The following is a 288,358-nucleotide window of genomic DNA, read 5'->3' on the forward strand; positions in this document are numbered from 1 at the left end:
CTGATCTGCCGCGGGGGGGGGGCGGGGGGGCAAAATCCACTAGACACCAGGGATTTTGTTTTTGTTGTTTATTTTGAGGGCAACCCCTTGGGCAAGGGTCTCTCCCCTGGGGAGTTTTTTTTTTCTGTTTCGGCCCCCCGATGGCAGACCAGTCATTTTTTGGACGATCTGGCCCCGGGGGGGTGGAAGCACACTAGGCGCCAGGGATTGTGTGGTGTGTGTGTAATTTTGTAGGCCCATCTGCCCCCAAGGAGGGCAGAAACCACCAATACGGCAGGGATTTTTTTGTTTTGTGCTGGGGGTGCCCCCTTTGGGAAGGGTTGCCCCCTAAAGGGGGGCACAGAGGTGTTGCCCATTTCGGCTAATTTTTTTACGCCCATCTACCCCCGAGGGGGGGCAGGATCCACTTAGGTACCAGGGACAACTTCTAAGTTCTTGGTGGTGGGGTGTTTGTCAACAGGCAAAGTATTTGTATTTGTGATTATAACAATTTATTTCTTCTTTTTCTTCTAGTTCAACGCTTTTGCTTCCTTTGCTGTGGATCTTAGTGGTTTTGGCAGTAGTTGTCCAGTGGTTTGCATAGCTGCATGTTTTAGGTAAGTGAAAGCAATTTACTCCAAAGGAGTATTGTTGACATGCATGAATGACATGTTTGTAGGTGGTGTACTAAATGCAGTATTGTGTGTTTGACATTGTCCTTAGATTTGAGCACAGTGATGTTTGTGTTGTCATATGTCTAATTTGCTTTTTTGTTTTTTCTTTTTAGTGGGATATCATTGGTGATTGCTGTGTCTGTGCAGAGTAGTTGCTTGGTGAGTAGCTATTTCAGGCAACTGAGTGGTATAGTTTTTTGTAGTACATAACTCTTTGTGATTTGTTTATTACTTATTTTAGTGCTAGTTGTTGTTGGCAATCCATTTGTTGTTAGGATCATGGCTAGCCGCAAAGTGACCGCTCAGCAGGTTGTTCGCATGCTCTTTGAGTCGTCTTCAGACCATGATTACGACACTGACTCTGCATCTGAGGCAGAGGAGGAAGCAGGAGATTCTGGAAGTGAGTTTTCTGTCCAAGAGTATTCTTCTGATGAGGAAGCTACTCTCAGTGCAGATGAAGGGCCTGAGTTAGAGGAGGACATTGATGTGCCAAGAGTGCAGCAGCCTGGGGCTGAAGGGTTTCCCATTAGAAGACCTGACACCTGGATTGCCCCAAACATGGAGCAGCCACAGTTACCTGCATTTACTAGTCTCCCAGGGTGTAGAGTTAATACGGAAAACTTTCTGCCTGTCCATTTCTTTCACTTGTTTATGGACGATGTATTTTTGGAAGAGATTGTGGAGCAGACAAATGTGTATGCAGAGCAATATTTGCGGGACAACGCTGCCAGACTTAAGCCTCAGTCTAGAGCTACTCATTGGGTTCCCACATATCTGGAAGAGATGAAAAGGTTTTTAGGTTTGTCTTTTTTGATGGGGTTGATCAGGAAGCCGTCACTGGCTTCTTATTGGTCTACTAGTCCCTTGATGGCAACTGCTATATTTCCTGCAACTCTGACACGTAATCGGTATTTGCTTCTTCTTCGTATGCTGCATTTTGTAGACAATGCTTTAGCCTTGCCACGAGATCACCCTGATTGTGACCGCCTTTTTAAGATTAGGCCTGTCCTTGATCATTTTGTGGATCGGTTTTCAGAGGTCTATGTTCCAGGCAAAGAGATAAGTGTGGACGAGTCTTTGGTCCTTTTCAAGGGGCGTTTAGTTTTTAAGCAGTACATCCCTAGTAAGAGGGCACGGTATGGGATTAAATTGTATCTGCTGTCAGAAAGCAGTACAGGATATGTTTATAATTTCCGGGTCTACACTGGTAGGGATTCCAGTATGGACCCTCCTGGTTGTCCGGCCACTTTTGGAGTTAGCGAAAAAATTGTGTGGGAACTTGCTAGACGGCTGTTTAACAAAGGTCACCATTTGTACGTAGATAATTTCTACACTGGAGTGCAGTTGTTCAAGGAGTTGTTTAGGGTGGACACTGTTGCTTGTGGCACAATCCGTTCTAACCGCAAAGGCTATCCAAGGGAGCTTGTCTGTAAAAAACTTGAGAGGGGACAGTGCAGTGCCTTGCGGAATAATGAGCTGTTAGCTATTAAATTTTCAGACAGGAGGGATGTGTACATGCTATCGACCATCCATGATGAGAGTACTTCCCCTGTGGCTGTTTGGGGTCAGGTTGCGGAAGTGCGCAAACCTGCGTGCATTTTGGACTACAATAGGCACATGGGTGGTGTTGATAGAGTAGATCAGAGGTTGGAACCTTACACTGCTCTTCGTAAGTCGTATGTGTGGTATAAAAAGTTGGCCCTACATTTATTTCATTTGGCAACTTTTAATGCCTTTATTGTATACAAGGATTGTTCACCTGAGTCAAGGATGACTTTTGTTAAATTTCAGGAGTCGGTGATAGAAAGCCTTATTGTGGTGGAACCGGCAAGAGTTCCTAGAGTAGAAGTGGTGGAGGATGTGGCTAGATTGAAAGATCGGCACTTTCCAGATCACATTCCTCCCACTCCCAAAAAAGACATGCCCACAAAGAAATGTAGAGTATGTGCCCGGAGATCAATCCGGAGGGAGAGCCGGATGTACTGCCCCGAATGCCCTTCAAAGCCTGGGCTGTGTGTGCCCAGCTGTTTTAGAAGTTACCACACAAGGAAAAACTTTTGGGAAATACCGTGAGCGTAAGCTGTCTGTTTTATATTTTCATATGTTTCACGGTTGGCATCTGTCGTGTATTTAGTTTGAGGTTTTGTGTTTGTAGTTTTGTGCCTATTTTATAATTAGTAGTTTATTTGTTGTTTATAAATAAAAAAAAGTGATTGCGGTGTGCGTGGGGTGGCGCTTGGCTGGCGGTGTGCGTGGGGTGGCGCTTGGCTGGCGGTGTGCGTGGGGTGGCGCTTGGCTGGCGGTGCCAGCCAAACGGCAGTCCACACTCCCATCAGCTGGTGTGATTCTTGTATCAGGCATGTGGCGTATGTAAGTGATGGGCCCTTGAGTGGCGCGGTCTGTCGATGTGAGTGTTGTAATGTGCTGGGCCCGTGGCTGGCGGTGTGAATGGTCTTGTGCGTGTCATGTATGAAAGGTGTGTGAATGGACTGTAAAGCGGTTGGTGCCTTGTCGCGGCTTTACAGCTCACGAGCTGTGAGTCATTGGTTCACTTTTTTGCCTTTCAGTTATTAGCAGTGCATTTCATTTTTGTGAAATCTCTTGTTGATAAAATTTGATCCACTGAACCATCACTCACCCTCGTGCCAAATACAACCAGTATGTGTTGTAAAAAATGACAAAACCTGCTCCGCTGTAATCAGGCGTCGCAGCACACCTGTGACACGCTAGGTGCCTCGGGTGGGACCCCGATGATGAAGCATGCCACCAACTTGGTTGGTGGGTGAGGGGTCTTCTTCACATAACCTAAGTGTTTCTTTTCACTATTTTAGTGTTTGGCACATCACGGACGTATGTGCACACATCAAAATGATATATTGCAAAAATACCTATCCCTTCTATCTCTTCAGGTTTTGGGCCTTATTCTGTTGCAGGCACCTGGCCCACCCACACAAGTGAGGTATCATTTTTATCGGGAGACTTGGGGGAATGCTGGGTGGAAGGAAATTTGTGGCTCCTCTCAGATTCCAGAACTTTCTGCCACAGAAATGAGAGGAAAAAGTGTTTTTTGGCCAAATTTTGAGGTTTGCAAAGGATTCTGGGTAACAGAACCTGGTCCGAGCCCCGCAAGTCACCCCTCCTTGGATTCCCATAGGTCTCTAGTTTTCAGAAATGCACAGGTTTGGTAGGTTTCCCTAGGTGCCCGCTGAGCTACAGGCCAAAATCCACAGGTAGGCACTGTTTTCTTCCAAAATTTTGGTTGTGTCCACGTTGCGCTTTGGGGCGTTTCCTGTCGCGGGCGCTTGGCCTACCCACACAAGTGAGGTATCATTTTTATCGGAAGACTTGGGGGAATGCTGGGTGGAAGGAAATTTGTGGCTCCTCTCAGATTCCAGAACTTTCTGCCACAGAAATGTGAGGAACATGTGTTTTTTTAGCCAAATTTTGAGGTTTGCAAAGGATTCTGGGTAACAGAACCTGGTCCGAGCTACACAAGTCACCCCTCCTTGGATTCCCCTAGGTCTTTAGTTTTCAGAAATGCATAGGTTTGGTAGGTTTCCCTAGGTGGCGGCTGAGCTAGAGGCCAAAATCTACAGGTAGTCACTTTGCTAAAAACAGCTCTGTTTTCTGTGATATGTCCACGTTGTGTTTTGGGGCATATCCTGTCGCGGGCGCTAGGCCTACCCACACAAGTGAGGTATCATTTTTATCGGGAGACGTGGGGGAACGCTGGGTGGAAGGAAATTTGTGGCTCCTCTCAGATTCCAGAACTTTCTGCCACAGAAATGTGAGGAACATGTGTTTTTTTAGCCAAATTTTGAGGTTTGCAAAGGATTCTGGGTAACAGAACCTGGTCCGAGCCACACAAGTCACCCCTCCTTGGATTCCCCTAGGTCTCTAGTTTTCAGAAATGCACAGGTTTGGTAGGTTTCCCTAGGTGTCGGCTGAGCTAGAGGCCAAAATCTACAGGTAGTCACTTTGCTAAAAACAGCTCTGTTTTCTGTGATATGTCCACGTTGTGTTTTGGGGCATATCCTGTCGCGGGCGCTAGGCCTACCCACACAAGTGAGGTATCATTTTTATCGGGAGACGTTGGGGAACGCTGGGTGGAAGGAAATTTGTGGCTCCTCTCAGATTCCAGAACTTTCTGCCACAGAAATGTGAGGAACATGTGTTTTTTTAGCCAAATTTTGAGGTTTGCAAAGGATTCTGGGTAACAGAACCTGGTCCGAGCCACACAAGTCACCCCTCCTTGGATTCCCCTAGGTCTTTAGTTTTCAGAAATGCATAGGTTTGGTAGGTTTCCCTAGGTGGCGGCTGAGCTAGAGGCCAAAATCTACAGGTAGTCACTTTGCTAAAAACAGCTCTGTTTTCTGTGATATGTCCACGTTGTGTTTTGGGGCATATCCTGTCGCGGGCGCTAGGCCTACCCACACAAGTGAGGTATCATTTTTATCGGGAGACGTGGGGGAACGCTGGGTGGAAGGTTTTTGTGGCTCCTCTCAGATTCCAGAACTTTCTGCCACAGAAATGTGAGGAACATGTGTTTTTTTAGCCAAATTTTGAGGTTTGCAAAGGATTCTGGGTAACAGAACCTGGTCCGAGCCACACAAGTCACCCCTCCTTGGATTCCCCTAGGTCTCTAGTTTTCAGAAATGCACAGGTTTGGTAGGTTTCCCTAGGTGTCGGCTGAGCTAGAGGCCAAAATCTACAGGTAGTCACTTTGCTAAAAACAGCTCTGTTTTCTGTGATATGTCCACGTTGTGTTTTGGGGCATATCCTGTCGCGGGCGCTAGGCCTACCCACACAAGTGAGGTATCATTTTTATCGGGAGACGTGGGGGAACGCTGGGTGGAAGGAAATTTGTGGCTCCTCTCAGATTCCAGAACTTTCTGCCACAGAAATGTGAGGAACATGTGTTTTTTTAGCCAAATTTTGAGGTTTGCAAAGGATTCTGGGTAACAGAACCTGGTCCGAGCCACACAAGTCACCCCTCCTTGGATTCCCCTAGGTCTCTTGTTTTCAGAAATGCATAGGTTTGGTAGGTTTCCCTAGGTGGCGGCTGAGCTAGAGGCCAAAATCTACAGGTAGTCACTTTGCTAAAAACAGCTCTGTTTTCTGTGATATGTCCACATTGTGTTTTGGGGCATATCCTGTCGCGGGCGCTAGGCCTACCCACACAAGTGAGGTATCATTTTTATCGGGAGACGTGGGGGAACGCTGGGTGGAAGGAAATTTGTGGCTCCTCTCAGATTCCAGAACTTTCTGCCACAGAAATGTGAGGAACATGTGTTTTTTTAGCCAAATTTTGAGGTTTGCAAAGGATTCTGGGTAACAGAACCTGGTCCGAGCCACACAAGTCACCCCTCCTTGGATTCCCCTAGGTCTCTAGTTTTCAGAAATGCATAGGTTTGGTAGGTTTCCCTAGGTGGCGGCTGAGCTAGAGGCCAAAATCTACAGGTAGTCACTTTGCTAAAAACAGCTCTGTTTTCTGTGATGTGTCCACGTTGTGTTTTGGGGCATATCCTGTCGCGGGCGCTAGGCCTACCCACACAAGTGAGGTATAATTTTTATCGGGAGATGTGGGGGAACGCTGGGTGGAAGGAAATTTGTGGCTCCTCTCAGATTCCAGAACTTTCTGCCACAGAAATGTGAGGAACATGTGTTTTTTTAGCCAAATTTTGAGGTTTGCAAAGGATTCTGGGTAACAGAACCTGGTCCGAGCCACACAAGTCACCCCTCCTTGGATTCCCCTAGGTCTCTTGTTTTCAGAAATGCATAGGTTTGGTAGGTTTCCCTAGGTGGCGGCTGAGCTAGAGGCCAAAATCTACAGGTAGTCACTTTGCTAAAAACAGCTCTGTTTTCTGTGATATGTCCACGTTGTGTTTTGGGGCATATCCTGTCGCGGGCGCTAGGCCTACCCACACAAGTGAGGTATCATTTTTATCGGGAGACGTGGGGGAACGCTGGGTGGAAGGAAATTTGTGGCTCCTCTCAGATTCCAGAACTTTCTGCCACAGAAATGTGAGGAACATGTGTTTTTTTAGCCAAATTTTGAGGTTTGCAAAGGATTCTGGGTAACAGAACCTGGTCCGAGCCACACAAGTCACCCCTCCTTGGATTCCCCTAGGTCTCTAGTTTTCAGAAATGCATAGGTTTGGTAGGTTTCCCTAGGTGGCGGCTGAGCTAGAGGCCAAAATCTACAGGTAGTCACTTTGCTAAAAACAGCTCTGTTTTCTGTGATATGTCCACGTTGTGTTTTGGGGCATATCCTGTTGCGGGCGCTAGGCCTACCCACACAAGTGAGGTATCATTTTTATCGGGAGAGGTGGGGGAACGCTGGGTGGAAGGAAATTTGTGGCTCCTCTCAGATTCCAGAACTTTCTGCCACAGAAATGTGAGGAACATGTGTTTTTTTAGCCAAATTTTGAGGTTTGCAAAGGATTCTGGGTAACAGAACCTGGTCCGAGCCACACAAGTCACCCCTCCTTGGATTCCCCTAGGTCTCTAGTTTTCAGAAATGCATAGGTTTGGTAGGTTTCCCTAGGTGGCGGCTGAGCTAGAGGCCAAAATCTACAGGTAGTCACTTTGCTAAAAACAGCTCTGTTTTCTGTGATGTGTCCACGTTGCGTTTTGGGGCATATCCTGTCGCGGGCGCTAGGCCTACCCACACAAGTGAGGTATAATTTTTATCGGGAGACGTGGGGGAACGCTGGGTGGAAGGAAATTTGTGGCTCCTCTCACATTCCAGAACTTTCTGCCACAGAAATGTGAGGAACATGTGTTTTTTTAGCCAAATTTTGAGGTTTGCAAAGGATTCTGGGTAACAGAACCTGGTCCGAGCCACACAAGTCACCCCTCCTTGGATTCCCCTAGGTCTCTAGTTTTCAGAAATGCATAGGTTTGGTAGGTTTCCCTAGGTGGCGGCTGAGCTAGAGGCCAAAATCTACAGGTAGTAACTTTGCTAAAAACAGCTCTGTTTTCTGTGATATGTCCACGTTGTGTTTTGGGGCATATCCTGTCGCGGGCGCTAGGCCTACCCACACAAGTGAGGTATCATTTTTATCGGGAGACGTGGGGGAACGCTGGGTGGAAGGAAATTTGTGGCTCCTCTCAGATTCCAGAACTTTCTGCCACAGAAATGTGAGGAACATGTGTTTTTTTAGCCAAATTTTGAGGTTTGCAAAGGATTCTGGGTAACAGAACCTGGTCCGAGCCACACAAGTCACCCCTCCTTGGATTCCCCTAGGTCTCTAGTTTTCAGAAATGCATAGGTTTGGTAGGTTTCCCTAGGTGGCGGCTGAGCTAGAGGCCAAAATCTACAGGTAGTCACTTTGCTAAAAACAGCTCTGTTTTCTGTGATATGTCCACGTTGTGTTTTGGGGCATATCCTGTCGCGGGCGCTAGGCCTACCCACACAAGTGAGGTATCATTTTTATCGGGAGACGTGGGGGAACGCTGGGTGGAAGGAAATTTGTGGCTCCTCTCAGATTCCAGAACTTTCTGCCACAGAAATGTGAGGAACATGTGTTTTTTTAGCCAAATTTTGAGGTTTGCAAAGGATTCTGGGTAACAGAACCTGGTCCGAGCCACACAAGTCACCCCTCCTTGGATTCCCCTAGGTCTTTAGTTTTCAGAAATGCATAGGTTTGGTAGGTTTCCCTAGGTGGCGGCTGAGCTAGAGGCCAAAATCTACAGGTAGTCACTTTGCTAAAAACAGCTCTGTTTTCTGTGATATGTCCACGTTGTGTTTTGGGGCATATCCTGTCGCGGGCGCTAGGCCTACCCACACAAGTGAGGTATCATTTTTATCGGGAGACGTGGGGGAACGCTGGGTGGAAGGAAATTTGTGGCTCCTCTCAGATTCCAGAACTTTCTGCCACAGAAATGTGAGGAACATGTGTTTTTTTAGCCAAATTTTGAGATTTGCAAAGGATTCTGGGTAACAGAACCTGGTCCGAGCCACACAAGTCACCCCTCCTTGGATTTCCCTAAGTCTCTAGTTTTCAGAAATGCATAGGTTTGGTAGGTTTCCCTAGGTGGCGGCTGAGCTAGAGGCCAAAATCTACAGGTAGTCACTTTGCTAAAAACAGCTCTGTTTTCTGTGATATGTCCACGTTGTGTTTTGGGGCATATCCTGTCGCGGGCGCTAGGCCTACCCACACAAGTGAGGTATCATTTTTATCGGGAGACGTGGGGGAACGCTGGGTGGAAGGAAATTTGTGGCTCCTCTCAGATTCCAGAACTTTCTGCCACAGAAATGAGAGGAACATGTGTTTTTTTAGCCAAATTTTGAGGTTTGCAAAGGATTCTGGGTAACAGAACCTGGTCCGAGCCACACAAGTCACCCCTCCTTGGATTCCCCTAGGTCTTTAGTTTTCAGAAATGCATAGGTTTGGTAGGTTTCCCTAGGTGGCGGCTGAGCTAGAGGCCAAAATCTACAGGTAGTCACTTTGCTAAAAACAGCTCTGTTTTCTGTGATATGTCCACGTTGTGTTTTGGGGCATATCCTGTCGCGGGCGCTAGGCCTACCCACACAAGTGAGGTATCATTTTTATCGGGAGACGTGGGGGAACGCTGGGTGGAAGGAAATTTGTGGCTCCTCTCAGATTCCAGAACTTTCTGCCACAGAAATGTGAGGAACATGTGTTTTTTTAGCCAAATTTTGAGATTTGCAAAGGATTCTGGGTAACAGAACCTGGTCCGAGCCACACAAGTCACCCCTCCTTGGATTTCCCTAAGTCTCTAGTTTTCAGAAATGCATAGGTTTGGTAGGTTTCCCTAGGTGGCGGCTGAGCTAGAGGCCAAAATCTACAGGTAGTCACTTTGCTAAAAACAGCTCTGTTTTCTGTGATATGTCCACGTTGTGTTTTGGGGCATATCCTGTCGCGGGCGCTAGGCCTACCCACACAAGTGAGGTATCATTTTTATCGGGAGACGTGGGGGAACGCTGGGTGGAAGGAAATTTGTGGCTCCTCTCAGATTCCAGAACTTTCTGCCACAGAAATGTGAGGAACATGTGTTTTTTTAGCCAAATTTTGAGGTTTGCAAATGATTCTGGGTAACAGAACCTGGTCCGAGCCACACAAGTCACCCCTCCTTGGATTCCCCTAGGTCTTTAGTTTTCAGAAATGCATAGGTTTGGTAGGTTTCCCTAGGTGGCGGCTGAGCTAGAGGCCAAAATCTACAGGTAGTCACTTTGCTAAAAACAGCTCTGTTTTCTGTGATATGTCCACGTTGTGTTTTGGGGCATATCCTGTCGCGGGCGCTAGGCCTACCCACACAAGTGAGGTATCATTTTTATCGGGAGACGTGGGGGAACGCTGGGTGGAAGGAAATTTGTGGCTCCTCTCAGATTCCAGAACTTTCTGCCACAGAAATGTGAGGAACATGTGTTTTTTTAGCCAAATTTTGAGGTTTGCAAAGGATTCTGGGTAACAGAACCTGGTCCGAGCCCCGCAAGTCACCCCTCCTTGGATCCCCCTAGGTCTCTAGTTTTCAGAAATGCACAGGTTTGGTAGGTTTCCCTAGGTGGCGGCTGAGCTAGAGGCCAAAATCTACAGGTAGTCACTTTGCTAAAAACAGCTCTGTTTTCTGTGATATGTCCACGTTGTGTTTTGGGGCATATCCTGTCGCGGGCGCTAGGCCTACCCACACAAGTGAGGTATCATTTTTATCGGGAGACTTGGGGGAACGCTGGGTGGAAGGAAATTTGTGGCTCCTCTCTGATTCCAGGACTTTCTGTCACCAAAATGTGAGGAAAATTAGTTTTTTTAGCCAAAGTTTGAGGTTTGCAAAGGATTCTGGGTAACAGAACCTGGTCCGAGCCACACAAGTCACCCCTCCTTGGATTCCCCTAGGTCTCTAGTTTTCAGAAATGCACAGGTTTGGTAGGTTTCCCTAGGTGGCGGCTGAGCTAGAGGCCAAAATCTACAGGTTGTCACTTTGCTAAAAACAGCTCTGTTTTCTGTGATGTGTCCACGTTGTGTTTTGGGGCATATCCTGTCGCGGGCGCTAGGCCTACCCACACAAGTGAGGTATCATTTTTATCGGGAGACGTGGGGGAACGCTGGGTGGAAGGAAATTTGTGGCTCCTCTCAGATTCCAGAACTTTCTGCCACAGAAATGTGAGGAACATGTGTTTTTTTAGCCAAATTTTGAGGTTTGCAAAGGATTCTGGGTAACAGAACCTGGTCCGAGCCACACAAGTCACCCCACCTTGGATTCTCCTAGGTCTCTAGTTTTCAGAAATGCATAGGTTTGGTAGGTTTCCCTAGGTGGCGGCTGAGCTAGAGGCCAAAATCTACAGGTAGTCACTTTGCTAAAAACAGCTCTGTTTTCTGTGATATGTCCACGTTGTGTTTTGGGGCATATCCTGTCGCGGGCGCTAGGCCTACCCACACAAGTGAGGTATCATTTTTATCGGGAGACGTGGGGGAACGCTGGGTGGAAGGAAATTTGTGGCTCCTCTCAGATTCCAGAACTTTCTGCCACAGAAATGTGAGGAACATGTGTTTTTTTAGCCAAATTTTGAGGTTTGCAAAGGATTCTGGGTAACAGAACCTGGTCCGAGCCACACAAGTCACCCCTCCTTGGATTCCCCTAGGTCTCTAGTTTTCAGAAATGCATAGGTTTGGTAGGTTTCCCTAGGTGGCGGCTGAGCTAGAGGCCAAAATCTACAGGTAGTCACTTTGCTAAAAACAGCTCTGTTTTCTGTGATGTGTCCACGTTGTGTTTTGGGGCATATCCTGTCGCGGGCGCTAGGCCTACCCACACAAGTGAGGTATCATTTTTATCGGGAGACGTGGGGGAACGCTGGGTGGAAGGAAATTTGTGGCTCCTCTCAGATTCCAGAACTTTCTGCCACAGAAATGTGAGGAACATGTGTTTTTTTAGCCAAATTTTGAGGTTTGCAAAGGATTCTGGGTAACAGAACCTGGTCCGAGCCACACAAGTCACCCCTCCTTGGATTCCCCTAGGTCTTTAGTTTTCAGAAATGCATAGGTTTGGTAGGTTTCCCTAGGTGGCGGCTGAGCTAGAGGCCAAAATCTACAGGTAGTCACTTTGCTAAAAACAGCTCTGTTTTCTGTGATATGTCCACGTTGTGTTTTGGGGCATATCCTGTCGCGGGCGCTAGGCCTACCCACACAAGTGAGGTATCATTTTTATCGGGAGACGTGGGGGAACGCTGGGTGGAAGGAAATTTGTGGCTCCTCTCAGATTCCAGAACTTTCTGCCACAGAAATGTGAGGAACATGTGTTTTTTTAGCCAAATTTTGAGGTTTGCAAAGGATTCTGGGTAACAGAACCTGGTCCGAGCCACACAAGTCACCCCTCCTTGGATTCCCCTAGGTCTCTAGTTTTCAGAAATGCATAGGTTTTGTAGGTTTCCCTAGGTGGCGGCTGAGCTAGAGGCCAAAATCTACAGGTAGTCACTTTGCTAAAAACAGCTCTGTTTTCTGTGATATGTCCACGTTGTGTTTTGGGGCATATCCTGTCGCGGGCGCTAGGCCTACCCACACAAGTGAGGTATCATTTTTATCGGGAGACGTGGGGGAACGCTGGGTGGAAGGAAATTTGTGGCTCCTCTCAGATTCCAGAACTTTCTGCCACAGAAATGTGAGGAACATGTGTTTTTTTAGCCAAATTTTGAGGTTTGCAAAGGATTCTGGGTAACAGAACCTGGTCCGAGCCCCGCAAGTCACCCCTCCTTGGATCCCCCTAGGTCTCTAGTTTTCAGAAATGCACAGGTTTGGTAGGTTTCCCTAGGTGGCGGCTGAGCTAGAGGCCAAAATCTACAGGTAGTCACTTTGCTAAAAACAGCTCTGTTTTCTGTGATATGTCCACGTTGTGTTTTGGGGCATATCCTGTCGCGGGCGCTAGGCCTACCCACACAAGTGAGGTATCATTTTTATCGGGAGACTTGGGGGAACGCTGGGTGGAAGGAAATTTGTGGCTCCTCTCTGATTCCAGGACTTTCTGTCACCAAAATGTGAGGAAAATTAGTTTTTTTAGCCAAAGTTTGAGGTTTGCAAAGGATTCTGGGTAACAGAACCTGGTCCGAGCCACACAAGTCACCCCTCCTTGGATTCCCCTAGGTCTCTAGTTTTCAGAAATGCACAGGTGTGGTAGGTTTCCCTAGGTGGCGGCTGAGCTAGAGGCCAAAATCTACAGGTAGTCACTTTGCTAAAAACAGCTCTGTTTTCTGTGATGTGTCCACGTTGTGTTTTGGGGCATATCCTGTCGCGGGCGCTAGGCCTAGCCACACAAGTGAGGTATCATTTTTATCGGGAGACTTGGGGGAACATAGAATAGCAAAACAAGTGTTATTGCCCCTTGTCTTTCTCTACATTTATTCCTTCCAAATATAGGGGTGTGTGTAAAAAAGACATCTATTTGAGAAATTCCATGTAATTCACGTGCTACTATGGTCACCCCGGAATTCAGAGATGTGCAAATAACCACTGCTCCTCAACACCTTATGTTGTGCCCTTTTTGGAAATGCAAAGGTTTTCTTGATAGCTATTTTTTACTCCTTATATTTCAGCAAATGAATTACTGTATACCCGGTATAGAATGAAAACGCACTGCAGGGTGCAGCTCATTTATTGGCTCTGGGTTCCTCGGGTTCTTGATGAACCTACAAACCCTATATATCCCCGCAACCAGAGGAGTCCAGCAGACGTAACGGTATATTTCTTTCGATAATCTGACATTGCAGGGAAAAGTTACAGAGTAAAAAGTAGAGAAAAATTGATGTTTTTTTCACCTCAATTTCAATATTTTTCTTTTTCAGCTGTTATTTTCTGTAGGAAACCCTTGTAGGATCTACACAAATGACCCCTTGCTGAATTCAGAATTTTGTCTACTTTTCAGAAATGTTTAGGTTTCTGGGATCCAGCATTGGTTTCATGACCATTCCTGTCACTGACTGGAAGGAGGCTGAAAGCACAAAAAATTGCACAAATGGGGTATGCCCCAGTAAAATGCCACAATTGTGTTGAAAAATTGGGTTTTCTGATTCAAGTCTGCCTGTTCCTGAAAGCTGGGAAGCTGCTGAGTTTAGCACCGCAAACCCTTTGTTGATGCCATTTTCAGGGGAAAAACTACAAGCCTTCTTCTGCAGCAAGTTTTTCCAATTTTTTTGAAAAAAACGAAATTTTCACTGTATTTTGGCCAATTTCTTGGCCTCCTTCAGGGGAACCCACAAAGTCTGGGTACCTCTAGAATCCCTAGGATGTTGGAAAAAAAGGACGCAAATTTGGCTTGGTTAGCTTATGTGGACAAAAAGTTATGAGGGCCTAAGTGCGAACTGCCCCAAATAGGCAAAAAAAGGCCTGGCACAGGAGGGGGAAAAGGCCTGGCAGCGAAGGGGTTAAAATGGCGTCTTGAATCTGGCTTCAAAATGGCATCAAAGAAAATGGCTGACTTCTCTTTGTCCGGTGGGTTTAAGTAAGAAACGTTACAAATTCTTCAGGGTCTTCCATTGGAGGGTTCATAGGGTGGCTTCCTTTTGACCAATGAATAGTGTCTTTCTCTTAGTACTCATTTATGCATAAGGTGTCCTTGGAGCCTTGGAACACAAGTAGCAACAAAGTTTGCCAATTATTTCTGTGTCAGTGTCTTTATTGTCTGCACCTGCAGAAACTGACCTTGCTTCAAAGGGGATGAAACTTGCCTAGCACGAAACCTTGAGATAAGTGTATTAGTAATTTCTACTGGAAAAATACAACCTTAAGGTTAAAATATGTTTTTGTTAATACAAGCGAAAACCACGCAGTTAAATTTGAGACCAGGCAACTAGGCCAAAGCCTCTGCTAAATTTAAGCTAAGCATAAAACAGTTTCTACAAGAAAATCATGGAATACATCTGCATTTATGACGGATTACTACATTGTCAATTCTTCATGAGTAATTAAGCTTGTTTATAATAATGCCGAACTACCTCGTGGGCACATTTTCCCACATACATTATTTTTCTTTGCTAAAATCACACTACCTTATACGATTTTGTTACATGATATATGAATATTTGTTAGTCTTTCTTTTTCTGCTTCATCATTACTCCGTCACAAACATGACGCATTTCCTGTCTATCGTATTATGATCCCATTATATCCTATGGGAATTATAGTATTACGGACAGGGTATCCGTTACGTTTGTGACGGAGTAACCCATCCGTCAAACTCTAAATCAGGTCTATTAGAAATGGGGTCTCTGGTTGGTAGTCAGAGTCAGTTTGCACTCTGTCCAAGCAGAGACCCCCACTCTAGCCAGGATAAGGGAGATGCACACCTAGGACAACCCCTGCTAATCCTTTTGGTAGCTTTGCACAAGCAGTCAGGCTTATATCAGAGGCAATGTGTAAAGTATTTGTACAAACACACACAGTAACACAGTGAAAACACCACAAAAGCACTCAACACCAGTTTAGAAAAATAGCCAACCAAAACAAAAGAAATCTAACATATCCAAGCAAAGATACAGATTTTCAAAGATTAAACTCCAATATAGTGCTTAGAAACACAATAGCTCCAACTTGGGCAATCGTGACGTTGTTGACAGAGTTGCTACTTGCAAGAAGGGCATCGTCGGTCATGGAGTCGCACGGACCCCCAGTTACAGTACCTTTAGTAAACGAGGAAACAAGCCGGTGCACGGAGTCACAAGGTGAGGGGTTGCTGGATCTGGCATTGCTGGCTCTGCAGAGCAGGGGAGGTGATGCAGCATTGGTGCAAGGCTTAATTTCCTGACGATACAGCAGGGTCCATGAATCCGGGGGTCAAGACACGTTTGGTGACCTCACAGGGTCGCGGTCACACCACAGAGCTACAGTCTCCCCAACGGAGTCAGGTTTTACGGATGTCGGTGACACAGCACTTGGGAATCTCAGAGTTGTGGCCTGTCAGCAGGGTTGTGGTGGCGTCAGGCCTGCGGTGTTTGTACCGGTTGTCGCACTCAATTGGGTACCACGGTTTCGGTTGCAGGTGGCATCGCGGAGTTGGGCAGTGGCATCAGTCCCAGAGTTGCCCGGAGTCCGTGCACCTGGTTCTTCTTGTTTTTAGGTTAGCTTTCACTCCCATGGGACCAGAAACTGGAATAGGCACCACTTGGTGAGTTAGGGTCCACAGCAAGCGAACCCAGAGGCTGGTAGGTGAAATCTTTGATGTCCCTGAGACTTCTTAACAGGAGGCAAGCTCACTCCAAGCCCTTGGAGAAACTTCACAAGCAGGATACACAGCAAGGTCCAGTCTTTGTTCTCTCTAAGGCAGAAGCAGCAACTGCAGGCCAACCCAGCAAAGCACACACACAGCAAAGGGGCAGTATTCCTCCTCCAGCTCCTCACCTCTTCTCCTTGGCAGAGGTTCCTCTTGTTCCAGAAGTGTTCTAAAAGTATGGGGGTTTGGTTCCACTACTTATACTCATGTCTGCCTTTGAAGTAGGCAAACTTCAAAAGAACATCTCTGTTGTTCACAAGATCCTGCCTTGCCCAGGCCTGGCCCCAGACATGCTTACAGGCTACTCATATGGGTGGCACAATCAGTGCTACAGACCCACTGGAAGCATTAAATTTACAGGCTCTGGGCACCTCTAGTGCACTTTACTAGGGACTTACTAGAAAATCAAATATGCCAATCAGGGATAACCAATTATAATCACAATTTATACATGGAACACTTGCACTTTAGCACTGGTCAGCAGAGGTAAAGTGCCCAGAGTACCCCAAACCAGCAAAAACGAATCCAGCACACAGTCAAAAATACAGGAATCACAGGCAAAAGGACAGGGGAAACCATGCCAAGGATGCCAGGTCTAGCAGGTCCTTAATCTGAAAATAGCAGAAGCATTTTTCAGCTTTGTGCATCAGCTATTCCTAGGACGTGGCAGAGGTCTCAGACTCCTGTTGTGGACAAAAGTATGGCTCGCCGAAACATAGAAATGCTTCTAGTGGAAGACACAGATTTAGATGTTGGCCGTAACGGTACCGCTGTCAGTTTTCCAGCTGAAAACCTGTCCGCTGTCATGACGATCCGCCTGCTGGATTAAGATGTTGGTAGCCCCATCCGCCTTGACAGCGCTATAGGAAACTGTGGCTGATAGCAGGACTCCTTCTACACTTACCACCAAGCAGATTTGGATGTGCCATCCCGCCAAACAAAAAGTGGTAGTCCGACCTCCACTTCTGAGTTGGCTGATTGGGGGGGTGGGGAGAAGGGGTTAAAACTCACCTCTTCTCCTGATTCAACTTCCCTTTCTGGCTGCAAGTGACTGGACGGGATCCTCTGTAGCTGCTGCCACAAGACCATGGAGAAAACACAACCCCCCATCGTTGGACACTAAGGTAGGCAGCACACATTGGCCAAGTAGGTTGAGGGTCACTCCACATGAGCATGGGACCACTGCCGACATATACATGTCACAGTAATTGTTTTAATTACTGTGACATGCATATGTCAGGGACAAGCGTGGGTCAGATATGGATGTGTACACACTTGTACACAACACATATCACTCACATACACAACTGTCAGTATGGTGCCAGTATTCATTGCAAAATTAATGCTGGCACCACAGTCACAGTACATTCACATTTGTCAACTATGCTGATGTGTGCACATTGCAAGGGGAACTGTACTTGTCATGTTGTGCATCAATTTGTGTGAGTCAGTGCATGTATGTATGTGTGTGATGCAATTGGTTGTGTGAGGTGGAGGGAGATGTAGTGGGTTACATGGTTGTGTCAGTATGTGTGCCACTTTCATATGGAGTGGACATTGTTGTGTATATTGTGTTGTGGTGTTGTGTGCAACATTCAGGTGCATGCTGTGTGGTGGTCATTGTCATGATGTGTGTAGTGCTTGAGTGTGCGTGTGTTTGTGTAGATGTGTGTGTAGTTGTGGTTGTGTCATGTGTGGGTGCAGTGTCACTAGTGTGTGTATGAGTGTCATGGATGTACATCAATGTGTGTTTGCAGCATGTTTGTGTTGTTGGTGGAATGGCAACGGCTATTGGTGTGTGTTTTGTGTGTTGTGTCATGTGTGATCCAGGGGGACGCAAATGGAAAGGGTAGAGTGAGTGTGTGGGTGTGTAACTCACCTGTATTCCGTGGCCACTGGCATTGTCTGATGCCAATTTGGGCCAGCAATGTCCTCCTTCTGTCAGCAAACTGCCAGCAGGAAACCACCTCTCCAACTGCCACATCTTAATATGGCTGACAGCTAAGAAGAGCACTCCGTCATGGCTGTGTTTGGCTCAACTGCAACACATCTAAATATGTCGGGTGTAACACCATCTACTAGACTTTTTTGGCCCACTGCCAGCACAGATTGGCGGTAACATCACCAGGCTCTAAACAGGCCCAGAATCTGCAATGCTGGAGTTACTTACGATAATCTTAATTACGCTAATGTTCATCCTCCTCGTCACAGTCATTGCTGTTTGAGTGGTCTTGCCCTGTCATAACCATGCTATTCAACAACAAAAGAATTTCTGAATATATCTTCCTTTTCCACTACCACCATATGTAGTTTCTCTATAATACTCCACCTCCATTCTCAGAATACCTTGCTTTTTCCACTGTCTTGACGATGGGCCGTTTCACTCTCAAGCTTTGAGGTTATAGCTTACTTACATATGGGGACTGCTACAATAGGCTTTACTGCTTGTTCAGCAACTTGGTTCACCCTTCCTCCTCAGGTTGCCTAGTTGGGATGGGCAGATAATCTTGGTGGCCCAGTGTAGGAAAGTACCATCTTGCCTGGCATGTTACCCCCATTTTTCACTGTATATATGTTGTTTTAGTTGTATGTGTCACTGGGACCCTGGTAACCCAGGGCCCCAGTGCTCATAAGTGTGCCTGAATGTGTTACCTGTGTAGTGACTAACTGTCTCACTGAGGCTCTGCTAATCAGAACCTCAGTGGTTATGCTCTCTCATTTCTTTCCAAATTGTCACTAACAGGCTAGTGACCATTTTTACCAATTTACATTGGCTTACTGGAACACCCTTATAATTCCCTAGTATATGGTACTAAGGTACCCAGGGTATTGGGGTTCCAGGAGATCCCTATGGGCTGCAGCATTTCTTTTGCCACCCATAGGGAGCTCTGACAATTCTTACACAGGCCTGCCACTGCAGCCTGAGTGAAATAACGTCCACGTTATTTCACAGCCATTTTTCACTGCACTTAAGTAACTTATAAGTCACCTATATGTCTAACCTTTACCTGGTAAAGGTTAGGTGCAAAGTTACTTAGTGTGAGGGCACCCTGGCACTAGCCAAGGTGCCCCCACATTGTTCAGAGCCAATTCCGTGAACTTTGTGAGTGCGGGGACACCATTACACGCGTGCACTACATATAGGTCACTACCTATATGTAGCTTCACAATGGTAACTCCGAATATGGCCATGTAACATGTCTATGATCATGGAATTACCCCCTCTATGCCATCCTGGCATAGTTGGCACAATCCCATGATCCCAGTGGTCTGTAGCACAGACCCTGGTACTGCCAAACTGCCCTTCCTGGGGTTTCACTGCAGCTGCTGCTGCTGCCAACCCCTCAGACAGGCATCTGCCCTCCTGGGGTCCAGCCAGGCCTGGCCCAGGATGGCAGAACAAAGAACTTCCTCTGAGAGAGGGTGTTACACCCTCTCCCTTTGGAAAATGGTGTGAAGGCAGGGGAGGAGTAGCCTCCCCCAGCCTCTGGAAATGCTTTCTTGGGCACAGATGTGCCCAATTCTGCATAAGCCAGTCTACACCGGTTCAGGGACCCCTTAGCCCCTGCTCTGGCGCGAAACTGGACAAAGGAAAGGGGAGTGACCACTTCCCTGACCTGCACCTCCCCTGGGAGGTGTCCAGAGCTCCTCCAGTGTGCTCCAGACCTCTGCCATCTTGGAAACAGAGGTGCTGCTGGCACACTGGACTGCTCTGAGTGGCCAGTGCCACCAGGTGACGTCAGAGACTCCTGCTGATAGGCTCCTTCAGGTGTTAGTAGCCTATCCTCTCTCCTAAGTAGCCAAACCCTCTTTTCTTGCTATTTAGGGTCTCTGTCTCTGGGGAAACTTTAGATAACGAATGCAAGAGCTCATCCGAGTTCCTCTGCATCTCTCTCTTCACCTTCTGCCAAGGAATCGACTGCTGACCGCGCTGGAAGCCTGCAAACCTGCAACATAGTAGCAAAGACGACTACTGCAACTCTGTAACGCTGATCCTGCCGCCTTCTCGACTGTTTTCCTGCTTGTGCATGCTGTGGGGGTAGTCTGCCTCCTCTCTGCACCAGAAGCTCCGAAGAAATCTCCCGTGGGTCGACGGAATCTTCCCCCTGCAACCGCAGGCACCAAAAAGCTGCATTACCGGTCCCTTGGGTCTCCTCTCAGCACGACGAGCGAGGTCCCTCGAATCCAGCGACTCTGTCCAAGTGACCCCCACAGTCCAGTGACTCTTCAGTCCAAGTTTGGTGGAGGTAAGTCCTTGCCTCACCTCACTGGGCTGCATTGCTGGGAACCAAGACTTTTGCAGCTACTCCGGCCCCTGTGCACTTCCGGCGGAAATCCTTTGTGCACAGCCAAGCCTGGGTCCACGGCACTCTAACCTGCATTGCACGACTTTCTAAGTTTGTCTCCGGCGACGTGGGACTCCTTTATGCGACTTCGGGTGAGCACTGTTTCACACATCCTTGTAGTGCCTGTTTCTGGCACTTCTCCGGGTGCTACCTGCTGCTGAGAGGGCTCCTTGTCTTGCTCGACGTCCCCTCTCTCTCCTGGTCCAATTTGCGACCTCCTGGTCCCTCCAGGGCCACAGCAGCGTCCAAAAACGCTAACTGCATGATTTGCAGCTAGCAAGGCTTGTTGGCATTCTTTTGGCGGGAAAACACTTCTGCACAACTTTCCACAGCGAGAGGGATTTGTCCACCAAAGGGGAAGTTTCTAGCCCTTTTCGTTCCTGCAGAAACCTCAGCTTCTTCTGTCCAGTAGAAGCTTCTTTGCATCCACAGCTGGCATTTCCTGGGCATATGCCCATCTCCGACTTGCTTGTGACTTTTGGACTTGGTCCCCTTGTTCCACAGGTACCCTAGATTGGAAATCCACAGTTGTTGCATTGTTGGTTTGTGTCTTTCCTGCATTATTCCTCTAACACGACTTCTTTGTCCTTAGGGGAACTTTAGTGCACTTTGCACTCACTTTTCAGGGTCTTGGGGAGGGTTATTTTTCTAACTCTCACTATTTTCTAATAGTCCCAGCGACCCTCTATCAGGTCACATAGGTTTGGGGTCCATTTGTGGTTCGCATTCCACTTTTGGAGTATATGGTTTGTGTTGCCCCTATCCCTATGTTTCCCCATTGCATCCTATTGTAACTATACATTGTTTGCACTGTTTTCTAAGACTATACTGCATATTTTTGCTATTGTGTATATATATCTTGTGTATATTTCCTATCCTCTCACTGAGGGTACACTCTAAGATACTTTGGCATATTGTCATAAAAATAAAGTACCTTTATTTTTAGTATAACTGTGTATTGTGTTTTCTTATGATATTGTGCATATGACACTAAGTGGTACTGTAGTAGCTTCACACGTCTCCTAGTTCAGCCTAAGCTGCTCTGCTAAGCTACCATTATCTATCAGCCTAAGCTGCTAGACACCCTATACACTAATAAGGGATAACTGGGCCTGGTGCAAGGTGCAAGTACCCCTTGGTACTCACTACAAGCCAGTCCAGCCTCCTACATTGGTTGTGCAGCGGTGGGATAAGTGCTTTGAGACTACTTACCACTCTTGTCATCGTACTTTTCATAAGAGAAAAATATACAAAACAAGGTCAGTGTATATACACGTAGCCAAAAAGTTTTGCATTTCCTCTTTTCACTCTTTTCTAAGTGCTGAAAAGTACTTCTAAACTTTCCAAAAGTTCTTAAAAGTTTAAAAAGTTTTTTTCTGTCTTTCTAAAAAGTTCTGAAAACTTTTTTCTCTTTTTCTATCACTTTAACTCTCACTAAAAAATGTCTGGCACAGGCCAAAATGTTGACCTATCTAAGATTGCATATGATCACCTTAGCTGGAAAGGAGCAAGGAGTCTCTGCATAGAGAGAGGTTTGAGTGTTGGGAAGAATCCTTCCTTGGAAGTGTTACTTAATATGCTTAGAGAACAAGATAAGGCTAAAAGTGCCCCATCTGTTGAAAAAGTAGCTAATGGTTCTCAATCTGATCCAGGGACTCCCCCAGGAAAAGATTCAGGAAAGAAACTTCCTAGCCTGCCCATTACTAGACAGTCTAGCATAGTTGGTAATGATGGAGAGCCACACCATACAAACAGTGTTGTCTCACATCATAGCAAAAGCATTTATTCTCACCATACTGGTAGTGATGTTTCTGTTTGCCAAGCTGTTAGGGTGGCTTCTGTAAGGGACAGGTCTCCTTCTGTTCATTCCCATCACACCTCTGTATCTAGGAATGTCCCTCCCACCAACCCTGATGACAGAATGTTAGAGAGGGAACTCAATAAGTTGAGGGTGGAACAAACCAGACTGAAGCTTAAAAAGCAACAGCTGGATTTGGATAGACAGTCTTTTGAACTAGAGAAGGAAAGACAGAAGTTGGGTTTAGAAACCCATGGTGGCTGCAGCAGTATTCCCCATAGTCATCCTGCAAAAGAGCATGATTCCAGGAATCTGCACAAGATAGTTCCCCCTTATAAGGAGGGGGATGACATTAACAAGTGGTTTGCTGCACTTGAGAGGGCCTGTGTTGTACAGGATGTCCCTCAAAGGCAGTGGGCTGCTATCCTATGGCTATCATTTAGTGGAAAAGGTAGGGATAGGCTCCTTACTGTGAAAGAAAATTATGCTAATAATTTCCAAGTTCTTAAGAATGCACTCCTGGATGGTTTTGGCTTAACCACTGAACAATACAGGATAAAGTTCAGAGAGACCAAAAAGGAGTCTTCACAAGACTGGGTTGATTTCATTGACCATTCAGTGAAGGCCTTGGAGGGGTGGTTACATGGCAGTAAAGTTACTGATTATGACAGCCTGTATAACTTGATCCTGAGAGAGCATATTCTTAATAATTGTGTGTCTGATTTGTTGCACCAGTACTTGGTGGACTCTGATCTGACCTCTCCCCATGAATTGGGAAAGAAGGCAGACACATGGGTCAGAACAAGGGTGAACAGAAAAGTTCATACAGGGGGTGACAAAGATGGCAACAAAAAGAAGGATGGTAAGTCTTCTGACAAGGGTGGGGACAAATCTAAAAATGAGTCTTCATCAGGCCCACAAAAACACTCTGGTGGGGGTGGTGGGCCCAAATCCTCTTTTAATCAGAACAAGGAAAATAAACCATGGTGCTATTTATGTAAAATAAAAGGCCATTGGACAACAGATCCCAGTTGTCCAAAGAAAAACACCAATGCTCCTACCACTACAACCCCTACTGCTACCCCTAGTGTCCCTACTAATAGCAGTGGTGGTGGGAGCAAACCTACTAATAGCCAATCCAAGGGAGTAGCTGGGCTCACTATTGGTAACTTAGTTGGGGTTGGCCTTGTTAGGGAGGCCACAGAGGCTGTGTTAGTCTCTGAGGGGGCTATTGATTTAGCCACCTTAGTTGCTTGTCCCCTTAATATGGATAAGTACAAGCAGCTACCCCTAATAAATGGTGTTGAGGTTCAGGCCTACAGGGACACTGGTGCCAGTGTGACTATGGTCATAGAGAAACTGGTCCACCCTGAACAACACCTACTTGGTCACCAGTACCAAGTAACCGATGCTCACAACAACACACTTAGCCACCCCATGGCTGTTGTTAATCTCAACTGGGGGGGGGTTACTGGTCCAAAGAAAGTTGTGGTAGCCACAGATTTACCTGTAGACTGTCTACTAGGAAATGATTTGGAGACATCAGCTTGGTCAGATGTGGAGTTGGAGGCCCATGCAGCAATGCTGGGCATCCCAGGGCATATTTTTGCTTTGACAAGGGCCAGGCCAAAAAGCAAAAAGGACAGGGAAGCTTGGACCCTGGAACAATGGACCAAGTGCTCCCTAAAGCTAGGGCTAGTAGAAGCAAACCACTTCCTACTATCCCTCCCTCTACAGTGGATTCTACTTCTGAGGAAGAAGAATTCCCTCCCAGTGCAGAACCTACACCAGAGGAGGTTGAAGCAGACACTGCTGAGCTTTTGGGTGAAGGGGGGCCTGCCAGAGAGGAGCTGAGTGTGGCACAGCAAACCTGTCCCACATTAGAGGGTCTCAGACAGCAAGCTGTCAAACAGGCTAATGGGGATGTCAGTGACTCTCACAGAGTTTACTGGGAGGACAACCTCTTGTACACTGAGCATAGGGATCCTAAACCTGGAGCTGCCAGGAGATTAGTGATTCCTCAGGAGTACAGAAAGTTCCTCCTAACCCTGGCACATGACATTCCCCTAGCTGGGCATCTAGGACAAATGAAAACTTGGGACAGGCTTGTTCCCCTGTTTCATTGGCCTAGAATGTCTGAGGGCACAAAGGAATTTTGTAAGTCCTGTGAAACCTGTCAAGCCAGTGGCAAGACAGGTGGCACCCCAAAGGCACCCCTTATCCCACTGCCTGTGGTTGGGGTTCCCTTTGAAAGGGTAGGGGTTGACATAGTTGGCCCCCTTGACCCTCCTACTGCTTCAGGCAATAGGTTTATCTTGGTGGTAGTGGACCATGCCACAAGATATCCTGAAGCTATTCCTTTAAGGACCACTACAGCACCTGCAGTGGCAAAAGCCCTCCTGGGAATATTTTCCAGGGTGGGCTTCCCAAAGGAAGTAGTATCAGACAGGGGAAGCAATTTCATGTCTGCATACTTAAAGGCCATGTGGAAGGAGTGTGGTGTAACGTACAAGTTCACAACAACCTATCATCCACAAACAAATGGACTGGTGGAGAGATTTAATAAAACTCTCAAAGGCATGATTATGGGTCTCCCTGAAAAACTCCGCAGGAGATGGGATATCCTTCTACCATGCCTCCTTTTTGCCTACAGGGAGGTACCCCAGAAAGGAGTGGGCTTCAGCCCCTTTGAACTTCTTTTTGGACACCCTGTTAGGGGTCCACTCACACTTGTAAAGGAGGGTTGGGAACAACCTTTAAAAGCTCCTAAGCAGGATATTGTGGATTATGTACTTGGCCTCAGATCAAGGATGGCTGAGTACATGAAAAAGGCCAGTAAAAACCTTCAGGCCAGCCAACAGCTCCAGAAGCAATGGCATGATCAGAAGGCTGTTTTGGTTCAGTACCAACCAGGGCAGAAAGTGTGGGTCTTGGAGCCTGTGGCCCCAAGAGCACTCCAAAATAAATGGAGTGGACCCCACACAATTGTTGAAAAGAAGGGAGAAGTCACCTATTTAGTTGACTTAGGCACTGCCAGGAGTCCCCTTAGGGTGCTCCATGTCAACCGCCTGAAACCCTACTATGACAGGGCTGATCTCACCCTGCTCATGGCAACTGATGAGGGACAGGAAGAAGACAGTGATCCTCTACCTGATCTCTTCTCTTCCACAGAACAAGATGCTCTGGTGGAAGGTGTAGTTTTGGCTGATTGTCTTACTGCTGAGCAGAAAGACAATTGCATAAATCTCCTAGATCAATTCTCTGAACTCTTCTCTACTGTGCCAGGTACCACTTCTTGGTGTGAGCACACTATAGATACTGGAGACAGCTTGCCTGTCAAAAGTAAGATCTATAGGCAGCCTGACCATGTCAGGGACTGCATAAAGCAAGAGGTCCAGAAAATGTTAGAACTAGGAGTGGTTGAGCACTCTGACAGTCCATGGGCTTCTCCTGTGGTACTGGTACCAAAACCCCATTCCAAAGATGGAAAGAAGGAAATGCGGTTTTGTGTAGACTATAGAGGTCTCAACTTGGTAACCAAAACTGATGCTCACCCTATACCCAGGGCAGATGAGCTCATAGATACACTGGCATCTGCCAAGTATCTAAGCACTTTTGACTTGATTGCAGGGTATTGGCAGATCAAATTGTCAGAAGATGCTAAACCTAAGACTGCATTTTCAACCATTGGAGGACATTACCAGTTTACTGTAATGCCTTTTGGTTTGAAAAATGCACCTGCCACTTTTCAGAGGTTGGTGAACACAGTCCTGCAAGGGCTGGAAGCTTTCAGTGCAGCATATTTGGACGATATAGCTGTCTTTAGCTCCAGCTGGGATGATCACCTGGTCCACCTATGGAAAGTTTTGGAGGCCCTGCAAAAGGCAGGCCTCACTATCAAGGCTTCAAGGTGCCAGATAGGGCAGGGTAAGGTGGTTTATCTGGGACACCTTCTTGGTGGGGAACAGATTGCACCACTACAGGGGAAAATCCAAACAATTATTGATTGGGTTCCCCCTACTACACAGACTCAGGTGAGAGCCTTCCTAGGCCTCACTGGGTATTACAGGAGGTTCATTAAGAACTATGGCTCCATTGCAGCCCCTCTTAATGACCTCACTTCCAAAAAGATGCCTAAAAAGGTATTATGGACAGCAAACTGTCAGAAAGCTTTTGAGGAGCTGAAGCAGGCCATGTGCTCTGCACCTGTCCTGAAAAGGCCTTGTTACTCTAAAAAATTATATGTCCAGACTGATGCATCTGAATTAGGAGTAGGGGCAGTCCTATCACAACTTAATTCTGAGGGCCAGGATCAACCTGTTGCTTTTATTAGTAGGAGGTTGACCCCTAGAGAAAAGCGTTGGTCTGCCATTGAGAGGGAGGCCTTTGCTGTGGTCTGGGCACTGAAGAAGTTGAGGCCATACCTGTTTGGCACTCACTTCATTGTTCAGACAGACCACAAACCTCTACTTTGGCTAAAACAAATGAAAGGTGAAAATCCTAAATTGTTGAGGTGGTCCATATCCCTACAGGGAATGGACTATACAGTGGAACATAGACCTGGGAGTAGCCACTCCAATGCAGATGGACTCTCCAGATATTTCCACTTAGACAATGAAGACTCATCAGGTCATGGCTAGTCTTATTGTCCTTCGTTTGGGGGGGGGGGTTGTGTAGGAAAGTACCATCTTGCCTGGCATGTTACCCCCATTTTTCACTGTATATATGTTGTTTTAGTTGTATGTGTCACTGGGACCCTGGTAACCCAGGGCCCCAGTGCTCATAAGTGTGCCTGAATGTGTTACCTGTGTAGTGACTAACTGTCTCACTGAGGCTCTGCTAATCAGAACCTCAGTGGTTATGCTCTCTCATTTCTTTCCAAATTGTCACTAACAGGCTAGTGACCATTTTTACCAATTTACATTGGCTTACTGGAACACCCTTATAATTCCCTAGTATATGGTACTAAGGTACCCAGGGTATTGGGGTTCCAGGAGATCCCTATGGGCTGCAGCATTTCTTTTGCTACCCATAGGGAGCTCTGACAATTCTTACACAGGCCTGCCACTGCAGCCTGAGTGAAATAACGTCCACGTTATTTCACAGCCATTTTTCACTGCACTTAAGTAACTTATAAGTCACCTATATGTCTAACCTTTACCTGGTAAAGGTTAGGTGCAAAGTTACTTAGTGTGAGGGCACCCTGGCACTAGCCAAGGTGCCCCCACATTGTTCAGAGCCAATTCCGTGAACTTTGTGAGTGCGGGGACACCATTACACGCGTGCACTACATATAGGTCACTACCTATATGTAGCTTCACAATGGTAACTCCGAATATGGCCATGTAACATGTCTATGATCATGGAATTACCCCCTCTATGCCATCCTGGCATAGTTGGCACAATCCCATGATCCCAGTGGTCTGTAGCACAGACCCTGGTACTGCCAAACTGCCCTTCCTGGGGTTTCACTGCAGCTGCTGCTGCTGCCAACCCCTCAGACAGGCATCTGCCCTCCTGGGGTCCAGCCAGGCCTGGCCCAGGATGGCAGAACAAAGAACTTCCTCTGAGAGAGGGTGTTACACCCTCTCCCTTTGGAAAATGGTGTGAAGGCAGGGGAGGAGTAGCCTCCCCCAGCCTCTGGAAATGCTTTCTTGGGCACAGATGTGCCCAATTCTGCATAAGCCAGTCTACACCGGTTCAGGGACCCCTTAGCCCCTGCTCTGGCGCGAAACTGGACAAAGGAAAGGGGAGTGACCACTCCCCTGACCTGCACCTCCCCTGGGAGGTGTCCAGAGCTCCTCCAGTGTGCTCCAGACCTCTGCCATCTTGGAAACAGAGGTGCTGCTGGCACACTGGACTGCTCTGAGTGGCCAGTGCCACCAGGTGACGTCAGAGACTCCTGCTGATAGGCTCCTTCAGGTGTTAGTAGCCTATCCTCTCTCCTAAGTAGCCAAACCCTCTTTTCTGGCTATTTAGGGTCTCTGTCTCTGGGGAAACTTTAGATAACGAATGCAAGAGCTCATCCGAGTTCCTCTGCATCTCTCTCTTCACCTTCTGCCAAGGAATCGACTGCTGACCGCGCTGGAAGCCTGCAAACCTGCAACATAGTAGCAAAGACGACTACTGCAACTCTGTAACGCTGATCCTGCCACCTTCTCGACTGTTTTCCTGCTTGTGCATGCTGTGGGGGTAGTCTGCCTCCTCTCTGCACCAGAAGCTCTGAAGAAATCTCCCGTGGGTCGACGGAATCTTCCCCTTGCAACCGCAGGCACCAAAAAGCTGTATTACCGGTCCCTTGGGTCTCCTCTCAGCACGACGAGCGAGGTCCCTCGAATCCAGCGACTCTGTCCAAGTGACCCCCACAGTCCAGTGACTCTTCAGTCCAAGTTTGGTGGAGGTAAGTCCTTGCCTCACCTCACTGGGCTGCATTGCTGGGAACCGCGACTTTTGCAGCTACTCCGGCCCCTGTGCACTTCCGGCGGAAATCCTTTGTGCACAGCCAAGCCTGGGTCCACGGCACTCTAACCTGCATTGCACGACTTTCTAAGTTTGTCTCCGGCGACGTGGGACTCCTTTGTGCGACTTCGGGTGAGCACCGTTTCACGCATCCTTGTAGTGCCTGTTTCTGGCACTTCTCCCGGTGCTACCTGCTGCTGAGAGGGCTCCTTGTCTTGCTTGACGTCCCCTCTCTCTCCTGGTCCAATTTGCGACCTCCTGGTCGCTCCAGGGCCACAGCAGCGTCCAAAAACGCTAACCGCATGATTTGCAGCTAGCAAGGCTTGTTGGCGTTCTTTTGGCGGGAAAACACTGTTGCACGACTCTCCACGGCGAGGGGGATCCGTCCACCAAAGGGGAAGTCTCTAGCCTTTTTTGTTCCTGCAGAAACCTCAACTTCTTCTGTCCAGTAGAAGCTTCTTTGCATCCACAGCTGGCATTTCCTGGGCATATGCCCATCTCCGACTTGCTTGTGACTTTTGGACTTGGTCCCCTTGTTCCACAGGTACCCTAGATTGGAAATCCACAGTTGTTGCATTGTTGGTTTGTGTCTTTCCTGCATTATTCCTCTAACACGACTTCTTTGTCCTTAGGGGAACTTAAGTGCACTTTGCACTCACTTTTCAGGGTCTTGGGGAGGGTTATTTTTCTAACTCTCACTATTTTCTAATAGTCCCAGCGACCCTCTACAAGGTCACATAGGTTTGGGGTCCATTCGTGGTTCGCATTCCACTTTTGGAGTATATGGTTTGTGTTGCCCCTATCCCTATGTTTCCCCATTTCATCCTATTGTAACTGTACATTGTTTGCACTGTTTTCTAAGACTATACTGCCTATTTTTGCTATTGTGTATATATATCTTGTGTATATTTCCTATCCTCTCACTGAGGGTACACTCTAAGATACTTTGGCATATTGTCATAAAAATAAAGTACCTTTATTTTTAGTATAACTGTGTATTGTGTTTTCTTATGATATTGTGCATATGACACTAAGTGGTACTGTAGTAGCTTCACACGTCTCCTAGTTCAGCCTAAGCTGCTCTGCTAAGCTACCATTATCTATCAGCCTAAGCTGCTAGACACCCTATACACTAATAAGGGATAACTGGGCCTGGTGCAAGGTGCAAGTACCCCTTGGTACTCACTACAAGCCAGTCCAGCCTCCTACACCCAGTCACATCATGTGAGAAACCGACTTCAAAGACTGCTGCACTCCCATGCTGTGCCTGGTCAGGTGCCAATGTGGCAGGCCGGCACAACCGTTCTTAGTAACAAAGCTAACCATGCAAAATGATAGCTTCAGCTTGTTACTAATAGACTGAACGCAAATAAGATCCACAGCTACAGCTCGGTCTATTGGTGACAAAAAAAGGGGGAGAAAAGTGCCTGAAAAACATCACCATTCCTTCTCAGATATGGATTGTCTAAAGGATGAGTTACTGATGATACGTAGGTTAGATCAGCAAGCCATGAAACAAGTGCAGTAAATACTGCCTTAACTGAAACTGCTACAAAAAGATAAATGGTTAATGTTGATAAAGTGAGCTAAGAAGGGTGCGCTAAGGGAAAATATGTGGAAGGTCCTCAACTGCAACAATTGCCACAACATTAGAGAGATGCTGTCTAAAGAGGTGGCTTCTTTCTAGCACAGGAAGTCTTCTTAGCAAGACACAGTGGAATAAAAGGTGGAATGATCTTTAAAAAGATCCTATCTTTTTTTTTCTTAAGGACCGCAAATTAGGTGGTGTTTGCAATGGTTATACTGGCAAACATGGAATTGTTAGTCCAATTTCTTTCTGATGCTTCTTTTGGTATGGGTTTCTCAGCTTCAGCCTCTGCAGGGACTTCAGTACTAGTGACGAGATTCCAGAGGTTGAAACCCAGGAAGCTTGATCCTACAAAGAACCCTAATTCATCAACTTACTTTTTTGGGGGACAAACTATTTGATTCACAATTGAAAGATCTTGTGCAAACGCCAGCAGAGGGAGAATATACTGCAACCATTTAGACTATTTTCAATTAAATAAGTCCTTGATTCATAAATGAGCAAAGCAAGGGGTACAAGAAGAGAGAACCCCATTTTGAGGCCAGGCTTGTGGTTGGGGAGCCATGATGGCTTGAAAAAAACCTGACCACAAATCCCTCAATAGCCCACTACACATTGACATGTAGTGCAATACAGAGGGGGTGGTGGAATAACGTAGTTTTTTGTTCAATGCGAAAGCTGCATACAGGACAGATGGGTGCTATTTACTGGGAAGAACATCTCAATATTAGAGTTCAAATGCCTTCCTCCAGAACCTTGGTTAATTCACACTCCTTTGCTGAAATTAGAGCACAAAACAGAAGTTATGCTGTCAGGAATGAAAGGTGTGTTGGAAAAAAAAGCAATAACTATAGTTCCAGAAGCACATGGGATCAACTCTACGGCTGCAGGATGCATACTTTCAGTGTACTAATCCATCCAGACAGTCAAAGGTTTTTTCAATCAGCATTTCTGGTAAAAGGCTCCCTGTTCAGTCTATTTTTATTCCCAAGAGTCTTCTCAAAGTACTGGCCCAAATTGGTGGCACCTTTAAGTTAGAAAGTGCACTATTTATTTCCATATTTGGATGATTGGTTAATTTCTGCTTCTTCTCAAAGACCAGGTTCATTGGGAAGATAGTTTGACAGAGCCTGGACTCGCTGGGATTTCTTCTACAACTACAAAAAAGTCATTGTCAGAGACACTTCATCAGGGCTCTGTTCGATACAAAGAACATTCAAGGAAAGGAGATTGGAATTACAAACACAGTTAAATCACCTTCTTAGTTTCCAAAATGCATCAGTTTGTTTTTGGTTAACAGTACAAGGTTTGATAGTATCCTTCACAGCAATTGTTCCATGGGCTTGTCACCATCTAAAGCCCCTAGTGAATCATTTACTGGACCAGTGGGCTCCAGTGCCTCAGGACTTTGAACAGATGATTCTGGTGTCAACTGGCATAATTTAAGATCTCCAGTCATGGTTGGTACTAGAGAATCTGCAGAAGGAGGCATCCAGGCAAAGCCCTCTTCACCTAGCATTATCAATTGATGCAAGACTTTGAGAGGGGAGGCAAACCTTGTGGTGAAGCAGATACGTTACGTACCTGTAACTGTAGGTCTCCAGTATTGATATCTTTCATAGATTCACATGCTTGAATCATTCTCCACCCAGAGCAGAGCATGTGCTAGGAGTATCCTATATCCTTGCAGACTCTCTGAACAGGATCAGCACCACCTGCCATGAATGGGAGGTCGACCAGCAAACTCTAGACCATCTGTTCCATCACTGGAGAAAACCGAGCTTAGACCTATTTGCTTCAAGCGAGAACCGGAAATTCCAGTTCTTCGCCAGTTGGCAACCACAGGAAAGGTTGTGGGGGAATGCATTTTTGATAAGAAGGTCAGAAATCTATGCTTACGCTTTTCATTCGATCCCATTGTTCCCAAGATTACTAAGGAAAATAACGAGAGAGCCTTGCTGAATCATTCTCACGCATCCTGCTGATGGTGAGCCAAGACCACGTCCATCATCCCAGCCCAACATCACTTCATTTGCCGGTCTGGCTCCTGAATTCAATGGGTTTGCCGGATTAGATATTCCTTCCGAATGTACAGTGATAGTTGCAAATGCCAGGGCACAGACCACAAACAAGATATACAAACTTAAGCGGAAGTGATTTTATCTCTGGTGTATGGACTCCAAGATCCATCCTTTTAAATCTACACCAGAACAGATACTTCCATATCTCCTTCACCTGGCAAAATCTGGCCTTTCTCACTCTTCAATAAAAGTACATCTAGCAGTGATGTCTAGAGTTTGATGATCCAGTAATTCTCCATCTCTGTGGTCTTCAAGAATAATCTAGCAGTTCATTAAAGAACTCATCAGAACGTTTTCCCCGTGAAACTTCCTCCTCCTCCTTGACACATAAATAAAGTGCTTTCGCAACGAATGAGACATCCGCTTGAGCCCATTAACAAGGCAGAGTTAAAATACATTTGTTGGAAGACAGCGCTCTTTCTAGCGCTTACTTCAGCCAAAAGAGTGAGTGACATCCAGGCAATCACGATCAACCAACCTTTTCTCCAATTCAAATCAGACTGTGTCATCCTCAGGAGCAATCCTACATTTATACCTAAGGTCTCATCAGTCTTTCACCTAAACAAGACAGTAATATTGAGAGTATACTTTTCTAATCCTCAAACATCTTTGGAAAGATCATTGCATATGTTAGATGTCAAATGATGTTTAAAGTTTTACTTACACAGAACGATCCACATCCGTAAGACAGATCAACTGTTTGTAGCCTATGGAGATCTCAGAAAGGGGTTTACGGTCTCTAAACAGACTATAGCAAAACTGATTGCTTCACCCACATAATTTTGTCATCAGCAAGCAGGAAAACAGCTGGCTACCAAGGTAAAGGCCCACTCCACCTGAGATGTCTCCACCTCCACAGCTCTATTCACCAGTGTGCCCATTCAAAAGACATGACGAGCAGCCGCCTGATCCAGCAGGCACACCTTTACTCAACATTACTGCCTTAATTCCACAGAGAAAACTGATGCAGCAGTAGGACAGGCAGTTCTACAGTATATGTTTCAATAAGGTGAGCCACTGTTCTTTTCACCTTCCACTAGGTTATTATCATTATATGTTATTGACTGTGCTGTTCACTGTTAACCATTCTGATTCAATAATGTTAATCTATGTAAGATCCAATACTGGAGAAGAAAATAAATTACTTACCTGTGACTGTAGTTGTCCAGTATTGGTGTCTCTTATAGATTCACAGGGGAGCCACCCTCTTCCCCATAGAGATTCCCCTTATATCGTATTGTTATTTATCTTGTGTTAGAAAATCTGAGAGACTGGAGGCTCTGTGGTTTAGGTTCTAAAGGGTGCTGTCACCTGATTGGCTGGAGTTTTGGTAATTTCTAATAACACTAATCAGCTATTAAAGGGAATGTCTTTTGTAATGCTTCAATGTAGTCTTTTGCTTTCTACGGTTCACACCATATGTGCCGTGGTATACACAAATATGCTATCCCTGAGACCTACATGTATCCTAGGGTAGGACAATTTTCTCACAGACAAGGTAAGTTGAAACATTCCATCATCAGTAGTGTTCTACATCACTCAATAGGCATTTCAGTTGGTGATAGAACACTTTAATCAGCTTTAATTAGACATACCTGCCTCTCAGTTGGATGTGATGTCTCCTCAGTTTTGCATTGAGACCTGGAGCCAGGAGGCTTGAGGCACAGAAGCTCTGTAGATTCCGTGGCCAGAAGGGATTCTTATGCTTTTTCTCAAATTCCCCCTCTCCCACAGAAGATTTGGAGGAGAATGTACTGGGGATTCTGATACCTCCTTTCTGGCCATGGAGGCAGTGGGTTCCTACTTCAAAGCTCCTATCAGTAGAACACTACTTTCTATGCTCATCTCCTCCTCTTTCTTTGCAGTATCCAGTTCCTTTGCAGAAACAAACTCTTCACCTGCAGCTGGCAGCTTGGAGGTTGAGAGGGTTGGGTTATGTCCCATGCTTTCTTGAGAGGGTTGGGTTATGGTCAAGATGTTCTAGAAACTGTGTGTGTGTTATACAAACTTCCAAAAAATGTTACATTAAATTGATATGCAAAACACTGAAGAATGTTGATGCATGGTGCACAGGCAAATGTATAGATGCAGTTGAGTGTGATCTTTCTGGAATATTTAGGGACTCTAGGAGGGGAGATATGTTGAAAATAATCAATTTAGCAGATAGACTACTAAAGAGTTTTAGGTCAAGAATACCAGTAATTCCATCACCCCTGTCCTCATGGGACCTTTCAACTGTGTTGATTGACCTCCAGGAAAGTCCCTTTGAACTTCTGGAGGCAAACCGTTCTTGGTCATCAGCAAAAATGTCCTTCTTTGTGGCCATTATGCACTTGCCGCGTGTTCTATCGTTGGTAAATCCTCAAATGGTAAGGACTGTAATGAGGAGTATGGCATTAGAATAATAAACCTATTACTTACAGATAATCTTCATTACATTTGTCCAAGACCTTCTTGTCACAGTCAAGTTTCCTCCCTCCCTTTCTGAAATATAATAACACCTGCAGATACCAGTCTGGAAATAGCAGGATGTTACATGGAGGGTGTCAAGGTATGATACCGAAACTACAAATTGGGTAGTGGAAAGGGAAGAAATACTTGGAAATTCCTTATTTTTCCCCGTTGAACAGCATGGATGGTGGGGACTGTCTCCAGGGTGGGGCTACTCAAATGGTAATGACTATGACAAAGAGGACTTGGTCTAAAGTAATGAAGATTACCGGTAAGCAATTATTACCACTTACCTCTTAATCTTATTTGTCTTCCCAGCCTTTACTTCATTGCATTGAGTATTCAATCCTTATGCCTTTATCTCGAGTCCTTTATATAGAATGAATTTGAAAGGCTTCAAATCGTGCGCCTGGTATCCTGTCTAGGGTATAGAATCCAAGCTGGGGGAGCGGTAAGCAGGTGAGCTGTCTTCTAAGACTTTTTGGGTAGTTAGTTCTGATGAAGCAGAAAATGAAGGTTTTGATTTATTAATGCTTAAACGTAGTGTGAAATAATCATGTGTGACTTTAACCGAACTAATAAAGATTGTACGGGGACAAAATGTGCCCTCAGAGTAGTTTGCCAACATTTATATGCGTGCTTTATATAACGTGGTGTATTAGAATTGCACTAATCCGACATAATCATAAACGTGTGCTATGATTTGCTTATTTGAAATGCTTTAGCTTAGCATTACTTTAGCGGAGGCTTTGGCCTAGTTGCCTGGTCTCACGGTTTAGATGCCCGTATTTTTCCACTGTGCTAATAAACGTGTATTTTTGCTTGAAGCTGTACTTTTCCACAGAAACTGTTCACATGCTTATCTTAAAGTTAGTGCCAGCCTGGCATATTTTCTCTTTAATTCAAGGTCGACTTGCAGGTGCGGACAATGGAGGCTCTGAAAGTGAGCTAATTGGGAGACAATGTTGCAACTTGCGTACCCATCTCCAAGGATAATGTATGCTTAAGTAAAAGCTTGAGAACTGTCGTTTTTGATTGGTCAATTTGAAGCTAACCTATGAACCCTCCAATGGAGACCCTACAGGACTTGAACTGTTGTCTATAAAAACCAGGTGCACGAGAAGAAGGTAGCTATTATCGGCCATTACCCGGACACTACGCCATTTTGACTTCGTAGCTATTATGGCCCACTTTGCTGCGACGCCATTTTGAGAGACTTTGATGCTTTCTCTAATCGAGAGAAAGAGACTTTGATGATTCTTGCCCTAGAGACTTTAACTTTAACTTTGATCCCTTTGCATGAAGTAGTAGTTTTACCTTGCCGCCGTGAGGCATTTGCCCCGTCCACCCCTGCCCCTTTGTCCCGTCCCATGCTGATCAAGAAACGGTACCCATGCTGACCGAGGAACGGTACCTGTGAGACGAAGACTTCCTTGTATGCTGATCGTAATTGGTAAATATGAAAAGAAATTGTAAAATTGCATTGTGTTTCTTTTAGGTAACCAACTGCTGATTTTTGGTAAGATCCCTAGTTAAGAGTTTTTCTAAATTAATGTTGCTAAATTGTTTTAGCATGAAGTCCCACATGCCGATGCTAATTTGAGGTTAGACGAGGGTTCCATATGTCGCACGATGCAATTTGAGATCTTGTTATGCTGACTAAATGTATGCCATTAGTTCATTACAGATTATCGTATTAGTGATTTGCATTGCCATTATCGAATGCCTCGTGATTCAAATGCTACATAGATTGCACTTGTTTCGACGTTATGGACAGCTATTAATGTTCATATATGTTTATCATTTGGTGTTGAGACACATTTATATTGTGCTAGCTTTGTTAATATAGGGAAATAAATTCACTAACTTTGCAATAAACTGGTGTGGTTATTCCTGGCTGAAAGGTCAGGGTCCGCCGAAATGTATTCTGGACTAATTGTTAAGTGTTATGTTGTTCAAGGTGTTGCTTATGTTCGTTATTGATCATTGATTTTGATGAGATTGATCGATTAAGAGTACAAAGAGTTCCCACTAAGTCAAAAGATTCATCGGCCTAAAGAGCGTCCGAACACAGGGAAATTATTACTACGGACCGCTCTATCAGTTCCACTGGAATGACATAATGGTTGGTAATAGGTTGGGCTAAAGCTTAGGGAAGTTTCGACTGAGCAACCAACCTATGCCAGTGGGAGCTGTCCATTTTGCTGCTTCACCTGTCCAGAGGTCGGAATCCAAATTTAGTTGGGTGAGGTAGTGGAGCAATAGTTAAACAACTGGCTGTGGGGTCCATGGAAATTACACCAAGTGAGGGGAGACATGGGGAGGCCAATGGGGGCATTTCTGCCAGTGCTGAGATGGGACAGCTGTTGGATGCATGGTATCTGAAGTGTTGGCTATGTGGCACTCTGTGGTAAATAGTTCAGAGCTGAGCACAAGCAGTGAAGGGGATGCAGTTGCAAGCGGCCTTCACAGCAGGCTGCGGGGCAGGGAGTCTGTCAGGCCTACAGGTGTGCCAGAGCATAGCCAAGGTGAGGAAGCTGGCCCTGTAGAGAGGAAGAGGAAGCAAACTGCTGCAGAGCAGGTGGCAGTTACTGAGTTGGGGCAGTGAAGAGGACCTTTTAGGTGGGGCGAGGATCAGACCAGGCCATTGGGGGCATAGGGTATGAAGTTCTACGTCAGACCCCTTGTCAGTTTGGAGCAAAATGAGTACAAGAGAGGGTTGGACCTAAGTTAGGGGGTGTGCTTGATGAGGGCGATGCTGGAGGAGATTATGGGATGGAGATGGGGTGCAGGTGGCTACGTTTGGGGAACAAATAGGGGTATGATCCAATTCAGGAATCCAGGGGCGGGATCAGTATACAAACCGACAATATTTATTGTTTAGAAAACACACGAGGTCTGTGGTTTCCTAACGATGTGCCTAAAGGAGATAATAACAACTTATAAGCTCAAAGATCATTTTAAAAAGAGAGGGCTTTTTGTTCAATTATATATTATATTTGTAGGTTTGCTTCTTGGGGTTATTTCACCCATCCCTTCATTCAGGTTCTGCCATCTCTTCCCTCTGCCTCTTCCAAAGGCGAAATAATCACGAGGACACAAACCTACAGATAGGGTAATCTTTTTTACATTTTCATTCAGTTTACAACATGTTATTATATCCTTTAGGCAACTCTTTTGAAAACCATAAAATGTGCATCTATTATAAACAGCAAATATTAGGTTAACCTACTATGTCACTTTGAAAGCCACAATATCCATTGATTGCATGTTAAGATTGACTAAACATTGGGTTCACTCTACTTCACTGGTGTATTATTGAACACATGGTGATGGATATGTATTCACAATCCCCACTCCTCTGACATACTCTATGTTAAAAAACCTTCAGAAGTATGACAAATTCTAGTGATTGATATGGAGATTTTTTGCTTTTGTGCAGTGTCCTACAAGAAAACAGGAGTGCCTGAAGAAGTCCTTCATCTAAGTTTTAGGTTGTCAAGAAGGTTAAAATATGTCAGTGTAGTAAATTAGGTTGATGGTGTTCCAACAAACAAAGATACTAACAGAATTTGTTTTATACAACTCAAAGTTGGACTGTCAAAATATATAAATGGATGTTATAGTAGGCCCTAACCTCTTTGCACCATTGGATGTTTCATGGTAAAAATAACTATATGAAACAATTGAATACCTTTATGTGTTATATGCTGGGCACTTGTTTATGTAACCTTATGTAGTTAAGATATATGTTTTTGAGTAATGTCTATGTGATGTTGATTACTTATGATTAAAGAGATGAATGTTTTCTTTTCTTTTTTATGTCACTTGAAGATTTTCAGAGATCAGTTTATGAGAAAACATCTCAAAAGTGATTATGGAAAAAAAGATGAGAGGCTTATTTAATATGGACCAGGAGTCATTACAAGGTCAAGTGAAGTGTTTGTCAAACCATCTATGGTTGATGGGGGTTATCTGTTGGTTTGTTATTGTTGGAGAGCCACACAGGCGTTTGAGACTATTATGTTAGGCATACTGGTGAGTGTGAAAAAGATTGCAGTGGAGGTGAGTAGCTGGTGTGGGTGGAGGATGTAAAAGGGGGTCAGTGGACCCAAGGAATGAGCTGCCATGGAGAGCAGTTTGGTGATGTGGAAACCTGTAACATCTGAGTGGGTTACCAGAATAGAGACAGTTTGCTGACCAAAAGGTTTGGTGAACGTTTCATGCACCTGCAGGACTCTTGGCTGGATAAGCATTCCCAGACTGAAGAAAGAACTCCGTGGCATATTTACTAAACTTGCATGCAACGCAGGGCAGCAAACAAAGATATGGAGCATTTCTGCTCTCTCCTTGTGCAGCTGAACTTCAGGCAGCCTAGGACCAAAGCAGACACCCTGTCACTGTGGTGCAATATGTATCCTTTGGGTCAAAACAGTCCAGCATTGCATTCCTGCATGAACAAATATTCATTTCACTGAACACCTGGCACAGAGTTTGCTGCATATGCAGACTGAGTGAATTAAATCCTTTCTCATCATCCCATACAACCTGCAAGCTGTGTTTTCTGTTATCTTCAGCCACGCTGGCATGTGGTCAAGTGAGAGCAGGTTTCCAAGCTATCTTCTCTTAAATTTAGTTTCCGGTACATGGACCAATCAACCTCTAGATGTGGTTGCAGCGATAGTCACTTATAATTATAAGGATTATAAAGGAGGAAGAGGATGGAGAGATTGATGACATTGAGGGTTGCTGAGAGAGGGAAATGATTTCGTAGCACAATCATTGGAGATGGTGGCATCAATAGTAGGACTTGGGCAGAACCCAGAGAGTCCGCCTCCCTCCATTTCGCTGTGAAGCCACCAAGATCATCTGCGGTGTACCCCAGGGGTCGTTCCTCAGCCCGACCCTCTTTAACGTTTACGTGGCTCTGCTCGCAAACATCATCCAAACACAACCTCAACATTGTCTCATACGCCGATGACACCCAGCTGATCCTCTCCCTCACCAAGGACCCCACCACTGCCAAAACCAACCTCCACGAAGAAATGAAGGCCATCACCGAATAGATGAAGAACAGCTGCCTAAAACTGAATTCTGACAAAACTGAGGTCCTCATCTTCGGCTCCACCCCCTCTGCCTGGGACAACTCCTGGTGGCCTGCCACACTGGGAACCGCACCGACACCCACCGACCATGAACGCAACCTGGGGTTCATCCTGGACTCATCATTATCAATGACCCAGCAAGTCAATGATGTCTCTTCCTCCTGCTTCAACACCCTCTACATGCTTCGGAAGATCTACAAATGGATACCCACCTGAACCAGAAGGACGGTCACCCACGCCCTCGTAAGCAGCAGACTGGACTATGGCAACGCCCTCTATGCAGGAACCACGGCAAAGCTCCAGAAAAGACTGCCACGCATACAGAATGCCTCTGCATGCCTCATCCTGGACATCCCCCGCCACAGCCACATCACAGCCCACCTGAGAGACCTGCACTGGCTTCCCATCAACAAGAGAATCACATTCAATCTCCTCACCCACGCTCACAAAGCACTGCACAACACCGGACCAGAATACCTCAACAGATGACTCTCCTATACCCCAACCCGCCACCTTTGCTCCGCTGACCTTGCCCTCTCCACCGTTCCAAGCATCAACAGAATGATCGCCAGTGGCAGATCGTTCTCCCACCTCACTGCCGAGACGTGGAACACTCTTCCTATCCATCTGCGACAGACACAGGACCTGCTAACCTTCAGGAGACACCTCAAGACCTGGCTGTTCGAGCAGTAGCAGCGTCTCCCCCAGCGCCTTGAGACCCTCACGTTGAGTAGTGTGCTTTACAAATGCTATGATTGATTGATTGACACAGGGTAGCAGGGCTAAAAAATAAAAAGAACCTTGTTTCTTGGAAATGGAGAAATGCCAGAAGGATGGATCCAGAGACTGTAAGTCTGCATCAAAGAAGAGACATGAGGTGAGCCCGACAGCTGGTGTAGAGAGGTCACTGATATTGCCACCAGGTGAAAGGCCATGGTGGGAAAGCTGAGATACACAGGGGTGTGCAGAGATGCCAAAAAAGGTATACAGGTCATTTGGATGGTAATTTGTTATTTGGAGAGGAAGAGGGTTATGAGTGTAATGGGAAGCAGGTAAAGGATAAGGGGTGTGGGTGCACAAGAACGGGGACCTCTAGGAGGAAGCAGGTGGAGGTTGAGGCACAGTGTGCAGTTGGGGGGCAGCAGAGTTGTACACACAAAGAGGGTGTCAGGCAGATTGAGGATCAAGGCAATCAGGCGCCGCACATGGGGTTCACAAACATTTGTGGGCCAATCTGATGGTTTCTACCAAGCAGAGGATTTGGAGGGGGAGTAAGTAGCAATTTCCAAGCCATTGCATTAGGAGGTCCAGGTAAAAGAGGAGATCAAGGGAAGAGAAGGAGCTAGCAAGACAGCTTATGGTTCCTGTTTGAATTAGGGTCTCTATGGGTTTATTCCTTATATATTCAAGTGTGTACTACAAGCACTAACCAGATAGGTGTGTGGTTTTGTTTAAGTACATGGATGTCATCAGTAAGGCAAAGATTAATTTTGGGGGTCTGGCATGGGTAAGTTATGATGTGGAATTGAGGGCCAGGTTTGGCTGAAGATTTGGAAGAGATGATAAGTGAGCTGGACAATGACTTCAGCTTCAGTGGTTGACTCACTCTAGATAGGACTTACTGAATTACCGGCCAGTGCGCTTTGCCATTACAGTACTGGCCCTTTGCAAGTGGGGAACTTTCAAAAGGGAAGCCACTGCAGGGACAGGGTCTTTCTGTCCTTTTGTTAGGGGGCTCTACAACAGGGAATTACAAATTGAGAGTTTAAGAGGTGCAGGATGTCAACCCATACATTATTTTGAACAAATTAGCAGGGACAGGTACAGCAGGGTGAGGTAGTTGTTTTCATGGAAATGTGGGCAAAAGCTCCCACACCATTTAAAAAGGAATAGGTCAGCTTCTCTTTACATGTTTACAAAGATAGGCATGCAGCCTGGTTATTTAAATGTGGGTTTAGTGATTGATTTAAGTTGGGTTGTAAGGGTTCTCTATGCCAGTGAAGGCAGAACATATGAGGTTGGAAAAGGCTGATTGGAAGGTGGTTAGATGGAAGCTTCAGAAGGAAGTGGAAGAGCAGAAGGGATAGTGGTAGTGTGATTTCTAAAAAAGGTGGAGATTGTTCTTTGTTGTTTCATTTGTCTTGGCCGGAGAGAACATCTGCCAATGATTACATACCACAATAGTCCTCTGTTTAATAGATGATGCAGTGAGGTTGCTCAGGGAGAAAAACTTTGGGACGTAAATGGCAAAGAGTGATGTTAAGTCTGCTTTTCATTTGCTGGCAGTGCATACTGATGATTTTCAGCTGTTGGGCAAGCTGTTTAAGGAGCGGAGTCATGTATATAAAGCTCTGCCAATTAAGTATTCCACTTCCTGTTCATAGTTTGAGCCATTTAGGACTTTATTTTGTAGTTTGTTCTCAATTGTGACAAACATTTAATCTTTGAGACATTATGTGGATGATTTATTTTTTGCTGAATATAGGTTTTGGGAATACGTGCTAAAGGAATGGGCTGCTTTGCAGGATTTGTTTGTGGATTTGGTGTCCCCTTGGTGCCGGGAAAGAGGGAAGGGCAATGCACAGTGTTGACATTTTTGGGTGATGAACTGTATTCAGGGCAGAAGAAAGTGAGGCTGCCTTTAGTCAGGGTGAGTATGATTCTGCCTTGTTGCCACAGATGATAGCATCTAGAGAGGTGGAGGTGAGGAAGATTTAAGTGCTGTGGGGGCACCTTAAGTTTGCGCTTTGATCGAATGGAGCGAGCATGAACTTTTGTAGAAGGTCGGGCTTTGCTTTGTCTGGGGACTTAGGCCCTCATTATGAACATGGCAGCAAACACCGGCGGCCGCTGTGGCAACGGTGAACAGAAGACCGCCATTGGCAGTGAACAGTAACCCGCCATTTATTGATGCCAAAAACAGAAACCGCCAACAATTCTGCTACCACCAGCCACCGACAGGGCCCTAGTCGGTGGAAAGGCTGCACACTCCATCCCGCCACCACCAAGCAAACAAATCCCCCACCCTCCAAATAATGATGCACAAATCACCGCAGCAGATGGCGGTACGGACCCCATGGCCAGCAAGTGGACAGAACAGCAAGAAATGCACACATTGGCAAGTGTGAAACCCACACACCTGACACACATCCACAACACTATAAAACACTCACATACACACCCCACAATCCTTTGCATTGCCAATAGGACAACTGAGACTGGCAACACAACACTCAGACATTGAACGCAACATCACACAAGTCACACGCCCAACCACACAACAGCACCCTCACCAATATCCACACAACACACCACCCACAACACACACCATGGCCCCCCTAAGCACCCACGCTTCACAGATAGGGAGCTAAGAACAATGGTGGACGAGATACCCTAGGTCGAGCCACAAATCTTCGGGCACAGGTCCAGCACACACCCATCGCCAGGAAGATGGAGTTATGGCAGACAATAGTGAACAAGGTATCCAGGAGATAGCAAAAATTACACAAAGATTCCTAGATCCATCACTGCTGTCGGTGTTTCTAGGTTATGTGGCCGATGGCCTAAACTCATCTGATAGGACTTCTATATCTGGTTATGGAAGCAGAGTGGCAATTACATGGTTCTGGGTCTGCTACCACACCTGCAAGATATCCTGACGGATGCTGCCTTTTGTGACAAACATGCCGAAACATACACATTCCTACCATGGCCACAGAGAAGGCATGAGGTTGGGACCTCCTATGAATGTACTTGGACAGGCTAAACGACGACTAAATAATCAGTCAGCTGTAGATCATAGGCTTCATTCTGTGAATAAAGCAATATAGTCTAATTTAGAATTTGCCTTAAAAAACTTTTTACTTCTGTGGACTCTATTGAATCGTGACTGCAAGTTGGGGACCCTAACTTAAGCAATTTCTATTAAATGAACCTCAAAACAATACAGAAATAAGTATATTTATATATGTATATATATATCAAACAAAAACTGAAATGATGGAATATTTTACTTAATTCACAAACAAAAAAAATACAAAATCGAAATTTTATTTATAATGGAAAGCTTGGGGTTTTCTAAACTTTTCTTTTTTGCAAGAAGATCAAGCAATAAGCTCGATTCTAGCATTTCACTTGCATCGTCTTTTTCTGGTTCTTGCTAGAATCTGGGTACACTACAGGTGCGGTTCTCATGAATATAAGCCAAGGATACCAATTTTTAGCCTCCAATTTCATATTCCTTCACATTTACTGAACGTTGGAACATTTTTAATTTCACATTTTGCTTTTTTTATGTAAACAAATACTTTATTGGTCTACTTATATTATTTAATTTTCTTAACAGTTTCGGAACCCTTAAGTAGAAAAACAGCTGCCTTAAGGTGGTATTAAAACCTTAATGGCCACAGATACAATATGCCTGTTAGCATCTCGTATCTCTAGCAATACGCTGTTTACCAGTTAGTTGTCCTCTCTCCTTCATGCACGCATGCAGATGCCCAGGGTACACAGTTGTACTCATCAATATAAAAGGCTCCTTGCGTGACAGATCGGGAGTGAAAGCTCGGAGACAACTCATTCATGCAGCTCTCCTCTTCACTCATCAAGCAATTGTCTGGGTATAGCACCTGCAACATTTATCCCCTAGACTTGTGCCTAGGCCAGTGCTTAATTTATGCTTGTTGTTTCCGGTACTGAGCACCGGCACTTATTTTTGAGGGCCGGCGCTTAGCCTTCTGCCTCAAGCATTTGCTGCGAGCAAAAGACTATGGGAAAGACGGAGGAAGAGAAAAACGAAAAATCGTCTCAAAGGAGAGAGCAGAAAGCTGCAGGAGTGAGCTGAAGGGGCAGGGCAGGGCTGCAAATGGATTGAAGAGGCTGGAGATGGCTTCAGGATTGCACTGCCTCAGTATTCCGTGTTCGCACATTTAATTGCAGCAGCTGCAAGTTTAAGAGGAGAGCTTTGAGCACTGGCACGTTTTTATTTACAAATTAAGCAATGGCCTAGGCCATTTTGCTTTTAGCCTTTCATAACAGGTTCTCCGTGATAATCAAAACATAGTCGTTTTCGTATATTTGCTCTAAGCCCATGATCTTGGACATAACCACGGGTCCTTGACCACCATATGATACCTTTTGGCTCTCTTCACCCTCCTCACTCCAAGCAACAGAGCACTCCGCCTGCCTGCTGAAAATGGACCCTACATGATCTGACACCAGCAGGCTATGTGTTAAGCCACCCTTCGGCTTTCCATATTCATGAACAGAAGTTGCTAAGCAAGCTTTTAAATTATAGCTATTATTTCAAAATGTATTAAAGTATCTGTTTTGCTGTTTTTGATCTTTTACAATATTTCATCAGTTGGATCCGTTCCCTGTGTTTAAGCATGTGTCTTTTCCCCTATTCCACTATCTTCCAATCCTGGGTCGCTTCCAGCAGGAACTTGCCAATCTTATTAAAAATAATCACTGGAAGAGTGCTTCTCTGTCCATGTGATTGCGTGCCTACCAGATGGCCCATGAAGCAACCATGGCTCCATCTTCTTTCATTGCATGCTGGTAAATTAGTATTTGAGTCACTGCCCAGTTTAAAAAAAAACTAGGGCCCATATTTAATAAGGTTTTGCGTCACCCTTGCGTCACACAAGAGGGCTCAAGGACGACGCAAAACCTAAATGAGATTTATCAAGCACACAAAGCTGGCTCTTGCCTGGCCCTGCATGGTTCATAAATCTAGAGTAACACAAAGCAGGGCACATCGCTGCCTTGAATTACTCTGCAGCAGTGAGGCGTTTCATGGGTGTAGCGTGGGTGTTCCTGTGCATTCACCCATGGATTCTGACACGTTCCCAGGTTTACCAACACTGATAAACATGGGAATGTGTCAGACTTGTACGCCTCTGGCAACGAGGAGAAATATCTTTATTTTTCCTCTTTCTGAATATGCTGCATTCTACAGCACATATAGAAAGAGGAAAATTACTCAAATAATAGTTTTTGAGCGGGGAGGTGTCCCTTCCTGCACAAAAACAATCTTGTCTGCAATGCAGGCACCCTTGCAAAATGACGCAAGGGTGCCTGTACTGGCACAAGGCAGCAAAGTGTGCCGGCACTATTGAAGGACAGGAATGTGCCACATAGTGGTAAATATGGCACAATCCTGCCCTTTCTCTTTCACACAGCGCAGCGCAGCAAGGTGGCTTGCTAAGTGTGCTGCGTGAATTTTTGATAAATATCACAATATCTATCCGTGTCAATACTGTATTTACCATCTCACAACATTTGAAGTAATGCTGGTATTTTTACCTCTTTCCTCCTCCCTCATAGTATGTTTTGGCCATTTTCCTAATGCGATAAGACCCCACAGTGCTATGAGTACTCATTAGACACTGTGAACAACATACACACTCAGTATTCTTAGATTATTTTGACATTCTTTGGGTTGTTGAATGAAGCTAGAGACCCTGGAACTACTCACTTCTTCGCCCAGACAAGTACCAATTTTTGCATTTTTAATTCATGCTTAAAGACAGGTTTAACTGTTTTGCCAATCTTATGATTTCTAGAAAGTTCACAATGAGAGGCAGGGGGTTGGCCACAGGCTGTGGTCTCTCTGGCCATTCCCTACATCCAATCCCCCACTGGCAGATAACCCCACGGAAGGCATAGTCTTCAGGTTTGCATGGCATGGGGTTGGCCATAGGGTCCAACCTGCCGCCAGGCCCTGCGTCCAAACACCGTGGGCAGCCATCCTGCTGCCAGGGCCGGCGAACACGAATTGGCACAGACCCCCCTTTCCAAGCCACTTTAAGCCCCCTGTCTTCCACAGCTTCTTTTTTTAAAAGGGAAGAGGGTGCACAGCCCTCCCTTTCCAAGCCACTTCGGGCCCTGGGGATCCCTTATCCTTGCCTTGTTTTTTTTAATTAAGGGCAGGGGTGCACTTCCCCCCACCACGGGCCAATAGCAGCCTCAGGTAGCCAAATCACCTGGAGCCTTTCTTTTTTATTGGGTGGTGGCATAGAGGCCCCCTTCCAGAGCCACTTAGGGCCCCCGGACCTCATCCCCTGCACTAAATTTCCTCCCCAGGCCATAATACCCACAGAGACACCACGCCCCAGGGCAGAATGCATTCTAAAGGGTGTGTGTGTGTGCCCACTGAGCGTTATTTGGTCCCAGGGCCTATGCACCTTTTGGTTGGATGCCCCAGTGCCCACCTGAGGAACTCACCAAACAATATGAGCCAGCTCTGCTCTCACCTGGTGGGAGTATCTATTCTTTTATTTTGCTCCCGCTGGCCAGGAGCAATCTGAGTTTCCCTGCCGGCAAAGGAAACACAATTCTGCTCCCACTCAGCAGGACCATTTTTAAAGCTCCCTCTGAATGAGAGCAGCTATTTCATCCCTGCCTGCACTCCTGCAGGCAGAGTAGGCATGACTGCTCTCACCTGACAAGAGCTTTAAAAATGCTCACGCCAGGTCGGAGAAGAACTTTGCTTCTCTGCCTGCTCCTCAGGACACAGTAATTGAGTTGGCCCCGGGAGATGGGGTCCCTGGAGCCTTTATGGGCCCCCTGCCCTTTTTTCTGACATTCAGTGCTAGGAGATGTGATCCCCGTTGCTTCTTAAGGCTTGGGGAAGCAGGGCAGCCACCTCCTTCACTTTTTTGGATTAAGGACTTCAAGGCTTGGGGTCTGGGGGGCATACAACTGCCCTGTGCAGGCCAATAATAGCCTCAGGGACACCATCTCCTGGGACCTTTCTTATGTACAAATGGAAGGGGGCATAAAGCCCCCTCCGAGAGCCACTTAGGGCCACGGAGACCTCATCCCCTGCACCAACTTCCAATAATTATGGGAGGGGGGGCGCACTGCCCCGCTCTCTGAGCCATAAAAGTCTCAGGGGACCCCATTGCCCAGGGCAGAATGCATTATACAGGGGGAGGAGGGCTATCCCCTGGGGCCTCTGCACTTTTTGGGTTGCTGCCCCAGTGGCCGCCTCAGGAATTCACCAAACAATTTTAGCCAAGGTTTCTCCTGCCCACAAGGAGCGTCTGTTTTTTTTATTTTTTTGCTCCTGCCCGCAAGGGAAACAAAATTCTGCTCCCACTTAGCAAGAGCATTTTTAAAGCTCCTGCTGAGTAAAAGCAGATATGCCATTCCTGCCCGCGCTCCTGCAGGCAGGGGAGGAAACCCTGCTTCCACTCGACAGGAGCTTTAAAGATGCTCCCACCAGGTGGGATCAGACTTTTCTTTCCCTGCCCATGAGGGCAGGGAAACTAATGTGTCCCGGTGTTGGCTCTCCAGGACACAGTAATTGAGGTGGCCCCAGGAGATAGGGTCCCTGGGGCCTTTACAGCCCGCTTGCCCTTTTTTCTGACATACATCCCCAGAGGATGGGATCACCGGGGCCTATTAAGGCTTGGAGAAAGGGGCTGGCACTCACTTTTCCTTATTTTGAACAGCTCTAGGAGATGGGGTCCTCAGTCCTCCCCAAACCTCGGGGAGGAGGGACACTTGCCCCCTTCCCAATACTAATGTGTCCACTAGGGTCCCAGCCACCCCAACGTTTATTTTCATTATTAGCACGGAGCTTGTGCTTTCTTTTTTCATTTCACACTTTTGACACTGATTTGCAGATCCTCTGCAAATCTGTGGCAAATGAAAAACATTTTTGGCCCCAAACCTAGGGTTCAGCATCATCCAACTCCCACTCCCTTATGTCTTCTTTGTGTTTTTTTCTAGGACAGGGGATTGAATCTTGAGTCCTTAGATGGCTGATGCCACATCCTAATTGCTTTGGTGCCAGTTGCTCAGATCTCAGCATGAGATATGTCGGGTCCTAGAAGCCTCCGCAGTGTGATATAGACAAAGTTTATGAACCTTAATTACTCAAAATCTACTCACTGGATTTACACCATGTTGGAAAATGGGTTATTGGTAAGGGCAGGTAGGTACCTACACCTAGCAACAAGCCACCAACCTCCACTTAGGTACAGTTAGGTCTCAGTAAATTAATCCCAGCTCAACCCTTGGTAGCTTGGCAACGAGCGTCAAGGCTTAACTTAGGAGACAGTGTGTAAAGCATTCAAATATCACAAAACAGTAATTAAATAAAACACAGGAAACAGTTTAAAAATCCAAAACCAATTTATAAAAATAGTTTATATTTTTATCTTTAAAATGACACAAAAACGAATAAAATCGGATAAAGGGAACCGGAGATATACATTTTTAAAGAATTATTATTTTTCTAGCGCTTAGAAACAAAAAGCGCCAATCGGGTCATCTGGTTGCACCTCGACCGGGGCAAAGTCAAAGTTTCAGGCCGACCGCGATGGAGCCCTGCTCGGCTACAAGTCGCAGGAGGCCTCGGTTAAAGAGTTACCTTCTGACTTAGTCTTTATTTTGAAGATTTTCTTCAGCGGGACGAACCTGCCAGTCGAATCCGACCTCCTGGAGCCCTTGTCCGGATACGCGATGCTGGATTCCTCGGTGGAGATTTTTACCTTCGGACTTAGTCGTTTTTTCGAGGTGAAAATCCTTCGACCGGGGTAAACCTGGATCTTGATCCGACGTCCGTGGAGCCCTTCTCGGAAACGATGGCTGGGAGGTCCCGGTCAACTTTTTACCTTCGGACTTAGTCTCTTTTTCAGAGATTTTTCTTTACCGGGACGAACCACCAAGTCAGGCCGGGTCGCGGTTGAGGCAAGCCGGCTAGAATTTCCACGGCGGGTCGGTCCCTCTCTGGAGCTTTTTTTACAAAATTTCTCAAATCTTCTCCAAACTTCTGGGGCTTCACCCAGATGTTCTTTTAAGGTTCTTTTGGGGTCCACAGCTCACCCCAAGGGTCCAGAAGTTCTGAGATGGTCCTTGGGGGGTGCAGACTTCAACTCCCAGAATGCACCTGGCGCAAACTCCTTTTTGGCCACTGGGCAGTGGTCAACTGGTCTCTTTTTTCAGGAGTTGGTGCAGGGGACTCTGGATAGCAATTTTTCACCCGTAGCAAACAGGGAGTCCCTCCTTGAACCAGTTGAAGCCAGGCAAAGTCCTTCTTGTGGTGAAGCCCAAGTGTGCAGCTGGTGCAGTCCTTCTGAGTGCAGGTTCCAGGTGCAGGCCAGGGGTCCAGCAGGGCAGTCCTTCTTCTCCTTTAGTTCTTTTCTTTTTGAAATCTGGTGGGGATCTGAGGTGTGGGTGCAGGTCTGCCAGTTTTATCCTTGCTCCTGGGTGAAAAGCAGGGGGGTCCTGGTTCTCCAGTCAGGTACAGGGTCGTCCCCCTGTGATGACCACTTCCTGGGAAGTGTGGCAAAAATCCATCCCAGAAGGCAACAGTCTCTAAAAATCCAACATGGCTGAATCTGATTTTTGGAGGTTACATCTGGCTGAGCCCACCCACTGGTGTGGCTAAAAATCATAAACACACCCCTCTCCTGACCTCTCCTAATCTAATCAAGGGGGCACCTAGTTGTCTGGGGTTGCAGGATGTGGGGGTGTTGCTGGGTGCTCCAGATGTCCTTCTCTGCCTTTGAAGACCATTTTGGCAGCCCTCCCCCTTCCTGCCTCACCATCTGCTGAGGGGAGATTCTCTCCCCCAAGCACATTCCTTTGTGTGAAGCCAGGCCACTTCACACCTCATCAAGGCAGCTTGGCTAAGCTGCTGCAGACTGGCCAATCAGAGCACAGCAGCAAAAACAATGCAGGGCTGAAATTGGCAACTTTTTAGGTAAAGTCTAAACTTTTTACCTGAACAAGTTATATTAAATCCCACAACTGGAAGTTGTGGGATTTATTACAACAATTAATTTGATACCAAATTCTTGGTATGCAACATTTAAGGAGGCTTTTAAATTTAAAATAAAGTCTCCCCATTCTAGCCTATGAAGGCCATTTACTTCAATGAGGGAAAAACGAATTTGGCTGTTTTTACCTCACCAGGGTTTATAAATCTATTTTTATAAAGTCCCTGCTTATAGTTACATGGCACCCAGCCCTAGGGGCACATAGGGTACACCTTAGGGGTGACTTATATGTAAAAATAAGGTAGTTTAAGACTTTGGAACTACTTTTAATTCCAAAGTCGAATTTGCATATAACTTTAATTTAAAAGCAGCCAGCAAGGCAGGCCTGCTTTTAAAATGACACTGGGCACCTCAGCAGTGCACCTAGGTGTGCACCACCTATGCTGTGGTCCCTAAACCTACATGCCCTACCATATACTAGGGACTTATAGGTAGGTTAACTTAGCCAATTATAATTAGCCTAATTTGCATATCCTTTTTACACAGAGCACTGGCCCTGGGACTGGTAAGCAGTACCCAGGGCACAGCCAAGAGTCAGTAACCACCAGTACCTGTCCAAAAAGTGTGGGGGTGGCCAGGGCAAAAAGGAGGACTTTCCTACACACCAAATCACAAAAATCACTCTTTCTGGATCAAGATCTAGCTTTCTGCAAAATTTGGTGTAAATCAGTTCAGCTGTTTGAAGTGTAGTTTTGTCTAAAGTCCTATGGAAAAACAAATCAGGAAAAGACGTTTTGGGAACCCCTTGTTTCTGACTTCCCCTTGACAGGTCACCCTGAAACTTTCCATTCACAAATTAGGCAAAAAAGAGTACTTTTAAGAAAAAAAGGTTCTGTGGAGATTTGTCAAGCAGAGGTAAAGTTATTAGCAACAAAAAAGGCATTCCTGTGGAAACGCGATCCTAACTATGACTACCCAGGACAACTCATACCTTCTCCATGCATTGGTACTCTCATGTTTCATCACTTATACCATGTGAAATCATAGCATTCACGACATGACATTTCAAATTACTTCATTTGTCATAGCACATCCCACTGTTTCCTTACATGCTGCAGGACATCTGGTGTGTGGTTGAGTAGTTTTTCATAGGTCAATAACATGGCCTTTTGGGGCATGAATTCATCCAATAGCCTATCATCCAGTAGGGAGGAATCCGGAAGGTTCGTCCTCCTTGGTGGCAAGGCTTGAAGTGTGTGACGTAGTTGTAGGCAGCTGTATAGCTCTGCGGGTGCTAGTTGCTATTCCTGTTGAAGATCGGGCAAGAGGATGACTTCTCCTCAGATTCATACATCATCCATTTTGGAGATCCCTATGTGCCTTTTTTATAACTTTTGAACAACAATATTTTTTGCAAACATCTGCAGATTATGCAGCAGGTGATTGATTATGTGGCAAATACAGCAAGCACACACCCCTCTTACTGAAGGAACCTTTGGAGGTCCCTCATCATCTGTTGATATGTTGAAGTGTCATTCACATTTTTTTTCCACCCACTGTAGGATACAGCACTGGGACATGGGACAGTTCACAGTTCACATAATTTATTGGCTCTGTAGCGCTGGGATCAACAGCATTGTATCTGTTCACATGTGCACAGCTGCCTGAACAAAGTGCACTTCAGTGCCAGGGCTGATGTGCTGGGGCTCCTAGGTCACTTTTTTATTTTTGCATATGTTTGCCAATGTCTTTTTATAGGATATGGTTGGAATAAATAAATACAAAACAATTACATTCGTGCCAAGGTCAGCCCTATTGGGCATTCCAATGTTTGCTCTACTCATATACTGGCCTACAATCTTCATTTAATGGTTTACACTATCAGTGTTCTTTGATGTCACCCTCCAAGCAGAATAGAGAGGATAAAACATCTGCAGTTCTTGCCCATGCTCTTCAATCCAGTGCCCTCTTATATTAACAAGACCAACCGTGTTAATGCTCCCAGATTTAAGAATTCTATCCACAGAAGACTTCTCAGTTTCTCCCATAACGTTTTATCTATCACAGACATTGATGAACTGATCCTCGATCTTAAAATAGTGACTCTGACAGCTCGGGTGAACAAGCTCCACCAGTGCCAACAATTGAAACTATCAAATCGGAATAATTGAACTCCCTTCAGCATCCAGCCAGGGTATTGGAAGGGGTGCACTATGGACCCTTATTTGTTTTTCCCACAATTTTCATGACACCATTGTATATAAACTGACAACTATTGGCTAACCTTCAATTGTATATGAGTTACTGGGCTTCTCAATCCGCAGACCAGATCCTTGTAAGAACCCCCGCTTCCAAAGACATGATGGAAGTCAGGCATGCTTCTTTGTCTCCCGTTCCACCAGAATTAACCTTCTAATAACCGTCCGATCCACCATTGATTAAGTTGCATAAAATCCCGGCAGCCTGGCCTGGCAATCTGATGTTAGCAGCGACCTTTTGATTTGACTAAACTTATTTATGAATAATAAATGTACTATTACGGACTTTCAGCCAGCCATCTTCGTCCATTAGTATGTTTTTGGTTCATTCACATTTGTCTATCACCCACTCCAGCATACAGAATGGGGAAGAGGGTCATAATTCCTCAGCCATTGGCTAAATTCACTGTGAGTGATAGTTTTCTGCCTTTTTACAAGGAGCACATCCACACATAAAGTAGTTCTCTTCAGTACAAGGGACAACTATGGCAGTGTGTGCTCTTTAAGATCAAAAAATATGTTTGCTTCTCTCCAATGTTTTTTTTTTAATAGATGAGACTTCACCAACTATAAAGTTTTACAGAAACATGACAAAACATAAAAGACTTTGATAAAGCCAGATGGTAATCAAAGCCAGACCTATTGGGTTTTCCAGAACTTGTTTCTCAATGCCTTCCCTAGTCATCATACGATATCTGAGTCCAACGCTACACTAGAGCCTGCATTAGGAAACTGCTACGGCTAGTGCTTAACAAAACGTAATTACCATAAAACTGCAGTTTATAAGGTGTCAGTAACGGAGTGCGTATTCAAACAGGATATTTCAAATGTTTTAAATGTAGATTTTCCTTCGGGCAGTTGGTAGAACTGTAGAGATGTAGGACTGCTGTATGCATTTTTGCTCAGATGGTGTTCACCATCAGGAATGTTTCTGAAAAATAGAAAAATACATTTAAATGTGAACTATCTTTTTGAAAAATGACCTTTTTATATATTTTTTTTTGCAGACGTACCAACTGAGGTAACAAAAAAAGGATTCCAAGTAGGTTTTGAGAACTCAGAGTTTCTCCCATTCCCGCCTCCCCACCCCTTGAGAGAGAAGGGTGTTATGGCTTGAACGCTCCCAGAATTAAATAAATATAGATAATATGTAATCACAACAGAGGGAAATCCTGCCTGGAGGAGCTCTTACTTCACATCTGAATCACTGGATGAGTCACTGTGGGAGGTGCAACATTTGCACGACACTTTTTCCACACTACTGCCTGTGGTTTACAAAGTCCAGTGCACATGCCCTCTATAGATTCTTCATAGCCACAGGGAAAGTTGGTGTGAGTGCTACACTAAAAAAACATGAATGGCACAAAAATGGTATCTCAATGAATTGCCCCATGCTTATACATTGAGGTGCACAGGAAATAGTAATCGGTGTATGAATTCTACTAAAGTGGGAGGGGCAACGCACACGAGGTTTCCACCCTGATTTACAGAGGCACAGTGCTACGTGACATATCCTCAGATGCGTATTGCACTTAACCTTTCACGAGAAATGCACAAAATTGAATAGTCCTCTCATATATGGACTCATCACATAGTGAACAGTCTCTTGATACTTAACTATTTAAGTGTCAGAGCCTGCTGCTGGGATAGGGTGACCAGATTTTGAGGAGCAAAAACCGGGACAGGTCAGACATAAAAGAAGGACTAACAACTTTACTCTCACTTTTATATCTGGCCTGTCCCATTTTTTTGCGTAGCTTTGTGAATATGTGCCTATACATGTTTGTTCAAACACACACACATACTTACACACATTTACAAGACTACATAAGTAAAATTAGCTATGGCTTGACATCCCACCATGCACCTCCAACCCACCCCACCCACCTCTCTCTGCTCCCCACTCCCTCTCTCTGCTGGGAGCAGACAGGGGACTGTGTTGCCTGACAGTAGAAGATACATCATTTTAATTATTTCATACTTTGGAGGTGTCTTTAACTTATGTTTCCCTAGATGATCTGACCTTTGACCCAAAAACCAGGACATTTATTTAATAATCTGACCTTTGTCCCAAAAACCGGGACATTTATTTAAAATTAAGAGAAGCATTGGGACACCGGGACAATCCTCTAAAAACCGGGACTGTCCGGGGAAATCCGGGACGTCTGGTCACCCTATGCTGGGGGCAATAATGGCTGTGAAAGACCGCGACCCAAGCCGCAGGTGATGGACTATAACAAGAGTGTAGACCTTTAACAATCATTATAACCGAGGCAGAATAGCTATAAGTCTATTACAACTTCCCACCCACTAGGTAGAATGGTATCATTTAAACAAGGATTTTCAATGCAACGTGTCTCGCATTTGTTCGAGTTAGAGCTATTAGCGTTGTAAAGCAAAAAAAAAACGCTGCGTGGAAAATAAACAGATAAAGTAGTTCGGACTCCAGGCTGAAAACAGTGAGCCTCGTATGTTTTTGGTACTTTACCGGTGCTGTGTAGGTGGGCTAAACACCCGAAGAGGTATGACGTATTCATGCTGTTCACAAATGAAAGCAAGGGGATTTTAAAAGGCAAGCCCACAAACCAATGTAAGTGACCGACGTGGCATGGGCGTGGTTTAAAGCCCAAAGAGAGATTACAGAATGGACGGAGCACTTTGTGCTCCCCATAAACATGAGAAACAGAAAGACAACCATGGAAGTGTTGCTGGAAAAAATCTACACCGGCCACTTTTGGCCCTGGGCCACTCCATTGTCTTCCATAGAGATCTCAGCATTCCGTGTTCTAAGAGGTATTATTATAACCCAATTCAAGACAGATTGTTTATGGACCTCCAAGCCATGAAATGCTAGGTCGGGCAGGTCAGGGTGAAAATCTCCACCCACAAGTTACACAAAAATCCAGGCAGCAGGTACTTAAACAAGCAGCTTAGCACTGCACTAAGGTGACAACTGTGTTCATGGTGTGAATTACATCTTTTATCAATGCTACACTAATTTCAACTTGTGTTACACCCCACAATCAACCTACCATAGAAGGGGTGTATTCTGCGCCGAGATTGAGTCTTTTCAAAAGGCGGTATGCAAAAGTTCCATTTATCAAGAAGGCTCACGGTAAACCTCCAATCAACAACTCCCTAATCAATGAATCACCAACAGCAAACGCTGTGGCATTCAATCCAACAAGGCACACGTTCTTCAGAAAGGAAACAAGCCAAAAAAAAAAAAAAAAAAATGCATTTCTGAGAGCTGCTTTTATATATATCTATATTTCATGACGAGAGCTCTGAAAAAACCTGAAGCTTTCTGTACCCACACATACAATAGACAGAACACAAAGTACCAAGACTCTTTGGTCTCTGTTCAGGGGCATGTAAAGCACATTTGCGCTGTGATTATCATCACAGCTACTATCATGCTGACACATCTCTGATCCAGACAGGCAGTAATCACAGTTTATCACCAACTGATTGTTGAGCATTTGTGGCAGATGAGGCAAGGGCTGCCCAGTTCTCAGTCTGAGTAGCCCACTTGGAACAAAAATGGTCTTGAACCCCCGCAGACCACTGCAAGACTGTCTTTGGGCGGTGCATGAGAATGTGCACCATTGTGGGAGCCATCCTACAGTAAACTACAAAGCATGCAGCTTCGGTCTGCCATGCTGTTATAAACCTGACACGTATCTATTTGACAGTATTCTAGTAAAGGTGCTCCAGTAGATAATTACACTACAGGCCGCCCCATTTTTATTTAGGGCAACCACATTTTTGTTTTTACTTAGTACTCTTTTTGTGTTGTTAGTGTCCAATCTCATTCTTTCAAAGCAATACAAGTTGACCTACGACACAAGCAAGCTGACAGTGTTTACAGTGGGCGTGGTCAGTAATGTCAGTCCTTCATCTGGTGAATGCATAATACAGAAACAAATACTGTCAATGCCTTTATCTTTACTTTCAAATTGGGTAAATATGTTATTATTCTGGATCTCAGCAGAGTACTTTTCATTCACATGAAGAGAATGCTAGTGTACTCTGGAAGTCATTTTTAAGTCTAATGTGTCAGCACAACTGTCTGCTTGATTTATTGTCAATTCTTTGCCCACATCCAGAGGGGTATTTCCCTCTCAGCTCATGCTATTGGGAATTTAGTGTATCATTCCACCTTACATGGAGTGCTCCCACTAGAATTCATGATGAAGCAGTTTACATCTGAAAAGAATGCTCAATCATCACACAGTTTGTCTTATTCAATTGTTTACCTTCCGTCTGCATTCTATACAGATAACTATTATTTTTACTACCTTTTCCCAGCATAAACAGAATTTATGCAGGTAACATATGTAAACAGAATTTGTGAATGTCTAATGTTTAACGACGTTTGCACATTAAATCATAAACTATTGACTTTACCAATGCTTGTTTGTTTTGATGTTGCTGCGACAACTAATCAGATAAGAATGCAAATATACCAAATGTTTAAGAATTTACCTGAGCCCACACTGAATGAAGAAGACGCAGGGGACGCTTATTGAGATGCAAGTGACTTTTAAATAATTGAAGAACATTGTGGAGAAAACGTTAATGTGGTACTTGAAAGATATAGGTTCCTCAGCACAGCGCAAGGTGAACGCTAAAGGGTGTCAAGCTACACTGCTGTATAAAGAGGTTTATCAATGACGTGTGACTTTGGGCCACTGTGTGGCTCGTTAATTAGAGATCAGTGGATCAGACGTACTAACAATTTAAACATTCAAGAAAATGTGTTAGCACATGATCCAAATCTAACACAGGCTATCAATAGTGCCAAAAGCATTGAGCATGCTACAGTTTACAAAGTTACTTCTCAGTGTTGCATAAAAGGGAGAATGAAAAACAGTACCAAATCTGCTAAGATTTTGCACTGTTTTTCCCAAGCACTGATGCACTTTAGGATGCCATGCACCAATGTACACACCCTTGCACCATAATGTGAAGCCCTCCAGTATGAAAACGATGCTTAAATACATTTTCAACTTTCGATATGTGCTACACAATGCAGCACACAGGCAGAGTTTAAAAAAGTATTGAGAAATGTAACTTCTCCAAGTGAGTTAGTGAAAGAATCAGAATTTTATCATAGACACTGAAGCTAACATAATGCACAAGTCTCTTTATTGTCAGCCCAAGCAGCTTTTTGAAACCGATCTTTGGCCAGGATGAAAATTCCAATACAGAACACTGATGACCACATAAACCCATGACTTTCACAGTCCTTTCTCTTTGAACCTGCTCCATGATGAATAAACAGTACGTTGGAGCTAAACAAACTCCTTAAAGTGTAACTGACACAGATCCTCTTAGCCATTTATTCATCGTACTCCCCACAGCATAGAATTACACTGCCAAAACAATTTATATAACACACAGAAGAGATGTACATCTTTAGAAGAATTGCACACCTGCCTACAGGCTTTGATAAAACACTGAAAAACAAACAGTCCAACATTCATCTCTAAACAATGTAGGTGGGTTAATTCCTCTTCTTTTGTCCAACTCCCTCGAGTCTCCAAAATGCCTACCCTTACACCCCAATCAAGTTGACTGGCATCCAATTCCACAACATACTCTGCAGACACACCAAATATTGCCCATTCATTCCAGTGTTTTTTAAGTTGCCCAATCACTAAACCAAACTCCTTTTCTGGGTTCCCTTGTTAAAGATACTTCGGCCCTCATTATGACATTGGTGGTGATTGTAAAAGTGGCGGTAATACTGCCAACAGGCTGGTGGTAATTACCGCCAATTTAAGACCATGGCGGTGATAACTCACATAGACAGCCAATGTACCACACCAACCTCCAGGATGTTAACACCACGCACCACGGCGGTAGCCATCAACAGCCAGGCGGAAGACAAGGTACCGCCCACCATATCATGACACAGCAAACCACCATGATTTCCGGGGCGGTGCCAACGCCATAAACAGCCTGGCGGAAACACAACACAGAAGACCAATGACTCACCAACAGAGACACAGAGAAGATCAACGTGGCCATGGAACCAAAACTTCAAGTCCTCCCGATGCTCTTCTACACCATGCTCCACCTGAAACACCAACGAAGACAACGACAGTGAGTACAACCGCCTAGCACACAACGGAAGGAGGGAGGAAAAGGAGACTAACACACACACACACCATTAACACACACAGCATACACACAACATCTCGGAAGTGGAAAGGCACCTCAGGGGGAAGAGGACTAGGGGGCACCTCAGATGAAGTCGGGAACTTGCCCACTGGTTCTGGCGGGGGCTCCATGCCCATTTCCCTTTGCTGGGGAGTGCAAGGTCATATTCTCTGAGGTGGGGAACTTGCACACTGGTTCTGGAGGGGGCTCCTTGTACATCAGTCCCTGGAGAGTGGCCTACATGCCCTCTGCTGGAGGTGAGGGCTGTTGTGTCTCAGCAGGGGAAGGTGCCTCCTGAGCAGCCTCTGCAGGAGGCGAGGGTTGCTGTGTCTCAGCTGGGGAAGGTGCCTCCTGGGCAGCCTCTACTGGAGGGGAGGGCTGCTGTGTCTCAGCAGGGGATGAGGGTCTCATGCCCACTGGTGGTGGTCGTGTTGGTACCCTGCTAGCCTCTGCAGAAGGTGAGGGCTTCTTCCCTTTCCTGGCTGGTGGAGTGGGATGCCTCCCTTTTCTGGCTGGTGGAGTGGGATCCTTCCCTTTCCTGGCTGTTTGAGTGGGATCCTTCACTGTCTTGCCTCCACAACTGGGAGGTGCCTCCACTGTCCCCGTGGACTGTTTGGCTGAGGTGCTGGGCTGGGTCGTTGGGACCCTGCTCTTACGAGCAGGATGGTGGAGGGGAAGGTAAGACGTCAAGTTGGGCAAAGAAAAGCTTCTTAGGGGCGGTGGGGCGGGATGAGGGAGGAGGGATGGAAGTGTAAGTTGAGGGAGTGGTTGTTGAAGGAGTACATCTGCTGGACCTGGGAGCAGGTGCATGGGCAGTGTGCTGATGTGAGGTGGATGGCTGTTGGGTGTCTGAGTGCCTGCGTTTGTGTCCTTTAAGGGGGGGAGACAGGGTGGGAGAGGACACAGGGGATGCGTTGATGGATGTTATGGAGATGTCTGCTAGTGAGGTGTGTGTGATGCTTGGTGATGCTGGTGGTGGCTGCTGAAGCAGTACTTGCGGGTGTGAGTGTGGACGTGACTGTGAGGGAGGTGGAGGAGAAGGGGGAGACAGTGGAGACAGTGGATGTGGATGTGTGTGCAACTCTTTGTTGTTTGTGTGAGTGCCTGTGGACTGAAGTGTGGTGCCTGTGTTTGACTGTGCCACTCTTGTGTGATGTCTTGTGTGTATGTGTGTATGGGATGGGTTGGGGTTGAGGAGACTGGGACTGGGAAGTAGTAGTTGGTGGGGGGACGGTAGGAACAGGGACAATGGCTGCCATCAGAGCGGAGGCCAGAGCCTGAATTGATCTCTGTTGGGCTGCCAATCCACTGTGGACGCCTTCCAGGAATGCATTGCATTGCTGCATCTGGGATGCCAGCCCCTGGATGGCATTCACAATGGTTGACTGCCCTACAGAGATGGCCTTGAGAGGTGAATAGCCTCCTCACTCAGGGCAGCAGGGCTCACTGGTGCAGGGCCTGAGGTGCCTGGGGTGAAGAAGATGCCCACCCTCCTGGGTGAGCGGGCACGGCAACTCGCTGAGGAGCTATGGGGAGGGCGGTGCTGGTACGGGCGGTGGCGGCTGTACCTGCAGCTGGAGTCGTCACAGAGGTGTCCGCCACCACCAGGGAGCTTTTATCGGTGGAGGAATCAGAGTCTGTGTTGTTACCTCCTGTCTCTGCCATGGTGCTCCCTCGCCCTCCGTCCCACTGGTTCCCTTGGCATCCATGGACTCTGCCTCCTGGGTCCTCTGTATTGCAGCTCCCTCTGTCGCCGGTGCCCCTGCGGCTCCAACAGATGATGCTAATGTACACATGAAAAGGATGACAGAAGGAGAAAGGGGGAGGGAGAGCAAGAGAGCACTGGGTCAATTACAGCTCCAAGACCACAGTTGGCATACACAGTACCGTCACACACAGGGATCAGGATTGAGCACTATGTATTGCACTATATGCACTATATGGATTGGCTATGTGCCACAGCAAGATGAGGGCCAACCACCGCCAATTGCACCCCACCTGGGACCCACAAGCTCTGACTGACATGGAATGCAACCGAGCTAGGTTACCTGAATTTGCTTTACACCCATTACCCTTGAGCTGGATCAAGCTGCAATGTCTGTCCTGGCATTAAGGGGCACCCACAAACTCACCCACCACCTGGATCCCATGCCACCTACCAATTACTGCAGTAATGCCCACTGTACTCACCCCCTTGTGACTGCTGTGATGCCCTCAAGCGCCCATCCAGCTCTGGGCAGGCCACCACCAGTATTCAGGCCATCAGGGGGGTCAGATTCCGAGGGGCACCCCATCCTCGTTGGGAGGCCTTCCCCAGCTGGGCCTCCGGAGTCTTCTGTGCCCAGCGTCTCAGGTCCTCCCACCGTTTCCTGCAGTGGGTGCTCCGCCTGCTGTAGACCCCCAGAGTCCACATGTCCTTGGCAGTGGTACACCACAATCCCTTCTTTTGATGGGCACTGACCTGCAGAGGTAATATGGACAGGAGGACAGCATTACACATACAATCCAGCCTGTCACACATATGGCCCACAAATCCCGTTTCCAACTCCATTGGCACACACATCGCCCGGCGCCCACCATGCACACTACCACTAGACATCCCCCCCCCAAATGACACAACGCCTGCACACACATCTCCATGCAACCTTCCCACATGCATTGTGCCCAAGGTGTACTCACCTGTTGGTCTGGAGGCCTATACAGCTGTCCATACTGGGGTAGGACCCCATCCACCAAGCGCTCCAATTCCATCGAAGTGAAGGCAGGGGCCCTTTCCCTGGTCACACGGGCCATAGTAGGTTCCAGACACAGGTCACAGCAGCACAGGCAGTGTAGGTGTTGTCCTCTGGGGAGTCAGGAATCAAGTGAGGATTCAGATGGAAAATGGCGGTCACGCTCGCGGCGGTAAACACCGTCACCACTGCTGCTGATCCCCATTGGCCACTGTACTCCATAGAGCCCCATATTAGCCAATGAGGAATTGCACTGCCGTGCAAGACCACCTTCTGCACAACGCCCAACGTCTGCGGAGTTACCTCACTTCCACCTGTCCCTAGATACAGGACAGGCGGTCCCCATTTCATGGTGGTGGACAGCATTCAGTTCTTCCATAACTGCGTCATTGCCGAAAATGGTACATACATTGCCATTCCCACTGTCCCATCACATTAATGCTGTATGCACATTGAGGTGGTGGTTCAATTGTTCAAATTGTGACAGCCTACACACTCTTGTGTCCCCTAGATACCTACCACTGCGGCAAGGGTACTGTCTGCCTTGGTGAAACACATGTGCAGCTACATTGCCTTCCCCAGGTGGAAGATTTGGCCACTTTGAAGGCAGGATTCTATGCCATGGGACATATACTCAATATTATTGGGGCTATTGACGGTACACAGATTGCGTTTGTCCCCCCGCCAGAATGAACAGGTGTTCAGGAATCGGAAGAGTTTCCCCTAACTGAATATACAAATGGTGTGCCTGGAGGACCAGTACATCTCCCACATCACTGCCAAGTATCCTGGGTCGGTGCATGACGCCTTTTTTCCGAGGTTTAGCAGCATCCCAAATGTGATGGCCCAACTACAGAGGCACAGGATGTGGCTAATTAGGTGAGCCAGAATCCCCACCCACTATATGTCAGTGTATGCCTTCAGGTGTTATCCCCATAGCATTGTGTAAGGCTAATGTTTGTTCCTCAATACTTGCAGGTGACACTGGCTACCCAAACCTATTGTGGCTCCTGACCCTGTGAGGAATGCCAGGGCAGGGGCTGAGAACCATTATAATGATGTACATGGGCAAACCAGGAGAGTAATCGAAAGGACCTTCGGCCTCCTAAAGGCCAGGTTCAGATGCCTGCATCTGACAGGTAGATCCCGAGGAGGTGTGCCAGATAGTAGTGGCATGTTGCATGTTGCACACCCTGGCCCTCAGATGACTTGTGCCTTTTCTGCAGGAGGTAGAGAATGGAGAATACCCTGTGGCAGCAGTGGACCCTGAGGACAGTGAGAATGAGGAGGCAGAGGACGTGGACAACAGAACATCAGTTATACGTCAATACTTCCAATGACACACAGGTGAGACAGTCGAACTGACCATTACTTTGACTATTGATTTTATCTGTGTGGCTGTGGCATGAAGGCATTCACTTCCTTTGCATCTCAACTTACTGTCACCTATGGCTTGACATTTTACAGATGTTGGTGATATGACAACAGTGTCCTGATGTGATTACTACAGACAGCTACTGGTCATTATTTGTATGCTATTTCAGTGTTCAGATCATTTGCACTAGATGTGACTGTTCCCATAAATGCACATTTTCAACACATAAACAGTGTCACTGAAGTTGAGTTTAAGGGTGTTTACTGTAGTGCAAATAATTGAGGGAAAGGTGCAATGGAATTAGGTGATGGTAGAGGAAAGTCCAGGGTATTGATCCAGTCTGTGTGTAGCACAGGTCCAGTGTCAAAGGTGTCATAAGAAGGGGAACAAAGGCAATTAAAAGTGGACAAGGTGACAGGGTGGGACACAAGGGGGACAATCAGGAGAGTCTCATTTCCTGGAAATGGTCTTGGTCTTGGCAAGTGTCTCTGGCTTCTGTCTGGTTCGCAGGGAACGTTTGCGGGGTGGTTCACCTTCTGCAGGGGGAGGGGTCCTGGGGGCCTGTGGGGCCTGTGGCGGGGCCTCCTGCCAACTACCTGCAGCAGAAGTGGAGGGCTTGTCAATAGACTGGCGAGTGATAGGGGCCCGCTGGTGTGCTGTTGATTCCCTCATGATGTTGGCCATGTCTGCCAACACCCCTGGTATGGAGATCATGGTGGTGTTGAGGGTCTGCAAGTCCTCCCTGATCTCCTAATGGTGTTTCTCCTGCAGCTGCTTGCTCTCCTGCATGTTGGTAAGGATCTGGCCCATCGTGTCATGGGGTTGTTGGTAGGCCTCCAGGATCTTGGAGAGTGCCTTGTGGAGTGTTGGTTCCCTGGGCCTGTCCTTCCCCTGATGCACAGCAGTCCTTCCAGTGTCCCTGTTGCCCTGTGCCTGTGTCCCCTGAATGGTGTGCACACTGCCACTGAATCCAGGTCCCTGATCATCTTGAGGGCGAGGTGTGGATTGGGGTCTCTGTATAGATGGGCACACTGCTGATTGACATGTCCTGGGGATAGAGGTGTACGGACACTGGGTGGGTGCTGTGGTGTTGGATACTGATGGGGGAGGCTCTGTGGTTGACTGGGAGGGGGCTGAGGAGACCGACTAGCCAGTGGTCCCTGATGGGCCAGGTAGTTCATCCCGATCCAGAAGTCCAGAGTTACTGTCATCACTGGGGGCATCTTCTGTTGGGGGACTGGTTTGTCGTGGCACCTCTTCTCCGCTGACATTGGCTGCGGCACCTGTGGGGATTTAACTGATGTATTATGCTTCATGTCTGTGACATATTGTACATCCCTATCTTCCCCTCTATCGTGTCTGTTGCCCTGCCACCTTTGTATGTGTATGGTGATGTATTGTGGGATTGTTAGTTCCCCTATGCTGTGCATGCTTTTTTGATGGGTGTCCATGCAGGGCTGGGAGGGCTGTCCATGCATTGTTATAGCATGATGGGCTTGGCATTGGGGTTAGTCAGATGTGTAGGTGCAGTGTGTGGGATGGAGTGGAGTGATGGGTGTGAGGGGGAGGGGGTGAGATGGCATGTAGGTATGGGGGTGATAAGTAGTACATCTTGACTCACCAGTTTCCAGTCCTCTGACTACTCCACTGAGTCCCTCAGGATGCAGTGTTTCCAAGACTTGCTCCTCCCATGTTGTGAGCTGTGGGGGAGGAGGTGGGGCTCCACCGCCAGTCCTCTGGATGGCGAGCTGGTGCCTTGCTGCTACCGAACATACCTTCCCCCGTAGGTCGTTTCACCTCTTCCTGATGTCGCCCCTTGTTCTTGGATGCTGCCCCATGGCATTCACCCTGTCCACGATTTTCTGCCATAGCTCCATCTTCATCTTTGGCAATGGATATTTGCTGACCCTGTGCTCCAAATAGCTGTGGCTCTACCCTGACTATTTCCTCCACCATGACCCGCAACTCCTCATCTCTGAAACGGAGGTGCCTTTGTGGGGACATGGGTATTGTGTGGTGTGTGTGTAGGTGTGAGGGTGTTGGGTAATGTGGTTGGGTGTGTGACGTGGGATGTGTGAGGGATGTATGGGTGTATGTGGTATGTGTGTCTAGTTGTCACAGTGGTCTTGGTGTCAGTCTTGTGGCAATAATTTTTATTCATAAAGGGTTGTGGGTAATGTGGGTGTGTGTTTTATAGTGCTGTGTGTGGGTCGGTATGGTGTGTGTATTAGTGTCAGGAGTGTGTTTTTGGTATTGGCCAATGTTGTGTAGTTTAGTGTTTGCGTGTCCATTCTGAGGGCGCCGGTGTGTACTGCCAATGGTTTACCACCATTGAATGTGGGTCATGATGTGGTGGGTGTTGTTTTGTTGGTGTAATGGTATGGGTGATGGTACCGACACTTTACCACTGACCTTTGGGCTGGCCGGATTTGTGTATATGGCAGTATTCTGTCGGATTGGTGTGTTTGTGCCATATTTGGCAAATGGATGATCGCCACTGCGGCGGTATGTTGGCAGCCGTCACTGCGGCGGTAAGGAGCATTTAACGCTAGTGTCATGATGAAGGCCTTTATCACCACACCAAGCTTCCTTTCGAAGATGATTCGGTTTCAATATTTGAACACATCTATAATGGAGGAGACCTGGATAAAATGCCTGACCAGATGAAGACAGGAGCACTAATGCTCGAGGAATGTCCTGGTGAAACTGCTCCAGATTCAACAAACCATTGATCTCTTGTCTGAATAATTTCAATTTCTTGTAAGGACTGCTCCACAGTTCTGTCTGAAAATCCAAAAATTCCAACTGCCTGTTAGGATCAATCAATCAATCAAGCAGGGACTTGTAGAGCGCGTCTATTCACCTGTGAGGGCCTCAAAGCGCTGGATCATGATACATTTTTCTTGGTTTATTAGAAAACCTAAAACATCTGAGAAATTTATAGTAATTTGAAATGGCTTTTCAATTTATTCAAATTCTGAGATGTAATCAGAAAATCATCCCAGTACATAATTGAACATACCCCACTCTCTCTCAGCCAAGCCATCACTGGTCTCATCAACTTCGTGAAACGCCTAGGTGCTGAAGCAACGCCAGTGGGTATACAATGGAACTTGTAAAGATGACCAGCCCATCTGAACTTGAGATACCTCTGCCTCACAAGATGCAGAGATACCGTAAAATAAGCAACCTTCAAATCCAGCTTTACTAACCACTCTCTCAAAAGATGGAGTCTCTCCATCTTGACATGAGGGTATTGCAAAAACCATTTGAGATCTTTTACATTTTCACTGGTCACTATCCCATTTTCTTTCTCCAGCAAAATGAGGGAATTAAAAAAGGTTTTTGGGCCAGATGTATGAAAAGTTTTTGCACTCGCAAACGGTGCGAATCGCAAAAATCGCCCGTTTGCTAGTGCAAAAACGGAGTCTGCGATGCATGAAAGGCAATCGCAGACCAAAAATAAGAAATCGCAAAAATTGCGATTTTTTGCGGTGCGACAGGGTTTTGCAAGATCGCATTTTGCGATTCGGTATTTCCAGTAGGAAATTGCGAGGTGCAAAATGCGAATCGCAAAATCCAAATCGATAATAGATGCATCAAAAATTCGCAAATAGCGATTTTTCGCAGAATGGCTTTTTGCACATGCAAAATACCACTAAGTGAAACCAGGTGGTAACCAGGTGCAACCTATATAAAGAGACCCAGAATGCCTCAGACTCTTTTCAACAATGGCTGCACTCTACGTCATGGCGAGGAGGATGAGGATCCTGGCAGGTTTGAGGAGAGGGAGGAGGAACCAGGAGCGCATTTTCAGAGTGCGCATTACACTTTTTGACCTGACAGAGGAGGAAGTATATGAGAGGTATAGGTTGAACTCAGCCATGATACTTGACCTAATAGCTGAGCTACAACCCCTACTGCAGCGCAGAACACTAAGGACACATGGGGGGTGATTCTCACCATGGCGGGCGGCGGAGGCCGCCCGCCAGAGTTCCCCCCTCCAAAATACCGCTCCGCGGTCGAAAGACCGCTGCGGGTATTTTGGGATTTGCACTGGGCTGGCGGGCGACCGCCAAAAGGCCGCCCGCCAGCCCAGTGCAAATCATCCTTCCCACGTGGACCCCGGCTCAGAATTGAGCCGGCGGAGTGGGAAGGTGCGACGGGTGCAGTGGCACCCGTCGCGTATTTCACTGTCTGCAAGGCAGACACTGAAATACAAAGTGGGGCCCTCTTACGGGGGCCCCTGCAGTGCCCATGCCATTGGCATGGGCACTGCACATACCGCCATCCTGTTCCTGGCGGGCGATCCGCCAGGAACAGGATGGCGGTATGGGGTGTCAGAATCCCCCATGGCGGCGCAGCTTGGGATTCCCAGGGCAGCGGAAAACCGGCGGGAGACCGCCGGTTTTCCCTTTCTGGCCGCGGCTGAACCGCCGCGGTCAGAATACCCTGTGGAGCACCGCCAGCCTGTTGGCGGTGCTCCCTCCAACCCTGGCCCCGGCGGTCCATGACCGCCGGGGTCAGAATGACCCCCATAGTATCCCCACCCATGTGCAGGTATTATGCTCCTTACACCTACTCGCCTCAGGGAGCTATCAAGGGGTCATAGCAGCGGCTGGGGGGGTGTCACAGAGCACCCTCTCCAGATTCTTCAATGCATTTATAAACGCCATGCTTAGCAAACTCCAACAGTACATCAGATTCCCCCACACCCCACAGGAAATACAGCAGACAAAAATTTAGTTTTATCAGAAAGCACAGTTCCCCCACGTCTTAGGTGCCATAGATGGCACACATGTGGCAATATGTCCACCTTCTGTCACAGAGTATGTGTACCGAAACCTTAAACACCAGCATTCCATGAATATACAAGTGATATGCAATGCCTCCTATATCATAACTGATCTCGTGGCCAGGTACCCAGGGAGCACACATGATTCATATATATTTCGCCACAGCAGGATTCACACAAGACTGGTAGCTGGGGAGTTTGGTGAAGGATATCTACTAGGTAATGTCACTCTTTACAATGGAGCATAGATAACAAACCCTTGTCAGGTGGCTGAGGTACTCATCAAACCTTCTGTCCCTTTCAGGAGACAGTGCCTATGCAGTGCGCACCTACATGATGACGCCATACCTCAATCCCACCACACCGGCAGAACGTAGATACAATGCAGCACACAGGGCAACCCGCAACGTGGTGGAGCGCACAATTGGCCTCCTGAAGAGTCGCTTCCGTTGCCTCCACAAGAGTGGAGGGGCACTACAGTACAGTCCAGAAACCACATGTAGAATAGTGGCTACTTGTGCAATCTTGTACAATATAGCTACAACCAGGGGCATACCTATAGAAATCAGTGACACTGAATCACATGAGGATGACGATCCCATACCACCTCTACAACCAGCAGACAGGACCAGTGCAGCAGAGGGAAGGCAAAGGCGTGCTGACATCACACACAGCCATTTCAGACGTGAGTATGTATAACAAAACCCCACTGACAACTGTACCTGTAGTGATATCAATGTATTACCTTACGTCAGGTAATTAATTGTGATGAAAGAAGTAAAAAGGTGAATATGAAAAATGAAAAAAAACAAAAGAACAGTCTCACACTATTACTTCATAGTGTGGACACCAGTGTCAATGCAGCAAGAGTCACTTCCTCCTCCCTCACACACCACTGGGGTGCCCAGTTGACTCACTGGCACCCTGAATGTCACCCTCAGTGGCAGTGCTGCGCCTGACACTGCGCCGTCTGGTGTCTGAAGCAGGTACTTGCACACTACTGACGCTCGAACTGTCCTCCGTGCCCCCCAAGGCAACCTCACTGGGAGTGGCCGACCTCTGTCCCATGACTAGTTCAATCACATTGGTGATTTGGACAAGGCCCTGGACCACATCCCTGCTGGTGTGTGCAGCCTCAACCTGGGCCGCCACAGCACGATCGGGCGATGAGGGCGGTGGAGTTGGCCATCCTATTTGAGGACCTGCAGTAGTTCGCAAACATGATTCGGAAACGGTGATCATGTCTGCGTCGACTCACTCTTTCGTGGCGCAGCTCCTCACACAGGTCACGCACTGCACTGGTCAGCTCCCTAGTGTCCTGAGAGGCCTGCACCTGTCCCTCACGCAGCTGGGTGATATTGTCGTTCAGGGTGTCAATTCGCCGATGCAGGCCAACCATATGTCTGTTGTGGACTCTAAGGTTCCTGTCCAGACTCAGAATTCTCCTGTTTTGCAGGCGCTGTTGCTGCAACATAGCAGCCTCAAGTCCACCAAACAAGGATGTACCCTCAGCTGCCTCCTGCAGTTGCTGCTGGGACACTGTGGCACTACTGCGATGTGCTGAATGACCCCTGTCCTCTGGTATCTGGATGCGTCTATTGGGTGCAGATGGTGTGCTTGGCCCCTCCTGCTGCACATCGGAGTCACCACTGAGGTCTGGAAGTGGCAATGGCCTGGGCCTGCGGCGCACAGTGGAGACATTGACGGACCCACTGGTGTTGGTGTCAGAGGGCAGCTGTGTGTCCGTCTCCCCTACACACAGAGTTTCTGTGGCTGCTGTGCCAGGCCCACCTGCAACAACAATATGCAGCATGTCAGTTCGGTATGTTACATTATCTGTCCAGAAATGGCAATAAAGATATAGGTACTGCTCTACATGGTGTAGTGTGTGTTGTGTTATCTTGGGTGTCACTATGCTTGCTTACATTGTCATGCCACTGTCTGTACTAGTTTGTGGACCACGACTCCCATAATGCATTGTTGTGCTGCTACTAAGATGTGCAGTGGACTACTTCACACACTACTTCACATTACATGCTAATTCCTAAGGGGCTTTTATGCATGCACATATTGGGTTCACACAACAACATTCACTTACCTTGGCTGGTACTTGGTTGAGCAGAGGTGTCTATATCTGTGACCCCTGTCACTGCTTCCGGTAGGAGTGTCGATTCCACCAGGTCCTCCAGTGGTGTGGCAGGTGGCTCGATTGGTGGTCCTCCTCCTGTGCTCCTGGCCTCTGCAAGTCTCCTTGCCACCCTCTCCTTTGCCCGGGACCGTAGGTCATACCAGCGTTTCTTGATCTCCTCAATGGAGCGCTGTGCCACTCCAATTGCGCAAATTTTACTTTGGATCTCAAGCCATAGTCGTCTCTTCTCACTCTCTGGCACCTGGAGGGATGATTTGCCACTACCAAAAAGAGAGGGACTGGGAGGTTAATGGTCCAGTGTACACTTCTCCCTGAGCATGAACCTATAGTAGAAATGAGTACACTCCTAAAAAACGTAACTTCTCCTTAAAAAACAAACAACAAAGCGGTAAATGCTGGAAGGTCAGGCACGCGACCTCGGGTAGGCACACAGCAGACTACCGGGAGGTTATAATGAATTCTCCTTTGGTTTGAGGTTTACGCGTCCCTACGATGCCCTGTCTCCACATGGGATGGGCGACCTACAACTTTACTGACTGTGACGACTGGTCCACGGACTGTAAGTGACCTTCCAGCATTTACCGCTTTGTTGTTTGTTTTTTAAGGAGAAGTTACAATTTACGGTCCTGATGAAGCGCCATTGGATCAATTTTTGACCGTATAGGCGCGAAACATGTCGACCCTCCAGTGTTAGGAGTGAATACTTTTCCTCCTTTCCGTTTTTTAGGAGTACAGGGGACATTACTTCCCCCAAGTACTCCTGCATTCATTTTTAATCTTGGCCTGACCCTTACTTTGAGCATTAAATTGAGGCATTAGGTGTTCAGAGCCAATTTTATATACCCTTCACTCTCCTTTCCTCCCTTGTCAGCACGTACTGCAGACACTTATGTGGTGGCCCGTCAGATGTTGCAGTGCCGGTCTGACGAGGAGTCAGCCTGATGATGATGCTTAGCATCCTATTGTGATGCTTGAGGGCACTCCTACAATAGCACTTTCAATCTCTCTTTCGTCCTCATTGACAGTTTTTTCTGGAACAGTGTACTCATTTCTACTATGGGATGATTTGCCAAACAGGCGGTCATGGCTCCTCACCACCTCTTCTGTTAATACCTCCAGCTCCTGCTCACTGAACTTCAGTTTGACGCTTCCTCTCCTGCTTCTCCTGTGCTGGACCTTGGGGCTCCATTGTGGCTCAGGTGATGCTGCTCCTTCAGAGTGCTGCTCAATGTGGCTGGGCTGCTCTCACTCAGGATGCTGGTTTGGGTGTGGCACCAATAACTGCCTAGGAGGACTCATTTTCTGCTGGTGATGTCATCAGGCTCCTCCAGGTGTGCATTCTCGAACTTTCTCCGATTTTGCGATTTTTTACCGAATCGCTAAAAAATCACAATTTGCGAGAATGCAAATAGCGATTCGGTAAATGGGCCTCGCAAACCACAAATAGCGATTTTTAAGAAATCGCTAATTCCGAATCGCAATTTTGTTACATGGCTAATTGCGACTCGGAAATAGCGATTTCTTAAAAATCGCATTTTGCGAATCGCAGACCCCAGTTTTCATACATCTGGCCCTTTGTTTCTTCTAGAACCTGCACAATAGCTCCTTTGTCTAACATTTGAATCACTTCTATATTCACCAAAATGATTCTGAGAAAACATTATCATGCTTGATTCTCTCACTTGCCATGGATCTGTCACAAACTGAATCACATAAACGTCACCACTTGTAATACCTAAGGGTTTGCCTGTATTTAAACTCCAAATTACCATAAATGGACTCAATCTTCCACTAACCTTTGCTTGGGAAGACCCAATGGGAGTCTTCAAGTTTATCCTGAATCATAGTAGATTAGACTTTTATTCCTGTTATTTACCTGGCCTGCACCTTTGCAAGGAAATTATATGTTAGCATAGAATCCACAGAAATTCCATCTTCTTCCAAAATTATATTGGGACTTTTGGAATTCACAGCCAGATTAATATCCCCTTCCTCCTGGCCTTCCCAAAAACGTCACTGCCACCAATGACCTTCCTTAAAGAACATCGACACTTCTCACCACACTGTGAAAGTGGAGACATATTTGCTTATAGTCTTCACTATTCCTTGTCATTACACAAGGCCCTTTGAATCATACACAAATTCCGTCTTTGCCAAATCGCCAAATTTGGGACTGATATTCATAAGCACAGTTTTACACCATTCAGATATTAAAGCTGCATCTGCTGCACCGACAAAGAGATTGCTCTTTGGCTCCATCCACAGAGGACATTAAAGTCCATCTGTAACTCCTTACAAAGGGCTACCTCAGCCATATCCAATTTTTAAGGAAAATGGCTCCCTGTTGCAGTTACCCCCCCCCCACACCTTTTGCCTGATATCGATGCTGACGTGACTGAGATGTGTGCTGGGACCCTGCTAACCAGGCCCCATCACCAGTGTTCTTTCACTAAAAATGTACCATTGTTTCCACAATTGGCACACCCCTGGCACACAAATAAGTCCCTTGTAAAAGGTACCAGTGGTACCAAGGGCCCTGTGCCAGGGAAGGTCCCTAAGGGCTGCAGCATCTGTTGTGCCACCCTGAGGGACCCCTCACCTAACACAGGCACTCTGCCATTGCAGATTTTGCATGTTGGTGGGGAGAAAAAGGCAAAGTCGACATGGCATCCCCCTCAGAATGCCGTGCACCCAAAATACTGCCTGTGGCATAGATAAGTCACCCCTCTAGCAGGCCTTAAAGCCCTAAGGAAGGGTGCACTATACCACAGGTGAGGGCATAGCTGCATGAGCAATATGCCCCCACAGTGTCTAAGTCTATTCTTAGACATTGTAAGTACAGTGTGGCCATTTTAAGTATATGGTCTGGACGTTTGTCAAAAACGAACTCCACAGCTCCATGATGGCTACACTGAATACTGGGAAGTTTGGTATCAAACTTCTCTGAATAATAAACCCACACTGATGCCAGTGTTGGATTTATAAAAAAATGCACACAGATGGCATCTTAGAGATGCCCCTTGTATTTTACCCAATCCTTCAGTGCAGGACTGACTGGTCTGTGCAGCCTGCTGCTGAGAGACAAGTTTCTGACCCCCTGGGGTGAGAGCCTTTGTGCCCTCTGAGGCCAGAAACAAATCCTGCTCTGGGTGGAGGTGCTTCACACCTCCCCCCTGCAGGAACTGTAACACCTAGCAGTGAGCCTCAAAGGCTCAGGCTTCGTGTTACAATGCCCCAGGGCACTCCAGCTAGTGGAGATGCCTGCCCCCTGGACACAGCCCCCACTTTTGGTGGCAAGTCCAGGGGAGATAATGAGAAAAACAAGGAGGAGTCACCCACCTGTCAGGACAGCCCCTAAGGTGTCCTGAGCTGAGGTGACCCCTGCCTATAGAAATCCTCCATCTTAGTTTTGGAGGATTCCCCAAATAGGATTAGGGATGTGCCCTCCTCCCCTCAGGGAGGAGGCACAAAGAGGGTGTAGCTACCCTCCAGGACAATAGCCATTGGCTACTGCCCTCCTGAACTAAACACCCCCCCTAATTTGAGTATTTAGGGCACCCCAGAACCCAGGAAATCAGATTCCTGCAACCTGAACTAAGAAGAAGGACTGCTGACCTGAAAGCCTGCAGAGATGGCGGAAGACGACAAGTGCTTTGGCCTCAGCCCTACTGGCCTGTCTCCTGACTCGAAAAACTGCAACAGCAACGCATCCAACAGGGACCAGCGACCTCTGAGGCCTCAGAAGACTGCCCTGAACCTAAGGACCAAGAAACTCCCGTGAGCAGCGGTTCTGCTCAACAACAAGCAACATCTTTGCAACAAAGGAGCAACTTTTAAGGAACTCACTCGTCCCACCGAAAGTGTAAGACTTCACCCTCTGCACCCGACGTCCCCGGCTCGAGATCCAGAGAACCAACACCACAGGGAGGACTCACTGGGCGACTGCGACCCCGTGAGTAGCCCGAGACAACCCCCATGGACCCCCACAGCAACTCATGCAGAGAGAATCCAGAGGCTCCCCCTGACCGCGACTGCCTGTAACAAGGGACCCGACGCCTGGACCAAGCACTGCACCAGCAGCCCCCAGGACCAGAAGGAACCGAACCTCAGTGCAGGAGTGGCCCCAAGGCGACCCTCTACCTAGCCCAGTCGGTGGCTGGCACGAGAAGCCCCCCTGTGCCCTGCCTGCACCGCTAGAATGACCCCCGGGCCCCTCCATTGTTTCCTATACAAAACCGGATGCCTGCTTTGCACTCTGTACCCGGCTGCCCCTGTGCCGCTGAGGGTGCGTACTTGTGTCCCCTCCAGTGCTCTACAAAACCCCACTGGTCTGCCCTCCGAGGACACGGGTACTTACCTGCTGGCAGACTGGAACCGGAGCACCCCTGTTCTCCACAGGTGCCTATGTGTTTTGGGCACCTCTTTGAACTCTGCACCTGACCGGCCCTGAGCTGCTGGTGTGGTAATTTTTGGGTTGCCTTGAACCCCCAATGGTGGGCTGCCTATGCCCAGGAACTGAGACTTGTAAGTGCCTTACTTACCTCACAATCTAACCAATACTTGCCACCCCCAGGAACTGTTGATTTTTGCACTGTCTACTTTTAAAATAGCTTATTGCCATTTTAACAAAAACTGTATATGTTATTGCTCTAATTCAAAGTTCCTAACTTACCTGTGTGGAGTACCTTGCAACTTATGTGTTTACATCAAATCTTGAACTTGTGGTTCTAAAAATAAATTAAGAAAATATATTTTTCTATATAAAACTATTGGTCTGGAGTTAAGTCTTTGAGTGCGTGTTCCTCATTTATTGTCTGTGTGTGTACAACAAATGCTTAACATTACCCTCTGATAAGCCTACTGCTCGACCACACTACCACAAAATAGAGCATTAGCATTACCTAATTTTGCCACTATCTTACCTCTAAGGGGAACCATTGGACTCTTTGCACACTATCTCTTACTTTGAGATAGTAGATAAAGAGCCAACTTCCTACACCTTTCCAATCACTTTCTTGGATTTCTACCCAGTTTAACAATAAAACATGCTAAATCTAGGTCCTTATTGGCTACAACAGATCTTGAACACTATGCCTTCATCACACTTTTTGTTTCTTTCTCCATTAGCTTTCTCTTGCAAAAGGCAGTCCTTGCAGTTGGTTTGGGAAAATTAACATTTCAGCTTGCATAGCAAGGGGTTGGTTGCATGCCTAGTGACATTCTGAATGCCTGTTTTTCTCTTCTTCTAAAATAGACTTTGCCTCAATTTGCTGTTGTGTGGCAAAATTGAAGCAAAACCTAAAAATGTTCACTTGGAATGAACAAAACTGGGGGGAGCCTACAGTGGTCTCTTGGACCACTGTCTCCTCCTGCTGAGGCCACCCAATGCAATTCTCAAAATGTAAGTTACCTGAGTAGAACCCTTGTGGATCAGTGACCACCCCAACTCAGAGATTGATAACTAAACAATGCTTTGCAATCCCAATTGTGGTCACACGATATTGATAAGTAGCATATATAATTGTAAGTGGGAGTGGGAAGCCTCTTGAATGCCCCTCACAGTTGAATAGCCTTTTTATTCCACTGCCCATTTCCCCTGTAGGCTAGAGCCCCTGCAGGCTCTGAAAGTCCTTGTAGGCTCTGAAAGCCAAGGGCCACTCCTGGTGGCCCTGACACTTTCCCCAGCGGGTTTGAGTATATTTGCCAGGGCTGTTTGAGGTTCCCCAGCCCAGTCCTGACACCCCCTCATTTAGATATTCAGAAAGGTTAGAAAAAATGACGTTGTAGTGTCAAAGATAAGACGGACGACTCATACTATGGGAAGTTTGTCCAAGTTTATTCAGCAACACAAAGTGGAATGTTGCTATTATGCAAAGCAGCAGCATTTTCCTTTCATTAGCTGTGAGCATCTAATACAGCATCTAAAGCAGTTCAGGCTATACATGGGCAAACAAAATGACAGTAAATTATTCAACAAGGTGTCAGTATCACAATGATTTTCAAAGCATTCCTCCTTTTTGTACCATCTTCATATAAAATTGTAATTGAAAATCTGAAGAATGAAACCAGTCAGCACTATTTCAAGTATCTTCATTCTCCCACCTTCAAAAACCTCCTTAAGTAGCTCCATCTAAACCAAATCCATTGTTCATGATATGCAGGTCCTTCATAGTGTTCTAATATGACCTATTTGTTTGTGGATGCTGATGGAGGTGTTATTGACAGAGGAGCAACATTCTGTCCCAAATACAGCTCACACTCCACCTTCGCAGCAAGGACAAAATTCAGAGCCATTTGATTCTGCAATATGAAATTCATCTTGCCCGCTAACTTGTCTGATATAAGTACCAAAGCCAGGGTGCCTCTTCCAAAATCTCCTCCAAAGTCCTAGTGATGGCTTGAACCTAATGGTTTGTCAGGCCAATCCCCTTCATCGGAAATCAGATGGCAAAGAATCAGGCAGTTTCTGAAATAGCTAGAGGTAGGCTTTTATGGTAAGAAAGTCTGCTTGGAGTATGACACATTGCAGGGATAACATGGGAAGGGTAATATGTTCCTGATGAGTCTCTGGAAAGCCAGACATAGGCTTGGTTTCCGCAGACAAAATAAGTTTAGAACTGTTTGTTGGGTTTGCTGAGGGACCCCGAGGCAACTGTGATTTTGATTGAATAAGACAGGGGGTGGGTATGATATTGCATTCACTGTGTCCTTTGAAGATGTGTCCGTTGTGGATCTTTCAAACCATGCCATTAACAGTGTCAGCAAGATTGATGGCAACTGTCAGGATACTCTGATTTGGGAAGCAGAAGTTAGTATTATCCAAGGCATCAGGACAGTCACATTGTCTCACGCATCAGGAAGGTGTCCATGAAGTGGCAAATTAAGTCAAGTTGGTTCTTTGTGAAAGGGGATAGGGCTCATGGGCACACCCCCTGAGTCATTGATGGGCAAATCAGTGCAAATCGAGCAGGAGAAAATGTTGAGGGCTAGTCGGTAGCTTTCCTATTGATTTATTCAATGTTTTAGTTGTGCAGCAAGTAGTGGTCCCCTGGGGGATCAGGCAGGGTGCATTTGTATGACTGTTAGAAATGGGGTCTCTGGTTGGCAGTGGTTTGCACCCTGTCCAAGTACGGACCTTCACTCTAGTTAGGGTACAGGAGCCCCACAGATAAGAAAAACCCTGCTCACCACCTTGGTAGCTTGGCACAAGCAGTCAGGCTTATCTCAGAGGCAATGTGTAAAGTATTTGTACATACACACAGTCACACAGTAAAAACACCACAAAAGTACTCAACAGCAGTTTAGAAAAATAGCCAATATTTATTTGAGCAAAACAAGACCAAAATGACAAAAACCCAACAAACACAAGGAAAGATATTAATTTCCAAAGGTCAAATCTCAGTAAAATGCTTAGAAACACAATAGCTTCAACTGGGGCTATCACTGAGTCATTTCCAATAGTCCGACGCCACTCACGAGGAGTGCGGGCTGGTCACGGAGTTGCATGGACCTCATGTACAATACCTTGAGAAATGATGAGGAAACAAAGATGTTGAATGGAGTCAGGGATATGAGGTGTCGCTGGAGCCAGTGTGGTGTCAGTTCCTTACTGCCACCGGGGAGGTGAGGCATCAGTTCCTTACTGCTAGACAGTGGAGTTGAGGTGTCAGTTCCTTACTGTTACAGGGAAGGTGATGTGGTGTTGGCGGGGTGGCATTGGTTGCATACAACACGGTGGGGTCGATGAATCCAGCTGATCAAGACGCGATGTGTCGACTTTGCAGTGTCACAATCACACCAAGGGTCCACAGGAGCTGTGTGGAGTCGGAGCTGAGTGCCACGGATATCAGTGACATGGCGCTCTGGACTCACACTGTGGCGGAACTTTGGAAGCGCTGCAGCAGTATCAGGCCTCTGGTGTCGGTCACCGTCGTTGCACTCAGTGGAGACCACGGCTCTGAAGCAGACAGCATCTCAGAATAGGACAGTGACACCAGTTCCAAAGTCACTCTGGAGTCGATGTGCTTTCTTTCTTCTTGGATTCACCAGAACACACTCCCAAAGGCCCAGGAACTGGATTTGACACCACTTGGCAAGTCAGGACTCTCAGCAAGAGAGCCCAGGTGTTGGCAGATGAAGTCTTTGATGTTCCTGAGACTTCTAACATGAGGCAAGCTCAGTCCAAGTCCTTGGAGAACCTTTGGAAGCAGGATGCAGAAAGCTAAATCCAGTCCTTGTGTTCCCAGGGCAGAAGCAGCAAGCAGCGGGCCAGCACGGCAAAGCAACAGGCAGAGTGGTAGTCTCTCCTACAGCATCTAACTCTTCTTCCTGGCAGAATGTCCTCAGTCCAGAAGGATTCTAAAGTTGAGGTCTTAGAAGTCCACTACTTATACTCATTCCTGCCTTTGAAGTAGGCAAACTTCAAAGGAAAGTATTTTTAATGTACAAGACCCTGCCTTTCCTGCCCGGGCTCCAGACACACCCCAGGGGGTTGGAGACTGCTTTGTGTAAGGACAGGTACAGCCCTAATCAGTTGCAAGTGTCAGCTCCTCCCACCACTCTAGCTCAGGAGATCCACCAGGATATGCAGGGCATACCTCAGCTCCCGTTATGTGACTGTCTAGGGTGAATTCACAAACCGCCCAACTGTCATCCTGACCCAAATGTGTATTCCACATCAAGGCAGAGGCACAGAATGGTTAAGCAAGAAAATGAAAAAAACTTTATAAAAGTGGCATTTTCAAACATATAATTTAAAAAACAAATTCACCCAAAAAATTTTTTTTTTAATTGTGAGTTCAGAGACCCCAAACTCCACATCTCCCTGCTCCCAATAAGAAATTGCACTTAAAATGTATTTCAAGGCAATCCCCATGTTCATCTATGGGAGAGATACACCTTGCAATAGTGAAAAACAAATTTAGCAGTATTTCAGAATCAGGACATGTAAAACACACAAGTACATATCATACTTTTAAACAAACTGCACTCTGCCAATGGGGATGCCTTGGGTCTATATTAGGGGTGACTTACATGTAGTAAAAGGGATGGTTTGGGCCTGTCAAGTGGGTATACTTGCCAAGTCGAACTGGCAGTTTTAAACTGCACACACAGACACTGCAGTGGCAGGTCTGAGACGTGTTTTACAGGGCTACTCATATGGGTACACAATCAATGCTGGAAGCCCACTAGCATAGTAGATAGGGTAACCCAATATTCCCCCAAGAACCGAGTATTTAGAATTGTAATGTACAAATGTTCAAACGTACCACTAGTAGGATTGGATTTGCAGGCCCTGGGCACACATAGTACACTTTACTTGGGATATAGTGGTAAATCAGATATGCCACTAATGTGTAAATCAATTACCAATACAAGAGAGCACTTGCACTTTAGCATTGGTCAGCAGTGGTAAAGTGTCCAGAATCCTAAAGCCAGCAAAAACGAAATTCAGCACAGGATCAAAACAGGAGCCAAAAAGACAGGGGAAACCACGCCAAGAGATGGCAGGTCTAACAATGATGTCCACATCTTTTTCTTCAATGAAGTACCAAGCCATTGTCAAAATCAACAAGGCTTGCTGTAAATGGCAGCAGGCCAGACCCACTGTGCAATCCGATAGCTGGAGGCCTGCTAATTACTTCGGTCAGAGGTGGTCATAGTGGGAAGGAGGGCTGCATTCTGAGAAAACTGAGTGTCCAAAGACACAGAAGCTGGATGCCCTCCCTTCAGCCATAATGCACATTGGTTCAGTGGGGCAAGGGCCAGGAATGGACGTCAGGGAAGCAACAGAAGGCAAAACAAGTGCAGAGGAGCCAGACTCTGGAAGTTCACTTGTCTTACTATGTGGGGAGTGCATATAGGCAGGAATCTTACAGCATTTCACACCAGTGTTCATGGTGAGCGGAGTCTGGTAGGGGCCCTTAGCACTGCAATTTAAGACAGTTTCATATCTGTACCTGGACATGGATCCACACATTGGGCCAGAGGTCATGATGGGCTTTGGTAGGACACTCTAGCAGGGCTTTAGCAAATATGAGAACAGAAATTGCAGATACAGCAAATCAATTGTCTGCTCAATTGCAGAACTGTATCATTCAAATGCAATTGAAGAACAGCTGGAGAAATGGTAGGTTTGGGTAAAGTAGCTTGGATAGCCCATAATGATCTCTTATTGTCTCAATTGGGTCTGCTTGTAGGGTATAGCTCCAATTGATCAGAGTGCTAGGGCTAGTGTGTTGGATCACTTAAGGTGTGTTTTGGCCCCAGATCTTGGCACTTTGTTAGTGAGCATACTATTGTAACGCTTCACTTTACCAGAGGATTTAGGACGATAAGCGCAGTGAAAATGCTGTAATAAACCTAGGGCTTTGCACAGGTCTTGCAGTATAGAAGAAACAAAGTAAAAAATATGGTCACTGGAAAGCCATAATGAGACTCTGAACTTTGGAATAAAGGGCCAGATGTAGCAAACTTCCAAATTGCGACTTGCAATTTGCGAGTCCCAGCGACTCGCAAATTGCAACTCGCAATTTGGAATGCAGAAAGGTGTCTCAGACACCTTCTGCGAGTCGCTATGGGGTCGCAAAGACCCACCTCATTAATATTAATGAGGTGGGTCGCAATTTGCGACCCCATAGCGATTCAGGGCACTCACGGGGATGGTGGCCTGCTGGGAACAGCAGACCACCATGTCCGTGACTGCTTTTAAATAAAGCAGTTTGTTTTTTTTCAAAGTGCAACCCGTTTTCCTTAAAGGAAAACGAGCTGCACTTTGAAAAAAAAAAACGAAACCTTTAGTTTCGGTATTTTTCAGGGAAGGTAGTGGTCCATTGGACCACTGCCTGCCCTGAAAAATTATTTTTTGTGCCAGACACAAAGGGGAAGGGGTCCCTATGGGACCCCTTCCCGTTTGCGCCTGGGTTACCATCCACTTCAAGTGGATGGTAACTGCGCTTTCATTTGCAAATGAAAATGCATACCATTGCGACTCGCAAATAGGAAGGGAACACCCCTTCCTATTTGCGAGTCGGAAATGCATTTTGTGAGTTGGTTCTGACTTGCAAAATGCATTTCAACATAGCAAAGACGCATTTGCGACTCGCAAACGGCGATTTTCGCCGTTTGCGAGTCGCAAGGTCTTTGCTACATCTGGCCCTAAATCTCTAAGTAGTTTCTTTGGCACTGTAATATCATTGGCCCAGGCACACAGGTATTCCTCAATCCAGCCAGAAAACAAGAACGAAATTACAAGAACATAAGAATAGGAGCAACACTTATGCATCTAAATAAAGTTTATCTGTAGGTAGATGAGAGAGCCCCATGGGGATGAGTGGTCGGCAGGAGTGATCTAAACTCTTTCCAATATTGTGGGCTTGGCATGTGGCACAGGAGTGAGAAATGTGTTGGGCAGCTGAGAAAAAGAAGAGTGCAAACCAGTGGGTTGCGGTGACACAAATAATACTGTCCCTTCCAACATGAGCATAGCCATGGTACACACTTGTGCTGCTGGGAAGCAGCAATTTCGGGGCTACCACTCTCCAGATTCAGTCCTACCACACTATGTGAAGGTCCTTTTTAAAATTCTGGTTGATCGATGGCTATTTTTCAGTCTCTGAAATCTGTGCCTGTAACAAAGAGAAGTCTTTAACTGTAGGTACAGGAAATTCTTCAATTTATGAAACTTTGTAGCCATCCCATCAGAAATTGCAACACTTCATCTTGAGAGGACTGGTGAGCAGTACATTTACCAATGGCAATGTTTAAAAGCATATTTTGTTAGTGCACACGTTTTAGTAATGCTTTTAGTGCACCAGACGTCAGCATTTGCTCTCATTTACATTCACGCTTAAAAGCCTAACAGAGCTAAGTTGCACTGACGTATTTTAAAAATATACAGATTTATTTTTTGGTGGACATTGTGCTTATCATGACAGACGCTGTGCCCACCAGAACTGGCAATGTGTTAACATGATTAAACAATATTGAACTTTATCTTAATCATTAGAGTGAATTATTAATAGTAGAAGCAAAAATGATTTATAATAATTTATGATTTATTAGCTTAAGTTATATGTGTGCAGAAAAATAAATAAATGTCTTTGTCGTACTTGATTTATTGTTTTAACAAAGTCTCCAATTATTAATGAAATGCATATACATCTACTGATGAGGAATTGCTAATGATGAATTCATAAGTTTACATGTTATGGCCCTCATTACAACCCTGGCGGTCGGTGATAAAGCGGCGGTAATACCGCCAACAGGCCAGTAAAAAAAATTGAATTTTGACCACGGCGGAAACCGGCAACACAGACAGCCACTTTAACACACCGACCACCACGGTGGTAACAACAAGCACCGAGGCGGTAACCGCCAACAGCCAGGCGGAAGACAATGTACCGCCCTCTGTATTATGACACACCAATCCACCACCTTTACCGGGGCAGTACCAACGCCATCAAAAGCATGGCGGAAACAGTACACAGAAGGGAAATGACTCACCTCTCGACACTCAAGGAAGAACCACGACACCATGGAGCCCGAAATGCAGATCTTCCCCATGCTGGTATACCTCCTCCTACACCAGGAACATGAACTCCAGCGAAGACGACCACGGTGAGTACCGCACCTAGCACACAAAGGGAGGGAGGAAAAAGAGTGTGACACACACATGCAACACGCAACACCCCCACCCCCACCCCCACCCCCAACACATACACACAAACAGATTCAACAACATTACATATACACCCTGTACCCCTCAGGAATAATGCAAGGACAAAAGGAAGTGAGTAAAGCCAGTGTAATAATATACATTTTGAGAAATACGTCCTTAAAGCACAAAACAGTATCTACAATATATACAAACGGAGGGACAATGCCCAGTCCAAAATGTCTGTGGCCCACAGGGCCATAACACATAGGCAAAGGGCACACTTGACTCCTGCCTCAATACTGAGAGAATGCTGCTGGGGCATCAGGTCGAAGATACACAGGCACCTCAGGGGGAAGGGGAAGGGGTGGCACCTCAGCCGGAAGATGGTAAAGCACCACTGCTCCTGGAGTGGGCTACATGCCCTCTGCGATGCCCTGGGGAGTGCAAAGCCACAGTCTCTCTAGTCTGTGGTTTGCCCACTGCTTGGTCCTGGGGAGTGCAAAGCCACAGTCTCTCTAGTGGGTGGTCTACCCACTGCTTGGTCCTGGGGAGTGCAATGCCACATTCTCTCTAGTAGGTGGTTTGCCCACTGCTTGGTCCTAGGGAGTGCAAAGCCACAGTCTCTCTCTGCTTGGTCCTGGGGAGTGCAAAGTCACAGCCTCTCAAGTGGGTGGCTTCTCCACTGGATCTGGAGGGGGCTTTGTGCCAAGTGTGTTTCATTCTGGAAAGGAGGGGGTGAGTGGATGCCTTCTTCCACTGGTTCTGGAGGTGGCTTTGTGCCCAGTGTGCTTCATCCTGGCAAGGAGGGGGTGAGTGGATGCCTTCTTCCACTGGTTCTGGAGGGGGCTTTGTGCCCAGTGTGCTTCATCCTGGCAAGGAGGGAGTGAGTGGATGCCTTCTTCCACTGGTTCTGGAGGGGCCTTTGTGCCCAGTGTGCTTCATCCTGGCAGGTAGAGGGTGAGTGGATGCCTTCTTCCACTGGTTCTGGAGGGGGCTTTGTGCCCAGCGATGCAGATCCTGGATGGTGCAAGGTCACAGTCTCTCTCCTGGGTGTCACACCTACAGTTGTTGCAGGGGCCAGGACGCACTACAGCACATGTAGGCATGCCTACACACTGCCCGCCGGCGGTGACAGCTGCCCAGTGGTGGCAGTTGCAGGGCTGGCTGCAGTGCTGTCAGTGGTGGGGGGAGTTCCAACCTGCCCCTGCAGCCTCGGATGGCTGCCCACTGGGACTGCTGCTGCTGGAGTGGTGCTGCTGGCGGTGCAGGTGTCGGTGCTGTCAGTGGTTGGGGGAGGCTCCGGCCCTTCCCATGAAGCCTCGGATGGATGCCCACTGGGGCTGCTGCTGCTGGCAGTGGTGCTGCTGACGGTGCAGGTGGGGGAGCAGGTGGCAGTGCTGTCAGTGGTGGGTAGAGGCTCCAGCCCTTGCCCAGCAGCCTCGGACGGCTGAAGTGCCATGGCTGGTGTTGTTTGCCCAGATGCTTCTCCAGTACCAGGCACCAGATCCATCCTGCCTGCTACGTCGGTACCTTTTTCCTTACCCATGGCAGCTGGTGCTCCCTTCCTGCCATTGGCAGCTGGTGGTGCCTCCTTGCCCTTGCTAGCTGGTGGTGCCTCCTTGCCCTTGCTAGCTGGTGGAGCTTTCTTGCCCTTGGCAGCTGGTGCAGGCACACCGGCAGTGCTGACAGGTGTCTCCTTGGAGCCTCTCACACTTGAAGTAGCTGCAGAAACTACAGTAGCTGTGGACTGGGTGGCTGAGGTGCTGGCCTGGGTTCTGCCCACCCTGGCCCGAAGTGAAGGACGGGGGGGGGGGCAGGGAATAGGTCAAGGGTGGAGAGGAAAAGCCTTTTAGGGACACTGGAGCTGGAAGAGGGTGAAGGTTTGTGAGTGGAGGAAGAGGGAGTGGTTGTAGAAGGTATCTACTGTGTTTGGGTGCAGGTGCATGGGCTGGATGCTGTCGTGAGGTGGATGGCTGTTGGGTGTCTGAGTGCTTGCGTTTGTGTACTTTGGGAGGAGGGGGCACAGACATTGTGGGAGAGGACACAGGGGAAGTGTGCATGGATGTGGGGGGGGTGACTGCCAGTGAGGGGTGTGTAGTGATTGGCGTGATGGTGATGGAGGTAGTGGATGAGGATGTAGTTCATGCAGGTGTGAGTGGAGACGCTACTGGGAGGGAGGTGGACGAGGAGGAGGAGGGGGACACAGTGGAGGCAGTGGATGTTGGTGTGTCTGCTTCTGGATGGTGCTTGTGTGAGTGCCTGTGGGATGAAGTGTGGTGCTTGTGTTTGCCTGAGCCACTTCTGTGTGGTGACTTGGGTGCATGCTGGTCTGAAGGTATACTTGGGATAGGCTGGGGTTGAGGGGATTGGGACTGGGAAGAGGAAGTTGGAGGAGGGAGGCTAGAGACAGGGACAATGGCTGCCATCAGGGAGTTGGCCAGAGCCTGGAATTATCTCTGTTGGGCCACCACGCCAGCGTGAATGCCCTCCAGGAATGCATTTGTTTGTTGCAAGTGCCCTGCAAGCCCCTGGATGGCATTCAGTATGGTTGACTGCCCAACAGAGATGAATCTCAGGAGGTCAATAGCCTCCTCACTGAGGGCATCAGGACTGACTGGGGCTGGGCCTGAGGTGACTGGGGTGAAGGAGATGCCCACCCTCCTGGGTGAGCGGGCACGGGAAACATGCTGAGGGGCTGCTGGGAGGGCGGTGCTGGTACGGGGTGGCAGCTGTACCTGTAGGTGGGGTGGGCACAAAGGTGTCCGCCACTGCCAGGGAGCTTCCATCGGAAGAGGTGTCGCTGTCCGAACTGTCCCCTCCAGTCTCCACCTTGGCGCTCCCCTCGCCCTCCGTCTCACTGGTGCCCTCACCATCGGTGGATTCAGCCTCATGGGCAATGTGGGATGCAGCTCCCTCCATCGCGGGTGCCTCTGCTCCTCCGCCAGATGATGCTAATGCACACAAGGACAGGGTGACAAAACAAAAGGGGGGGAAGAGACAGAGGATATGCTTGGTCAATGCCAGCAACAACACCACTGTTGGCGTACACAACACATAGGGAACAGCCCTATGCACTAGGCCATGCACTACCAGTTACAAGGCTAGTCACCAGGCTATAGGGTACAATGCCTAATGCCAACAGAAGAACACCTGAAACCCACAGAACCCTGCCCAGTAGTAGATGCCCACTAGCATTTTTGGGGTTGGAGTGCATCTGAGCATGCCCACCATGGAACCTACCCTGCCATGTTAGTCCTGGCTTAGGGGCACCCACAGACCCACACCCCCTACCCAGATAACAACTCAACATGCCCAATTTCATGATTCTGAAACTGTACTCACCCCCTTCTGGCTGCTGTGATGCCTTCAAGCGCCCATCCATCTCCGGATAGGCCACTGGCAGGATGCGGAACGTCAGGGGGGTCAGGGTACGACGGGCACCCCTTCCTTGTTGGGAGGCCATCCCCAGCTGGGCCTCTGCCGTCTTCCTTGCCCAGCTGCGTAGGTCCTCCCACCGTTTGCGACAGTGGGTGCTCTGCCTGTTAAAGACCCCCAGGGTCCGCACCTCCTTGGTGATGGCATGCCAAATACCCTTTTTCTGATGGGTGCTGACATGCAGAAAAAGATACATAAGAAAAGGTATTAGTCATACCGTCCGGCCTATTACATTCATGGCCCACCATATCCCTCCCATTCCCTTATGCAAAGACATTGCCCACTGTACATGCAACACTCTGCCCAGGACCCCTCAGCCACACCCCCACACAAGGCTTACACACACAGCACTCCATACATTCATGCCATATGCATTGTGCTCACAATGTACTCACCTGTTGGTCTAGAGGACCATAAAGTAAACGGTACTGGGGTAGGACCCCATCCACTAGTCTCTCCAACTCTTCAGAAGTTTCCCCAGACACTCGAGCCATGGTCGCTTCCAGACACAGGTCACAGCAGCACTTGCAGTGTAGGTCCTCTCCTGTAGAAGGTCAGGTAGCAAGTGAGTAAACAGATGGAAAATAGCGGTCACGTCCGCGGCTGTGCATACCATCACCGCCGGCGTACATTACCATTGGCTCCTGGAACCCATAGGCCCCAATGATAACCAATGAGGTGTTGCACGGCGGTCGTCCACCGCCTCCTGCAACGACGCACAACATCAGCGGAATTACCTCATTTCCACTTGTCCCTCCTCACAGGTCAGGTGGCCGCCTTTTCAGGGGGGAACAGGCATGGCACCTAACTGCTTCACAGCAGACATAGGCACATCAACGGACCTACACATTCACATACTGTTTCTGTAACAAAATGCAAGGCATTTTACTCTAAGGATATATTTGAATATGTACATCTGCCCACCGTTTTTCACCCTAGAGTTCAACCACTGAGGATGAATAGGAGATGGAGACATACCCCCGTGTACAGACCCCTGGTGGACCTGGTGACAATGGAGGACAGGCACATTATCCTTACCTGCAGACTTGATAGGGCCACAATCCAAGAGCTGTGTGCCCAATTGGAGCCAGATCTGATCTCAGATATCCGCCACCCCAGTGGTGTCTCCCCTCTTGTGCAGGTCCTGTCAGTGGTCCATTTCTTGGCAAGTGGGTCCTTCCAAGTGACAGTGGCCATGGCAGAAGGGATGTCACAGCCTATGTTCTCAAACGTGCTGATCAGAGTGTTGTCAGCCCTGATGAAACACATGCACGGCTACATCGTATTCCCCCAGGTGGAGGATTTGGCCACAGTGAAGGCTGACTTCTGTGCACGGGGACATATCCCCAACATCATTGGTGCTATTGTTGGTACACATATTGCCTTTGTCCCCCCTCAGAGAAATGGACAGGTGCTCAGAAATCGAAAGAGCTTTCACTTTCTAAATGTGCAGATAGTGTGCCTGGCGGACCAGTACATCTCCCATGTCAATGCAAAGTATCCTGGCTCTGGGCATGATGCCTTTGTCTTGAGGAATAGCAGCATCCCATATGTGATGTCTCAACTCCAGAGGCACGGGGTATGGCTAATAGGTGAGCCCATGGTCCCCACCCAGTGTCTGTTGGTATATGGATGTGGGGTTGGCCCTAAGGGTGAGTGTCTGGCTAACAGCTATCTCTCGATATTTACAGGTGACTCTGGTTACCTCAACCTCTCATGGCTACTGACCCCAGTGAGGAATGCCAGGACAAGGGCAGAGGAACGTTACAATGAGGCACATGGGTGAACAAGAAGGATCTTTGAGCGCACCTTTGGCCTCCTGAAGGCCAGATTCCAGTGCTGCTATCTGACAGGTGGTTCCCTGTGCTACTCACCCAAGAAGGTGTGGCAGATCATCGTTGCATGTTGCATGTTGGCCAACCTGGCCTTGAGACACCAGGTGCCTTTTCTGCAGGAGGATGAGGATAGAGATGGTCATGTGGCAGCAGTGGAGCCTGTGGACAGTGACGAAGATGAGGCAGAGGAAGAGGATGTGGACAACAGAACAACTATAATTCAACAGTACTTCCAGTGACACACAGGTAAGACACTGTAACTTCACCTTCCATTGCAGTTTTGTGTTGGACATTGTACATGGCAGTCTGATTTTCCAAATTCTAGGGCCACTTACAGTACCCTTTGGCATCTCTATTTTCAGATACCTGTGCCCCACTCTGGCTCCTGGTGTGTTTACTGCTGCCCACTACAGGTCATACCTATGTATACATAACTGTACAGTTGAATTGCAATGTTTACAGCTTGTTAAACAAATACATATTTCAATCAATTGACAAACTCCATACTTGTATTTGTTCCAAGGGTGTTTTTAATGTGCTAATAAGTGAAGGGGGTATTGCAATGGGCTGGGTTGCTGATGGAGGAAAGTCCAGGATAGGGTCCAATCTACTATTATCACAGGTGCATTGTCCAAGGGGGCTTAGGAAGTGGAGCAATGGCAGGTCATGGTGGACAGGGTGACATTGTGTGACACAAGGGTGACATTTAGGGGAGTCTTATTTCCTGGGGGTCTTGGAAATGTTTTCTGGCTTCTGCGTGGATTGCAGGGACCTTTGGCGGGGTGTTTCTCCTTCTGCAGGTGGAGGGGTGCTGATAGCCTGTTGTTCCTGTGGCTGGGCCTCCTGTCCACTGGCATCAGTGGAGGTGGAGGGCTGTTCATCAGTGTGGCTAGTGTCAGGGGCCCGTTGGTGTGCCACTCCCTCCCTCATGGTGTTGGCCATGTCTGCCAGCACCCCTGCAATGGTGACCAGGGTGGTGTGGATGTCCCTCAGGTCCTCCCTGATCCCCAGGTACTGTCCCTCCTGCAGCTGCTGGGTCTCCTGCAACTTGGCCAGGATCTGGCCCATGGTCTCCTGGGAATGGTGGTATGCTCCTAGGATGTTGGTGAGTGCCTTGTGGAGGGTCAGTTCCCTGGGCCTGTCCTCCCCCTGTCGCACAGCAGTCCTCCCAGCTTCAATGTTGTCCTGTGCCTCTGTCCCCTGAACCGTGTGCCCACTGCCACTGACCCCAGGTCCCTGATCATCCTGCGTTTGTGGGATTGCCTGGAGTCCCTGTAGTGGTGGACACACTGCTGATTGACGTGTCCTGGAGACAGAGAGATGGACCCGCTGGGTGGCTGCTGTGCTGATATTTCCTGAGGGGGGAGGCTCTGTGGTGGGTTGGGACTGTGCCTGGCTCACTGACTGTCCAGAGGTCCCTGATGGGCCAGGTTGGTCATCCAGATCCAGGCGTGCAGAGCTGCTGTCATCACTGTGGGCCTCTTCTGGGGGGGGGGGCTGGATGTTGCTGGCACCTCCTCTCCTGGGGCGTTGTGTGGGGTCCTGTGGGTATGTGAAAGCATTGTTGTTGTTACTCCGTGTGACATATTGTGCATGGGTATGTTTCCCGCTATGGTTGTTACTACCAAGGCGGCTTTAGTTTGTCTGAGTTGTGATTTGATTGGCTAAGTGATTGTCACTACTGTGCATGCTGTGGTGATGGGTGTCCATGCAGGGCTGTGAGTGGAGTCCATGTATTGGTAGTGCATTCAGTGGTGGTTACTGGGATGGGTGGGTTGTGATGGTGGGGTATATGTGAGGTGGAGGGGTGATGGGGTGAAGGTCGGGGTGAAGGTATGTGATGGCATGCAGGTAGGGGGTGTGAAAGTAGTAGAGAGTTGACTTACCAGAGTCCAGTCCTCTTGCTACTCCTGCCAGGCCCTCAGGATGCATGATTGCCAAGACTTGCTCCTTCCATGTTGTTAGTTGTAGGGGAGGAGGTGGGGGTCCACAGACAGTCCTCTGTACAGCTATCTGGTGTCTTGCAACCACGGAATGCACGTTACCCCGTAGGCCGTTCCACCTCTTCCTGATGTCATCCCTTGTTCTGGTTTGCTGTCCCACGGCATTGACCCTGTCCACGACTCTCCGCCATAGTTCCATCTTCCTTACAATGGATGTCTGCTGCACCTGTGATCTAAATAGCTGTGGCTCTACCCGGATGATTTCCTCCACCATGACCCTTAGCTCCTCCTCTGAGAACCTGGGGTGTCTTTGTGGTGCCATGGGTGTAGTGTGAGTGGTGTGTGTGAATGTGTGTGGGGTGATGTGTTGGGGTGTGTGCTGTGAGGTGCATGGATGGTGTATGGGTGATAGTGTTCTGTGGCTCTGGTCCTGTGGGGAATAGGGAATAAAAAATTGTTAACGCTTATTGAGATGTGGTTATTTATGAATTGGTGGTTTTAGTTGTATTGATTTTAAATGTTATTAATTGGCTTTGCTGATTATTGATGCCATTAGTCACTATGGGGGTCATTACAACATTGGCGGTAAAAGGCGCTTACCGCCGTGCAGAAGACCGCCAATACACCGCCGCGACTGCGGAATCCTGCCACAGCTATTATGACCCACATCTCGGAATCTGCCGAAATTCAGACACCCACACAAGTCCGCCACAACAAAGGTCAGTGTTAAACTGGCGAAAACAAAACCTCCACCTCCACGCCAACAGAAACACGCCCATGCTATTACGACCCACGAATCCACGCGGCGGTCTTTCAGCCGCGGTATTCCATTGGCGGTACACACCGCCGCGCTCAAAATACACACACATCTCCAAAACACCGCCACATTGGACAATTCCAAATACACACACCTGATACACATACAAACAACACTCCCACACACCCAACACAATATAAAACACACACCCACATCACCCACAAACCGCTACGACCAAAAAATAGAGACGAAGGCCAGAGAGAGAGCACAGAATAGACAACCCCACCACACAGAGGCACACAACACCATCACCCACACAACATCCACGCACAAAACACCACACACCACTACACATCACAACACTCATCAACACATACACCACCCCACACATGACCTACACCACCCCATGTCACGCCAAAGACACCCCTGGTTTTCCGAGGAGGAGCTCAGGGTCATGGTGGAGGAAATCCTACGGGTAGAGCCACAGCTATTTGGTTCACAGGTGCAGCACACATCCATAGCCAGGAAGATGGAGCTATGGCGCAGAATCGTGGACAGGGTCAACGCTGTGGGACAGCATCCAAGAAATCGGGAGGACATCAGGAAGAGGTGGAACGACCTACGGGGGAAGGTGCGTTCAGCGGTCTCCAGGCACAACATCACGGTTCAGCGGACTGGCGGCGGACCCCCACCTCCTCCCCCACAACTAACAATATGGCAGGAGCAAGTCTTGACCATCATGCATCCAGAGGGCCTCAGAGGAGTCGGTGGAGGAATGGACGCTGGTAAGTCAAATCTTAACTATCATATCCCCCACCCTACCTGCATGCTCTCACACCCCCCCACCCTCACACCCTCCCCTATCACTCCAACTCCTCACTAATGTACTAATAACACAAACCACACATCCCAACACCAAGCCCTGCATGACAAAACAAAGCATGGACACCCATCACCAAAGCATGCTCACTGCACAAACCCAGAACACCCCCCCAACCATCATCACACAAGCCCCCCCACAGGAATGCTTGCACTGGTGTACACGGTGAGCCACCCATTGCACACCATGACACACACATATGCAATAATTGTGCACTTATGCCCCTGCAGGATCACGAAGGACCGTCACCACACCGGAGGGTCCAGACAACTCCACTCCACCCACAGAAGAGGCCCACAGTGATGATAGCAGCTCTGCCCTACTGGATCCTGATGACCAGCCCGGACCATCGTGGGCCTTGGGACAGTCGGTTCCCCTTTCACAGGCAGAGCCCAACACTGACCAATCACCCTCTGGTAACACCAGCACAGCACCCACCCAGCGGGCCCATACCTCCCTACCCAGGACACGTCAATCAGCGGTGTGCCCACCACTACTGGGAACCCAGGATAACCCACCACCCCAACAACAACAGGGACCTGGGGGCAGTGGTAGTGGGCACACGGTCCAGGGGACGGAGGCACAGGAACACAGGGGAACTGGGAGGGCTGCTGTGCGACAGGGGGCGGACAGGCCTAGGGAACCCACTCTCCACAAGGCCCTCTCCTCCATCATGGGAGCCTACCACCACTCCCAGGAGACGATGGCGACGGTCCTGTCCAAGTTTCAGGACACCCAGCGCCTGCAGGAGGAACAGTATTTGGGGTTCAGGGAGGAGCTCAGGACCATCAGCTCCACACTGGGCACCATTGTAGGGGTGCTGAAGGATATACAGAAGACCTTGAGGGACACCGTGGCACTGCAAGGGGCCCCTGACACTAGCATGGACGATGAACTGCCCACCACCTCCGCCGGCGCTAGTGGAAAGGACGCCCCGCCACAGGACCACCACACCAGCACCCCACCCCCTGCAGATGGACAACCACCATGCAAGCGGTCCCTGAGATCCAGGAACATAACAGAGCAAGATGGCAAGACCCCCGCCAGGAAATGAGACCACCCTGATTGTCCTCCCACTGTCCCCCTTTGTTACCCTGTCCATACTTTAACTGCCCCAGCTCCACTTCCTTTTCCCATATGGCCATTGCACCTGTGTGACCAATGGACATTCCTCAACCGTCCCCCATCACCATAGTACAACCCCCCTCCATTTTTGACCACTTCAATAAATACCCTTGAACCCAAAAAATATCTGGAGTCAGTCTGTGATTTGGTAAAATGTATTATCAATGACAGTGTCAAAATGCATGTCTAGTTGTAAAGCCAACATACCTATGTCACACATCACAAGTCCTTGAAGGATGCAAGCAGATAACACACGTTGGTAACCACACCTGTGAAACCGTAATGGAAAGGTACAACTCAGTTACCAAATAATGCTATGAAATTACACACAGGATAGAGGAAGACGTGTGACAGTGAATGTAATGGTAAAAATGAAAATGTTCTCACCTGTGTGTCACTGGAAATATTGCTGTATGACTGACTCCCTGTTGTCGTTGTCTTCTTCCTCAGCTTCCTCCTCATCACTGTCCACAGGCTCCACAGGCTCCACAGCTGCCACAACACCGTCATCTGGACCATCCTCCTGCAGAAAAGGCACCTGGCGTCGCAAAGCAAGATTGTGAAGCATCGAGCAGGCGATGATGATCTGGCACACCTTCTTCGGTGAGTAGAATAGGGAACCACCTGTCATATGGAGGCACCTGAACCTGGCCTTCAGGAGGCCGAAGGTGCGTTCGATCACCCTCCTAGTCCGCCCATGGGCCTCATTGTAGCGTTCCTCTGCCCTGGTCCTGAGATTCCTCACTGGGGTCAGTAGCCAGGACAGGTTGGGGTAACCAGAGTCCCCTAATAGCCACACACGGTGCCTCTGAAGTTGACCCATCATATAAGGGACGCTGCTATTCCGCAGGATGTAGGCGTCATGCACTGAGCCAGGGAACATAGCATTTACCTGGGAGATGTACTGGTCTGCCAAACATCCCATCTGTACATTCATGGAATGATAACTCTTCCGGTTCCTGTACATCTGTTCACTCCTGTGGGGGGGGGACCAGAGCTACATGGGTCCCATCAATAGCACCTATGATGTTGGGGATATGTCCAAGGGCATAGAAGTCACCTTTCACTGTAGCCAAATCCTCCACCTCAGGAAAAATGATGTATCTCCTTACGTGTTTCAGCAGGGCAGCCAACACTCTGGACAACACGTTGGAAAACGTAGGCTGGGACATCCCTGATGCCATGGCCACTGTTGTCTGAAAAGACCCACTTGCAAGGAAATGGAGCACTGACAGCACCTGAACGTCAGGGGGGATTCCAGTGGGATGGCGGATTGGTGACATCAGGTCTGGCTCCAACTGGGTACATAGTTCCTGGATAGAGGCACGGTCTAACCTGTAGGTGATGATTAAATGCCGCTCCTCCATTGTCAACAGGTCCACCAGCGGTCGGTACACCGGAGGATTCCGCCATCTTCTCAATTGTCCCAGCTGACGGTGCCTAGGAAGGACAACAGCGACCACAGAATCAACAAATTTCCAGGTATGTACCCACAGATACACAGAACACGACACCAAACACAAAACCATTCCTGTATGTGTGTTGAGTGTAGGCCTAGCTATGTGTGATGCAGAAGTAAATGAAGCCATGGGGGCCCCTGAAATGGCGGCTGCCTGACCTCTAAACTGGGACAATGGTATTGTGAGGTAACTGCGCTGGAATTGCACACCGTCGCGATAGGCGGTGGTAGACCGCGGCGCAATGCAGCATTGGTTAACATTGGACCCTATGGGTCCCAGGAGCCAATGAACAAGTGTGCCGGCGTTGATGATACGCACCACCGCGGACGTCACCGACGCGGACATCACCGCCATTTTCTATCTATTCAATCACTCGATACCTGACCTTCGACAGGAGAGGACCTACACTGCAAGTGCTGCTGTGACCTCGGTCTGGAAGCGACGATGGCTGCTGCGTCTGAGGAAAGGGCCCCTGCCTTCACTGCTCAGGAGTTGAAGAAACTAGTAGACAGGGTCCTCCCCCAGTACACGCTACTCTACAGTCCTCCAGACCAACAGGTAAGTACACAGGGAGCACGTTGTATGGGCTAGGCCTGGGTGGAGAGGGCTGGTTGTAAGAGGGAAGGGGGCAGAGTTCAGGGAACATGAATGCATGTGAATGCATGTGCCACATGGCAAGGGTAGGGAGGGGGGACACTTACATCGACGGTGCAGTTGGTAATGACTTCTCTTCTTCCCTTGTGCATGTCATGTAGGTCAGCGCCCACCAGAAGAAGGACATTTGGCGTGCCATCGCCAAGGAAGTCCTGACCCAGGGGGCCCACCAGAGACGGGACACCCACTGCCGGAAAAGATGGGAGGACATTCGTCGCTGTAGCAAGAAGACAGCGGAGGCTCAGCTGTGGGTGGCCTCCCAACGTGGGAGGGGTGCCTGTCGCACCATGACCCCCCTGATGTTCCGGATCCTGGCGGTGGCCTACCCGGAGTTGGATGGGCGCTTGATGGCATCACAGCAGACACAAGGGGGTGAGTACACTATCATTCTGGGGACTTTGCGCGCAGTTGAGGGGTCTAGGTGTGGGAGGAGGGCTGTGGATTTCCCTAGGCCATGGCGACTTCCATAGGCTAGGCCCCTCCGTAATGCAGGCCAGGTGGCACTCCACCCCACCGCAGTAGAGTGCTAAGTACGGGTATACAAGCCCCTGTGGCATCCATGTGTGCCGATGTCCACCATAGCCATGTAGTCCAGATGCCAGGAATTGCATCTGTAGAGGCCAGGAGCACGGCGTAGTGCAGGGGGCTGCTGTGTCTGTATTGTCCGCCAACTGTAGCGGTATGCCATGCACTCAACCTGTCTTTCTTCTGTCGTCCCCCCCCTTTTTGTGCTCTCCCTGTTCTTTTGTGCATCAGCATCATCAGGCGGAGGTACAGTGGCACCGGAGCACGAGGGAGCTGCATCCCACATGGCCATGGAGGGCCACACCACGGACTCAGAATGCACCAGTGGGACGGAGGGTGAGGGGAGCTTCATGTCGGCCACCGGATCACCAACCAGCGACACGGACTCGTCTGCCGATGGGAGCTCCCTTGTGGTGGCGGCACCATCTGTGCCCCCCACTTCTACAGGTACAGCCGCCACCTCCCCTACCAGCACCGCCCTCCCAGCAGCCCCTCAGCGTTCGCCCCGTGCCCGCTCACCCAGGAGGGTGGGCATCACCTTCGCCCCAGTCACACCTGCTGCCCTCAGTGAGGAGGCCATTGACCTCCTCAGGTCACTCACTGTTGGGCAGTCTACCATTGTGAATGCCATCCAGGGTGTAGAAAGGCAGTTGCAACACGGTAATGCATTCCTGGAGGGCATTCATTCTGGTCAGGCTGCCCTTCAGCGAACCCTGCAATCTCTGGCCTCAGCACTGATGGCGGCCATTGTCCCTGTGTCTAGCCTCCCCCCTCCAACTTCCTCCACCCAGACCCAATCCCCTGTACCCCAGCCCATCCCAAGCACACCATCAGACCAGCATGCACACACCTCAACACACAAAAGTAGCTCAGGCAAACATAGGCACCACACATCCCACAGGCACTCACACAAGCATCACACACATACAGACACAGCAACATCCACTGCCTCCACTGTGTCCCCCTCCTCATCGTCTCCCTCCTCACTCCCAGTGTCGTCTACACTCTCACCTGCATGCACTACATCTACAGGCACTAGGACTCGCACCAGAACACCCAGCACCACCCCCGCTCACCTGCACTCACCACCCCCACTCCCATTTACACTTCCCCTGTGCTCTCTCCCAGTGTGTCTGTGACGCCCCCTCCCAAAGTACACAAACGCGGGCACCCACACACCCAACATCCATCCACCTCACGACAGCCTCCAGTACCTGCACCTGCACCCAAAACACCTAAAGTGACACCTCCTACAACCGCCTCCTCTTCCTCCACTCCCAGACCCCCTCCAGCTACCCATCCCAGTGTTCGTCAGAAACTGTCCCTCTGCAAAGTTGACCTTTTTGCCCCCACCCCTCCAATTCATCAGTCCCGTCGTAGCGCCTCAGCCAAAAAGCCTCCAGTACCAGTGGTGCGTGTTCAAGGTGTGTGGAGTGCACCGGCCACCAGGGCAGGCAGTGTGACACGGAGCCAAGGCACTGCCAGTCCACCCCCTGTAAAGGCTCTGAAGTTGGAAAGTGGCCGACGGGACCGGCTGAAGACTCCTGGAGGCAAAACAACTCACAGGGGTCCCAGGGGGATTGCAGAGTCAGCTGTGACTCCTCCAAAGGTGGGGAAGGGCCAGAAGAAGTATGCACTGCCTGGTGTGAGCATCACGGCGGAGAAGGGCAGCATCCTTCCCGGCGGCCGGGACGCCACCGCCAGCACCGTCGTCACTGGTCAGGAGACCACCGCCATAGGCATTGCCCAGGAGGGCCCAAGTATCGTCACTGGTCATGAGACCACCGCCAGAGTCATTGCCCAGGAGGTCACAAGTATCGTCACTGGTCAGGAGACCACCGCCATAGGCATTGCCCAGGAGGGCACAAGTATCGTCACTGGTCAGGAGACCACCGCCAGAGTCATTGCCCAGGAAGGCCCAAGTATCGTTACTGGTCATGAGACCACCGCCGGAGTCATTGCCCAGGAGGGCACAAGTATCGTCACTGGTCAGGAGACCACCGCCGGAGTCATTGCCCAGGAGGGCACAAGTATCGTCACTGGTCATGAGACCTCCGCCATAGGCATTGCCCAGGAGGTCCCAAGTATCGTCACTGGTCATGAGACCACCGCCAGAGTCATTGCCCAGGAGGGCCCAAGTATCGTCACTGGTCATGAGACCACCGCCAGACCCCTTGCCCAGGAGGGCACAAGTATCGTCACTGGTCATGAGACCACCGCCAGAGTCATTGCCCAGGAGGGCACAAGTATCGTCACTGGTCAGGAGACCACCGCCAGAGTCATTGCCCAGGAGGGCACAAGTATCATCACTGGTCATGAGACCACCGCCATAGGCATTGCCCAGGAGGGCCCCGGCAGCCACAGCCCCGCTGGGCAATGAGGGACCGTCATGCCACACACCAATGCCCAGTCCAGAGCCAGCCATGGCAAAGCACCGCTGAACAGTCCAGAGACCGCTGAACAGGGCAAGCACCGCTGAACAGTCCAGAGACCGCCATGGCAAAGCACCGCTGAACAGTCCAGAGACCGCCATGGCGAATCACCGCTGAACAGGGCATGCACCGCTGAACAGGGCAAGCACCGCTGAACAGTCCAGAGACCGCTGAACAGGGCAAGCACAGCTGAACAGTCCAGAGACCGCCATGGCAAAGCACCGCTGAACAGTCCAGAGACCGCCATGGCGAATCACAGCTGAACAGGGCATGCACCGCTGAACAGGGCAAGCACCGCTGAACAGTCCATAGACCGCCATGGCAAAGCACCGCTGAACAGTCCAGAGACCGCCATAGGGAATCACCGCTGAACAGGGCATGCACCGCTGAACAGGGCAAGCACCGCTGAACAGTCCAGAGACCGTCATGGCGAATCACCGCTGAACAGGGCATGCACCACTGAACAGGGCAAGCACCGCTGAACAGGGCATGCACCGCAGAAGAAGGAAAAGACTGCCACATCAAGCATCGTTATCCCATGTGCAGCTGGGACTGTGACGGGACAAGAACTGTCACGGGGAGACTAATCAAGTCTGGGCACCATTCCCCCTCCAGAACCAGTGGAGAGATCCATCCACTACCTCTGTTCTTCACAGGATGAAACACTCTGGGCACCAGTCCCCCTCCAGAACCAGTGGAGACATGCATCCACTACCTCAGTCCTTCACAGGATGAAGCACTCTGGGCACCAGTCCCCCTCCAGAACCAGTGGAGACATGCATCCACTACTTCAGTCCTTCACAGGATGAAGCACTCTGGGCACCAGTCCCCCTCCAGAACCAGTGGAGACATGCATCCACTACCTCAGTCCTTCACAGGATGAAGCACTCTGGGCACCAGTCCCCCTCCAGAACCAGTGGAGGCTGTTATGTACTTGTGAGACTGTGGCTTTGCACTCCCCAGGATGGAACAGTGGGCAAACCACCCACTGTAGAGACTTGTGAGACTGTGGCTTTGCCCTCCCCAGGGTGGAACAGTGGCAAACCACCCACTGTAGAGACTTGTGAGACTGTGGCTTTGCACTCCCCAGGATGGAACAGTGGGCAAACCACCCACTGTAGAGACTTGTGAGACTGTGGCTTTGCACTCCCCAGGATGGAAAAGTGGGCAAACCACCCACTGTAGAGATTTGTGAGACTGTGGCTTTGCACTCCCCAGGATGGAACAGTGAGCAAACCACCCACTGTAACGACTTGTGAGACTGTGGCTTTGCACTCCCCATGATGGAACAGTGGGCATGGAGCCCCTTCGTGGATGTGGCGTGGTGCTGTAATCCGGCTGAGGTGCCCCCCTTCCCTTCCCCCTGAGGTGCCTGTTGTTTTTCTCTCTGATGCCCCGGCAGTGTTCTCTCCGTTTGTGGACAGGTATCTTGTGTGGGCCTCGCCCATGCATTTTTGGCCTAGTGGTGCACGGACATTGAGATGTGCATATCTGCACTACTTCTCGTACTGTATATACCTTTGTATGAGTTCATATATATCTGTATATAATTGACACATGTATATTGATACATTACAATGTTTGAACTAATTTCGTTTTGTCTTTGCATTATTCCGGGGGGGGTTGTGGGTTGTTACTGTGATGTTTGTAAATGCATTGGTGTGTGTGTTGTAATATGCGAGGGTGGGGTGGGGGTGGGGGTGTTGCGTGTGTGTGTCCCTGACTTTTGCCTCCCCTATGACATAGGAGCAGTACTAACCGTTGTCTTCGCCGCCGCCGGCGCTGGTCTTCGTAGATGAGTAGGAAGAAAAGGGCAGGTAGGATTTGTAATTCCGGCTCCATGGTGTCCTCCTTCCTCGTGGGATGTGTTAACGTGAGCGTTTTCCCATTACAGAAACTGTTTCCGCCGTGTTTTTATCCACAGTGAATCCGTCCCGGAAAAGGTGGCGGATTGGCGGGTTGTGATACTATGGGCGGTACACTGTCTTCCGCCTGTCTGTTGGCGGTGACCGCCGCGCTGCTTGTCTGTACCGCCATGGCGGTCGGAGTGTTAAAGTGGCTGTCTTTGTTGGCGGTTTCCACTACGGTCATAATTCCCTTTTTTTTGTCCGCCGGCCTGTTTGTGGTATTACCGCACCTTTAACACCGTCCGCCAGGGTTTTAATGACCCCCTATATGATTAGGACATTCCATCGGCCTATACGTGTCCCCTTGTAAGTTTACTTACTAAGGACCAGGCGCCCTAGCAGTTTTTGGTAGCAGCTTGATGGTTAGTTTCCTTTGGAGACTGGTTATGTGGTGACTAGTGGTTATGGTAGTAGTTTAAGTCACAGTTAGTTGTTTGTACTTTATGAGGTTTGAATTTTGTTTTCCTGAGATGGCAAGTGTAGCAAAGATATGGTACCCTTAAGCCAAGAAATGACTTTCCCAGATCCTGGATCCCGCTAGTAAAGATGGGTATGTTCTTGGCTTTCTTGTGATAGTATGAAAGTGGTAGGTTGCGCTTGCAAAGGCTTAAGCAAATCGCAGGTGAATTGTGATGTATGAGAGGTAAAAGTAGGGAGTTTGCGTACTCCAGTTGAGGTTAGCAGGAGTGTGCATACTCCGCAGTATGAGAGTAGGGAAGTCATCGAACTTCACATGTGAGTGGTGCTTTGTGCACAAAAAAATTGTCCACATGGTTGTTGGGGATGTATGGACCCTGTGTGGTCTAAGACTCCGGAGTATATTGACAAGTGTAGGAGACACTTGGTTGTATGTTGTAATTTGCCTGGTTTAGTAGGTTGATCGGGCGAGGTCAACAACTCTGTGTGTGCGTTAAGTGAGTAAGAGAAATTTTTTGACTGACATTTGGTGAGTCCTATGTGCACCAGGACAGACCCATTGATCAGCTGAGAATGAAATTTGTGGGTTGAAATTTGCTTGCGAATGTGGGAGACTGAGAACGAGGAATAGCTACATGAGCGAATGGGCCATTAGTGAAAATCCTTAAGGTCTCTGAAGCGATTGTGTACCTTCCTGTAGTAAACCAGCAGATTTGTTTTTGGTTATTGGGTTTTGGTTAAGTGCTCACAATATTTTGCATTCGTTCTGTGTGAATTGGAGATTAGGAGGACAAGCCGCAAGGCTTTGTCAGCCGCAGTGTGTGAGTGTGATGTCAGAGTGAGCCACGCTGGGATAGGTTGGTCAGTAAGAAGAATTGCGAGTGGATTGGCAGCCGTCCGCAAGAGGCAAATGGTTGAGTGAGTGGGTGAAAGGAATCTTGGGAGTAAAAGTCATTTCCTTATTGAATCAAAAAAAATGCAACAGAGAAAATGAAGTTTTTCAAAGCGTGCAGAATAGCCATGAAGAGTGATTCTTACATTAAGGCGACAGTGGGGGAGCCGACCCCACCAGAAAAATTCTCAGGCATATATTGTGATGAAGGAGCGAGGTGTCGCGCCATGTCTTTGGTTGAAGCTGTGGTGCAAATTGACAGAGAAACAGGGAGCTTTAGCATTTTCAGAGCATGGAATGTTTAATTTAAGAATGTTGGATCAGTTGCGAATGACATTATATGAGACAAAGCCATTACCGAGGCCAGCACAGTTTGAAGCTTTAGCGGTCTGGGAGCTAGTAGCGAGACAGCAACAAGAGATGAAGTTTCTGAGGAGAATAAGAAAGGTAGAAAAGTCCTTTGCAGAAGCAAGGTAGGATTGGGAACAGAATAGGTGGAGAACAGAGACATTACAGGGAACAAAATTGTTTTCTGAAATCACAGAAGATGAGTCAGAAAAAGAAGATGCTGCTAAGAGTGATAAGAGTTCAGGGAGTAAGAAGAAGAAAAAGACTTATGTAGAAGAAGAAGATTCTGATGTTGAGGATCTTATTACACAATTGTTGAGGGATCGACCACAGCCATATGCAGCGCATGTAGGTAGTCCAAGTACTAGTTCTGCCCCAACTGCTCCAGCGCAAGCTTCGGGGACAGTGGGACCAGTGCAGACAGACAATGGGCAGGTACAAGAGGTAGTGCAGAGTACTCATAATGCAGTGACTACTTCAGTGGTCCAAGCTCAGATGCACCCACCATTAATACAGAGAATTTATCCAGATATACCAGTTCTTGAAACGACTTAGAACTTAGAGGTGTCGTCAGAGCAAGTGCTCCTGAGGCCAATGCTAGTTCAGACAGAGCCAACTCCAATGTTGTTGCCTCAGGCACAAAGACAGGGTTTGCCGAAGTTTACGCCAATGACAGCAACACACTCTGACATGACACAAGGGAAGAATCAGACTATGGGAGTAGTTCTTCCACAAAATGTGAGCATCAGACCAGCTCCAGATGCAATATCGCTACCCATTACTGTTGGTCCAGCGGTACCATTGTTTGCACAGAAGAAACTAATTGCAGGAGAGCAAGGTGAAATGTCACAGAGCCTAGTGAGAAGAGGAGTAAGTGATCATGTGCAAGTGGTATCATCTGTGGGTCAGACTTTTGATGGATCTTAGTCCACTTGTTGCACTTCCAGATGCGGTAAATGGCCCATGTACAAGTCAGAGCTTGAAGCTTTTGACACTGCAGACTCCAAGTCCAATGATACAACAGGAACCGTTGCCAAATGCAAGTAACATCTCGTTACAGGGATTGACAGCACAGCAATTGAGTGAATGGTTGGATAGTTTGAATAGTCCTCAAAATACATTCAAGGGTGAAGAGCAGATAAATCGTATAAGATTAGCTACAGAAATAACTGAGCTAGTTGAGGGAACGATGGGAGTGAACAGGTTGGAATCCTACACAGAGGAAGAGTTGAGGTACTTGTGTCTGAGGATTACAAGATAGGTGAGCAAGATACACCAGATATTGGCAGAGCTGGCAGACAACATGATATAGAGATTGAGAAAACAAAACATTTGAAACGGAGTTACAGATTAGATTTCGAGGCAAAAGATTTCAAGCACATGAGGTCAGAAGGAATGAAGGCTCACTTGAGAGAATTATTGCAGAGTGCTCAGGTTTGGGGAGCACTAGAGAAGTGGGAAGGTAGATGGGCAAAGAAGAAGGATAAGCGGAAACGAGATTCACATGAAGTGTCTGAAGGTGTTCAGAAAGACAAGGATCCAGTAAAGATTTTACCAATGAGGGAAATTCCAGGAGGGCAATTTGTTCATGTCCCATGGCACAGGAGTGATATATTGTCATTCACCAATGATTACCCAAAACTGAGAGAGAAACCAGTTGAGTGGTACCAGCAGACAGATAGATTTGTGAAGCTTTCCAAATGTCTGTGGGAAGACTTGAATACTTTATTGGAAATAGTGGTTCCAGCTGATTTGTGGGTTGAATGCAAAAGGCAGTGGATAGGATTACAGGTGCACCATCACCTGAAGTGATGAAACATTACTATAAGGTGATTGAATTCCTGAAGATGAGAATTTCTCCCCAAAACATTGACTGGCAGAGAATTGACAGAACAGTGCAAGAAGAGTCGATACATACCTATTATGAGAGATTGCTGAAAGCATTCAAGGAGTACATTGGCAAGGAAGCGATTGAGCCGAAAGACATGTTGCACTTTGTGTTCAGGTTCGTCGAAGGATTGAGACCAGAAATAGGGCAAATGATTAAGAGTCATTTGATTTGTTGGCAAGTGAATCCAATTGATGAAGTGTTGCAGTACGCAAAATACTGTAGTGATGAAATTGAGTTGAAGCAGAAGAAGCTGAAGCTGAAGGAGAAAGCAATGGTGATGCAAATAAAGGCAGCTCAGACAGGAGTTCAAGGAGCTTTGGTGCAACAGATGCCGCAGTAGCAGGGAGTTGTTATGTTTCAACCTCAGATGAGAGGTAGGGGTCGTGGAGTCAACATGGCTCGTGGTCTGAATTTGAATACTGTAGAGGTTCAGAATGACATGCAGGGAATGAAAAAGATGTTACCATGTCATTTGTGCGGAAACGTGGGACACTGGAAGCGGGAGTGTCTGTTGATGGTGCAGGATGGTGCTGTTCAACAAAGTGGTGATGTCAATACATTTCAAACTGTGAAAGTCCCTAGAATGAGAGGAATTAATCCGAATGTTCAAAACCAAGTGCAGAATTTCCAGCCCATGCAGCAGGTGAAAGTGCTGCATGCACAATTGGCACAGTTGCAACCAATGCAGCAGCAGGTTCCCATGGTACCTAGATGCAGATACCTCAAGCCCCGATGGAACAGCAACAGATGATGCTTACTCAGCAGGTCACAGGTCAGAGACAAGACAGAAGTAATGACACAGTGCACCAATTCCCATTTCATAGTGAGAATTAAATAAACGATGAATAGATGAGTGATAGTTCAGATGAAGGACTGTGCATGCTTGCAGCATCATTAGAAGTAGATCAGAAAGGACTTTTTGTGAAGGGAAAGGTGATGGGTTACACAGTTTCATTCTTAGTGGACACAGGAACTACACGCTCTACAGTGAGAAGTGCAGACGTTCCAAACTTACCTCTTTCAGGCAGAACAGTTCAGGTGTGGGAGCAGAGAACAGACAGTTAACAAATCCAATCACAGATCCGGTACAAGTTGAAAGTGGTAACTTCCAGGGACTGCATAGATTCGTAGTCTGTGACTCAAGTCCAGTATCCCTACTGGGAAGGGACCTACTGTGTAAGAAAAAATGCTCCATTAGTTGTTCGACTACTGGAATAGAGGTTCAGATTAATAGTGACGATGAGGAAGAGCAGACATCTGAGACCATAAATAACAATGTAAATGAGGAATACCCATTGATAGAGTTTTTCCCAATGTTTACAGTGAAAGAATTGCATGCAGACTTGCAAGGAACAGTACAGGAAAATGTGTGGGACTTGAAAGGAAAAGAAGTGGGTTTGATTAAGGGAGTAGAACCTATTAAGATCACTTTGAGGCCGAATGTAGTATTTCCGCAGCTTCCACAGTATAACATGGCACAAGATGTTCTGATGAAAGTGGCGCAGGTAATTGGAGATTTTCTGAAACAGGGAGTTTTGAAAGAAGTGTTGAGCAGTCCATGTAATTCACCGACAAAGGGCTTAAAGAAGCCGTTGGAAAAGTGCACATTGTGCAAGACTTATGAAAAGTGAATGACATGATGGTCAAGTGTTGTCCTGTAGTGCCAAACCCAGCAGTGATACTGTTTCAGATTTCTTGTGATGCTGAGTGGTTCACAGTGGTTGACTTGTCACAAGCTTTCTTTTCTGTGCCTCTTCATGGGGATAGTCAGTATCTTTATAGTTTCAAATTCCTAGACAGAGTCTACAGCTGGTGCAGACTTCCACAAGGGTAGACGGAGTCACCGTCTCTGTTTAATCACATCCCAAAAAAGAATTTGGAGTCATTGGAACTACTGTACCAATCGACTCTAGTGCAGTACATTGATGATTTGCTGATTGCATCCAGGACAAGGGACTAGTGTAAGTATGACTTGATTGCCCTGTTGAATCATTTGGGAAAATTCAGACATAAGGTTTCACCTTTGAAATTGCAGAAATCAGTAAAATACTTGGGCTACCAGATTGATAAAGGGTCAAAGAAAATCTTCAGAGAGAGGATTACCATGATTTTACAGAGAAGTCCTCCGACTTCACAAAGAGATGTCAGAATGTTTCTGGGAATGGTAGGGTATTGTCGACAGTGGATTCCAAATTTTGCTGAGACTGCTAAACCCTTGCAGCAGTTGACACATAAGGAAGTTATAGACCCCATTGCACTAGATGAAGATCAGATGAAGGCGGTCACTGAGCTGAGAGAGAGTTTGTGCAGAGCTCCAGCGTTGGGAATGCCTGATTACACAAAGCCATACAAATTGTTTTGTCATGAACGTGATGCTTGTTCTCTTTCTATTTTGACACAAGTCCATGGAGGTGCTTATCGCCCAGTAGCCTATTGTTCAGCTACCTTGGACCCAGTCACAGCATCTTTACTAGGTTGTCTCCATGCAGTAGCCATAGTTGGTCAAAGTCTTTCTCAATGTGAGGGAGTAGTGATGGGATACCCCCTTGACGGTAATGGTACCACACTCTGTTGAGATTTTACTGACAAGTACAAAAACACAGTATTTGACTGGCTCAAGACTGACAAGGTATGAGACGAGCATTTTGGGTGCTCCAAATGTATCATTGAAAAGATGTACAGTGTTGAATCCAGCAACAATACTTCCAAGTGATACTGTTGAAATTGAAAAAGTAGAAGACATCGAGCATGATTGTCTTGAGGTAACTGAACTGTGTACAAAGCCAAGGCCTGATATCAGAGACACACGATTGGAAGAAAATGACCAAATCGTCTTTGTCGATGGCTCAAGTCTCAGAGATGGTACAGGGACATTGAGAGCAGGATATGCTGTATGCACAATCACAGGTACATTAGAAGCCTCCTGGCTTTGAGGTGTATATTCTGCACAATTCGCAGAATTGGTAGCTCTTACTAGAGAATGCCATGTTTCTGCGAGACTGAGAGTCACAATTTATACTGACAGCCAATATGGATTTGGAATTGATCATGATTTTGGTCAATTGTGGTTGCAAAGAGGGTTCCCTACTTCTACTGGTACACCAGTAAGAAATGGCGACTAGATAAAGGAGTTATTGTATGCAGTACAGTTACCTGAAGAAATTGCCGTGATAAAATGCAGTGCACATCAAAAGGCACAGGATTACATCTCATTGGGAAATGGATATGCGGATGAAGTCGCAAGGTTTTGCGCATTGAACTGCATATCATTTAAAGATAAGTGGGAATTAATGCCCGAAGAGAACAGTACTTGCACATGTTTTGCATTGAAGGTGATTAATACTTTAGAAGAGTTGAAAACACTGCAGGATAATGTTGACAAAGAAGAGAAACAACTCTGGGTTAAGTTCAAATGTGCCCAAAGACCTGATTAAATTTGGATTTCTGAGGAGGGTCAGATGGTCCTGCCCAATAGCTTATTGTAGCAAATAGCCTGTTGCTACCATGGACAGGCACATATTGGAAGGGATGCCATGGTTAGGTTGTTAAAGATTGACTGGTTTAATCCTAAATTCAGGCAAGCAGCGGAGGCAGTCTGTCATCGCTGTATAGTTTGTCAGCAACTAAATGTGGGAAAAGGGACCGTGGTGAGTTTAAGCCACATTGGAAGAGCAGGAGGTCAATTCAGCAGAATGCAACTGGATTTCATCTAAATGCCTGCGTGTGGAGGTTTGAAGTATGTGCTGGTGATTGTGTGTGTCCTTAGTCACTAGATTGAAGCATACCCCACAAGAAGAAATGACAGTCTCACAGTAGCAAAGCTGTTACTTAGGGAGTTGATACCACGTTTCGGGTTTCCGATCTCTTTAGAATCAGATAGGGGAACTCACTTCAACAACGAGGTGATTAAACTCTTATGTGCAGCATTAAACATCGGACAAAAGTTGCATTGTAGCTATCACCCTGAAGCATCAGGACTACTGGAACAGATGAATGGTTCCTTGTAATCGTGAATTGCCAAGATGTGTGCAGCTACAAATTTAAAATGGCCAGATGCATTACCTTTGGTGTTGATGTCAATGAGAAACACACCTGACAGGAAGACAGGGCTGTCGCCCCATAAAATCCTCATGGGCAGAGCAATGAGATTACCAGAAGTTACAGCCAATGCACTTGTCAATATTCCAGATGATATGGTGTTGGACTACTGCAAATGTCTGGCTGATGTGGTTCGCTCTTTCTCTCAGCAGGTTCAGGCCACCACCCTGCCACCCATCCACGATCCAGGTCACAATCTAAGAGCCAGAGACTGGGTCGTTGTCAAGAAACACGTTCGCAAGACTTGTTTGGAACTGCATTGGAGGGGTCCTTACCAGGTGGTATTAACAACTACGACAGCTGTGATTTGTGCAGGACTCCCCAACCAGATATACGCAAGCCATACAAAGAGAGTGGTATGTCCACCGGAACATGAAGATGTGTTGTTGAGAGCACCAACAACAGGAAAGCAGATTGCCTCACGTGAAAGAGAAAAGGAGATAATAGAGCCTGAAATTAAATCAGAGCCTGTGGAAGATGGATCTATCACCCCTGTAAGAGACGAAAGTGAAGAGTTACAGGAGGGTGTGCAAGACCCTATCTCAACGAATACAGCAGGAGAGCCTAGCTCAGCAGAGGTTCTCCCAGAAGTAGACAGTGTTGAAAAGCAGACAGAGCAAGTGTCAGACCGAGAGGGTGATACAGTTGAGACGGACCAAAGCCAAGGTGATTTGACTCCTCCTGAGCGCATTGCAGGACCATCAAGAGAAAACACTATAGAGAAAGAGAAAGAGAAGAGTCCAATTTTGAGATGAATATTTACAGAAGGAACAAGAAAAGGAGATAATTGGCCTGCATCACAATTTGGAAAGAAGAAGGAGCTGGTAATAAATGAAACTATAGAAGAAGAAGTGGATACTACAAGAAAGCAAGAACTAGGTGAAGGAGAATTATGTGGTGAACGAAGGTTGAAAAGAAAGAAAATAGCCAATCCACGATACGCAGGTCCTGAGTGGGCATATGGAGCTACCAATGAATGGCAACATGAGTTTATGTCTTTTTGTTTTGACAGAGACGTTCCGAGTCAGTATTTTGATGTGTCCTGAAGGTGATCGAGAAGCTGAATTTGTTGAGCTAATCTGAGAAACTTAAGAAAGAGACTGATTGAAATAAAACCAAAAGAGACATTGATAACCTGATATGACAATTGAAAACCAGATGTGACAAGCTGCTAATCGATTTTGACAATGGAAGAGGGTTCCTGGATGTGAAACTGAACTTTGAGAAGATAATTTTTCCTTCATTTTTGATTTTACGTCGCACTTTATCTAAGAGTTACTTCTGCTTTCTGATTCTTTATAGATCGTGGCTGAGCAAAATAATCAAGATAGAAATATTAGGTGCTGTAGATACATGAGTGTTGGATTGGCAGTTATGTGTTAAATAATGTTTAGAATAATGATTGTGGGAATGTCTGTTCATGATATGAAAAAGGCTACTATTCCATTTGCTCCTGAAACTACTACATTAACAGCTTTAGAGAGATTTAAGTTAGATGAGAAATACTTGCATGACTATACTAATGCCCAAGGAGAGCTTTCTTCTAAAGTTTTCTATCCCTTGTTGAGTGAGTATGTTGAGACAATGGATGTGAGAAATTGTCTTGTGTGTACACAAATTCCTTCATCAGTAGAGGAAGGAGTTACGTACCATAGTCTTCCTTTAACATATGGAATAAGATGTAGTTTGCTACTGACAAGATTCTTTAACCAAGAGTACATACAGTATTTTTACTCAAATTATGATTTAGTGTTCTCATTTGTTCCTATTATTAGATACCTGAGTAAAGTAGCTAATGAATATGATATAGTATTATTTAGAGGAGTCTTTGAACCAACACTGACTTTCGGGACCGCATACGCGCCCAGAAATAATTTGACATGCTTGCTTCCACCTCTAGAAAAGAGCTTTATAGGGCATACTGATGATAGAAGAAAGGCATTGAAAGAGAAGTTAGAAAAGGGGTTAGAGAAAATGACTTACAAGAATGATTATGCTTACACTGCAATTACAACACAAGGGAAATTAGCATTAGATGCATTACAAGTAGGGAAGCTTTGTATATATAGGCCAAAGTCAGGCACTGACACTTTATTTGTGGGAACGAGTGAATGTAGGCATGTGTTTTTGTTTCAGAGTAAATGGACTTTTATGCTGAATGGTCAGGACACTGCGATTTCTGGGATCTATTATATTTGTGGACTTAACGCTTATTACAGTCTACCTACAGGATGGTATGGAACATGTTATTTGGGGATGGTTTTCCCTAAAATTTATCAGATAGATGACTTACAGAAGTTTTCGAAATTGACTGAATTACATCATAAGCGACAGAGGAGGAAAACCTTTTCTGCAATTGTGGGAGATATTTTTGGTGCAGTGATTCCTTCAGAGGGAGTTATTTTAAATGCAATCAAGATACGAAAGTTGTGAACTATTGTGGATAACATGCTGACAAATTTTACAGGGGCAATACTCCTGTTAGATACTGAATTAGCCGGGGATAGAGCTATGGTGCTTCAAAAAAATAAGCTTGCTTTAGACATTCTTTTAGCGAAGGACGGCGGAGTCTTTATAATGATTAATGCTAGGCATTGTTGTTCATTTATTCCAAATAATGATAAAGAGATAAGAGACTTACTCACTCACTTAACTAATTCTAGTAAGGATTTGAAAGAATTAAAAGAACCAGGGGTTTGGGAAAAGGTTGGAAAAGGATTTGTTTCAGTGGGCAATTGGCTTAGTCAAATTTGGAGCGGGGTATTATTAAAAATCGTACAGGGAATATTAATTGTGATTGCTTGCTTATTAGGACTATGGGGTATAAGTAAATTATCGCAAAAGATAAAGTTGAAGAAATCTAACAATAATCAGAGGAGGAAAGAACAAAACAGGGGAAGAATTTATAGGGGAGATTTGAGAAGAAGACAAAATATGGCTGAGATAAAATTCTGAAATGTTGATAAAGAAAGGTATGATGACATATTTAGTCATCAGAGGAGGGACTGTTGACGCAAATATGCTAATTAGAAATTATTAATGAATGTTTATGTGTTTTGATTAATGAAAAGTTAGTGGAGAAAATTATTTGTAGAGAAAATAAAGTGCACGTTTGAAATTGTGATCACGGGTAGTGACAGCCACTTATACGAAGTTATACTAAAATAACTAAAGATGTATGAAATAATGAAAATGTGAAACAATAATGTAGTAATATGTTATATTAAGATGTATAACCTATGCTTTGCATTAAATTGCAGAAGTTAACTTAGCTGGAGTTAAGGCCTAGTCTTTTCCAGGCCTCACACAAGGAGCTGAAATTCTAACGCACTGCAGAGAAGCTGATGCATGACCTGTCCTTGAGCCACCCAATGTTAAAGTTGCTTAGCTAGAATTTTCTGCAGTGTACCGACAGACAGGAGATGATGAAGTCAAATTGATAAAATTATGTGTAGAGTAGGCTAAATGTACTTTCCCAGGACTTGAACAATGAGAGCACTAACTGAAGAGGAAGATGCAACAATTTCGATACCTGTAGAGCCAGATGATGAGGACATCGTATAGTGGACCAATCCGTGTCCTGTGAAAGGACTAATATTATAATTCATAGATTTGAGAAATTAATAATATAGGTTAGAGTCATATCTGCTGACCGACTGACCAATTGGAAATTAGGGGGATGGACTGGAAGACCCTAATAAAAGGTCATGACAAGGGGCTAAAACTTCAGATGCAGGAGAATAGGGGTGAGACGTTGATGAAGTCAGGAGACGCGGTTCGAGAGTCTGTCGTTGGGCTCATACTCTTGAAAGCCTGATGCGTTGCTGATTAATTGATGACTTGAAGATGAAGACTGACTTTGTTGCTGTTCCATTCTGTGGATAGGTAGCTATAACAATGTGACCTTGTGCCTTTTCTTCTAGGTACCAACTGCGCTGTTTTATAGTTTTATTACAGTGAGATGTTTTTCCAAATTCACATTTTTTTTAATTGTTTTACCATGAAACCCCACATGCTGATGCTAATCTTGGTTAGGTAGGCTTCCTAGGGGTGACGTTGACAGTGACAAATGACTGACAAACTGCTTGCTGAACTCTGCTATTAATGGTGTTGTATTCATCTTTATTTGCCTGTGTTGAAACATTCTAGCATGAGTTTTCTCAATTTCTGATTTGTTAATGATATTGATAGTAATCAATGGACTAATTCTGTGTGGATTGAATAAAGATGAGCTAACATAGATGATTTAGTATTGTAACTAATAGGGAATTAAAAATTGTTAACGCTTATTGAGTTGTGGTTATTTATGAATTGGTGGTTTTAGTTGTATTGATTTTAAATGTTATTAATTGGCTTTGCTGATTATTGATGCCATTAGTCACTACATGATTAGGACATTCCATGCGATCCAAAAGGTTCATCGGTCTGTACGCGTCCCCTTGTAAGTTTACTTACTAAGGATCAGGCGCGCTAGCAGTTACTACACACTTCACTGGTTCAAAAGATCCCATAAACCCCAGTAAACTAAGTTAGGGTTTCTTGAATCCTGAGAAGACTGAAAGAAGTCCTGCCTGGAGGATGGTATTTGGAATGTTTAACAACTGCAAGAGATATTTAAATAATTCTAAAAATAGGATAGATTGGGCCAAATATACAAAGGTTTTTTGAGGTTGTGAAGCCCCGATTTGCCGAATCGGGTCGTTTGTGACCGAAAGCTAGCTTGTTTTAATGTACAAAATACAATTTGTGATTCAGTAAATTGTTACAGAATCACAGTTTGCAATTGTGATTCAGTTTTTGGAAGGAGCATTTTTATGGCGTCTCATCCAAATACTAATTCACAGTAGTATGTATTTGTAATCAAATTCCAGTTGCAAAACATTAATACTTTACTACCAATTCAAAAGTTTTGGTAAGCCATTTGTAAATGGAAAAGGTTGTTGTGGACCCCTTTTCCTTTGAGAATGTAAAAAATATTTACCAGGGACTTACTAGTAGATCAAATATGCCAATCGTGGATAGCCAATTACACATACATTTTACATAGGTTAGCAATGGTAAAGTGCCCAGAGTATCAAACACAGCAAAAACAAAGTCCAGCACACATCAACAACCTGGGAATCAGAGGCAAAACATTAGAGGAGACCACCCCAAGGAGACCACACCAAGGATGCCAAGTTTAACAGAGGGCATAGAGGAAAAAGGAAAAGAACGGTCTCAGATTTATCTGTCTAACTGTTCTCATGGAGGGAGGGTGGACAGCAGCTCACACTCACATCCACTCACGTCTTTGCTGTTGGAAACTTCCAGTCTTAGCCCTGGAGCTTGTGAAAAGTCTGGGGAAAGTCTGGGGAGGAAGGATCAGTGAGTTTCTGTCACACCCACATCCACAGTCTGCTCTAGGGCCCTGCCAATTCTTCCTCTTTTCACCTGTCCTGCACCATTTCTGAAGCCCACTTACTCTATAACGTGGATTGCATTCACATTCCCCTAAATTCTAGGACTCCCCTTAACCTTCCCAATGAGATGATATTTCGCATTTCCATAGCACACTCTAAAAATGAGTAAATAAACAAGCAGAATTGATATTTCACAATTTTCACTGTAACTGTGTCAGACCTGATTGGATAGTTGGGTGGTGGGCCCTGCCCCTTCCTATTTCCCCTCGAGAAATCTCTCTCTTACCTCCAAGGGCAGGCGGTTCTAGGTCAAGGTACTGGATTGGCAAGACATTATGGACTACTTGTATGCCTACATGAAGTCTGTCTACGTTTTGTTGACCAAAAGAAGCAAAGTGCAATATTGCTATGCATAGCAGCAGCATTTCCTCCACTAGCTGTCAGGATCTAATACTAATCCTTCTCCAATTTACATGACTTTTTATATATTTTTGTACATACTTCAAGTGAGAATAAAAATGGCTAACACTAAAACCCAGAGAGCAGTTGCACATCTTTCTCACAAGAAGATTGAAAAGGACCTGGAAAAATATACGAGAAATGTAAGCTTTCAGATGCTGAGCTAGTCATTTGTGAATCCTCACTTAGCAGTGTCAAGCATGAGAGTGAGGATGAATAGTCAGAGGCTAGAAAGCAGTACGGGCTAAACACACCACAGGCAAACACAATGGCTGTGAATGAATGAAGGTGGCATCAGATATAATGATGATTTCAAGCAATAATCATGCAACTTCTCTGGAAGTTGGAAATACTTTTCTGCCACACAGACTAACTTCTGTTCATTTCAGGGCACTCTTTTGCCCATGCAAAGCCACTGAATTTACTGAATCTCACGTTTGGCAAGCAGAAAAGGGCATTGTTCTAAACTAAAATATCACTTTAAGGAAATGTCTCTTTTTTCATGTTCACCCCCACATATTTGGACTGCAGTGGCTGTTTTTTCAATTCTGACAATGCACTGAGGACTGCTACCTACAAATCAGTGCCAGTGTTCTAACTCTATACAAACTGCATGTTGAATTTGATATGCTCAATTGGCAAGGCCTCACATATTTCTAAGTTTATACTACATGGTAACCAGGGTTTCAAGAGCACGTAAGACAGAATGTCTACTCAGGGCTGCAGCACTGTTTGTGCCACCCTGTGTGTGACAAAGTGAAAAATGCCCCCCAGCCTCCACTGCAGACTGGAAGAACAGTGTTTGCACTGCCTGTTCGACTTTGTCATTCATACCAATGGCAATACCACCCAATCCCTGAAACAATACACATGTCTCCCTTAACAATGGCCTATAGAATCTCAATCTGGGTAACTCCTGAATGGGACTACCTTATTGGGTCAAGTGAGGTATCAAATTAACAGTTGCATTAAACCCAATCTGATGCCAAAGCCACATTTAATACCACTATTAGAGTTAAGCAGCCTTTAGAAAGTTGCCACTCTGTACTCCAGATCTATCTCCTCTCCCAGGCTAGCCGCTCAGCATATTAGCCCAAAAGTGAGCTTCAAAGATGAAGCCACTTTGTGAGGGAAGTAGTGCCAACACCCCTGAGCAGGATGCCTTTTGTTCCTACAGACAAAGTGAAGACAGGGTCAAGGAAGGAAAACCTGCCCCCAGACCAGTTCTACAGTGGGCATGCAGCTCTCTGGTAGCAGCACCCCTAGGGTGGGCAACCAAGCTCATGATGACCTCGAAAGGGTTGTGCCATCTTGAAAGGGTCACAAATGTGGCACTCTGGGATAGCCAAACACTACACTTCACAGGAAGTTTGTTGGAGGTTGGAGGAGTCTGAGTAGCCCACTGGCTAGTGACCCTTTGGTCCCCTCAGGGCACCTTCCTGGGATAACAAAGGCGCCCCTGGTGCTCTAACCATCAGATCATGCTGGAATCAAAGAGAGGAACGAAGAAGGACTTCCCAGCTGCCCTTGGACCCACATAAAAAGAAGCTGCACTGTCGGAAGAATTGCACCTACTGCACTTTGGGCTGTGGCTTCTGGCTTGGGGTGAAGTTGATTCCCAGCTCCAACCTCAAGTAGTGACTCCAAGGATCAGTCAGCTGATCTCCTGGATCCAACTCCAGGGACACAAGAGCTGAAGAAAGCCAAACCGACAAGTTGGTAGCCACAACAGAGACTTTGCTGCTACCAGTTGCCGGGCACCTAAGAGGACTAATCTAAGATAGCCTAAAGTTGCAACCAAGTCTGACTGACCCGGGAGTGCTATCCGAGTCCAGATTCATTGCATCTTCCTGGCCTCTGCCTAAGTATTTCGCCCTAACCACTGTGCAGACTGACCAATAGCCCAGTATCTTCTGGTCTGCTACTGGAAAGTAGAAGGCTTTGAGGGATCCCAATCTCTGTGGCCAAGTTTGCCCCACTCTACCTGTGGACCGAAGAGCACCCAAAAAGACACCCCCATCAACCACACCACAACCAGAGCATCCTTTGAGCATCATTTGCCTGCATCCCTCAGCATCAGGACCACTCCGTTGATGCCCATGGCAGTCGTCCTGTAAAGTTTGGATCTTTCTTTTAAAATGATCTGGGGGACAGGTAACTGTCCAAAGGGTCTACTAGTTTTTCCAGCTTTTTTAAAGTAGCAATATCCTAGGTTACCCGTACCTCTTAAATTATTTGTCATTTGTTTATTTGAATATTCTTTGCCAATCTCCTTCCCACCCCCAAACTCCCAGTTTGTATTGCTTTTTTACTTTCACGCTAATGAATGGCCGACTTACTCCTAGATCGTCTGAACGTTTACCGACCTATCAAATGCCAGTTGTCCCCAATCACCCACTTGTTGCAATGTTCTGGATCAACTGATGAGATTCTTTATCAGTGGTGTCCAAGCCAAGAATTTCTGGATAACCACTCTCTTTCAGGATGGCCCCATTTACGATAATTGTAATTTTATGCCAAATGAACATCTTGAATATGTGGCACAGATCCAGATGGACACCCCATCTCTGTAATCCTTTTCTTTTCACTATTTCCTCTTTTTTCACAATATTGTGTTGCTTATTTATCTAGTCTAAGATTTTGACATATTTTCCTTTACAGTAATTTAGACTCTTGTTAGTGTTTATAATAGGTTTTTGCTGTATTTTTTTACACTTTTTTGCTTGTAGTGCTGTGATGAGCCCGTTACAAGAGATGTAATCTCAAATTATGTCAGTGTATTGTAATATTTAATACAGAGGGCCAAAAGGTAATGTTTCATTGCTCCTCAGGCTTAAAAAAGCCCAGTCCTTCCAGGCAAGGGGATGAAACACGTTGGCAAATGTGACTAGCCCCCTGTTTCAGCGCTATGTATGAACATAATACAATCAAGCAAATTACATGATTTGCATATCACGAGGCAGTCTGTAAAGAAAACGGAAAATATGTAAACCTCAAGAAGTACTGGACTTTGTTTCTGCACATATACCTTACATTTGCACGGGACACCGGGATCCTACAAAAGTATGGTGCATTCTGCCAATAGCTAAATATATTTAATCCTCATTTCTTGCAAGTGTGGGATAATAAGCCATGTTGGTAAAAAACTATTCGTGCTGAAATGTTTTGCTTGCATTTGATTTGTATGAAAGCTGTTGAATTCTTGTGGCATTACCAGCTCCTTTTTTTCCAAATATTCTTCTGGGCCCTTTTGCCAAGCAGAAACATGTGAACAGTAATAAAGCATAGTCTCTTCGATTCCAAGCCCCCATGAAAGCACATTGGTCCCTGATAACATTTTGCCAGCTTAACCTTCTCTGTGCCTGAGTGTCACCCAGTGCAAGGACCTTGAAGCAGTGCTTAATTTGAGACAGTGGTTGCCGGTGAGGGGTACCAGCATTTATTTTTGGGGGCCGGCACTTATTTCCCTGCATCAAATATTTACAGGCTGAAAGAGTAAAAACACACAGCTGGAAACACTGAGATAGAGAAAGATGGGAAAACCGCTGCAAAGGAAGGAAGAACGAACCTGTAAGAGAGCGAAAAAGTGGTAGGAACTGTGTGGTAGTGGATTAAAGACAACCATACTTGGTATTCGCTGCGCTGATATGTAAGTGCACCGCCTGGCAGGTTCTGAGCAAAGTGTTGGGCACTGGCACCTTTTTCACAAATTAAGTACTGCCATGAAGAGGACACCCTTTCTCATCCACGTCAGTTCTACGAGCGCTGCCCACCAGTTAATCATATTTTCCAGATTGCATATTGTTCCCATACTTAGAAATCATCATCTTTTTTAAGACATGATTGTAGCCATGTCAAAGTTGGGAAACTTTATTAATGACTATCAAAAATATAAGCGGATCTGGAATCTATGGCCTCCAATCTGTTTCACCTGAATGTATTTGTGTGGGAAAGGAGAGAAGAAATTAGGGGGTGCAGTAGATTGTATAAATTGCAGTTCGATATCTGGTGCAAATATAAATTTTCCTAAGTTAGAATGAAGTACTAAGTACAAAGCCTGTGTAATGGGTGCAATGATAAACTACCACAACTGAAACAAAAATATTTTTGACATACTACAACTTGGATGGATCCTTTTGAATGTTGTAAAGTTTGGCTTTTTTAATTTGCTAAAAATTGTCAAGTATGTATTTTTTAATTTTAGGAGAATGTGTGGGCTGACCATTTGAAAACTGTTTGTGATCACCTATTGAATAAACATTTCTGAGTTTTCAGAAGGAAATTGTGATGGGAGCTCTGCCTCTACTGCACCATTAGTATAAACATAGTGGGTCCGATTCACAAACTGCATTTTGTACTACATAAAGTAGCACTAAGTAGTCCCTACTCAGGTGCTACAAACATACTACAAACATTAGTGCTACTCATGCTCTACAAAATGCAATTTTCTATTTTTTTCGAATTTTTTTGTCTGTGGAGATCTCTGCCATGGTGACAGAGATCTCCAAACCTAAGTATTCTGCTTTGTAGTAAATGTGAAAGGGACCGTGGTAGCGGTGGTAAAATGGGGAACAGTTACTCAAAAATGTGTGGTGTTAAGGTGAAAGGTGAGGGGAATATGGGAAGGACATGCTAATACAAAACAGACACACACAAAGGACCTAAGACTATTTCAATTGACAAAATATGCTTCTAAAGTTACTACAAGCCTAAAGATGTCAAAACATATGCAAATGTATTCCAGTCCAACGTCATATTAGGTCAAGCACCACACATGGTCCACTACTTGTACTGCATTGCACTTCCACCGCAAACAATGGAGGCAAGGAAATAAAATATATCCCCAAAGGAAAGAATGTTAAATATATTAAATGTTTGCTATCTAATAATATATGTACATATTTAACTTGTAAACACGATTGCTAGAAATTAAGTAAAAATACAAATGTTAGTGAGGTGTGTAATTTTTGTAAAGTTTGGTAAATGGTGTTTAAAAATTAATATTTAGTAACTAACATATTTAAATTATACTATTATTTAATGCACATTTAGTTTGATGAGGTAATGTGTTGTAAAATTATATTTTGATATCCCTATGTTATCCTTATCTTAATAATAATTTATATTTAAAATTAGTTTCAATGTATATTACACACATATTACCTAATGGCAGACACCGCTAGGTACTATTAGTTAGGACCTAGTTTCTGTGGACTTGCCCCTCCCCCCCGTAGCCCCAGGGACCGCCACCTCCCCGTGGCAAAGATTGAATTGTATGCGGGGGGCCATATGGCCCTACCGCAGCCCGAGGGACCCAAACTCCCCAGGAGAAATGTTGAATTGTATGCGGGGCCGTGTGGCCCTCCCACAGCCCCAGGGACCACCATCTCCCGGGCTAAAATGAAAGAATGAAGGGGGGTCCATTGCTGATCTCCCAGCCCTAGGGACCACCACCTTTCTGGGGCAAATACAACATTGGAGGGGGGTCGTGTGGACACCCTTGTGAAGCCATACATGGCCCTGGGGACCTCCACCTACCCCCGGGACATAAATGTTTGCTTTTGTTTGGTGGGAGCTAACAGCTCCCACCAAGCAAAAACAAACATACCTCTGCTTTCTGCAAGCAGGAGCTGTCAAACAACTTCTGCTTGCAGAAAGCAGAGTTTTCTTCTTTTTCCCTGCACGTAAATATGAGTGATGGGAAACAGATCAAAACATTGCTCCCACAAGCAGGGAGCTGCTTTTTCAAGCAGCTTCCTGCTTGCAGGAGCAATGTCGGCTCCCGCAGGACGTGGGGAGCTGGCTAGGACTGCGTGGGTCTTGAGGCTCCCCATGCAGTCCTGTCACTCTCTCTCTCTTTTTCCATCCTGTAAAGGGAAGGAAGAGAGAAAGATTGTTATTGCAATAGTCTCTCCACGCAATAACTTCAAAGTGTCACAGTAGCAACATGTTTGGTTCAAATGGTATTAGTGATTAATTTGAGCCGGTAGTTTCCGGTGCGGGGCACCAGCACTTATTTTTGAGGGGCAGCACTTCTTTTTCTGCCTCAAGGATTTACTGCAAGCAATAGACAACCATGGGAAAGACGGAGGAAGAGAAAAACAAAAAAAGTGTCACACAGGGAGAAAGCAAAAACCTGCAGAAGTGAGCTGAAGGGGCAGGGAGTGGCTGTAAATGGATTAAAGAGGCCAGAAATTGCTTTAGGATAATGCTGCCTTGGTTAGCATTTAACTGCAGAAGCTGCATGTTTCATAGGAGAGCACATTTTTATTTACAAATTAAGCCCTGAATATATAGTTATGTTTTAATGAACAACAGACCAGGGACACTTTAGACTTAATAGTAAAGCGCTTGGACTGTCACTCAATAGGCTGAAAGTTCAAATGGTAGTATCTTATGGCAGTGTGTCTGTTTATTTTTGAGTGTTTTGACTGTTAAACATTTCTAGTAATGAAACATTGAAGTCTTTTTCCCCACCAAAATATGTGGGTTAAACACCAGAGGTACGTTTGGAGAAAGCATAGTAAGTAGTCACTTCTAGCTTAGTGGTTCAGGTCTCAGACCCTCATATTGAAGGTTGAGGGTCCCAGTCTAGGTGAGTCTGTGGTATTTTGCCAACCCTAGTTTCTTTTCAACTTGAAATATTTAAGGTATGTACTGAAAGGTGATCTCACTCTTTTTAATTGACAAATTCATTTTTCTTTTCAATTTGTCCGGAAAATCTCTCATTCTGTCATTCTTCAAACCCTAAAGAACTCTCTAGCTCTCTCCCTCTCACTCTCCCCAAATGCCGTGCGTGACACAGGGTTGGGTAGGTATAGGAGCCACTGCAGCCAACCCCCACTGTGCATGGCCAAAGGCCATGCGCGGTGCAGGGATTGAGGGGCTATAGCCGCAGGCCAGGCTCTGCAAGCAGAAGGCCGTGCGCAGTGGTGGATGGATTAACGTGTAGTAATAAAAAGTGCTTAATGTTAAAAAAAAATCAGTGAAAAAACAAACGTTACAGGGGCGTTATAGTTAGGTTCTGAATTTACTCGCACAAAACCAGAGAAATTCCGCAGTTATAGTCAGAGTTATTTCAAGTAACTCTAACTTGCGCCTTAAGGTAACTATAACTAGCGCCCTTGCCATGCACTGCAAATTACCCCACAAATGACAGCACTCATGACATCTTTGATAACATCATTGATAATGTCACTGTAACATATGCAGTAAAATTATTGATCACATATCTGTGCATGACAAGGGCGCGAGTTATAGTTACCTTAGGGTGTGAGTTCTAATTACTTGAAATAACTCTAATTGCTGAATTTCTCTGGTTTTGTGCGAGTAAATTCAGAACCTAACTATAACGTCCCTGTAACTTTTGTTTTCTTAAGAATATATATATATATATACATATATATAATTATAAAATATATATATTATATATATATATATATCTATATATATTTTATATATGTATATACAATATATATAGATATATATATATATATAAATCTAAACATATATAAATAAATACACACACACACACATATTGAAAGAATAATAATCTGTTATAATTTCCCTATACTTTCCATTGGGAGATATCAGACAAAAAGTTACTGGAGGTAATATTACACTCAAAAGTTCTGTAGTAGGAAGCTCTCACTCTCCACAAATGAGTGAGTGGATACATGCAAGCCTGCACTTGGAAGTAAATCCCCATACAGAAATAGTGAATAGAAAAAAAGAGAAGAGTCACACTTCGCTGCAGGAGTAGATCTACATGAGAATAAAAATGCACGAGTATTTATTTACCTTTGTCAATCACCCTACTGTGATTTAATTGAAAAAATGATATAATTTCCATGATAGTTTACCAGAGGTAGAGGGTGTGCTGGTCCAAGATAACAAGTCAAGTTTAATGGAAAGTAACATGGATAGTGAAAGTTACAGAGTCGACGTTTTGGCCTTTGCAATAAGAAATGTTGGGAGTCGGCATTTTGGTAGCTCAACGTTAATAGGTCAAAGTTACATTAGGCCAAAAATTGGCAGTCCAAGGGCTGAAATATATTTAATTCAACGATATCCCTCGCCGCGGCGAATTTCTGTCAGGGAGTAAGTACGTTTGTTTGCATACGCTGAACGTACCAATCATAGTCATGCAAACATTAGGTTTTCAGCGGCCCATCCAAAACTGAAGTACATCAAATGCTCCCAGGATGTGTATTTACGCATTGAAAGGTTTATTCAGTCATGCTACATACACTGGGAATGTTCACAGCGTCTTGTCTTGGGGAGAGACTTCACAGATTTCCTACATCTGCTCAACACAACACAAACCGTAGGGTCAGAAACTCTCCGAGTCAAGTTGACTTTGCTTTGGCCCTATTACAGGGCAGCTTGACTCACTTAAGTACACTTGGCAGAATGGACGGCTCATCTGTCTTTTCCCCTGAATGCCCCAATTAAGCCAGCTAAGCATGTTGTTACTGAAAAAGAAGGGCTCTAGAAGGAGCTAATGGATGAGAGAAACGCAGGGCTGCAGTTAGCAGCTTCTTGGTTGGCGTGTTCATGTTAAGGCAGTCATGAACATGCATGCAAAAATTCCTTTACATTAGTGCAATTACACTTGAATGTATTTCTTTTGCTCTTAATGGTAAATAAATGTTCCTCCTGGAGAAACCTATTTCCACACACCACTAACCATTTTGAAGTTTCTCTGTCCAGTCTCACGATGGAATGGAATGTATGCCTGCCCCTGAAAGGAGCAAATGTCCAAAAGTTTAATTTAAAGATGGGAATTGCCTGAAAGAAAGGTTTGTGAATACCTACAAACTCGGGACGCTGAGGGTATGGGACCCCCCTCAGTCACCATAGGTGATGACGCTGAAATGAAGGTTTTACATTTATTAGTGCTTAAACGTAGTGCTGCAATAATCAAGTGTGACTTTAATCGAACTAAATAAGATTGTACGGGGACAAATGTGCCCTCAGAGTAGTTTGCCAACATTTATAAGCGTGCTTCATAACGTGATGTATTAGAATTGTACTAGTTTGACATAATCGTAAACGTGTGCCATGAATTGCTTGTTAGAAATGTTTAGCTTAGCTTAACTTTAGTGGAGGCTTTGGCCTAGTTGCCGTGTCTCGGGTTTAGATGCTCGTATTTTTCCAATGTGCTAATAAACGTGTATTCTTGCTTGAAGCTGTACTTTTCCAGTGAGACCGTTCACATGCTTATCTTTAAGGTTTCGTGCCAGCCTGGCATCTTCTTTTCCACTCCAAGGTCAATCTGCAGGTGCAGACAATGGACGCTCTGAAAGTGAGTTAATTGGTAAAATATGTTGCAACTTACGTTCCCGACTCCAAGGATAATGTATGCTTAGGTAAAAGCTTGAGAACTGTTGTTTTGATTGGACAATTTGAAGCTAACCTATGAACCCTCCAATGGAAGACCCTACTGGATTTGAACTGTTGTCTATTTAAACCAGGTGCACAAGGAGAAAGCAGCCATTACCTTCCATTACAGCCCATTACGAACTTTACCAGCCATTTTGAGAGACATTACGAGAGACATCGCCCATACCCGCCATTTTGCAGGACATTGGCCATTATGGCCCATCTTGCTGACTTCGTCATTTTGCCGTCTTCTAGAGACTTTAAGTAATTCTCGCCCTAGAGACTTTAACTTTGATACGTCCCTTTACATGAAGTAGTAGTTTCATCTTGCCGCTGTGAGGCAATTGCCCCGTCCACCCTGCCCCTTTGCCCCCGTCCCATGCTGATCGAATCCGGTACCTATGAGACGAAGACTTCCTTCAATGCTGATTGAATTTGGTAAATATGAAAGGAAAATTGTACAATTGCATTGTGTTTTCTTTTTAGGTAACCAACTGCTGAAATTTTGATAAGAGCCTTAGTTAGGAGTTTTCCAAATTAATGTTGCTAAATTGTTTTTGCATGAAGTCCCACATGCCGATGCTGATTTGAGGTTAGATGAGGATTCATTTGATGCACGATGCAATTTGAGACCTTGTTATGCTGACTAAATGTATGCAATTAGCCCATTACAGATTGTAGTTTTAGTGGTTTGCGTTGCCATTATAGAAGGCATTGTTATTCAAATGCTGCATAGATTGCATCTTTTCCGTCGTTATGGACAGCTATTAATGTTCATATATATATATCATTTGGTGTTGAGACACATCTACATTGTGCTAGCTTTGTTAATATAGGGAAATAAATTCATTAACTTTGCATAAACTGGTATGGTTATTCATGACCGAAAGGTCATGGTTTCGCCGAAATGTATTCTGGATTAATTGTGAAGTGTTATGTTGATCGGGGAATTGCTTATGTTCGTTATTGATTATTGATTGTTGATTTTGATTGATTACTCCTGAGTAAGGAGAGTCCCACTTGGCCAAAAGGTTCATCGACCCAAGAGCGTCCAACTACAGGTAAATTGTTAGGCTGGTAACGCTCTATCATAGGGGCGAATCGAATATAAAAATGTAATAGGCATCATCTCGTGGCCGATTTTCTAAATAACTTTGCTTAATTAAATACCTTTATGGTTTACTCCAGGGCAATTCTAATATCATTGGCGGAGCAGATGTTTCCTTTAATGAGACGCCAGGATGTTGGGCAAGGTTCTTTTTTTATTAGACCACAAACAACATTTAACCCAACAAGTGCATGTTTTGTTGCTTGTGCTGCGAATGCCTTCTTTCTAAAGAGAATGACACATGAATCAACTATTTTGCAGGTGTGGCCTGAGTAAGTGGTGGACGCTCAGTTCCAGGGGTTGTAGGCTGAGCTATAATTATTCGCAGGACACATACCCAGTTTCCGACAACCCCCTCTGCTAGTGGCCCTTATTTGCCGCCATTAAATAGAAGGATGGGCACACTGGCACATAAAAAAGTGAAAAGGGAAAGTGTTGCGTCTCACCTTTAGATGGAATGGGTTGCAAGACAGACGAACAAGTGCTCACATGAAGAACTGCGGGAGTTTCCAGGCACTACCTTGACAACTATAACCATGAGATAAAGATCTTGAGCCACTGTAGGGCTAAGTCAAGAGTACAACCAGTTGCTGCAAGAGTCTCAGTGCGCCTCTGTAATTGTTAGAAACAGCGATTTATGGTGAGTAATAGCAAAGGAACAAGGCAACGACTCTTCTGGGTGGCATGGAAAAAGCCACTAGCCCACCCTGTTTAAAAGGTTAGCACGACGATAAACCACAATTGGCTTGAGGGCTATTTGTCGAGAAGGTAATTGCTCAAGGTTTGCCACAATGGAGGGGCTGTTGCTATGGAGACTGGATGAAATGTAGCAGCATGTCTAGCATCTCTGTGAGTCACATGGTTTCCATACATGGCGAGCCCTAAGCACCAAAGGGGAGGAAACATTGACATCTGGCTACCTCATTTTACAAGACTACAATGAACAACACATTGTGCAGAGAGTACACTGTGCACATGAGAGCAGCAGGGTCGCCACTGACGGTCCGTCAACACATGGATTCTTGCTCCATGTGAGGAAACTATTAGTCTTTTGTGGTCTACGGTGCAGTGAGGGATGGGTACAGTGAGAAGGACTTGACAACACAAGTTTCATGATGAGAGTTTACAAAACGTAAATGATCAACATAACCCTTAGAATCAGGGTTACTCTTAATTTCCTAATAATGAGGGCCTAAGTAAATGTGAAAACAGAGTAACGTAGTAACAACACAGTCAAATGTGGGCTATTAAGGAAAATGGGTACAAGCCAATGGGAAGTTGTATAGCGCACATTGTAGAATTTGTTTTGAAGCTCTTTAACAGAAGGTTATACTTATATGTTAGAGCACTTGCAGCTTTCTATTTCTGATTCTGTGTAGGAGAGTGTTGCATAGTTTTTTTCCTACAGATACCACACTATTGAATGCTGCGACCACGTAGAACACTTATGTCATCCTATAGACAGTTATGGAACTTGGTCACATGGAACAGTCTCAGTTCCTAATCTGTGACACAGATGTAGTCAGACCAGATGGGTTTTTCATTGTGTCCTGGAGGTCATGCAGTCAGGAGCACTGCAGATATTATGGGGAACGTTAATCCCTGAGGCGAGGCCTGGCAACTGAGAATCCTGTCTTCCTAGCTTTTGCATTGGCGCCCTGGGCATCACTAGTAGGCTGGCTTGGTCAGAACGGAGGGGACAAGATGGCCTTGGCATATGAGGATTTTTTCTGGTGAAATCTGCGTGCTGAGCTTTCTAATCTTTTGAAGGTGAGGTAGAGTTTTAAATGTGATCCTGACCTGCACAAACAGCTAAACTAGGCTTCTGAGGTGCGGTGCAGCTGACTGCCACTGTCAGTCGAAGATGAGATTGCTTTTAGTAATCTACAAATGTGTAATGGAGGAAGGCTGATATGTCGAGAACTCACTCGGGGCTTGCTGCATGGTGAAGGGGCGGTGTGCAGGGGGGTGGGAGGGGCAAAATAAATATGGAATTAAAAAAAAGAAAAACATACCTGCCTCGCTGTCAAGCCACACTGCTGCTCCTTCTTCCTGGTCAGTGGAGGCACAGGCCCTCAGCTTGCCCTGCGGCCAGTCTTAATGCTGCATGAAAGCAGTGTAAGGATTGGCTGAAGCACCCTGGCTGGGTGCTCCCAGGCAAACTGGGAGCCTGTGCCTACTCTCTCCCATGATGTCCGGCCAAATATGCATGCGCACTGAGCCGGAGTGCTGTGCTTGTCACAGCCCGTGGCCCCACCCCTTTTACAAGAAAACAATAATAAAAGCAGTTTATTATCGTTTTCTAGTAAAGGTTTTGCAGCTGCTGCTGCCGGCGGAGATGGAGGCGACGCTCCTCTGCCATGGTGGAGGAGCCGCCACTGTTAGCACTGCTAGAAATTCATGTGTGAGGTGAACAATGAACAGACCGCCTCAGGTTATTGTTCTTCTAGGATGAAGGACAGTTGTTTTTCTGGAGGTCCATCTGGTACATCTGTGTTTTAATAATACTTCTTTCATTTTCATTGATTGTGGGCGAGTCCCATGGATAATGATGGGGAGAATGTCCATCTGTGTTTGCATTAGCAAGCACTATGAGTCTTATTTACGAAACGGTCACGCAGTGCAGCACACCGTAACAGATAAAGGGCAAGAATGCGCCATATTTAAAATAATATGGTGCATTCCTGCCTTTTCCTAGGACTGACACACCTTTAGCTGCCTAGAGCCAACAGAGGCACTCTTGGGCCATGGTGCAAGGGTGCCTGTGTTGCAGACAGGATTTTTTTGTGCAGGAAGGGACATCGTCCTGCACAAAAAGAATCCCGTGAGGCAAATTCCTCTTTCTATGTGTGCTGCAAACAGCAGCACACATAGAAAGAGGAAGTAACAAGGAGAAATAAAATATATTTTTCCTCGTTACACCTCACCTGGGGAGGCGTAGCCGTTTTGGTGCATTCCCAGGTCTACCATTAATGGTAAATCTGAGAATGTATGTTGGAAGTTGGGCTGTTAGATGTATGGCCAACAGATCCACAGTTGTCCTCAGTGGGAAGCAAACACCCCATTGTAGCACTTGACTCTCACAGAGTAGCGAAGCGGAGCAGTCTAAGGCCTACTCAAGGGAGGTGATGTAGGCTAGTATTCACTCAATAACACTAAATAAATGATTGTCCAGTCAGTACTCTAGTCAGGAGGAGTAAATTTATTATGCACACACTACTAAATACCATGCAATAATTTGCAAATATATACAATGACAGTTGGAACATACCATAGATGACACTGTGTAACCATATCAAGTGAATTTCAACAGTTGTTATGCATTAAAACACATTATTTTTGCATGAGTCATTATCATAGTTGCAATGGTGATGGATTAATAAAACATGTATCATCATTATGAAAACTCAACCAAACATTTATCAGGAATAAACTATAGGTTTGCGCATTCTTTCATGTATTTGGCATTAAATTATAACTGTCAAAACAACCCCTGAAGTGCATCACAGTAAAACAGCATTGTGGAAAGGAATTGCAACCTTACAGTCAGCCCCTAGACAACATAACTGCACGAACAGTGCATTATACATTTGTAGGCCTTCTAGGGCGTGACAATAAATAAGGCCCCAATAGGACAAACCACTCCCAGCTGTAGAGCAAAAGCTCCAGCCATCGAAGAGTTTAAACAATATGGAAATCCAGGAAAGGTGATAATTTTGGGGTCCCTCCAACTTAGGTTGAGCAGCTAGAAAGTAAGCTAAAAAACAAGGCCACATTGTGTTGAACAAGATGGTGGTGGTCCTGAGAGCACAATAGGCTGAAAAGGCATTTTAAATGAGAGGCCATGCAAAGTATTATGGGGTGAATTTTAAACAAGCAGTGAATTTTATAGTAGCTGCTCTCCCGCCTTGCATGGGAGAGTCACAGTGATGTTTCCATGTTGTTTTTTTTCTTTCCAAACAGCCGCGCGCTGCATTTTCTTTTTCTATTGAGGTGCCACCCCACAACCCTGGGTGCCTTCACTGGGTCCCCGTGCAGGAGCCAGCAGCCTTCCTTTGTGTCACCCCGCTCCAGCGAGCAGAAGTGCACTCGTGTAGCTGCCTCCAGCTCCCATAACACAGGCACAGGGAGCAGCGAGAGCAGACCACATGGAGGGGGTGCAACAGCAAACCCCCATCTTCTGAAAGTGGGCCCACTCCTCCAGCAGGGGTAGAGCAATGGTGCTTCACTATCCTTTAGAATCTCGAGGAAGACAACAACTCTTCCCCACACCAGGAAGCACATGTGAGTCTGGGGAAGGGGTCCTGGCCACCTTTACCATAAATCTGTCTGGGGATGAGGTTCCTAGGTGAAGTGGAACAACGGGGATGGGCCCCCACACACGGCCTCTTCCCCATATCTTCCCCATATCTGATGCCACAGCTTCCTTGAGTCATCCCCCGGGCTATGGTCCACCCCAGGGCAATTTAACTGAAATATCAGTGGAACGTCACACACGTCTAGGGAGGAAAAATAGGTCAAAGGTTGCCAAAGTTTAGAATGCCATAACTGGGCTCATTTTACTCCTAGTGGCAAGCTCTATCGACTAAGGGCAGGTGCAACAACCCTCCTCATCTCCAAAGCAGTGAAGTCCTCAAAAAGCTAGTCCTCCTGGCTCCTTGCACAAGTTCTCTTTCATGGCTTTGTTGGTGGGCACACAGAAGTCCAGGGCTTCCCCCAACTGGGCTTCTGGGGGAGTAAGGGGGCCAGCCTCCCTGACCCTTGGGGAGACCCACTGGTCCAGGGATCAACTGGACAGATTCCTGAGTCCTGAATGGGTTTCAAGGGGTTCCTCCTTCAAGTCCTCCATGGCAGTCCCAGGATCCAGCAGCGACGTAGGCAGAAAATACACAAGAGAGAGTCTTCCCCTTGTGCAAGAGCTTATAAAGGTAAGAGGAAGGTTCCAGAAGACAGACACCCCTAACCAATCCTGAAGTGCCACATCAAATCTCCACCCCGGCTCCAACCCCCCTGTACAGCTTGTTGCGACTATCCAAAATAGTGTCATCCAGGAGCCACTGGTCACATCATGTCCTGGGGGGTCAGCTCCAGCTCTCGTTGACATCACTGCCAGGACCTGCACACTATCATTTTATAGGGAGCACCCGGTGAGTTGTCTCCACGAGATTGGGCACTCTCCTTTGTTCTCTGGGCATGGGCAGGCCCATTCCTGGTGCATTGTGACAGCTAGGTGATTGATACAAATCATTTCGCCCCACCCTTTTTCTCCTCAGGAGCTAGGAGAATTACTGCTAATTGCTCCTTTATTGTGAGTGCAGCCTTTGTTCCTGCTGCTGGAGAAAATGTAATTACTGGGAACAGCAGGGTGAAACAAGGTCTGGGCTCTGATCCTGAGCTGAGCCAGGGAAATATGGATACTCTGAATGACCCATCAGATGTACAGTTATGATTTTGGAAGCTACAAATTTGGTTTTCTTGCACATGTTACACTCCAATTTAAGTTGTCAATGGCCTCTGTAGGCCATGTGGAATTAAAACTACATTCTAAGGCAGTTCCCTCACTATGTGTATAATGGGGTGGCACTATAGATAAAACAATAAAGCACACTGACTTCCCTAACAGTGTACACTACCATCATGAGGCCTATCCCAGTTGAATACCTAACCCTGCATCATACTATCTTAAGAGGTAGGCACTGGCAGTAAGCACCTGCAGTCCATTTACCATGTTATTAACCATGGGGGAGACACAAGTAGTGAGGCCCACAGTAAAAGGTCCAACAACCAGCTGATCAGAAAAGCAAACATTCCGGGTGTGCTGCAAGAGCAGAACCCAGTGCAACAGTCCATCAAAATCCATGAGTGTTGTTTGGGGACAACTGATTAGTTGTTAACTGTGCTCCTTTTTCCAAAATTATGACACTCTTTAAACCAAATCAAACCACTGATTTGGGTGTGCAGTCTTGTTGTATACTCAGTCTCTGAACACACAAAGTAAACTCAAAATAATTGCTGATAGATGGCAGGCTGTCCAATCCCAGGATGCAATACCAAGGTAAGCCTGCAGGTTTTTAGTAATTAAATCAATAAACAAATCTTTATAAAACAAAAGGGATTGTTGAAGTTCTTCAATTTCACTTCTTTAATTGTTGATTAAGTACATAAGTCTTCATTGTATACATTTAATATATCATCCTCAAATATATTAAAACTTCATGCAGATCGGAAAGTCTCTCTCTCAAACAAAAACCCAATGCCTTTCAGGTGTAGAACCCTTCATTGGGTGTCACTGTAATCAAATTAACAAATATGATGTTATGAATGGATAATGGAAACCCTAACTAATTGCATTAAAAACATAGACATAGACCAAAGCGAAGTGATCAGGCATCAAAATTAACAGGTGAAAAGCATGCTTGTGACAACGTGTTAGTCTGAAGAAAGCATGAGATCTACAATCCAAAGCCTACCATCTCATAGTCATGAGATTCAAGATTGGCTTGAAGTGAACACAAGCTAACATAAACAAAATAAACTAATTATAAGTGATAACACATAAACTGGGATAATAAAATACCACCATTACACTTATTACACTCAGACCATATTCCAACGTAAGTCGTGAAATGGTTTAGACGTATGTGACCCATTCTTCAAGAAACACATTGCTTCTAACAATCATGCCGTAATTTAGACACCACGTGTGCATACATATTGGAAGAAGGTCCTTAGTTCAAAACAACAAATAGGTAAAGAATGCCATTACTAAGAGTGATTAACCATAATGAGTAACAAGATTGCAACTTATTAAGGAAGTGTTAAAGGAAAAAACCCACATTACATGTAACGATGCTGCCCCGTGGTGAACAACGTGTTGGCATGCACTTTCAATGGAAATACTTCACTGAAGAATTACGAGTGTTTAAATCACCTGCTCGCGGAAGTAAACTTCAAAGTGACTAGTATGTTGCCTTGGAAGATTAAATGATCATGTGAGTGCCGTAAACATTAAAAAAATATTCTATAATCCATTACCCACATGGGAGCTTTACGAGTTAAAATACTGAAATTACCAAATGCAAAAACAATCATAGGTGAGACATTTCATAAAAGTAAAATATTAAACAAAAATATTCTTAGCAGACATGATCTGGTGGAGGTTTTTGGCTAGCATCACAATACAATATAGTAAATAAGTGGTAAAGTGGTAAAGTAAAAGAATACTGCATCCTGCTTACTAGAATCATACATTGACATAATGATATAGTGACACTTGCTGAAAAATTACGCTTGCTTGATAACCAAACAGGACAAAAGAAATCTTAGTGGATAAAAGAATTAAGGAATTAGATACAATTTTCATTGTATCTGAAAAAACAAAACGTTTCCAATTTGTAATTTATCCTTCTAGGTTGTAAAGTGTCAAGTCTTTTAATTCAATAAATATTTTTTTGAGACAAAATGTTATGATTGTCCATTTAAGATGCAGGTTGAACTACTTCACAGATCTGAAACCGCATTTGTGCAATGCTATGTTTTTCTTAAACCCAATGTAGTGCTGAACTAGAATTTTTATTCTGACCCCTAAATGTGCTTTTGTGATCTTTTGTGTTATCATTAAACAATCATTTGAAATCTGGTTTAACCTGCAAAAGTCCCCATGGATTATGAATAATTGTCCTGATAGTTTGGGATTTAGTTGAACATTTTTAAATGAACACCATCCTTTCTGGTTTCCCAACTGTGGTTTTCTTAAGAATGTTTCCCTCTCAATGGATTCCACTCATTGGACTGCTATATCTAGTATGGAAGTAGCGTAACCCATATTGACAAATATGGGATTTGTTGTATCCACTAAAATTAGGAGAATAGCAGATGTTACTTAAGGTTTTATGATAGAAACTGTGGATGTGCAGTATGTTGTTTCGGTCAGTGAGTTTTTTTAACACCCTGGTTTGAATGCCTGCAGGTGTTAACTCAACTAGTACGTCCAGAAATTGTATGTCTTTATTACTGAATGAGTGAGTAAAATGATTGTGTGTATTCCTTCACTTAAGTATGAATATGTTGTCCTCAAGATTCTTTCTATAGAGCCTTTCCATACTAGGAAAATATCATCAATGTAATATAGGTACATCACCAGATGTTCTTGCCATGAATGTTCCTGAAAAACAGAATTATTTTTCAAACTTGGATATATAAATTAGTGCATTGCAGGGAACTCCAGAAAAGCCCCTATTCCAATGAACATAACTACAGTAAACAGAAAAGTGTAATAGTTCCAACAGAAATATTTATTTTCACCAACATCCTACTGGTGTAAAAGAGCCAATTTCACTGCATCATTACCCTCACTATGGGGAATGGATGTGTAAAAGGTGTTGACATTGATGGTGTAGACCCACCATTCAGTACTGTTAGGTATTTGGATTAATTGGTTAAGGAATGAAGTAGTGCCTTGGATGTACGATTTCCACTCTTGAATAATGGGTCGTAGAAATGTGTTCAAATATTTGCTGAGGGATTCATGTAATGAACTGCAGGCAGAAATAATCTGCCTAAACAGAGGATCTGAGCAGTGCTTGTGAATTTTAGGTAGCATGTACATTTTGAGGTCTCCGTAGAAAACCCATTGTCAGAAAACTCTTGGTGTTCTCTTTGATTGATCCAATCCATTGCAAAGGCCTTGCCTAAGATCACAACTAACACAGCTTGAAATTCTTTAGTCGGGTCTCATTCCAGATGTATATGTGTTTTCATCTATGACATGAGCATTAACTTTCATACTCATAGTATTTTCGGTCCATGACAATCAGTGTACCCCTTCATCAGCTGATGGGAAAATTAACTCATGGTTGTTGGCTAATGCTCTTAAAATGCCTTAGTCTTTGTTTGTTATGTTATTGGTGTATTGTTGGTTGAAATTCAAACATTTTAAGTCATTCTTAACCAAGGCTTCAAACAAATGTTATGTGTGAAACTGGTGCCATGAAAGTGCTTTTAGGTTTACATTCTTTGTATGTCTCATCATCTTGAATTCTTTCTTTTGGTTCCAAAATACTGAAAGAGTATTTTAACTGTAAGTTGCGGATGAATCTAAACAAAGAGATTTCACTCTCTATAAGGTTGGTTTTATATCTTGGAACAAAAGAAGTACCATTATTAAGCACCATAATTTGGTGTGGTGTTAGTGTGACAGATGAAATATTGATCACTAGATTTTAGATTGTCTGCAAAGATTCCTCTTCTCCTTTTCTTTGTCTTTTTCTTTTGGCTTCTCCTTGTTTGTCTGTGCCTGATTTGGTTCTGCTGGCGATTGGTTTGGGCCTGTTGTTTGTGGCCAGACTTGTGGATACAAAAATTGTTTTAGTTTGAGATGCAACTAAGCCCGTATCTTGTTGCTGTCCATTTGTAAGATAGAGTTGCCAATTGGTTGCCAATTAGGTAAAATGTGCCCTTCAGTTGCTAAGCTTTTTTCTGAAGACATGTTATTTGTTTTTTTATAATGTGTTTTTGTGACTATACTTCTGCCCATGTATATACTTCGTCCAGTTTATGATCGATGGTATCCCATTTACACTTATGAAGTTTTCTTTCATGGTTATCCTTTGCTTAAGAGTCCAGCTTAGTTGTTATATCGTCCAAGATAATCTTCCATTGTTCATCATCCATTCTCTTGCTTAATTCAGTTTTGAAGGTATAGATTTCTACTTTCAAATCCTTCAATATGCTGAATAACTTCACAATAAAAAAATTAAATCTAGAGAACATTTATTTTAAATTGCATACTATTTGCGTGACAGAGAAAGGGCAGGAATGCACCATATTTAAAATAATATAGCACATTCCTGCCTTTTCCCTGTGCTGGTGGCCTTTTGGCTGCTCTTTTGCCGCAAAGCAGCGCAAGGGCCTCATAAATCTAGCTCTTAGTTTTGGTGTGTTATCAGCTGCAGAACTTTTCCAAGACATTATATGACCCATCATACAACCTGTTGTGAATGCATTTATCGATAGTAATGATGTATTGTTTTTTGGAGCTACACAGAAGGAGCACCATAGAGCCCTCACACAAGTATGTCAATTACTTAATGATGCAGGTCTGACTTTAAACACAGACAAGTGTGAGTATGACAAAACAAAGCTGAAGTTCTTTGGCCATATCATTTTGGATGGGGGTATGACACCTGATCCTGCAAAAGTACAAACTTTAACACCTGCTGAGCCCCCACAAGAAGTTTCCATGCTAGACTATTTTCTTGTAATGACCAGTTACTGTTCAAGATACATAAAAGACGTTGCCACTGTTAGTGCTCCACTGCAATAATTAACAAATAAAAATGTTTCTTTCAAATGGTCACAAGAATGTCAGAACAGTTTTAAGAGTATTATACATGCCACTGATAGTGCTATGGAAATGGTGTACTTCAACCCAAAGCTTCATACAGAGATCATGCTTAAAGCCAGCCCAATGGATTAGGTGCTGTACTTGCACAACATGGTGGATGCCCAGATGCTGGGCGACATATTGTGTCCTATGCTGGTAGACGTTTGTCTCAAACAGAAGGTGCTTACTCACAGCCTGTGAACGAAAGCTTGGCTGTGGTATGGGCTTGTGGACATTTCCATGTATTCCTGTACAGAAAGCTTTTTACGCTGGTGACTGATCATCAAGCTTTGCTGGCCATCTTTGACAATTCAAAAGCCAAGATACCTCCTCAAATTGAATGATGGGGACTACGATTTCAAGAGTACATTTATACAATTGTGTCGCGTCGCACCGCGCGGCGCGAGCCGAGCGTTCGGCACAAGCCGCGCGTTCGGCTCGGGCCGCGCTTCGCATTTTTAAGACACGGCGCGCCCCGAGCCTTTCCTGCACCCTACGAGGCCCCAGGGCTTACTTGGGGCCTCGCTCTGCTCTCTCCCTCCGTTTTGTTGGGGTCTCCTGACCCCTCTTACCTGTTTGGGCTCCTTTTCTTCTTTCTTCTGTCTTCTTTCTTTTTGGGTCTGTTTCTTGCACTTTCCTTTATGTCTTTTCCCCTTTCCCAGGTTACCCTTGTTTTCCCAGCATTCCTCCTTCCCTATTCTCTATGGTTTCTACTCCATTCTATTCTATCTACTTTTCCCTATCTAAGATGGTGTCCTTTTTCTTCCTGTGGGTCACTTCCTGTTTTATGGTATTTAAGGGTGGTGCTTTCTTCTCCTCTTTGCGCTGCAACACTCTCTGTTCAGTTAGTGTCCTCGCTCCTGATTTCCTAGCCTTTGGTTCTGGATTTCGCCATTTCTGTGTAATTACGTCAGTTCTTTTTGATTCCTGTTCCCCTGTTCTTGTTTCAGGAATCCTCTGTGAATCTTCTTTGGAGGTTTTTTCCTCTTCTTCTGAAGGGGTTTTTTCCCTCTGGCGCTACTTTCTTACGGTCACGGTCTGTCCTTGGCGTTCCTTTGCCTACAGCACCGTGGCTACCAGAAAGAGTCGCCCCTTTTTGGGCCAAAGTCGAACTCTCAAGATCCACGCCTCAAGATCTGCAAACTCCAGGCGCAAGCAGCACGTGAGTCGTGACAGATTGCAGCGCCCAACCATCCCGATGTCTTCTAACACCATGGAAGACACTGTGGTAGCTGCTGCAGATCCGGATCAAGCTCTTCTGACGACAATTCAGCAACAAGCTCAAGAATTACAGCAACTACGTAGTGAGAATGCTGCGTTGCGACAGGCTTTGGCTTTCCGTAGTGGTGATGTTCTGACGCTCTCCGCCTCAACCCATCGTTTTTCTGGTGAGCCAACCAAGCTGCGTGAGTTCCTTGATTCCTTAACAGTGTACTTCGCCTTCCGACCCACCCAATTCTCCCATGACAGAACAAAGGTGGGTTATCTCATCAGTGCCTTATCCGGTCCTGCCTAGGCCTGGGCAACCCCGATGGTATCATCTAACGATCCGGTATTGTCGGATTATTCCGCCTTCGTGAACCGCTTCAAGCTGATGTTTAGTCGTCCGGTATTGGAGGCTTCAGCGGAAGAAGCCTTATGCGATATTCATCAAGGTTCACAAGATGTCCTTCAATACATTAGACGCTTTCGTCAGCTAGCGGCAGAGACCACCTGGGGGGAACGTACTTTGGTGACTTTGTTTCGTAGAGGACTCAAAGAAGAAATAAAAGATGAACTAGTACATTCCACCAGAGTGGAAGATCTTCGTGGCCTGATGGATCAAGCCCTCTCCATCGAGTATCGCCTTCAGGAACGGAGAGCAGAGAAGAGAAAGAGCAGAGGGTCTTTTCAACCAAGCACCTCACGAGTTTTTCCGCATCGTTCTGAGGAACCTCGCCCTCCTGTCAGAGACACCGAAGGAGAACCCATGCAGGTGGATACAACTCGAGGCCCTCTCTCCGCTAGCGAGCGAGAAGATAGACGAAAGAAGGGTTTGTGTTTGTACTGCGGTTCTGCCGGCCACATACTGCGTACCTGTCCAGTACGTCCATCAAGGCCATCGGGAAACGCCGCTTCCCGTCCTCTGTAAGAAGGGAGGGGACGGGATTAGCAGCTATACCTTCCATCAGTTCTTTCAATGACAATACCACATCCTTGTTCATTGTACCAGTCATGTTACAATTACCTGATGGCCGTCAAGAGAAGACTATGGCACTACTAGATTGTGGAGCTAGTGGTATTTATATGGATAAGAAGTGGGCCACTACTCAACAAGTTCCTACACAACCTAAGGAGATTCCCGAACAAGTACACACGGTGGACGGATCCTTTATATCATCGGGTCCAGTTGATACAACTACCCTGATCCTGAATTTACAGATCGGTAACCATCAGGAACACATCTCCTTTGATCTTATAACTTCCCCCAACCATACCATCATTCTTGGAATCCCGTGGTTCATCAGACATAATCCATATGTGAACTGGGCTACCCGGACGGTTTCCTTGTCTTCACAGTTCTGTCACGAACACTGTTTTGCTTCTGACAAGTATTGGTCACCTAAGAGATCAATAGTCATGGAAGGTACTACCGGTTCGACCATAAATACAGTCCAAGGAGTTCCTGAACACTATTTGGATTTTCAAGATGTATTCCAAAAACCTTCCAAACCTGTGTTACCTCCACATCGAGATTACGATTGTGCTATTCCCTTGGAACCTGGTACTATCGTTCCTTTTGGAAGGATGTATTCCCTCACGGAAACTGAAAAGGAAGTACTAAAGTAGTATTTGGATGAAAATATTCAAAGTGGTCTTATTGTTCCATCGTCTTCTCCGGCCGGGGCTCCTCTCTTTTTCGTACCCAAGAAGACAAAGGATCTTCGCCCTTGCCTGGATTTTCGAGGCCTGAATAAAATAACTATTAAAGATCGTTATCCTTTGCCTCTCATAAGGGACATTTTAGAGGCAGTCAGAGGGGCCCAACGGTTTACCAAACTAGATCTACGGGGAGCCTACCACCTTTTACGCATTAAAGAAGGAGATGAGTGGAAAACGGCCTTTAGGACTCCATTTGGTCATTTTGAATACAGGGTAATGCCTTTCGGTCTTACTAATGCCCCGGCAATCTTTCAGAGATTTATGGACTCAGTATTTTCTGATCTCCTGAATCAGACAGTTGTCATCTACCTTGATGATATTCTTATTTATTCTACAAATCACGAACTCCATTCTTCCCATGTGAAACAAGTCCTTCAACGACTCCGGGCACATCAACTATTTTGCAAACCCGAAAAGTGTGAGTTTGACAAGACGGAAGTCAAATATCTGGGTTATCATTTAAGTCCCACAGGTGTAGCTATGGATCAAGAAAAGGTACAAGCTATTCTAGATTGGCCTTCTCTATCTTCTATTAAAGAAACACAATGCTTTCTAGGATTAGCGAACTTCTATCGACAATTCATCGCAGACTTTGCAAAACAAACTAGCCATATAACTCACACTTTAAAGAAGGAAAATCTTATTAAGGGGTTTGTCTGGACTAAAGCTGCCGAAACAGCCTTTCAGGATTTAAAGAAGGCATTTACACAAGCTCCCATCTTAAGACATCCAGATACCAACAAACAATTTATTGTCGTCACCGATGCTTCTGAAAAGGCCATTGGAGCCGTCCTACTCCAACAACAAGAGGATGATGGTCTTGAACATCCTGTTTTCTATTTGTCTCACATACTCTCTACTGCAGAACAACATTACTCAGTACTGGAAAGAGAATTGTTGGCTCTGAAAACAGCTTGTATTGAATGGAGACAGTTTCTGATGGGTTCCAAGGAGCCTTTTGAAGTGAGAACAGACCATCGAAACTTACAATGTTTACGAAATTTCGTATGCCAGAATAGTCGTCAAGCTCGTTGGGCCTTCTTCTTCAGCCAGTATGATTTCTACATTACACATATTCCTGGCTCCCAAAACATTCTGGCTGATGCTCTGTCGCGTCGTTATCCAGATTGTACTCCTGCCCCAGCTCAACATCTACTGGAACCTAATAAGATCATTGGGGTAGCTCAGTCTTTTCTGGAGGAGGTACAACTGGAATACTCCAATCTATCTGATGACGAAGTAGAGAACTTAAGGCCTCTTTTACATAAGAGACAAGGATACTATTATTATCACGATCTGTTATTCATCCCTACTAACAGAGTTAGAGAAAAGGCATTACAAATGTGTCATGATTCACCGGTTGCTGGTCATAGAGGCATCAAGGCCACACAAGAACTGTTATCACGATTTTTCTGGTGGCCTACTTGGAAACTGGATATTGAAACATACGTTCAGGCTTGTCCCACATGCGCTCAAGTCAAGATTCCCCGAACCAGACCTGCAGGATTACTCCAGCCCTTGCCGGTTCCGCCAACTCCATGGCACACCATCTCTACTGATTTTATGTGTTCGTTACCATTTTCAGCAGGAAACCGGGTAATCATGGTCACTGTGGACTCCTTTACTAAGATGGCTCACTTCACTGCCTTGAAAAAGCTACCTACATCCCAAGAATTAAGCCAGATATTCATCGACCATATCTTCCATCTTCATGGACTTCCTCATACCATTATATCTGATAGAGGACCTCAGTACATCTCCCGGTTTTGGAGGTATTTTTGTAAGACACTAAATATCAATAGAGCTCTGTCATCGGGCTTCCATCCTCAGACCAATGGACAGACCGAGCGTCTGAATCAAGGCTTAGAACAATACCTTCGTTGTTTTTGCAACTCTACTCAAAGCAACTGGAACACTTATCTCCCTATTGCTGAATTCTCTTACAATAATTCAGTCCATAGTGCCTCCAAGACCACTCCTTTTTTCTGTTCTTATGGTTTTCATCCTACCTCTTTTCCTACTTCTTCTCAGTCTCCCACTCCCTTGCCCGCTATTACTTATTTTTCCAAACGTCTTCTACAAATCCATAGACTGATTCGTTCCAATCTCTTACACACCAAGAGATATATGAAGAAAGTAGCAGACAAGAAACGTAGGGCCACTCCGGACTACCATCCACAAGATAAAGTTTGGCTTTCTTCTAAATTCTTACCCTCACGTCTTTCTCAGAACAAGTTCACACCTCGCTACTATGGGCCTTTCCGTATTCTCCAGTTGCTTAATCCTGTCACTGTCCGTCTTCACTTGCCTCACACGTGGAAGATTCATCCAGTCTTCCATGTCTCCCAACTCAAACCTTATGTACCAGATCCGTATTCTCGTCAGTTTTCCTGTCCTCCTCCTGTCTTAGTGGATGATGTTCCTGAATATGAGGTTCAGGAAATTTGTGACTCTCGACTTTTTCACAAACGTCTGCAGTATCTGATTCATTGGAAGGGTTATCCTCTCAGTGAATGTTCTTGGGAAGATGCATCTTCTGTTCACGCTCCTCTTCTGACTCAGCGCTTTCACCGTTTATTTCCTTTCAAACCAGGGCCTTCGGGAGGGGGGCCTACTGTCGCGCCGCACCGCGCGGCGCGAGCCGAGCGTTCGGCACAAGCCGCGCGTTCGGCTCGGGCCGCGCTTCGCGTCTTTAAGACGCGGCGCGCCCCGAGCCTTTCCTGCACCCTATGAGGCCCCAGGGCTTATTTGGGGCCTCGCTCTGCTCTCTCCCTCCGTTTTGTTGGGGTCTCCTGACCCCTCTTACCTGTTTGGGCTCCTTTTCTTCTTTCTTCTGTCTTCTTTCTTTTTGGGTCTGTTTCTTGCACTTTCCTTTATGTCTTTTCCCCTTTCCCAGGTTACCCTTGTTTTCCCAGCATTCCTCCTTCCCTATTCTCTATGGTTTCTACTCCATTCTATTCTATCTACTTTTCCCTATCTAAGATGGTGTCCTTTTTCTTCCTGTGGGTCACTTCCTGTTTTATGGTATTTAAGGGTGGTGTTTTCTTCTCCTCTTTGCGCTGCAACACTCTCTGTTCAGTTAGTGTCCTCGCTCCTGATTTCCTAGCCTTTGGTTCTGGATTTCGCCATTTCTGTGTAATTACGTCAGTTCTTTTTGATTCCTGTTCCTCTGTTCTTGTTTCAGGAATCCTCTGTGAATCTTCTTTGGAGGTTTTTTCCTCTTCTTCTGAAGGTGTTTTTTCCCTCTGGCGCTACTTTCTTACGGTCACGGTCTGTCCTTGGCGTTCCTTTGCCTACAGCAAGAGTCGCCCCTTTTTGGGCCAAAGTCGAACTCTCAAGATCCACGCCTCAAGATCTGCAAACTCCAGGCGCAAGCAGCACGTGAGTCGTGACAAATTGAGCATCAAAAAGAAAAGGAGCAAAATCCTGCCTACTACTTTTTGAGAGTGCCTATCCAAGGTCATGGTATTACTTCCAAGACAGCTGAGGCTTGCATTAATTCCATTGTCAAGACAAGTAAACCAGCTGCGTCAATAGCACAGATTGTGTACAAATCATGATAGTGATGTGCTGACATTAAAAGACAGAATTACACATCAGTCGTGGAATAAAGATGTTCGACCTCTCAGTAACGATGGAGAATATCAAAAGTACAAAAATGTCAAATGTGAGTTGTCCATAACTCAGGAAGGAATTATATTGCGAGGATCGAGGATCCTGATTCCTGAGAGCCTATGACAAAGGTGATCGATGTGGCATATGAAGCACATCGTGTTATTGTTGCTACAAAAAGAGTTCTCCAAGACCAAGGTTTCCATACCCAGATGAAAGAGTTGAAAAGGAACTTAAAGCCTATCATCATATGCAATTGCCTGTCAATCCCTGTCACTCAACATACTCCCGGGTGGGGGCGGGCACAGAGGCATCAAAGGAAAGGCCCACTAGACACCAGGGAGGTTTTTTTTGTGTTTATGTATATTTACTTATAAGGGGAGCAACCCCTTGAGCAAGGGTCGCTCCCCAGGGTGGCGATTTATTATTATGCCTTTTGTGTCCCCCTGGGGGCAGAGCGGCCTATTTTAATTAGGCCGATCTGCCCTCGGGGGGACAGAAGCCACTAGACACCAGGGATATTTTTAGTTTTTAGACGTGGGGAGCGACCCCTCAGGCAAGGGTCACTCCCCTGGAGGGCAAATTGTTTTTAGGCAATTTATGCCCCCCTTGGGAGCAGATAGGCCTATTTTTATTAGGTCAATCTGCCCCCAAGGGGGACAGGAACCACTAGACACCAGAGATTTTTTATTTTTATGTGAATTTCACGCAAGGGGTGCGACCCCTTAGGCAAGGGTCACTCCCCTGGGGGCAATTTTGTTTCATGTCATTTCTGCCCGCCTTGGGGGCAGATTGGCCTTTTTTTCTTAGGCCAATCTGCTCCCAAGGGAGGCAGAAACCACTAGACACCAGGGATTTTTTTTTTTTTTTTTTTTTTACAGATGAGGAGCGACCTTTTATGCAATGGTTGTTCCCCTGGGGCAAATTCATTTTAAGCCATTTCTGCCTCCCTTGGGGGCAGATTGGCCTATTTCTATTAGGCCAATCTGCCCCAGGGGGGCAGAAACCACTTAGGCACCAGGGATTAGTGTGTGTGTGTTTTTTGTATGGGAGGCAGCCTCTTGGGCAAGGGCAGCTCCTAATGGGGGCACATTACTGTCGGCCATTTCCACCCCCTTGGGGACAGATCAGCCTATTTCCCTAAGGCCCATCTGCCCCCAGTGGGGGCAGAAAGCCCAGCAGAGACCAGGGAAGATTTTTGTTTAAAAAAAGAGGGAGGGGGTATGGCCATATCTCCACCCCAAATAAATGGGGACAAAGTTGTTCTGCCCACCGGTGGGCAGATGAGGCAATTACCCCTGATCCACTCCCCGGGGCGCAGAAAGCCTACTAGTTGCCAGGGAATAAATAAAAACAAAATAGTGGGTTGGTGGCTACCAACTAGTATGGGCATGGTTATGCCCCCACCTCAAGTAAAGAGGGTAACAGCCTTTCAGCTCTCCCACGCACACAAAAAGATCTTATCCCAACTGCAAGCAAGAGGGCATTTGATTATTTGGGGATTTGGTTTTACATTTGGGCCATGAGCTTGCCTAACTCTCAAAATCGTCCCACGTGGAATGGTGAGGGCTGCACTTTTTGGACTTTGGGACACTACCATGTAGAAAAATCTACGAGACCTAGACACATCTGAAAACTAAACATCTGGGTGAGTCCAGGGTGCTGTGCTTCACATGCACCCCGCACCATTTTCTTACCCACAATGCCCTGCAAACCTCCAACTTTGCTTGAAATCACACATTTTTCCCACATTTTTGTAATGGAACCTTCAGGAATCTGCAGGAATCCGCAAAATTTCTACCACCAAGCATTGTCACATCTATGCTGACATAACTTCTGCTGCACTTGTCAGCCTAAAAACGTTTTTTTTCAAACTGCCCTTTTGGACCTGCTTTGGTTCCCCCTCATTTTCGACATATTTTGAGCTCTTCTGTGTCACAGGCACTTGGCCAACCTACACTAGTGAGCTCTGATTTTTATCGGGAGACTGAGGGGAACGTTGGGTGTTAGGAAATTTATGCTGGTGCAGTGATCCCACATTGAAATGTGGAAAAAAAAAATGTAAGCTAAATTTGAGGTTTGCTGAGGATTCTGGGTAAGAAAACACTGGGGGATCCACGCTTGTCACATCTCCCTTGACTCCCTCAGGTGTCTAGTTTTCAGAAATGTTTGGGTTTGGTAGGTTTCCCTAGATGGCTGCTGAGCCCAGGACCAAAAACGCAGGTGCCCTCCCGTAAAAACAGGTAGTTCTGTATTTGATAATTTTGATGTGTCCACATAGAGTTTTGGGGCATTTCCTGACGCGAGCACTAGGCCTACCCACACAAGTGAGGTACTATTTTTATCAGGAGACCTGAGGGAACTCTGGGTAGAAGGAAGTTTGTGCCACCCCTCAGATTCCTGAACTTTGCAGCACCGAAATGTGAGGAAAAAGTGTTTTTTTGCCAATTTTTGAGGTTTGCTAAGGATTCTGGGTAACAGAACCTGGTGAGAGTGCCACAAGTTACCTCATCCTGGGTTCCCTTAGGTGTCTAGTTTTCAGAAATGTCCAGGTTTTCTAGGCTTTCCTAGGTGCAGGCTGAGCTAGAGGCCAAAATCCACTGTTAGGCACTTTGCAAAAAACAGGTCAGTTTTCTTTGGGAAAATGTGTTGTGTTTAGGGGCATTTCCTGTTGCAGGCACTAGTCCTACCCACACAAGTGAGGTACATTATTTATCGGGAGACTTGGGGGAATTCTGGGTGGAAGGAAATTTGTGGCTTCTGTCCGATTCCAGAATTTTCTATCACTGAAATGTGAGGGAAAAGTGTTTTTTGCCAAATTTTGAGGTTTGCAGAGGATTCTGGGTAACAGATCCTGGTGAGAGCCCCACAAGTCACCCCATCCTGGATTTCCCTTGGTGTCTAGTTTTAAAAAATGCACAGGTTTGGTAGGTTTCCCTAGGTACCGGCTGAGCTAGAGGCCAAAATCCACAGCTAGGCACTTTCCAAAAAACACATCAAATTTCAATGTAAAAATGTGAAATGTCTGTGTGGCGTTTCCTGTCGCAGGCATTAGGCCTCCCCAAACAAGTGAGGTACCATTTGTATTGGGAGACTTGGGGGAACACAGAATAAAAGAACAAGTGTTATTGCCCCTTATCTTTCTCTACATTTTTACCTTCCAAATGTAAAACAGTGTATAAAAAAAGACGACTATTTGAGAAGGGCCCTGTAATTCACCTGCTTGCATGGGGACCCCGCAAATAACCACTGCTTCTCAACACCTTATCTTGTGCTCATTTTGGAAATACAAACGTTTCCTTGATACCTATTTTTCACTCTTTATATTTCCCCAAATGAATTGCTGTATACCCAGTATACAATGAAAACCTATGGCAAGGTGCAGCTCCTTTATTCGTTCTGGGTCCCTAGGGTTCTTGAAGAACATACAAGCCCTATATATCCCCACAACCGGAAGAGTCCAGCAGACGTAACAGTATAGTGCTTTTAAAAATCTGACATCACAGGAAAAAGTTACAGAGAAAACGTGGACAGAAATGGCTGTTTTTTCACCTCAATTACAATATATTTTTATTTCTGCTGTTATTTTCTGTAGGAAAACCTTGTAGGATGTACACAAATGACCCCTTTCTGAATTTAGAATGTTATCTTCTTTTCAGAAATGTTTAGCTGTGCGGGATCCAGCATTGGTTTCACACCCATTTCTGTGACTAACTGGAAGGAGGCTAAAAACACAATAAATAGTAAAAATTGGGTATGTCCCATTAAAATGCCAAAATTGTGTTGAAAAATGTGGTTTTCTGATTCAAGTCAGCCTGTTCCTGAAAGCTGATAAGATGGTGATTTTAGCACTGTAAACCTTTTGTTAATGAAATTTTCAGGGAAAAAAAGTACAAGCCTTCTTCTGCAGCCCTTTTTCCAATTTTTCTGAAAAAACTAAATTTTCGCTCTATTTTGACTAATTTCTTGGTCTCTTCCAGGGGAACCCACAAACTCTGGGTACCTCCACAATCCCTGGGATGTCGGAAAGAAAGCACGCAAATTTGGCGTGGGTAGTCTATGTGAACAAAAGTTATGAGGGCCTAAGTACGAAGTGCCCCATATAGCCAAAAAAAGGCCTGGCACCTGATGGGGAAAAGGCCTGGCAGCAAAAGTGTTAATAGTGATTGTAGATTAATATTTATGTTTTCCTTTGATTGAAGATCTCTCATCCGCGACAAATGAGTCAGTAATCAAAAAACTTGATGGTGCCTTTGCTACATGGGACATACCAATCACTGTGATGTCTGACAATGATTCACCCTTCAACAGTAAAGAATGTAAAGAAATTCTGAAGCATCTGAACATAAGGCATCATAAGATCACACCCTTATAGCCACAGGCCAATGGACTTGTTGAGCATTTTCTGAGTACGCTGAAGAATCAGTATAGCACCAACTCATGAGAAGCTCAGTTTAAAAACAGTACTGAACACTACTTTACGAACTACATTCAACATCCCACTCGACCAACGGTGAAAGCCCAGTGACTTTGATGTTCGGGAGAGCAATAGCGAGCAAGTTACCTCAATGGACCATTGAAAGAGATAGAAGTAAAAACATGATTCATACAAGGGACTTGGGGCCATATGTACTAAAGCATTTTCCCTTAGACACAGAATGGGTAAAATCCTTTGGTACATCTGGCCCTGGGTTCAGAAACAGACAATTAAATTTTATGCAGACAAGAGGGGACATGCAAAGAACTCTTATTCAAACAGCAAGATTTGGTGATCGCTTGATATATATGCAAGAGAAAATCTGATGCTACTTACGATGCTGAACTTTTCCAAGTAGTGTCTACTTAAGGACACATGGTGACTGCCCTGTAACCTGCGAAGTCCATTGCCAGAAACCCTTCTCACTTCAGGCTTATATTTTATCGGTCTTCAACTCGAGATGGCGTGAGAAAGACTGATTCTGAAAATTCACTGACTGTTGCTGATTCTCTACAATCATTGGCAATCTCTGACATTGAAGATAACCGTTTACAGCTTCCAGTAACCAGATCGGGTCGACAGATCAAAGCGCCAAGAAGATTAATTGAAGAGATAAGTTTTACATGTTTCTATATATGTGTAAACAATCTGGTCCAGCTTACGGTGCGCTCTTTCATGCTGGTGCAGGTGTGAGGAATGGACCAATTCCTCTCTTAAATCCAAAAACAAACAGTTGCAAGCAACTTCACCACCACACTCCAGGAGGAAGTTTTTCCTTTTTTTTTCTCTTTAATTGCAGTCAAAAATAAATCACCATCCTTCACCATGACTACAATTAAAGAGGAAAAAAAGGAAAACCTTCCTCCTGGAGTGCGGTGGTGAAGTTGCTTGCAACTGATTGTTTTTGGATGTTTCTATATATGTAGATATTTTTGCCTGTCTTATGATTTTCTAAAAAAAAATGAAATTTTTCATTTAACAGAGGGGGAGATGTAGTGTCTTGCATGATTTAGAACAGAACATTTCTGACTCCTCTTGCACTCTGTATAAGTGTGATGTAATTGCTAGAATAGAATGTAATGAAAGCTTGGTTTAGAATGTTGGAGTTCACAGATAGATGCAGAGGAATAAAGATGTGTGATTATCAGCTCTGTTTGTGGCCTAGTCACCAGGCAGGGGGAGATGCTATCCACGCACCACCTATGGAATGATTCCCTGGGGCAGAGTAACACAGTGCAGCGATTTGCACTGTGTTGTGCTACTCCAGATTTATTAAGCCACTCAGGGTCATGTGAGGTGGCTTTGCATGGCTTGATAAATCACATTTTATAGTTGTGGTGCCCATGCACTCCATTGCCTTGTGCATGAGCGATACAACTTGTTCATATATAAGGTACTCATATGTTGGATAGGATTTGTTGACCTTCAAGGAAGCATTTTAATCCTAGACATGGGAGTTTTGTCTAATCACCCTAGAAACAATGGTAATGTAATTTACTCCGAAATACTATTTTGTACCTGAAGATTCCACGCAGGAAGAATTACCACTTCTACAGTGGTAATTCCTTAGGCAGAGAATCCGTGGTGAAATTAGAGTTACTATTGCTTTTTGAGTGATCATATATTGGCTCCTCTCTAAGCCAGACCCCAAATGTCTATCACTAGGAACAATAGACACCTTAAGTCACCTAGCAACACCCACATTCTTATTATCAACACATCTGAGGTAACCCACCTCATCTAAAAGCATCTGTGCTAAAGAGATCTTTGATGTGGACAAGAAAACGGAGATGAGTCACTCGTATAAACAATAGTCACAAAGCATCAATTTCCTTTGAATGTAAGCAGTGACGCAAGCTGAAGTGGTTTTATCAGAAAAATGAGATCACCCAATCAATGATGCACACTTTTCCTGGCCTTCGTAACATTTCAGCAGGTGCCATCATTGACTTCCGGCTGCTCCGTAATATTCTCTGGGAGAGAGGTTTACGTCTCGGTGTCTGCACCAAAGGATTTGCACAATCACTTTCAGATTGCACGACCAGTCAAACCACTAGAACAAGTCTTACCTCATTCATTGTGGGGAACTGCACTGAAATATGTACTGTTAGTTGCAATAACGTAGAAAACAAGCAGGTGAATTTATTGGCGTGTGCTGTATCATTTTATGTCATTTCCTTAAATTTCACTCACTTTGTCGGCCAATGACATAAACCTGCATCCAACCAGAGGCGTGCCACTGCAAATTCACAGACTGGTGCCGTCTCAACAAATGATACTCCAGGCTCTGACTGGATGACTCCACAGGTCGGGAAGTTCATTGAGAGAGCTCGTGGTTAGCCCAGGCGTGTGGTGACTATAAGTGACTCATTGGGCTACCATTAATGCTGCGCTGCACGACTGTCAACTACATTTGTATAGGGTCTTGTACGATAAAGGCACTGAGCCCTAACCTCTCTGCAACCTTAGGCAGACAGGGAGACGACAGGGAATATGAAGATCAAGTGATGAATAGCAACTGAAAGTTACAAAAGAACAAAAAAAATTAGGTGGGACCTAAAGAAGGCACCTCAAAAAAGTATCTCAGATTTCTAGCAAGGGTGCATCAAGCCTTTGTAACTTACACTAATGAAAATATCTTTCGTCAGGTGTGGTAATGTCTTAATATGCAGTGCTATTAAGCACTGTGACCAGCAGATGCTACGTGTGAGATAAAAAAAAACATCACAAGTACAAAACACAAAGGGATCAGTAAGGTTTCTTCTCTTAATTACCTAGCTTTCCCAGCAATCATCACCGAGAGAACTCTGGCTTACTATTTTCACACTACTGAGAAAGAGATTTATTCCCAAACCAACCTCTCTCCATCGTACAGAGCTGAGTTTTCCGTGAATTTGACCCTGTTCCCTGTACAACATTTCGGAGCCTTCAAGTCTGTGGCTTTACATTTTCTGCTTCTGGCTACAAGTGAAGAGCTACAGGTGTTTCAATAGTGACTTCTTACGCTACGGTTCTTAGCATGTCCAGGGGTCTCAGAGATAAACAGGTTACTGAGGCAACAGTATTCCTTAAGGCAGGAGATAGCACTTGGCACAACACAGGAGAGGCTAAGATATACTGATTGTTGTCTCTCCTGCCTAAGAAGATTACGATGTGGCCTGTTTTTTTTCTACAGGGTTACAGTGATGATTATCAGATACCGCCTGGGGGGCCATAGGATAGACAGAGACCACTGGGCCCCAACCATGGATGATGATGTCATAAGCCACTGGTGTCTTGTGGTCTGTCCTATGATGGCTCTGTAAACTGGGCCAAGTACAAACCTATCCACACCTGACCAGTGAGGCGAAGGTATTAGCACGTCAGATCTTAAGTAAACTTATAAGGGAGACGTGAATAGGTCGATGAACCTTTGACTCGCTTCGAGGTTTTCCCACCATATATCCCTTCCATACACAGATCAATAACCAATAACAATCAATCATATTAGTAATCAATAGGAGTCAGCAATTTCCACTCACCATGACCTTGCAGTCTTGAATAACCACACCGTGTGTAAAAGTTATAATGTTTATTTCCCTATATTAACAAAACTAATGTAACATAGGTGAATCTCAAAATCAAATGATAAACATGCAGAAACAATACTGGCTGTGCAAAGCGGCAAAAGAATCACAATCTAATCACGGCTTGAGCTCCTACACATTCTAAAGTTACAGTACAAATTAATAGCAAGAATAACTGCGCAAACGATATCACATACATTGCAATTCAGCAATGAAAAGACATCAGTTGTTATCACATGTAGCGAACTTCATCGGTGAGAACCCTAACTAACGCCAGATTAGAATTAGCATGTTTGGGCTACATGCAAAACAATTTAGTCAACAAATATTGGAAAAACATCTAACTATGGCTCTATCAAAATAACGTTTGTTACCTAGAAACAAAAGCAAATAAACATAGCAAACAATGACATTGTTGATATACCTCTCCTCAATTGGATTGGCAAGCTAAGATAGTCTTCATCATCAGCACATCAGTTTGGTCAGCAAGGCATCAGCATACAACATAAAAGTTCAGAAAAGGCAAAGTCCTTTCAGCAATAAAGTTAAGCATGTCTCATTTCAAGAAGGTAATGGTGGCATATCCTCTGGCAGTCTGGCTAAATTAAATTTCCTAAAACTACTTCCCACATCCTAATTGGTCAGGGGATCACATGTTCACACTTTGTCCAATGAAACTAAAACTTCAAATCTACAAATCTTACTAGTACATGGTTCACATGTCGGCGATTGGCTCCTCTTGTCCCGCTCCCGTCATTCGGCTTTTCAGGGAACAATATTGTTGCAGCTTATACTCCAGTCATAGTCCACATTTCTTCTCCTGGAAAAGTCAGTCTCACACATACTACATTAAACATTGTTGCACTCGCAAGTACAGCATCTTCTAGCAAACAGTTCTCATGAGAAAAGATTTCAGCTACAAGCACATGGACAGTACAGTGTGAAAATCACAATTTAATTCTCTAAGCAGACATTTTATTAACCGCCTAAGAAATGCAGCTTGACAAGAGGCCGTGCAACTAGGCCAAGACCTCGCTAAGTTAAGGCCTACGATTAATAAAGCTAGTACCAAATGCATAACCCTCAATATGGCATATTACTACATTAATCAGACATAAGCTCAACATTTCATATTAATAAGCCATTAATAAGTACACTTTGTGAACATTGATGGCCACTCACATAGTCACACCTTCAAATGCGTGCATTATTTTTCTCTAAGTTTTTACATTTTCTACGCAAATCCAACACTCAATATACATGAATATTCATTAATAATTTCATTAATAACTTCTGCGTTAACAAAGGTGAGCAACCCACGCCTTCTCAAGGAAATAGTTTGGAGCTTCCATGTCATATAAAAACACAATCATATTATATCCTGCCCATATTTTTTATGTCAAAACAATGTATTTTTAATCTCACAGTAGAATTTAGTATTACACAATTTGATGAGTAGCTAATACAGGGATGTAATCCAATTAGTGTTTAACAGACACTATTTACACCTCCCCCCCCACGTCGTTTCTCCTTGCTAGGATTCTGTATGTATGGTTCCCAAAACCCTATGGTTTAGGCATGCCATAAGTACAAGGGCGGATAGTGTCCAATTCTGTCACGGGTCTAATGCAATGTCTTTCACTCCTCTGGCAAAAGCCTCATACATGCTTGGCAGACTCTTCTGTTAGTCTCTTGTCACAGATGCAGGCTAAGCCTACATACAGCTGCTGGTTTTTCCATGCATCTGTAGCAGTGCCATGAACGCCGTCCGTGCTTCTACACTCAGAGTGGTGGCTCTTGTCCTTTGGGGGCTACAACAGCAGCTTTACTTAGGGACAGTGTTCTCAGAACGAGATTGGTGAGGCAGTTCTGTGCTGCAATTTTCATCCACAGCAGTGGTGGCCTTCTGGGCCAGTTGTAGAGAGGGGTTCAGATCTCGCAGTAGCAACCTTCATGCCGAGTCATCTGCTGTAGTGAACATTCAGCACTTGTGGCCTCTGGGCTGATCAGAACTTCCTGCTTTGGCCTCGATGCAGCTCCACTCTTCCTCACATCAGCAGTGGTAGCATCAGTAATTGGTGGACTACGGGGTATCATGGTGGTTCTTGCTCTATAACCTTACAGTGAGACCGGTGGGAAAATTTTACGGCATAGGCCACTCTTGGCTTCACTCTCTGGGGTAGCTGGCTTTTTTTGGGTGCTTCATATGCTGGGAACACACTCAACTTCTCCTCCTGAACTGTCCTACTACTGCCTGTTTAAAACACATGGGACATTCCAGTCCCAACAATGTAAGTACTGCTTTGTGAATATCACAGATCTGCAAATCTACTTCTTCCTTTGGACGCCTGTGGCAACATAGCTAACAATTACTTAAGACCACTCTCTATAAATACTTTGAAAATACATGCTTTATCTCTCACTATCTTTGGCAATCCATCACAGTTCACCTATACCATATATAGATACCATTCAAACCACAGCTGTGTAATCTTCACAATTATCTTTGCCAGGAAGGAATCATTTAGAAGTGGTAAAAAGGAAATTTGCCTCCCACTTCTCACATCCTCTGCGTTGTTCAGAGGTTGAGGGATGACGGTTTTCCCTGACGGTGGAGCTGCCGCTTGCTCTGCGATCTGGAAACCCCTCTCCATACAGTTCCCGCCAGCAGACAGCTCTCCACAAGGCACTATAGAAGGCAGACCATCCAACATCCTGCCTCCAGGCACGCACTTTGGTTCCCTCACACACTACACAATGTCTTAACAATGGCTCATCAAAATCAGTAACAGAACACATCAGCTAACAAATTACTAACACCCATCAAGCGTGAACAAATGTTCCATTAGGTGGCTCATAAATAACTCAACAGCACTCATTAATGCGGATTTTTATTACAAACACAACCACATGAACTTCACCCTCAAACCTTGGAATTCAACACAGTCACCTAAGAGAGGAAAGGCCGAATTGCAGCACATACACCTAGGGCCACTGGAAATTGGCGATCCTGCAGCTGTCTTTTTAGGGTCGAGCCTGCTTCGCATGCGCATGCGTATCGCATCGAGACACTTTAGTGTTTAGAAAAGGGCTCGGAGCCCTGTCAACGTCACCTCAGTGTTTTTCACTGGTTCGTGGGCTTGCCTAATAAAATCAGCTTGCTATCATTAGTCGAAGGCATGCATACGTCATTGCTTTTCCGGTGGCTAGCCCTCATCGAGCGCATCGACCAAGTACAGAAAACATGCGAGGCTCGCTGTTTTCTGTCCGGCTCGTGGACTACGTTTTCTCTAATTTACTAGCGCGATTTCGCTTGGCAGAAGTCAAGCACTTTACATAGTTAATTGCACTTTTTCGGGTTACGTACATAAATGTACTTTTGTGGATAGGTGAAAAGTCGGGTAAGGAGTTTACAACGCTATCAGCTCTAACAATAGCAAACGCGAGACCCGTTGCATTGCAAATGCTCGTTTTGCATTGTTATGATTTGCTGATGTTGCCGCATAATCCATTGTCTAAAGAAAATTGTTTTTAGCTCAAACGGATCCAAAGTTACTAAAACGTGGTGACGTGCTCTCGTGCAGTGGACAGTCCTTTGAAAAGGTTGACTGGACATCTTTCTGTTGCTTTTTCTGTATTTGTTTGTTAAACTGGTACTAATGTTTTGAAATATTTGACCAGACAGTATAACCATGTGTAAAAATTATAACTATTGACCTCACACTATCCAAAAATGTGCCGTATTATGCAGCATAATTTGCCTTTTCTTGCTGCATAATTTAGTTAACCCTGCCGCATAATGTGTTGCTCATAATTCCAGCGGCCCTGCTTATACAACATATAACACAGATCAGAGAGCCAACGAAGGAATCTTCAACACCAAATTTGGAAGGCACGAGATTTAGTCAGCGTGGCTAGACCAAATCTTTGGCACATTGCACTACGCAAATCACAACAAAACACAACATAACAAAACATGACACGGCATTTGTGATATGTCCCTAGCTCAGTTACGTTTGATGCTGATTAATGAAGCACATGGCAATGCTTGAAGTCAGCACAAGTAATTCCAGGAGGATTAGCTTGGCAGCTGTATTGTTGAACGTCAAGGATTAAAATTACAGAGGCACGCATATTATTCACCATGAACCTTACCACACGTTGATGTGGGGGTTGCCAGTAAGTGCATCATTTTTATTGTTGTCGTTCTTAGCCCTGACTCATTACTAGCAGACCAATGGTGGTTCTCCTCGCCAGGACTTGTTTGTTCATGGAACCGAGGGTGAGATGTGCCCACTAATTATGTAATGGTCTGTGCTGCTGCAGCCTGCATTCCTGCTAGGCATACAATAATCTCCCCACTAAACTGTGACAGTTCTAAAAACGTTAATTTAGCTTTTCCTTTTGCCCCTTAGAGAGAGAAAACAAAAATACCTTACAAATATGAGGCATCATACTTACAGTTGGCGTTCATCTAATGAACTAGTTACTGGAAGAAATGAATGCCAAGAGGGTCGTAATTAAAAAAGATCAACTGTTTTTTGAGTTTTCTTTTTATTTGTGTAACTCTGTACCCATAATATCGATAACAAAAATGTCATTAGACATGAATCACGTGATCTAAATATCGTTTACGAAGTATAGTTTCTTAAGGTGTACCTTTTCTATAACTAACTCCAATGGAAACGATATTTCAAATACCTTTTTTTACCTCATGATACTTAGGCCACGATTTTCAAGTAGCACACCTTGTGGTAGCCAGAGTGTTGTCAGGCCAAATCCCATTCTAGATGAGAAAAAAAATTGATTTAACAAAAAAGATTACGTTTTTGGGAGTTTACAGTCTTGTAACAGAATAGTTGTGGAGCTCACCTGGTCTGGAATGGAATTTCACCAGCTAGGAATTAGGACCCAAAAGACAGTCCATTGTGACGAGTTCTTCTTAAAAGTGCAAAGGTGAAGAGGTTTTTGGAGTTAGATCTATGGAGTCTAGATTAGGCCCAGCAGAAATGTTCATTCTTTAGGTTCAGCCTCATGTAACTCGACTTTTTTTTAAATAGTTTGCCACGGGAACGGTAAAATTGCAGCTGAGCAACATTTTCTTCTCAACCAGTCTCTTGCAGACATTTTGCATGACTTTTGTATGAGGTGTATGCCTTTGCATTCAATTTTCATGCAAGATACTTGCACAGACTTTTCACAACAACGTATGACTTAATGTAATTTTCTTAACAATTGAACATATTTATCTAAAAAAATGAATCCAGTCATCATCGTTCTACATATGATGTTAGATTGAAGCTCTTCTATTGATGGCATTATGTGTAATGCAAAGGGCTTTTAACTGTATTCATTGTTCATCTAGTAAGCAGTGGATATCACAACTCTAAGAAATATGATCGCAGCCCATTGGCAAGTTTTACAGAAGCATTTCACACATTATGCAATTTTTGATTGGGGACACTGGAATGTTCATAAACAAGTAATACCGACGGCACTCGCACCACGGCCATTATGTGATCCCCGCTAGGCCGCAACACAGGAGTCGGCTCCAAATGGAGCCGGCAGTGTTGCGGCCGTGCGACGGGTGCAGTTGCACCCGTCGTGCTTTTCACTGTCTGCATAGCTGACAGTGAAAAGCTGCACGGGACCGTGGCAGGGGGCCCCTGCACTGCCCATGCCCCCGGGGCCCCACGACTCCCCTTTCCACCAGCCTTTTCATGGCGGTGCAAACCGCCATTAAAATGCTGGTGGGAGGGGGACTCGTAATCCCCTTGGCAGCGCTGCCCTGGAGGATTACTCCCGCCGGGACTAAAGTGGTCGGAAACCGCCGGACCCGGCAGTGCGACCGCGGCGGAATACCAAGGATTTCACCGCCAGCCTGCTGGTGGTGAAATCCGCCAAAATAACCCTGGCGGTCAAAGACTGCCAGGGTTGTAATGACCCCCATAGTTATTTAATTTTGGTAACATAAAGAGCTAATGGAAGTGGAGGGAACATATGACAAGAATTGATTTGATTTTCAGTCATTGACTAAGATCTTGCCAGGTTTCACACACAATCTGTAGGTTCAAGCTCTCCCCCTAAAGGGAATGGCCAGCATGTAGAGAGTCACATATGGATATCCTTTCTTATAACACTACCTAAGTCTTGTGTGTTTTTGAAAGCATCCAGTACCCTAATGAAAGAAGGTAGTTCTGAAACTCTTGACTTGATGTAGATAAAGTGATGTTTTCTAAGTGCAGAATAATGTGTGTGCCATCTGAATATGAGTAATACCTGAATCCAAATGACGGAATCAGGCTTCCCCACAGGTTGAACTTAAATGTTGAGCAATACAGGATATAACTATGAACCCTGAGGTACATCAGAAGAACTTGTGTAGCAGCCTGTATATGTTTATGGAGAGATGGTGCAAATCGCACACCCTAGCTTTTAAGAAGGTACTCACCAGTCCAAGTTTTGCTCACTCATTCAATGTGAATGGCATGGTCCACAGTGTCAAAAGCCACAGACAAGTATACCAGGCTCAAGGTTGTTACACTCCAATATTTTCTGTGCTATGAACGTTGTCTACTATGGTTACTAAGGCAGAGTTAGTTCTCCAGACAGGCTTGAAACTAGCCTCTCTCTCATCCAGGAAGTCTGGGACTTTCACGTAAGAATGTATCGACTTCATGATGGATTTTTCCACAGTTTACATTCCAGCGGGAGTCTGGAGATTGGACTATAGTTGGCAGGAATAGTAGAATCAGAGAAGGGTTTTGGCCGACTACTTATAAGTCACACAATGATTCTCCAGGACAGAAACCTTTTGTGTGTATATTTCACTTCAAGAATGCAAGTAGTATGATGCAAATTCCAAATAAACAAAAAAGCAAATAAAGAATTGTAATTTACACATTCTTTTTAATAATTTTACTCCTCAACTGATTGTAAGTAACAGTGTTCAGCAGTAACTTATTTGTTTCAAACTTTAATCCTCGTGAAGTTGCTTTCTGAAAAATATAATAACCCAAATTAAATGCACAGGTCACTTTAGTAGCTCCATTTGGTATATGACATGATGAAGAGACATTAGAACCAGGCAGGACAAAGTCCTATGCCCACAGCCCGGACACTCAGACCACTTCTTGTGTTGGGATGGAGAAAGGCAGGAAGGAAGTAGAACAAGAAGGACTTCAGTGCAAGAAAGTTAGGGGACAACACCGGTGGAGACAAACTTCCCCCCCATTAGTAGAGGAATTTGTGTATTAGCGAGGGGATTGGTAGAAAACAAAGAAGCTAAACAATGCGTTGGCTGTGTGACTCCTTGCCTGTGACTGAAGACACAACAGTAATCATGTTTGAAGTCTCACATGTTGGCAAATACTGCAACTGATATTTAACACCTCTTTGGCTGGTATACTGCGGTACATCAATTTCAGAACTATGGGGTTGATTCCAACCTTGGCGGGCGGCTACTGCCGCCCACCAGGCGGCCGCAATTACGCGGCCCCCCATTCCAACATTCCCGCTGGGCCGGCGGGCGCTAACCAAGTTAGTGCCCGCCGGCCCAGCGGGAATGAGGCCGCAACACAGGAGCCGGCTCCTAATGGAGCCGGCGGTGTTGCGGCCGTGCGACGGGTGCAGTTGCACCCGTCACGCTTTTCACTGTCTGCCATGCAGACAGTGAAAAGCAGGCCGGGACCCTGTTAGGGGGCCCCTGCACTGCCCATGCCAGTGGCATGGGCAGTGCAGGGGCCCCCAGGGGCCCCAGGACACCCCTTACCGCCAGCCTCTTCCTGGCGGTGTAAACCGCCAGAAACAGGCTGGCGGTAAGGGGGTCATAATCCCCAGGGCAGCGCTGCTTGCAGCGCTGCCCTGGCGGATTATCAACGCCGGGGGAAAATCGGCGGGAAACCACCAGCCCCGGCGGTGCGACCGCGGCGGTACCGCCGCGGTCAGAATGGGGAATGAAGCACCGCCAGCCTGTTGGCGGTGCTTCCATCATTCTTGCCCTGGCGGTCCAAGACCGCCAGGGTCAGAATGACCCCCTATGTAATTTGCTCTAGCACATAAAGAATTTGGGGAGGCTCTTTAGTGCTTCATTGACCTTAATACCACTTTAATGATTCTAACTATTCATAATTTCTTCTCCTAATATAGTTTAGAATAATATGTCTAGTGGCCAATTATCTCAATACTACAGTTGTAATCTGTTGGATCACCCAAACTACATAGGGCCATGCACAACCCTTTTCATCAGTCAGTCAATCAATCAGTCAATCAGTCAATTTCTAAAGCACTGCTTGTCGCCTGTGAGGGTATCCAACTGCTGGTGGGGTCCAGTGATTGAGTGGATGAGCCAGGTAATCAATGACTTTTGGAACTCTGGTATTGGTGGGGAGTTCTGTAAGTGTGGAGAGATGTCGTTCCATGCCTTTGCTGTGATGTAGGAAAGAAGCGTCCACAGCTTCTGCATCACCGGATGCGGGAGGTGAAAGTGAGTGCGAGGGATGCAGAGGAGTCTGGTGGGCAGGCAGAAGTTCAGGCAGTGGTTGATGTAGGCAGGGCCACAGTTGTGAAGGGCTTTGTATGCGTGGGTTAGTAGCTAGGACTGGTATTTCTTCTATACTGGGAGCCAGTGGAGTTCCTTGAGTTGAGGGATGATGTGGGTTCGACAAAGAAGGTCAAGGAGGTCTGGGTGCTGCAGTCTGGATGACCTGGAGTTTATGGAGGAGGTGAGCTGTGATTCCTGAGTAGAGAGTGTTGTCGTAGTTCAGTTGTCTGGTGATGAGGGCTTGAGTGACAGTTTGTCTTGATCTCTGTAGAAGCCATTTGAAGATCTTGCGCAACATGCGTAGGATGAAAAAGCAGGAGGAGGAGGTGGTGTTGGAAGATGCAGAGGTTTCTGGTGTGGTCGGACAGGGACGGTGGTGGGCCCAGTTCTGTGGGCCACCAGGAGTCGTCTTAGGGGGGCCAATTGTTCTTGAAGATCAGTACCTAGGTTTTATCCATATTAAGCTTCAGGCAGTTGTTCTTTATCCAGTTGGTGACACAGGTTATGCATTTGTGGAAGCTGGTGTTGGAGTCCTCTGAGAGGGAGCGGATGAGTTGTGTATCACATGAGTATGCAATGATGTTGAGCCCATGGGATCGGCCAGTGGAGTCATGTAGGTGTTGAAGAGGGTGGGGATGAACAATGAGCCTTGGGGTACCCCACAGTCAATACCTTTGGGTTCTGAGGCGAATGGTGGCAGTCGGACTTCTGTGTTCTTCTTGTGAGGAAGGAGGTGATCCATTTGAGAGGAGCTCATTGGATGCTGATGCTGTGCAGCCTTGTGTTTCATGTGTATTGGGAGACTGTGTTGAATGCTGCTAATAGGTTGAGAAGGATGGATGCCACTGTTTCTCTTCGGTCTAGGAAGCCATCATCTTTTCCATTTATTTCTTCAGGCCTTTGACTCCTGCAGATCCCTGATAGAAAGGGTAGAATGTATTTCCCAGACATGCTAGACCAGGGCAATTATAAAAGTTAATGTCTGGCCATTAAAGTTAGCTCTTCGCTTTCTTTAACTGGCCATAAACATTTTTAATGTGAAAGTGCTGAGACAGATTCTCCACCTTTCCCCCTCCTATGCTTCCATCCCTCTCCCTGTGTGAATGGATCACATTTGCTAGAGTTATTGTAGGATCCTGACTAGTTTATGAGCATGATAGTCCTCAAAAATGTCCCACAGGCTGTGTTATTTTTGCGCCCATCAGTTTTACCCATCCATTCCTCCTCTGCAATCACTCTGTTGGCTAACAGTCCATGCCAGACTTTCTTTAACGAGCCTGTGTGGTGCACTCTGCTCACTTTACTATAAGGATCCTTCTTCTTAACAAATGATTATCCCTTTACCATCCTGTGTAGTATCTCTGCTCGACTAGCCAACATCTTAACTAGTACTTCTATGCCATCCATAATCTGCTCTTATTTAAGAAAGCACTGAAAACATTCTTACCACCACAGTCAACACCCTACACTTATTAAAGACAATGGTTCTCTGTTTCTGGGTATTTCATTGTTAATAGCGAATGAATGACTGTGCTTGTTGAATGCACAAACACCAGGAAGCATCATGGCGTGAGGACTGTGAATCTGATCGGGAAAGGTATGTATACAAGGCCTTTACTGGCTAAAGATTCTAAGTAAGTTTACCTTCTGAGGTCAATTTTAGTTCATTAAGAGGCCTCAGATGTTGACTAACAGTACTTTTGGTCCTTTTGTGAGAAACACTGTAGATTAATCACTGCACTCTCCAGCAGTAGAACTGAACTTCGGTTAGTTGATATTTTATTGTTGTGTGTTGGTGTTGTTTTGTTACCCACCATCTGTGGCAGATATCCAATAACTCTAGTTTCCAGGGGACTACCAAAATCCTTAATGCTCTTTGAGAAGAACTTCTTGTTATTCATGTGCTTTTAAGCTTTTCTGACCAATGCATCTAATGGTGATATTCACAGTCCACAGACAGAGAAGCTGAAAGCAATCCTATAAATAAATTCATTTTGAAAAGTTAAAATAGAAGGGGCCTGTCCAAGTTGGCTCCTGTGTGGACAAACCTGTACTAAGCTCCGCCGCCCACGTTGATGAAATAGTGAATGCTCTGTGCCTCGGAGCAGCAGAATCATCGTGGACCAGGTGGAGGGAGCTAGCCAGGATAACGAAGCAGCATTCTTGGGCATTGGATGCCCGCCACAGCACCAGCAGACAACTTCCCCAGACTGCGCAGAGCGGAGTGAACTCTGTCAGCATGGAGGTGGCCACATGGCCTGACAACTGACGGCCAAGATGAGCAGAGCCCAGGGGATTTCTAATTAGCAGTCTGCTCTAGGGGCCTATGAACAGTAGCGGTAAGCCCCACAGTAGGGGTGAACTCTTTGCTTGGCACTGGGCCGCCACTCGATATGTGAGCGCAGGGGTCCCTCGCCAGTTCTGGTGATCCTGCCTGCACCAGGAGGCTGTACTGGGCTGCAATACAATCTAGGCCGCGACTATTACCCCGTGGGCCACCAATGACCTTGAATGTTGCCTCAAATGGCTCTTTGGACGCGTCGCCTACTTTAACTAGCAGTGGGGGCCGCACTGTGAGGGGCATTGAAAGTGGGGCCCTATGGGCAACGGTTGCAACTTACCATCTATATTAAAGCACCACTGGCCCGGAAGTGTAGTTTATGCACCGATGGACTGCCGCTAGCAGGGGTACATGGGGCACGATTGTGGGGGCTTTATCTATCCCCCCAAAATACCATCACCTTTGAGAGCTCGAAAGTGTGGCTGTTCCATGACTTGTCACCTATTATACCTGATGAAGTGATGAGAGCTATAGCTCACCTACAACCAGGCAAGGCACTAAGCCAGGACAGCTATACTTTGGACTTTTATAAACTATTCACAAGCATCTTGGCCCCTATACTGGCTAGTCTTTATAATTCTTTTAGCAAGTCCGGATATCTGACAGACACCATGAGGGAGGCGGTTATTACAGTACTTCCCAAGCCCGGAAAAGGCCTGCCATTCTGTGCCCCTTATTGTCCCATTTCCTTGTTAACTGTGGATGCTAAAATCTTCACCAGCATACGGGCAGCATGTCCTTCCCCCTATAAGCAGTGTCTGATAGACCCGAATCAGGCTGGGTTTATTCCCAAAAGGAATTGATACCATCAAGCACCTCTGTCACTTGATTGATAAAATCCACTGATCCCACACATCTGCTCTTCACCTCTTGATTGATGCCGAAAAGACTTTCGATAGAGTCCATCGGCCCTATCTCCAACTATTGTTGGACAAGGAAGGCATTAGTACCCGATTTTGGTGCAGAATAGGGTGCAGTTACACAAACCCCACAGCTAGAGGCAGGGCTAGTGGAAGCCTGTTACAGTCCTTTTTTTATAGGGTGTGGTATTTTGCAGGCATTCCCCCTGTTACCGCTCCTCTTTGTGCTTTACATGCAGCCTTTTGCAGAGAGGGTGTGCATACATCTTCAGGTGAATGGGATTCATATGGGAGGCCAACAGCATAAACTGGTTCTCTATGGCAATGATGTTATGATAGTCTTGTCAAAGCCCTTTACATCTCTACCCAGCCCGATGCAAGAACTACAGGCCTTCAGGAGTGCCGAAGGTTTTAGAGTTAACCTGCAAAAATCTCACACTCACCCCTCCTGACCAATCCCGGCTAGAACAATTATTTTCATTTGCATGGCCCTCCCAGGGAGTCACCTACTCGGGCTTACAAATACCTTAGAATGCACAGTAGAACACAACAATGCTGGGCTCCTTTCAGCAGCCAGATAAAACCTACATACTTGGCAGGGGCATTCTCTCTCGTTGCTGAGATGACTGGCTGCAGTCAAAATGACTCTTTTACCTCGGATATTATACATAATGCAGACATTATCATCACATCTCCCACCCCAGGTACTTGTTAAATCCAGCGTCTGACTGAAGGCAGAAGAGGTTTGGGTATTCCACACTTGATACACTATTATCAAGCAGCTTAACTCAGATACTTAGTAGAATGGTCTCGACCTAGGTCTGAGTAGCAATGGTGTTTTATTGATCAGGCGATAGCCAGGTTCTGGATATGGAAGATACCCTGGCTGCCCAGGCCGCACTGCCCACCTGGGCTATATATCTTGCCTATAGTTAGGCTGACAGTGGGAGTGTTGGATAAGGTATAAACTACCCGGAAACTCTCTACTCGCATTTCACCACAAACACCAATAATTGGGAACCCCGATGTCCCCCCTGCCCTGGACCGGACTGCATTCTTGATCTGGCAAGAAACCAAATGCAAACAAATATGTGACATTTGACTATGATGGCATAATGAATTTTGCCCAGGTTCAAGCCTCTTATGACATCCCCCGAAGCGCACACTGGCGATATGTTGCAATCAAACACAGGGTTATGCACCCCTTTAAAAAATCCTATGCTAGCAGTTACTGCTTTTGAACAGTGGCTTCTTACCTGCGACATGGAACATAGACTCTTGTCTGATATATATACCTTTTTTGATGCCCAATTGGCTTCTACCAAATCCCCGGTGCAGCAAATATGGGAACTAGAGTGTGAGCGCACCTTCACTCCTAGGGAATGGAAATATATTCTGCATCGAGCACGCACATCTGCTAGTAGTATCTCAGGCAAAGAAACCTTATGCAAAATTGTACACTATTGGTAATATACCCCTGCAGAACCATTAAGTGAAAACTGTCCGGGGGGATAATTGTTGGCGGCAATGCGGTCAGCCAGGCACACTGAGCCACATTCTTTGGCATTGCCTCAAACTTCAACAGTACTGGGCAGTAGTCTTGGCTGACATAAGTGAAATGTATGACACAGATATCACCAGGTTTCCTAGTTATATACTGTTGAGACTACCCAATGCACTGACTTACTCACTGAGGTCCGTGATGGGACGCGCTATTACCCTAGCTCTTTGTGCAGCAAAGCAAGCTATGTTGGGTAAGTGGTGCTCTGTAAGCCTAGACTCACAGACTTTGGGGGCCAATGGGCATGGAGAAGTTGACAGCAGTGGTGGAAGACAGATTGCGACAATTTAACAAAATGTGGGCACCATGCATCAGATTCCTTTCTCAGGAATTTATGAAAATAATTAAATAGATTTAAACCATAAAAAGTAAAAATAAATGGAAAGAGGGCACGGCCAAAGAAAAGCTACTATTTGTACACTTTTGGTGAAAGCAGTGGTTGTTTTTCTGAATACATGTTTCTCATGCTACATACACACACACACCATATAACCTCACACACCACCATTCCGATCCACCTAATGTCACACTAAACCCTAAACGTCCACAAAAGCAATCCATACCATCAAGCATGTATCACACCATAGCAAACCTGGTAACACATCTAACTCAACCTGAGACTTCAGCACATATGGAAAATCACACAATAGTAAATCAAAGCATACAGCATCATACCATACATTCCCACTCTACACCACCCAGCACAATATAACACCATAGAAACTTTAATACACTACACACTGGGTTGTAAAAGAGAGCTGTGCTTCCCATTGTACCACTCAAGCATTTTGCTACTGGGCTACAGGCTAGGGTGCTGTTTGAAGGTAAGGAAGGTCTAACATCACCCAACTATGACCCAGTGACTTTAGTCCGGCCACAGCCTCCTTCAATGTGGGACTGGTTTGAACATATTTGTCAGGGCTGACTTTGGTTTGTGGTCCAGCCTTGACAGACACTACAAAACAACGTACCACACCATAAAAGACCAGTTAACTTTACATCACACCATTTCATATTACAGCATTGTACACCAGTTCCCTTACCATTCAACAGGGCACCACATGTTAAAAGAATAAGGAACTCCTGACAGTTTTCTAATTGTGGGTGGAATCAGTGAAGCATATGTGGTCTCTCTCTTGAGAGGCATCCTTGTCTCACAGGACATCAGGATCGTAATGGGTTCCCTTACCCATGCGTGCTACAGATCAGAATGACTAAGGGCCTACCAAAACCACCTGGAAGGGCAAGATGCTTGCTTAGAATACCGTGACACCCTGCCCCAGTCCTAAACCATGGATGTGGCTTCCAGATTCCTGATCACAAGGAAGTAAATATGCACCCAGCTACAAAACCACACAGGGTTAGTGGGAGTATAATCGAAGAATCAGAAGACGGTGGTAGGCGAAGCACAAACCAGAGATCAAACATCATTCAACTCTGCATTCCTGCATGGGTTCATGGTGTGTTGTATGACCAGCCCCCAGCTCACATTACTTTATCCCTCAACTAGCACACAGCAGTCAGGGGACTGGAAGCACGCGGTAAATGAAAGCAAGATTAAACAGTCACCCATGAAGCCTCAACGGATAGGAGCACAAATGCACAATATATTAATGGGTACAAAGAATCTCTTGATCAGAAAATGCACTTAAACTAAGTTACTGGGGTTACATTTCCAGTACCCACTTTACAAATGTTCCTCCAGCACACAGGGCCATGTTGATCGTTTCTGGTTAAAAACCTTGATCGTGTACAGAAGTGGCAAAGCTGGAAACGGTGGCACATCAGTCTCTCTACGGCCTATATTTAATATTTTTGTGCGCAAGATTTTTAACACAAAAGTGACGCAAACCTGTGTAAAATGTTTTTTTTTTGCATTTACTTTTCAGTACTAAACTTGTTCCGTGTTGGAAAATTCCCTCAAAGTAAAACTAAGAAGTACAAAGTACTGCATTGCGGCACTCTGCATCAAGTGGGCGTACTGTAGGTGGTACATGGGTGTTCCCATGAAAGCACCCATGGTTTTTGCCCCTAAACCATACCTACTAACAACGGTAGTATTAACAATAAGCTACCGTTGATAGTAGATGTGGTTTACAGCGTTGCATCAAAAAATACACACTTAGAAGCAGGTGTTAAAAATGAGAAATGCTTTTATTTCTCCTAGCTTTTCCCACTTTACATGGGCACTACACTGTAAAGTACAGATTTGAAGTGGAAAAGTTTCAAAGTTAGTCTAAGCTTAGTATCTGGAACTAATGGTAACCTTTCAGTACAAACCCTATGCTAGATTTGACACAGACCGACGCAGTGAGGTGCAAATAGGTGTGTGTGTTGCGTTAGGCAGCGGGATTGTGCTCCAGGCCTAGGGAGAGAGGGCAAAATAGCACATCTTAGTAGATATTGCACGTTCTTGCTCTCTCCTCTCACACAACGCAGCAACTTTGGTGTGGCACTCCTTTGTGTAACACCTTTCCAAATCTGGGCCTAAATTGGGGCCTTCGGATACCATTTAGCAAACCATCACAGGTCTGATTGGTTTTCTCGAAAGCGAGGGAGCACATCTGCCTTTCCGGCATATGCGGCGAAGGTGGGCAGATGGGGTAGGCTCCATTTTTCTGTGGCCTGCTTTCTAAATAAGGCCATATTCAGATTGTGGTTGCATGCTGCACAAATTGTGGTACTTTTGGAACAGATATTTATGCTCATTGTGCATAGAATTACGGCAGTTGACGCAGCGTTAGGAGTTACCTTCGGCCCTATTTGTGGATTTCATGGGAGTACTGAAGATATCTCTTGTCCGTCCACACTTTCGTGTTGCTCATGGAAGTTTGAAATTATTTCCACACCTGATAATATTGGTACGTACGTATACATGCATATGCTAAATAGTGCATAATGCAGCCTCTGGATTTTTTTACCACTGAGCGGGCGGTAACGTGTAAATGATGTGACGTCACAACATCGCTTTACAGAGCAATGATAACACTGTATAGCAACTATTTTAGTCATCACCCAAGAAGTGGTTATCAGGCAGGGCCACTGGAATTATTTGGCACCGAAGGGCCACTTGAAACGAGAGGGCTACCTATATCATGCAGAAGAATAAAAGGGCAAATACGCAGCATAATGTAGATAATTTCGTGACACTGTTACTATTTATTGGTCACACGTTGATTCTTCTGGGCAAGGGTCTCACCTGATAAGTATCAGTTTAACACCTCAACACATATATCAGCAACTGAAAGGTGGCCAGTAAACCATCGCAAATTGTCTAACACGGCACCACATTTGGCCCTTTTAAAAGACATTTTTGACCAAGTACAGCAAGAAACATACGTTTTGGTTGAAATATGCAAATTATGCAGCAGTTGGCTGATTATGTGGCCAATCCAATAAATCCGATAATTATTTGGAAAATGTTCCGGATTCACCATCCTATACCCAGTACTGGGCACCATCAAAGGTTGTCAGTGAAGTCAGAATAATCAACTGCGGTCCCTAGAAGGCGGTTCAACATCCTGAATGAGCAGCCACGTCTGACAGGGAGATTAGAATCAGCGTTACCAGGAGACATTTTTTGGTTAACAAGCGTACGTCAAGCTCGCTCTTTAGCTCGTGAGCATCTGCATAAAGATAAGTGTCCAGTATTTGTAATACACTTGTGTAATTTGACGTTAATCTTTATTGGCTTCCAGGATGAATTAACAAAATTGATGACTCACCCCAGCTTCCTCCTCTCTGCGGCAGGCCGTGTTATGGCGGGAATGTATACAACGCGTCAAGAGCATACTTTCCGTCTGAGCTCGTGACCCTTTATAACACAGCCACGTACATCTCACACACATTGAAATATGCACGCCACATCCATCACGCATGTGTGGCATTTTCCAGGTTAGATATGGAACTGATACAGCACGCAGTAGAATGTAATCTTGGCTATATTTAGCCTATTCTCACAGTCAGCTGGCATTGTGAATAGGTAAGATCTGAGTCAAATATAAACATTACAGAATTGAGAAACAAGCAAAGACTGACTGGACTGTGGATTATCAGTCCAGGGGTCACAGTTCTGGTGGAGATATTGAGGCCGATTCATAAAAGTATTTATGAATAAGGAAGTAGTACTGTAGGTGTACTCTTGTATATACTCTGGAATGCCTTTGTGAATAAACCCTGAAACTTTCAACTCCCTACTAGTAAAAATCAAAGAGGGCAAAGTCAGTCAGAGTAATGAGGGAGGATGTGGTGTAATTGTCAGAGGTGTTGACTTTGGAGCTGTGGAGCCAGGTTCCAGTCTCGAGTCAGCTCAACATCCTGTGATTCTGGGCAAATCACTTGAGGGCATATTTGTCAAGGGCTTTGTTTTACCCTTTCGCCACACAGGAGGATGAGGGGCAATGCAAAACCTACAATGAGCTTCTTCTGTGTGGCTTGGTAAATCTGGAGTAATGCAAGGCAGCACAAGTCCTTACTCTGCCCCCTGAAGGCATTCCCTGGGTGAAGCGTCCGCATCCAGCCATAGATTCTGAAGCAATTCTAGGTATACCAAGACTGGCATTCTGCAACACACACAGAAAGGGGAAAAAGCCTTAGAGGACTGTTTTTGTTCAGGAAGGTGTCCAGTCTATAAGGCAGGCACCCTTGCACCATGGTGAAAGGGTGCCTACATTGGCATTAGGCAGCAGTTTGTGGACCAGCTGAGGCAGAGAGCAGTAAAATGGTACATCTTGATAGATATGGAGCATTCCTGCCCCCTCACTTTCACACAATGCAGCGCAGGAAGGTATCTTGCTGCATCGCGCTGCCTGAAATAATGATAAATATGGCCCATACTCTCCCCATGACTTAAAAAACTAAAATGAATGTGTCTTTATGTAATGTAACCGGTGTACATCTAAAGGGCTCCAATGCATTCGTTTTGAGTTTGATGCTATACAAAACTGCAAAATATAGAAAAAATCATAAAAGAGTACAGGAGTACTAATTTACTTATTTCAAAATGCATTTGTTAATAGGCCCCATTGAGCGTGGCTTCATTCCAAGTTACTCTAAATTTCCTAATGTTGTCAGAGACATGAGTTTCTGTCCCAGTTGTGAACTTTGAGCAATGCAGTAATTTTACATGGTAATATTACAGCATGTGTTTCCGGGGACACATTAGTCAGTAGAGGCTGGTGGAATGGGCCCCCGGAAAATTACCACATTTTGAAAACTATCAATGAAAAATGGGTGCCTAAACACTGATTTCCCAGCTAATTCCCCATTCCATGGGCCCTACTAATAATTCCATTTTAATTCCAAATCCCAAAATTACTGATCCCTACGGAATCAGTCATTTTGAGAGCGAAAAGAATGAATTAGATTTACAAATGCACTTATAATCAGGGCCTTGATAAACACACATTATGTGAAAATCTGTATTTCAAAACCAATCCCCCCCACAGAGAAATAAATAAACAAGAATTTCATGAGGGCTGGAAGTCTGACATTTGACCTTCAGAGGAATGTGATCAGCAGGTGAGGGTTTGGGTGGATATATTTCCGTATTGAAATATGAAGAAAAATGGCTTCTTTGTGAAGAAGTTTTAGCAAAGGAACTCCTGTAATAGGATTCTTTATTTTGACATAGATCCCACAGATATACCATTCCCAGTTTCCTGTGAAAATTCTTCGGCTATTTCAGGCATGCTTTTGCCTCCTCAATTAGATTAGATGGAATGGTCCAGTGTTTAAGAAGCAGCTCTGGTATCAGGGTTGAAGCAAGAAAATTTGACTCCTTGGTGACTTTTTGCTTCTCTCTGTTGTAAAGACGGAACTGTGTCCCTGATTCAGGCTCTGGCGGGCGGGTACTCCTTATCTTGTCTGCAATATTGCAAGTGCATATCCCCCCTGTTTGGGAAGGAGTGTCAATCCATCAAACTCGAAAGTAGGCCCTGTATTTGAACAAACTAGGGGTAACTTACTCAGTTCTTGAAATGCGCAGCTGGTTGCATGTGATCAGCAGCATTTATTTTCGGGGACTGAAATGTATTTTTCATCACCAGACTTTGACCCAGAGCAAAATAAAGAAAATCAGGAAAGGAGAGAAAAAGGAGGAAGAAAAAGGTAGGAAGACAGTGAAAAATAGAGAAAATTGGCAAAAAGAACCTGCAAGAGTGATATAAAGAGACAGGAAATGTAGGGAAGTCAAAGGAGACATAAGTTGAAATCAGGAAAAGGCAGCTGTTGTATTTGGCAAACGCTGACACTCTGCAGAACCAGCATCGTGCTCCCTCCTGAAAAACATTGGCCCCCTGCACTTAAAGCTTTTTACAAATTAAGCACTGCTGCCCTCCTAGTTAGTGCCACCCTTGGCAACTGCATGGTTTTGCCTGCCGGGTGTAGTGCGACAACAGAAAAAAAATCTTGGTTTTGTTGTCACCACTGTTATTTCCTCACAATGGTAGTTTAACTGTAATGTGTCAACATATATGCCACTAGGAACTTCAGACAAAAGACAATAACGTGAGATCAGTGGCAGTGGGCTAATGTGACACTGGATAACGCGTCCCTTTATGTTAATTTATACACATTAGGACTCGTTTTAGGCCGATGAATCTTTGGACCCAGTGGTGAGACACTATAAGACGAGATAACTGATCAATACATCAAGCAATACATCAATAACATTGTCAACATATATCACCACAATATATTTAACTTTAAACATTAGTTAAACCTTCGACGCAACCATGACCTTTCAGTTATGAATAACCACACCTTATTAAAGTTTTGTGAATTTTATTCCCTATTGATTACAATCTAATAGCAAACGTATTAATCTCAAAACCAAGAAACAAAGGGCATAATCACAATGCGGTAATAATGCAAAGATCTCAAACATAAGATTGTAACATGAAGATTAATATATCTAGCGCGTAGAACCCCATAGGTATCTAGTTCAGCATAGCACCACGTCAGTCTTGTCAGTTATGTCAGTCAAGATGAATGCCTCATCTACCCACTAATTAGCATTGGCATGTTGGACTTCATGCAAAACAATTTAGAACACCAATTTGGAAAACATCTAGCTAAGGTCTCTAATCAAAATACACAGCAGTTGGTACCTAGAAAGAAAAGGCAAATAAGTGAATTTCAATAGGCAACAATATAATTACCCTCCGGGGATAGGTCAGCATACAGGATCAGTCTTCGTCTTCAGGACATCAGTTTGATCGTCGTCAGTCTAACTAACCTAAGGACAGGGGACATTTCCCTCATAAGGAGGGAAATGTAATGGGGCAGTCTATGGGCGAGGATGGTTTTGTCTAAGTCTCAAGTCACCAAATAGAGTGACAGAGTTTCTGGATGCAATCGATATCATTCCCTGCCTAATGCTCTCGAGTCTCCTGTGTCATGAGTTTTTATCCCTTTTTCGTAATACATTCCCCCAAAATTCTTTTGGACAATCACTACACCCCACTATCTGTGACCTATTAAATTATACATTAAGTAATGCATTTGTTATTCTTCGATAATTTTCTACACTTTGATTGGTCTTCGTAATTGATGTTTTTCGTAGGTGGCACATCCGGGGTTACTTCATTTTCTGGCACACTCTTCGGGTCAAGAGTTTTCTTTTCCGCGATTTAATGTCCTTGAAAGTGTCCATGTTTGTTGCAAAGCCTACAAATTTTATACTAAAGCTGCTAGTATGCGGATGAGAAAATCTAGCAATGTTACATATAACGGAGAAAAGAACAATTGCTGGGTCATGGCCTTTTGCGAGTCAGCACACCTAAGAAACAGAAAAATACGCTTTAATATGAGAGCTACATAGCTAGTTTTCGACTCACGCTAACTTAAGATGTATGAATTCTAATGCAATCTTTATATGTGTTAATAATTTTCAGTTAGTCAAATACAAACAATTAATTCCTACAGTCAACATTAGTTTAGGCATATAAAAATTCTCCACGTTAAAATACGTTTCAATGAATACTGTTATTAATGCAGCATTGTTAAATATAGGCATTTCACATCTAAATAGGTGATGTTTAAACTACGCTCTCTCAGCCCCTCCTCTGATGACGCTCGTCATCACACAATTTTTCTCTCTAGTATTAATTTTTCACTTTGCGCATAATACGCATTTCAACATCTTGCCCTTTATGTGAGCTTTCCCATATTTCATTGAACATTTTCTCTCTTTCACTTTCTTCATTTCTTCTAGTTCTTTTAGTCCAATTTCTTTTTATTTTGCCATTAATTTTACATGCCCCCCATAATCCTAATAAACAAACCAAAACAATTAATAGACCCATCATAATTTTTGCAAGTACCCCATTCCAAATGTTGGTAAACCAGCTTCCCACTCGTGCAATTCCTTTCCCAAATTTCTCCCAAACACCAAGTTCTTTCAGATCCTTCAAATCTGTACTATCTCTGGTGAGGTTAGTAAGCATGCTTCTAATTTTCTTACTGTTATCTGGAATAAATGAGCAACAATGACGCTCATTAAGCATTTTGCAAACACCTCCACTCTTTGCTAAAAGAATGTCTAAAGCAAGCCGATTTTGAAGAGTCATAGCTCTTTCTGCAGCAAGTTCAGTATCCATCAGGAGTATAGCTCCTGTAAAATTTGTCAGCATGTTATCCACAATAGTAGACAACTTTTGAATTTTCATAGAATTCAAGATAACCCCTACTGATGGGATTATGGCTCCAAATATATCACCAATGACAGCCGCCACTGATTCTCGTTTTTGTCTAGGATGTTGTAACTCAGACGTTTTAGGTATTTGTTTCAAGTCATCAATCTGGTATATCTTTGGAAATACTATTCCCAAATAACATGTCCCATACCATCCCTTAGGGACACGGTAATATGCATTCAGTCCACAAATATAATAGATTCCAGGGATTGCTGGATCTTGTCCATTTAACATAAAGGTCCATTTACTCTGAAACAAAAACACATGCCTACATTCACTCGTACCCACAAACAAATTGTCTTGATCGGATTTTGGCCTATATATACAGAGCCTACCTACGTGTAATGCATCTATAGCTAGTTTGCCTTGCGTTTTGATTGGAGTGTAAGCATAATCATTTGCATAAGTACGTCTTTCTAGGCCTTTTTCTAACCTTTGTTTCAATGCTTTGCGTCTATCATCTGTGTGATCTAAAAAGCTCTTTTCTACAGGAGACAGCAGACAAGTCAAATTATTGCGATGTGCATAAGCAGTTCCAAATGTAAGTGTTGGCTCAAAGAATCCTCTAACTATTTTAATATCATGCTTTTTAGCTAATTTATTTAGGAATTCAATCACAGGTACAAAAGAAAACACAACATCCAAATTTGAATAAAAGTATTGCACATGCTCTTGATTATAGAATCTTGTTAATAGCAAGCTGCAACTAATTCCATAAGTAAGAGGGAGGCTATGATAAGTAACTCCCTCCTGCACAGATGAAGGAATTTTAGTACATACATAACAATCTTTCGCATCCATAGTTTCCACATACTCATTTAATAAGTGATAGAAGACATTAGTAGAAAGTTCTCCTTTTGCATTAGTTCCCTCATGCATATGTCTTGCATCTTGCTCAAACCTCTCCCACGGTGATAGTTTAGTAGTAGTAGTTTCAGGTTTTGAAGTTGCATTAATAGTTTCTTTCTCTCTCCATGGCATTCCCACAATTACTCCCACAATCATTACTGCACATACAACACCTATTATAAGACCTAACCAACCACACACCTTACTTCCTTTACTACTGTAAGCCATGTTTGTATAGAATCAGAATAGCAGATCAACAATCAACTTGGGAAGAAAAACTCTTTTTGCGTATATTACAGCGTCTTCACTCACTCCAGGACCCTTTTCGTCAATTCAGGTTAGCAGCTTGTCGTAATCAGGTTTCTTTAAAGTCAAATCCGGTTTTAGTGTCACTTCCAGTAGTTTCTAAAGTCTCTTTCTCTTTTCAGCTTTCACGAATTCAATTTTAGCTGAGTTTCCCTTTGAATATTTTCAGGTACTGTAGTATTGGCCTGGTACTTCTCGATCAAAACAGAATGCTAAGAATTCTTGTTGCCATTCAGAGGTTGTAGCATATGCCCATTCAGGACCTTTATATCTTCTGTTTGCTATTCTTTTTCTTTTTAGCCTTCGTTCACCTTGTTGTTCTCCTTCACTCAGATCATCTGCTTGTGAGGTATCGCTTTCTTCTATTATTGTCTCATTTGATACCTCTCTTATTTTAGGATGTGACTTGTCTGGCCAATTATCGCCTATATGTGTCTTGGTTCGGTGTTTTCCTTCAGAACGTTGGACAACACCCTCCTCTTGTGATATGGTGTTTTCTCTTGATGGACCTGCAACTGGTTCAGGAGACTCTGACACGTTTTGATTAGTATCTACAATTTCTCCTTCTCTTTCGTCTTCTGGTTCTATGCTGAGTTCGGGCTCTAATCCGTATTCATCTACTTCTGGGAGAACCTCTCCTTGATTTAGTTCTCCTGCTAATTCAACTGAGATAGGCAATCTGTCACCTCTCTCGAACTCATTGACAGTTTGAGGGACAAGGCTGTTCTCAGTGGGTTCTTCAGTTGTTTCAGTTCCTTCTTGACTAATCTCTTACTCTGTGACTTCTCTTCCTGAAGTTACTGTGCCGGAAGCTTCAAGTTCCTCTTCAACAGGACACGGTACCTTTTTCGTATGGCTGGCATGTATCCAGTTGGGAACCCCGGCACACTTCACAGCAGTGGTGGTTGTCAATAATACTTGATACAGCCCCTTCCAACGCGGCTCAAGACACGATTTTCTCACGTGCTTCTTGACAACCACCCAATCTCCAGCTTGTAGAGAGTGACCTGGTTCGCCGATTGGTGGCAATGTGTTAGCTTCCACCTGGTGAGAGAAAGAGCGAATCACGTTAGCCAAACCTTTGCAGTAATCCAACACCATATCATCTGTAATATTCACTAGTGCATTGGCAGGTACCGCTGGTAACCTCATTGCTCTGCCCATGAGGATTTCATGGGGGGATAGTCCCGTTTTCTTATCTGGGGTGTTTCTCATAGACATCAGTACTAGAGGTAAAGCATCTGGCCATTTCATGTTTGTTGCAGCACACATTTTTGCTATTCTTGATTTCAAGGTACCATTCATCTGTTCAACTAGTCCTGATGCTTCAGGGCGATAGCTACAATGCAACTTCTGTTCAATGTTGAGCGCGGCGCACAGAAGTTTAATCACCTCATTGTCGAAGTGCCTTCCCCTATCTGATTCTATAGAAACCAGAAACCCGAATCTTGGTATCAGTTCTCTGAGTAGTAGTTTTGCAACTGTAAGACTGTCATTCCTACGTGTGGGATATGCCTCAATCCAATGACTGAAAACACACACAATCACTAACACGTACTTCAATCCTCCACAAACAGGCATTTTGATAAAATCCATTTGCATTTTGTTGAATGGACCTCCAGCTCTCCCAATGTGGCTCAAAGTTACCACAGTCCCTTTCCCCGCATTCATCTGTTGACAGATGACGCACCTGTGGCAAGTGATCTCTGCGGCATGTCTGAATTTTGGATTGAACCAATCAATCTTAACGGATCTGATCATGGCGTCTCTTCCTAGATGGGCCTGCCCATGGTATAACAGTGCAAACTGCGACAAAAGACTATTTGGCAGAACCAGTTTTCCCTCTTCTGAAGCCCATAAATCATCTGCCCTTTGTACACACTGCATTCTCTGCCAGGAACGTTTTTCTTCTTTGCTAGCACGACTTTGTAATGTCTTTAGTTCGTCTAAGGTATCAACCACTCGTAATGCTAGACTTAAACTCATGTCATTTTCCGGTTGTGGTAACAATTCCCACTGCTCCTTAAATGATATACAATTTAATGCACAAAATCTTGCAACCTGATGTGCATAGCTGTTTCCCATTGACACAAAATCTTGTGATCTGGTGTGGGCACTGCACTTCACCACGGCAATTTCAAGAGGTAACTGAATCGCATGTAACAAATCTCTTATTTGTTTGCCATTTTTCACAGGAGAACCAGAGGAGGTCATGAAACTCCTCTGTGACCAAAGTTGGCCAAAATCGTGCACAATTCCAAATCCATATCTGCTGTCAGTATAGATGGTGACTTTCAAATTTACAGCCGCGTGGCATGCTTTTGTAAGAGCTATTAATTCTGCCACCTGTGCGGAAAACACTTTCTCGAGCCAGGAGGCTTCGACAATGCCAGTTATGGTAAATACTGCGTAACCGGCTCTCAATGTTCCTGCTGAATCTCTTAGACAGGACCCATCAACAAACATAATGCAATCGTTTTCTTTTAACTGGGTATCCTGTATGTCTGGGCAAGGTTTGGTACAGAGCTCAGTCACCTCAAGACAATCATGCTCAAATTCTTCTCCATCTTTGATTTCTGTATTGTCATTGGGAAGTAAGGTTGCCAGGTTCAGCACAGTGCATCTCTTTAGTGTGACATTTGGTGACCACAGTATAATCGTCTCATATCTAGTAAGTCGTGCATTTGTCATATGTTGTGTCTTAGTTCGTGTCAACAGAATTTCAACTGAATGTGGAACCATTACTGTCAGGGGGTATCCCATGACTATGCCTTCACATTGTGAAAGGCTTTGACCAACTGCTGCAACTGCTCGCAAACAACCTGGCAAAGCTGCTGTGACAGGGTCCAAGGTAGCTGAAAAATATGCTATAGGGCGATTTGCATCTCTGTGGACCTGTGTTAAAACAGACAAAGAACAAGCATCACGTTCATGACAGAACAACAGAAAAGGTTTTTCATAGTCAGGCATTCCTAATGCTGGTACCCTGCACATGCATTCCTTCAATTCTAGAAATGATTCAAGCTCCTCTTTTGTCAAAGTTATGGTGTATGGTTCGTCCTTGACTTCTTTTCCTGTCAATTTTATTAAAGGTTTTGAGATGATCGAGAAGTTGGGTATCCACTGACGACAGTAGCCCACCATTCCCAAAAACATCCTGACGTCTCTTTTTGTTGTTGAGGGATTCATTTGCAAAACAGCTGTTATTCTTTCCTTTGATATTCTACAGGACCCTTTCTCAATCAGATGTCCCAAGTATTTTACTTCTTTTTGGCAGTATTGCAACTTTCTGGGTGACACTTTGTGTCCATTCTTTCCCAGATGATTCAATAATGCAATGGTATCGTATTTACAACCGTCTCTGGTCTTTGATGCAATTAGCAAATCATCAATGTACTGTACAAGAGTTGAATTAAAAGGCAGCACAAGAGGTTCCAAATCCTTTTTCAATATCTGGTTGAAGATGGATGGTGACTCAGAAAACCCCTGAGGAATTCTGCACCAACTATACACCTTATCCAGGAATTTGAAACTGAACAAAAATTGACTGTCTTCATGGAGAGGTACCGAAAAGAATGCTTGTGACAGGTCTATCACAGTAAACCATTCAGCATCACTAGGAACCTGGAACATTATTACTGCTGGGTTAGGTACCACAGGGCAGCATTTTATCACAAGTTCGTTTATTTTTCTCAAATCCTGTACAATTCGAACCTTCCCACAGGGCTTCTTCAAACCCATAATGGGAGAGTTGCACGGACTGCTCAGAACTTCTTTCAGGACTCCCTGTCTGAGGAAATCTGCAATTATTTGTGTTACCTCAATGAGGACATCCTGAGTCATGTGGTATTGTGGTACTTGTGGGAACACTGCATTCGGCTTTATCTGTGCCTTGACTGGTTCTACTCCCTTTATCAATCCTACTTCTTTCCCAGTCAAATCCCACACTTTCTCTGTTACAGTCCCTTGTAAATCAACAGGTAAGTCGATCAAAGTATGCACTGGGAATAAAGTAATCAAAGGGTAGTCTTCATTAGTCTCTCCTCCTTCCTCTATGTATTGACTCTCATCCCCCTCATCGTCACTGTTTGTCTGTACTTCTATTCCATCATTGGAACAGGTAATTGAGCATTTTGTCTTACACAGTAAGTCCCTTCCTAGTAAGGATACTGGACTTGAATCGCATACAACAAATCTATGCAGGCCTTGGAAATTACCAATTTCAACCTGCACCGGATCAGTAATCGGATTAGTCAGGTACTGGTTTGCCACACCAACTACTCGTATAGTACGCCCTGAGAGAGGTAATCTCGGGACTTCTACACTTCGAACTGTAGAGCGTGTAGCTCCTGTGTCAACCAAAAATGAAACCTTATAGCCCATTACTTTTCCCTCTACATATGGGCCTCTCTGATCCACCTCTAGAGATGCTGCAAGCCTACATTCTTCACTGTCTGAGCTGTCATCTGACCAATCCCCATTCATGCCACTTTCACCTCGTAATGGGAATTGTTGCACAGTGTTGTTTTGGTTGGTTACCTAGCCTGTGACCTGCTGAGGAAGCATCACCTGTTGCTGTCCCATCGGAGCTATGGGTAATTGCATTTGCTGTCTAGGCACCATAGGAATCTGCTGCTGCACTGGTTGCATTGACACTGACTGAAAACGCAGCATTTGCATCTGCTGCATGGGCTGTACCCCTTGCATTTGTAATGAATTATTCTGAAAATTCAGGTTTTGATGTCTCACTTTTGGACCTCGTGAATTTTGTAATGAACCGACATTAATGCTCTGCTGAACTGCACCATCCTGCACCATATTCGGACAATCCCGTTTCCAATGCCCCATGCCCCCGCACGCATGACATGGTGACATCTTTTTCATTCCCTGACCGTCGTTTTGAATAATAACATTATTCATGTCCGAACCACGGTTCACAAACCCTCGACCTCTGCCTCTCGGCTGTGCCTGAAACACACCATTCATTTGCGGTTGTTGCTGTATCATTTGCTGAACTCCATTCCCCTGTATTCCAGCTTGTGCAGCTCTTATCTGCATCACCATCACTTTCTCCTTCAACTTTTTCTGCTTCAACTCAATCTCATCACTACAGTATTTCGCATACTGCAACACCTCATCAATCGGTTTAGCTTGCCAACAAATCAAATGGTTCTTAATCATCTGGCTGACCTCCGGCCTCAGCCCTTCGACGAACCTAAACACAAGGTGGTTCATGTCCTTCGGTTCGATAGTCTCAGTACCACTATAATGTTTGAACGCTTTTAATAATCTCTCGTAATACGCATGTATTGACTCCTTAACCTCTTGAGAAGTCCGGTCGATTTTCTGCCAATCGGTCACCTTCGGCGACACCTTTTGCTTCAAAAACTCAATTACTTTATGATAATATTTCATCACCTCTTCTGAAGGTGCTCCAGTCACCTTATCTCTCGCCGGCTCCTTCGTGGGCCAATCTACCCCTCTCTTGCACTCGAGCCACAAATCTGGCGGAACAATAATCTCAAAGTATTCAAGTCTTCCCAGAGACACTTTGCAAGCTTCACAAACCTATCCGTCTGTTGATACCACTCGATCGGCTTTTCTCTTAGCCTAGGATAATCATTCGTAAAGGATAAAATGTCTCCTCTTGTCCATGGCACGTGTACCAAAACACCACCAGCTCTTTCTCTCTTAGGTAAGATTTTTACTGAATCTAGATTAGGTGTGGTCCCAACTTTATTAGATCCTGGGCTATCTCCCTTTCCCTTATCTCTTTTCTTTGCACATCGGCCTTCCCATTTTTCTAATGCGCCCCAAACTTGCGCATTCTGCAACAATTCTCTCAAGTGTGCCTTCATGCCTGCAGACCTCATGTGTTCAAAATCTTTTGAGTCAAAGTCTAGTCTGTAACTCCTTTTCAAATGCTTAGTGTTTCCGATATCGATGTTATATTTGTCTGCCAAATTCGCTAATCTCTGATGTATCTTGCCCACCTCTTTGGTGATCTTGGGACATAAGTATCTCAATTCTGACTCAGTGTATGATTCCAACCTATTTACTCCCATTGTTCCTTCCACTAACTCTGCAGCTTCTGCTCCCAATCGTACAAAATTCAAGTATTCATCTTGTTTTTCTTTCTCAGGTTCATCTGTGGTTACTGCAGTCTTTTGTGAGGTGTATGTTTTCTCTAACCACTCATTTAGCTGTTGTACGGTAAAGCCCTGCAGTGAAATGTTTCCTGCATGTATCATTGGAGTGTGTGAAGTATTTGTACTTATGGTTTGGGGAGTCAAAACTCCCAACCCTGCTTGACGCATTGCCTCGAGAGGTGCCCCTACTGGACTAAGGTCCATTAAAGATCTTGGTGGCTCATTTGCTTGCTCTCCAGGGGCCATTATCTGTGGAGTTCCCATAGGCCCTCCTCTTATCGCTTCCTGAGTTATAGCTCCCTGTTCACACACCCCTGTTTTACCTTGTGCATATAATGGCACTGGGGGACCAACAGTAATAGGTAGTGATATAGCAGCAGGTGTCTGACCTGAACCCAGACTCCTTGAAGCAGCAACACCATAGGTCTGCTCCAGCGTACCCGGAACAGGTACTAACGGTGGTCCTGCTATCGGGTTATACCCAGGTATCAGCTGTGGTGGTTGAGACACCAGTTTCGGGGTCGATTCAATCTGTATTAACTTTGGCTTTGTGTATATCGGGTCTGGCGGCACTATCAAGTTTGTAGTAGTCTCAAGTACTGGGACATCAGGGTAAATTCTTTTTATCGGCGGTGGAGGCTGCAACTGTATCGGTAAGTCTCGTGCAGTGGGTACACTGACACCATTCTGTATCAAAGCTGTATCGCTAGTCTGTACCGTATCAGTAACTCCCTTCTCCTGCGTCTGGTTCCCAGGATCCAAGCTAGTGCTTGGGGCACTGTCACTCACCTCATACGGTGGTGGACGATCATGTAACAATCTATCCATAAATTCTTCATCATCTGAATCATCTTCCTCTTCCCAGGACCTTTTATTTTCTTTAGTTTTGTCTGAATCTTTGTTGGTTTTACCAGAGGCTTTCTTTCCCTGTGTCTCTTCTCCCTGTGTTATTGCTGGGAATAACTTCAACCCATCTGCAATTCCCCGTCTCCACATCTTGCCCTCATTGTCCCATCTAGCTTCTGCATAGGATTTTTCTGCCCTTCTCAGTCTTTTCTGAAACCTTTCTTGTCTATGTTTAAGAGCCATCAAGTCCCAGATCGCCAAAGCCTCGTATTGTGCCGTTCTCGGAGGTGGTTTCTGCGTACTTAACATCCACCTCAAATTTTCTAGCACCTTTGGATTAAATGTCCCATGTTCTGGGAACGCTAGACACCCCTCTTTCTCTGTTAATTTGCGCCATTGTTTCATCCATAAACAAGGTGCAACACCCTTTTCTTTCATAACCGTGTAAGCCGGAGTACCCTCAGGTGGTGTAGGTTCCCCATCGGTTGCGACAATGTATACATCTCCCTTTAAAGCGCTTTTGAATGCCTTGACAAAATTCATTTTTTTCAATTCTTTATTTCATATTTAATCAGAAATGGCTTAGTTCCCAGGGAAACTCTTCACCTGCCCTTTCTCAACCTATTGCCTCTCACGGACAGCAGCCAATCCGTGCGCGACCCCTCTCGGCATCTGACCTATCTCGGCGCGGCACCACTGACGTCACACTCACACATACTGCAGCTGACAAAGTCTTGCGGCTCGTCTACTTTTCACTGATCCCTTACAACTCATACAAACTAATGCAAATTATTGCGAGCACCTTAAAATGACAACACAAATCTGTCGGTTTACTACAGGAAGGGTAACACATTCGGTTCAGAACTTTACAGAGATTTCACTTGAAGCCTCGGCCGCTACTCTCTCCTTCTCAGTTCCCACATATGCAAGCAGAATTCGACCTGCAAATCCTACTCTCGACTTGTCAATGACTCCTTCTAGTGCACTTTAGAATTTGTCAAATCTCCATCGAAGGTTTCACACATACATCATAACTCAAACTCGACTTGTCAACCACGCCCGATTGACCTATTAAACCGCACAGATTACAACACAAACCACATTTATCATCATACTCCGGAGTCTTAGACCTCAACAGGTCCGTACATAACAACCAACCACGTGGATAATTTTGAGCAACAAGCGCTACATTCACATGAAGTATGCCAACTTCCCTACTCTCATACTGTGGAGTACGTCCACTCCTGCTAATCAACACTTAATTTGGCCTAAATACACACAAATTTTCACAATCTCCTGCAAGATGCATAAGCTTTAGGCAAGCGCAAAGACCCTAACCACACATACTATGGCGCCGAGAAAAATTCCCAACTCATTTAGGCAGGCTCCGAGATCCCGGGAAAGCCATGGCGAACCTAGCAACCCATCATCTCTCCAAATTGCATTATCACAGAAAAACAAATTAAACAATGAAACTCCTTCCCAGGGCCCCCAAGGGCCTAACCGTCGCTCTGCTACCAGAACTGTTAACGCGTCCCTTTATGTTAATTTATACACATTAGGACTCGTTTTAGGCCGATGAATCTTTGGACCCAGTGGTGAGACACCATAAGACGAGATAACTGATCAATACATCAAGCAATACATCAATAACATTGTCAACATATATCACCACAATATATTTCACTTTAAACATTAGTTAAACCTTCGACGCAACCATGACCTTTCAGTCATGAATAACCACACCTTATTAAAGTTTTGTGAATTTTATTCCCTATTGATTACAATCTAATAGCAAACGTATTAATCTCAAAACCAAGGGGCATAATCACAATGCGGTAATAATGCAAAGATCTCAAACATAAGATAGTAACATGAAGATTAATATATCTAGCGCGTAGAACCCCATAGGTATCTAGTTCAGCATAGCACCACGTCAGTCTTGTCAGTTATGTCAGTCAAGATGAATGCCTCATATACCCACTAATTAGCATTGGCATGTTGGACTTCATGCAAAACAATTTAGAACACCAATTTGGAAAACATCTAGCTAAGGTCTCTAATCAAAATACACAGCAGTTGGTACCTAGAAAGAAAAGGCAAATAAGTGAATTTCAATAGGCAACAATATAATTACCCTCCGGGGATAGGTCAGCATACAGGATCAGTCTTCGTCTTCAGGACATCAGTTTGATCGTCGTCAGTCTAACTAATCTAAGGACAGGGGACATTTCCCTCATAAGGAGGGAAATGTAATGGGGCAGTCTATGGGCGAGGATGGTTTTGTCTAAGTCTCAAGTCACCAAATAGAGTGACAGAGTTTCTGGATGCAATCGATATCATTCCCTACCTAATGCTCTCGAGTCTCCTGTGTCATGAGTTTTTATCCCTTTTTCGTAATACATTCCCCCAAAATTCTATTGGACAATCACTACACCCCACTATCTGTGACCTATTAAATTATACATTAAGTAATGCATTTGTTATTCTTCGATAATTTTCTACACTTTGATTGGTCTTCGTAATTGATGTTTTTCGTAGGTGGCACATCCGGGGTTACTTCATTTTCTGGCACACTCTTCGGGTCAAGAGTTTTCTTTTCCGCGATTTAATGTCCTTGAAAGTGTCCATGTTTGTTGCAAAGCCTACAAATGTTATACTAAAGCTGCTAGTATGCGGATGAGAAAATCTAGCAATGTTACATATAACGGAGAAAAGAACAATTGCTGGGTCATGGCCTTTTGCGAGTCAGCACACTGAAGAAACAGAAAAATACGCTTTAATATGAGAGCTACATAGCTAGTTTTCGACTCACGCTAACTTAAGATGTATGAATTCTAATGCAATCTTTATATGTGTTAATAATTTTCAGTTAGTCATAATACAAACAATTAATTCCCACACTCAACATTAGTTTATGCATATAAAAATTCTCCACGTTAAAATACGTTTCAATCAATACTATTATTAATGCAGCATTGTTAAATATAGGCATTTTACATCTAAATAGGTGATGTTTAAACTACGCTCTCTCAGTATTTTAACTGTAATGTTTCAACATATATGCCACTAGGAACTTCAGACAAAAGACAATAACGTGAGATCAGTGGCAGTGGGCTAATGTGACACTGGATGAAAGCCATTTTAGATTGTCCCAACTATAGTGCAAAGTTTCCCAGGAAAGTTCATTTTTCCATTCCTGCACTCCCTTTCCACTAGCAACATGGCCATTTTATTGGGCATTTGTTGCAATATGGTAATCTCCTAGTTCCAGTTGCGATGGCGCTATGAGGCACCCAGCACTGATTCAGGACTGACCTTTAAACCGCTTTTCATTTCTTGAAGGTACAGTTGGTTTAATCTTCAGAAAACAGAATCACATTTGTCGAGTTATAAGGACACCCTACTGGCTTTCAATGACACAAAGTTCAAAACTTCAGGTGGCCACATCACTGTGGCATTCAGCAGATTGGTACTTTCTTGCCTTAGATTAAACCCTCAGAACAGTGGCTATGGAATACCTTCATGGTGGAGAGTCTCAAAAGATCTAGCTTCATACACTGCGCATCGCTCCATTTTTTCGGCACGGCCTTTTGATTTCACAAAAATATACATGTAATATACATACAAGGGCTTTCAACGAGCCTTCTTCATCCACTGATGTGTTGTAGAATCATTAACATTTTGCTTCCCCCAGCCGCAGCCTAGGGCATGGTTAGTGGGAAGGCCATTAGATCCTTCCTCTGGAAGGACCTTCCACTGATGTCAAATGCCACTCCTCAAGTTATAGGCCAGGAGATGGAGGCCAGGGTGTACTTAAAGGCAGGTGGTCCAGGCAGCAGGGCAATAATTCTTTAAGCACATTCCTTACATTAGAGGCACTGTGTTATAGATTAAAATGGAAGGAACAAAAAGAGGAATATTTGAATGTTGGAGCAGAAAGCCATTATGAGCCATTATTCTCCCTCAGGAATTGTATTCCCTCCTGAAGGCAAAAAAAATAAAGTATTTAGTTCATTTTTTTCAGACTGCTAAGCTGCATTAGAACTTACAATTCCCTTTCAGTGACATAAGGGGATGAGCAGTAAAGATATACAGAGAAGCACTTAGTGTGCTGAATTGTCGCTTGTTCATAGTGAGATAGAGGTGCTGAAAAAGGGTGGAGAATGAACCAGAGTAAACATAGGACAGCGCATATCAGAGGAGTGGTGAGCTGGAAGCCATGGAATACTTGTGGAGCGGGCCACAAATTGTGATATAGCCTTTAAAGACCCTAATCCTACGTAATAGGCCTAAGTCACAGGTGCCTTGAGTGGAAGGAGCTATGCAATTATTCTTCCAAGTAATGAAGATGGAGTACTTAGTTTACATTTAGAAAATTCTTTAAGTGTTAACAGTTAAGGCCGTAGTTATGCCTTCTGCATGAGGAGTGTGAGGTCCTAGGTCTCCACTAAATAGCTAGAAGGACCATCACTTTTTACAGTACCAGCACAATCTGGCTGATGAAACCATGCATTTATCTATCACCGAAGTTAAAAGAGTAGGGGGCATATTTAAGAGCCCCTAGTGCCACGCCAACGCCACATAAGCATAATTGACACTAACGTGGCGTTAGAAGGCAAAAAACAGTGCACCATATTTACAAAGTGGGGCAATGCATCCATTGCACCACTTTGTAACCCTTTGCACTACATAATGCTTGCACCAACCATAATGTATGCAAAGGGGTGGGGGGTTCACTTGTATGGGGGGCCAAAAATATGGCACTAGGAAATCTGGGAGATTTCCTAGTGCCATTTGTTTCTGCATTTTTAACGTCTGCTCAGAGCAGACGTTAGAAGGAGGCTTCCATTGCTTACAATGGACCTCCAGGTGCTTTGCAGGATTAGTGTCAGAATTTTTGCTGTTAGTCCTGCAAAGTGCTGGAGTAGTGTCAACAATTTTGATACTAGTGCCCTAACTACCGACATGGTGCGTCGTATACTAAATATGTTGTACACATGGTGGCATTAGGGGGGTGCTAAGGGGCGCAAGAAAAGTGGAGATGCACTGTGTGCAGCCCCAATTTTCTTAAATAGGCCCCTAAGTGCCACAGCCCAGCTCCATTGGTCAGGAGAACAACAGGGCGCACACCACCCACTGCTCCTGCTAGGTTTGTCAAGTGCCAGTTCCGGCTTTACCTACCATCACACTGATAAAAGTGTCAAATTTTTTACTATTTAAGGGCAACCCGAGATTTAAGTATGGACCAGAAACGCTAGTTCATTATGGTTTTTAAGTATCTGGAACTATGAAACACTTTGCTGGACCTAAAAAAGGACAGACAGTGACACCATCTGGTGGAGTGTCATAATTAAGTGCTACTGTTTATAAATCAGTGCCAGTGCTGAGCACCGGTAAATACTGGTACACATTAAGCACTGTGTGCTATGGACCCATATACAGCCAAGCTCTAAGTGAGTCTGTACCATGACGCTACATAAAAAGAAAATTCTTAAAGACTAGTCTGATCAACAGAAGGCCTTGGCATGTTGGAGCAGTGATATCCGCAGTATGCTAGTTGTCTTTGAACGGCTTACCCACCTACAATCTCTGTCTCTGCAAGCACATATTGTTACTTGAATGTAGGATTCTGCTTGGGTTACACATTTGTGTCAGATTTTAATTTAGCTCTTTTCACAATGGAAGCCAAGGAAATCTCAGAACAGGGATGGTTCACCCTCTTCCGACAGGATTTAGCAATGCATGTGCAATTTTTTTTAAGAGCACCGCACTGTGTTCTGCCAGTCTGCTTTAGGGGGTGCGTTTTGGCCTTCCATTTTAGTGTAAGTGTCATCTTGGCGAGCAGGAGAGTCAGCCCAGCAAAACGAGTGCACACAGAATGTTTTTCCTACAACTCAATATGCCTAGGGCGCAAGCTTCCCAAGTGGATATGTCTGTAAGTTCAGTGAGTTTGCGCATCGTGGTGTGGACACCACTCCTGTAGGTCGCAAGGGCAGGACAGGACCACAGCATGTGGCGAAGGTCTGCATCCTCAGTCCAACAGTGGGGGCATCGGGGATTGGCTGCAGGGAAATAGCAATGAAGCTGCTAGGGAGTTAGATATGCCTGGTGAAAGAAATTGAACTGTATATTTTTTTAATCTGGCATTTCTGAAGACACTTTGTGGAAAGGCCAGCACCTGGTCTCATTCAGTATCATGTAGCGCCTTCCTCAGGTCCATTACATGTGTAAGGGACTGAGGGAAGTCCCAGTGTGAGTATTTATTGCTCAGTGGAGCCATGTGATCAGATGACCACCATCTCCCATGGTGAGGAGAGCCTGAAGGACGGTGTGGGTAGGTGGTTCTTCATTCCGCGTGGACCACAGGGTGTAGCATGTACTGTGTAACTGTTGACATGCAATAGGCCTGGTGGGAGATTGTGGTCTGTCTGAAGGTGTTCAGATGTCAGAAGGTGGCCTTCAGAAAAGAGGAAGTGAGCAGAGGTCAATGACCGCTCGTACCAGTGTCCCAAGTCTGAAGGGGAGTATGACCCCAGGTAACAGGGAGACCCTGTAGTGGGAGCCCTGGAGCGTACGGTGTGACATGTCACATGAGGAAGCGCACCCTATTGATGCATTTACGGGCTATCACTACTTATAAAGAGCATGAGGAATCATGCAGTAGCTGTGGGAGTATGAACCCTTGGATGGCAGCAGCAGTGAGGGGATGCATGTTGTGATATGTTCCTCCGGGTTGCAATTCACTAGCCACCTGGCCACCCATTGCAGCTGGGCTGTCGGGAACTAAGCCTCAAAAGACGGGGTACCCAGACCATCCCCCCGGCAGGTGGCTGTAATTCCTTCTGGGCTACCCAGAGGCGGCCCTGCCCCTTATGAGTTCCATCAACAGCGTATCAAGCTCACAGAAGAAACTACAGGGAATTATCACGGGCAGGTTGATAAAGTAACATAGGAGGTGGGATAATACTACCATTTTTTACAAGGAAATCTTCCTCGTAGGGGCTAGTGGAATTTTTATTCCAAAACTGAACTAGTGTCTCAACTTAGCAGTGGGCAGAGATTCCTGTTGAGGAGGTCTGGTGGAAAGTGATACAGGCTAATGCCCAAATACCGACTGCAGATTCATTTAGGTGAGTGGGGCCCAACTTATGCAAATCGCTCATGGTGGCAAGTCGGGGTATGGCAAGTAGACAGACAATTTTTCCCAGTTAACCCCCAGGCCAGTGCACCTAGCAAATGGGTGGAGTCCGTTCTGTATGGCGGTTTAAGTCCATGTGTGTATCCTGGATGTACAAAAGGAGGTCATCTGCATACAACAACATTGCGTGTGTCCTGTCTGCAAGAGGAATGCTTCAACCTTGTCCATCCCTCTACAGTCGAATGGCCAGCGGTTCCATGGTGACTGTGAAGAGCAGGGGGGAAAGAGGACACCCCTGCCGAGTGCCATGTTTGCATTGAACGAGGCAGAGATGTATTGCCACAACCAGACCTTTGAAAGGGGCTTAGTTTACAACAGCTGTGTGCAGGCTACAAGGCATCAGGCTATCAGTGCGAGGACCTGAAATAAGTAATCCTAACCTAGCAAGTTAAACATGATTTCCATGTCCAGGATCAGGCATGCCGTGTGAGAGAAGCACTCCTGAACCTGTATATGAAAGAGACATTGAAAATTGTGTGGTGTACTATGACCTGGAGCAAATCAGTTTTGGTCCGGATGTATAAGGTCTTGGAAGATCTGTGCATACATGGTTGAAAGGATTTTACCCTATATTTTGTAATCTGACCCAGTATGGCAATGGAGAGGTATGAGGAGGCATTGGTGTGGTTCCTATTAGGTTTGGGGAAAGATAATAGTAAGGATTCCCAAAGGGGGTGTGGTAATTCCCTTAGGAGTAGTGCCTTGTTGTACACCGTGGCCAGTAAAGGAATTAGGCTACTCACAAATGTTCTGTAGTATTGTAAGGGCAGGCCATTGAGGGCAGAGGTCTTGTTTCCTGCTAGGCCCTGTATTGCCTGTTTGACCCCTGCAGTTATGATGGCATCTATGGCTTCCAGCTGCGCTGCATAGATCTGCGGTAAAGGCAGATGCAGGAGAAATTAGTCTTCACCCATAAGCATGTGTGTACAGGGATCCGGTATATTTCTGAATAATACCTGTGGAATATCCAAAGGATGTTGTGTTGCATATTCAGGGTTGTGTGCTCGCTGAGGATTTGAGTTCTAGGATCGGTGTCTTCCTTTGCTCTTGACTGATCAGCCAAACGAGGAGGTTGACACATTTCTCACCTTCCCTGTGGGTTTTAGCCACATAGGTGGTAACGTTATAGTATCAAAGATGCTCTTAGAGGGCTGCATGTTGACACTTAGGTCATCATTATGAACCTGGCGGTCCACTGCCCGCTAGAGTTAATGCGGGGGTATGAACGCCAACAACTAAGATATATATATATATATATATATATATATATATATATATATATATATATATATTCTAAACAACTAATAAACCATAAAAACAAAAAGACAACCTTACCTTAAAATCAGCTGTTCAGGCAATTGTTATTCAGGTACAATTGTTGTTTAGACAGTAGTTGTTCAGTACTTAGCTGTAGAGACTTTTTAGTTGTTTAGCAGTAGTGGTTCAGGCAAGTAGTGGTTTAGACCTAGTTGTTCAGGATGTTTCCCTGTTAGATTTATTTGGCCTTCTAACAAAGATGTTCGAACTAGCTTATCAGGTTAAGGAGTCAGGTTTGTTTATAGACCCAGCTAATTTGGGAGACTGCTCTATCTTGATGCTCATTGTACCAAAGTTAACAGATTTAGCCTCTGCAGAGGCGGGTATCATGCTGAAGGCATGCTAATTGGGGATCTCTTTGCAAAGCATTTTGTCAGGTCAGTACTCTTGAAAATATTTAAAAACCCTCTTTTGATTTTCTATAGCTGGTTTTCAAAATAAAGCTATTTCATCAGCATATAACTTACTGTTAGTGATCCCGCTTATTGGCGGCCCTTCGCTCATATAAGTCCGAACAGCTATAGCTAAGGACTCTATAAAAAGGGCAAAAAGTATAGGTGACAGGGGACATCCTTGCCTCGTTCCCCTTCTAACCTCACACAAGCCAATATTGATAGAGTGGATAATTATTTGGGCTATTGCCCCTTTATATAGTTGAGATATAATCTGAATACATTTGGTAGAGAATCCAAACTCCATAAGAATAACAAAGAGGATTTCCCAACACGCTAGGTCAAATGCCTTTTCTGTGTCTAGTAAAAGAAACTGAGCAGGAATGGATCTCCGATTGAAAAATTCATATTGGAGAAAGGCTGTCTGCCAGAGACAAAACCATACTGTTCTGGATGAACATTAGAACCCATAATTCTACTCATATGATTGGTCAATACATTTATTGACTGAACCGCGCCCCTGCTATAATGTAGTTGACAACTTTTAATAACTATATAATATAAAACCGGTGTAAATGTCTTATAAAGCTCAACTGGCAGGCCATCTTCACTGCTGGCCTTCCCATTAGCCATTGCTTTAACAGCCTCCTTGATTTCCTTAAGAGTGATTTTAGCTACCAAAGCTTGAACTTGACTTGATCTGAGCTTTGGAATGGGAAGCTGGATTAAAAAACGTCTAAGTCGAAAAACATCAATATGCTGTTGTGCACTATATTTCCCTTCAAAATGTTTGAGGATATTTTCATGAACTTGAACAGGTTCTACGATGTAAGTTTTTATTTCTTCATCAATAAGAGATGTAACCCTATTCTGTCCTTGACGTTCTTGGATCTGACACACTAAAGGTTTGCCTGTATATTCGCTTTCCTCATCAATCTTTTGAAGATAAGCACCATTGGCGATGTACCCTTGCTCATAATAATAATCTTGCATGAATGCTCTCGCTTGTCCCAGTGCCAGTTTGGTAGCAGTAATTCTATTTTGAAAATATTCCATGTAGGACTAATGAAGATCCGGTTCTAGCCCTGTCCTATGTTCTAACAGGCGTTTCCCCAGCATAATTAGACATGTTAGTGACAACGTTAGCAGTGCTTGACAAAGCTCAACTATATCTTCAGAAGGTCTTCCAGCTTGGCCCTTCTTGGGATGGCCTGACAATGCAGGTAATGTTTGTTAGGCAGACCCCTCTTACAAGGTCTCCAGAGGAGTTTCTCTCACAGATATGGAGGTTGGTCTGATGGCTCGAGGGAAGGTACCTTTTTCCCTCTAAGGTAAGAGGCAGCCGCCAATTGTTGCAGAGGAGAGTCCTCAAGCAGATCAAGAGCAGGATTTGCAGGTGAGCATTTTCAGTGATAGGTGTGGTTCTGGGAGGTAGAGTGAGACAACTCATGCATGATTGACAGTTGATAACGCAAGATGCTTCAGTTGTAGAATTGGTTCAGGCTTTCAGCTCAAAATTTATGGCACCCCACATGAACACTACTACGCAACTGTGTTTTTTCCTGCAAGAACAGACTTTTATAGACTGACAGATTCAGAAGTTCTTGGACAAGGAAACAATATCCCAGGTTCACCCTATTGCTTTTTCCAGCAATATTTTTTTGGCGCCAAAGGATGAATTAACAGATTGATAATAAACCTGCAGGTTTTGAGTGCTTTGATTATCGACAGACATTTGAAGATTGACAAAATCCATTTTTAAGCGATTTGCTTCAGGAACAAGACTGGATGGAAAGGTTAGGATTCACAGACACTTTTCTAATCAATGGTTTGAGTTCACCGTTCCCTCATTTTGTCATCTGCACAATGGAGTTTCACTAAACTGCTGACATCGTGGTCAAACCTCCCAGAGCCAAAGTAGTGTGGTTGATGGTGTATTTGAACTGATCTGATTTTCATGCCTCAGGATTTTCCAGAGTGGGGCTGCATCTTTCCACGTTGATTTGTTTACTACAGGAGTTAAGTTCTGTGATCAACATCAAGAAATCTGTGATCATTCTTATTCAATGTATATGGTTCCTGAGGGTCCATGTGCACTCACTCACGACACACTTGCAGCTTCCAATGCAGAAAGTAAAGACCATCAAGAAAGGATAGAGGTTAGCATTGTGCAGCATGATCAAACAGCCTGAGAGTATAGAGAAACCTAAACAAATCCCTACTTCCTGATGTCCCATCACTTTTGGTTGGGAACTCGGCTGCAGGGATTGGGCACATCCACAGTAGCTTATTTCATAAAATAACCTTTTGCTCAGCATTGTGTTAACAAAGTGTTCTCTTGCAGATGAAAATTTAATTATATTCTCTACGTTGTCTCTTTACCAGATAAGCCTGTCTGTGTTTAAACTTACTCACTGTGGTCCGAATTTCGAAATCATATGTAGGGATTTCCCCCATTCAGTTAAGTATCTCCTTGCTTGTGGCGAGCAGAGGGCTGCCTTCCAGGCAGTTGTGGCCTGCAGTGTAGGAGGCCTGAAACTGTCAGACATGAAAGAAAAGGCCAAAGAGTTTAACTGAATACCTTATTTTGAAATGTTTAGAGTTCCGGCCTGTGCTGATGTAATTCTTAACTGACTCACACGTTTAAACACTCATGCTGACCTGAGTGATGCAAAGGCCAACACACGAATGCGTGCAACAGGGAAAGTATTTTCGTACTTTCAACCACAACATTACCTACAGAAGAAAACTCTCTCAAGGAAGAAAGTACTCACCAGAGACCTCTGGTGTTCTGCTTAACATCGCGGGTCTTCCGAAGTCGGGAAAACAGCTGTGCTCTCTGTTTAAACATACTTCTGTTTATAATATTTATGTGTGCTTATTCACGAACCTCCCTCTAAATATTAGTGCAGAAAGAGTAAACAATTTTCGGGTAGATTTCCTACCGATGGCTGGAAAAACGCTCAGTGAGTCCCAATGAGCTCACGTGGTTGTCAGCGGTGACGGAAGGATGTTCGTATCTTCAAGCAAAGCTACAATTTGTCGTTTTAGCGCTCCCGCAACACAAAGGAGTACTCTTGGTAAATTATAGAACACCCTTGTGGTGGTACCAAAACATGCTTACATCCGCCTTCGTGTTTCGACACCCCTATGATCAGTCGTAAGAAGGATATCCGAAATAAAGGAATCACTATGCTTGTATGGACCAATAATGGTTCATGAGTCAGGGGCAGGGCCACTGGAATTATGCTGCCGGAGAAGGTCAAATTATGTGGCAGGGTTTAGTAATTTATGTGGCAAGAAAAGGCAAATTATGCAGCATAATGTGACACATTTTGTAATTGTATTATTTCGTCATTTTTAAACTCAGTAACACTGTCTGGGCATTGGTTGCACTTCATTGGTACAATTTTAATACCCAAACATAGCAATAGGCAACAAAAAGGTGACCAGTCCAGCTTTGCAAAGGGCCTTTCACTGCGCTACAACAGGTTTTGTTGCATTTGTAGTAATTTTTGAAACATTTAAGCTAGAAAGGACTTTTTTTTGGTTAAAATCTGCAGATTATGCAGGAGATAATGGATTATGTGGCAAATCTGTAACGATGCGAGAACTGCCCGAACAATCCCATTATTCCAATGGCCCTGGACATGGGTTACGGTGTGCTATTTTATATGTTAGGCTCCTGGTTTTATGGCAGTTTTCCTTTAACATTTCCGTCCATATTTATCCATATTTATTTTTTACTCCTTTTGTCTGTGTTTATCCATATTTCTTTTGTGCTCAATGAAAACATGGAGCAGCAATGGATATATTTCCATGTTTATTTAACCTAACATTAAAATGTTTACTCATGTTTGAACGACCAATGGGTTTTAGCCATTTACAGTGCAAAACAGTCATCTGAAATCACTGCTTACAGCTGTACTGCTAGAGTTACTGAAGGTTCAATATGCATTCTTTTTTTCTTTTATTATCTCCCCTATCTGTCAGTCTGCACAATAAGGGCCGGCTTTAGCACCGTTGGTGTTCAGAACAACAGTCTTCTTTGCCCGTAGGACCTCCTCTTCTTCACTACGACCCAGCAAATGTGCCGCTCATCTCTCCATACCTCTTCTCTCACATATAGTTTGCTTGTTTTAGAGTGCTGATGAAGGCTGGCCTTACTAATCCTCTCAGCTAAATGCATAAAAGACAGATCTGTTTTTTGCAGCAGGCAAATGAACCCTCTGCAAGCAGGGGGCGGCTCCTCCATGAGGGCTGAGGAGCGTTCCCCCCCCCCCCGCCAGCAGCAACCGCTGCAAATTCTTTCACAAGGAAGGGAGAATAAACTGTGTTTATTATCCTAAACTGTGTTTATTATTACTTCCTCGTGAAAGGGGCGGGCCACAGGCTGTGACGAGCAGAGGGGAGTGCTCTGTGCACTCCCCTCAGAGCGCATGTGTGTTTGGCCGGCCCGAGATGGCCGGCCAAACAAACATGCTCACAGGGCTCTCTCCAGCCCAGCAACTGGAGCCTGCACAGGCTCCCAGTCTGCCTAGGAGCACCCTGGCTGGGTGCTCCCAGCCAATCCTGAGGCTGCTTTGAGCAGCCTCAGGATTGGCCGCAGGGCAGACTGGGAGCCTGTGCCTGCAGGCAGAGGTGAGGAGTAGCGCTGTTCTCCAGGCGGCGTCCAGGTAAGTTCATTCTTTTTTAAAATTATTAATATCCCTCCCCCGCGGGCATGCCACCCGCCCCCTCTAACACCACGAGCCACGACTGTCTGCGAGTCAAAACTGTCACTAGACAAAACTCCAGTGTCTCTGACAGAAACATTAATCACAAGAGTAATCTTGATATTGTTATTGCTGCCTGAAACTGGATGCACAAGGAACTCTACAGCAGGTCCTTTAAATCATAAGTTATTACTCAACAGAGTGCCCCGCCAGGTTAATGACCCGCTCCAGTTCAGCGCCCAATGCGGCTGCACTGGTCGCGCTGCCAAAAAACTGGCCCTGCGCACAGCTTTTGACCTAGCATGCATGATTGCCAGTAGCAAGAATTGTTTAGAAGAAAATCTACTTTCTGTAGTATACCATATTTAAAAGTAAATACAGTCAGGAAAACTGGGGGGTCTTAGTTATAGTATGTTGCTTTTTTTACGTTTGTATTAGTACTCTGTGTGTCTTGTAATGTGTTGTGTACTGACGTGACATTGCGTTGTCTGTATATGTATTGCACCCTCCAGAGAGTTATTTTGATATTATTAGATACATTAGAACAATCTGGATTTAACTGACAGGCACCTGCTGTGATCAGTTAACCTGCCAATTAACATTGCATAGATTAGCTTCTTTACCATTCTTTTGATTGGATATCTTGTATTATTCAATTGCTTATATTCAGGGAGTTACTTTTTACTGTTTCTTTCAGCACTCCTGTTGAGAGCATGTGTTTTCTTAGTATCTCCCTAATGTACTATTCTCCCACTCTAATTCCCACCTCCCTGCACTCTCCTTATTGCTCTCCCTATGCCTTCCATCTCCTCCATTGCTCCCGCTACCCTCGCCACCCAGTTTTTTTTTCCACCACCTACATTACTCTTTTGTTGCTCTCTTCCACGGCTTCTGCTTCTTGTTGGTGTTTATTTAACACCTTTACTCCCACCAGTCCAACCATTGTACTTCCTTATCATCATAATCGTTTTTTAATTTTTTTATGTTACTTTTATGTCAGCAGGCCACTGCATTTTGCTGCTGGGCTTCTCTTTTTACAAAAAATGTGTTTTGGTGCATGCTATATGATTTTGGCTTGACTTGACTATAGGTGTCCGCCATCTTGGGATGGTAAATTAGGGAAATTAGAAAGTGGTCAACATGGTATGATGCTTGCATGTGCATACATGGTGACACATGAAAATGCATACACAGTTACACTAGGGTCACATAGTCTCATGATGCATATGTGCGCATGCATGATTATGCATTCAAGCAGTGGCGGCTGCCACTGAACAGGGGTGGAGGGGCAGGGGGAATAAATAAAAAAAGAAAGAAAAATAGCACACCTCTCTCCCACGCACAGAGAAGGATTTGTCTCCTCCCTCCTCTTCCCTGAAGCACACAGGCTTCCAGACTCCCCTCCAATCACAACCCTGCAGTAACCAGCACGACAGCAGTGCCGTGATTGTTGTGAGCGCCCTCCTTCAGTGCTCACAGAGAGGGTGGCACCCTGAGTACTTTCTCCTTCCGGCTGTTCAATACAGCCAGGTGGAGAAACGCAAAGTGCGCATGTCTGTTTGGCTGGCCAAACATGGCCAGCCAGCACACATGTGCACTTATGGTGCACCAACCACTCTTCCCTCCATCCCCCTCCGGCCCTTCCCTAACCTGGCTCACCGAAAAATTAAATGATTAAAACCCTTCATTATTATCATTGTATTTTTCCTTCTCCTTCTGCTGAAAGCAGGGTGATGCTCCTCCGCCTTATCAAAGGAGCCGCCCATGCATTCAATTCAGGTTACCACATAAAACATGGCCGTTTATAATTCTTTGGCTTCTTTATGAGAAATACAAAAAGTGTTTTGAAATTTCAGTAGCCTTTTGAAGGCTTATCTTCGACGGAATAAAAAACAGTCAAATTTTGGCACTTTGAAACACACTTGTGTGAACTTTGCAAACCAATTGCAAATAGGTGATTGATGATACTGCACAAAGTACATTTCAGAAAGAAAATTAAAAAGTGCAAGTTTGCAAGCACTCACTGTTTTTTTTATTTAAAGCAGGATATCTGAAAAACAACTGGATGGGTGGTGTTTTAAAAATAAATGTACCCGTTTATTCTGAACATTCTTTGAAAGCATACGCTTATTAACATTACTTAATTTTGTAAATAAGAAAAGTGCAAGGACCCAAAGTTTTTCTTAGGAGTCAACTGGTGAAGCTGCTGAATGTCAGATGGCGACTAGGAAGTCTTGCCTGGTCTTGAGTTCACCTTTTGCCTCCTTGTTCCAGCACCCTACAATTCCGGTTCTTTATTCAACAATGTTTTCTTCCCTTGTCCTTTTGTACTCACTGTTGTATTCATCATCAATAAAAGAAATATAGGCGGTCATTCTGACCTTGGCGGACGGCGGAGGCCGTCCGCCAAGGTACCGCCGTCAGAACACCGCACCACGGTCAAAAGACCGCGGCGGTGATTCTGAGATTTGCCCGGGGCTGGCGGGGGGCCGCCCAAAAAACCGCCCGCCAGCCCCGGGCAAATCAACCTTCCCACTAGGATGCCGGCTCAGAATTGAGCCGGCGGAGTGGGAAGGTGCGACGGGTGCAGTTGCACCCGTCGCGTATTTCAGTGTCTGCTAAGCAGACACTGAAATACGTTGTGGGGCCCTCTTACGGGGGCCCCTGCCGTGCCCATGGCAGAGGCATGGGCACGGCAGGGGCCCCCAGGGGCCCCGCGGCACCCCCTACCGCCATCCTGTTCCTGGCGGGAGAACCGCCAGGAACAGGATGGCGGTAGGGGGTGTCAGAATCCCCATGGCGGCGGAGCGCGCTCCGCCGCCATGGAGGATTCTGACGGGCAGCGGAAAGTCGGCGGTACACCGCCGGCTTTCTGCTTCTGGCCGCGGCTGTACCGCCGCGGTCAGAATGCCCGGCGGAGCACCGCCGGCCTGTTGGCGGTGCTACCGCCAACCTCCGCCATGGCGGTAATTACCGCCAGGGTCAGAATGACCCCCATAGTATTGATAGTAGTAGTAGTAGTAAAAGTAGCAGTAGCAGAGTAGTAGAAGTAATAATAATCGTAGGGTTAGTAGCAGCAGTAGTGTAGTAGTACTGCTACTAGCAGTAGAATGGTTAGTAGTACTAATACCAGTAGTAGTAAGAGTACTGGTAACAATAGCAATGGTGATATACTATACAACAGAAATCATGTTTGTATCAAGCAAAAATTCAAAGGTATACAAATTCCTGGCTTCCTTCCAGGAAGGAAGAATACACAGAAACCTAACCTCCCTAAATTGTAAGGGAATTTGGAAAACAGTGTTCAACTTTTTTGTGAAATGTCAAAAGACTTCCCTTCTTTCTCAGTGTCAAACCCTGAGAAAGGCTTCAGGCTAGCCAGCGGAGGGTCCCGGTCCTGGTATGCAATTGCTATTGAGTTATTCATTCATCAGCAGGTGAGCCTGTACTCATTGCCTGTTCAACCAAAAGTGTTCTTGAAATCATTATCCCACTTAACTATTCTTGTTCGATTCTATTCACACAGATAGCTACCTTGTACATTATAACCCCTGCAAATCCTGTAAGTCAGGCCTCCGGTTATTCATCTCTTATTTCCCTTTCAAAATTACCAAATCCCATGCTGGGTTCACCAGTGTCACAAACAATAAGTCCTAAGGAAGTCCTTGAGACTGACGAAACGTGCTGTCTGGGCTGTGATCATGTTTTTAAAGAAAGGAACATTTCATGTAAAGAAGATCAAAAAGGAACTTCGGAGTGTCCATGGATCCTTAACGACTGCGTTATTGATTACCAAGGAACTCATACATTAATTATTTAAAAAACGTTGATGGAGTCACAGGAATCGTGACATAGGATTGTTTATTGAGAGAGATATTGTGGTTGGATTCAATTGAAATATGTTATACATGTATAAGTCTATGATACAATATATATAAATTGTTGTTTGTCTCCTCTACTATTCTTTGTGTTAATTAGAATTTTGGTTTTCGACGGCTAAACCAGATAAGGGGAGACAACCATCTGGATTTGATCGACTTACAGTGTATGTATGAAGTGGAAGAACCATAAGCTCTTTTGTTTTGTCTATTGCTGTACTTGATGACCCAGTTCCCAGTGAATCAGAAGGGACAGTGCATTATTGTCTACTATTGGCTAGTTGGGTTGTCTAATCTATACCAAAGGGGCATTTGTGGGTTTTGGAGGCTACCACTGTTATAATTGTGTCCCAGTCATTTAGTGTTGAGCTTCCCCCTGTTTCTTCTGGTGAATTGTAATAGCTATAATCTTGACTGTGGCCGATTTCTTTATGTCCACTAGCCATGTTTGGCATCAGATGCTCAGTTCACTTTCCAGTTCATGGTTATGTTTTGTTTACCTAGCACCATGGTCAAATTGGCAAATTTAAAGTGGGCTTTTGCTTTTTCAGGGCTATCCATTTAACCAAGTACGCACGTGACGGGGGAGACTACCCACTGTTTACTGGTTAACTCTGTTATAAGAGTAACAATATTGGACCAATACTGCCTGATCTCAACACTGTCCCATTGTACGTGAAAGAATTCCGAATTGGTTTCCCTACATCTGAGGCAGTGGTATAATGCACCAGGATACATCTTAGTTATTTTGCTGAGGATAAGTACATCCGGTGCAGATAGCTGAATTGTGTGAATTTGAATTGTGTGTTCCTGTTTACTGTTTAAGTATAGTGTACTAAGGTGCAGATTGAAGAAAAGTGGCGCTGCACCTAATGCACTGCCACTTTTCTTGCGCGCTTTACCACGCCTCTAACACCACCATATGTGCACCGTATTTAATATACTGCGCACCATGGTGGTAGTTAGTGAACTAGTTTCGGAATTTTCTATGCTAGTTTGGCGCTCTGCAGGATTAGTGTAAAAAATTCTGATACTTTTTGTGCAAAGCACTCAGAGGCCCACTGAAATTAATAGGAGTCTTGTTTTAACACCTGCTCGGAGCAACGTTAAAAGTGCCAAAAAACTGACCACTTTTTTATGGCCCCTGAATGGGAGAACGCCACCTTTGCATACATTATGCCGGGTGCAGGCATAATATAACGCACAGGGTTGCAAAGTGGTGCAATGCATGCATTGCACCACTTTCTAAATTTAGTGCAGCGATTTTGTCCTACTTGGGCCACATTAGCATTAAAATAATTATGCTAATGTGACACAAGGAGCCACTAGGGGCTCTTAAATCTGCTCTTAAATCCTGGTTATTAGGGCTAAAACCTGGTCGTTAAGGCTAAAACCTGGCCGTTAAGACTATATGAACAACTCCACACCCACTTTTAAACATCTAGATAAGCCGCAGGAATGTTATCATAAATCCATTACTAATTTATGATGTCGTAACCCGCATTATAATAGAGGAAGAGAGAGGTTAACATAATTTTGAAACCTCTGCCTTAAGAAGTTATCTTTGGCTTAAAATAACTTTCCAAAAGTGCAGCTGCCTGGCTTGGAGCTCTAGTCATACAAACACAGAGCTGTCAAAGCAATCTTCCAGCTGCACTCTGAGAAGTGATTAATTTGGTAAAACAAATACAGTAGCCAAATGTTTTTCTTAGGAGCCTGTTGCTGCTACTGCCCAATGCTGTGGTTGCCAAATATCACGGCTGTTACTCTTGATTCCATATTATGCTTTTTTCTTCCACCAACCTACACTTCCTGTCTCTTTAACTCACTCTTGCAGGTCCTTCTTCAGCCCTGCTTTCTTCTTTGTCTCTCTTTTCCTATTGTTCTCTAACTCCTCCTTTCTGACTTTTCTGTCTTTTTCTATCTTGGTCTGGTTAAAATCCTGATGATGACAACCCAGGCTCTGACCCTAAAAATAAGTGCTGTTGGTGCACACCACCAACACAAATGGAGTAGTGCTCAACAGTTTGTTTCCAGTCGTGCTGTATGCTGCATTTTGTTAATGTAAATTAATCCTGAGCTAATTGAAAGACTTGTATTTGGATTGAAGAGATCCTGCAACTGCACCTTGCAACAGTAGCAGGGATGGGCAGGAGTCACGCATCAAATATGAGTCAAGGCTGAGAAGTCCTAAGGTGACTAAGCAGACATTATGTTGAAGGCAATGACATTGCAAAATATGCACCTTGGGTATTTTCTGACATAAGTGGAAGTCACAGCCTAAAACACCCTATCTACACCTGCCAGCCACCCACAAAGGTTTCCCGGCTTGCATAAAACTGTTTACTGTTGGACATTTCTCAGCAGCAAGGAGAGAGAAGTGGGCATTACAAGACCTTCTTTGCCTTGTAAGTTTCTTTACGCCAAAAAACATATGTTCATTAACATTCACAAACTCTGATCTGATTTTTTCTCACCCTGGAAATGGTTGTAAAGTTATTCCAGCCAATATCACCTTTCTCAGGTAAATTAATCACCAGATATCTGATGAGGGTATGCGAGAATGGGTTTCTCCGTGAGGGAGAAAATCAAAGAAAAATGTGCTTTTGTACAGTGCTGTATAGAATTTTACATGGTATGGATAAGAGTCTGGGAAAGGTGTCTTATGATATTTAAGAAGCACACAAGTAACATGCTCTTCTCTCGTCTTACCAAGCGTACTCATGGTACTGTTTGTGAATTGGAAAAAAAACTGTAAAAATCTGTATCATAAAAAAAAAAAATCATAATCTCTGTACTTTGACTTTTTTGTGAATCTGGACCAAAATAGTTTACTTTGAACTATCTTTTGTTGGGAAACCGTTGCTATAAACTAAAAAAGATGGATACTGCTTCCCATACAAGATCCTAGAATAACCAAAGTTACACCCAGTGCGAATGGTTAAGACCCCAAATGCAGAGCAATGCAAAGGAAGCAAGAACATTAATTGTTTGAATACCAAAATGTTATACAAAGAATTTCATGTGGTGATCTAATAACATGAGAAATGTTCCAAGGAACTGCAGTGAAATATACATTGCTTCATCTCTGCAGTGCAAAAGTTAAATACTGTACTTTAAAATGTGAAAGAAAAGTAGTAAAAACATGCCTCTTGAAGGAAAATAGTCCAAACCGAATACTCTGTTTTCCAAATATAGTCAAAGATTTTGCAAACTTTTTTTGTCAAACATGTCATCCAATGTCTTTAGTGAATTTGCTTTTTAAGGTGTGACAGGATTGATTTAAGGGGAAATTGATATTTTGAGGTTAGCTGTCCTTATAAAGTTTTTTAACACTTTATTTCACCCCACTAAGGAGTCGACGTGTTGCCCAGCCAAAAAGTTTAAAAATCTTCTCTAAATGTTTTTCCTCGTTTATGTTAAAATACTTTAAACAGATCCAAAGTACTGTACTGGAACGTTGTTGTTTGTGGATTCTATGAAAACATGGCAGCCACAAATGGATCGAGCAGTCCTACAGTTTCGAAATCTAGCGAAGCAATGGTTTTGACACCCTTTCCAGGAACCAAGATTTGTTTGTGCCCGGCCTCATTTGGAGCAAATAACATCACCCAGGGTGGAAAAGCTCACAAGATTGCCCTGCTGACAACGAACCAGTGAGCTAGCAATTAACTTGGGTGGAATTTAAATAACAGATCGGATAGGAATTAATGATGTGGTCCATACCCGTGTTATTGAGGAAAGGTGTCATAGTGGGAGACTTTCGTGTGAGAGGCAGGTCTCAAGAGTAATACCACAAAAAATGAAGTGCGGAAATACTTCGTTCACTCTGAGCCAGTGCTAGTCACAGAGAGGGCATCATTTTTTTGTTCATAAGAACCACCACAGGCAGAGATCATGAAAATTAGTAAGAGGACCATCTTAAAATGTACAGCTGAACCTCAACCATTGCTCGCATCCTCCCTGAATAGAAAGTCCAGCATCTCCACATGAATTTCTGACTTTTGAGGGTTCATCAGTGAGGTGCAACTTGAGTCCCTGTTGTACAGAGAGCTCATGACCCACATTGTGGCATTCCCAAATAGAAAACATAAAAATCAATTGATGGACGTTAATCACTTGAACCACTGGTAACCATGCAGTGCGCATTTAATCGGTGTTAGCACTTTGCCCAGTCTAAGATCACCAGAAAGGACTGACAAAAAGGGAATTGGTGAACTAGGAACCACAGCTACTTCCAGAACCAATAAATAATTATTTCAGAAAGTTCAGGCAATGTCTTGTTATTAGGTGACAGAGGAGCAATCTAATGGCAAAGTTTCTATTTAACTCTTCCTGGCTACTTCGTGCACTTAAAGTAAACTAAAATGCAGTAAGTACTACCATATTTGAATAATTGTGCATCTACACTGAAACTTCTAAACAAGGAGTAAACGTCTTAACATAAATCCAGCAATCACTTGTGAGGTCTCCACACATACTCCACGTAGAGGAAGGCATAGGTCAGCATCATTTTCAAACCTGATATCTCTCTGAAACAGGAAGTTATCTTTGGCTTCTAGTCTTTCAAGTGTGCAGCTGGTTCAGTATTCCAGCCGCAAAGACACACACAACTGCCAAAGCATCCTTCTTTCACTGAGCTCTCAGGCATGTTCTAAACACCGACAGATGCACTTTGACTCAGCATTAAAGGCACATTACTCAGAACAACAACCACTAAGGGTGGAAAAAGTGTCTGGTTTAATAACAAAAGGATCAATTTACTACAGAACTTCCAGGTCTTATGAAGGGATTACTCTAGAAAAATGGTGTAACCTATGCTTGTGTTATTAACACCATAGTTACGAGGGCTTGATTTCAGGTATGGTGGTTTTATCTCTTCCCACCAGAGTGGTCGAGGCCGCCATATTTAGATATCTCTACAGGCATAGCGGTGATATGTGTAAATTCATATTAGGTGAAGCTATGGCGATTCCTGTGAAGTCCCTGAAAGTTTAGTGAGTAGTTGCCGTCTTTCAGGCAGCTGCACACCAATTTTTTTTTGTTTTTAAAAAACAAACTCCGAGAGTGGATGTGTTTGTTTTTGATGTCTGGATATGGCACACTGGGTATGGATGTCATTATTTATTTATGTTTGTCACCTCCCATTTTCCCCGCAAGTGATGGGCAGAAAAAATAGGGCATCACACTGTCCGTTGTAAATATGGCAGGTGTTCGAATGTCCTGACTCTGACGGTGCTTACTCTGTGGAAGTAAATTTGGCAGAGCCAGTGGGGGCCCCACTGTCAGAAGAATAACAATAGAGTGGGTGGTCCGAGGGTTTGGTAGAGAGGTACTCTGTCATGTTTGTGAGAGAGTACCATGTCTGCAAAATTCTACATGAGGTCTAAAGTTTAAGAAATTGCTATAGGTGGCAAATTACCTGTGCATACCTTAGGTGTGGGCATAATTTATGCGTTCATACTTTTTCTCATATGTTACTCTGAGAGTTCCTATGAATATGTCAGGAGATTTGTTAGTGGCATCCCTTGTAAGTGTGAGGAACACCGGCTTAAGAGCAACATTGTATATATCCTTGAACATGTGCAAATTCATTTCCTGCAGCAGGCGAGGCTCCACCATGAGGCAGAACCACACCCATCATGTAACTCTAACTGCCAGGCTCACCAGTAAGAATGTAGCAGACTAGTGAACAGATACACAACGAGCATGCAAAAGTGGGCGACTTCAATGAATGCTCAATGCGTATTTATGAGTCCAGGGCAGGAAGGCAATGCCAAAATCAGCAAATGTTCCCTTGCTCAGGGCGAGCAATTGGGATTGTCCTGAGCCACTATGTGCCCTGACAGTCAGGTTTCTAGATTCCCTCCTCTTTTTCTCATTGGCTGACCTTTAAGACAGCCAGACAACCTTTAGGACAGCCAATGAGAGAAGGAAGTAGAATCTAAGCAAGAAAGAGTGGAAAATGCGTCCATGGGCCTGCTTCTGTGTTACCTGCTTCTGGGCCCAGCTGCCAGGGCCGCCTGATTTTACTCCCATCAGAACTGGTGCCATGCGCTGTGAGCCCTTGGCCTCTTTTTTACCCTTGTAAGAGTTGCAGTGCCTTCTCAGGGCTAACGAAGTAGAGAGCTGCCTGGTAAGCTTAAACACACATGTGCAGTCCTAGAGCTATGGGGCAACTGGAAGGCCTCCGAATTGTGTCCCTAAAGGGACTCATACATTTTGTGAAAAAGGTATATTTTGATTCAGTGTACGTGAAAAATGCATTTCTGCTAGGTGCTTTGACAGCAGTTTGTTTGAAAGACCCTATTTCTTTAAAGTGCTTTATACAATTTGTGTGAAAGGTACTGTAAAGTACTTTAGATATGGTTTAGGTGGGCTGTCTAAATTCCAAGGTAATGGTACTGTGTCTGCTCATTGATACAGTCTGTCCTAAGAGGCTTTGCCAATAGTTTGTTTTAAAGTAAATATTTCAATTATGTTTGAAAGGTGCTGTTTGTGAAGGGTTCTGCAGGCTGATTGGGCGCTGGGCCGATGGTAATATTTTTTTTGTGGTTCCAGTTCATAAACCACCAGCAGGCAGATGAGACACCATCACTAGTCTCACCTATTGAGGTCAACTGAATCTTTGGACTTGGTGTAGAGTGTAGCAGTCAGAATCATTGAATCACAAATCAATGACATAATTTCATAAACAATTCTAAACCCCGTAAACAATTTCACTCTAAAACAAACTCCAAATCGAATAAAGTTTCAAAACATTATTACAATCCCAAACTAAATGTCACATAAATAGTGTGCAAAACTAAGTTGTAAACATTCATGAAAATCATAGGCTGACTAAAACCTATGAAAAGATTAAACCTACTAAACATCAACACTGTTACACACTCCAAAAAGAATATAAATTAGCAACAACATAATATACATATAATTGTTAGAATTCAAAGCAGATGATGGTGACATCATTAAATCATCAAATTACACTTCCCACATTAAATTTCAGATTTCAGGTTTCAAAGCTGGGCCATTCTTATCTTTAACCCCTTCGCTGCCAGGCCTTTTCCCCGCCTGTGCCGAGCCTTTTTGTTGGCTATTTGGGGGCAGTTCGCGCTTAGGCCTTTTTCTCCACATAAGCTACCCTAACCAAATTTGCGTCCTTTTTTCCCAACATCTTAGGGATTCTAGAGGTACCCAGACTTTGTGGATTCCCCGAAGGAGACCAAGAAATAAGCCAAAATACAGCGAAAATTTCGTTTTTTTTCAAACAAATGGGAAAAAAGGGCTGCAGAAGAAGGCTTGTGCTTTTTTCCCTGAAAATGGCATCAACAAAGGGTTTGCGGTGCTAAAATCACCATCTTCCCAGCTTTCAGGAACAGGCAGACTTGAATTAGAAAACCCAATTTTTCAACACAATTTTGACATTTTACTGGGACATGCCACATTTTTACTATTTTTTGTGCTTTCAGCCTCCTTCCGGTTAGTGACACAAATGGGTGTGAAATCAATGTTGGATCCCAGAAAGCTAAACATTTCTGAAAAGTAGACAACATTTTGAATTCAGCAAGGGGTCATTTGTATAGATCCTACAAGTGTTTCCCACAGAAAATAACAGCTGAAAGAATATTGAAATTGGGGTGAAAAAAACAGCAATTTTTGTCCACGTTTTACTCTGTAACTTTTTCCTTTGATGTCAGATTTTTGAAAGCAATATACCATTACGTCTGCTGGAATCTTCTGGTTGCGGGGATATATTGGTCTTGTAGGTTCATCAAGAGCCCTAGGTACCCAGAGCTAATAAATGAGCTGCACCTTGCAATGGGTTTTTATTCTATACCGGATATACAACAATTAATTTGCTGAAATATAAAAAGTGAAAAATAGGTATCAAGAAAAAAACCTTTGTGTTTGCAAAATGGGCACAAGATAAGGTGTTGAGAAGCAGTGGTTATTTGCACATCTTTGAACTCCGGGGCGCCCATACTAGCATGTGAATTACAGGGCCTTTCTCAAATAGATGTCTTTTTTACACACTGTCTTACATTTGGAAGGAAAAAATGTAGAGAAAGACAAGGGTCAAAAACAGTTGTTTTGCTATTCTGTGTTCCTCCAAGTCTCCCGATACAAATGGTACCTTACTTGCGTGGGTAGGCCTAATGCTCACGACAGGAAACACAACATGGACACATCACATTTTCACATTGAAATCTGACATGTTTTTTGCAAAGTGGCTAGCTGTAGATTTTGGCCTCTAGCTCAGCCGGCACCTAGGGAAACCTACCAAACCTGCACATTTTTGAAAACTAGTCACCTAGGGAAATCAAAGATGGGGTGACTTGTGGGGCTCTGACCAGGTTCTGTTACCCAGAATCCTTAGCAAACCTCAAAAGTTGGCCAAAAAACACTTTTTCCTCTCATGTCGGTGACAGAAAGTTCTGGAATCTGAGAGGAGCCACAAATGTTCTTCCACCCAGTGCTACCCGAAGTCTCCCAATAAAAATGGTACCTCACTTGTTTGGGTAGGCCTAGCGCCCGTGACAGGAAATGCCCCAAAACATAACGTGGACACATCATATTTTCCCAAAGAAAACAGAGCTGTTTTTTGCAAAGTGCCTAGCTGTGGATTTTGGCCTCTAGCTCAGCCGGCACCTAGGGAAACCTGGCAAACCTGTGCATTTTTTAAAACCAGACACCTAGGGGAATCCACGATGGGGTGACTTGTGAGGCTCTGGCCAGGTTCTGTTACCCAGAATCCTTTTGCAAACCTCAAAATCTGGCCAAAAAACACCTTTTCCTCTGATTTCGGTGACAGAAAGTTCTGGAATCTGAGAGGAGCCACAAATTTCCTTCCACCCAGTGCTCCCCAAGTCTCCTGATACAAATGGTACCCCACTTGTGTGGGTAGGCATAGTGTCCGCAGCAGGAAATGCCCCAAAACACAACGTGGACACATCATATTTTCCCAAGGAAACAGAGCTGTATTTTGCAAAGTGCCTAGCTGTGGATTTTGGCCTCTAGCTCAGCCGGCACCAAGTTTTTTATACAGACAAGCTCCCTTGGATAGCCTTTCCGGTTACAACTAATTTTGCCACAAGCAACAGTGTCCACTCTAAACAATTCCTTGAACAACTGCACTCCAGTGTATATATACATACAAATGGTGACCTTTGTTAAACAGTCGTCTATCAAGTTCCCACACAATTTTCTCAGTAACTCCAAAAGTGGGAGGACAAACAGGTGGGCCAATACTGGAATCCCTACCAGTGAGGACCCAGAAATCATTCACATATACTGTACCAGTTTCAGAAAGCATATACAATTTAATTTCCACATTGTGCCCTCTGTAGGAAGGTAGCCTCTTTCTAGCCTTGTTACCCCCACTTTTTTGTTTGTGAGTATATGTCAGAGTGTTTTTACTGTCTCACTGGGATCCTGCTAGCCAGGGCCCAGTGCTCATAGTGAAAACCCTATGTTGTCAGTGTGTTTGATATGTGTCACTGGGATCCTGCTAGCCAGGACCCCAGCGCTTATAAGTTTGTGGCCTATATGTGTTCCCTGTGTGGTGCCTAACTGTATCACTGAGGCTCTGCTAACCAGAACCTCAGTGTTTATGCTCTCTCTGCTTTTAAAATTGTCACTGCAGGCTAGTGACTAATTTGATCAATTCTGATTGGCACACTGGAACACCCTTATAATTCACGAGTATGGTACCTAGGCACCCAGGGTATTGGGGTTCCAGGAGATCCCTATGGGCTGCAGCATTTCTTTTGCCACCCATAGGGATCTCAGACAATTCTTACACAGGACTGCCACTGCAGCCTGAGTGAAATAACGTCCACGTTATTTCACGGCCATTTTACACTGCACTTAAGTAACTTATAAGTCACCTATATGTCTAACCCTCACTTAGTGAAGGTTAGATGCAAAGTTACTTAGCGTGAGGGCACCCTGGCACTAGCCAAGGTGACCCCACATTGTTCAGGGCAAATTCCCCAGACTTTGTGAGTGCGGGGATACCATTACACACGTGCACTACATATAGGTCAATACCTATATGTAGCGTCACAATGGTAACTCCGAACATGGCCATGTAACATGTCTAGGATCATGGAATTGTCACCCAAATCCAATCTGGTATTGGGGTGAGAATTCCATGCATCCCTGGGGCTCCACCATAGAGCCCGGGTACTGACAAACTAACTCTCTGGGGTTTTCTCTGCAGCTACCGCTGCTGCCAACCCTCAGACAGGTTTCTGCCCCCCTGGGGCCTGGGCAGCCCAGTCCCAGGAAGGCAGAACAAAGGATTTCCTCTGAAAGAGGGTGTCACACCCTCTCCCTTTGGAAATAGGTGTGAAGGGCCTGGGAGGAGTAGCCTCTCCTGGCCTCTGGAACTGCTTTGAAGGGCACAGATGGTGCCCTCCTTGCATATGCCAGTCTACACCTGTTCAGGGATCCCCCAAGCCCTGCTCTGGCGCGAAACTGGACAAAGAATAGGGGAGTGACCACTCCCCTGACCAGCACCTCCCAATGGGAGGTGCCCAGAGCTCCTCCAGTGTGTCCTAGACCTCTGCCATATTGGATGCAGAGGTGTGAGGGCACAATGGAGACCTCTGAGTGGCCAGTGCCAGCAGGTGACGTCAGAGACCCCTCCTGATAGGTTCTCACCTCTCTCAGTAGCCAATACTCCTCTGAGGGCTATTTAGGGTCTCTCCTGTGGGTTTCTCATCAGATAACGAATGCAAGAGCTCACCAGAGTTCCTCTGCACTTCTCTCTTCGACTTCTGCCAAGGATCGACCGCTGACTGCTCCAGGACACCTGCAAAACCGCAATAAAGTAGCAAGAAGACTACCAGCAACATTGTAGTGCCTCATCCTGTCGGCTTTCTCGACTGTTTCCTGGTGGTGCATGCTCTGACGGCTGTCTGCCTTCACCCTGCACTGAAAGCCAAGAAGAAATCTCCAGTGGGTCGACGAAATCTTCCCCCTGCCAACGCAGGCACCAAACCTCTGCATCACCGGTCCTCTGGGTCTTCTCTCATCCTGACGAGCGTGGTTCCTGGAACACAGAAGCTCAGTCCAAGTGTCTCTGACAGTCCAGTGGCCCTTCTGTCCAAATTTAGTGGAGGTAAGTCCTTGCCTCTCCACGCCAGACAGTAATCCTGTTTACTGTGTGAACTGCAGCTGCTCGGGCTCCTGTGCACTTTTGCAAGGCTTGCTTTGTGCACAGCCTAGCCCAGGTCCCCAGCACTCCGTCCTGCATTGCCCAACTCGCTGAGTTGGACTTTGACTTTGTGGGACTCTGACTTCGTGGGACTCTCTTTTGTTGTGCTGAGACGACTGCCATGCTCCAATCTTCTGAACACCTGTTCAGGTGCTTCTACGGGTGATGCCTGCTTCTGCATGGACTCTCTGTGTTGCTGAGCGCCACCTCTGTCTCCTCCTCCGAGGGGTGACCTCCTGGTCCTTCCTGGGCCCTAGCAGCACCCAAAACCTTCAACCGCGTCTCTTGCAGCTAGCAAGGCTTGTTTGCGGTCTTTCTCCGTTGTTGCAGAATCTTTGGCTTTTCCACCCAGAGGCAGCCCTTTTGCACCTTCATCTGGGGTTTAGTGGGCTCCTGCCCCCCCCCGGACACTTGCGTGACTCTTGGACTTGGTCCCCCTTCCTTCGCAGGTCCTCAGGTCCAGGAATCCGTCTTCAGTGCTTTGCAGTCAGTTGTTGTCTTTGCAGAATCCCCTATCTCGACTTTACTGTCTTTCTTTGGTAGTAGGGTAACTTTACTCTTACTTTTCAGGGTCTTGGGGTAGGGTATCCTGGACACCCTTAGTGTTTTCTTACACCCCTGGCGACCCTCTACACACTACACTAGGCCTGGGGTCCATTCGTGGTTTGCATTCCACTTTTGGAGTATATGGTTTGTGTTGCCCCTAGGCCTATTTTCTCCTATTGCATTCTATTGTGTTCTACAGTCTTTGCACTACTTTTCTAAGAGTTTTACTTACCTGATTTTGGTTTGTGTGTATATTTTGTATATATTACTTACCTCCTAAGGTAGTATATCCTCTGAGATACTTTTGGCATATTGTCACTGAAATAAAATACCTTTATTTTTAGTAACTCTGAGTATTGTGTTTCTTATAATATAGTGCTAAGTGATATAAGTGGTATAGTAGGAGCTTTGCATGTCTCCTAGTTCAGCCTAAGCTGCTCTGCAATAGCTACCTCTATCAGCCTAAGCTGCTAGAACACTACTAATGTACTAATAAGGGATAACTGGACCTGGCACAAGGTGTAAGTACCATCAGGTACCCACTATAAGCCAGGCCAGCCTCCTACACCCTCTTGCTAGAAATGTACTGCCTAAAAACCAAACGCCCCTTGAAGAGGACCAAGGACTAGTCCACAGCTATTTCTTTGCCTGGAATGTAGACCTCTGGAAACCGGTCTACAAAATGATCAAGGACAGGCCTAATCTTAAAAAGATGGTCAGAATCAGGGTGATCTCGTGGAAAGGCTAAAACATTGTCAACAAAATGCAGCATCCTAAGAAGAAGTGTGGCTTTATACAGAGTTATGTACTGAAAAACACTACTGTTCACTTGCCGGAAAACCTACTCACCAGCAACTACTCTGCACAGACACAGCAATCACCAATGATATCCCACTAAAAAGAAAGAAAGAAAATCAAATTAGAAATAAAACAACACAAATATCATTGTGCACAAATCTAAGGACAATTTCACACACAATCCTGCATTTAGTACACCACCTACAAACATGTAATTCATGCATGGCAACAATACTCCGTTGGAGTAAATTGTTTTTACTTACCTAAAACATGCAACTATGCAAATCACAGGTCAACCACCACCAAAACGGCAAGGAACCACAGCAAAGAAAGCAAAAGCTTTGAACTAGAACAAAAAGGAGATTTTTTTTATCACAAATGCAAATGCTTCACCAGTTGATAAATACCCCACCATCAAGCATTTAGAAATTGGTGCCTAAGTGGATTCTGCCCCCCATAGGGGCAGATGGGCCTACTAAAAAATAGGCCTATCTCACCCAAGGGGGGCAGAAAATACCTTTAGCAGTGTGATCCCATGGGGAGCGACCCTTACCCAAGGGGCCACCCCCCCCAAAAAAAAAACACACACACTATATCTTTGGTGCCTAAGTGGCTTCTGCCCCACTTGGGGCCAATGGGCCTAAAAAAGAAATAAGCCGATCTGCCCCCGGGCGGGGCAGAAATGGGCAACAGTTCTATGCCCCCCTTGGCGGGGCGACCCTTGCCCAAAGGGGCGCCCCTCACAGAAATACCCAAATAAAAAAAATCCCTGGCGTTCCAGTGGTTTCTGCCCCCCTTGGGGGAAGATCAGCCTTAAAATAATAGGCCGTTCCGACCCCAAGGGGGGCAGAAATTACCATAAATAATATGCCCCCCTAAGGGGAGTGATCCTTGCCCAAGGGGCTGCCCCCATCCTAAAACCACACACACACATATTATCCCTAGTGCCTTATTGGCATGGACCTAAAGAAATAGGCCGATCTGCCCCCAAGGGGGTCAGAAATGGCCAACAGTTCTATGCCCCCCCACTGAAATAAACAAATAAAAAATATCCCTGGCGTTCCAGTGGTTTCTGCCCCCCAAACAGCACATAAAAACAATAAAAAGAAAATCCCTGGCGTCTAGTGGCCATTCCTGCTGCCCAATCGCAATGCGATCGGGCAGCAGGAATGCTCAAAGAGACATCGGGGAAAGGAAAACCCTTTCCTTTCCCCGATGCCTCTTTGTGTGAAACCTCCTACCCTCCAGAGGAGAAACTTACCTGTTTCTTGAAGACACGCTGGAAGCAAATAGCTTCCAGTGCGACTGGCACCCTCAAATGATGTCAGCGCGCGATCACGCACTGATGTCATTAGGAAGGGTGGAGGGTCGGGGTGGAAGGGGATTTGCTTCTCCTTCCAGCCCTGCCTTGGGGGGGGTGGAAGGGAAGCCCATGGAGGGAGCACTAGCACTCCCTCCGAGCTCCTGTGCCAGGATGTAATGGTTAAGTCCTCGGCACAGGAGCACAGTGCCGGCGGACGTAACCATTACGTCCCCGGCACAAATGGGGTTAACATGAATTTGGATTTGTATGTGAAGGAACGGGCTACCATATGCCGGCAAATGGAAAAATAAAAGACAAACAAAAATGAGTTAGAAAATATCTAACTAGTGCATCTCACTATAAAAAGTACCTATCTGAAAGGGAAACAAGAAACCACATTTAGTTATATCTCTCCTCATGAAACAGCATACAAAAATAGCTCGTCAAGCAGGACAGTCACTTTCTTCCAGCGCCAGTTGACAGCAGCATCAGAACAGTGCAGAACACTGGCTGCACATAGGACAATTCAGCAATTCAGAATTAGTTGGCCATGTCAGTACTGAACCACATAACAAAATAAGGCAACTAAAACTAATATGAGAAAACTCAACTGGGAACTTAAAGAATGAAATAAATTAACAGCAGGCTTAAGCAGACTCCGACAGAAGTCTGAACAACATCGAGACAGAAATGAAACTAACTGAGTGACTGGCACAAACTAACTCCAACAAGGACTAACTCAAAATTTCAAAGTCTCTGGCTAATTAAAATAGGCACACTCAATTCATTGGTCCTCCAGGTGGGCACACTTCGGACACCAGATTCAGCAGTCAATAGCTGCCTATGGCACTACCAATTCTGCTACTATTCCAAATTTTCTCAGCAAAAGTGAATTGTCTTCAGGTGTTTTTGTACATTTCCGGCAATATGTTACATTTTCTAGTTATTTTCTACTTGAGAGTTTTCTCTCACGTCACGCAATCAACTAACCCAATACTTTTCACATGAAAATTACATGTTTCCTGTCCTGTTCAGCAACTAAAACAAATAAAGCAACATTGTTATTCTGAAACATATTTCTTGCCTTCAACACAATAGGACATTCAACATTACATTAGCAGCCTAGTGAAAGAATTTAGGTCAGAAGGGAAAGAATAAACAAATGATTTTACATGCTGCTGCAAAATGAATCTTTCATGCCTAATCAAGCTAAGAAGCCTTAATACACATGGATACATTAATAATCCTATTGTGTACCTCACAATTCAATCAAATATGCAAAACTATTTAGTTATTTACAAATATTATTTAAAACATGTTAAAACAATTTTAAAAGTGTTTATTTTTCTGAACACAGGTAACTCACATTGGGAAAATTCATTTAATCAATGTGAATAGGATTAATTCATACTCATTTAAAACTTTCAATTCTTTAGCTTATCTTAATAAATAAGCTTTTAACATTAATTTACATTAGTACTCCATTTAATTTGAATGCACAATATCTCATGTTAAAAAGTAGTGTTTAGTACGAATGGTGGCCACATGGTTCACCATAGTTTAAACGAACACATTTTATAACTCATGTTATTTTCTCTGTTAAGCTTTAAATGTAGGCTAATTTATCACCATATGCTAACATCTATGTCACTAATCTTTTAATAACATTTCATCTCTCTTAGTCCCTCCTCCGGCAATCTATGCTGTCACAAAATAACTATTCTAATTTACAATGAGACAAAATCTAAACCTTGCAGTTTGATAATGCATAGATCTAGGTTTGCAATAGTTGTCAATTCTTTCATCGTCTGATGATACCTGTTTCTAATTTTTCCATTTCCATTTCTTCCCTCCTTTGGTTATTCTTTACTCTTTGTTTTCTCCAGAAATTGTAAGCTTGGCAAAATCCAAGTGCACAAATTATGCACACTGTCACAATCAATAAAGGTTTCAGGCGCATTTTCACAAAACAGACTTGTCAAATTAGATAAGTATCTCCTTATCTCCCTGCTGTTATTGCGTATATATTTCAGCAGTGCTGTGACTTTAAAACTCACCAGAGTCTGCCCTCCTTTGCTAAAAGGGTGTCAAACGCAAGGCGATTGCGAAGAATCAAAGACCTTGCCGCAACCATTTCTGTATCCATTAGGAGCATTGCACCAGAAAAATCAGTTTACATCTTATGTACAATCGTTGATAACTTCCTTATCTTTATCTCATTCAAGATCAGATCCATTGAAGGAATAAAAGCTCCAAAAATATCTCCTGTAATCTCTGGACCACTCGCTCCTCTTGTAGATCTCATTTTAGGTCTCTCAATCCCTGCTGGATTGTCGATGTTGTCAACTTAATAGATTTTTGGGAAAAACACTCCTAAATAGCATGTACCATACCCACCTTTTGACAATTTGTAATAAGCGTTCTTACCATAAATGTAATAAACACCAGGTACAGCGGGGTCTCGTCTATTCAACATAAAATCCCACACACTCTTGAAGAGGAACACATGTCTGCATTCACTTGTTCCTAGAAATTTATTGTCAGCTTTTGATTGCTGCTTATATAGACAGAGCTTCCCAACATGCTGCCAATCTAAAGCTAAGCGTCCCTGAGCATCAGGTGTGATGTAAACGGTTTTCTTCTTGCTATCTATTCCCTTATCTATCCTCTCTTTCATTGACTTTCTTCTATCATCTACTTGATTAACCAATTTTCTACCTTTGTAAGAAAACATGTTAAGTTATTCCGGTATGCATATGCTGTGCAAAAAGTCAGTGTAAGCTCAAAGAATCCTCCTGCTATAACTATGGTCTTAGCCTTTGCAATGCTGCTCAAATGCTGATTAATGGGAATAAAAGAGAAAACTAAATTATAGTTCGAATAGAAATAATGAATGTACTCTTGATTATATAAGTGTTTTGATAATAAGCTGCAATGAACCCCATAAGCTAGTGGTAAGCTAAAAGTGATCCCTTCCTGCACTGATGAAGCCATTTGTGTATACACATAACAATCACGCACATACTCATACAGCAAATTATAACACACATTGGAAAATAAATCTCCCTTTGTGTTATATAAATGAAGCAATCCCTCATCCTTATAGAACTTATCCTGCTTAGATGTTGTCATTTTCTTTTCTGGAGTTGCCATGCTTTGGGCCTCTCCTTTCATTGAAACACTCATTCCTGTAATCAATAAAGTATACACAATCATGCACACTATGATCCAACCAATACATACATATTAATATCTGCTGTGTTTGCCCTGTTCAGGATTCATGGCTTCTGTAGAATAAAAGAAGGAAAGAAAATATTTAGAAATAGAAAACAATCCAAAATCAAAAACAAATAGGCTTTTCAAAAATGTTGCACTATTTACAGCAGTTCTCTATCTCCAAGAAAGTTCTTCATGATTCAACTATAAGCTCTCATAAATAGTTTAAATGTTTGTTTTCAGCAGTACACAGTTTGATGATCACTTATGGTCCCTTCCAGAGTGTAATGTCTTTGTTGATCAATTGACAAGGTTATTTCAAAGCTCAGTTCAAATTCAATTTCAAGTTCCAGAATGTTCAACTGAATTCTCACGGTCAAAACAAAAGGCCAAAAATTTGCTCTCCTATTATTTTGTGACAAGCTAGATCCGTTCAGGTGAAGAGTATCTGCAACTTGTCACTCTAGTCTTACTTTTCGTTCTCTTCAATCTGATTTGACACTTCAACTGTGCCTGTTATTGATGAGAGTTTATCAGAGGCCAGTTTGTGTGCAGCTAGAGGCCATTTGTCTCCATTCACAGTTCTTTTTTTGGGTGCAACTACTTTCATAACATTTGCTGTACTGGCAGGAAACAGTTGACTTTGACTTTGCTCTCCTGCACTTTTGCCTGCTTGCAGTCTGGTTGCACTTTACCACTTTGCACATTTTCTGCTTCAGCCAGTGGTTCGGCTCACAGCTCGGCCTCACAGCTCGGTCAAATCGAATCCCTTCTTCAGCAGCATTTGCTCTTGCAGGATCAGACTGTTTTCAAGAGGGCATGGAACTTCACAGCTGTTGTTGTCACCAAGATAACTTGAAACAATCCTTTCCACCTTGGCTCTAAGCAGATCTTACTCACATGCTTCTGTATCTACAACCCAATCTCCAGCTTTCAAGCTGTGACACTGTTCTTAGGCCATTTGAACTGTTGCTGCTTCAACCTGAATGAGACAAAGAGCAAACCATATTAGCCAAATCTTTGCAATAATCCAGCACTAAGTCATTAGTTATGTTCACAGGTCCATTTGCAGGTACTGTTTGTAGCCTCATTGCACAGCCCTTTAGAATCATGTGGGGAGACAGTCCTTTCTTCCTGTCAGGGGTGCTACGCATGCTCATAAGGACAACTGGTAATGCATCAGGCCATTACAATGCTGTAGTTCAGTGTTCCATTCATCTGTTCCACCAATTCAGATGCCTCTGGTCTGTAACTGCAGTGCAATTTTTGCTCAATGTTCAGTGCTGTGCACAACAACGTTATGATCTCATTATTAAAATTTTCCAAAAGTATTAGTTCCCTTAGCATTAGCTTAGCTACAGTGAGACTATCAATCCTTTGTGTTGGATAAGCCTCAACCCAATGGCAGCACACATATACAAAGACCAATACGTACTTCATTCTATTACAAGCTGGCATCTAAATTAAATCAAGTTCCATTGTGTTAAATGTACCTCCAGATCTGCCTTTGTAGTATTCATTTGTTGGCATGTAACACATCTGTGACAAACCGCTTCTGCAACCGCAACCAATCTACATCTAGGGTTGTACCATGTCTGTTTGAATGTGGAAATGATTGCACCTCTGCCGAGATGAACTTGACCATGATAATACCTAGCCATTGAGTTCAACAAACAATTTGGTAACACAAATTTTCCTTCATTTGAAATCCAAACATCACCTCCCTCTCTTTGAGCGCAACCTGCTTTTATCCAACCTCTGTTGTTTTCCACTGTTCCTCCAGTCTCTCAATCTGAACCCAGGTATCAACCACTGACATCAAGAAATTTTGATTTGTCTCACTGGTTTCACTTTCATTCCTCCACTCTTCATAGAAAGTGACGCAATGGAGTGTACAATATTTGGCAATTTGGTCAGCAAAGGCATCGCCCAACATTACATAGGCCCTCATTATGACCCTGCTGTTAAATCCCGCTTACCACCACGCTGAAGGCCACCAATTTACCAGGGCGGTGGTGGATATCCGTTTTCCATATTATGACACACATATCAATCTGACAGAAGTCAGCCACAGAGAGAAATCTGCCAGCCCAAAGGTCAGTGATAAACTGGCAGCATAAAAACTGACACCGTTACGCCAACAGAACAACACCCCCCACATTATGACCCACGAATCACCCCGGCAGACATTCAACGGTGGTAAACCATTGGCTGTACACACTGCCGCACTCACAATGGACACCCAAATACAAAACAACACTACATTGGCCAATTCAAGCAACACACACCTGACACCCATACACACACCACACCTACACACCCACACCACTATAAACCACCCACCCACATTACCCACAACCCCTTACGAATACAAACCATTGCCACCAGACAGACACCAAGACCACTAACACAACTACATACATACACCACATACACCCATACATCCCTCAAACACCCTACTCCACACACCCCAACACATTACTCAACACACCCTCACCAACACACATCACATAACACCCATGGCACCACAAAAGCACCCCTGTTTCACAGAGGAGGAGTTAAGGGTCATGGTGGAGGAAATCGTCAGGGTAGAGCCACAGCTGTTTGGAGCACAGGCGCAGCAAATATTAATAGCCAGGAAGATGGAACTATGGCAGAGAATCGTGGACAGGGTCAATGCCGTGGGACAGCATCCCAAAACAAGGGACGACATCAGGAAGAGGTGGAACGACCTACGGGGGAAGGTACGTTCCATAGCAGCAAGACACCAGCTCGCTTTCCAGAGGACTGGTGGTGGACCCCCACCTCCTCCCCCACAACTCACAGTCTATAGGTGAGGATAATGTGCCTGTCCTCCAATGTAGCCAAGTCCACCAGAGGTCTGTACACGAGGGTATGTCTCCATCTCCTATTCATCCACAGTGGTTGCAATCTATGGGGCAAAAGAGTGAGGAGGCTGTCACAAACTGAACAATAGAGCCACAACAGTAGTCTGCAATCTGTAAACATGTAATGGGTCAGTGTGATTTGTCCAGTATGTGCCTATTTCCCCTGTGACACAGCATTATTCCATAGACCTGCCTCCCCGATATGGCGTCCACCTGTCTTAGGTGGAGGGACAGGTGGAAGTGAGGTAATGCAGCTGATGTTGTGTCCTCACTTGTTTCCTGACCTTCCATAGGAGAGGACCTACACTGCATGTGCTGCTGTGACCTGTGTCTGGAACCTACAATGGCCCGTGTGACCGGGGAAAGGGCCCCAGCCTTCACTTCAGAGGAGTTGGAGAGACTGGTGGATGGGGTCCTATCCCAGTACGGACTTCTGTATGGGCCTCCAGACCAACAGGTGAGTACACTGTGGGCACGATGCATTTGGCATGAATGTATGGAGGTGTGTGTGAAGGCTTCAGGTAAGGGGTTAGGGATGTCCTCCTGGCTCGGTACACATTGAGTCCTGGGCTATGTGTGTGCTAATAGCGCTGGAAACAGGTAGGGTAAGCCATTTGTGTTACTGGCTGGACTGTTTGTCTAATGGTGTTCTCCTGTCTGTATTGCGTCTGCACGTCAGCGCCCATCAAAAGAAGGGTATATGGCGTGCCATCGCCAAGGACATGCAGACCCTGGGGGTCTATGATAAGTGGAGCACCCACTGTCAGAAACGGTGGGAGGACCTGAGACTCTGGGCACGGAAGACCATGGAAGCCCAGCTGGGGATGGCCTCCCAACGAGGAAGGGGTGCCTGTCGAACCCTGACCCCCCCCTGAGGGCCCGCATACTGGTGGTGGCCTATCCAGAGCTGGATGTGCGCTTGAAGGCATCACAGCAGACACAAGGGGGTGAGTGCAGTGGCCATCATTGAAGGAAACAGCTGGAGGGGTGGTATGTGTGTCAGTGGGTGCCCCTAGGCCAGGCCAGACATAGCAGCGTAGGTCCTCTGGTGGCTAAGGGTCTGAAGGGGAAATACTGCCTACCTAGCTTGTTAGCATCCACAACTGGTCAGGGCTGCGTGGATCCTAGGTGTGCTGCAGTTGGCAGTGTGTGCTTCTCCTTATGCCTTGGTGGCTAGCTATATCACTGGTACTGCAATGCATAGTGCGTAAGCCTGTCCCCTGTGTGCGAGGGTGCTGTGTACGCCAACGATGGTGTTGGTGCAGTCATTGACCTTGTGTATCCTTTGTCTCTCTCCCCCCTTTTTGGTTTTGTCATCCTGTCCTTATGTGCATTAGCATCATCTGGCGAAGGAGCAGAGGCACCGGCAATGGAGGGAGCTGCATCCCACAGGACCCAGGAGGCAGAGTCCACCGATGCTGAGGGCACCAGTGGGACAGAGGGCGGGGGAAGCACCACGGCGGAGACTGAAGGGGACAGTGGCTCCGATGAGAGCTCCCTGGTGGTGGTGGACACCTATGTGACCACCCCTGCTACAAGTACAGCCGCCACCTCCGTACCAGCGCCGCCCTCCCAGCATCCCCTCAGCGAGTTGCCCGTGCCCGCTCACCCAGGAGGGTGGGCATCTCCTTCACACCAGGCACCTCAGGCCCTGCCCCAGTGAACCCCGCTGCCCTCAGTGAGGAGTGAGTAGGCTATTGACCTCCTGAGATCCAGTTCTGTAGGGCAATCAACCATTGTGAATGCCATCCAGGGGCTGGCAGGCCAGATGCAACAATCTAATGCATTTCTGGAGGGCATTCACACTGGATTGGCAGCCCAACAATGATCGATCCAGACTCTGGCCTCCTCTCTGATGGCAGCCATTGTCCCTGTTTCAACTGTCCCCCCTCCAACTTCCACTTCCTAGTCCCAATCTCCTCAACCCCAACCCATCCCAAGCACATAGGCAGACGAGCATGCACACAAGACAACACTCAAGAGTGTCACAGGGAAACACAAGCACCACACTTCATCCCACAGGCAATCACACAAACATCATTCAGTTGCAGACACAACAACATCCACTATTTCCACTGTCTCCCCCTACTCCTACACCTCCCACCAGTTACGTCTACGCTCACACATGCATGCACTACATCATCATCCTCTAACACACCGAGCAGAACACACACCTCACTGGCAGACACCTCCACAACATCAATGCACACGTTCCCTGTGTCCTCTACCACCGTGTCTGTCCCCCACAAACGCAAGCACTCAGACACCCAACAGCCATCCACCTCACAGCAGCATACAACCCATGCACCTGCACCCAAGTCCAGCAGACAAACACCTCCAACAACCACTCCCTCATCCTCCACTCCCATTTCTTCTCTGTCTTCCCGCCCCAATGTCCCTAGACAGCTTTTACTTACCACCATTGACCTCTTCCCTACCCCTCCCCTTCATTCTGCATGTATGTCCTGGATATCAAGAACCCAGCCAAGCACCTCAGCCAAACTGTCCACGGACCCAATTCCATCAGCACCTACCCGTGTTGGAAAGGATTCTAGGCCACAAATACTGAAGGGGAAGGAGCCTGCACCAACCAGCAGAAAGAGGAAGGGGCTGCACCAGCCAGCAGAAAGGAGAAGGAGCCTGCACCAGGCTGCAGAAAGGGGAAGGAGCCTGCACCAGCCAGCAGAAAGGGGAAGGAGCCTGCACCAGCCAGGAAAAAGAGGAAGGAGCCCACATCAGCAGTTGTCACAGAGCCCCCAATGCCAGCCATGGTTGTGCAGTCCTCAGTGAGTGCAGGGGCTGAGCAGGAGCCTCCCACAACCCCCACCACACAGTGCAGCCGTCGAAGGGTGCAGGGGCTGAGCAGGAGCCTCCCACTACTACCACCACCTCAGTGCAGCCATCTGAGGGTGCAGGGGCTGCGCAGGAGCCTCCCACCACCACCACCACCACAGTGCAGCCATCGGAGGGTGCAGGGGCTGAGCAGGAGCCTCCCAGGGCTGAGCAGGAGCCTCCCACTACCGCCACTACCACAGTGCAGCCATCGGAGGGTGCAGGGGCTGAGCAGGAGCCTCCCACTACCACCACCGCCACAGTGCAGCCGTCACCGCCGGCGGTCGCCATATGATCCAGACTCCATGGGCTGCTGTGCGGCCTGCCCCCACCAGACCCAGTGGGGTATTCACCCACTCAAGAGACTGTGGCCTTGCACTCCCCAGTACCAAGCACAGGGCATGTTGCCTCCTCCAGAACCAGTGGGGTATTCACCCACTCGACAGACTGTGGCCTTGCACTCCCCAGGACTAAGCACAGGGCATGTTTCCCCCTCCAGAACTAGTGGGGTATTCACCCAGTCGAGAGACTGTGGCTTTGCACTCCCCAGGACCAAGCACAGGGCATGTTGTCCCCTCCAGAACCAGTGGCCTTGTTTCTGCATCTGGCTGAGGTGCCCACCCCCCGAGATGCCTGCCTATTTGCCAACTGATGCCCCTGCAGTGTTCTCTCCCTATTGGTGCAGGGAACAAGTGGGGCCTTGGACTTTGCCCTGTGGCCCCTGTGAACTGAGGACTGGACAGTGTCCCTTTTTTGTACATTTGTACATATCTGTTGCATTGCCAAATCGAATTATTACTTTTGATGTTGATCTTATTACAATGCTTTAGTCAATTCCTGTTGTCCTTGCATTATTCAGCCGATTTACAGGGATAACTTGTTTTTCTTGTGCAGCTGGTTGTGTGTATGGTGTGTGTGTATGGGGTGTGTGTTGTGTGTGTGTTTGTCACTCTCGCTTTCTTCCCACCCTCCCTTGTGTGCTAGTCGGCTGTAATCACCATCGTCGTCTTCGCCGGCATTGGTGTTCGTGGTGGAGCATGATGTAGAAGATCATCGGGAAGACTTTCAGTTCTGGTTCCATGGCGGCGTGGCTCTTCCCTGTGTCTCCAATGGTGAGTCATTTCAATTCTGTGCTCTGTTTCCGCCAGGCTTTTGATTGCGTTGGTACCACCCCGGAAAAGGTGACGGTTTGGCATGTCATAATATGGTGGGCGGTACTTTGTCTTCCTCCTGGCTGTAGGCGGCTACCACCGTGGTGAATGTTGTTTCCGGCCTGGCGATCGGTATGGTACATTGGATGTCTTTAGGATCATAATTTGGCGGTACTTACCACCAGCCTGTTGGTAGTATTACCGCCACTTTATCACCGACCAACAGGGTCCTAATGAGGGCCATAATCATTTGGCTTCTGGTAGGCTACACACTTCACAACGCAATCTTCTCATGAAACTGTAAGTCATTCAACAAGTTATGAATTTTCTCACCATTTCTAATGGGTAATTCAGATGAGGTCATGGAACCTCGCTGGTGCCATAACTGCTCAAAGTCATGGACAACACCAAATCCGTATTAGTTATCTGTCAATATTGTCACTTCGAGCTGCTCTGATACACAGCATGCTGTTGTAATGGCAATTTGGCTACTTGGGCTGAAACGACTCCTTGAAGCCATGAGGCTTCGACCATTCCTGAGAGGGTGCAAACTGTATATCCAGCTCTCAGAGTACCTTCACTGTCTCTTAAACAAGAGAAAAACAACAAAAATAACTTGGTCATTCTCCTCCAAAGGAGTATCCTGAATATCAGGTATGAGTTTGGTGCATAGTTCAGTGACACTGAGGCAGTCACGTTCCATTTCACCAACATAATTTGGATCATCAACATTTAAAGGCATTAATGTTGCAGGGTTTAAGACTGCACACCTTTGGACAACAACATTTGGGGATCCAAGAACGATAGCTCATAAGGAGTAAAATGGGTATTGGTTAAATATTGGGTCTTTGACCTGGTTAGGAGAACTTCAATTGAGTGTTGGACATAAACGATTAAAGGGTGTCCCATCACAATGCCTTCATATTGACTGATGCTCACACCAGCCCGAAGCCACAGCATTCAAACAGCTGGGCAGAGCAGCAGCAACTGATCCAATGTGAAGGAAAAATCTGCCACTGGCTTGTTTGTTCTTCAATGTCACTGCGTCAAAACAGAGAGAGCACAACCATAACATTAATGACAAAACAGTGCAAATCCTTGTGTGTAATCAGGCATTCCCAAAGCTGGAGCTTTGCACAAATTCTCCCTCATTCAGTGAAAGCTTTCATGTACTCTTCATTGAAGGAGACTGGATCTGTGAGTTCTTTGTGTATCAACTTCTGCCATGGTTTGCAAATTACTGAAAAATGTGGGATCCATTGGTGACAAGAACTCACCATACCCAAACTCATTCTGACATCTCTCTGTGTAACGGGGGTCATTTGCATAATTACTGCAACTCTTTCTCAGGACACTTTACTCACACCTTCTCAGTTTGCTGACCCAAATACTTTACTTCTTTCTGACAATACTGTAACTTAGCAGGGGAAACCTTGTGTCTGTTTTCACCCAAATGATTCAATAACAGTCTGGCATTCTGTCTCCAGGCTTCATATGTATTGGATGCAACCATATGGTCATAAATGTACTGCACTAAAGCAGAGTCAAATGGCATGTTCAAAGACTCTAAATTCTTCTTCAGGATCTGATAAAAAATGCACAGACATTCCTAAAACCCTTTTGGAGTTCCATACCGTGAATACACACAGTTGGTGAATCGGAATGAAAGGAGGAACTGACTATCCTTGTGCAAAGGCACTGATAAAAATGGCTGTGACAAATTGATCACTGAAAACCATTCTGCTTCACATGGAATCTGAAATAATATTACTGCTGGATTTGTCACTAAAGGGCAACAGGATACCACATTTTTGTTCACTTTTCTCAAATCCTGAACTATGCGATATTTGGCATTCGCAATCCCATAATTGGTGAATTACATGGACTGCCCTTCACAGCCACACTCCCTGCTCAACAAAGCCTGCAATCACTGGGGTAATCCCTTCAATGTCTTCTGGAGTCATGCTTTACTTGGCGTTCTGGGGAAAACTGCATTTGGTTTAGCAGCCACTTTGACTGGTTCAACACCTTGAATAAGTCCAATATCTTTTCCAGAGAGATCCCAAATTCTAAGCGTTACTGTGTCCTATAATTCATCAGGCAAGTCTGGAACTGTCATGGCAGGAAACAATCTAATGAGAGAATACATCTCATTGGTTTGACTGGAAGTCTCATCATCACTATTTGTCTGAATTGCTTTCCATTCATGTGTACTTGTAAAGGAACATTTTCATTTACATAGCAAGTCTCTTCCTAACAGACTCACAGGACTTAAATCGCAAACTACAAATTGGTGCAGACCTTCAAAGGTTCCTATCTCAACTGAGATGGGCTCTGTAATGGGATTTACCAAATGCTGGTTTGTACTCTTACACCTGAACTGCCCTTCCTGAAAGTGGCACATTAGGGACTTCCACAGATCTGACAGTGGAACGAGTTGCTCCATTGTCAAGCAGGAATGACACATCATAACCCTGACACTTGCATTCACGTAAGGACCACACTGATATCCACCTCCAAGGAGACAGCCAATACACATTTCTCCTCTTCTGAACTTTAACTCATGTATTCTTCACTCATTTCATCATCACTGAAGTAAATCAACAGGTATTGTATGATTAACTGATTCACATTTGCGTTTGTCCTTTGGTTTGTGTTCTGCTGAGGAACCATTATCTGCTGCTGTGCCATCGGAGCTTGTGGTATTTGCATTTGTTGTAGAACATGAATTTGCTGTTAAGGAAATTGTACTTGTTGTTGGGAAACCTGCATTTGGACTCCTCCTGTGGGAACATTCAAGTTCAAGTCCAAGTTTATTTATTCAATGCATAGTTAATAAAAACCAATACATCACATCATTCTATCTAAATCAAAAAATATACAGTCCAGAATATCAAACTATAAAATATAATATGCATAAAAATAATATTATTTAAGAATTTAATAAGTACCTCCTATTCTGAGGTCAGTATAAACCACCCATATATGTCTAATACCTTACTTAACTAGGCCTAAAATTAGTTTTGTGAATACTGTACAGTGATTTATTGTTTATAAAGAGAATTAAAACATTTCTGTAAATTCTGCACAAAAACTTAATATATATGTACTAATTAAGATCTTATTTAAAAACAAAATGTGATGTTAAGCGTAAAAACTTGGTAAATATAGCATTCAGAACAACGTCAGAGGGTTTAAAACAGGCATTCACCGCTTGCCTACAAATCTGTATCCTCCTTTGATTGAATGCTGCCTTCAACAGAGATTTGCGTTCATTTCATAGACCATTATAAATACAGATCAAATGAAATATCCTCCTTACCCCGGCCACACAGTCTGCACTGAGGGATTTTTGCGGGGCGTTCCCACAGGACTAGGTAGGCACCACCAGGAATGATGCCAAATTGGTATTTGATTAAATGATCCTTGTCTGACTTTGCCCACCAAGCTTCCAAGTAAGGCTGACATTTCAAATGTTTATACTCGTTTATTACCATCCAGGATTGCGATCTGAAGGCCAATAAACTCTTATCCATGTTCACTGATCTTTTCCTTGTTATTCGGTTTAGGATTTTTTTAAAAGCAAATTAGGAAAGGTTTGAGTCCCATAATTCCACTACTTCCACGTCTGTTAATGCCTGATCTAAGTACTTTCGAGATTTAGCTCTAGAGTTTGAACTAATCTCCTTCCAAAGTGCTTGGCAGAGCTGATTTTCATTGGATAGCTGTAAATGTTTCCAGGCTTTGATATAACTGGCTTTCCTATCTATACATTGGTTTAGATAGCCAAACTCCAGCCTAATTTGTGCTGGGGAGGTATTCCCCGGTAGCTGGAAGAAGGATCTAAAAATCTTTCCAGTGATTTTATTTAGGATGATAGCATCTTGTCCACACAGAGCTTCGCTTCCGTATCCTAAAGTTGGAATTAGTTTGGATGCAATGACTTGAAGCAACGTCCGGTAGCTAGGACCGGTAAGCAGTTTTTTTAAAGTGCAGAAAGTGAACAGTAGAACATTTCCTTTTCTGTATAGCTCCTGTTTCTGGGGAAGAAAGGAGCCCCATTTATCAAAAAGTACATCCAGGTATCTATACTGGTTTACTTGTTCCAAAACACCCCTTTGTGTGTTCCATTTTTTGACTTTCGAAGTTTTTTTGCTAATTTCCATTACTTTGTTTTTTTTCTGATTTATTTCCAATCCATTTTGCTCTGCATATTCGGATATCTTTATGATGAGCCGCCGTAGCCCTACTTTAGTTTGACTCAGGAGTACTACGTCGTCAGCATATAGCAAGTTTCAAATAGTCATATCACCAAGCTTTGGGGGGTGCGCATTTACCTTATTTAGTTCTGCAGTCAAGTCTGATAAAAAGAGATTAAAAATATATGGTGCCAGCACACAGCCCTGTTTCAGTCCCTGTTTTGTTTTAATTTCCCTTGAAAGGAAAGATCCATCCTCTATCTGAACTCTTACCCATGTAGCTGTGTATAGCTTTTCAATAGCCTTTAGCAGATTCTCCGGTATCCCCCAGGAGACTAATTTCTCCCATAGGAGAGCTCGCTGTACAAGGTCAAAGGCTGATTTAAAATCTACAAAACATAGATACAAGGGTTGATTTTTTTGTTTGTACTTATCAATAATCAGGGATAGAGTTAAAATGTTTGTGGCAGTACCCAGGCCCTTTACAAAACCTGGCTGATTGGAGGGAATAATGCTATTTTCGATTGCCCACCTGCGAAGATGCTCCAGTAAAATCCCTGCATTCAATTTAGCTTCTACATCCGTTAAGGTAATTAGTTGATAACTCTCAGTTTGTGACTTATTGCCTCCTTTGAATATTGAATGGATTATCGCCCCCTCCAAGATTTTGGAATACTTCCTAGCGCCATACAATGGTTGAATGTCAAAGCCAATTTTTCACCCCAAAAGGCAGGATTCAGTTTAAACAAGGCATTTGGGATCCCATTTGGACCAGGAGCACCCCCAGTTCTGCTGTTTTTTTATTGCGCTCATAATTTCAGCCATTATAAATATTATTTTTTTGGTTTCCTTTTGGGGTGTGAGGGTTTTTTAATTTTACTCTTTCTAGGCTTAACTTTTTTGCTTCCTCTTCAAAATTTTTGCTGGCTCTCTTTTGTTCACCAAAGTGGTGACTTAGGTAATAAAACCAGTCGGCTTCCAAGATATTAGAGCCGGTCAGAGTCATCGGAGCTTTATTCAGGGCATTCACCATTTTCCAAAAACCTTGTGTATTTGATTTTTTACTTAAGAATAGGACCTTTGCCCAAAAATCATGGTTTTCCTGATGCTTGTTTCCGATATATGTTGTTTAGATTTTTTAAGTCAGCCTTAAAATAGCAGTTTGTTGGATTCTTGTTATATAATCTTAAAACTCTATTTCGTTCTTTTCTTAATTTAATCATGTGTGCTGAAAAATGTATATTCCTGTTTGTTTTCGCATCTCACCCCTGGGTTTGATACCTCTTTTGTGATCTATCTGTAAGAAGAACAGCCACAAATCTATCTAGGAAAGATGACCAGATCGTTATTGAGTCCCCGGTTATGTCCAAATAGCATTGGTCGATTATCGCCATTGACCGTTCACCAATGGATTCCTTTAACTGTTCAGTTCATCTGAGTTTTTTATAGTTTGTTGTATTAATATTCCTTGGTGTAGTTAGTGCAAGGGTAAAGTTAGGAAGGCCACATCCTATCTCCAGACATAGCTGACCATGGTTGCTCATCTCTGATTTTACGATGTAAAGTTTTGTAATTAGCGTAACCAAAAATAAGGAGGCCGCAGTATAATCAATTGTCGCTTGGGTTTCAGTGACGTAGCAGGTAGTTGCCGGCGGAGTATCTTGCAGATATCTTACATTTAGGAGTCTAAGCCCAAGAGCCTCAAGATCTTTTACTAAGGAGAGTGCTACTGTCCCGTCTTTTTCTTTCTCTGTTACCCCTAGGGACTGGTGTGGTACTGCCCATAATAGATCTTGCAAGATAGTTTGTGTATCCCTTTCAAAGCGGTTTAATAATTTCAGATTAAAGTCCCCAGGTATTAAAAGCTCCAGGGGTCCTAAATCCTGATGGGCAGTTAAAATTGTATCTATCAATTTGGAAGATATGTTTTCTGGATCGTGCATCTGGATGGATATAGACATTAATTAGCAGGAGTGGGCTGGAATGTTCCTTATTCCACCCGTCTAGCTTCACTAGCAAGAAGTCTTCGTTTTCTTCATATAATCGAGTACATAATATGTTTAATCCTGCTGAGATAAAAATTGCTAATCCACCCTTTGGATGTCCATACCTTTTCTCCTTTATTGCTGGAGAAAAAAATCCCATAAATCCATCAATTGAAAAAGAGTCGGTGGCCCAGGTCTCCTGGAGAAAAATAATTTGACATTTCTTTAGTGAGCTTGATAGATCTTTTTGTTTGGTATTTGATCTAACCCCATCTATATTCCAGGAGCAAACTTGGAGAGGGTTTTCATGCAAAATTGTCAACTTATTGTGCGCCCTACTACTCGTAAGTGACTGACGTTCTTCTAGATGGATTATTTCCGATATCCATCTGCAGTAAGCGTGTATTAGATATGGTACACGCTAAGGGGTAATCTTCCATTCTTCCAGTTGCAGATCTAAGAACTGAGAAGGGTTTATCCAACTCTTTTGGCTTAGATTAATTAGGAAAATTTATGTGTTCCTCTAACGGGTCAGGATAGCCTACTTGTTTGGGTATGCTGAAATTATCTCCCCATTTTGAGAAGGAGCATTTTTCTTGAACAACTCTTTTTTACCAAATATGATGACCTCCATGTTAACAGGGTTAATTCGTGTAAGCCTCTTTCTTTTGTATTTTCCCTTGGTAGAAACTCTATGGAGACAATATCAGTAGATTTTATATCTTTTAGTGCAGGAATAGCTTGTAATAGTTTTAGTATATTTCCTCTATTTAAGATATCAAATCATCCCCTAGAGTGGTATTGAGGTTCCAATATTAGTTGTAAACAATCATTAGGCAAAGCAAATTCGGAACTACCCATAGTATCCACCTGTTCATCTAGTTGGGCAGCCCTTGGATGTTCTATTACCTGACTCCCTACTGGTGGCTCTCTATCAGACCGTTCTAACTTTATAGCCTTTTGCTTTGCTATTGAGCCACTTAGGTACCCTTCATCCAGGGGTGGTCTTGGCCTTCTTCCTTTTTTTGCCTGATATTAGGCCAAATGGGCTCTGGTTTGAGCCCCATGGTACTCTGCATATTCCAAATTTGCGACCGTAATTGTTATACCCTCTTCTTCAAAAGGCCTCCTATTTATTATAGGACTAGGACTTGTTACAGCTTGTGTCTCCCGTTGATGTGGTTTAATATTTTGAGGTTCCTGTTCTGATTTGTCTATATCATTTGACATTACCATAATTCGTGGGTCATTACTTTTTATATCCCCTTCATTGGAGTGTAGTTCATTTTGCCCCCTTTGGTTTTGGATAATATGGCCCCTCGTTCCAATGTTGAATAATGGAAACAGTTTATTTGCCATTGAAAAACTCTTTATTTTGTCACAAGGTCTTTAGGCATTGGCATGCCATCTCCTATGACCAGGCTAGAGGAGGGATTCGATTTTATAACATTCATATTTTGATTTCAGGGAGTTCGAACTCACTGATTTTTAAAATTGACTGTTGTCAACCATCTTTGCCACACCACCGTCTTGCACCAAATTATTGGCATTACTAAATGGACACTCCCATTTCCAATGTCTGACATTGCTGCACACATGACAAGGAAGCATTTTCTTCATGTTCTGAATATCAGCCATGCTCGCATTTGGATCTAATCAAATTCCACAGCCTCTCCCTCTGAACTGAGGCCCCATGTTTCCTTACTGTTGCATTCCCTGCATTCCTCCTATATTCACCATTCCCTATGGACCTTGCATAACTGCTGCTTGGGCATGCTTGATTTGCATCACCATTGCCTTTTCCTTCAACCTTTTCTGCTTCAAATCAATCTCATCACTACAGTATTTTGCGTATTGCAACACTCCATCAATAAACTTTCCTTGCCAACAAATCAAATGATTCTGAATCATATTGCTAATTTCAGTCTTCGATCCTTGAATAAATCTAAACACAAAATTAATCATGTCCTGCCAATAAGTAATTTCTGTGCCACTGTATTGTCGGAAAGCTTTCAGCCGTCTCTTATAATAAGCATGAACAGACTCCTTCGTTTCCTGGGATGTCCTGTCAATCCTTTGCCAATCAATATCTTTGGGGGAAACTCTAGTTTCAGAAACTCAGTCACTTTATAGTAGCTCTTCATTACCTCTTCAGATGGCATACTGCATCCCTCGGTGGCTCACACGTTGGCCAATCAATGCTCCTTTTACACTCAACCCACAAATCTGCTGGAACCACAATCTCAAACAAAGTATTCAGATCTTCACCCAAACACTTCACAAGCTTGATAAACCTCTCTGTTTGCTGGTACCATTCCACTGGTTTCTCCCTCAACTTTGGATAATCATTTGTAAATGACAGTATGCCACTTTTGCTCAAAGGAACATGAACAATATTCCCTCCAGACGTTTCTCTCATTGGCATCATTTTTACATCATTTTTATAGCTCTCTCAGCCTGCTGTACATGATTTGAAGATGTAGTTGGCTGTTTCTTCTGGTCTCTTTTTTTAGTCCATTTGCCTTTTTCGTTTTCATTGTAGGAATCTTATCTGTCCAATTCAAGTGTTCCCTCAATCATTCAATTTAATTCCAATTTTAATCTAGCAATGTTTAATGTCTTTTCTCCCACAGGCATGTTTTCTGGTACTGATGCTCAACTCAAATTGTCTAACCATTCAGTAAATTGTTCTGCTGACAGCACTTGCAATCTAATGTAATTGCCTCTTTGCGGCATAAACTGTGGTATATTACCTGAGGCTCTCATAGACTGCTCTTAAGCCATCACAGATGATCCAATTGAGCATGGGGGACATGTCACATCAGTCAGTGGACCAACTCCATCATATGTCTGGTCCTATCCAAAAGAGTTCATAGGGGTCATGGCTGGCACGGTAGCGCTCAGTCTCTCCATTTATGAATTATTCCCAAAGGTGAATTCATTGCTGATACTGAATTTGGAATCTGGGGACCACTCTTGTTAGTACCCTGGGCATACAACGGCACTACTTGACCTATTGTTGCAGGAACTGCTAATGCTTCTGGTCCTGACAAATTCGTCTGACTTGGCAGGAACATTAATCCTTTACTTTGGTCAGTTAATACTCTATCAAAAGCTTGATGTGACTGATTCGGGGTAACAGTCTGTGGTGTCATTACTGAGGTATGCAAAGGCATGGTCTGTCTCTGATTCATGACTTGTGCAGGTGTCTGTACATTAGATGTGGCCTCAAACTGAGACATTCTTGCATTCTGACTTGGCTGTGACATAACTGGAACTGGGACATTCTGAGCTGAACATTTCGTACTGTCAGACAACTGGCACCTGTGCAACATTAGCAATAGGCACATTTGGAATTATCTGACCCTGGCTTTGTGCAACTGGAGTTGTGGCAACACTTGGGACTACATTCTGGTTTACTGATGTGACTGCATTTTATGGTGGGGGATAGTTCTGCAACAACTGAGTTATAAATTCATCATCCAAATCACTCTCAACATCAGCTACCCTTTTATTTTTAACCAATTTCTGTTCTGTATCTTCCTCAGATTTCTTTTTGGCTTTAGGTTTAACACTTCCATCACCTTCCTGTGTAATTGCTGGGAACAACTTCACTGCGTGTAATGTATCTGCTCTCCACATTCTCTGCTCTGCATCCCATCTAGCTTCTGCTAGCGTATTTTCTGCTTTCCTCACTCTCTTTTCAAATTTCTGAGTCTTTTTCTGGCTCACAACTAATTCCCAAATAGCAAGTGCTTCAAACTGTGCAGGTCTAGAAAGGGGCTTTGATTCATACAACACCCTCCTCAAATTCTCCAAAATTCTCAAATTGAAGGTTCTGTAACAAGAAAGCCAAAGCACCTTCCTTCTCTTTATTTTACACCATTGATTTACCCAAAGACATGGTGAAACTCCTCTCTCCTCATTACCTCAAATGCTGGTGTACCTTCAGGTGGAGTAGGCTTACCCTCTCTAACTGGAATAAAAACATCTGCTCGCAACACACTCCTTAAAGCTTTTCCAAACTTCATTTATACACAAATTGAATTCACAAGCACAAAACGTATGAATCCAGGAAATAAATTTCAATCCCGCAACCCTTTTTATGAGCTGTTCTCAACCTATGGCAGCGCACTCTTGTCTACTAATCCGTGCGCGGCCTTTCTCACCACTCAACCTATCCCAGCGCTGACCAAATTATGTCACACTCACTTCGCTCAGCAGCTGCGACTCACTCAAGAACTGTCTTATACACCTCTCATGCAAAACCTAAATGTAAAATATTGCGAGCACAAAATCAAAAACCTGTCTGCTCACTACAGGTAGGTCCCAAATGCTTTGAAAGCTGTACAGAACTTTAAATTTTGCACAAACAGCTATTCTTCCGGCTATGGCTTTCTCACAAACGCAAGTAAGATTTGACCCGAAAACCTCACTCTGATTTGTACGGATCCTCCATGTGCACCCATGATTCACCTCCTACCAACCTGCAACACACACACTCAAGAGAAATCTGTTGGCATTGTCGACAGGGCTCTATCGACCAACACCTTACCTGCAGACACTAAATTAACCAAGTGTCTCTAAACTCTTGTAAGGAGTCTGGGGCCTTAGAGGACTTGTTTACAACAGCAACAACAACAATCATATGGGCAATTTTTAAGCACAAAGTTCAACATTCACTTAGAGTACAGCAACTCCCCACTCTTACTTGGCGTATGCAAACTCCCTACTCACTTCATAAATCATACTTCACATCAAGTTAGCCAAATCATAGCAAACACAAAACCGTACTCAAAGTACATACCATACACTTGTAACACTATGCTGGAATTTCATCAAACCTTACACCACACCAAGAACAACTCAAAATGTGGGCAAATTCTGACTCTCCTTCTCACAAGACAAAACCATAACTGTTAGCAAAAACTGATGGCACTCTGGGTGAGGAAAAACTGCCTCCACGGTCCATAAACCACCAGTGCACAGGTGAGACACCATCACTATTCTCAGGTATTGAGGTTAATTGAATCTTTGGACTTGGCGACGAGTGTAGTAGTCAGAATCATTCAATCACCAATCAGTGACATAATGGCCCTCATTACGAGTATGACCGTGGAGGTGAACAGGCCGGAACACACCCAGTTCACTGCCTGTACCGCCAGTGCGGGCCAACTGCCGCCGCCGGCGGTTGCCATCTTCAGGCCTGAGGAAAGGACCTTACCACCCACCGTATTACGGCTAAGCACACTGCCATGATTTCCGGAGCGGGTCAACCACCACCCAAAGCCTGGCGGAAAGGAGTAGTATATAAGGGAACACTCACTGTGGGGACATAAAGGAGACCACTGACGACATGGAGCGTGAACTGGAGATTTTCCCAATGTTAGTACTTGCAATCCACTTTCTGGACTTGCAGCGCCGAAGAAGATGACAACAGTGAGTACCCTGCCTACCACGCAAGAGAGGGAAGGGGACAATTACACTCCCACACACCACACACACACACCCGACAGTGACTGCCACGCCCACACGCACAGCAACACCCTATACACACACACACACATACACACACACTCTACACTTACCCACAACCAGAATACACCCAACACCCAACACACATGTCACACACCAAATAATACCCCACGTAAACACTCCACAACACTCAAACCCAGCCACACACAAACTGATCACAAAGCCACGACTGACACAGACATCAGGTTGAAGACAGGCATACCAGACACACATATGGCACACAACCACAAGTGCCATCCACATATACACTGGTACCATACTATGACGCCATTTTCCATACCACTCACTCTACCCACACCATGCACAACAACTGAACACACATCACAATCAATCACTCACACACCATCCACACCAACTCCCAAACCCAACACCACACATATAACATTTCACACACAAATACAGATGGGGCAAAGCTAGGAACAGAAGTGATGTTGCCGCACAATCACGGTACGCATGCACAGATGAGGAAAACGATCCACATACCTGTGTGCACGAGGCAGCCATAGTCAAACACAGGACAACTTAAACAAATTGCACCAACTGGGCAGGTTGGGCAGATATATTAATGTGAACAACAAAAGGAGAAACAGCAACTATGTACAAAGATGCCCATTGGGCAGTGTATAGGTCCATCTCTGTAGGAGGCTGGCCTGGTTTGTAGTGTGTATCTAAGGTGCTCACACCTTATACCATGTACAGTTATCCCTTACCAGCGAAAAGTAGTCAGTGTCTAGAAGCCAGGCTGTCTAAGGGTAGCTGTAGCTGAGCAGCCATGGCTTATCTAGGAGACATGCAAAGCTCATGCAATACCATTGTAGTCACACAGTACTTACACACATGAAAGAAAATACTCAGTGTTACAAAAATAAAGGTACTTTATTTTTAGTGAAACAATGCCACAAATACCTTAGAGACAATGCTCCCTTAGGAGGTAAGTAATATACACAGTATATACACATGAATGCAGAAATAGCTGTAAAAACAGTTAGAAAACAGTACAAATAGTGAAAATCACAATTGGTTGCTATGGGCCTAGGTGGAACACAAACCATATACTAAAATAGTGGAATGCGAAAGTTGGTTTCCCACCTAGACAATTGTAGTGTGTAGAGGGGCGCTGGGAGTGTACGAAAACACTAAAGGTAAGTAATAGAACCCATCCCAAAGCCCAGGAAAACAGGAGTAACTCACAGTAAGTTTCCTAGAACACAAAAGAAGTTGTGATAGAAGATAATGCAAGAACCAGAAGAGACTGCAAGACACCAACAATGGATTCCTGGACCTGAAGACCTGTGGAAGAAGGGGACCAAGTCCATGAAACACTGGAGTCTAGGGAGAACAGGAGCCCCTGCTAACCTGGATGAAGGTGCAAAAGAAGAACCACCGGTGAGAAGACAAAGGCCCTCATTACAACATTGGCGGTAAAAGCCGCTTACCGCCGTGCAGAAGACCGCCAACACACCGCCGCGGCCGTGGAAATCCACCACAGCTATTATGACCCACAGGTCGGAATCTGCCAAAATTCAGACACCCACAAAAGTCCGCCACACCAAAGGTCAGTGATAAACTGGTGAAAACAAAACCTCCACCGTCACGCCAACAGAAATACGCCCACACTATCACAACACACGAATCCACGTGGCGGTCTTTCAACCGCGGTATTCCATTGGCGGTACACACCGCCGCGCTCAAAATACACACACTTTTACAAAACACAGCCACATTGGACAATTCAAAATACACACACCTGATACACATACACACACCACTCCCACACACAGAGACGGAGGCCCAGGAACACAGGGGAACTGGGAGGGCTGCTGTGCGACAGGGGGAGGACAGGCCAAGGGAACCCACTCTCCACGATGCCCTCTCCAACATCATGGGAGCCTACCGCCACTCCCAGGAGACGATGGCAACTGTACTGGCCAAGTTTCAGGAGACCCAGCGGCTGCAGGAGGAACAGTATTTGGACTTCAGGGAGGAACTCAGATGCATCAATTCCACCCTGGGCACCATCGTAGGGGTGCTGAAGGAAGTCCTCAACACCAGGAGGGACACTGTGGCACAACAAGGGGCCCCTGAAACTAGCCTGGATGATAAACTGCCCACCACCTCAGCCGGCGCTAGTGGACAGGAGGCACCACCACAGGACCACCACACCAGCACCCCACCCCCTGCAGAGGGAGAACCACCCCGCAAACGGTCCCTGAGATCCAGGACAAAGACAGAGAACGATGCCAAGACCCCCGCCAAGAAATGAGACCACCCTGAATGTCATCTTTCTGTCCCACTTTGTCACCCTGTCCATCCTCAAACTGCCCAGCTCCACTTCCTATGCCCATTTGGGCAATGCACCTGTGAGACTGATAGACTGACTCTGCCATGGACATTCCTCCACCATCACCCCTCACCATTTTACAACCCCCTCCAATATTGAGCACTTAAATAAACACCCTTGAAGCACAAGAAAATCTGGAGTCAGTCTGTGATTTCGAAATAGTGTATTAGCAATTACAGTGGCAAAATGCTATATCAAATGTAATGTCAACATACCTATGTCACACAGCTCTGGTCCATGAGGAAACAAAGCAGATGTCACACAGTGGGACCCACATCTGTGAAATCGTAAGGGAAAGTGACAACTCAGTGACCATACACTGGGTGAAAACAACAGACAGTAGAGAGGTAGTAGTGTTAAAGTACATGTAGTAGGCAGGTTTGTATTCTTACCTGTATCTCACTGGAAATATTGCAGGATCACCGAGTTCCTGTTGTCGATGTCCTCTTCTTCTGCTTCCCCGTCTTCACTGTCTACAGGCTCCACAGCTGCAACAACACCGCCATCTGGACCATCCTCCTGTTGTCGCAAAGCTAAGTTGTGAAGCATACAGCAGGCCACGATGATCTGGCACACCTTCTTTGGTGAGTAGAATAGGGATCCACCTGTCATATGGAGGCACCGGAACCTGGCCTTCATGAGGCCGAAGGTCCGCACTATTATCTGCCGAGTTCGCCCATGGGCCTCATTGTAGCGTTCCTCTGCACTTGTCCTGGGATTCCTCACTGGGGTCAGTAGCCATGACAGGTTGGGGTAACCAGAGTCACCTGCAAATGGCGAGGGACAACTGTTAGACACACACTAACCTGTAGGGATATCCCCAGACCCAGACAACCATTCCCACTGACTTGCTTCCAGGTGCTCACCTAATAGCCACACCTGGTGCCTCTGGAGTTGCCCCATCACATAAGGGATGCTGCTATTCCGCAGGATGTAAGCTTCATGCACTGAGCCAGGGAATTTGGCATTAACATGGGAGATGTACCGGTCGGCCAAACACACCATCTGCACATTCATGGAATGATAACTCTTTCGGTTTCTGTACACCTGTTCACCCCTACGTGGGGGTACCAAAGCCACATGTGCCCCATCAATGGCACCTATGATGTTGGGGATATGTCCCAGGGCATAGAAGTCTCCTTTCACTGTAGGCAAATCCTCCACCTGAGGGAAAACGATGTAGCTCTGCCTGTGTTTCAGCAGATGAGACAACACTCTGGACAACACGTTGGAAAACATAGGCTGGGACATCCCTGATGCTATGGCCACTGTTGTTAGAAATTACCCTCTTGCAAGGAAATGGAGTACTGACAGCACCTGCACTTGAGGGGGGATTCCTGTGGGATGGCGGATAGCTGACATCAGGTCTGGCTCCAGCTGGGCACACAGTTCCAGGATTGTGGCACGGTCAAGCCTGTAGGTGATGATCACGTCTTTCCTCCATTGTCGACAGGTCCACCAGCGGTCTGTACACCGGTGGATGCCACCATCTCCTCACATGTCCCAGCAGACGGTGCCTATGAAGGACAACAGCGATCACAGAGTCAACCAACTCAGATGTACGTACCCACAGCTTACACATAACATGAATCATAATCCGAAATTTGGCCTTTATGAGTGTTGAGGCAAGGCCTAGGTATGTGTGACACAGTTAAAAATTAAGCCATGTGGCCCCTGAAATGGCAGCTGCCTGACCTGTAAAGTGGGACAATGGGATGTGAGGTAACTGCGCTGGCGTTGTACACCGTCGCGGTAGGCGGTCGAAGACCGTGGCGCAATTCTGCATTGGTTAACATTGGACCCTATGGGTCCCAGGATCCAATGACGATGTACGCCAGCGGTGACGGTACTCACCGCCGCGGACGTGACCGCCATTTTCTATCTGTTCAATCACTTGATACCTGATCTTCGACAGGAGAGGACGTACACTGCAAGTGCTGCTGTGACCTCGGTCTGGAAGAGACAATGGCTCGTGAGTCTGGGGAAAGGGCCCCTGCCTTCACATCGGAGGAGTTGGAGAAACTCGTGGATGGGGTCCTCCCCCAGTACACGCTACTCTACGGTCCTCCAGACAAACAGGTAAGTACACTGGGAGCATGCTGTATGGGCTATGCCTGTGTGGAGTGGGGTGGAAAAAAGATGGGGGGGGAGATTGAGGCGTGCATGAAACAACGGTGAGTGCATGTGCATCATGGCAAGGGTAGGGATGGGGGCCAATGACTGTGATGGTGCATTTGGTAATAACTTTTCTTTTCCCCCTGTACAATTCATGTAGGTCAGCGCCCACCAGAAAAAAGATATTTGGCGTGTCATCGCCAAGGACGTCCGGGCCCTGGGGGTCTACCACAGACGGAGCACCCACTGCCGTAAGAGATGGGAGGACATTCGCCGCTGGAGCAAGAAGACAGCGGAGGCCCAGCTGGGGATGGCCTCCCAACGTGGGAGGGGTGCCCGTCGCACCATGACCCCCCTGATGTTCAGCTTCCTGGCGGTGGCGTACCCCGAGTTGGATGGGCGCTTGAGGGCATCACAACAGCCACAAGGGGGTGAGTACACTCTCATTCTGCTGATTTTGCATACAGTGGAGGTGTCTGGGTGGGGGAGATGGGCTGTGGGTTTCCCTAGGCCAGGGCGAGTGTGCTAGTTAGGTCCCCTTGTTCTGGCAGACCCTGTGGCACCCCACCCCACCTGTGTACAGTGCCAAGTACACCTAGTCAGGCTCCTGTGTCATCCATGTGTGCAGATGTCGTCCATCGCCTTGTAGGCCATGTCCCAGGGATTGAACAGTGGAGCCCAAGTGCGCGGCGTAGTGCAGGGGGCTTCTGTGTCTGTCGTGTCCGCCAACAGTAGCAGTAATGCATGCACTCAACATGTCTTTCTTCTGTCGTCCCCCCCTTTTTGTGGTCTCCCTGTTCTTGTGTGCGTTAGCATCATCAGGCGGAGGAGCAGTGGCACCGGAGCAGGAGGGAGCTGCATCCCACTTGGCCATGGAGGGCAAGACAACAGACTCGGAGTTCACCAGTGGGACGGAGGGTGAGGGGAGCTCCACGGCGGGGACAGGAGCTGACACCAGTGACACGGACTCGTCCTCTGATGGGAGCTACCTTGTGGTGGCGGCAACATCTGTGCCCCCCACATCTACAGGTACAGCCGCCATCCCCCCTACCAGCACCGCCCTCCCAGCAGCCCTTCAGCCTTTGCCCCGTGCCCGCTCACCCAGGAGGGTGGGCATAACCTTCGCCCCAGGCACCTCAGCCCCTGCCCCTGTCACCCCTGCTGCCCTCAGTGAGGAGGCCATTGACCTCCTCAGGTCCCTCACTGTTGGGCAGTCTACCATTTTGAATGCCATCCAGAGTGTAGAAAGGCAGTTGCAACAAAAAAATGCATTCCTGGAGGGCATTCATTCTGGTCAGGCGGCCCTTCAGCGAGCTTTTCAGACTGTGGCCGCAGCACTGATGCCAGCTATTGTCCCTGTCTCTAGCCTCCCCCCTCCAACTTCCTCTACCCAGACCCAATCCCCTCTACCTCAGCCTATCCCAAGCACACCTTCAGACCAGCATGCACACATGTCAACACACAAGGTTAGCTCTGGCAATCATAAGCACCACACATCCCACAGGCACTCACTCAAGCATCACACACATGCAGACACACCAACATCCACTGCCTCCACTGTGTCCCCCTCCTCCTCGTCTCCCTCCTCCCTCCCAGTCTCGTCTACACTCACACCTGCATGCACTACATCTACAGCCACTATTTCCATCACCAGCACACCCACCACCACACTCCGCTCACGTGTAGTCACCACCCCCACTGCCATTCACACGTCCCCTGTGTCCTCTCCCAGTGTGTCTGTGACGCCACCTCCCAAAATACACAAACGCAGGCACACACCCACCCAACAGCCATCCACCTCACGACAGCCTCCAGCGCATGCACCTTCACCCAAAGTCACCAAACGAACACCTCCTGCAACCACAATCTCTTCCTCCACTCCCAAACCCCCTCCAGCTACCCGTCCCAGTGTTCCCCAAAAACTTTTCCTGTCCAACCTTGCCCTCTTTCCCTCACCTCCCCCACCCCATCCGTCTCCTAGGCCCCGACTCTCCAGGTCCCAACCGAGCACCTCAGCCACAACATCTCCGGGACCAGTGGTGCCTGCAGTCACCGGAATCTGGAGTGCACCGGCCACCAGGGCAGCCAGTGTGGCACGGAGCCACAGCACGGACAGTGCCCCACCTGTCAAGCATCAAATGTTGGCCAGTGCCCGGCGGGAGAGGGGGAAGACTCCAGCCACCAAAGCTGCTCCCAGGGGTACAGGTGGGAGTGTGGAGTCAGCTGCAACACCTTCCAAGGTGGGGAAGGGCCACAAGAAAGTCAGCAAGTCTGGGAAGAGCAGCACGGCGGAGAAGACCGCCATCATCCCCGCTGCCCAGGAGGCCACCGCCACCAGCCCAGCTGCCCAGGAGCCCACCGCCTCCAGCCCTGCTGCCCAGGAGGCCACTGCCATCATCCCCGCTGCCCAGGAGGCCACTGCAAGCACCAGCCCCGCTGGGCCAGACAGGACCGCCAGCACCAGCCCCGCTGGGCCAGGCAGGAACACCAGCCCCGCTGGGCCAGACAGGACCGCCAGCAACTGAGTCACTGCAAAGGACCCCGCCGCCACAAGCACCGCTGAACAGGGCACCGCCGCCACATGCACCACTGAACTGGGCACCGCCGCCACAAGCACCGCTGAACAGGGCACCGCCCCACAAGCACCACTGAACAGGGCACCGCCACATGCACCGCTGAACAGGGCACCGCCGCCACAAGCACCGCTGAACAGGGCACTGCTGCCACAAGCACCGCTGAACAGGGCACCGCCGCAACAAGCACCGCAGGCCCATTAGCGCCAAGGGCACTGACGCTACTGATTCCGTCACAAGCAGGATGAAGCACTCTGGGCACCAAGCCCCCTCCAGAATCAGTGGAGTATCACATCCACTAGCTCTATCCTTGGCAGGATGAAGCACTCTGGGCACAAAGCTCCCTCCAGAACCAGTGGAGTATCACATCCACTACCTCTGTCCTTGGCAGGATGAAGCACTCTGGGCACCAAGCCCCCTCCAGAACCAGTGGAGAAAGGCATCCACTTGAGAGACTGTGGCTTTGCACTCCCCAGGATTGAACAGTGGGCAAACCACCCACTGTAGAGACTTGTGAGACTGTGGCTTTGCACTCCCAAGGATGGAACAGTGGGCAAACCACCCACTGTAGAGACTTGAGAGACTGTGGCTTTGCACTCCCCAGGATTGAACAGTGGACAAACCACCCACTGTAGAGACTTGAGAGATTGTGGCTTTGCACTCCCCAGGAACAGGATGGAACAGTGGGCATGTGGCCCCCTCGTGGATTTGGCTTCGTACACTCAACCGGCTGAGGTGCCCTCCCTTTCCCTTCCCCCTGAGGTGCCTGTTTTATTGCTATCTGATACCCCTGCAGTGTTCTCTCCGTCATGTTCGGGGATTGAGTGTGGGCCTCGCCCATACTGTGTGGGCCCAGTGTTCCACGGACTTCAATGGAGCACTACCTGGACTACTATTTTTGGTGTACATTTTGTTTATAGTGTATATATATATTTTTGCGTACTGGATTTAAATATATTACAATGGTTACACTCATTTTCTTTAGTCTTTGCATTCTTCCGGGGGGGTTGCGGGGTATAACTGTAATGTAGCATACTGTATTAGTGTGTGTGTTGTCGTGGGTGAGGGTGGGGGTGGGGCTGTTGCGTATTGCGTGTGCGTGTCCCTGTTTTTTCCCTCCTCCCTCCCCTGTGTCGTAGGTGCAGTGCTCACCGCTGTCTTCGCCGCCGGCGTTCGTGCTCCTGGTAGAGGAGCAAGAAGATAAGGGCTGGCAGGATCTGGAGCTGGGGTTCCATGGCGTCTGGATTCCTTGTGGGGTGTGTAGAGGGGAGCGTTTTCCCTTCCAAGTCCTGTTTCCGCCGTGTTTTTGTCCGAAGTGAAAGGTGGCGGATTGGTAGGTTGTGATACTGTGGGGGGTACATTGTCTTCCGCCTGTCTGTTGGCGGTGACCGCCAAGCTGTTTGCTTGTACCGCCGTAGCGGTCTGAGTGTTAAAGTGGCTGTCTTTGTTGGCGGTTTCCGCCACGGTCGTGATTCAATTTTTTTTCCGCCGGCCTGTTTGCGGTTTTACCGCCGCTTTAACACCGACCGCCAGGGTTGTAATGAACACCAAAGTCAGTTATGCACCCAAGAAGACAGATGCGGGTTCCTGGTTGGTGCAGAAGATGTTCCACGCCGGATGGATGATTGCAGTCTGGTTTGTGTTGCTGGATTCCGCCAACAAGCCTTGGCACGTGCAAAGCTCTTGGTTAGCGGAAAATGGCACTGTCTGGGGCCAGGAGGGACCTGGTGGCCTCTACCCAGGAGGGCAACAGAGGGGCTCTCAGCAACTCAGAGAGCCCTTAGAGGACCAGGCAGCGCATACAGGAGGCCCACAACATGGGGACAAAGAAGGTGCAAATGGAGGCCCCCCGCAGCACGACACAAAGGGATCCCATGCCGTCGGAGAACCACTCAGGAGCTGAGCATCACAGGATGGAGTGTTGGAGCCTAAGCTGTGCTGTGCACGAAGAACTTTGTGGAAGGTCTCACACAAGCCTTGGCAACTGCAAGTTACACGGTGCATGGGGGTACTGTCTTTGCATGGGGAGGCAAGCTCTTACCTCCACCAAAGTTGGACAGCTGGAGCTTGGGACTATCAGACTCACTTTAGTCCACCACCCTTGTTGTTGGATCCACGCTCGTCATCTGGAGAGGGGACCCACGCCACCGGTCGTCGCTGCAGAGTGGTGCCTGCTGAAGCAGGGAAGTGACTCCTTCACTCCACGGGAGATTCCTTCGGTTCTTCTGGTGCAGGCTGAAGACAGACAGTCCTCGGAGGATGCATGACCTGGAAACAGTTGCAGTTGCTGGCATGAGCTGAAGATACAATGTTGCAGAAGTCGTCTTGGCTTCTTTGTTGCAGTTTGTGGAGTTTGTGGAGTTCCTGGAGGGTCCAGATGCAGTTCTGTAGGTAGAAGATGAAGCAAAGGATAAAGAGGATTCCTGCTGGAGTCTTGCAATCCAAATATAATGAAACACACAGAGGAGAGATCCTAAATAGCCCTGAAAGGGGGATTGGCTAGTAATACAGGTAAGCACCTATCAGGGGAGGGCTCTGATGTCACCTGCTGGCACTGGCCACTCAAATGCTCCCAGAGTGCCCCACCACCTTGGAATCCAAGATGGCAAATCCCAGGAACACTCTGGAGGACCCCTGGGGTGGTGATGGACAGGGGGGTGGTCACTCCCTTTTCCTTTGTCCAGTTTCACGCCAGAGCAGGGACTGGTGGTTTCTGAACCGGTATAGACTGGATTATGCAAGGAGGCCACCATCTGTGCCCTTCAAAGCATTTCCAGAGGCTCTGGGAGGCTACACCTCCCATTCCTGTAAAACCTATTTCCAAAGGGAGAGGGTGTAAGACCCCGCTCCCAAAGGAAATGCTTTGCTCTGCTTTCCTGGGCTTGAGCTGCTCAAGAAACATGAGGGCAGAAACCTGTTATAAAACTTATTAGTGACCTCGTGCAGTGGAAATGGCTGTGAAAGGGTGCATGCACCATTTCATGCAGGCTGCAATAGCAGTCCTGCATAAGCCTTTGCATGGGCTCCCTATGGGTGGAAAAAGTAATGCTGCAGCCTATAGGAATCCCCTGGAACCCCAATACCCTGTGTACTTAGGTACCATATACTAGGGACTTATAAGGGGATACCAGTATGCCAATTGGGGATGAAATAGTGGGTTACCAGTATGTAGTGACAAATTTGGGACCAGAAAGAGCATAAGCACTGGTGTCCTGTTTAGCAGGATCCCAGTGACACAGTCAACACACACTGACAAACAGGCCAAAAATGGGGGTAACCATGCTAGAAAGAGGCTACTTTCTCACAATGTCCATGTAGCACAACAGTGCCAACAAGGACCAAACTTGACTCCTTACACGACCATGGTCTCCACAGGGCAGGGGCATCAATTGGGCAGGCACCTCAGGGTGCTGTGGGAGGGGTTGGTGGTGGGGACACAGGTTAGGGAGAGGCGACTTAGGCTTTGGCTTGAGAGAGGGGGGCTTGGCATTAGCTTTGGATGGAGAGGGAGTGGGGTTAGACCGTGGGTGGGAGCAGGATCAGGCCTCTTCACAAGTTTTTTCTTGGAGGGGGAAGGGACATGGGAACTGGATGGAAGGTCTAGGGAGTATTGTGAAGCAGAGGGACTGGGTTTGGGGAGGCCACGGGAACACGCAGGGACACGACGGGGTGGGCCAGGATGTTCATACAGGTCAATGTGGGAAAGTAAAAGTTTTTTAGGAGCATGTGGAGGGGCTGTGGAAACAGGCGTGGGAGTGGAGGTAGAGGGAGTGGTTGTAGGACGTGTAGGTGTGCTGGATGTGGATGCAGATGGGTGCGTAGTTTGCTTGTGTGTGGTGGATAAATGTTGGGTGCCTGACTGGGGCCGTTTATGTGTTTTGGGAGGAGGGCGAGAAATGGTGGGAGAGGACAAACAGGTTATGTGAATGGATGTTGAGGTGGTGTCTGCAGGTGTGGTATGTGCGCTGCAGGTGTCTGTTATGGTTGTTGTGGTGAGTGAGGGTGTGGTGTCTGGGTGACTCTTGTTGTGGTGATTGTGTCAATGGGGGCATGATCTGGGAACGTGGATGCAGTGCTTACGGGTGTGTGTGGTGAGGTCACTGTAAGGGAGGACGGGGTGGGGGAGACAGTGGAGGACATAGCTGTTGTTGTGTTTGCATCTGTCTGTTGAGTGCGTGCATGGCTGTGGTGTGACTTGTGGTGCCTGTGTGTGTCTATGTGTGCCTTGTGTATTGTTCTGTGTGCATGCTTTTTGGCTTGTGTGCTTGGGATGGGTGAGGGGAGAGGGGTGCTGGATGGAGCACAGATGGTTGGAGGGGGGATGGAGGTACTAGGGACACTGGATGCCGTCAAAGAGGAGGCCCAAACGTGAAACGATCTCTGGAGGCCAGACAAGGTACAGTGAATCCCTTCCAGGTAGGCATTGGTCTGCTGCATCTAGGATGCCAGCCCCTGGATGGCATTCAAGATGGTTGTCTGTCCCACAAGGATGGTACTCAGGAGGTCAATAGCCTCCTCATTGAGGGCAGCAAGATTGACTTGGGCAGGGGCAGAGGTGCCTGCGGTGATCGATACACCCACCCTCGTGGGTGAGCGGGCATGAGCAGCTCGGTAGGAAGCTACTGGGAGGGTGGTGCTGGTGGGGGGGTGGTGGACAAAGATGTCATTGGAGTGGTCCCAGAGGTGTCAGCCACCACCAGGGAGCTGCCATCGGAGGAGGAATTAGAGTCTGATGTAGTGGTAGTAGGCTCCCCTAAGGTGCTCCACTCGCACTCCAACACACTGGTTCCCTCGGCATCAGTGGACTGTGCCTCCTGGGTTCCATGGGCTGCAGCATCCCCCCTCGCCGGTGCCTCTACTCCTTCGCCTGATGATGCTGATGCACACAAGGACACAAGAAAACAGAGAGGGGGTAAGCAAAGAAAGCTATGCAGGCTGTGAGTAACTCAATATGATGCAGGAAAGCACACAGGCAGTACACTTCAGTTCAAGACCTCACCTTACCATAGCCTTTGAACTACAGGAATGTGCCTTTGATAGGGATTATACCTGCCTCTTTGGAGTACACTACACTGACAGTCCTTCCCTACAGATTCACTGGACGTGTCCTGCAAATCCAACTGAGAAATCCCTTTAAATGGTCAGATGTTTTGAGTACCACTACATCACTTTGCAAGACAACTGGAACACTAACTGACTGACTGTTCTACCCAATTCCCACCTTACCTGGGTACACATGCCACCTACACAGCTAAGTAACGAAACTCGGTCACGAAGCTGAACACCTGCATACCCTGACGTCTATGACTCACTGTTACAGCATCCTTTCTTCACATTACCTACCATCCCTTCAATATAGTTGGCATGAAGGACAGTGTGAGAACTCACCCCCTTGTGGCTGCTGTGGTGCTTTCAAGCGCCCATCCAATGCTGGGTTGGCCACTGCCAGTATGCGGGCCATTAGGGGGACAGGGTCTGAAGTACACCCCTCCCTCATTGGGAGGACGTCCCCAGCTGGGCTTCTGTGGTCTTACGGGCCCAGCGTCTTAGGTCCTCCCACTGTTTCCTGTAGTGGGTGCTCCGACGGCTATAGACTCCCAGGGTCTGCACGTCCTTGGAGATGGCTCGCCATAACCCCTTCTTCTGATGGGCACTGACCTGCATGGGAGACACATAGGAAAACACATTTATGTAGACTTACCACACGCATGCTGACATAGGGTACAATCGTGCTGACATTAGTCTACGATACATTCCAACATCTTCCTACAGGTTCACATTGATGATCTATTCCACTACTCCTTTATGCTTGGAAACCCTACATTGACACACATGCACCCATAGCAATCACACTTACTGCTAGGACACTGTTAATCCACTCACCTGCTCCTCTGGTCGCCCATATAACTTTGCATACACGGGTAGGACCCCGTCCACAAGCTTGGTCAGCTACTTCTGGGTGAAGGCTGGGGCCCTCTCCCCTGTTGCACGTGCCATCTTCGCAACCAGATGCAGAACACAGCAGCACACGCAGTGGAGTTGTGGTTGTGTTGAGTGCAGGAGTCAAGTGGCAAAGGGAAATCAAAATGTCGGTTACGACCGCAGCGGTTTGCACCGTCACCACCAGTGGCGATCATAATTGGCTCCTTTTCCCCATAGACACCAATGTTAAACTGTTAGAAATGGGGTCTTTGGTTGGCAGTCAGGTTACCCCCTTTCCAAACAAGGACCCACAATCTAGTCAGTGTAAAAGAGAATCATACTCAGTTAACGCCCACTCACCCACTTGGTAGCTTGGCAGGAGCAGGCATGCTTACCTTCAGAAGAAATGTGTAAAGTATTTGCACCAACACACACAGTAAACCAGTGAAAACACTACAAAATGACAAAGCACAGGGTTGGAGAAAATAGGTAATATTTATCTAAACAAACCAAGACCAATATGACAAAAATCCAACATACAGAAGTCAAGATATCAATTTAAAAAAGAATAAGAGTCTAAGGGCCACATGTACGAATATTAGGTTTTACGACTCGCAAATTGGAAGTCTTAGCAACTCGCAATTATTCAAGCCGCAAAACCTGATATACAACAGTGTCAATGACATAAATATTTATGAGGTAGGTCGCAATTTGCGACCCCTTTGGGAATGGCCTGCCTCACAGGGATGGTGGCCTGCTGGGGAAAACGGGATGCATTTCAAAAACAAAAGTGACAAGTTTTCGTTTCATTTTTTTCGGAGCAGGCAGTGGTCCATGGGACCACTGCCTGCTCTGAAAACATATTTTTACTACCATTCACAAAGGGGAAGAGGTCCCATGGGGACCCCTTCTCGTTTGCGAATGGGTTAGCACCAATTTGAAACTGGTGCTAACTGCAATTGTTTTGTGAACGTATTCACGGTCACAAAACAATCCTACATCGCGCTGTGACTGGCAATTTGGAAGGGAACGCCCCTATTTTGTGATTCGGAAAATGTATTACTGAATTGCAAAATAGAGTCTGTACACACCAAAATGCTTTTTTCATGCCGCAAATAGCCCAATTCTGCAAATCGGGCTGTTTGCGACAAGAAAATTGGTATGTACATCTGGCCTTTAATCCTCAGAAAACAGTGAGAATGCTGTTATTGCACAAGAGTACCTGGGTAGTAGCAAAATAAAGCCACGTGGGCGAGTGTGTGTTGAAAAAGGCCAGTGAGACCATGCATCATTCCTCCTCCAGGAGGGTTGGCGTGGGTTGTTTCTTCTCTCCCGCAAGAGAGTGATGCATCGATCCAGAACGGGCACCTCGGGTCCGGGCAGACTTTGCGTTGATTTTCCGTGCCCAGCAATGTTGCGTTGAAATCCGGTCGCATGATGACAAGAAACCACACTGTGTGGGGGCTTGCTTTGTTAACATCATTCGCTGTGGGTGTTGCGCCTCGGTTCTCCAGCTGTGTTTTGTTGAATTCCCTGTTGCGATGTAGGTGGGGCATCGTTTTTAGCAGCGAGGCTGGCTGTGCATCATTTATCAGTCGGGGGCGGGTGGTGCGTCAAAAGTTTCCCCGCGCGGCAGTCTTTGTGTGGATTTCTGTCCCCCCAGCTGCACCTTTCATGGTCCCAGAGGCAGGTTAGGGCACCACTTGGCAGGCAGGACTCTCACCAAAAAGCCCAGATGGTGGCAAAGAAAAGTCTTTGTTGTCCCTGAGACTTCAACAATTGGCGGCAAGCTCAGTTCAAGCCCTTGGAGATTCTTCTCCAATGGGAAGTCACACAAACGTCAGTCTTTCTCCTCTCCCAGGCAGAAACAGCTACTACATGCCAACCCATTAAAGCACAGTCACAGGCAAAGGGACAGTACTCCTCCTCCAGCTTCTCTAGCTCTTCTCCCAGGCAGAGGTTCCTCTTTGTTCCAAAAGTAATCTGATTTTCAGGGGTTGTGGGGCCACTCCTTATACCCCTTTCTGCCTTTGAAGTAAGCCTACTTCAAAGAGAAGTCTCTGTTGTTTACAAGATCCTGCCTTGCCCAGGCCAGGCCCCAGACACACACCAGGGAGTTGGAGACGGCATTGTGTGAGGCCAGACACAGCCCTTTCAGGTGTAAGTGACCACTCCTCCCCTCCCCTCCACCCAGATGCCAATCAGGATATGCAGGCTAGACCCCAGCTCCCTTTGTGTCACTGTCCAGAGGAGAGCTGAAAACAGCCCAACTGTCAAACTGACCAAGACTGGCATTCCACAAACAGGCAGAGTCACAGAATGGTTTAAGCAAGAAAATGGCTACTCTCTAAAAGTGGCATTTGTAAACACAAAACCTAAAAAACAACTTCACTAAAATACATATTTTTAAATTGTGAGTTCAGAGACCCTAAACTCCATATTTCTATCTGATCCCAAAGGGAATATGTGCTTTAATGATATTTAAAGGCAGCCCCCATGTTAATCTATGAGAGAGATAGACCTTGCAACAGTGGAAAACTAATTTGACAGTATTTCACTGTTAGGATATGTAAAACACATCAGTACATATCCCACCATTAACATACACTGCACCCTGCCCAGGGGGCTACCTAGGGCCTGCCTTAAGGGTGCCTTACTTGTGTAAAAAGGGAAGGTTTAGGCCTGGCAAGTGGGTACATTTGCCAAGTCGAATTGGCAGCTTAAACTGCACACAGACACTGCAGTGGCAGGTCTGAGACATGTTTACAGGGCTACTAATGTGGGTGGCACAACCAGTGCTGCAGGCCCACTCATAGCATTTGATTTACAGGCCCTGGGCTTCTCTAGTGCACTTTACTAGGGACTTAAGGTAAATCAAATATTCCAATCACGTATAAGCCAACTTACACATAGAATGTATACAGGGAACATTCACCTGGTCAGCAGTGGTAAAGTGTCCAGAGCAAACAAAATAGCAAAAACAGAGTCCAGCACACAGAAACAACCTAGGAAGCAGAGGCAAAAAGTTTGGGGAGACCAAGCCAAGGATGCCAAGTCTAACATAACCAATGAGGAATTGCACGGCGGTACAGACCGCCTAACGGCATGACGGCTGACGCCAGTGGAGTTATGTTACTTCCATCTATCCTCTGTATGTAGGACAGGCGAGTACCATTTGAAGTGCAAAATGTGTTAACGTTCAATCTTTACATGCAGTCATATTAGATTGGAAATGTTAGGTACATCAATTTATACACAGCTGTACATGCCATATTTGATGTGTGGCACTAGTTGGATGCAAATGTAGGTTGAATACCACTGTAATCACTTGTCAATTGTCATAATGTAAGCTGTATACAACCATTCCATGATTGGAAGGCTATGTTAGTGTAGTTGTGTGTGCGTAGACATCATTCGTAATGTGTTGTTATGGTGACATATGTGTGTTGGCCCTCCCTTGATACTGACCCATGTGGAGACTGAGGAATGCACCGGTGCACCGGCCCCTAGTTGACCTGGCAACCATGGAGGAACAACACATTTTACTGACTTGCTGTCTGAACCGGATGACTATACGTGAACTGTGTGCCCAATTGAAGCCAGATCTACAGGCAGCTCAATGAAATCCCTATGCTTTCCCCCCCTACTGTGCAGGTACTATCTGTGCTACATTTGTTTACCACTGGGTCATATCAGGCAACAGTGGGCTTTGCAGCAGATGTGTCACAGCCAATGTTCAGTAAGATCTTAAGAGATGTCCTGACTGCCTTGCTGAAACACCTCCACAGCTACATCAAATTTCCCCAAACTGCTGATTTGTCCACTGTGAACTCTTTTTTCTATGCCATTTTCTATCTATGTGATTGGAGCCATAGATGGCACCCATATTCCCTCCATTCCTCCCAGAGTAAATGAACAAGTGTACAGGAATAGAAAAAAATATCACTCCATGAATGTACAGGTGGTGTGTCTTGCAGGCCAATACAACTCCCAAGTGATTGTAAAATGCCCTGGATCTGTGCAAGACTCTTACATTTTGAGGAACAGCAGTGTCCCACACCTGATGGCACAACAACAAAAAGAAAGAGCCTGGCTTGTGGGTGAGTGAGATGCGAGAGTGCAGTAGCTAGCAACTTGCCTTTCCCACTCTTTACTGTCTATACAATGGTGATATGTGCTATGTGTACCCACTTTTTCCAGGTGATTCTGGCTATCCTAACATGTCGTGGCTGTTGACACCTGAGAGGTATCCCAGGACAGGGGGTGCCAACCGCTACAATGAGGCACATGGCAGGACAAGAGGAGTAATTGAGAGGACCTTCGGCCTACTGAAGGCAAGATTCCGGTGCCTGCTTATGTCAGGCGGATCCCTGTACTATTCCCCAAACAAGGTTTGTCAGATCATCGTGACCTGCTGTATGCAGGTATACATTTTTTGCACCACATTTTCGTAATTTTTTGATGCAAAAGTGGAGCAAACTTACAAAATACAATTATATTTTGTAAGTTTGCAGCGCTTTTGCATCAAAAAATGACGCAAATGCAGCGCAAAAAAGTATAAATATTGCCTAACAAGGCATGGACCTCTACTGAAAGAGGAGGAACAACCTGATCCACTGGCAGAATCTGAGGGGACAGAGGACAGCAATGAAGAAGGGGAGGAGGATGATGTGAACACCAGAACTCAGCTCATTCAGCTGTACTTCCAATGAGTTGAAGGTACATCTTGCCTACTGTTTCCCACAACATTGCCTACATAGATTTGTGTTCAATTGACATAGTGTACAACCAGTGCTGGAGACACAGCAGTGTGGTGCAATGTCTGTACTGTCACATACCCCTTACTGCTTCACCTGTTTGAGGACTCCCACAGATAGTTCACACACAGAAGTTAGGTTTCCTTAATGTGTTTCCTGCCTTCACATGGCTTGGACTGTTTGGACATACTGCATGAATAGAGGGTGTGGGCCAGTTATGCTGTCAGTATTTGTCAATCAACATCTCCTCAGTACTTACACACCAACCTAGAATCCCTGACAATGTGAATGGAGGTAACCTCAGCTGATTAAGATGTCCCTACAGTTGTACTAATGTGCAAAGCTGCATTTTGGAATTACTTACTGGTGTGTAGTGCAGCTGACATATGGTAATACTGGTCAGTCAAGAAGTGACAGAACTCTGGCAATGATGTAACACTTTGGACTCAAAGCAGGTACATGTGTCATGTAACAAACTGTACCTAAATGTGTGCTACAAATCTGACCCTCACAGGTCTTTCTATAGTGGGATTCTTTTTGCCATGCCTTGTACATGGAGAATTTGGACATTCCTGGTGCAAGGACTAGGAACACATTTCACAGATTTGGAATGAAACATACCTGCAAACTACCAGGCTAGCCAGTTCAAGGTACTGTTCCAACATATTACATCGATAAAGTTGTTCATAATATGCATGCATAGTGAATAAAGCACAATACATTGGGTGTGATTGTACAGTGTTTATTGAGTGAATCAACATAAGGGATGGGGAAATGCAAGGGAGTGGACAGATGGTGGACTGAATTGTCAGTTTGGTGTTCACAGCTGTTGGTAGCACAGGTTCAGAGTCCTTGGGGCCATTGGGAAATGGAGCAATGACAGTAGAAAGTCAACAAGGTATGTCAGTGGCACACAAAGGAGACAGCGCAGGAGAGGATCACTTCCTGGTGGTGGGTTTGGTCTTGGCTACAGTCTCTGAGGGATGTCTGGCTTGCCGGCCATGTTTGCAAGGGGGTCCGTTGGCTACAGAGGAAGAGGTGCTGGTGTCCTGTGAGTCCCCTAGCAGGGCCAGCAGTCCATGACCAGCAGCAGATGTGGAGGGCTGGGGTGTCTGTAGACGTGGTTTGTGGACGGGACCTGCATGCGTTTGGAGATCTCACGCAGCACTGCTGGCATGTCCTGCTGCACCCCTTTGATGGAGGCCATGGTGGCATTGTGGGCCTGACATTGCTCCATTGCCTTCTGATGGTGATCACTCTGCAGCCTCTCAATCTCCTGCAAAGTGGGAAGGATCTGGCTCATCCTGTTCTGGGAGTGGTGGTATGATGGCAGACATTCATTGTGGAGAGAACTTTAGATTCATTTTGTGATTCACCCTTAAAGTGCATTGTGTAGTTTGTGTGAAAGGCATTGTGTCTGTAGAGTGCTTTAGAGACTGTTGTTAAAAAGGCTTAATAAAGTGGTTTAGATAGAGTTTGCAATTACGAACACCGCATCTGTACCGTGTTTAATATGTTATGTGAGTGAAATAATCTGTGCCTGTGATAGGCTCTTTAGACAGTATAAATTAAAGATGTTTAATCAATCATGAAATCGCTTTGGATGCAATGGCGGTCATTCTGACCGCGGCGGGCGGAAGTCGCCGCCGGCCATGCGGTCACCGCCAAATGGCCGCTCCGCGGTCAGAAGACCGCGGATGCCATTCTGGCATTCCCGCTGGGCCGGCGGGCGACCGCCAAAAGGGCGCTCGCCGGCCCAGCGGGAAAGCCCCTGCAACATAGAAGCCGGCTCCGAATGGAGCCGGCGGTGTTGCAGGGGTGCGACGGGTGCAGTAGCACCCGTCGCGATTTTCACTGTCTGCTAAGCAGACAGTGAAAATCATGGTGAGGCCCTGTTAGGGGGCCCCTGCACTGCCCATGCCAGTGGCATGGGCAGTGCAGGGGCCCCCAGGGGCCCCACGACACCCGTTCCCGCCATCCTGTTCCTGGCGGTAAAAACCGCCAGAAACAGGATGGCGGGAAGGGGGTCGGAATCTCCATGGCGGCGCTGCTTGCAGCGCCGCCATTGAGATTCAGCCCAGCAAGGGGAAAACCGGCGGGAAACCGTCGGATCCCCTCTCTGACCGCGGCATGGGCTAGGAAGCACCGCCAGCCTGTTGTCATGGACCGCCAGGGTCGGAATGACCCCCAATGTTATTAAAAATATCTGTCTGTATATTGCTTGATATATAATTTGCGTGGCAGAAGCTGCCTCTTTAAAATGCTTTATAGGCGTGGCTACGGGCATCAAGATGGTGGCCGTACTCTAGGAGTGCTCCGGACTCCTTCGTCATCCGCCATGAGGAGCCCAGCCGATCCTGTGCCCATCTCGCCCTCCCCTGGGCCCCCGCAGGAGAAGGAGTCAGTGCGGCGGGGAGGGGGCCCTGACTGGTCCTGTATTCGTGGCGGAGCCGGAGATGGGCTCTGCCGCATGAGGCTGGTGCCTGCGGCCTGCTTTGAAGACCAGTCGAGCGTGGCGGGCTGCCAGTGAGGTTGCAGCGGCCTCTAGGAGTGGCACGTTGCAGTGCAGCGGGCGTGAAGGAGCTGCGGCCTGAACCCGGGGCCTGGCGAGGCTCGCACCTTCCGGCGGTGGAGGAGGGCACTGCCCTTGCGGTGGGAGTCAGAGTAGCTGGCGGGGCCCGGCGGTGACACTGTGGTTGTCGGTCCCTGCTAGGGCCTAGGAGGGCCGGGACCGCGTGTTCCATAGGAGACCTGAACACCCATAGATGGGTGCCGGTGGACTTAGTAGAGTTGGGGGGACCCACTGAAACCTCCCCCCACTGGAGCTGGGGCCACGCATGGTCGGCGGCGGCCCGGAGGTGACCCGCGGCCCAGTGTGTGCGGGCATTCAAGGAGCGGAGCGGCCTGTGGTGGGTCAACCGGACCCCAAGAGGAGCACAGGGACCGAGACAGAGGGCGCCTGAAGAGGAGGATCAGCGGTGAGACGTGGGCAGGAGCCGCTTGAAATGCCATAGCATGGAGGGGCAAGAGTAGGCTCAGATTCTGCGGAGAACCGGGTTGCCTGCCGTCGGGCCCCTCGCTTGCTTGCCGGAGAGTGGTCCTGGGGTGACTGGAGGGCAGTCGCTGAGGGTTCTCCACTGGCTTTTTGGTGACTAGATCGTTGGAAGAGGCCCAGGTGGCATCTGTGTCGCCCCGGACTGAGAACCCCCATGGGAAAGGACAAACCAAGTAAGCAGCCGCCAGCGTCGCAGCAGCGCATTGATCAATTCGCCAAACATGCGGCCTCTCGGGCGTTAGGTGATCCAGGACCGGAGGCTTCTGCTGCAGAGGGGGTGAATACGATCCTTCAGGCCATCCAATCCTCGCAGTTAGCAGTTGAGACCAAGGTTGGTGCAGTGAGGGCCTGTTGTGACAGGATCTGTGGACAGCAGTGGGTCGAATTAAAGACGTGGAAAACCGGGTCTCCGAGGTGGAGGATGAGATAGTGGGACTTAAGACCAAAGTTGCTCAGCTGTAGACTCGCACGGGTGAACTCGATCATAGGGCAGAAGATGCCAAAAACCGCTCCAGAGGTAACAACCTGCATTTTGTGGGATTCCTGGAGGGAGCGGAGGCGAGCCACGCGATCGATTTCCTGGAGCGCTGGATCAGGTCGTGGGCCTCGGATCAGTGGTTCTCCCCCTGATGTGCTATAGAGTGCGCCCATAGGGATTTTGTGCCGCAGCCCCCGCCGGGGGGCTCCCCGGCAGCCGACGATTGCATGGTTCCTCAACTTTAAAGACCGGGATGTCATTCTTCGGGATGCGAGAGCCCACCCGGACATTCGTTGGGACAATCACAAGATCCTAATATTCCCAGACTATACCCACGAGGTGCAGGCCAAGCTCTGCTCGTATGAAGGAGTCAAGCAGAAGCTGCGGGCAATGTAACTGACCTACATGCTCCTTTTTCCCACGCACCACAAGGTCCTTATGGACGGGAAATCCTTCTTTTTTGAATCACCAGAGGCTGCGTGGGACTGGCTTACGGAGGAGCATCGAGTGCTCCCCCCTGCCTGGGAGTGGATTGCCAGGGTCTGGCTCCACCTGCCACCACCCAGGGCGCGGGGGTGCAGGCGTACAAGGTCCCACCAGAGAAGGAGGAGCGGCTTGCACGGGGGGTCGGTGGAAGCTGGTTGATTGAGCCCGACTCCCTCTGAGGTGGGAGTAATCAGATGGTCCTGAGGTGGAGGGGTCCACCACTCTACACCTACTATTGACATTCTGTTTTCACAGTTAAGGGCGACAGATGCTTCTGGTGTGGAAGTATGGGGAGGGGTGCATTTGGGAGGTTTTATGGGATTGTTCATCTGCAGTTTTTTACGGTTGAGTTTGTGTTATGCTCTCCTGTGTCAGTTTAGTTGATCACGATGGGAAGGTCAGACGGGTACACTGCACACACTACTACTGATTCTTCACCATGCCAGAGCGGGCCAATCGGGTCCTCTCCTGGAACATAAATGGGCTCCTGGATAAAATTAAAAGATCGGCGGTCTTTAGTACCCTCCGCCGCTTTACTCCGCCCATAGTCTTACTCCAGGAGACCCACTTGCTTGGTATTCAGTGTCCCATGCTCATAAGGGGGGGATTGGACAGGGTCTATCTTACAGGTTTCTCCAGGGGCTCTAGGGGGGTGGCCGTCCTGTTGCACTGTTCTTTGCCTATGGTGGTTGCTGCCTCCAGGTTGGATCTGCAGGGATGGTATGTGGTGGTCTCTGGACTTCTCGGGGGACACCCAATCAATATCCTTAGCATCTATGCACCTCCAGGTGCACTAGAATGTTTTCTCGTGACCCTTAGGGATGTGGTGGCGGGGCTTCCTCCGGGCCTAACTATATTGGGAGGGACTTCAACTCCATCATGAACCCTGAGATGGATATCACTAGGCCTCTGTCCTCAAGCCGAGTTACCAGGGTGACTGGGCTGTTTAGATGGGTGGAGGGTCTTGGGCTCTGTGATGTGTGGCAGGTATGGAACCCCCAATTGCGACAATACACCCACATGTCGTTGGTGCACCACACGCATGCCAGGATAAACCTCTTTCTTGTGTCAGCCCTTGATGTACCCCGGGCCACAGGGTGGAGATGCTCTCCCATGGTGTCTCGGACCATGTTCCACTCCTTCTTCAGCTGGATGATATTGACGCGGTCAGATGCCTGGTGTGGCGGCTCAACGCATGGTATCTTCAGGATAGTGAGTACGCTTGGGCCATTGGAGACCGGCTCTCTGACTACTTTTCTTTCGATCTTGGATCGGTGCCATCTCCGGGAACGATCTGAGCTGCTTGCAAAGCCACTCTCAGAGGGCATGCCAAGCATCTCCTTTGTGTGCGGGAGCGTGCGCGTGAACAGAGAGTGTTGGCGCTTGAGGCTCAGGCGGTGCATCTGGAGGGCCAACTCACCGATGCCACGCATATGGCTGTCACAAGGCAGCTCGCTTTGGTTAGGGAAGGCACGCCATGCTCGAGACAGCGAAGCAGATGTGGTGGGTCTCCACAGCCCGAGTCTACGGTGGGAGGACAAAAATGGAAAGCTTCTACATTGGCTTGCAACTGGACCAATGGCAAGCTGAGTCGTTCCAGAGATTGTGGATGGCTTGGGCGCTGTTTCCCAGATGCCGTGTGAGATAGCGCAGAGTTTCGCTGCCTATTACACAAAGCTCTACGAGGAGCGTCCTAAGCCCCAGGTGGAAAGGGAGACCCCTTTGCTGCAGGAGGTGTCCTTTCCTAGGATCTTGGTGGCAGACAGACGGGACCTCGACGAGTCCCTGGGACTTGAGGAGATTGGGGCCGCTATATCAGAGTTGGCAGTGGGTAAGACCCAGTGCCCCGATGGTTTACCAGCAGAGCTCTACACCAAGTTTTGTGATATCCTGGCTCCCTATTTGCTTGCCATGTATGAGGATGCTGAAAAGACCAGGGGTTTCCACCCGGGTCTAGACCAGGCCACCATAGTGGTGATTCCTAAGACTAGTCCCCCCTCGAGGTGTTTCTCTGAGTACCGCCCCATCTTGCTTCTGAATACTGAGATCAAGTTACTGTCCACAGTTTTGGCCGTTAGGTTGAAGAAAGTGTTGACCGCACTGGTCCACCCGGATCAGTGTAGTTTTATGCCAGCTAGGAGTACCAGGCATTGTATTAGGCGACTGCATGTGGCGCTGGCCATCCGGGCCCTCTTGACCGCTCCGCTGGCGCTCCTCCTAGTGGACATCGAAAAGGCGTTTAACACGATGGACTGGTCCTACCTTCATGGGGTGCTTGCAAGTGCCGGGTTTGGTCCTCGGTTCCAGGCGCTCGTGAGACTCTTCTACTCTAATCCCACGGCCCGAGTGCACGTGAATCGGGCAGTGTCAGACCAGTTTCTTATCCGCAGGGGTACCCGCCAGGGCTGCCCCCTGTCCCCACTCCTATTCGCACTAGCGATGGAGTTACTCACGAAGCTAATAAGGGAGGACCACCTCATTGACTGTTGGAGAGGGAGGACCGCATTGCGTTATATGCAGATGATGTACTCTTGTTCTTGGCTAACCCAGCCAGCAGTGGACCTAGGGTGATGCAGCTGCTGGGGCTATTTGCTGAGGCGTCAGGTTTGATTATTAACCCCAGTAAATCTCTCCTGGTTCCGTTGAGTCCCACCAGAGACTCTTATGATTGGAAAAGTGCTATTCCTATCCGTCGTAACAGTTTCCAGTATCTGGGGGTGCATATACCGCTGCTACCCGAGCTGGCATGGTCTCTCAATGTGGTGCCATTAACTTGCAGAGTCAAGGCGGACCTCCAGCGCTGGCTGTCACTGCCTCTCAACATCCTGGGCCCGATAGCGCTGTATAAAATGATGGTGCTTCCCCGGTTCATATACATGCTTCAGAACTTCCCCTACCACATCCCCAGGTGATGGATCAGGAAGATGGAGGCGGTCGCATGACAGTTCCTATGGCACAGCTCGTGCCCTAGACTGGCTTTTCGCACCTGCCAGGGTGATATATATGAAGGAGGTCTGGGGATGTCTAACCTATATCTTTACCACCTTGCGATGCATCTGGTGGTTGTCAATGAATGGTTGGGGGGGTTGGTCAGATCCTGCGTACCAGTTGGAACTCTTTAGGATGGGCTTTCCCGGTCTGTTGGGGATGCTGTACGGTGCCCCCCTGCCGTGTAAAGTCCCAGAGGTGATGAGGGTGGTGGCGCCGCCTTACTCAACAGGCTCTGCTGTGGCAGATATCATGGCTGGGAGAGGTCTTGGCGCTTCAGGGGTTCACAAATGGGACCTCATAGGTATTTTGCTACTGGGTAATGTTTGGGTGGGTTCCCACATGCAGTCCTTCCAGGAGCTTCAGCAGCTGTTTTCGCTCACCCGCTCCCAGTTTCATAAATATTTGCAACTCAGGCATGCATTTCTAGCGCACATTCAGGCAGGGACGGTTCTCCCTGAGGTTAGCCCTGTTGAGACCAAGACACTGATGGGCGCCCTGGGTAGAGGTTGTGTGTCGCGTATTTATCGCACATTAATCGTTAATACAGCACAGACGCTTGACAAGCTCCGAGAGTGGTGGGAACGGCGGGTGGGCCCAATAGAGGAGGAGGACTGGAGGGACGCTCTGATGGCCCCACGGACAGTGACCTGGTCCTCCCATCTTCGGGTGGTGCAGACCTACTTTCTCCACACGGCATATCTCACCCCGACAGGATGCATAGAGCGGGCCTCCTGCCCTAGGCTAATTGTCCTCGTTGTGCAAGCCCTAGTGCTGTCTTCTTTCATATGGTTTGGACTTGCCCCACCTAGCAACCTACTGGCTTTCGGTAGTAATACAGATCTCCAGAGTCTTACAGCACGAGGTCGAGGGCGCCCCGTTACCTATCCTATTGGGGGTTGTTGAGGGGGTAGGGTCCAGCAGAGCGGACCGGTCATTTGTGGGGATGGCATGTTTAGTGGCCAAAAGAGACATTGCAGCAAGTTGGAAAGCAGACACTGCCCCGGCAGTCGCAAGGTGGCGCCTGGGGATAGACTGGTGCACCCAACAAGAGAAATTGATTTATGAAGCGAGGGGCTGTCCAGCCAAGCATGATAGATTATGGGGGAAGTGGATGAGGACTTGGGGAGATTGTGCAGTAGGCATTGCTTCACTGTAAGAATATTGTGTGCTTTGTCTTTGACTACTATGATGGCTCCTGAACGCATACCTGTGTTATATGCTTTGGAACTGTGCAGGTTAAGTCCGAAGAGTGTAATCGTGACCCGTTGGGTTGTATGATGTGATACAAAGCTAATAAAAATTGTTTGTCAAAAAAATAAAATGCTTTATAAATTTGCATAAAAGATGTTGTGCCTTCAAACTGTATTGGAAGAGTTTGAATGAAAATATTCATATTCCGTACGGTGCTTTTGATAACAGTGTGTGAAAGGTGCTCTGAATTGTTGTAGATTCCATATGTGTAAGGAAATGCCTCCTTGCCATGGTTACCCCCTGACTTTTTGCCTTTGCTGATGCCAAGTTATGATTTGAAAGTGTGCTGAGGCCTGCTAACCAGGCCCCAGCACCAGTGTTCTTTCCCTAACCTGTACCTTTGTTTCCACAATTGGCACACCCTGGCATCCAGGTAAGTCCCTTGTAACTGGTACCCCTGGTACCAAGGGCCCTGATGCCAGGGAAGGTCTCTAAGGACTGCAGCATGTCTTATGACACCCTGGAGACCCCTCACTCAGCACAGACACACTGCTTGCCAGCTTGTGTGTGCTGGTGGGGAGAAAATGACTAAGTCGACATGGCACTCCCCTCAGGGTGCCATGTCAACCTCACACTGCCTATAGGTATAGATAAGTCACCCCTCTAGCAGGCCTTACAGCCCTAAGGCAGGGTGCACTATACCATAGGTGAGGGCATAGGTGCATGAGCACTATGCCCCTACAGTGTCTAAGCAAAACCTTAGACATTGTAAGTGCAGTGTAGCCATAAGAGTATATGGTCTGGGAGTCTGTCAAACACGAACTCCACAGCACCATAATGGCTACACTGAAAACTGGGAAGTTTGGTATCAAACTTCTCAGCACAATAAATGCACACTGATGCCAGTGTACATTTTATTGTAAAATACACCCCAGAGGGCATCTTAGAGATGCCCCCTGAAACCATACCCGACTACCAGTGTGGGCTGACTAGTTTTAGCAGCCTGCCACACACCAGACATGTTGCTGGCCACATGGGTAGAGTGCCTTTGTCACTCTGTGGCTGGTAACAAAGCCTGTACTGGGTGGAGGTGCTTCTCACCTCCCCCTGCAGGAACTGTAACACCTGGCGGTGAGCCTCAAATGCTCACCCCCTTTGTTACAGCACCCCAGGGTACTCCAGCTAGTGGAGTTGCCCGCCCCCTCCGGCCACGGCCCCACTTTTGGCGGCAAGGCCGGAGGAGATAATGAGAAAAACAAGGAGGAGTCACTGGCCAGTCAGGACAGCCCCTAAGGTGTCCTGAGCTGAGGTGACTCTGACTTTTAGAAATCCTCCATCCTGCAGATGGAGGATTCCCCCAATAGGATTAGGGATGTGCCCCCCTCCCTTCAGGGAGGAGGCACAAAGAGGGTGTAGCCACCCTCAGGGCTAGTAGCCATTGGCTACTAACCCGCCAGACCTAAACACACCCCTAAATCGAGTATTTAGGGGCTCCCAGAACCTAGGTGACTAGATTCCTGCAACCTAAGACGAAGAAGGACTGCTGAGCTGAAAAACCTGCAGAGAAGACGGAGACACCAACTGCTTTGGCCCCAGCTCTACCAGCCTGTCTCCCCACTTCAAAAGAAACTGCTCCAGCTACGCGTCCCCCAGGGTCCAGTGACCTCTGAAGCCTCAGAGGACTACCCTGCATCTAAAAGGACCAAGAACTCCCGAGGACAGCGGCTCTGCTCCAAAGAAGAAACATCTTTGCAACAAAGAAGCGACTTTGAAAGAACACACGTTTCCCGCCAGAAGCGTGAGACTTTGTACTCTGCACCCGACGCCCCCGGCTCGACTTGTGGAGAAACAACACTACAGGGAGGACTCCCCAGCGACTGCAAGCCCGTGAGTAGCCAGAGTTGACCCCCCTGAGCTCCCACAGTGACGCCTGCAGAGGGAATCCAGAGGCTCCCCCTGACCGCGACTGCCTGCTTCTAAGAACCCGACGCCTGGTAAGGACACTGCACCCGCAGCCCCCAGGACCTGAAGGATCCGACCTCCAGTGCAGGAGCGACCCCCAGGTGGCCCTCTCCCTTGCCCAGGTGGTGGCTACCCTGAGGAGCCCCCCCTTGCCTGTCTGCATCGCTGAAGAGACCCCTGGGTCTCCAATTGAACTCCATTGTAAACCCGATGCCTGTTTACACTCTGCACCCGGCCGCCCCCGTGCCGCTGAGGGTGAACTATTTTGTGTTGACTTGTGTCCCCCCGGTGCCCTACAAAACCCCCCTGGTCTGCCCTCCGAAGACGCGGGTACTTACCTGCTGGCAGACTGGAACCGGGGCACCCCCTTCTCCATTGAAGCCAATGCGTTTTGGGCACCACTTTGACCTCTGCACCTGACCGGCCCTGAGCTGCTGGTGTGGCAACTTTGGGGTTGCTCGGAACCCCCAACGGTGGGCTACCTTGGACCCAACTTTGAACCCTGTAGGTGTTTTACTTACCTGCAAAACTAACAAACACTTACCTACCCCAGGAACTGTTGAAAATTGCAGTGTGTCCAGTTTTAAAATAGCTTATTGCCATTTGTGTGAAAACTGTATATGCTATTTTGCTAATTCAAAGTTCCTAAAGTTCCTAAGTGAAATACCTTTCATTTAAAGTATTGTTTGTAAATCTTGAACCTGTGGTTCTTAAAATAAACTAAGAAAATATATTTTTCTATATAAAAACCTATTGGCCTGGAATTGTCTTTGAGTGTGTGTTCCTCATTTATTGCCTGTGTGTGTACAACAAATGCTTAACACTACCCTCTGATAAGCCTACTGCTCGACCACACTACCACAAAATAGAGCATTAGGATTATCTCTTTTTGCCACTATCTTACCTCTAAGGGGAACCCTTGGACTCTGTGCATGCTATTTCTTACTTTGAAATAGTGCATATAGAGCCAACTTCCTACAATATGCTTTAGTGGTATTGCCTTTAAAGTGCTTTAAATAATGTTCGTACGAAAGGTGTATCTGTAAAGTGATATGAACACATTTACATGAAAGATGCTGCATCTGTAAAGTGCGCTGGAGACACTAGGGGGTATATGGAAAAGAAAGTGGCCGATTGGCCCCGAAGCAACACTTTTCTTGCGTCCCCTGCAGCCCCTAACAACACCATGGTTGGCCGTATTTATAATACAGTGCACCATGGCGGTTATTACCATGGTTGTTACCATGGCGATCGTTACTGCCCTAGCGCCAAAAATTTCAGCTCTTGTGCAGCAAAGCACAGAGAGGCCCATAGGCAAATACAGGAGCACCACTTTTACTCCTGCCTTGGACAGGCATTAAAAATGGTGGAAAATGGTGCAGTGAAATTTGGTAAATTTCACTGTGCCATTTTTTGGGCCTCCCTGCGGGGGACCTCCCCCATTGCATACATCATGCCTGGTGCAGGCATAATGTATCGCAAGGGTTGCAAAGTGGCCAGGCCTTGGGGGATGCGGTCCCTGTGGCTGAGATCAGCCTGTGTAGTAGGGGCTCTGCTCCCCCTCCCAAAATGCTGAGGCTGGGCACTGGGGGATGGGAGTGAGATCAGCCTGGGGTGGCACGCTGCTTCCCTCCCCCCAAAAAATTAAATATTTACGCTGGGGGATGGGGTCCCCTGGGGCAGATATTGGCTTGAGGAGGGGGGCCATGCAGGATTGTGTTTTTATAGGAGTTGGCCGCAGCGACCTTGCCATGCTCTGCTAATTACCCCACAAATTACAGTACTCATGACATCTTTGATAACCTCATTGGTAATATCAATGTAATATTTGCAGTAGAATTTTTGACACAAAACACATGTGCATGGCGGGGTGCGAGTTATAGTTACCTTAGGGCACGAGCTGTAGTGGAATAACTATAACTGGTGAATTTCTATGGTTTCTCACGTTTAAAATGGGAGCATCACTATAACGGCCTTGTAACCTTTGATTTTTTAAGTGAATTTCTATGGTTTTACATATATGTAGAGAGAACAAGTGTATATAGATATAGATAGACGGATAGATTTTCACAGAAAAAAAACAAATGTTAAAGTAACATTATAGTTAGGTGAATTTCAGTGTCATTGTTACTGTTTTAGACAAAAAGCAGAAATTCACCAGTTATAATTAGCAGCGCTCACTATAACTTGCACCTCACCATGACCTCACCTCACTGATGACATGCTCAATGACATCATTTATGTCAGTGAATTTTTAAGTCTTTTTAATTGAAAACACACATTTTTGTTACAGCTAACTATATTATTACTTTAACCCTTGGGGACCACTTCCTGTTTGCAAATGCTTACCACCAGCTTGAAGTTGGTGGTAACTCTGAATGTTTAGTGACATGCATAGTCACAAAACATTCATACATGCTAGTGCTATTCGTTTTTAGGAAGAAATGCCCTAAACACGCCCCTTCCTAATACTGAATCGCAAAAGCAAAATGCGATTCGGTAACAAGTTACCGAACTGCATTTTGCCTTTTTGTACACGGAAAAATAAATGTTATCAGTCACTAACAGTCCAATGGGCCATTTGTGACCAGTAAAATGGTTCGAACATCTGGCCTTATATTATTAAATACCTGAACTTGAAGTTCTTTCTTAAATACAGATGAAGACACCACTGTCTTTCAGCTCCACATGAATTCACTTCTGCTGAGCACAGCTCAAATAGACTTCCTTCTCCTCTAAAGCACCAAGGACAAACTGAGCTGTCTCTGGTTCTGCATCCAATCACATCATAGCATTTCTTCAACCATATGATGAGAATGGTAACTGTTGGTTGAGCCTTGCCACTTTTTTTACTTTCCTCCATAAGATCTCGATAGACTCTTGCAGGATCGTATACACCTTGTGGCAGGCCCAGTAATTTCCGATGCTGGTCTCTTGAGATGCTCGTTAGAGCATGACATTTTTTGTAAATAAGAATAAACAATCTACTCATCACAATACTAATCTTTTATACACTTCTGTCAAAAACAAGCACCACAATATCCACCCCTAATAATAAAATGTATTGTGAACTCATCTACTCCAGAAAATTTTAAAAAATTAGTTAAAAATAATATACATTTATTATCTTCACAGTAATTATCCCTTAGACAGCTCCACTCTAAGTCTAGTGGAACAGCATGCCTTTCTGTTGCCCCCTTACATAGCTTTTTCACTTCATTTCCACAACACCTCAAAATTTTCACAGTAAACACTAATGACCGCCATTTCATTCGTGAGAGCCTCTTGCTCATGTGAGAGTCTGAAGATTCATGGAAAAAATTGGCCTCTCAACCAATCATAGGGCTCATTTTTTTAATTTGCGCTCTCGTGGGAGGCTTGCAAGAATCTTGCGAGCCCAACTGCCAAAATATACAATTACATTTGACCCTTAATTTATCAAAAACTACTGAACAAATTTACACCAAGTCACAAAAAGTACAATCTGTGGACCAAGATCTAGCTTCCTGACAACTTTGGTGTAATTCCTTTCAGCAGTTTTTGTTGTAGTCATGCCTAAAGAAGTCTGTGGAAAATGCATGGGGATCTTACCTTTTAGAACCACCCCTTTTTCCTTGTCTCCTGCTTGATGGATCACCGTGAAACTTTTCAGGAAGGTGCTGAACCTTGTTCACCAGGCATACAGCTTTGAAGGTCACACGTTTTCTATCTGGTAGCCAAGGGAGGAATCTCAAATCATCCCTTGCGGAGCAGGATTTCAAGAGACCTACAACCAGCCTAGCAGCCACATTTTGAATCACTTGAAATTTATTTAGTGGGTATTGGTTGGCATTCAGGTACAAGGAGTTACAGTAGTCAAGGCGAGATGTTGCATCTCTGAGCTCCTTCGGTAAAAAAAGTGTATTGATAATCCAAAAACAAGTGCTCACTGTTCTGTTGACCTAGATGTCAAAGGTCAATAAATTATCAAAGACCTCCCCCAAATGTTTAGCTGTATTAACTTGCATAGGAAGCAGTCCACAAGCTTTAGGACACCAACAAATAGACTAGATAAGTTATCTGCTCCAAATACCACAATTTCTGTTGTTTTCCCCATTCATTTTAATCTAGTTCTCTTCATCCATATGCTGATCACAGCATTACAAGATCTGAATTTATTAGCCACATCATCCAGGTCATCAGAGTTGGAAATGATTATCTGGGTATTGTCACCATAGGAAGAAACTAGAAAACCAAAGGAGCAGATCAGCTTTGCCAGAGGGGCAACATACAGGTTAAATAACATGGGGCTAAGAGAGGAACCCTGCAGAAAACCACATGGGAGCTGAAAAGACGGCCCTGAAGTCACTGTAGCTGATCGTAAGGGTTCCGCCAGTCAGGAAGGATTCTAACAGCTTTAAGGCAGCATCATGCAGTCCCGCCTGCCACAGCCTTTGCAGCAGAATAAATGGAGGTATGGCATCAAAGGCTGTTGACAGGTCGAGCATCACCAGAATAGCCGCCACCCCTGTGATCAACCTGACAGCGGATATAGTCTGCCACCACAAATAGAGCAGATTCCGTGCTATGATTGCTTGTGAACCCATTTTGTGAAGGGTCCAGGCGGTCATGTTGATTAAGAAACTGTGCCAACTCCTGATTGATATGTTTCTCCTGGATTATTGCAGGATCAGACAGCAAGGAAATCGGATCTCTTGCATCCCCATTCAGCTTCTTCTTCACAGATACTCAGTCCTACTTGATTCATGAGTGATGTAATATGTGAGGTCATAAGCAGTGCATGGCAGAGGTGCAAGTTATAGTTAGGGTGCTTTTTTGAGCTCAAAATGTTATTGTTGTCACTGAGATATTCACCCTAGTATAATGTTACTCCAACCTTTGTTTTTTTCAGTAGATTTTTAAGTTAAAAAAAAAAAAAACATTTTTATCTCACCTAATAAAAACGTACTTTAATATTTTTCTTTTTCCGTGAATTCAATAATTATTTATTACCATATGTAAAGCCAATCCCTGCCAAGCCAGGCCCTGTGGCTAACATCCCACAGGCAGCCAAACCCAAGCTGCGCATTGCATACCACCTTGCACAGCAGGGAGATGGCCCCTAGATGCAGCCAACCTCCCCACAGGCAGTCACCCCCAATCTGTGCACCATCTTTTGACGCACAAGGCATTGAGTTGGCCGCAGGACCTGCCTTACAGCCAGGCTCTGCATTCAAATGCCTAATGGCAGCCATCCGGAGATAGCCAACCCTATACCGCACAGAGCCTTTGGTCATGCATTGTGTGGGGTTAGCTGCAGGTCCTGGTTTGCAGCCAGGCCCTTCGTTCAACTCCCTGCAGGTAGCCAACCCCACGCTGTGCAAGCCTTTGGCAGTGTGCAGCAGGAGTTGGCCACATGGATTGGCCTACCACCAGACCCTGTAGCCAAACCTCCAGCAGGCTGCTACCCCACAATGTGCACAGCCTCTGGCATGTGCAGTGTTGGATTGGCCTTTCGGCCCCATGGACCCCATCCACTGGGGCCAAAACATTCATTTTAAGGGGAGGGGGACATGCAGCCTCCCTCCTTGTCCCTTAATTGGCTCTAGAAACCCTATCCTTTTGGGCCAGTTCCAAGACCAAAGAGAGGGGGCCAAGTGGACTCCCTATGCAAGCCTTAAAAGTCCCCACGGACCCTACTCCCCAGGCCAAACACAAACAGGGGAGGAGGGCATGCAGACCCCCTCTCTGAGCCTTATTATGCCCTGGGGACACCATCCCCTGGTAGGAAAACAATAAAAAAGAGGAGGGGCCGTATGGCTCCCATCCCTGAGCCTTTATAGGCCCAGGCCATGTTTTGTTTACAACAGGAGCAGGCTGCACGTCCCCACTCTCAGAGCTTTCTCAGCAAGAGGTAGGGCATATGTTGGTGGGCCATGGGGTGAGCTACTCTGCCCCTTTTATTATGCTGGCAGCCAATCAGAGAACTCCCTCCCTTGAGAGTGTGCCTCCCGGTGTACCATTGTGGCCCAAGGAAAAAAAAGCTCCCTGGGAATGCTCTGTTTTTTAAAAGTGTCAGATATACACATATTTGTGGAGCCTAATATCTCCAAAATTACTGAGTGGATTTACACAAAAAGCACAATCTGCTAACCAAGATCTAGCTTCCTGCAAAATGTTGTGTTATTCTATTATTCTATTGAGCAGTAGTGCTGCCTAAAGAAGTCTATGGAAAATGCATGTGGATTTTACATTTTGGGACTTCCCCTTTTTTCTCTGCCCACACTTGATGGAGCACCCAGAAACTTTCCTTGCATGCCATCCAAAAAGTTGCACCTTTTTGAAAAGTTCAGTGAAGATTAATCAATTAGGGCCAACAATATTAGTAAAACATAAAACGTATTTCCTATAGTTTTGCTGACTTAACTATAAGTACCCAGTGACGCCTGACACTAGGTAATATATATATATATATATATATATATATATATATATATATATATATATATATATATACTAGAAGATGAAGGATCACAAGAAAACAACAGCCAGCCAGGGCAAAAATCTGGATTTCTTGGATACGTATATATATATATATATATATATATATATATATATATATATATATATATATATATATTTACTGCAATGTCATTCCACTGTCACCTTCCAGTCTTTCCTGGGTTCACTCGCAAAATTAACATGGGACCAACAATATATATATATATATATATATATATATATATATATATATATATATATATATATATATATATATATATATATATATATTCACTGAAAAAAACTACGGTTATATGAACGTTATAGTTAGGTTCTGAACTGCTGAATTTCTACAGTTACGAAATCATAGAAATTCTGCAGTTATAGTTACCTGAGCTAACTATAACTTGTGCTCCCGTAATGCACTGTTTATGACCTCACATATTTCATCACTCATGACATGGTCAGTTACATCACTCATGACATTTCATATGACATCACTGATGACATCATACAGTGAGTGTAAGTGTTGTATCGATGTGTGACTGGGTGTGTGAGTGTGTCTATGGGTGAATGAGTGGTTGAATCATTTGTTGTATGGGAGACTGAATGGATGTGTAAGTTGCTGTATAGGTGAGCACGAGACTGTGTGAGCAGTTGCATTTATTTAGTAAGCGGATCTGTGGGTGGCTGCATGTGTGAGTGAGTGCATGTCAGAGAGGTTGTCTAGGTAAGTGAATGGGTGTCACTGTATCGGTGAGTGACTTGGCGAGTCACTTGCTGTATGGATGAGTCAGTGAGTGTGTGAATGGCTGCAAGTATAACTGAATGGCTGGCTGTGTCAGTGACTGTATGGGAGAGTCAGTGGGTGTATGAGTGGCTGTATCATAAACTGAGTGGGTGAGTCACTTTTTATAAAGGATAGTGAGTGGGTGTGTGAGAACTTGTGTTGGTCAGTGAGTGGCTGTGTAAATGGCTGTATGGGGGACTGAGTGGGTATGTAAGTGCCTGTTCATGTGAGTGAGTTGGTGTGTGAATATATAGTTGTATAGTTGAGTGGTTGTGTGTGACTGTAATAATGAGTCAGTGACTCTATGGGTGACTGTGTGGGTGTGTCAGTGTTTCTAAAGCTGATTAACTGGATGTGCCACTAGAAAAGTTATCTATTAATGGACTGCATGAGTATGAGTGGGTGTGTCAGTGGGTGTATGGGTGTATGAGTGGGTGTGTAAGTAACTGTATGAGTCTGTGAATACCTCAGTTAGTAGTGTATGGGTGAGTGAGTGGTTGTGTCAGTGGCTGTCTGACTGAATGAATGTCTGTATATCACTACTTTTATGCATCCCTGAATAAGTATGTTAGTAGATGTGTGTGGGGGGTATACAAAAGTTTGAATCAGCAAATGAGTGGGTGTATGACTGTCTGGATGATATCATCAGTGATTTTATTAGTAATGTCATATGAGATGTCATCAGTGATGTTACCAGTGATATCACTGACCATGTCATGAGTGATGTAATATGTGAGGTCAAAAGCAGTGCATTACGGGAGTGCAAGTTATAGTTAGCTCAGGTAACTATAACTGCTGAATTTCTACAGTTTCGTACAAGTAAATTCAGAACCTATTTCGCACATGTAACCTATGTTTTTTTCAGTGAATTTCTAAGATTTCTGGATTGTATTTCCTAATTATAATGTCCCTGTAACCTTTGTTTTTCACAGTGAATTTGTGCGCTGGGGCGGTTGGCCAGAGGCCAGGCTCTGAGACCAACCCCCTATAAGCCGCCAAACTTGCATTGTGCACTGCTTTTTCCCATACACAGTAGCCCACAAGAGTTGGGCTGCAGCCAGTGCCTGCCCCCAACCCCCTAACCACCCAACCCAATGTTGTGCACTGCCCTTTGCACATTATATTGCAAGCTTTTCATGTTAGTATTAATTTTAAAAGTCACACTCCAACAATCCCTCCTCTAATGACTCTTGTCATCACACAAACCCTTTCTTTTACAATGTTGCACCCTAGAATTCTCTCATCTCAATTTCTTCCCTCAACTTTGCCTCTTCTAATTTTGCTCTGAACATTTTCTCCCTTTTCTTTTCTTCCCTTCTGTTATTATTTTTCGACATTTTTAATTTAATTCCTTTACTAATTTTGCATGACAGCCATAATCCGAATAGGCAAGCTAAAACAATCAATATTCCCTGTATTGTTTTTGCCAATATCCCATGCCAAATATTACTAAACCAACTTCCCATTTTGGCAAGTCCCTTTCCAACCTTTTCCCAAACTCCAGGTTCTTTCAGTTCCTTCAAATCGGTACTATCTCTTGTTAGGTTAGTGAGCATACTTCTAATCTCATTACTATTACCAGGTATGTAAGCCCAACAATGACACTCATTAATCATTTTACAAACTCCGCCATTTTTCGCTAAAAGAATGTCTAAAGGAAGCCTGTTTTGAAGAGTGATAGCCCTCTCCGCAGCAAGTTCAGTATCCATCAGGAGTATAGCTCCTGTAAAATTTGTCAGCATGTTATCCACTATAGCAGACAACATTCGAATCTTTATGGAATTCAAGATAACTCCCACTGAAGGGATTATTGTCCCAAGTATGTCTCCTACTACACCAGCAGCAGTCTCTCTCCTTTGTCTAGTACGATGTAATTCAGAGAGTTTCGGAAACTTTTTCAAGTCCTCTAATTGATATATCTTTGGGAAAACTATCCCCAAATAACATGTCCCATACCATCCCTTTGGAAGGCGGTAATAAGCATTAAGTCCACAAATATAATAGATCCCAGGGATCGCTGGATCCTGTCCATTTAACATGAACGTCCATTTACTCTGAAACAAAAACACATGCTTACATTCACTCGTTCTCACAAACATGGTATCATAATATGACTTTGGTCGCATAATGCAAAGCTTGCCTACGTGTAGTGCATCTAAAGCTAATTTCCCTTGTTCCCTAACCGCACTGTAACTCTCACTATTAATAAAACCTTGCTGCTGAGATCCTTTCTCCAATTTCCCATTCAATGCCCTCCTTCTGTCTTCTGAGTGATCTAGAAAGCTTTTCTCTACAGGTGTAAGCAAACATGTCAGATTATTGCTATGTGAATAAGATGTACCAATTGTTAATGTTGCTTCAAAGAACCCCTTAACTAATTTTATGCTATAGTATTTAGCCACACTATTTAAATCCTCTATGATAGGCACATAAGAAAACACAAGATCGTGATTTGAATAAAAGTATTGAATCTCTTCCTGGTTATAGAATCGTGTTAGTAATAAACTACAGCTTATCCCATATGTTAGAGGCAAACTATGGTAGATAACTCCCTCTTGCACTGAAACAGGAATCTGTGTACACGCATAACAATCTTTCGCATCCATAGTGTCAACATATTCACCCAGCAAGCGATAGAAAACATTAGTTGATAGTTCCCCTTTTACGTTAGTTCCCTCATGCAAATATCTTGTGTCCTGCTCGAACCTCTCCCAAGCTGTTAATGTAGCGGCGGTCTCAGGAATTTTAGCATTGTTAGTTTCACTCTTATCCACCAATGGCATTCCCACAATCAGAACTATGATGAATATCACACATACGACACCCAAACCAACGCCCAAACATTTACAACGCCTACTTCCCCTACTATCATCTCTAGTGTTAGCCATGATCTGTGGAATCAGAAAGCGAAGTATTACTAGTTCAAACAACAACCAACAGAGGATGGTTAAAGACTTTTCCTTTTTTATTTTTTTTCCTTCTCTTCAGCAAGTTAAAGCAAACGAAAGTCTTTCGTCAGCAATTATTTACAGTTTTCACATTCACTCCCAGGATACTTGTCAATTTAGGTTAGCAGCTTGTCAAATCCAGTTCTCGAAAGTCAATTCAGGTTGACAGTCTCACATCCGGTAATTTATCAGTCTCTTTTCTCAGTTTTCTTTAACTCAATTTTCACATCAACACAGTCTCTGTCTCTGTCCAGACTCAGGTGCCAAAGTACTGACGTGGGACTTCTCGATCAAAACAGAACGCCAAGAACTCTTGTTGCCACTTAGCTGACGTTGCATATGCCAATTCAGGACCTGCGTACCTTCTGTTCGCTACTCTCTTTCGTTTCAACTTGCGGTCACCTTGCAACTCTCCTTCACTCAGATCTTCTCTTCTTGTTGTATCTACCTCCTCTCTATTGCATCTTCAACAACCACCTTTCCCTTAGTCACTTGCAGTTCTGGCCACTTATCTCCTTTCAGTGTCTCTCTGGTCTTTGATCTTCCTTGTGGCAGCTCATTGCCCTCCTCTGACTCTATTGTGTTTTCTCTTGATGGACCTGCAATTTGCTCAGGAGGAGTCTGGATACTCTGAATCTCTTCCGCCTCAACTCCTTCGCCTTCTGGGTCTGTCAGGGGCTCAAATTCCTGTCCGTATCCGTCTGCTTCGGGGAGAACCTCCTTCTGACTCGGTCCTCCTGGAGCCTCAGTTGAGATAGGCTCACCGTCACCCCTCTGGGTCTCTTCTCCTTCGTCTCCTATTGGAGTGTCTAAACCACCCCCAACAGGCTCTCCTTCTGCCTCAGTTCCCCTTTAATTACACTCCTTTTCTGTTGCCATTACTTTCGACAATCCATCTTCCTCATCAGTTGGGCACGTCACCTTTTTTGTGTGACTGGCATGGATCCAGTTTTGAATTCCCGCGCACTTCACAGCAGTAGTAGTCGTTAGTATTACTTGATATGGCCCCTTCCAACGTGGCTCTAAACACAACTTCCTCACGTGTTTCTTGATGACAACCCAGTCACCAGCTTTCAGGTTGTGACCTGGATCATTTATCGGTGGCAGTGTGGTGGCTTCCACCTGGTTAGAGAAAGAGCGGACCACGTCAGCCAGACCCTTGCAGTAGTCCAGCACCATATCATCCATGATATTCACAAGAGCATTTGCAGGCACTGCGGGCAGTCTCATATCTCGGCCCATGAGAATTTCATGAGGAGACAGTCCTGTTTTCTTGTTAAGTGTGTTTCTCATTGACATTAACACCAAAGGAAATGCATCAGGCCATTTCAAATTTTTAGCTGCACACATTTTTGCCATTCTCGACTTCAGGGTACCATTCATCTGCTCCACTAATCCTGAGGTTTCAGGGCGGTAACTACAATGCAACTTCTGCTCAATGTTTAATGCTTCACACAATAACTTAACCACCTCGTTGTTGAAGTGACATCCCCTATCTGATTTTAAAGAGATCGGAAACCCGAAACGTGGAATCAATTCCCTAAGCAGCAGCTTCGCTACTGTTAGACTGTAATTTCTGCGTGTAGCGTAGGCTTCAATCCAGTGACTAAAGATACACACAATCACCAACACGTATCTTAGACCTCCACACACAGGCATCTCGATAAAATCCAATTGCATTCTGCTAAATGCACCTCCTGCTCTCCCAATGTGGCTCAAATTCACCACTGTCCCTTTCCCCGCATTCATCTGCTGACAGATGATACACCTGTGGCAGATCACTTCTGCGGCTTGTCTAAACTTCAGGTTGAACCAATCAATTTTGAACAACCTGATCATGCCATCTCTCCCAATATGTGCTTGACCATGGTAAAACCTTGCAAACTGTGACTGAAAACTGTTCGGCAAAACCATCTTCCCTTCATCTGAAACCCACAAATAATCTGGTCTTTGTACACATTGCATCCTAACCCAAGAACGTTTCTCATCTTTGCTGGCACGTCCCTGCAACAACTTCAATTCCTCCAACGTGTCAACCACCCTTCATGTGTAACCTGTGCATGTCCCATTTTCTGTTTCAGGTAACAATTCCCACTGATCTTCGAACGATATACAGTTCAATGCATAAAACCTTGCGACTTGATCCGCATATCCATTTCCCATTGAAACAAAGTCTTGTGATTTCAAATGAGCGCTGCATTTTACCAAGGCAATTTCATAAGGTAACTGAACCATGTGCAACAACTCCTTAATTCTTTCACCATTTTTCACTGGAGAACCAGAAGAGGCCAGTAAACCTCTCTGTGACCATAGTTGGCCAAAATCATGAACAATTCCAAATCCATATCTGCTATCAGTATAGATGGTTACTCTCAATTCGGCAGCAGCATGGCAAGCTCTAGTAAGAGCAACAAATTCTGCCACTTGAGCAAAGTATACTCTCTCAAGCCAAGACACTTCCAGGATTCCAGTGATTGTACATACAGCGTATCCGGCTCTCAGTACTCCTACTGAGTCTCTCAAACATGAGCCATCAACAAAGATAATTTTGTCATTTTCTTCCAATTGGGTATCTTTAATATCAGGCCTCGGTTTGGTGCACATTTCTGTTACCTCAAGACAATCATGTTCTACATCATCAGCATCCTCAACTTCTGTATTTTCATTTGGAAGCAAAGTTACCGGGTTCAGCACTGTACATCTTTTCAACGTTACATTTGGTGACCCCAATATGATCGTTTCATATTTCGTCAGTCTTGCATTTGTCATGTGCTGCGTTTTGGTATGGGTTAACAAGATCTCAACTGAGTGTGGGACCATAACTGTTAAAGGATGTCCCATCACTATGCCTTCACATCGTGCAAGGCTTTGACCAACTGCTGCTACTGCACGCAGACAATCCGGTAAGGCTGCTGCAACTGGGTCCAAAGTAGCTGAAAAATATGCTACTGGTCAGTTTACACCTCCATGGACCTGTGTCAGGACAGACAAATGAACATGCATCACGTTCATGACAAAACAGAACAAAAGGCTTCGTGTAATCAGGCATACCTAAAGCTGGAGCCCTACACATACACTCTGTCAGCTCAGTAAACGCCTTCATTTCTTTCTCTGTCAGTGTTAGGACATCTGGGCCATCCTTAACCGTCAGTCTCACCGATGGCTTGGAGATGACTGAGAAATTGGGGATCCACTGACGACAATAGCCCACCATTCCCAGAAACATACTAACGTCTCTCCGTGTCGTTGGGGGATTCATCTGCAATAAGGCAGTCACTCTTTCCCTGGATAACTTCCTCAACCCTTTCTCAATTAGATGACCTAAGTATTTCACCTCTTTCTGACAATACGTCAGCTTCTTTGGGGACACTTTATGCCCATTCTTTCCCAAGTGGTTCAGTAAGGCAATGGAATCATACTTGCAGTCATCTCTCGTTTTGTATGCAATCAACAAATCATCAATGTACTGTACTAGAGTCGATTGAAAAGGTAATTCCAAATCCTTCTTCAATATCTGATTGAAGATGGAAGGTGATTCCGAAAACCCTTTGGGAATTCGACACCAACTGTAGACCTTGTCCAAGAATTTGAAACTAAAAAGAAATTGTCTGTCCTCGTGAAGAGGCACAGAAAAGAACGCTTGGGACAAATCTACTACTGTGAACCACTCTGCATCGCATGGAACCTGTAATATGATCACAGCTGGATTTGGCACCACTGGGCAACATTTCACCCCTATGTCGTTAATTTTTCCCAAGTCTTGAAAAATTCGACCTTTCCCACAAGGCTTTCTCAGTCCCATTATTGGTGAATTACATGGACTGCTCATTGCTTCTTTCAAGACTCTTTGCTTCACAAAGTCCGCAATTAACTGCGCTACCTGTATAAGGACATCTTGTGCCATGTGGTACTGCGGTACCTGGGGCAACACAGCATTCGGCTTCACACTAACTTTAACTGGTTCTACTCCTTTTATCAGTCCCACTTCCTTTCCTGTCAAGTCCCACACTTTCTCTCTGACTGTCCCCTGCAAATCTGCTTGTAGATCAGTCACTGTGAACATTGGGAAGAAGTTAATCAGAGGATACTCCTCATCTGTCGTCTCCGTTTCAGGCTCTGAAATCTGACCGTCATCCCCCTCATTATCACTGTTAGTCTGCACCTCAATCCCCTCATTGGAACAGGTGATAGAACATCTTGTCTTGCACAGTAAGTCTCTTCCCAGTAGGGACACAGGACTCGAATCACAAACTACAAACCTGTGCAACCCCTGGAAAGTACCAATCTCAACCTGAACCGGATCTGTGATCGGGTTAGTCAAGAGCTGATTCGCCACTCCTACTACCTTGACTGTACGTCCCGAAAGAGGCAGCTTCGGAACCTCTGCACTTCTGACTGTAGAGCGTGTAGCTCCTGTGTCAACCAAGAATGAGACTTTGTGACCCAACACTTTCCCTTGCACGTGAGGTCCCCTCTGATCTACCTTTAAGGACGCTGCAAGCCTACACTCTTCACCGTCTGAGCTCTCATCCGGCCATTCATCATTTATTCCATTCTCACCACGCAATGGGAACTGTTGTACTGCGTTATTTTGACTCAATCCTTGACTTGTGACCTGTTGAGGAAGCATCACCTGTTGCTGTCCCATTGGTGCTAAGGGCAACTGTATTTGCTATCTAGGTTCCAAAGGAACCTGCTGTTGCATTTGCTGCATCTGCAAGCATGACAAGGTAACACCTTCTTCATCGCCTGCACATCATTTTGAACCACTACGGCATTCAGGTCTGGACCACGGTTCACAAAACCTCCTCGACCTCTGCCTCTCACTTGCGCCTGAAAACATCCCGTTACCTTGCAGCACCACCTGCTGTAAACCATGTCCCTGCATCCCTGCTTGTGCTGCCTTAATTTGCATTACTATCACCTTCTCCTTTAACTTTCTCTGCTTCAACTCAATTTCGTCACTACAGTATTTTGCATACTGCAACACCTCATCAATTGGCTTCACTTGCCAACAGATCAAATGATTCTTAATCATCTGGCTAATCTTGGGTCTCAGTCCTTCAACAAACCTGAATAAAAGGTGATTCATGTCCTTCGCCTCTATGACCTCTGTACTACTGTAGTGCTTGAACGCCTTCAACAACCTCTCACAGTAGGCATGTAGCGACTCTTTGGCCTCCTGTGCCGTTCGATCAATCTTTTGCCAATCAATATTTTGCCGCGACACCTTCTGCTTCAAGAACTCAATCACCTTATAGTAGTACCTCATCACCTCAGGAGATGGTGCTCCTGTGACCATATCTCTCGCTGGTGCCGCAGTTGGCCAATCCACACTCCTCTTGAACTCAAGCCATAAATCAGCTGGAACTATAATCTCAAAAAGAGCATTCACGTCTTCCCAGTCTCTAATTTCCCATTGGGCAATATTTGGTGCATTGTTATCTCTGTCCAATAATCCGTCACACACCTTACTAGAATTTTCACCTAACACAGTTCTCATGCAATTGATTGGCTCCTGTGATTGACGTCTTCATCGGGTGGAATGTCAGGTAGGAAAAGTTACACTTGTCGCTCCAGTCAGTAGTTCCATTGTCTTCTCGTAGTCCAGACGACCTTGCACCTCTTGCGAATTACACTGTTGCATTCAGCAAGAATGTCTCCTTGAGCAAGTCGGGTCCCATGAGAAAGAATTTACCACGGCTGCACACATATCTCTAGCTTCTGGAAAAGTACAGCTTCGTGTCCTTCAGGAAAGCAGCACATTGCACGTTAGAAAATGCCCAGACCCTTGCTAACTAAGACCTAGTGATTAATTTAGCATAACCCAAATACATAACTCTTAAGGCTAATGCAAAACGATACATTAGTATATTGTTAATTCATTATTAGTCAGTTTCATTAGTCATCGTATACATTGATGGCCACTCCCCGTGGGCACATTTCAAACGCGTACATTATTTTTCTTCTAGGTTAACATATCTTCTACGCGGCTTCATTACACATTATATTGCAAGCTTTCATGTTAATATTAATTTTAAAAGTCACACTCCAACAGAAGTTAGCTGCGGACTCTTTGGGTGTAACAATAGGCTTGAGAGGCTGTATTTGGTGGTAAGAGTGTGTGAGAAAACAGGGCTGATTGCAGAGGCCCCATAACTTTTTGCCCCCATTTTCCTCTTTTTGCTGGTGTTTTCCTGACTTTGATGGTGCCCTGGGTACTGCTAACCAGTCCCAGGGCCTGTGCTCTGTGTAAAATGGATATGGAAATTAGGCTAATTATAATTGGCTAAGTTAACCTACCTATAAGTCCCTAGTATATGGTAGGGCATGTAGGTTTAGGGACCACAGCATAGGTGGTGCACACCTAGGTGCACTGCTGAGGTGCCCAGTGTCATTTTAAAAGCAAGCCTGCCTTGCTGGCTGCTTTTAAATTAAAGTTATATGCAAATTCGACTTTGGAATTAAAGGTACTTCCAAAGTCTTAAACTACCTTATTTTTACATATAAGTCACCCCTAAGGTGTGCCCTATGTGCCCCTAGAGCTGGGTGCCATGTAACTATAAGCAGGGACTTTATAAAAATAGATTTATAAGCCCTGGTGAGGTAAAAACAGCCAAATTCGTTTTTCCCTCATTGAAGTAAATGGCCTTCATAGGCTAGAATGGGCAGACTTTATTTTAAATTTTAAAGTCTCCTTAAATGTTACATACCAAGAATTTGGTATCAAATTGATTGTTGTAATAAATCCCACAACTTCCAGTTGTTGGATTTAATATAACTAGTTCAGGTAAAAAGTTTAGACTTTACCTAAAAAGTTGCCAATTTCAGCTCTGCATTGTTTTTGCTGCTGTGCTCTGATTGGCCAGCCTGCAGCAGCTTCTGCCAGGCTACCTTGATGAGGTGTGAAGTGGCCTGACTTCACACAAAGGAATGTGCTTGGGGGAGAGAATCTCCCCTCAGCAGATGGTGAGGCAGGAAGGGGGAGGGCTGCCAAACTGGTCTTCAAAGGCAGAGAAGGACATTTGGAGCACCCAGCAACACCCCCACATCCTGCAACCCCAGACAACTAGGTGCCCCCTTGATTAGATTAGGAGAGGGCAGGAGAGGGGTGTGTTTATGATTTTTAACCACACCAGTGGGTGGGCTCAGCCAGATGTAACCTCCAAAAATCAGATTCAGCCATGTTGGATTTTTAGAGACTGTTGCCTTTTGGGATGGATTTTTGCCACACTTCCCAGGAAGTGGTCATCACAGGGGGACGACCCTGTACCTGATTGGAGGATCAGGACCCCCCTGCTTTTCACCCAGGAGCAAGGATAAAACTGGCAGACCTGACCCCACACCTCAGATCCCCTCCAGAATTCAACAAGAAAGGAACTAAAGAAGAAGAAGGACTGCCCTGCTGGACCCCTGGCCTGCACCTGGAACCTGCACTCAGAAGGACTGCACCAGCTGCACACTTGGGCTTCACCACAAGAAGGACTTTGCCTGGCTTCAACTGGTTCAAGGAGGGACTCCCTGTTTGCTACAGGTGAAAAATTGCTAACCAGAGTCCCCTGCACCAACTCCTGAAGAAAGCGACCAGCTGACCACTGTCCAGTGGCCAAAAAGGAGTTTGCGCCAGGTGCATTCTGGGAGTTGAAGTCCGCACCCCCCCAAGGACCATCACAGAACTTCTGGACCCTTGGGGTGAACTGTGGACCCCAAAAGAACCTTAAAAGAACATCTGGGTGAAGCCCCAGAAGTTTGGAAAAGATTTGAGAATTTTGGGAAAAAAGCTCCAGAGAGGGACCGACCCGCCGCGGAAATTCTAGCCGGCTTGCCTCAACCGCGACCCGGCCTGACTTCGTGGTTCGTCCCGGTAAAGAAAAACATCCAAAAAAGAGACTAAGTCCGAACGTAAAAAGTTGACCGGGACCTCCCAGCCATCGTATCCGAGAAGGGCTCCATGGACGTCGGATCAAGATCCAGGTTTACCTCGGTCGAAGGATTTTCATCTCGAAAAAACGACTAAGTCCGAAGGTAAAAGTCTCCACCAAGGAAACCCACATCGCGTATCCGGACAAGGGCTCCAGGAGGTCGGATTCAACTGGCAGGTTCGTCCCGGTGAAGAAAAACTTCAAAATAAAGACTAAGGTGGTCATTCCGACCTAGGCGGGCGGCGGTTGCCGCCCGCCCGTCAGAAGCCGCCTGAATACCGCCCCGCGGTCAATAGACCGCGAGGGGTATTCTGACTTTCCCGCTGGGCCGGCGGGCGATCTGATTCAGATCGTCCGCCGGCCCAGCGGGAAAGCGCCTTCCACAAGGAAGCCGGCTCGGAATCGAGCCGGCGGAGTGGAAGGCGTGCGACGGGTGCAGCAGCACCCGTCGCGCTTTTCAGTGTCTGCATCGCAGACACTGAAAAGCCTAGTTGGGCCCTGTTAGGGGGCCCCTGCAGTGCCCATGCCATAGGCATGGGCACTGCAGGGGCCCCCAGGGGCCCCAAGACGCCCGTTCCCGCCGGCCAGGTTCTGGCGGTAAGAACCGCCAGAGCCAGGCCGGCGGGAAGGGGGTCGGAATCCCCAGGGCGGCGCAGCATGCTGCGCCGCCATGGAGGATTCCCCAGGGCAGCGGGAAACTGGCGGGAGACCGCCAGTTTTCCCTGTCTGACCGCGGCGTTAGCGCCGCGGTCAGAATGCCCTTAGGGGCACCGCCGGCCTGTCGGCGGTGCTCCCGCGCCCGTTGGCCCTGGCGGATTGTATCCACCAGGGTCAGAATGAGGGCCTAAGTCAGAAGGTAACTTTTTAACCGAGGCCTCCCGCGACCTGTAGCCGAGCAGGGCTCCATCGCGGTCGGCCTGAAAGTTTGACTTTGCCCCGGTCGAGGTGCAACCAGATGACCCGATTGGCGCTTTTTGTTTCTAAGCGCTAGAAAAGTAATAATTCTTTAAAAATTTATTTCTCCGGTTCCCCTGAACCGATTTTAATCGTTTTTGTGTCATTTTAAAGATAAAAATATAAACTATTTTTATAAATTGGTTTTGGATTTTTAAACTGTTTCCTGTGTTTTATTTAATTACTGTTTTGTGATATTTGAATGCTTTACACTTTGGGCCTCATTATGACCCTGGCGGGCGGCGGAGGCCGCCCGCCAGGATCCCGCCCTCCAAATTACCGCGCCGCGGTCAAAAGACCGCAGCGGGTATTACGAGTTTTCCCCTGGGCTGGCGGGCGGTTCCAGTAAAACAGCCCGCCAGCCCAGGGGAAAACGACCTTCCCACGAGGATGCCGGCTCGTAATCGAGCCGGCGGAGTGGGAAGGTGCGACGGGTGCAGTGGCACCCGTCGCGTATTTCAGTGTCTGCAAGGCAGACACTGAAATACTTTTCGGGGCCCTCTTACGGGGGCCCCTGCCGTGCCCATGCCATTGGCATGGGCACGGCAGGGGCCCCCAGGGGCCCCGCGACCTCCCCTACCGCCATCCTGTTCATGGCGGCTTTCCCGCCATGAACTGGATGGCGGTAGGGGGGGTCAGAATCCTCATGGCTGAGGAGCGCGCTCCGCAGCCATGGAGGATTCCAAAGAGCCGCGGAAAGTCAGCGGGAGACCGCTGACTTTCCGCTTCTGACCGCGGCTGAACCGCCGCGGTCAGAATGCTCATTGGAGCACCGCCAGCCTGTTGGCGGTGCTCCCGTGGTCGGTGGCCCTGGCGGCCAATGACCCTCTTTGTCTCCTAAGTTAAGCCTTGACGCTCGTTGCCAAGCTACCAAGGGTTGAGCTGGGATTAATTTACTGAGACCTAACTGTACCTATGTGGAGGTTAGTGGCTTGTTGCTAGGTCTAGGTACCTACCTGCCCTACCAATAACCCATTTTCCAACATAATTGGAAGCAGCGACGGGATCCTGTACTTGTGTTCAATATCACGTTACAGTTTTAGGTAAAACAAATTAAAAATCCTTTAAATTGTCCTAGTGCAAAAATTGTTTTTAATTTTTAATTTGGATTAATTTCAATTATTGAATTTTTGTAATTTTTCTAAATTCTTGTTTCCAATTTTTGCAAAAAGTTTTTGTTGACACAAAACTAGGGAACCATGGAGCTTGATCTGGCTAGCCTACCCACACTGACAGTAGTCCAGTTTAGGGGGTTGTGTATTGAAAGAGGGTTGCCTGCAACCACTGATCTCAGGAAGCAAATCCTGATCACATCCCTGACAGCATGGGCTGAGGCCCAAGAGGTAGAGTCAGAAGAAGCTCCAGAGGAGGGAGAAAGAAGGGAGGATGCAAGCTCTAACCACTCAGGGGAGGGAAGGCATCTGAGCCTAAGTGAGGATGAGGAAGAACGGTCCTCAGTAAACACAGTCACTAGGGGCAGATCCAAAGCTAGTGGTGGGAAGGGGGTCCTTTCAGGAGGAGAGAACCCATCCATCAGAGAAAGAGAGCTGGAGGCCCAGCTAGCATACATAGCTTTGGAAGCAGAGAAGCTGGCCCTAGAAAAGAAAAAGTGGGCATACAAAGAGAAAAGAGATGGAAGCAGCGATAAAGAAGCTGAGGTGTCCATGGGTGGGGGAGTTTGCCCCAGATTACCCAAGGGGGTAGTTCCTGCTTATGTAGAGGGGGATGACATAGATAAGTGGCTGGGGGCCTTCGAGAGGGCACTCCAAATGAGAAGGGTTAGGCCTCAATACTGGGGTTCCCTTTTGTGGGAGTTGGTCCCCAACTCAGGGAGGGATAGGCTTCTGACCTTAAGGGGGGAGGAGGCAGATTCACACCCTAGTATGAAGAGGTGCTTAGCCAAGAAGTTTGGTCTGACCCCAGAGCAATATAGAATGAAGTTCAGGGACACCCAGAAGGTCAGTACCCAGTCTTGGGTTGACTTTGTGGACATTTCACTAAAGGCACTAGAGGGATGGATTATTGGTAACAAAGTAGATACTTATGAGGGGTTATACAATCTGATCATGAGAGAGCACATCTTGACCAATTGTACCCAAGAAAGGTTACGCCAGCATCTAGTGGACTCTAAGCAGACCAACCCTAGAGAGCTAGGGGAGGCAGCTGATGAGTGGTTGAGAACCAGGGTGGCTGTCAAGTCCCAGGGGGGAGACTCCAAGAAGGGGGGGACAGGTCCCCAAAAACCTAAGGAGGGAGGTGGTAAGCCCACCACAGAGACTCCCTCTGTACCCCAGAACCCTAAGAAGGAGGAGAGTAAACCCCACTCTGACCAGCAGAGACAGTTAGACCCAGGGTTAAAAAAGCTCTTGGACAGTAGGGCTTGCTTTGACTGTCAGCAGACAGGTCACTTCAGAGGAGATGCAGCCTGTCCAAAGAAGGTGGTTAGCACTGGGCTGTCCAGTGTAGCCATAGAGGAGGATTCCTCAGATGATGAAGTCCTCCTAGCATTGAGCTGGGAGACAGGACCAGATGGTAAGCTGGTGATCCCTGAGGGTGAGAGTAGGCACTTCCACCATATTCAAGTGAATGGGATCCCTACCACTGGCCTGAGAGACACCTGTGCCAGTCACACTGTAGTGAGTGACCGGTTAGTGACCCCAGACATGTATGTCCCAGGAAAGACAAAGAAAGTCAGGATAGCCACAGGGGAGGTCACCTCCAAACCTGTAGCCATAGTGCCCCTAGAGAGGGAGGGTATCCTTGACTGGATTAGGGTGGTAGTCAGTGCTGACCTTCCCCTAGATTGTATCCTGGGCAATGACCTCCCAGAGGTGAGTCTGGTCACAGATGGGGTGGTCGCCCAGGGCGCCCCCCCAACCCAAAGTCCTGGGAAGTCAGTCCCTACAGTTAGGAGACAGGGGTCCCCAAGAAAAGGAAAGAAGAAAAGGAAGGGTAGGCCACTCTTAAAGAGAGTTCCAGGGAGCCAAAGGCCTTCTGCCCCAGTAGGGGGGGAGCCCAGAGTTGGCACTGGTGAGGCCTCACCTGACCCCAAGGAAGTCCTGAGTAGTCAGGCAGCTGTCCAGATGCAAGGTGTTGCCCCTGCACTGACAGAAGGGAGAGTGGAAGGAGGGTGTCTGCCACAGGAGGTGGTAGCCCCCCACTCTAGACAGCAAGAGGGGTGCCAGGACCCCAAAGTTGCCCTTGAAGCAGCTCAGCCACCTGTCAGTGGAGAGCTTAGGGTGTGGTTCTGGGTACTGACAGCTGTCAGTAGCCTCTGCTGGGTGCTAGCCTTCCTGGCAGCACTGTACTTGGCCTGGGAGGCAGACCCCAAAGCCAATAGCAAAGTAGGCCCCCTGACCCTATTGGTCATGGTGGGGTTGCTCAAGTGTTGGGTGACCTCTTTGGGTAAGCTAGGTGTTGCCCTAGCAAAGTTTGGAGTAGGGGAGGTGGGCACCTCACTACCCAAGTTGGCAGAGAGAAAGGAGGAAGACCCCCTAGAGGGAAGTTTCAGTTTGAGTTGGGTCCTTTTACTGTTGGGATGGCTTCACTACCCATAGGGAGTGACCCTGACAGGAGGATATAAGGCAGAGTAGGCCCTGCAAAGGGACAGCCAGTTTTCTTCACTGTCTTCCTCGCCTAACAAGCCAGGAAGAATCTCCCAGGGTTGGGCTGAGTCTCCTGGGCGTGTGGGCTGGGGGGGGTTGTGTGAGAAAACAGGGCTGATTGCAGATGCCCCATAACTTTTTGCCCCCATTTTCCTCTTTTTGCTGGTGTTTTCCTGACTTTGATGGTGCCCTGGGTACTGCTAACCAGTCCCAGGGCCTGTGCTCTGTGTAAAATGGATATGCAAATTAGGCTAATTATAATTGGCTAAGTTAACCTACCTATAAGTCCCTAGTATATGGTAGGGCATGTAGGTTTAGGGACCACAGCATAGGTGGTGCACACCTAGGTGCACTGCTGAGGTGCCCAGTGTCATTTTAAAAGCAAGCCTGCCTTGCTGGCTGCTTTTAAATTAAAGTTATATGCAAATTCGACTTTGGAATTAAAGGTACTTCCAAAGTCTTAAACTACCTTATTTTTACATATAAGTCACCCCTAAGGTGTGCCCTATGTGCCCCTAGGGCTGGGTGCCATGTAACTATAAGCAGGGACTTTATAAAAATAGATTTATAAGCCCTGGTGAGGTAAAAACAGCCAAATTCGTTTTTCCCTCATTGAAGTAAATGGCCTTCATAGGCTAGAATGGGCAGACTTTATTTTAAATATTAAAGTCTCCTTAAATGTTACATACCAAGAATTTGGTATCAAATTGATTGTTGTAATAAATCCCACAACTTCCAGTTGTTGGATTTAATATAACTAGTTCAGGTAAAAAGTTTAGACTTTACCTAAAAAGTTGCAAATTTCAGCTCTGCATTGTTTTTGCTGCTGTGCTCTGATTGGCCAGCCTGCAGCAGCTTCTGCCAGGCTACCTTGATGAGGTGTGAAGTGGCCTGACTTCACACAAAGGAATGTGCTTGGGGGAGAGAATCTCCCCTCAGCAGATGGTGAGGCAGGAAGGGGGAGGGCTGCCAAACTGGTCTTCAAAGGCAGAGAAGGACATTTGGAGCACCCAGCAACACCCCCACATCCTGCAACCCCAGACAACTAGGTGCCCCCTTGATTAGATTAGGAGAGGGCAGGAGAGGGGTGTGTTTATGATTTTTAACCACACCAGTGGGTGGGCTCAGCCAGATGTAACCTCCAAAAATCAGATTCAGCCATGTTGGATTTTTAGAGACTGTTGCCTTTTGGGATGGTCTTCAAAGGCAGAGAAGGACATTTGGAGCACCCAGCAACACCCCCACATCCTGCAACCCCAGACAACTAGGTGCCCCCTTGATTAGATTAGGAGAGGGCAGGAGAGGGGTGTGTTTATGATTTTTAACCACACCAGTGGGTGGGCTCAGCCAGATGTAACCTCCAAAAATCAGATTCAGCCATGTTGGATTTTTAGAGACTGTTGCCTTTTGGAATGGATTTTTGCCACACTTCCCAGGAAGTGGTCATCACAGGGGGACGACCCTGTACCTGATTGGAGGATCAGGACCCCCCTGCTTTTCACCCAGGAGCAAGGATAAAACTGGCAGACCTGACCCCACACCTCAGATCCCCTCCAGAATTCAACAAGAAAGGAACTAAAGAAGAAGAAGGACTGCCCTGCTGGACCCCTGGCCTGCACCTGGAACCTGCACTCAGAAGGACTGCACCAGCTGCACACTTGGGCTTCACCACAAGAAGGACTTTGCCTGGCTTCAACTGGTTCAAGGAGGGACTCCCTGTTTGCTACAGGTGAAAAATTGCTAACCAGAGTCCCCTGCACCAACTCCTGAAGAAAGCGACCAGCTGACCACTGTCCAGTGGCCAAAAAGGAGTTTGCGCCAGGTGCATTCTGGGAGTTGAAGTCCGCACCCCCCCAAGGACCATCACAGAACTTCTGGACCCTTGGGGTGAACTGTGGACCCCAAAAGAACCTTAAAAGAACATCTGGGTGAAGCCCCAGAAGTTTGGAAAAGATTTGAGAATTTTTGGAAAAAAGCTCCAGAGAGGGACCGACCCGCCGCGGAAATTCTAGCCGGCTTGCCTCAACCGCAACCCGGCCTGACTTCGTGGTTCGTCCCGGTAAAGAAAAACATCCAAAAAAGAGACTAAGTCCGAACGTAAAAAGTTGACCGGGACCTCCCAGCCATCGTATCCGAGAAGGGCTCCATGGACGTCGGATCAAGATCCAGGTTTACCCCGGTCGAAGGATTTTCATCTCGAAAAAATGACTAAGTCCGAAGGTAAAAGTCTCCACCAAGGAAACCCACATCGCGTATCCGGACAAGGGCTCCAGGAGGTCGGATTCAACTGGCAGGTTCGTCCCGGTGAAGAAAAACTTCAAAATAAAGACTAAGTCAGAAGGTAACTTTTTAACCGAGGCCTCCCGCGACCTGTAGACGAGCAGGGCTCCATCGCGGTCGGCCTGAAAGTTTGACTTTGCCCCGGTCGAGGTGCAACCAGATGACCCGATTGGCGCTTTTTGTTTCTAAGCGCTAGAAAAGTAATAATTCTTTAAAAATTCATTTCTCCGGTTCCCCTGAACCGATTTTAATCGTTTTTGTGTCATTTTAAAGATAAAAATATAAACTATTTTTAGAAATTGGTTTTGGATTTTTAAACTGTTTCCTGTGTTTTATTTAATTACTGTTTTGTGATATTTGAATGCTTTACACTTTGTCTCCTAAGTTAAGCCTTGACGCTCGTTGCCAAGCTACCAAGGGTTGAGCTGGGATTAATTTACTGAGACCTAACTGTACCTATGTGGAGGTTAGTGGCTTGTTGCTAGGTCTAGGTACCTACCTGCCCTACCAATAACCCATTTTCCAACATAATTGGAAGCAGCGACGGGATCCTGTACTTGTGTTCAATATCACGTTACAGTTTTAGGTAAAACAAATTAAAAATCCTTTAAATTTTCCTAGTGCAAAAATTGTTTTTAATTTGGATTAATTTCAATTATTGAATTTTTGTAATTTTTCTAAATTCTTGTTTCCAATTTTTGCAAAAAGTTTTTGTTGACACAAAACTAGGGAACCATGGAGCTTGATCTGGCTAGCCTACCCACACTGACAGTAGTCCAGTTTAGGGGGTTGTGTATTGAAAGAGGGTTGCCTGCAACCACTGATCTCAGGAAGCAAATCCTGATCACATCCCTGACAGCATGGGCTGAGGCCCAAGAGGTAGAGTCAGAAGAAGCTCCAGAGGAGGGAGAAAGAAGGGAGGATGCAAGCTCTAACCACTCAGGGGAGGGAAGGCATCTGAGCCTAAGTGAGGATGAGGAAGAACGGTCCTCAGTAAACACAGTCACTAGGGGCAGATCCACAGCTAGTGGTGGGAAGGGGGTCCTTTCAGGAGGAGAGAACCCATCCATCAGAGAAAGAGAGCTGGAGGCCCAGCTAGCATACATAGCTTTGGAAGCAGAGAAGCTGGCCCTAGAAAAGAAAAAGTGGGCATACAAAGAGAAAAGAGATGGAAGCAGCGATAAAGAAGCTGAGGTGTCCATGGGTGGGGGAGTTTTCCCCAGATTACCCAAGGGGGTAGTTCCTGCTTATGTAGAGGGGGATGACATAGATAAGTGGCTGGGGGCCTTTGAGATGAGAAGGGTTAGGCCTCAATACTGGGGTTCCCTTTTGTGGGAGTTGGTCCCCAACTCAGGGAGGGATAGGCTTCTGACCTTAAGGGGGGAGGAGGCAGATTCACACCCTAGTATGAAGAGGTGCTTAGCCAAGAAGTTTGGTCTGACCCCAGAGCAATATAGAATGAAGTTCAGGGACACCCAGAAGGTCAGTACCCAGTCTTGGGTTGACTTTGTGGACATTTCACTAAAGGCACTAGAGGGATGGATTATTGGTAACAAAGTAGATACTTATGAGGGGTTATACAATCTGATCATGAGAGAGCACATCTTGACCAATTGTACCCAAGAAAGGTTACGCCAGCATCTAGTGGACTCTAAGCAGACCAACCCTAGAGAGCTAGGGGAGGCAGCTGATGAGTGGTTGAGAACCAGGGTGGCTGTCAAGTCCCAGGGGGGAGACTCCAAGAAGGGGGGGACAGGTCCCCAAAAACCTAAGGAGGGAGGTGGTAAGCCCACCACAGAGACTCCCTCTGTACCCCAGAACCCTAAGAAGGAGGAGAGTAAACCCCACTCTGACCAGCAGAGACAGTTAGACCCAGGGTTAAAAAAGCTCTTGGACAGTAGGGCTTGCTTTGACTGTCAGCAGACAGGTCACTTCAGAGGAGATGCAGCCTGTCCAAAGAAGGTGGTTAGCACTGGGCTGTCCAGTGTAGCCATAGAGGAGGATTCCTCAGATGATGAAGTCCTCCTAGCATTGAGCTGGGAGACAGGACCAGATGGTAAGCTGGTGATCCCTGAGGGTGAGAGTAGGCACTTCCACCACATTCAAGTGAATGGGATCCCTACCACTGGCCTGAGAGACACCTGTGCCAGTCACACTGTAGTGAGTGACCGGTTAGTGACCCCAGACATGTATGTCCCAGGAAAGACAAAGAAAGTCAGGATAGCCACAGGGGAGGTCACCTCCAAACCTGTAGCCATAGTGCCCCTAGAGAGGGAGGGTATCCTTGACTGGATTAGGGTGGTAGTCAGTGCTGACCTTCCCCTAGATTGTATCCTGGGCAATGACCTCCCAGAGGTGAGTCTGGTCACAGATGGGGTGGTCGCCCAGGGCGCCCCCCCAACCCAAAGTCCTGGGGAGTCAGTCCCTACAGTTAGGAGACAGGGGTCCCCAAGAAAAGGAAAGAAGAAAAGGAAGGGTAGGCCACTCTTAAAGAGAGTTCCAGGGAGCCAAAGGCCTTCTGCCCCAGTAGGGGGGGAGCCCAGAGTTGGCACTGGTGAGGCCTCACCTGACCCCAAGGAAGTCCTGAGTAGTCAGGCAGCTGTCCAGATGCAAGGTGTTGCCCCTGCACTGACAGAAGGGAGAGTGGAAGGAGGGTGTCTGCCACAGGAGGTGGTAGCCCCCCACTCTAGACAGCAAGAGGGGTGCCAGGACCCCAAAGTTGCCCTTGAAGCAGCTCAGCCACCTGTCAGTGGAGAGCTTAGGGTGTGGTTCTGGGTACTGACAGCTGTCAGTAGCCTCTGCTGGGTGCTAGCCTTCCTGGCAGCACTGTACTTGGCCTGGGAGGCAGACCCCAAAGCCAATAGCAAAGTAGGCCCCCTGACCCTATTGGTCATGGTGGGGTTGCTCAAGTGTTGGGTGACCTCTTTGGGTAAGCTAGGTGTTGCCCTAGCAAAGTTTGGAGTAGGGGAGGTGGGCACCTCACTACCCAAGTTGGCAGAGAGAAAGGAGGAAGACCCCCCTAGAGGGAAGTTTCAGTTTGAGTTGGGCCCTTTTACTGTTGGGATGGCTTCACTACCCATAGGGAGTGACCCTGACAGGAGGATATAAGGCAGAGTAGGCCCTGCAAAGGGACAGCCAGTTTTCTTCACTGTCTTCCTCACCTAACAAGCCAGGAAGAATCTCCCAGGGTTGGGCTGAGTCTCCTGGGCGTGTGGGCTGGGGGGGGTTGTGTGAGAAAACAGGGCTGATTGCAGAGGCCCCATAACTTTTTGCCCCCATTTTCCTCTTTTTGCTGGTGTTTTCCTGACTTTGATGGTGCCCTGGGTACTGCTAACCAGTCCCAGGGCCTGTGCTCTGTGTAAAATGGATATGCAAATTAGGCTAATTATAATTGGCTAAGTTAACCTACCTATAAGTCCCTAGTATATGGTAGGGCATGTAGGTTTAGGGACCACAGCATAGGTGGTGCACACCTAGGTGCACTTCTGAGGTGCCCAGTGTCATTTTAAAAGCAAGCCTGCCTTGCTGGCTGCTTTTAAATTAAAGTTATATGCAAATTCGACTTTGGAATTAAAGGTACTTCCAAAGTCTTAAACTACCTTATTTTTACATATAAGTCACCCCTAAGGTGTGCCCTATGTGCCCCTAGGGCTGGGTGCCATGTAACTATAAGCAGGGACTTTATAAAAATAGATTTATAAGC

Source organism: Pleurodeles waltl, chromosome 4_2, assembly GCF_031143425.1.
Source record: "Pleurodeles waltl isolate 20211129_DDA chromosome 4_2, aPleWal1.hap1.20221129, whole genome shotgun sequence".
Lineage (NCBI taxonomy): Eukaryota > Metazoa > Chordata > Amphibia > Caudata > Salamandridae > Pleurodeles > Pleurodeles waltl.